General features: G+C 44.9%; 10 protein-coding genes, 3 long non-coding RNA genes, 1 other non-coding gene and 1 pseudogene across 26 annotated transcripts; 4 read left to right on the top strand and 11 right to left on the bottom strand.

Annotated features, from left to right (window-relative positions):
• Positions 1 to 16,878: 16,878 nt before the first annotated feature.
• LOC119800267 (olfactory receptor 11H4) lies at positions 16,879 to 17,844 on the bottom strand. Its single transcript, XM_038310407.1, has one exon. It carries the CDS (start codon positions 17,818 to 17,820, stop codon positions 16,879 to 16,881), a length of 942 nt encoding a protein of 313 aa, XP_038166335.1. The 5' UTR covers positions 17,821 to 17,844.
• Positions 17,845 to 58,462: 40,618 nt separating this feature from the next.
• On the bottom strand, positions 58,463 to 79,117 carry Ttc5 (tetratricopeptide repeat domain 5). 2 transcript variants are annotated; one of them, XM_038310425.1, is made up of 10 exons: positions 79,033 to 79,117; positions 74,187 to 74,319; positions 70,499 to 70,710; positions 70,019 to 70,169; positions 67,782 to 67,873; positions 66,180 to 66,236; positions 65,138 to 65,284; positions 64,830 to 65,044; positions 60,808 to 60,952; positions 58,463 to 59,084 (listed from the first exon to the last, which is right to left on the bottom strand). In XM_038310425.1, exons 1-10 carry the CDS (start codon positions 79,081 to 79,083, stop codon positions 58,965 to 58,967), a joined length of 1,323 nt encoding a protein of 440 aa, XP_038166353.1. In that variant the 5' UTR covers positions 79,084 to 79,117; the 3' UTR covers positions 58,463 to 58,964. The 2 variants fall into 2 exon arrangements, with proteins under 2 accessions (XP_038166353.1, XP_038166354.1); XM_038310426.1 differs by lacking the exons at positions 67,782 to 67,873; positions 74,187 to 74,319; positions 79,033 to 79,117 and having other exon boundaries at positions 70,499 to 70,542.
• A 3,395-nt stretch (positions 79,118 to 82,512) lies between these two features.
• Ccnb1ip1 (cyclin B1 interacting protein 1) lies at positions 82,513 to 90,925 on the bottom strand. Of its 2 annotated transcripts, XM_038310537.1 has the most exons (5): positions 90,861 to 90,894; positions 90,324 to 90,389; positions 89,023 to 89,344; positions 85,706 to 86,039; positions 82,513 to 83,253 (listed from the first exon to the last, which is right to left on the bottom strand). In XM_038310537.1, exons 3-5 carry the CDS (start codon positions 89,317 to 89,319, stop codon positions 83,054 to 83,056), a joined length of 831 nt encoding a protein of 276 aa, XP_038166465.1. In that variant the 5' UTR covers positions 89,320 to 89,344; positions 90,324 to 90,389; positions 90,861 to 90,894; the 3' UTR covers positions 82,513 to 83,053. The 2 variants fall into 2 exon arrangements, with proteins under 2 accessions (XP_038166465.1, XP_038166464.1); XM_038310536.1 differs by lacking the exon at positions 90,324 to 90,389 and having other exon boundaries at positions 90,861 to 90,925.
• Positions 90,926 to 94,413: 3,488 nt separating this feature from the next.
• On the bottom strand, positions 94,414 to 96,883 carry LOC119800041. The gene is made up of 3 exons (XR_005282971.1): positions 96,828 to 96,883; positions 96,662 to 96,729; positions 94,414 to 94,988 (listed from the first exon to the last, which is right to left on the bottom strand). It is a non-coding gene; the product is annotated as an uncharacterized LOC119800041 (long non-coding RNA).
• LOC119800572 lies at positions 96,451 to 96,527 on the bottom strand. Its single transcript, XR_005283062.1, has one exon. It is a non-coding gene; the product is annotated as a small nucleolar RNA SNORD126 (small nucleolar RNA).
• Positions 96,884 to 99,298: 2,415 nt separating the features above from the next.
• Positions 99,299 to 103,734, bottom strand: LOC119800042. 2 transcript variants are annotated; one of them, XR_005282972.1, is made up of 2 exons: positions 103,655 to 103,734; positions 99,299 to 99,924 (listed from the first exon to the last, which is right to left on the bottom strand). It is a non-coding gene; the product is annotated as an uncharacterized LOC119800042 (long non-coding RNA). The 2 variants fall into 2 exon arrangements; XR_005282973.1 differs by lacking the exon at positions 103,655 to 103,734 and adding an exon at positions 103,312 to 103,547.
• Positions 103,735 to 108,088: 4,354 nt separating this feature from the next.
• On the top strand, positions 108,089 to 120,988 carry Parp2 (poly(ADP-ribose) polymerase 2). Of its 3 annotated transcripts, XM_038310308.2 has the most exons (16): positions 108,095 to 108,178; positions 110,107 to 110,253; positions 110,687 to 110,757; positions 111,557 to 111,607; positions 113,855 to 113,951; positions 114,328 to 114,403; positions 114,980 to 115,082; positions 115,843 to 116,002; positions 116,213 to 116,351; positions 118,818 to 118,881; positions 118,959 to 119,093; positions 119,271 to 119,398; positions 119,553 to 119,652; positions 120,208 to 120,306; positions 120,491 to 120,615; positions 120,732 to 120,988. In XM_038310308.2, the coding sequence occupies exons 1-16, from the start codon at positions 108,139 to 108,141 to the stop codon at positions 120,889 to 120,891; spliced, it is 1,695 nt and encodes a 564-aa protein (XP_038166236.1). In that variant the 5' UTR covers positions 108,095 to 108,138; the 3' UTR covers positions 120,892 to 120,988. The 3 variants fall into 3 exon arrangements, with proteins under 3 accessions (XP_038166237.1, XP_038166236.1, XP_038166238.1); XM_038310309.2 differs by lacking the exon at positions 110,687 to 110,757 and having other exon boundaries at positions 108,089 to 108,178; XM_038310310.2 differs by lacking the exons at positions 108,095 to 108,178; positions 110,687 to 110,757 and adding an exon at positions 108,536 to 108,554.
• Positions 120,989 to 124,316: 3,328 nt separating this feature from the next.
• On the bottom strand, positions 124,317 to 166,655 carry Tep1 (telomerase associated protein 1). Of its 2 annotated transcripts, XM_038310189.1 has the most exons (55): positions 166,542 to 166,655; positions 164,362 to 164,862; positions 163,099 to 163,284; positions 162,435 to 162,569; positions 159,167 to 159,328; positions 158,488 to 158,649; positions 157,711 to 157,788; positions 156,546 to 156,670; positions 156,232 to 156,389; positions 155,407 to 155,516; positions 154,288 to 154,378; positions 153,994 to 154,177; positions 152,075 to 152,243; positions 151,429 to 151,587; positions 150,539 to 150,616; positions 149,369 to 149,499; positions 148,820 to 148,879; positions 146,248 to 146,406; positions 145,459 to 145,635; positions 145,111 to 145,231; positions 144,015 to 144,139; positions 143,652 to 143,765; positions 143,442 to 143,559; positions 143,117 to 143,311; positions 142,835 to 143,010; positions 142,602 to 142,758; positions 142,308 to 142,487; positions 141,789 to 141,881; positions 140,604 to 140,736; positions 140,341 to 140,491; positions 140,006 to 140,139; positions 139,793 to 139,881; positions 139,498 to 139,612; positions 138,390 to 138,630; positions 138,017 to 138,131; positions 137,088 to 137,212; positions 136,899 to 136,998; positions 136,581 to 136,736; positions 136,265 to 136,477; positions 135,919 to 136,072; positions 135,612 to 135,824; positions 134,940 to 135,100; positions 134,597 to 134,710; positions 134,238 to 134,345; positions 132,614 to 132,746; positions 132,352 to 132,428; positions 132,142 to 132,271; positions 130,974 to 131,110; positions 130,702 to 130,826; positions 127,695 to 127,838; positions 127,466 to 127,562; positions 125,293 to 125,392; positions 124,989 to 125,188; positions 124,756 to 124,860; positions 124,317 to 124,559 (listed from the first exon to the last, which is right to left on the bottom strand). In XM_038310189.1, exons 2-55 carry the CDS (start codon positions 164,836 to 164,838, stop codon positions 124,437 to 124,439), a joined length of 7,773 nt encoding a protein of 2,590 aa, XP_038166117.1. In that variant the 5' UTR covers positions 164,839 to 164,862; positions 166,542 to 166,655; the 3' UTR covers positions 124,317 to 124,436. The 2 variants fall into 2 exon arrangements, with proteins under 2 accessions (XP_038166117.1, XP_038166118.1); XM_038310190.1 differs by lacking the exons at positions 156,546 to 156,670; positions 159,167 to 159,328; positions 162,435 to 162,569; ... (1 more) ...; positions 164,362 to 164,862; positions 166,542 to 166,655 and having other exon boundaries at positions 158,488 to 158,626.
• A 16,094-nt stretch (positions 166,656 to 182,749) lies between these two features.
• Positions 182,750 to 192,358, bottom strand: Klhl33 (kelch like family member 33). Its single transcript, XM_042054091.1, has 6 exons — positions 192,317 to 192,358; positions 191,935 to 192,048; positions 189,853 to 190,567; positions 185,698 to 186,622; positions 185,420 to 185,587; positions 182,750 to 185,222 (listed from the first exon to the last, which is right to left on the bottom strand). The coding sequence occupies exons 1-6, from the start codon at positions 192,356 to 192,358 to the stop codon at positions 184,670 to 184,672; spliced, it is 2,517 nt and encodes an 838-aa protein (XP_041910025.1). The 3' UTR covers positions 182,750 to 184,669.
• A 10,378-nt stretch (positions 192,359 to 202,736) lies between these two features.
• Positions 202,737 to 209,173, bottom strand: LOC119800046 (O-sialoglycoprotein endopeptidase). Its single transcript, XM_038310060.1, has 11 exons — positions 208,975 to 209,173; positions 206,423 to 206,542; positions 206,153 to 206,328; positions 204,830 to 204,925; positions 204,436 to 204,485; positions 204,242 to 204,320; positions 203,842 to 203,907; positions 203,640 to 203,730; positions 203,365 to 203,440; positions 203,165 to 203,263; positions 202,737 to 202,939 (listed from the first exon to the last, which is right to left on the bottom strand). Exons 1-11 carry the CDS (start codon positions 209,087 to 209,089, stop codon positions 202,900 to 202,902), a joined length of 1,008 nt encoding a protein of 335 aa, XP_038165988.1. The 5' UTR covers positions 209,090 to 209,173; the 3' UTR covers positions 202,737 to 202,899.
• Positions 205,394 to 205,493, top strand: LOC119800549 (annotated as a pseudogene).
• Positions 209,174 to 209,244: 71 nt separating the features above from the next.
• Apex1 (apurinic/apyrimidinic endodeoxyribonuclease 1) lies at positions 209,245 to 211,553 on the top strand. Of its 2 annotated transcripts, none has more exons than XM_038310515.2 (5): positions 209,245 to 209,331; positions 209,483 to 209,594; positions 209,789 to 209,976; positions 210,566 to 210,758; positions 210,854 to 211,553. In XM_038310515.2, exons 2-5 carry the CDS (start codon positions 209,540 to 209,542, stop codon positions 211,369 to 211,371), a joined length of 954 nt encoding a protein of 317 aa, XP_038166443.1. In that variant the 5' UTR covers positions 209,245 to 209,331; positions 209,483 to 209,539; the 3' UTR covers positions 211,372 to 211,553. The 2 variants fall into 2 exon arrangements, with proteins under 2 accessions (XP_038166443.1, XP_038166444.1); XM_038310516.2 differs by having other exon boundaries at positions 209,255 to 209,338.
• Positions 211,554 to 211,639: 86 nt separating this feature from the next.
• On the bottom strand, positions 211,640 to 215,027 carry Pip4p1 (phosphatidylinositol-4,5-bisphosphate 4-phosphatase 1). 6 transcript variants are annotated; one of them, XM_038310517.1, is made up of 7 exons: positions 214,804 to 215,027; positions 214,449 to 214,639; positions 213,905 to 214,011; positions 213,460 to 213,565; positions 213,248 to 213,353; positions 213,063 to 213,153; positions 211,640 to 212,454 (listed from the first exon to the last, which is right to left on the bottom strand). In XM_038310517.1, exons 1-7 carry the CDS (start codon positions 214,964 to 214,966, stop codon positions 212,343 to 212,345), a joined length of 876 nt encoding a protein of 291 aa, XP_038166445.1. In that variant the 5' UTR covers positions 214,967 to 215,027; the 3' UTR covers positions 211,640 to 212,342. The 6 variants fall into 6 exon arrangements, with proteins under 6 accessions (XP_038166445.1, XP_038166447.1, XP_038166446.1 ...); XM_038310519.1 differs by having other exon boundaries at positions 214,825 to 215,027; XM_038310518.1 differs by having other exon boundaries at positions 213,248 to 213,300; positions 214,804 to 215,026.
• Positions 215,028 to 225,319: 10,292 nt separating this feature from the next.
• LOC119799776 lies at positions 225,320 to 230,742 on the bottom strand. Its single transcript, XR_005282948.1, has 2 exons — positions 230,268 to 230,742; positions 225,320 to 225,563 (listed from the first exon to the last, which is right to left on the bottom strand). It is a non-coding gene; the product is annotated as an uncharacterized LOC119799776 (long non-coding RNA).
• Positions 230,598 to 238,175, top strand: LOC119799775 (purine nucleoside phosphorylase). The gene is made up of 6 exons (XM_038309641.2): positions 230,598 to 230,973; positions 233,386 to 233,555; positions 236,425 to 236,528; positions 236,717 to 236,892; positions 236,989 to 237,179; positions 237,498 to 238,175. The coding sequence occupies exons 1-6, from the start codon at positions 230,807 to 230,809 to the stop codon at positions 237,716 to 237,718; spliced, it is 1,029 nt and encodes a 342-aa protein (XP_038165569.1). The 5' UTR covers positions 230,598 to 230,806; the 3' UTR covers positions 237,719 to 238,175.
• Positions 238,176 to 277,271: the final 39,096 nt, after the last annotated feature.

The raw sequence follows: 277,271 nt of genomic DNA, 5'->3' as shown, positions 1-277,271 counted from the left end.
TAGTAACTGTTGGAAATCATTAAGGGTCCTTAAGTTTTGGGTACGAATAAGGACCTTCTGTGGTCTGATTGTATCTGGGAGATAATGGAACCCAGAAACCGTGTGGGTGTAGAGCACTGTACCTTTTCAGGGGCTACAACTAGCCCTTGCTTTTCCAAGGTCTGAACAGTATTTTGAAAAGCTTCCCTAAGTACCTGTTGGGATGAAGCTGTCAACAGAATGTCATCCATGTAATGAATGACCTTTACAGTGGGAAACTGTCTCCTTACAGCCATCAGGGCAGAGTCTACAAATAGCTGGCACATAGTAGGACTGTTTGACATCCCCTGGGGGAGGGTTCTCCACTGATAACGGGCATCAGGCTGTTCATGATTTACAGAAGGCAAAGTGAAAGCGAACCTTTCCCTATCCTGGGAACACAGCGGAATGGAAAAGAAGCAATCTTTGATATCTAGTACTGTAATTGGCCAATCCTTAGGTAGAGCAGAGAGTAATGGGAGACCCTTTTGGGCTGCCCCCATGACTTGCATCTGACTGTTTACAGCCCGCAAGTCATGTAATAACCTCCATTTTCCTGATGCCTTTTTGATAACAAAGATCGGGGTATTCCATGGTGATACAGAAGGCTCAATGTGACCTAATTGCAATTGTTCCTCAATTAGTTGTTTAGCGGCTTCCAATTTCTCCTGGGAAAGGGGCCACTGGGGGATCCATACAGCCTTATTTGTTGTCCATGGTATGGGTATGGAGCCCATTGTGGAAGCCGATATGTCAGTGGCCCCTAAGAAAAACCCAGTCCTTTGCGGTCTGTCTTACTGACCGGTATTATCGGGTCGGGTATGCCTTGGAGATTTTTTTCCCAGGCCTCGAGAAGGAACAAATCCTTGCAACCTCATCATATCTTTGCTTTTATCTGAAAATTCATTAGTCAATCTGAGCTGTAATTGCTGCTGAACATCCCTTCCCCAGAGGTTAATGGGGAGGTCTACTACAAAAGGTTGTATTTTCCCATGCTGATCTTTTATTCTCCAAATCAATTCCTTAGAACTGATGCAAGGTGTACGTGCGTACCCTAGCCCCTGTAGGGACTGGCAGGACTGCTGTAAAGGCCATTGCTTAGGCCAGGATTGGGTTCTGATAATGCTTCGATCCACGCCAGTGTCCACCAAGCCTGAAAAAAACTTTTCCTTCAATAGTCAATTCTAAGATCGGTCTATCATTAAGGGCCATGGACAAACAGGCAAGGTCAACTCCTGTGGACCCCAAGCCCTCATTCCCTCTTACTCTGTCTGCAGAGGGGAATGATTCATGCTTGGAGGGCAAAACTAACAATTGAGCAACCCGGTCACCGGGAGCAACAGAAATTACGCCATGAAAAGCGTGACAAAGAATCTTAATCTGCCCCGTATAATCAGGGTCAATAACACCTGGGTGAACTATCAGTCCTTTCATAGTAGATGAGGAGTGCCCCAAAACAATCCCTACATGTCCCTCCTGCAAGGGGCCCTACATGTCAGTCTCCATAATCTGAACTCCCATGTCTGGTGTTAATACCATTCTGGAGGTGGCACAGAGGTCCAACCCTGCGGAACCGATGGTGGTTCTCCGTACTGGTGGGTCTGCCTCTGGTGACTCAGAGGTGGGGCTGAAGCCTGAAGCGCCCCGAATATTTTCGGGCCCCAGGGGCTGGGGCCCCTCATCCCGTTTTTTGTCTCAGAACTAGAGACTTGTGGGATAGGCTGACCATTAATGTCCTTCACTGAGCGGCATTCATTGGCCCAATGCTTTCCCTTCTTACAGTGAGGGCAAGTGCCTGGCATACGTGGACCAGGCCTTGTAGGTGGTTCGGATGGTCCGCTGCCATTAGGACAATTTCTTTTTAAGTGTCCCATCTGGCCGCACCAAAAGCATCCTTTGTTTTTTGTATCCTGGGCCGATCTAGTGGCCGAAAGCATTGCCACTGCTAAGCCTGCATTTGTTAAAGGACCTCCAATTTCCCTACAGGCCTTCAACCAATCATCCAGTCCTTTATGCCTGACTGGTCCTATGGCTCGCTGACATTCTTTAGTGCTTTGTTCAAAAATTATCTGTTGCACAAATGGCAGGGTCACATCTGAATTTCCAAAGATCTTTTCAGAGACCTCAGTCATCCTGGCCACAAAGTCCGCGAATGGCTCTGTGGGTCCTTGGACGATCTTAGTCAAATTGCCTGCCACTTCCCCTTTATTGGATAGGACCTTCCAAGCACGGAAGTAAATATCACTAATTTGCTGGTACACCTCAAGAGGATGATCAACTTGGTTTCCAGCAAACTCCCCTTGTCCCAAAAGCATCTCGGCAGTCCAATCTGGGTGGCCATTTTGTGCATTAAGCTGAGCCTGAACCTGTGCCTTGTCAGCAGCCAGGGATTTGAATTCCAGGAATTGTCCTCAGGACAGGCATGCCCTAGCAACCTCTGTCCAGTCTGTGGGTGTTAAAACCTGGGTACAGAGTCTGCGCAACAATGCAATGGTATAGTCTGCGGTGGGCCCAAAGTCCCTAGCCGCGGTCACTATGTCTTTCAGCTGTTTATAGGGCACCAGCTCATACCACCTATGATGTGTATCAGGATCCTCAAACACTGGGAAGGCTGAGGCCAAACGAGCCCAAGTGTTATTGCTGATGAAATGATAACCTCAGGCAGGCAGCCTGTGCATAAGATGGCGGCGCTGTGGGTGGGGACTCACCCAGCAGCTGCCTAGGCCCTCCTCTGGCCCCGCCTCCAACTGCAGAAACCCAAGGCAGGCGTCTCCTCCCACACCGCTCCTCCTCACATCTAGCAACTTCCTCCTCTAAGTCCTCCTCTTCCTGAGGACTCAGCTCATCATCCAACAAGTCTAGGTCGGCGAACTCCTCAAGAACCGGATAAAACCGGTTCCTCTCCTCCATTTTTGTGCCCAAGGGCTCTCTTTGGCCCTTTTCCCTGGGCTTAACTTTTGGATCCTTTTCTTTTTCCTTTTCCTTTTTTCTTTTAGGCCTATCCAAGTCTCCCCCTTTTAATTCCGATTCTGATAAGCTGTACTGGTGTGCTATTAATGCCTCTCTACCTTTCCTAACAAGATCTGCATTATCACCCCCTCGTAAGCAGTTCCTCACAAGTCGCCATAGCGGCACAGTGCCACAGCCTATTTGGTCTTCATGTTTAGCCTTTTCCAAGTCCTGTCCTAATTTTTCCCATGAGGGCAAGGTGAAATCCCCAGAGACCGCAAACCACGGTGTGTTCTGGTCAATGTCCTTCACGACCGTATTGATCATGCTCCGAGAAACCTTCAGGCCACGCTGTTTAAGCAGCGCCTGCAGGGGACTAACCAGGTCGATGGTACAAGGACCAGCACCATGAGTGTTACCCATAATGCGGTCTTATGCACAGGCACCCTACCAGAGAGCTACTTAAGCTACAGCGGTCTTACTTCCCCCTCAGAGAAAAGCCGTTTTATCTACTACGGACTTACTTTCGATTCTGACTAGGCGTGGTCGCAACAGCAAAGGCACTCTTGACCAGGCTTATGGCAACGCAACCAAAAGCAACACAGGAGCACACATATCACCATCACCACAAAAACAAGGCAGTACACTCCAGGCCCAACTCCAGCAATCATCATTTTTGGGAGACTTGCTTACCGACGTCGCCGTCCTGCATGTCAAGTTCTGAATCCTCCTTGGCCCCTCGCCTGGTGACCGAAGGGTGTCCCACCGTCCCGGGTTTCGGCACCAGTTGCGGCGAACCCCCCTGGCCAGCAGGAAAGAACGACCACCGAGTCTAGGATTCTTCTCAAATCACGCTTTATTGGAGCCTCTTGGTTGTAGAGAGAGCAGGAAGCGAAGGGCCCAGAGCACTAAACGGCAGCCGCTTATATAGGAAGAGCGGACACGGGTCGTGCCTGGATTGGCTACTCGCTCATCTTTCGATGCCCCCGGCCACAGGATTGGCCAAGATTACTGCGCACTACTGCGCATGTGAGAGGTTCTGTCTACAGCCTTGCCTAATACGGAGTTGTTTACTCGGTGGTGCAGGGGCTTGGTGCCATCTTGTAATGGCGGCCAGCAAATCGGCTCCTTGCAAGTGTGGCAGTTTCTCAGAAAATTGGGAGTCAACCTACCTCAGGATCCAGTAATACCACTCTTGGGAATATACCCAAGAGATGCCCAATCATACTACAAAAGCATTAGTTCAACTATGTTCATAGCAGCACTATTTGTAATAGCCAGAACCTGGAAACAACCTAGATGCCCCTCAATGGAAGAATGGATAAAGAAAGTGTGGCACATCTACACATTAGAGTACTACTCAGCGATAAAAAAAAAAACCAATGACATCTTGAATTTCGCATGCAAATGGATGGAAATGGAAAACACTATCCTGAGTGAGATAATCCAGACCCAAAAATATAAATATGGTATGCACTCACTCATTAGTGTATTCTAACCATAAACAAAGGACATTGAGCCTATAGTTTGCAATCCTCGAGAAGCTAGTAGTAAGGTGAACCGAAAGAAAAATATATATAGATCCTCCTGGAAATTGAAAGCAAACAAGATCACCAGGCATAAGTTGGGAGCATGGGGTTGGGAGTTTGTGGGGGGAAGGGGAGAGGGGGAGAGATAAGGGAGAAGGGGAGGGTTGGGGAGAGCTTGGGGAGTGGGATGGTTAAGATGGAGGAAGGGTCAATATGTGAGCAGGGAAGATGGTATCTTAATTAAGGGAGGCATTGTGGGGTTGGCAAAAGGCTTGACTCTACAGGGGTTCCCAGGTGTCCACAGGGTGTCCCCAGCTAGGATTCTGGACAGTGGAGGAGAGGATCCCTGAACTTGCCTTGTCCCTTAGTCACACTGATGACTATCTAGAATATCACCATAGAACCTTTGTCCGATGACGGATGGAGACAGAGACAGAGACCCACATGGGAACACTGGACTGAGCTCCCAAGGTCCAGTTGAAGAACAGAAGGAGGGAGAATATGAACAAGGAAGTCAGGATTGTGACAGGTTGTTCCACCCACTGAGACAGTATGCCTGATCTAATGGGAGCTCACCAAATATAGTTGGACTGGGACTGAACTAGCATGGGATCAAACTGGACCTTCTGAATGTGGCTGACAATTGGAGCTGACTGAGATGCCAATGATAATGGCACTGGAATTTGTCCCTACTGCATGTACTGGCTTTTGGGGATCCTATTTTATTTAGATGCATACCTTCCTAAGCCTGGATAGAGGGGGGAGGGCCTTGGACTTCCCACAGAACAGGGTACCCTGCCCTCTCTTGGGAGTGGAGGGGGAGGGGGAGAGGGGGGAGTAGTGGGAGAGAAGTGGGAGGAGGGGAAGAAATAGAAATTTTGAATGGTATTATTTATAAACTAATAAAAAATATTATAAAAAATAAAAATAAATTATTCTCTCATAAAAAAGTTTTGGCAGTCATAAAGTTTTGGCAGTCATAGATAGATTGTTGTTCTTCTTTTCCCTTTTAATGAAAATAAATTATTTTATCATAGAATATATAAAACAAAACCCATCACATGAAGTTGAACAAACAAGCTAACAGAATGAAAGGAGCCCCAAGAGAAGGCATAAGAATCATAGGCCCACATGTTCACACACTCAGGAGTCCCATAAAATTAGAAGCTATTTATATACACAGAGGACCTGGTACAAACCTATGCAAGCCCTTTGGTTGCTGCTTTATTGGCTATGAGCTCATATGAACTTTGCCCAGTTGATTTAGAGGGCCTTGTTCTCCTGTCACCCTCCATACCCTCCAGCTCTTGTACTCTTTCTGCCTCCTCTCCCACAGGATTCCCTGAGCTCTGGGAGAGGGATCTGATGGAGACATTCCATTTAAAGCTGTGTGCACCATGGTCTCTCTGTCCCTTTGCAAAATGTCTGTCTGTGGGTCTCTGTATTTGTTCCCACCTGTTATAGGAGGAAGCATCTCTGATGATGGCTGAATAAGACATTGATCTATGAGTATAACAGAATATCAATTAGGGTTATTAATCACTACTTCTTTTTTAAAACTAGTAGTATTTGTTTTTTACCCTAGGTCTCTGAGCTATCTGATCTCTGGTTCTTGGTCACCCAAGCAGTGTTGGTTGTGGGTTCCATCTAATGAAATGGGCCTTAAATCAAATCAGACATTGATAACTCCCACAAAGTTGTGCCACCATTGCCCCAGTATATTTTAAGGCATGGCAATGTTGTAGATCAAAAGTTTTTTGGATGGGCTGCTGTTTATGTTTCTCTTTTAGTAGCTCACAGAGTACTTTTCCATACCAAAGATGCTAGAACACAGGGGTGAAGGTTCTATGTAGACACCAGCTAGACCTCTCTATGTCCAATGAGTTGTGTGGGTCTTATCTTCAGAAATGGGAACTTGATGTCAGTTTTTGTAAAGTGGACTATTGCCTTGGCAACAGCCTAGGTTATTTGGGAATTTCCCTTTGTTCCCTTTAGACAACAACTCAATTTCATGTCACCTAGTCTCAATATTAGAAGCCTCGTTTGATAAGAGACAACCAGTTGGGACCTGAGTCCCTTATTATTTGGAGACTTCATTAGGATCACCTTCATGTATTTTGGGAAGTTTCCACTGCTCTGGGTTTCAATATCATCTCTTAATAACCCCTCAAATCTAGCTGTGTCTCTTCAAATTTCCTCCCTCAAATTCATCTCCCCTCTACCTCCCCGCTTACTTCCCATCACCCCTTTCTCCCAGTCCACCTATAAAATCTATTCTGTATTTCCCTTTTAGATAGATTCATGTGTCTCCTGCCCAGGTCCTTCCTCTATACCTAGCCTCTCTGGGTCTATGAATTGCAACTTTTTATCATTTCTTTAATGACTAATATTCACATATAAGTGAATACAGAGAATACTTATCTTTCTGGGTCTGAGTTACCTCACTGGAGATTATTTTTTATAGTTCCCATCGATTTGCCTACAAATTCCATAATGTCATTTTTAACATCTAAGTAAGAATACGACAATGTGCAAATGTTCCACATTTTCTTTACCCATTCTTCTGTTGAGAAACATCTAGGGTGTTTCCAGTTTCCAGCTATTATGAACAGAACAACAATGAATGTGGTTGAGCAAGTGTCCTTGTGGTGGAATGGGGCATCCTTTGAATTTATTTCTTAGAGTGGTATGGCTGGATCTTGAAGTAAACCAATTTTCATCTTTATGATGACCTGCCATACTGATTTCCATAGAGATTATACAAGTTTGTGCTCCCACCAGCAATGGAGGAGTGTTTTCCTCATTCCACATTCTCTCCCGCATAAGCTGTCACTTATTTTACCCATCACAGCCATTCTGACAGGTTTAAGATGAAATACCGAAGCAGTTTTGATTTGCAATTCCTTTGTGGCTAAGGATGTTGAACATTTATTTTTTGGTCATTTAAGTTTCCCCTGTTGAGAATTCTTTGTTTAGATCTGTACTCCATTTTTAATTAGATTATTTATTGTATGATATCCAGTTGCTTGAGTTCTTTATATATATTTTTATATTGGTCCTCTATCAGACGTGGAGTTGGGAAAGAAAATCGTTTCCCATTCTGTAGGTTGTCAAATGATATTGTCGTTTGCCTTACAGAAGCTTTTCAGTGGTAACTCTAACCAAGCAAGTGAAAGACTTGTATGATAAAAATCTTCAAGTCTGTGAAGAAAGAAATTGAAGAAGATATCAGAAGATGAAAGACCTCCATGTTCATGGATCAGTAGGATTAAGATAGTAAAATGGCCATCCTATCAAAAATGATCTACAGATGTAGTTCAGTCTTCCATCAAAATTCCAACATAATTCTTCACAGACCTTGAAAGGATAATTTTCAGTTTCACATGAAAACACAAATACCCAGGATAGCTAAAGCAATCCTGAACAACAGAAGAACTGCTAGAGGTTTTGTCATTCCCAATTTCAAGTTGTACTACAAAGCTATAAAAATAAACATATGAATCTTCAGGGGGCATTTAAGACTTCTACCATAACTTTTATCAATAACATATATCAGTAACATTACCAAAGGAATGAATATGGTGAGTAAAACTATATCTTATTAATGATAAATTGACCTCTAGGTGTTTAAGATCTAAATTCCTTTTCCGTAACTTATGAGACCCTGGTTGCATTTCATGTCACCATTATAAACTGAAAATAAAAGTATAAGCCATACCTTTGATACAAAATAAATTCACAAAAAATGGAAGAAGGGGGGAGGAGGAGGAGGAGGAGGAGGAGGAGGAGAAGAAGAAGAGGGGGAGGGGGAGGGGGAAGAGGAAGAGGAGGAGGAGGAGGAGGAGGAGGAAGGGAAGAAAGAAGAGAGAGAGAGAGAGAGAGAGAGAGAGAGAGAGAGAGAGAGAGAGAGAGAAAGAAAGGAAGGAAGGAAGGAAGGAAGGAAGGAAGGAAGGAAGGAAGGAAGGAAGGAAGAAAGAAAGAAAGAAAAGCAGCATGGTATGGTATTGGTATAAAAACAAAAACATTGATCATTGATCAATAGAATTGAAATGAAGACACAAACATAAATCCACACACCTATGGACACAACTTTTGACAAATAATCCAGAAATACACACTGGGGAGAAATACAGTATTTTAAACAAACAGTACTGGTCAAACTGAGTATTTGAATGTAGAAGAATGCAAATAGGTCCATATTTATCACCCTGAATAAACTCAAGTTCAAGTGGATCAAAGAACTCAACATAGAACCAGATGCACCACACCTAATAGAAGAGAAAGTGGGAATTAACCTTGAATTCATTGGCACAGAAGACTGTCTGAACAGAACACCAATAGCACAGGCACCAAGTTCAACAACCATAAATGGGACATCATGAAAATGAAAAGCTTCTGTAAGGCAAAGGACAGTGTCATAGTGTTTTAATATAGTAATTAAATAATAAAGAGAACCTGACCATGTTTGTTTTTTAGAATGAGGAAGATTTTAGGACTTTACACTAGAAATGTCATAAATTCTATAGCATGGCTTAACAAGCCATCCAGGTAGAAGCTGAGAAGACACAGCTGAGAGCAACATTGACTGTGCAAGCCCAATTCAAGATGTCTCAGAAGCAAACAATATTGACAGCTGGGCTACAGACCATGCTTGTGATGGTTTGGCAAAGAATGTGGCTGCTTTCTGCACTTGTCCTAAGAACTTGCCTGAGGGTAAGTATTTTAAAGCAATGGACTAATTTCTTGGAGAAGAGGGTTTTGCAACAGTATAATATTGATTCTGTTAAGTGGTTATTAGTAATCATGTTTTACTTTTTATTTTTGAGATTGTAATTTAATTACATTTCTCCCTTGCCTTTATTCAACCAAAACTCAACTGTATATTTCTTCCTACTCTCCTTCAAATTCATGACTTCTTACCTTATTAGTTGTAACATGAGGGACTGCTTGTTGGAGTTTCTGTCCTGCCCAGTTCCCACAGTCATTATGTCCCAAAGAAAAATCACACAGAGAGTCTGCATTACTTATAAACTGATTGGCCCATTAGCTTAGGCTTCTTATTAACTCATAACTTACATTAAATTATTATTCTTATCTATGTTAGCCACATGGCTCAGTACCTTTTTCAGTGGGGCAGGTCACATCCTGCTTCTTCAGTATTTGGACAGGACTCAGGAGAGAGCCTTCTTCCCAGAATACTCCTGTTTTCATTGCCCCACCTCTACTTCCTGTCTGGTTGTTCCACCTATACTTCCTGACTAGCTACTGGCCAATCAGCGTTTATTTAAAACATAATTGACAGCATACAGAATTGTCCTGCACCAATTAGTTGTTCATATATATATATATATATATATATATATATATATATACGTGTGTGTGTGTGTATATATATATTTGTAGATGTAGATGTAGATTTATTAATATGACCTTTTGAACCCATATAATGTTATTTGTATGTATGTTTTCAAGGCTGAACATTTGGCACCAGACAATCAATTGGTATGCTCTTCCCTGGGGAAGACCACCTCTCCCACTCCCAGCTTTTCTCATGATTCTTCACCTATAGTTATGTGTGGAGGAGATACATCCCTGAGGGCAGGCTCTGAGTTTTAAAATTCCATGCCAAGACCAGTCTACAAGCCAGCTCCCCCTCCACCTGCTCTCTGTAGATCATGATGCAAAGCTCTCAGCTACTGCTCCAGTGCCATGATGATAATGAACTAACCCTTTAATTCTGTAAGCAAGCCCCAATTAATTACTTTCTTTTATAAGAGTTGTTTTGGTCGATGGTATCTCTATGTAACACAATAACCATAACTAAGACACCCTCCTCCCAACTTCTTGGTTGCCTCCTTTTTGCTCCCTCGTGGTTCTTTTTCACAGGAACCTATCAGAACACTTGTGTCCCACTGTCCCCACTTTATTTTATATTTACCTTTCTTGCTAATGAATCCCTACACCCCGTTTTCTCTGATCACATCACTTGTATCCTGCTATTCTCCTTTTACCCTGTTCCTCCCCATTTTCCTATATCAGAACACATGTCACCTGCTAGTCCCCTTTTTATTACTCCCCAACCTCACCTCCTGGCCTGGGTCCCATTTTACTTTCCTGTGTTTTGTAATTGCTACAAGTTATGTACACACATCTGAACATTGGTAGCTAGACGCCTCCAATAAGAGAAATCATTCAATATTTGTCTTTCTGGATCTGAGTTAACTCACTGAGTATATTTTCTAGTTCTATCCATGTACCTACAAAGTATATCATTTCATTTTCCTTTGTAACTGACTAGTATTCCATAATGTAGATGCACCACATTTTCATTACCTATTCAGCAGTGGTAGGATATTTAGGTTGTGTCCATTTCCTAGGTATTATAAATAAAGCAGCAGTAAACATGACTGAGCAAACATCTGTGGGTATCTTGTGGGATGTTGCACCATTTGAGTTGAAGATGATGAACACATTTGAAATATGTTTTCAATTTTTTCTCCCTTTGAGAACTCTATTACTGTCAGAGACTCACTTTTCAGATGAGTCATTTATTTTCTGGACTATGGTTTTGTTTTGTCTTGTCTTGTTTTAGTTTAGTTTTTTATATATTCTGGCTCTTAAACCTCTGTCAAACAGACAGATGACAAAGTTATCTCCAAGTCTGTAGGCTTGCCCTTCACTCTGTTGATCATGCTTTCAGCTGTGCAAAAGACTTTTAGTTTCATGAAGTCCCGTTTGTCAATTGTTGGCCCTAATTCTTGAGCAAATTGAGACTGATTCAGGAAGTGCTTTCCTACACCTGTGTCAGGGAGAGAACTGCCTATGCTTTCTTCTAGTAGTTTTAGTGTTTTCTGTTTCAGGTTTAGATATTCTGTCTATTTGGAATTAAATTTTGTTCAAGGAGATAGATATGGGTGTAATTTCAATATTCTTCATGTGGACATCCAGTTTTCCCAGTGCCATTTGTTGAAGATGATTTATTTATTGCAACATATATTTTTGACATCTCTCTCAAATATTAAGTAGCTGAAGTTACATGTACTTATATTTTGGGTCTTTGATTTTGTTCCATTCACCTACTTGTCTGTTCTGTGCCAATACATATTGTTTTCCTTACTGTGACTCTGAAATATGCCTTAAGATCTGGAATTGTAACACTCTCCAGCAATGTTCTTTTTGATCAGGATTTTGGCTATCTGGAGTCCTTTGTGGTTCCACATTAATTTTATGATAGTTTTGTCTGTTTCAATGAAGAATGAAATGGGGATTTTTACTGGGGTTGCACTGAATCTGTAAATAGATTTTTGTAGAATGGTCATTTTTACAATATGAATTCTACCAATCGATGAGCATGGGATGTCTTTCAAGTTTTCTAGTATCTTCCTATATATCTTTATTCAGAGATTTAAATGGTTTTTTCACAGAAGTCCTTCACTTACTTGGCTAGGTTTATTCCTAGATATTTTATTTTCTTTGAGATTATTGTGAATAGGAGTGTGCCCACAATCTCCTTATCTGCACATTGGTTTTGGTTTTTCATATATAGGAAAGTCATTGATTTATGCAAGTTGATTATGTATCCTGACAACATTGCCAAATCTGTTCATTGTTTTTAGAAGTTTATTGGTAGAATCTTGGGAATCTCTAATGTGTAGTATCATTTTATTTGCAAATAGTGATAGTTTGCTGTCTTCTTTCCTTGTTTGTATTCCTGTAATTTGCTTCTCTTGCCTTGTTGCTTCAGCTAGTACTTTGAACACAATGTTCAAAAACAGTGAGGATAATGGACATACCTGTCTTGTTTCTAACTTCAGGTGGATTACTTCAAGCTTTTCTCCATTTAGGATGATATTTCTCCTATATAGCTTTTATTGTGTTGATATGTGTTCTCTACTCTACATTCTCTGGGAAGTTTATCATGAAGGTATATTAAATTTATCAAAGGCCTTTTCTGAATACATTAAGATAGTCATGGGATTTTTGTCTTTAATTTATTTCTGCAGTTATTACATTTCTTTAGTGATTGTTGTAATGTTTCCTTGTTCATTTCTAATTCTGTACAAATGGTACACTCTGTATTCCTTTTGGTTAGTTGGGTCAAGGTCCTGTCTATTTTGCCTATCTTTTCAAAGAACCAGCTCTTAAATTTGTTGGTTCTTTGTATTTTTTTTTCTATTTTGTGAATTTTTACTTTTACTTTTATTATTTCTTGGATCAGCTGTATTTGAATTTGGTTTGTCCTATTTTTCCAACTTTTTGAGTTATGTAACTAAGCTATTTATTTATGCTTTTTCTGATTTTTTTTCAATACAGTTTATTGTAAACATAGACCTGCTCAATTAAGAGATGCTACATAATTCATATTGTAAAAGTCATAGGATTTATGTCATACATTAAAATGAAAGACAATAGACAGGCAACTTAAATGAGAGCTGATCAACAATTAAAAGATGCTAGTTGTCAAGGTTACCCACAACCATTCATTAGCTGTTCTACCCACTCAGGAGAAAACAAGCAAGATATTATCACTAGCAGTGAGATTCTCCAGACCCATAAATCTCTTTTATGGGACTTCTCTCCATATGTCCCAGAGGTTTTTCTGTGTTGTGTTTTCATTTTTCATCTCCCTCTTGAAAATTTTTTATTTCCTTGTTGACTTCTTCTACCCTTTCATGGTTCCATAATGAGTTGTTAAATCTCCATGAGTTTAGGTTTTTACTAGAGCCTTTTTGTTTTTGATTTTAAGTTTTATTGCTTTGTGTTCAATAGGATAGAAGGAGTTGTTTCAATCTTTTTGAATTGTTAAGATTTGTTTTTTGTCCTAGAATATGATCTATTTGGGGAAATCTTTCATGTGCTGCTGAATTTCATATATATTCCTTGATGTTTGCATAAAATATTCTGTAGGCTAAACCCTGGAAGAGGATGTGGAAAACCTGGTACTGGAGGTGACTCAAAGGGTCCTGCAGGTAGGGCATCGATGCTTGCAGAAGCACAGATGATGGTTGTGGTGAGGGGGGCAAATGGCCCTGTGATTTTTTGGAAGGGCTGAACAACTTTTAATTACTACTTCTATTATAAGTCTGTTTAAATTGCTTATCTGACCTTTATTTTGCTTTGGCAAATCATATATACATATAGATATAGATAGATAGATGATAGATAGATGAAAGATAGATAGATAAATAGATAGATAGATAGATAGATAGATAGATAGATAGATAGATAGATAGATAGATAGATATCTTCCCTTTTTTAGGTTTTCCAATTTCCAAGTAGAGATGTTTAAATTGTGTCCCTATAATTCTTATAATTCTCTGAATTTCTTCAGTGTCTGTTGGTACCTATTGTGATACCCCCCTGGTCTTGGAAGGGTTAATTTTTATGAGACAAGGTTTCTCTGTGTAACAGCCCTGGCTATCCTGGAACTCATTCTGAAGATAGGGCTAGACTTGGACTCACAAGAGATCTGCCTGACTGTCTCCTGAATGCTGGGATTAAAGGTCTGAGTCACCACAACCTGCCAATATCCTCCTTTTATTCCCCAATTTTATTAATTTGATCTTCTCTCTGTCACCTTTAGTAAATTTTGCAAAGGGTTTATCAATCTTCTGATTTTTTAAAGGACCAACTTCATTTCATTGATTCTTTGTATTGTTTATATTTTGTTTGTACAAACACTGAGTTTAATTTTTTTGCCATCTACTCCTTTTCGGTGTTATTTCTTCTTGTTGTTCTAGAGCTTTCAAGTGTGTCATTAAGTTGCTAGTGTGTGATCTACATCTTTTTGATGTAGGTACTTATTGCTATGAACTTGTCTCTTAGAACTGCCTTTATTGCATCCTTTAAGTTTGAGTATACTGTGTTTTCATTTTCATTTCAATTCTGAAAAGGTTTTTAATTTTTTTAACTTCCATTTTGACCCAATTTTTCATTCAGTAGAGAGTTTCCATTTCCATGAGTTTATAAGCTTCCTGTGGTTTCTGTTGTTGATACCCAGCTTTAATTCATGGTGCTCAGATAGGATGCAGGGGGTTATTTAAATTTTATATGTGTGTTGAGACTTGCTTTGTGTCCGAGCATTTGGCCAATTTTGGAGAAAGTTCTGTGAGCTGCTGGGAAAGGGGTGTATCCTTCTGTGTTTGAACGAAATGTTCTGTAAATATCTGCTAAATTCATTTGATTTATGATGTCACTTAGTACCAGCATTTCTCTGTTTAGATTTTGTCTGGATGACCTATCTGTTGGTGAAAGTAGGGTACTGATGTCATGCACTATCACTGTGTGGAGATCAGTGTGTGGTCTTAACTGTAGTTGTGTTTCTTTTAGGAATTTGGTGTTCTTGTGTTTGGCACATAAATGTTTAAAAATGTAATATCTTCTCGTTTTTTTTTTTTCCTTCAGTGAGCACGCAGTGTCCTTCCCCATCTCCTCTGAATAGTTTGGTTTGAAGTTTATTTTATCAGATATTAAAATGGCTAGGCTGACTTGTTTCTTGGGTCAATTTGCCTGGAATATGTTTTTCTGTCCTTTTACCCTAAGGTGATATCTATCCTTGATATTAAGGTGTGTTTCCTGGATACAGCAGAAGGATGGATACTGTTTTCAAATCCAGTCTGTTAGTCTATGGTTACATTGGGGAAACTGAGACCATTGATATCAGTGAAATTGTTTATTGATTCCTATCATTGTGTTGTTATAGTACAGGCTTTTCCCCCACTTTTGATTTGCTAGTCTGAGATTATTTATTCCTTGTGTTTTCTTTGGCATGGTTAACTTCTTCCGATTGAACTTTTCTTTCTAGTACCTCTTGTAGAGCTAGATTTACAGACAGATATTACTTAAATTTAGTTTTATCATAGAAAGTCTTGTTTTCTCTTCTTACAGTGATAGAAGGTTTTGCTGTGTGGCTGAGAATTGCCTCTGAGGTCTTTGTCCGACTTTCTAAACTTCATATCCAGGTTTATCTCAGTTTGGGTTTCTTTAGTGAGTCTGTTTCTATTTCGTGTCTTTAGTGCTTTGTTGTCTCATTCCACCGTTTCTGTTTCCACAAATGTCATTAAGGAATTTGTTCTTATCCTATTTAAGGTCGCAGTTTTGATGTCCTTGTCTTATATTGCATTTCTCAGAACCTACTACTGGTTCTAGTAGGTTTTAAATTGCCCAGGTCACACAACTGTCACCAGCATTCAGAGAGCCTCGTTCAGTCTTGTGCCGATTCCCCAGCTGTCGATTAGGATTCTGTGAACTACTACTTGCTCAGGTCAGCTGTTTCTGTGGGTTTCCCGATCATGGTCTTGGCCCCTTTGCTCATAATATTGCTCCTCCCTCTCTACAACTGGACTTCAGAAGTTCAGCCCAGTGCTTAGCTATGGATCTCTGCATCTGCTTCCCTCAGTTACTGGATGAAGATTGTTTCTAGGTATCAGCAGCTGACACAAAAGATTGAGTGATAATGGATGAGGGGGGAGGGGCTTTGTGTTGCATAATAGCATGTTAAGGGCAAAGTTTCATGCCATTTGCCTCATTATTAATGTCAGACTCATTGGATATTTTAGAATTTTCTTTTACTATGTTAATAAGCATGTCTTCTATATTGGAAATGGACTTCTAAATTATATTTACTAATTAATTATTATGTTGTGGGAGTACATGCCACTGCACACATGTGGAGGAGAATGGACTTGTATGAATAGACTTCTCTCTTCCACTTGGGTCCTGTGGATTGAAATCAGGTCATCAGGCTTTTCAGCATGCCCTCTGCTCACTGAGCCTTCTCAGAAGCCCAGGAAATGGTTCTAGTAAAAGTTTCTGTGAAGATAAGTCCATGTTCTTGTACAAAAGCTTTATTTCTTTCTTATTTTTCATCTGTGTTCTAAATCACTTCTCTTTCTCCAGTTCTGCAAATTGAACCAATCTCTTTCATTTCCAATAAGCATAAATACTATGTTGGAACTGGAGTGCTGTTTTAGTTTTTATCTTGCAAAGTACTAGTATTAACATGCCTATAGTCAAACAAAGTTGACTTCATTGTCTTGTTAAAGTGATGGAGGGGGTGTATAATGAAGAACCATGGGTATCTGAGTAGGAAGCTATCTCATATAGGACTCACATTTTATTTTTCAATAAATATTTGCTTTCAACACCAAGTACTGAAAAGCAAGTTCACATTGGTACACATTTGTAACCCAAGTATTTAGTATGTGGATATGGGAGGAGGGGTAAGATGTTCAAGGTCATACTTGTCTAGATAATGAGTTTGAGGCCAACCAGGGCTGAGAGAGAGAGAGAGAGAGAGAGAGAGAGAGAGAGAGAACCGAATGAACTGATACAGCTCCAGTTTGCTCTTTATTAGAACATGTGAGCATGTCACATCATTGACTCATGTAGGTTTAACAATTTTCATTCCTAACAGAACATTTTTCAGAGCGCGTTTCATGTCCTTGTTACGAAGACTATAAATTAGAGGGTTAAAGAGAGGAGTCATTACAGAATATACAAGTGTAAGGATCTTCTGCATCAGAGTTGAGATGCCATATGTAGGACTCACATACATTACCATCACCGTCCCATAGAAGAGTGATACCACAACTAGATGAGAACCACAGGTAGAGAAGGCCTTTCGTCGGCCAGCTGCAGAAGGAACCCGAAAAACAGCCCTGAGCAATAAAGCATAGGATCGGAGGATATATACAACAGTGGAAAAGAGGACAAGGGAACTTTGGGCATAAAAAATAAATTCAGTAATAGGAGCTGGGGCACAGGACAAAGCCATCAATGGGTCCATGTCACAGAGGAAGTGATCGATGATATTAGAACCACAGAAGGGGAGTTGGGAGATGGAGAAGATAGGGATTGGGTACCCAAGGAATCCAATGAGCCAGCATAAAGACACTAGTATGCCACACAGCCTCCTGGTCATGATGGCAGGGTAGTATAATGGGCGGCAAATGGCCAGGTACCTATCATAAGCCATGACTGCCAGGAAGAGACATTCAGTTGTACCCAGTGAAAAGAAGAAGTAGAACTGGAGGAAGCATCCTGAAAATGAGATGGCCTTGGTCTTAGAGAGAACGTTGGCTAGTATGTTAGGAACAGTGGAGGAAACATACCAGATTTCAAGAAAGGCAAAATTTCCCAGGAGGAAGTACATGGGAGTGTATAGACGGGAATCACATCTTACTGCACAGATGATGGCCCCATTTCCCAGCAAGGTCAAGACATAAACCACCAAAAACAACACAAAGAGGAAAATTTGTATCTTCCAGGAACCAGGGAATCCCAGGAGAACAAACTCAGTCACATGTGTTGATGATCTGTTCATGGGATCTAAATATATGAAGAAAAAAGACAGGAGTTTAACCCCTATTTCCTTGCTTTTGACATATTTGCAAGGTCATTATAAGAGTCAAACAAGTTCTATTAGGAAAGGCTTGAATATTCTAAAAGCAGATGGAACTAACCCTACCTGACTTTGGATTGATTGTGGTTCTATACTATTGATGTAACCTCTTCCTTTTTGTCTTCTTTGTCCTCCTGAGATAGGAATAATAGGTAAACTACAAAGATGGATATAGGTTACAATAAAGGGCCCAGGCCATCTAGACACAAAACTCCAAATAACCCTACTGCATGGTTCCCAGGCTCTCTAGTTTGTGATCTTCGATAAATGCATCAATCCTCTGCAACCAATCTGGAAAGCTGTAAGAAGAGAGTCATCTTGTGCCCTTACTCCTTTATGGCACCATTCATCCGCGATGGTGTGAAAGCCCCTCGACCCTGCAGCTTGAGCAGTTTTTTCACCTTACAGCCCCTCTCACCTGCACATAGTTCTCATCCTTTACTCTCCAATAGATTTGCTGAATGAGTGCTCTCTCTCTTGAGTCTGTAAGCTTCATTCTTCTTAGTGAGACACAATCCTGAGTTCAAGAAACATGCTAACCATTTGGGTTACTCACTCGGAATTCCACAAAACACACCACCAAAAACTGTGAGTATGAAATGTCAATCAGTTCTTTCTCCTCTGTCCTGGTAGACTATGATGCGTCTCTCAAATGCCTTGTGGGTGTTTAATAGCATCTAGTGAGGCAGCTGACCCTAACACTGATCTTATGGATCTTCGTGGCTGGCTCTGATCAATCTCTGAACCTCCTACACATGTTTCTCTGTATAACTGATCTCCAACTGGGAAGGACGCTCAAGACTGGCAGACCCTGGCTGGCACTACTTCTTGGCGGATACCCGAAGGTCTTACAGCAGGACCCACACCCGAGTAGTTTCTGTAAAGATCTCCCTACTCTGTGAGCACTCTCCCCTGGGAGGGGAAATACATGCCAAGACTCTCTTGGTGGCCTGCGTGGGCTGAGATGGAATTCAAGTGCTTAGAGCTTTTTCTGTCCATGGTAAAACAGTGAGCTCTCATATCAGGGGCAGATTTCTTCTGCTCCCTTCTACAGCATAAGATAAGGAGTCTGATAATTAGAGAGTCTCAAGTCGTCCGTGTTGCCCCATGCTCAAACTGTCCTTACTACCTCCTCTAAGACTAGGAACTGGGATGTGTGGCAGACCGTCCCTACAGGATCCAGACCTCTCACAGTTTTCCCTCTCTCCAAGCGCTCTGCTCTAATGTGTGACCTCCTTCTTTACACTTCCTCCCTGGGACTGTCTGCCACACCATTGCTTTACTCACTTCTTATTCACAGAAAGGACAAAGAATATCATATCAGGAGGCTGGAGAGATGGCTCAGTGGTTAAGCGCACTGACTGTTCTTCCAGAGGTCCTGAGTTCAATTCCCAACAACCACATGGTGGCTCAAAACCACCTATAAGGAGATCTGGTGCCCTCTTCTGGCCTACAGGCAGGATACTGTATAAATAAATCAATCTTTTTTTTAAAAAAAAAAAAAGAATATCATATCATCCTTAATGGAACATTTTTTTAAAATAAAATCACTTCATTGTGATGGACTGACAAAAAGAAAACATCACAGGGCTAGACTAAGGTGGCCACCCCAATGCACTCTTACTCAGCCCCAAACCCTGTACAGCACAGCGAACTTCTATATACTTGGGATGGCGATTTTAAAGTCATGGAAGTTCACCTAGGGCTTTCAACTTCACTATCAATTATATTATCCACCACAAGAATGGAAAACTATTACAGATTGAACCTAGAAACACAATTAGCTTCATATCCTTTCTCAGCTCTTGTGTTTTTCCTTATTACCTAATATTACCTTTTCTTATTCTCTTTCTAAATGTTATATTTTTCCCACACTTACAGATAGGTAGGTATATAGATAGATGATAGATAGATAGATAGATAGATAGATAGATAGATAGATAGATAGATAGATAGATAGATAGATAGAGTATATACTATAGGCTAGGATCCACATACAAGAGAAAACATAAGGTTATTATTCTTTCTGAGACAGAGTCACCTTATTTAATCTTATACTTTCTAAGTCTATACATTTCCCTGCAAATTTCATGATTTCATATTTCTTTATAGATGAATAATATTCTACTTTGTATATGTACTTCCTTATCTATTGAAGGCAACTAAGTTGGTTCTATTTCCTTGATATCATAAATAAAGCAGAAATAATATAAGATATGCAAATTTATTTGTTGTCAGTTTCATAGTTATCTGGGTATATGCCCAGAATGGAAGAGCTCAGTCATAGAGTAATTATATTTTGAACTTTTTAAGGAGCATCCAGACTGATTTCCAGAACAACTGTATTAATTTGCTCCCCAACCAGCAGTAGATAGGCATTCCTCTTTCCCCACGTCTTCTCCAGTGTTTGCGGCCAGGTAGCTCAGTGACAGCATTCTAATTGGGGTGAGGCACTATCTCAAAGTAGTTTTAGTTTGCATTTTCCTGATGACCAGGGATGCTAAACACTTTTTAAAGTAACAGTTATTGGCCTTCTGTGTTTCTTCTTTCGAGAACTGCCTGCTTCATAAGCCCATTAGTATTTTTATTTCGCTGGTGTTTCGTTTTTGCAGTTCTGTCTGAAGAAGAGTAGGTAAAGATTTTCTTCCATGCTATAGGCTCTCTGTTTGTTTTGATGATGGTTTCTTTTGCTGTGCAGCTTTTTAACCCCATGCAGTCTCATCTCCTGGTACTTAGAGCTGGTTCCTGTGCTACCAAAGTTCTGTTCAGAACACTCTTGCCTACCCCAACACCAAAGAGTTTTCCCTATTCTTTCCTCTAGAAGTTTCAGTATTTCAGGTTTTTAATTTAAGAGGATAAGAGATAGTTTATTCTGGAGTCATTTCGAGAGACGCCTGGAAGCCCAGATTTAGGTTACCCCAAATTTCATGTTACAATGTGGAAGAAGTTTTACAATGTGTTTCTAGTTTTACAGAACAGAGAAAGTCATAAATCAAGGCATGTTTAAAATCCGTCACAGAAACAGGTGCAGTGAGATGGGGAAGTTTTCCTGTAGCCCCAGACGTTGTCTGGTGGTATTCGTAGCTTTTAGATTGGTAGAAGCTAGTCGCTAAGTCAATAGAGTCTAAAATGGTTTATCTATTTTCACAAGGTGTTAGTTCTAACAGAGGGAGACAAAGAACAGCTGTTCTGGAGGACCAGAGCTTACCCGAGATAAAGTAATTAGCCTCTGGACCTGTAACATCCCACCTTTCCAGAGTACTTCACTTTTTTCCTCTTACCGAAAAACTGATTTTTTCCCCACAAAGTATATCTTGACTATGATTTCGTCTCCTCTAATTTCTCCCATATCCTCCCCATCTCTCCTCTCTCCCAAATCCACACCCTTTCTTCTTCATTCTCATTAAAAAAAGAAACCAGCATCTAAAACAATAATAAAATAAAAATACAAAACAAAAATAAACTATAATAGGACAAAACAAACAGAAGAAAAGTAGCCAAAGATAAAACACAAGAAACGCATACAGATATAGAAACACACATGTCCATATATACAGGACATCCATAAAAACACAAAACCAGACAACATAATATATACACAAAGGGCATATAAGGCAAAAACAAATAAATAAAATATAAAATACTCTGACAAAGCATTATGAGAATCCCCAAAAATACCATCATTTGTTTTATGTTGGTCACCTATTTCTAGGCATGGGACTCCCCTTAAGAGTGGTTTATATACCCAGTAAGTCTTAAATTAAGGTCTTTGACCCACTTCAAGTTGAAAAATTTTAAAAACAGAGGTAATCCGCTAGAGACTCTGGGATCTCTTACCAACAGAATTCAAACCTCCTAGACAACAAATTTCACCAGAGAAACAGCTCCCCTTAGGAAGGCCATGTGTCTCTGTTTCTGGGGAATACATAACTTCTTCTACCTGCGGTCTCCTAACTTCCGTCCATCAACTAAGCTGTTGTATGAAATGGTCTCAGGAGGTCTCTGCAAACTGTTAGAGCCCTTCATTCTTGCCAGATGGCATTCTTACTCCTCAAATAAAGCCCTAGCCTCTGGCTGCTCTGTTCCTGGCTTTGCCAGATTCCTCTAGACCAGTACACCTTCATTAAAATAGGGTTATGTTTTGGGTCTCCTAGAACAATGGTGTGGTATAATTTCTTAATAGAGAAAGGCTGTTTCAGAGTGGCCTACTTGCATAATAATGTTAAATTTTGTTTTTTGGTTGGAACTGTTCTCTCTCTCTCTCTCTCTCTCTCTCTCTCTCTCTCTCTCTCTCTCATATAATTGTCTCTTTTCTTAGAATGATTTGTTTTCTTTTATGTATGAGTCTCTTGCCTGCATGTATGTATGTGTGCCATATAAGTCCCTGGTGCCAACAGAGGTCAGAAGAGGATCACCTGCAACGGGAGTTACAGATGGTTGTGAACCGCTGGAAATTGAACCTAGGTCCCCTGCAAGTTCAACAAGTCCTCTTATCCGCTGAGCCACCTCTCCTCTTTTAATCCACAAAACTCTAAAACCAGTGCCCTATCTCCCTTACACACCCACATATCCCATTTGTTAAAACGTCTTTTAGCTTAGGATGTGATCCCTGTTTCCTCCCTCCAACCTCCTTGCAATACTTGCTACTTTCTCAGGAACCATTGATATAACCTTCTATAGAACACCATTCCACAAATCCAGAAACTTCCAATTCTGCTCCTCTGGGATCAGAAGAAACTCTTCCTGATTACAGCTGCCACTCCAACCTCCATGTCACACACAGAAACCGAGCTAGTCTCTATCACGGTATTCTCACAAGACCACTAGCTGTGAAATGCAGGAAGACACTTGGCACCACATTGCTAGAGTTTGGAGCCCAGGCTGGAGCCTTTGACTGTCACTGAGCAGCCAGCACTCCTTATTTGCATATAACCTATTTGCATAGCAGTATAACTTTTCCATGTAACTGGAAATTCCATGCACAAAAGTTCTGACCAACCTCTACTGCTCTCCTTCACAAAGAATAATTTGTGTGGCTGGAGCCTATGCAAAGAAATCCATGGTAATCATGAAACTGCTGTTCAGAAACGGAGAGCACAGCATGCCGAGGCTTTGCTCTAAGCTATGGCCATGACTTTGATCACTTCTGAACCTGGCGCTGCCCTCCGACCTGCTGCTTCCCTAGACCGTAGTAGCTGTCTAGCCAACAAATGGAAACGTTATCTTTTCATACTTACAATGCCACTGAGATGAGACGAAGGAATGAGATTCTTCTCTTTATTCCTTTTGAGATTTATTTTCACTCTTAATCATGTGTATGTTTGTGTTCTTATGTGGGTTTGTGCAGGTCCCCTGGGAGGTCAAACCTGAGACCTCTGGAAGAACCATAAGTGCATTTTCCAGACCCTTCTTGATGAACTGTAAGGGTGAAGAAAATGAAGATAACTTTATAAAGGGAATTGATTTGAAATGGATGGGTTTTCCCCCCATTTTATCTGGTGGAATTAATTTTGTTAGGGAAAAGAAAGAGACCATTTTCAAATATTGGAACACAAGTTGTGTATCAATGACAAAAATAATGTATTTATTAATTGAACAAACAAAATATACAACTATGTGCTTAAACAATAAGTGCTTTGCAATTGGTTAATACTTAAAATGATCTTGTGAAAAGTTGTAAGGGGGCTTGAGACACACAATGGTTAGGAGGACATATTGCTCTTGTAGAGAATCTGAGTTTGGTTCTCAGCACCCAGACTGGGCAGCTCACAAGTGCTTGTAACTCTCATCCAGAGATGTCTGGCGGCTCTGGCCTCCACAAGCACCTGCATTCGTATAAATGCCACTCCCTCGTCACATACACAGGATTTTTTTTAATGTGTAGCCCAGACTGGCCAAGAACTCATGATCCTCCTGCCTCTGCCTCCTTCAGCAAATCCTACCAGCATGCACCACCACAACCGGCCATACACAGGATTTTAAAAATAACTAAAATACATCATTTTTAAAGAGTTTTAACAAAAATAATAGTTTATATATTGAGATCTTTGTTAATTTTAGATATCCTGTTTTATATATTAGAGGTTACCAGAGAGAAAGAAGTTGCATAGTAGCAGAGAACACGAGATTTAAAGGAAGGAAGGATCATTTGTGATTCCTGAGAACAAAGATTTGGGCTACACTACTTCTAGTCCCTTGGTTGTGGATTATTATTATTATTATTATTATTATTATTAGTTTATTATTTATGTGTATGGGCATTTTACCTGCTTGTATGTATGTGCACTGCCTGTGCCTGGGGCTGGGAAGAATAGAGTAAACATTGGATCCCTAGGATGAATGAGCTGCCATGTGGGTGCTGGAACTCAGATCAGGTCCTCTGGAAGAGCAGCCAGTGCTCTTAACCACTGAGCCATCTCCCCAGTCCTTGTTCATGATTTCTGAGGAAGCGTGGAAAGGTGTAGCATCCAAGCTTCGATGCCCAGTTTCCTGATCAATGGTGAACCCAGAAGATATGTTTTCGCATCTTCCTTGGAGGAACTCAGTGAGCTCCAGGTATTGACAGGTGAAGGACTTACATATTTTTTTAACAAGGAACTAGAACCATGAGATCTGAGTTTCCTGATTTTGGGGAGGTGGGAAGGATGATGTTTGTTTTGGTTTAATTTTTCCAGACAGGGTTTCTTAGTGTAAAAGCCCTGACTGTCCTGAAACTCGCTTTGTAGGTGACCAGGCTGGCATCAAACTCACAGAGAGCCACCTACCTCTGCCTCTCATTGTTTCCTGATTTTTGCTCTGAGAAACAGATCACACCTATTTCACATGAATAATAGCAGGGATACATCCCATATACACTGATATCACACTGCAATTTATCCTTCCTGCCACTGTGCCCTATAAGACTTTTATTAACAACAACATTTTTTTCTGAAGCCTTTTAGAAAAAATGTAGGTAAGAAATAAAATGATTAAAGAGGAGAAGCTTGACTGAAAATGAGGAATTGGTTTTCATGTTAATGACATAGACTGACTGACTCGGCAAAATCCCGCAGTCCCATCTTCTAGAACCACCTTTTTATTATGTTATATTTTTATTATTTAAAATCAACTTTAAATTTAAATATATTTAATCATATTCTTCCTCTCCCCTGAGCCCTTCTAGAGCCTTTCCTCCTCCCTAGTCACCCAAGTTTAAGTTCTTTCTCAAAAACAAACACCCAATTTTAAAAAAAGATCAAGCCGGGCAGTGGTGGTGCACACCTTTAATCCCAGCACTCAGGAGGCAGAGGCAGGCAGATCTCTGGGTTCGAGGTCAGCCTGGTCTACAAGAGCTAGTACCAGAACAGGCACCAAAGCTACAGAGAAACCTTGTCTCAGGGGTAAAAAATGCCCCAAAACCAAGAAAATAAAATAAAACCGTGCCAAAAAAGAAAACACCAAACTGTTACCAAATAAAAACACATAAAAATCCTGTGGAGTCAGTTTGTTGGTCAGCTGCTCCTGAACCTGGGGCCTGTCCAGGAGGGGCTGGTGTAGCCAGTGTCACGCCATGGGAGAAAAGTGATTTTCTCTCTCCAAACACTTAACTGAGCTGTGAACCTTTACCCCAGTGACTAGGTTTCCTGAAGTTACTTTCAAGTACAGTTTAGTAGAGTGGAATTTCTCCCACTTTATGCTGTTCCTCATGCATTTGGAATTTGTAAAGCAACTTTTTATCTATAGTGCTAAGGGATCCGCTTCTTCATGTTCTGTTTCAGTATAAGGAGCTAATCGAGCAACTGTTAAACCTACCGGTACAAGTCTGATGGCTGAATGTCCTTCTTTCCCAGCTGCTCACACAGCACATTGTCTCTCCAGGCAGTCTGAGGAAAGAAATGTGCCACTGGATGACTCCTGGAAAATGAGATTGTTTCTGAATGAAGCTCTAATCATCACAACAATAGCATATTGTGGGCTGTAGACAATGGAACCACCTGTACTCCCTGCTTATTTTATAGCTGTGACTCAGACAGAGTTCAAAACTTTACCAAATGAATATTTTTCCTGCATTCACACATGAAAGTTTGCTTTTGAGACAGGGTGTCACAATGTAGACCTTTCTGGCCCAGAACTTGCTACCCGGACTATCCTCGCATTCACTGAGAGCACACTGATTCTGCCACTTGTGTGTCAAGATTAAGGATGTATGTTTGGTCCACATTTGAAACTTTTACGCTAAGCTATTCTTCCCCATCTCTTTTAAGCCTTTCCTGGAAAAACCCCAAGTAATTAAATTTAATAAATAAAGGTACCCTATAATGTCACAGAGCTAGCTGTAATCTGGACCGCCCATCTATTTCTCTTATGTGCAGGCTAGCTGTCCTAGATGAGTTTGGAGAAAGGAATGGGTACCATGGAACCTCACCTCAGCATCCGCCATCTCCTTCATGGCTCTGTGAAGTAAACTCACCAAGGGGAGTTGATCCATATGTGAGTTCACTTCACTTCCAGAGACTCCTGAGACTTGTTTCCTAGGACTTGGCTGAGATTTCTCTTAGGTATGTGTGTTCTCTCAGGGATTACTGTAACCATCACCCCCTCCTCCCCTAGGTGGTCTCAGAGGCTTCCTCATTTCCCGGAAGGGCATTCTTTTTCCAACCCTTGGGATTCATCTGGAGTTTAGTGCATTTGCTTCTTTATGTGTTAGATACTCTAGAGTTAAGGGAAGAAAGGAACTACGGGAAACGCTGCCTAAATTTTGGGAAACTTCCAAGTGTACCATGTTAGGGAATCTTCCTCTGGGACACAGTGAGACAAGGGCTAGTTTCACGAACGACTCCAGGCATGTTGATGAGCAAATCCTTCCCTTCTAGTAAAAATAAAATATATCAACACAGAGGAAGTAAGGGAGAAAGAAAGGGAGGGAGGAAGGGAGGGAAGGAGGAAGGGAGGGAGAGAAGGAGGGAGGGAGGGAGGGAGGGAGGGAGGGTGGGAGGGAGGGAGGGAGGGAGGGAAGGAGGGAGACTGAGCCACTGGAGCCCATTGCCCATGAATCCATAACTTCATCAATATAATTTAAAACATAAAAAATAAGACATAAAACATAAAAAATAAAGTTCTGGTTTGCTAATACATAGAAATGTAAGTATTAGTAACTTTTACATTTTTCTGGTTAGTTTCTATTATGGTATTTTTCATTTTTTTTTATTCTCCTCCCTGCAGAGACCAAAAAGAGGGGGGAAAGGGAAAAGAAAATAAAAAGCACACCCCATTCTCCAACAGCTTGGTGCCTGGCCCAGTGACTTATGTTGCCCTATGCAAAAAAATTAGAGTCTAATTCCTGGTACCCTAGTGCCTCCTCCCATAGGGTCAGCATCGGGGAAGACAGGTATTACAAAACTACCTACAGGTGGTTGAGGAGCTGCCTCCTCCTCTTCATTTGATAGAATTTTATCATGTAACCCTAGCTGTCCTAGAACATGCAAAGTAGACCAGGCTGTTCTTGAACTCACAGAGATCCACCTGCCTCTGTCTCCTGAGTGCTGGGATTAAGTGACAAGTGTGTAACACCACACCCACCTTGATCTGTTCTGCTTAACTCTCTTCAAAACTAACTTCACTCTGACAAAGGGCCTATCTGATATAAAAGGACCCTATTCCTTCCAGGGGTCCAGTCTCTTCCTAGTTCTCTGAGATATTTACACATGTGCCCTCTGTATTCCTATTCATAGTATCTATTCTCTATTAAAACTTTTATACTAATTTTTATCTGATAAATTTTTTGCGCATCTCCCCAAGATCATGATTGCGAAAACCACAGAGACAGCTGATCCGAGCTAGTGGGAGCTCAGGGACTCCAGACTGACAGCTGGGGAACCTGCATGGAATGGAACTAGGCCTTCTGAATGTGGGTGACAGTTCCGTGGATTGATCTGTTGGGGGGAACCCTGGCAGTGGAACCAGGATTTATCCTGGGTGCATGAGCTGGTTTTTTGGAGCCCATTTCCTATGGTGGGATACCTTGCTCAGTCTTGACTGGGGGGGGGGGGGGGGAATCTTGGTCCTGCCTCAAGTTGGTATGCCAGATTTCATTGGCTCCCCAAGGGAGGTCTTATCCCCTCAGTGGAGTGGATGGGGGGGATATGGGGGAAGTGAGGGTATAAAGAAGAGAGGAAGGAAGAACTGGAGTTATTGTATAAAATGAAAATAAGTTTACCCCCCAAGACCTGCTCACTCGTGCCATGACACTCCCGTCCTCCTCCTCACCCACTTTCAGCTCTTGTTCCTTCTGCTTCTCATGGCCTTGGTTTTTTCTTTACATCTCTTTTTGCCTTTCCCTTCTTCTCCTCCCTCGGTTCCTCTTTTCTCCCTCTCGTGGTCTCTTGTCTAGTTTCATAGCCTATAGCCACTCTCACACTCACTTAAACACACATATAAACATTAAGGTTAGGAAGCACACAGACAGAGCATGTTGTCTTTCTGAACCCAGGTGGCCTGGCTTGAAAGGTATACTTTCTGAACCCGTTTTCCTCCAAGTTTCGTTTTCCTTCAAGCTGAATAAAATTCCACTGTGTATGTGTACAATATTTTTATTATCCATTTATCTCTTGATACACATGCACAGGACTGAATGTTTTCCTTTTCTTTCCTACCATTGTGAGTAGTGCACATGTGTAAATATCTCAGTGACAGGATGGGCAGTCCTTCAGCAGTGTACCTGTAGCTGGGCCATAGGTACCCCTATTTTTAACTTTTTGAGAAACGCTCTCCTGATTTCTGTAATGGTTGTACTGGTTTACACTCCTAGCACTGGTTTACACTCCTAGCACATGCTCACTAGAATCTGTCACTTGTGTTTGAGGGTTTTTTTGTGGAAATACAGTTTTTTATTAATTTTATGTATATTATTAAGAAGGTGTTCAGATCCCAGATCCCCTAAAACTGGAGTTATAGGCAGTTGTGATCTGCTGTGTGGGTGCTGAGAATTGATCCCAGGTCCTCTGGAAGAGCAGCCAGTATTCTTAACCGCTGAGCCATCTCTTCAGTCCCATAGTTTTACCTTTTAAATTTAATGGAAATGTAATTATATTGTTTCCCCCTCCTCCTTTCAGCTCTCTCATGTCTCCCCACCCACTCCCTTTCAAATTCATGACCTCTTACTCTTTAATTATTGTTTTATATGCACAACATATGTGAATAAATGTGTAAGTGTAACCGCTGAGTCTTGGTGTCCCTTGCATGCATATTTTTCGGACCAGTCACTTGAGACTGGATAACTGCTTAGAGTACTCATTTCTCAGGAAGACATTCTCCCCCTTTTAGTAGTCTTTAATTGCCTCTAGTTCTTTATTGAGAGTTGGGGCCTAGTAATTATTCCCACATCTACGTTGGCACATCAACTAGACTTATAATTTTTCAGATCTTGTTTGAGCAGCCCTATTGTTGAGATTTCATGGTTGTAGCATGAATTCTAGTTGGTCTTAATGATAAAAACCCAGAGTCAGATATAGAGGTTAATTCTGAAGATCAGAGAAGCAGAGTGACCAGCCACTAGAGTGTTCTTTTACCTCTACCAATGCTCAGACTGAAGGGGTGATCCTGTCTTCAGACTCCATCTGTCTCCACCAAACCTCAGACTGCTCTTTCCACCTTTCATTCCTCTCTCTGCCCAGCCATATCACTCCTGTCTCCACCTCCCTCCCTAGTGCTGGGATTAAAGGTGTGGGATCCCAAGTGCTGGGATCACTTTTGTGTGAACTCTGTTTCTCTTTTAGATTCAATCTTGTGTAGCCAGTACTTAGGCATATTCCTAACTAGCTCTTACATCTTGAATTAACCCATTTCTATTAATCTGTGCATCACCACGAAGCTGTGACTTACTGTATAAGATTCTGGTTGGCGTCTTTCTCCTTTGGCAACTACATGGCATCTCCTTGACTCTGCCTACTCTCTCTATACATCTCTGTTCAAATTTCCCACCTGGCTTTATTTTTCCCTGCCATAGGCCCAAATTAGGTTCTTTATTAAGAACTTAATGGTATTCACAACATATATATATCAGGGTGGCCTTGAACTAACAGAGATCCCTCTGCCTAGGTCTCCTGAGTCCTGGGATTAAAAGTGTGCCCCACCACTCCCTGGCCTCTAGTGGCTAACTAAGCTTTGCACTCTGATCTTGAGGCAAGCTTTATTTGTTAAAACATAAACAAAATATCACTATTCATGGGTATAGCTTCTCTATCATATCTAGAAAACACACACATGCAGCAGACTTCCTGGTTCTTTGGCTCTAAAATTCTTTCTGCTTCCTCTTTTGCAATGAATCTTGAGCCTTGGGTGTAGGGGTCGTGCTGTAGATATAACAGTCACAGCTCTGTGTCCCAAAGTCAGTTATTCTCTGCATTTAGAGCAGTTGTGGCTTTCTTATAATGGTCTCGGCCTGTTGCAAAAAGAACCCTTTGTGATGAGGGATAAGATCCTGTGGGTAGAAGGATAAGTATGTAGAATGCAGTTAGGGATTATACTACTTTAGTAACTAGCATTAGTCAGTTGTCTTCTAAGACCTATAAGCTCATGAGCCATGCATAGTTGACTGTTTTCAGTATGAGATTTTCCACCTATCAAGTGGACCTTAAGATGAAACAGTTAGCTGTTGGTTACTACAAAGGTACAAGTGCCACTCCTTCTTTAGTGATGTCTTACCATTCTGATCATTTTTGTGGTTCCTGGGTATAATAGCTGTGTAGGACTAGTGGGTGCTTTCCTCTCTTGACAGCTAGCACAGCACCTTCAAGTACTATGAAGGCTAGTGCCCAGGGATAAAGCTTTTGGGTCAGATTCAGTTCAATTTCTCTGAGTCCTGTGTCTGAAGAGTGCATTGTCTTCCACAATATGAAGTTACCTTCAAACGCTAGGAGACAACCAAAGGAAACAGCAATACCCTGTATTATTTTGTGAGTTGCTTAGACTCCCCAGACCAGCAACTCAAAAGGAGATTTCTCATGCCTGATACTGTTGCTGCTGCTTCTTTTCTTGTTGTTACGATAGTCTATGGTTCTTGGGGGAGCATTATCACCCCAAGTGACATAATTGCATTTAAACTATGCACATATGTGTATACACATATACTTATATGTAATATATATGGTTTTAGGTAAATATAAAGTAACGTGATTCCTTATGACTTTTCTCAAACATCCTAGCATTTTCCCTATCTACTTTCTCTCCTTCTATACTGACCTCTCTCCCTCATCCCCAAGTAACCCCCCCTCATTTTTCTATTTCTTTATTCATTTCACCTCTATCCTGCTATTCCCCTCTCTAATGCTCCTCCCTGGACCAAGTCCCTATTTACTTCCTGGTTTCTGCTGTTGCTCCAGGTTATATACTGACATCTAACGATCTGGAAATTGGAGCCACAGATGAGAAAGAATATACAGTGCTTGTCTTTCTGGATCTGGGCTACCCCACTCCGTATAACATTTTCTGTTTCTATCCATTTACCTGCGGATTCCACGATTTTATTTTCCTTTGCGCCTGAATAGTCTTCCAGCATGCGTTACCTCCCACACGTTCATTGCTCATACTTCAGGTGAAGGACATGTATGTTGTTCCATTCTTCAAGGGAAGGACATGTATGTTGTTCCATTCTTCAGGCGAAGGACATGTATGTTGTTCCACTTCCCGTCTACTTTGAACAGATGGCAATGAGCAAGTCTGTGTGGAGTAGGATATGGGTTCTTTTGGACATCTGCCGAGGAGTGCGATAGCTGGATGATACAATAGAATGTTCGTAATCTCACCAAGAGCAAATGTTTCTCTTTCTCCACATCTTCACCATGTTGGCCTTTGTCATTCTGGCTGGATGAAATCTTAAAGTTGTTTTTATTTACATTTCCCTAATTCCTAAAAATGATGAAATGATTAGCACTTTTTGAGATGTTTCTTAGCTTCTTTTTTTTTTTGCTTTTTTTTTAGGTTGTTTGAGTTTATCTTTGGCTGTGCTGGAACTCATTCTGTAGACCAGGTTGACCTTGAATTCAGAGACCTGCCAGCCTCTGCCTCCTGAGTGCTGGAATTAAAGGTATGCACCACCACTGCCTTGCACATTTTTGTTTCTATTAAAGGCAGTTTATTCAGATTCATAACCCATTTTAATTGGGTTATTTATTTCTTGACTTTTTTTTTTTATATATTTTGGATGTTAATCATTTGTCATAAGAGTACTTGGCAAGTAAAGGATGAACACGCTACAATTCGCAACCCCAGAGAGGTTAAGTAACAAGGAGACCCCAAAGGGGAACACATGGATTTCCCCTAGGAAGGGGAAATAAGAGATATCCTGGGTGATGGGAGCATGAGGGATCATTTTGACAGGGGGACACTTCAGAGTCAGGAAGAAACCTGATGCAAGGGAAACTCCTATGAATCCAAAGGATGACCCCAGCTAAGACTCCTGTATAGCGGACAGGTAGCCTGAACCAGCCTTCTCCTGTGATCAGATTGGTAGCTACCCCAATTGTCATCAGAGAGCCTTCATCTAGTAACCGATGGAAACAGATGCAGAGATCCACAGTCAAATACTGAACTGAGCTCAGGGAATCCCGTTGAAGAGAGGGAGGAAGTATTGAACAAGTTAGAGGGTTCAAGGTCATCACAAGGGAACCCACAGAAAATGATTAACCTGTACGTGTGACAGTTGTGTAGCTTGGTCTACTTGTGGGCCTTCTAGCAGTAGGAGTAGGGACTGTTCCTAACGCTTTGACTGGCTTTTGGGAACCTATTCCCTGTACTGAGTTTCCTTGCCCAGCCTTAACACACGGCGAGGAACTTAGTCCTACCTCAACTGGATTTGCCATGCTTCATTGACACCCATGGGAGGCCTGTCCCTTTCCAAAGAGAAATAGAAAAGAACTGGAGGGGAGGGGACAAAAGGGAGGATGAGGAAATGGGAGGAGAGGAGGGAGGGGAAACTGCAGTGGGGATGCAAAATAAATGAATATAAAAATAGTTTGACAAAGATTTCCTCCCATTCTGTGGGCTCCCTCTTCACTGGGTTGAATGTTAAATATGCAGAATCTTTTTAGCTTTGTGAGGTCCTACTTGCCAATTTTTGGTCTCAATTCCTAGAAAAATGAAGTCTTACTTAGAACATACTTTGCCTCACATGTATCAAATAGTGTACTGTCCATATTTTCTTCTAGTGATTTCAAGTTTAGGTCTTTGACAAATTTGGAGTTAGCTTCTGTGCAAGATAATATACAGTGATCTAATCTCATTCTTCTGCACGTAGCCATCCAGTTGTCCTGGCGCCATCTGTTGAGGATGTCGCCTTTTCTCCAGTGTATGTTTTCTGACATCTGTCATAGTCAATGTCTTATTCCTGAGAAGAGACACCACGACTCTCATAAAGAAAAGCATTTAATTGGGGCTTTCTTATAGGTTCAGAGGTTTAGTCCATTGTCATCAAGGTGGGAAGCATGGTGGCATGCAGGCAGACATGGTGCTGGAAAGGTAGCTGAGAGTTCTACATCTGGATTGGCAGGAAGCAGAAAGAGAGAGAAAGACATTGGGCCTGGCTTGAGCATTTGAAACCTCAAAGCCCACCCCCAATGACACACTTCCTCTAACAATGTCACACCTCCTAAAAAGGCCAGTCCTTATGATCCTGTGGGAGGGAGGCATTTTTATTCAAACTACCACAGCTTGCTTATCAACTATCAGATGGTGTAGCTACATACACTAATATTTGGGTGTTCTGTTTTTGTTCCGCTAGTCTATATGTCTTTTGATGACAATACCACTTTATTTTTATTACTATTTCTATCCTGATCTTGCAGAGGCCCTGAGATCAGTTCTCAGCACCCATGTTGTATGGCTTACATATGGTAATAACTCCCGCTCCAGAGATATCCAACACTTCTGGCAACTGAGTGCATGTATACACACACACACACACACACACACACACAATTAAAAATAAATATTTTTAGAAATGAATCAGAGAAATCTATACTAAGTAAGATAACCCAGACCCCAAAAGACAAATGCTAAGTCTTATTTCTCATAAGTAGATAATAGCTTTAAAGTTTTAGGTTTGTGTGTTACAAGATTGGACTCATGATCCTCTGGGCCGCAAATGGCCTTGTCAGCTAGCTCCACTTCTCTCTGAAGCACGGGCAGTTTGTCTCACAGACTCAGACCAGCTTTACTCCACACTTGCTGCTGGCTTTGGGGGTTGTCCTATAGTACTGGGGTCCCCAAAACTCTGGGGTCTTTGCTGCTTTGGGGCTGAACCTTCATCATTGGCTTCTCCTAGGCTCTCATGAGACTCTGGCCCTGATACACTGTGCCAAGCCTCAACTTCTCTCAGTCACCCTTTAATTCTGGGATTGTCACTGCTACTGTGATTGAACCCTCATCAATGACCTCTCCCTGCCTTTCATAATGCCTTCAAAATCAATACTTGGGAGATTCTTACACAGCACCGAGTTCACTGCCAGTAGGAGACTCAGCCTTGGCTGCTGCTCGACCACAGCCTCTGGGTGCTGACCCTAGGGAACTCTTCCCAGAAGGAGGCTCTCCCTCAGTGATACTTCTCTATTTGTTTTGTTTTGTAGGGTTTTTTTTTTTCAAGACAGAGTTTCTCTGTGTAGCCCTGGCTGTCCTAGAACTTACTCTGTAGACCAGGCTGGCCTCAAACTCAGAGGTCCACCTGCCTCTGCCTCCCAAGATCTGGTACTAAAGGTGTACATGCACCAGATAAGGTCCTCTTCTTAATCAGTGCTGACTTTTCAACTCCTGATAACCAGCATCAATTGTCCCAGCAAAGCAAAGATTTTACTTTAATGGTTTTTGTCTCTGGTCTCTTGTTAAACACAGTCAACTCTTCAGCTCTAGCTGACCAGACACCACAGATTCTCAACACAAACTCCATACACAACACCCCAGTAGAATCTTTGCTTCCCACAAAAACTTCAGAAGCTAGGCCTACATTGCTCTCAATGTGCTTATCTTTCAGGTTCCCAAAGAAGAGTCTACTGAGATCTGAGCACTCAGTGGCTTTTCAAATACTACCACAATCCTCTCATAAACACATGATCAGACAGGTCTGTCCTAACAACAACCTAGTACCAACTGACTTAGTTAGGGTTTCTATTACACTGTGACCAAAAGAAATTTGAGTTTTCCCCATATGTTGTTTTATGTCCAAACTTACAGCCAACTCAGACTTTTTTATTATGTGCTGTTGTTTTCATGTTTTTGGAGGGGTGTTTGGAATTAAAGTGCACATGCACATATTTGTAAATGCATTTTCACAATATGTTAAACAGCCTGATAAGTACAAGGTGCATTATAAGCACGGGTACTCTGAAGTTCTTAAAACCTGTTGCAACGATATGTTTGTGTCTAGTCTCTTATAAAACCTTAAAATGCTATTTATTTACACAAATATGTAAATTCCTAGTGTTATAAGATAAAGCTGTCATTAAGTTTTAAAATCTTTTCTTCTTTGAAGTTTTATACACATATACAATATACCTTTATCCTATTCACCCCTCAGTGCCCCATGCAACTTTCAACAAGATTCCCCACCACATCTCCTTCCAATGTCATGTCCCTTTGCATATCTGTATATATGTATGTGTGCATGTATGTATGTGTGATGGATGGATGGACGGACGGACAGACGGACGGACGGATGGATGGACAGACCGACAATGGACGGACAGACGGATAGGTGGATGGATGGACAGATGGACAGAGGGACAGATGGACAGTTGAATGGATGGGTGGAAGGATAAATGGAGAGATGGATAGATGATTTTTAACCCACTTAGTCTAGTTTGTGCTGCTCATATACAGATGAGTGTAGGGCCATCATCCGCTTGGGCATGTGGAACTTAACAAAAGTCACACCACCAAAGAAAGGTGACTCTTCCCCATTAACTACCATCTGACAATTAAGCTATAAAAATTAAGACCATATACATAGATTTTGACAAAAATGTTCTTCGAAATATATTTTAAATTTAAAATTGATTTAAAATTTATTTCATTTATGTAATATTCATGGGTAAAAAAATAAATAAAACCACCCATGTTTTCCAAAGATCTTTATGTTAGACTCCTTTTCACAGTGGGAGTCATAGAAGATAGAATCCTAACAAACAGTAACCTCCAAAATCTAAATTAGTTGAGGTTCTTATCTGACTTAAATTTTTTAAGGTCATTTTAAAACCAAGCTGTTGGTGCCTATTCAACCTGTTTAAAGTTAATAATCAGATTAGGCTCTGTATCTTTAAAATCAAAGGTCTGGTATTTTATTAATACAGTCATATTTTAAAGTAAATATTTGAGATTGATAATTGGTTAGTACAGTGAGAAATAACCCTCCCCATGAAATCTCACCAATATGGATGCCTGAACATGATCTGCCCAAAGGTGGCACCAACAGATGTGCTAACATGGAAGAGAGAGGCCTCACCCTAGACAAAGAAGTGCAGGCAGCTAAGGAATGCTGAGAAAAGAAGAAATCATCTTCCCAGGGAAGAGCAGGCAAGTGACTACACAATATGATGCAGTCAGCCCCGAAAATACACACACACACACACACCATATACAGGCTATCTAGGTCTAGTTATATATATGAGTATCTATACACACACAACAATAACAATTAAAGAAAAAGGCATAAATTTGGAGAGTATGGGAGGGATTGGAGGGAGAGAGGGGAAGAGGCAAATGATGTAATTATATTATAATCTAAAAAAATAATAAAAACATTGCCCAGGCAGTGGTGGTGCACGCCTTTAATCTCAGCACTCAGGAGGCAGAGACAGGCAGATCTCTATGGGTTCAAGGCCAGCCAAGTCTGCACAAAGAAAACCCTGTCTCAAAAAGACATACATACATACATACATACATACATACATACATAAATAGAATTTCAGATAAAAATTGCAGGATTATCTATAAAAAGTTGACAAGTGATAAATATAAATGAGAAGTATAAATTCTTTGTTTTTAAAGCTATATCTTTAGAGGCTAGAAAGAAGGCTCAGTGTTTAAGCACTGGTTGTTCTCCCACAGGACCTGGGTCCAGTTCCAGCACCCACACTGCAGCTCACACCTGTAGACCCCCCACCCGGGGCGTCCTGACACTCTATTGTGTTCTGTGTGGGTTAAAGTGATCAAACTCAAACACACCTCCCTTTCACAGGGAGACTCTTCCAAAGACACACCACCTGTCCAGATACATTTCACATTTGTTGAGGAACAATGTCATTTGTTCCTCAGTGGTTAAATGTGATTGAGTGTGAATATGCTGCTATCTTATGTGTTACAACTGTATGTAAATTGCCCTTATGTAGCAAAATACCTTTGACCACCATTAAAATTATAGAGTGCTATATACTTGTTTTAAGATGTGTGCCTGTGAGTAGAAAGGAGAGAGAGAGAGAGAGAGAGAGAGAGAGAGAGAGAGAGAGAGAGATGATAGACAGACAGACGATAGATAGATAGATAGATAGATAGATAGATAGATAGATAGATAGATAGATAGATGATAGAAAAATAGATAGATAAATAGACAGACAGACAGACAGACAGACAGACAGACAGATAGATAGATAGAAGATAGAGATAGGTAGGTAGATAGATAGATGATAGAAGATAGATAGATGATAGATAGATAGATAGATAGATAGATAGATAGATAGATAGATGATAGATAGATAGATAGATAGATAGATAGATAGATAGATAGATAGATAGATAGATAGAAAATTTTCTAGGGTGATTTGTTTTTTAACTACATATACAATTCTCTTTTTCTGCATACTTAAAAAGACTGTAATAGAAGAAAAGCAGTTAAGTCTGTGAGTTTGAAGCAAGCCAAGTGAAACCCTGTCTCAAAAAACTAGTTCTGTAACGGGCCTGGCAGAAAGGAAGATATGCTAAAGAGATACCGTGTCTTTCAATCTGACAAAGAAACGAGAATCTCCCCGAGGGACCAGAAAGGGCCAGAGAGGAAAAGAGAAGTCACACAGTTCTGACAACTTGTCAGAAAACCCTACAGCATGGAAACTGAAGCCAGACAATGGTGGCCACTGTGGGCAGGAACACATCTGGACTGCTTAGATGTGCCTATCCTTATCTCTTGATTTAAGCTTCAATCTCACTTCAGAGCCCCAAAACTGGATTTGAAGGGTTTCCCTGGCTCTCGCCATCCACCATCCTTACATGGCCACATTGAACATCCTTTTCTGCTCTCCAGTGTTAATTTGAGCCTTAGCTTAGTGAGGATAGGTAGACAGACCTGGCTTAGGGCCCAGGTTGGAACCGCAAGTTCAGTAACAGTTCCAGTTCATGAATAATAAAGCATAATTTTAAGTGTAAAGATAAAATTAATTACCATATTCTTCTTATATTTGTCACTGTTAAATATTTAAGATGTTTTCTGGTGTTTCAAATATGACTTGATAAGTTATAAAGTATAATTGGTTTTAAGTTTTATATACACAATTAGTTCATTGAATTTTAAAAGATCTAAAAATACAAAGTATGTAGTTGATTAAAATATTAAAGAAATGAGAATAATTCTTCATTAAAAGACTTTTATGAGCCGGGTGGTGGTGGCACACGCCTTTAATCCCAGCACTCAGGAGGCAGAGGCAGGCGGATCTCTGTGAGTTCGAGACCAGCCTGGTCTACAAGTGCTAGTTCCAGGCCAGGCTCCAAAGCCACAGAGAAACCCTGTCTCAAAAAAAAAAAAAAAAAGACTTTTATAAGCCAAGTCTGGTGGCACATGCCTTTAATCCTAACACTCAGGAAGCAGAAGCCAGTGGGTCTCTATGAGTTCAAGGCCAACCTTGTCTACATAGTGAGTTCAAAACCAGCCATGGCTATGTAGCGGGGCCCTGTCTCAAATAAATAAATCCTGTGGAAAATAAGAAATATTTTGATATAACAGTGTAAGTAATAATTAAATAGCAATTAATAATAACCCCTGAGGTCAAGATTCTCCTACATCCAAATCAAATTTATGCCTGATTCTCTTTACAACAATAAAGTCTGTTCATGGTAACATTTACAAAATCTTAGTAATGTTCACAAAAACTGGCCTTAAAAAAGCAAAGATTTTTTCCTTATCCTTCTAGTAAATGAGACATTTAAAAACCTGAAGTTAGATTTCTCCAAATACTGTTTGCTTGTTTTACCAATGAGCAACTTACATGTGGCCATAGGTTTTATTTCACTGGAAAAAATTAAACCTACCTTTAAATTTGGCCCATTATACAGAATTTCATCATTGCCATGGTCTTCAGTCATCTTGATTAATAATTAAAATTTGTAATGTCACTAATAAATGGTGGCTCACTACAGTATGCACTTCTACATTCTTTATATCATGCTGTATCTGCAGAAAGTTTAAATTTTTGCTGGGTTATCCCTCAGTGATCAAATGTCTACTCCTAGTTCTGATAAGAATATAAGTAAAGACTGGGCAGAGGTGGCTCACACACACCTTTAGTCCCAGCACTGGGAAGTCAGAGGCAAGTGGATCTCTGTGAGTCTGAGGCCAGCCTGGTCCACAGAAAAAGTTCCAGGACAGCCAGGACTACACAGAGAGACCCTGCCAAACAAGAAAGGATATAGGTGAAGATAATATTAGGTATTTCTGGTACGTTTTCTCAGACCGAGATTCATCAATATTGACTTGCAGGGATTCATACTTAAACTCTTCTGATATGAACTAGAGCACCTACCTCCTCAATCTGCTGCCTTTGCTTCTCTAAAACATAGTTTGATGTTTTAATAGTGAATATTATACTTCTGTGCTGCATCTATTTTAAAACATCAAGCTACATCCATGTTGTTAAAACTCCAACCAGAAACCTGGCACTAGAATCCACAATGATGACCCCAGCTAAGACCCTAAGCAAAAGAGGAGAAGGTGCCCGATCTGGCCTTGCCCTGTAGTCAGATTGATGACTGTCTTAAATATCACCATAGAACCTTCATCCAACAACAGATGGAAGCAGAGGCAGAGATCCAGAGTGGCGCACTGGGCTGAGCTCCCAAAGTCCAGATGAAGAGTGGGAGGAGTGAGAATGTGAGCAGGGAGGTCAATCAAGACCAGGAAGGGGACACCCACTAAAACAGTCTACCTGAGCTACTGGGAGCTCACCAACTCCAGCCGGACAGGGAAGGAAACAGCATAGGATCAAACTAGTCCTTCTGAATGTGGTTTACAGTTGCATGGCTGGGGCAGACTGAGGGGCCACTGGCAGTGGCACCAGGGTTTATCCCTACTTGTACTGGATGTTTGGGATCCTGTTCTCTTTGGATGGATACCTTGCTCAGCCTAGATATAGTAGGGAGGGCCTTAGACCTCCAAAGCAGTGTGCCTTACCCTCTCTGTGGAGTGGCTGGGGGTGGGGAGTAAGTGGAGGGAATGGGAGGAGGGGAGGGAGTGGGAACCGGGATTGGTGTGTAAAATGAAAAAAAAAGATAATCCGGTGCTGCAGTGAGGATTGTTTTTAGAAACACTGTTGCTCCTGTTAAAAGAGCAGATTCTGGAAGAAGTCTGTGGTGTAGAAGGAGAGCAGGGACAGATTTGCAGAATAACCAGCCTTACAGAAGGTCACGTGACACTGGTATGTGTAGCAGATGGCCGCAGTGAAACCAGGAGTGGTAAGGGTGGTTACTTGTGGGTGGGACAGGGAGGGAGGGAGTCGTAGGTGGGGTGGAAGCTTTGTATCAAGGGCCAGTGATGATGTTTTGATATTTATTTCCTGCTACTGAAATTTGAATCTGAAGGAGATGCCCCTGTTTCTGATGATGTTCACACAGTAAAGCGACAGATTCATAAAGTAATGATCAAACCTTCATTTCTTTCTGTGTGTATTTCTAAGAAATAGAGCCAACTATTTCATATGTAAATACCAAGAGCCAACTACAGCCTCCCTGTCCTCCTGCCTCCAGTCCTGGAACATGTCACCACTGTGGTCAACAGAGCCCAGTGAAGGGTTCCATGTCTTTAGGCTTCCTTTCTTTGTCTTTTCCGACTCTGTTGCCGGCACTTGCTGACTTCTAGTGCATACTCTGTAGTCTCAGTCGGTATTTGATTTCATTTCATGGAAATAAAAAGTATGTTGTACATGTTTCCCAAGAATTGTCTTGCAAGTTAAGGCTTCCCACTTTACTATAAGAATATAAATAAAAACTTATTTTATCCTTAAAAATAAAATGAAATATAAAAAATTCACAGGTCCAAAGCCATTACATACCTGGGTATGTTGTTGCACAAGAGGCCGTTTGTTTGTTTCAAGCTTCCAAGACCCAGAAAAATCACTCAAAAACTGTATCATTTGAATCACTGCTTGGACAATGGCTTAAGCATATTTTACCTAGCTCTTACATATTAATTTAACCCATTTCTAGTAATCTGTGTATCACCACGAGGCTATGGTTGCCAGGTAAAGTTCTGGTGTCTGTCTCCATCAGGGCTACATGGCTTCTCCCTAACTCCGCCTCTTTCTCCCAGCATTCAGTTTAGTTTTCCCTGCCTACCTTTATTATACCCTATCACAGGTCTAAGACAGTTTTTTTTTTTTATTAACCAATGGTATTCACAGCATACAGAGGGGAATCTCACATCAGATATGTGACATCTTTTGTGACCAAAACACAAAACTATCTAAGGGGATTAACTTTAAAGAAATCTGTAACAACCCTATTACAGTGTATCTGTATTCTCCTTACACCGTCCCTACAACAGCCTCTAAAACAGTGGTTCTCAACCTTCCTAATGCTGTGACCCTTTAATACAGTTTCTCATGTTGTGGTGACCCACAACCAGGAAATTATTTTCATTCCCACTTCATAGCTGTGATTTTTCTACTGTCATAAATCATATTGTCAGTATTTGTTTTCCAATGGTCTTAGGTAACCCAAGTGAAAAGGTTGTTAGACCCCCAAAGGAATCAGGAACCACGGGTTGAGAACTGCTGATCTAGAATGATCGTTGAACATTGATGAAACTATGCAGAGACAGGCAGATCTGTTCAAGGCCAGCCTGATCTACAAAGCAAGTTCCAGGACAGCCAGGGCTGTTACACAGAGAAAACCTGTCTCGAAAAACCAGAGAGAGAGAATCATAATAGAAGTTTGTGTCTTTTAAGAATATAATTCAAGAGCCTGTAACAGAAAACCCAGCAGAGGGGTGAGTGTGTTTCTGAACAGCAGGCTGCAGAAGCCCGGGTCACAGAGCACAGACATTCCTCGACCCCCTAATCTTTCTGGTCATTCTGCAGGGGTTTCTCCTCGCACCTTCTGCCCTTCTCTTCCTATCCCATCCCAGAGTCCCTAAGGCACCCCTCCCCTCCTTTGGGGCCACAAAACTGCCCTGCTCGGTCCATATTGGGGCTGGGACCCGGTGGTGAGTGGTGGGAGATCCTTTGTTTCACTCAGCTTGCCGGTGGCAAGCTGGGCCTTTTGTCTGTGAGATACCTGCCCAGCAAGAAGCCAATATCCAGTAACAGAAGACCCATCGGAGGTGTACCTGCCCAACAAGGAGCCCTTATCCTGTAACAAAAGATCCATCAGAGGGGTCCCTGGCCAACAAGGGGCCATAATCCTTTACCATAAGAATTATTGGAGAGCATTTGAAGGAAAAGATGGGCAGGCGCCAAGGCAAGAATCCCTCCAACAATCTGAAAAACAACATGAAAACACCAGAACATAGCGATCTTACAACACAAGGACTGGAACACCCTAATCTTGAAGAAATGGAAAAAACTGACATTATGAAAGTGATAGAGACCCTTAAACTGGATATGAAAAACTCCCTTAAAGAAATGGATGAGCCGGGCGGTGGTGACACACGCCTTTAATCCCAGCACTCGGGAGGCAGAGGCAGGCGGATCTCTGTGAGTTCAAGACCAGCCTGGTCTACAAGAGCTAGTTCCAGGACAGGCTCCAAAGCCACAGAGAAACCCTGTCTCGAAAAAAAAAAAAAAAAAAAAAAAAAAAAAAAAAAAAACAAAAAAAAAAAGAAAGAAAAAGAAATGGATGAGAAGTATAACAAAAAGTTCGAAGAAATGAGTAAATCCATAAATGATACCCTGGAAAACCAAGAAAAAACAATCAAACAGGTAATGGAAACAGTTCAAGATGTGAAAACTGAAATGGAGGCAATGAATAAAACACAAACCGAGGGCCAGCTGGATATGGAAAATCTAGGTAAATGAACAGAGACTACAGAAACAAACATAACAAATAGAATACAAGAGATAGAAGAAAGAATCTCAGATTCTGAAGATACCATAGAGAAAATAAACACACTGATCAAAGAAAACAACAAATCCAACAAATTCTCATCACAAAACATTCAGGAAATCTGGAACACTATAAAAAGACCAAACCTAAGAATAATAGGAGTAGATGAAGGAGAAGAAAATATATTCAACAAAATTGTAGAAGAAAACTTTCCCACCTAAAGAAAGATACTCCTATGAAGGCTCAAGAAGCATACAGAACACCGAATTGACTAGAACAAAAAAAAACTTCCCCTCGGCATATAATAACCAAAACACAAAACATATGGATTAAAGAAAGAATATTAAGAGCTGCAAAGGAAAAAGTTCAAGTAACTTATAAAGGTAAACCTATCAGACTTACCCCAGACTTCTCTATAGAAACCATGAAAGCCAGAAGGTCCTGGATAGAGGTACTGCAGAAACTAAGAGACCATAGATGCAAGACCAGACTACTATACCCAGCCAAGCTATCATTCACTATCAATGGAGAAAACAAAATATTTCAGGATAAAAACAAATTTAAACAATATGTAGCCAAAAATCCAGCCTTACAGAAAGTAATAGAAGGAAAATCACAACCCAAGGAACCCAACAATGCTAACACTGCCAACAATAACTCAGTCATCTAGCAACCCCTCACCAGCACAACTCAAAGAAAGGAAACACACAAACTCTACTACCAAAAATAAAAAATGACCGGAGTTAACAACCACTTGTCATTAATATCACTGAATATCAATGGACTCAATTCGCCTATAAAAAGGCACAGGCTAAAAGATTGGATACAAAAACAGGATCCAACATTCTGCGGCTTACAAGAAACACACCTCAACCACAAAGACAGACATCTACTCAGATTAAAGGGTTGGGAAAAGGTTTATCAAACAAATGGAACTAAGAAACAAGCGGGTGTGGCCATATTAATTTCTAACAAAATTGACTTCAAACTAAAATCAGTCAGAAGAGATGGAGATGGACATTTTATACTCATACAGGAATAATTCATCAGGATGAAGTCTCAATCCTGAATATCTATGCCCCTAATATAAAAGCACCCACTTATGTAATAGAAACACTTCTAGAACTCAAGGCAGTCATCAAACCACACACACTAATAGTAGGAGACTTCAACATTCCTCTCTCACCAATGGACAGGTCAATCAGACAGAAACCTAACAGAGAATTGAAAGACTTACTGGAGGTAATGAACCAAATGGACTTAGCAGACATCTATAGAACACTCCACCCAAATAGGAAAGAATATACCTTCTTCTCTGCGGCTCATGGAACCTTCTCGAAAATTGACCATATACTCGGTAACAAAGCAAACTTTCACAGATACAAAAAAATATTAGTAACCACCTTTGTCTTGTCAGATAACCATGGATTAAACCTAGAATTCAACAACAATGCTACCCCCAGAAAGCCTACAAACTCATGGAAACTGAACAATCAACTACTGAATCACTCCTGGGTCAAGGAAGAAATAAAGAAAGAAATTAAAGTCTTCCTTGAATTTAATGAAAATAAAGACACAACATACTCAAACCTATGGGACACTATGAAAGCAGTGATAAGAGGAAAGTTCATAGCACTAAGTGCCCACTTAAAGAAAATGGAGAAAGCACTCATTGGAGACTTAACAGCACACCTGAAAGCTCTAGAAAAAAAGAAGCAGACTCATCCAGGAGGAGTAGAAGACTGGAAATAATCAAACTGAGGGCTGAAATCAACTAAATAGAAACACAGAAAACAATTGAAAGAATCAATGAAACAAAAAGTTGGTTCTTGCAGAAAATCTACAAGATTGACAAACCCTATCCAAACTAATCAAATGGCAGAGAGAGAACATGCAAATTAATAAGATCAGAAATGAAAAGGGGGACATAACCACAGACACAGAGGAAATTCAGAGAATCATTAGATCTTACTACAAAAGCCTGTATGCCACAGAATTGGAAAATGTAAAAGAAATGGACATTTTTTAGATAAGTACCATATACCAAAGTTGAACCAAGATCAGGTGAACAATCTAAATAGACCTGTTAGTCACGAAGAATTAGAAGCTGTTATCAAAAACCTCCCTACCAAAAAAAGCCCAGGACCAGATGGTTTCAATGCAGAATTCTACCAGAACTTCCAAGAAGACCTAATACCTATACTCCTTAAGGTATTTCACAATATAGAAACAGAGGAGTCACTGCCGAATTTCTTTTATGAAGCTACAGTTACCCTGATACCAAAACCACACAAAGACTCAACCAAGAAAGAGAATTACAGGCCAATCTCACTCATGAACATTGACGCAAAATTTCTCAATAAAATACTGGCAAACTGAATCCAATAACACATTAGAAAAATTATCCATTATGATCAAGTAGGCTTCATCACAGAGATGCAGGGCTGGTTCAACATAAGAAAATCTATCAATGTAATCCATCATATAAATAAACTGAAGGAAAAAAACCATATGATTATTTCATTAGATGCTGAAAAAGCATTTGACAAAATTCAACACCCTTTTATGATAAAGGTCTTGGAGAGATTAGGGATACAAGGGTCATTCCTAAATATAATAAAAGCTATTTACAGCAAGACGACATCTAAAATCAAATTAAATGGAGAGAAACTCAAAGCCATTCCACTAAATTCAGGAACACGACAAGGCTCTCCACTCTCTCCATATCTCTTCAATATAGTGCTTAAAATTCTAGCAATAGCAATAAGACAACATAAGGAGATCAAGGGGATCCGAATTGGAAAGGAAGAAGTTAAACTTTCGTTATTTGCAGATGATATGATAGTGTACATAAGTGACCCCAAAAATTCCACCAAAGAACTCCTACAGCTGATAAACACCTTTAGTAATGTGGCAGGATACAAGATCAACTCCAAAAAATCAGTTGCCCTCCTATATACAAAGGATAAGGAAGCAGAGAGGGAATTCAGAAAATCATCACCTTTCACGATAGCCACAAATAGCCTAAATTATCTTGGCGTAACTATAACCAAGGAAGTGAAAGATCTATTTGATAAGAACCTTAAGTCTTTGAAGAAAGAAACTGAAGAGGATACCAGAAAATTGAAGGATCTCCCTTGCTCTTGGATTGGGAGGATCAACATAGTAAAAATGGCAATTCTACCAAAAGCAATCTACAGATTCAATTCAATCCCTATTAAAATCCCATCAAAATTCTTCACAGACCTTGAGAGAACAATAATCAACTTTATATGGAAAAACAAAAAACCCAGGATAGCCAAAACAATCTTATACAATAAAGGAACTTCTGGAGGCATTACCATCCCTGACTTCAAACTCTATTACAGAGCTACAGTATTGAAAACAGCTTGGTATTGGCATAAAAACAGAGATGTCGACCTATGGAATCAAATAGAAGACCCGGATATTAACCCACAAACCTATGAACACCTGATTTTTGATAAAGGAGACAAAAGTACACAATGGAAGAAAGAGGGCATCTTCAACAAATGGTGCTGGCATAACTGGATGTCAGCCTGTAGAAGAATGAAAATAGATCCATATCAATCACCATGCACAAAACTCAAGTCCAAATGGGTTAAAGACCTCAATATTAATCTGAACACACTGAACCTAATAGAATAGAAAGTGGGAAGTACTCTACAACACATGGGCACAGGAGACCACTTCCTATGTACAACCCCAGCAGCACAGGCATTAAGGACAACATTGAATAAATGGGACCTCCTGAAACTGAGAAGCTTCTGCAAAGCAAAGGACACTGTTATTAAGACAAAAGGGCTACCTACTGACTGGGAGAAGATCTTCACCAACCGCACAACAGACAAAGGTCTAATCTCTTAATTTATATAAGGAACTCAAGAAACTAGACTTTAAAATGCTAATTAACCCAATTAAAAAATGGGGCACTGAACTGAACAGAGAATTCTCAACAGAAGTTCAAATGGCCAAAAGACACTTAAGGTCATGCTCAACCTCCTTAGCGATCAGGGAAATGCAAATCAAAACAACTTTAAGATACCATCTTACAGCTGTCAGAATGGCTAAAATAAAAAACACTAACGATAGCCTTTGCTGGAGAGGTTGTGGAGTAAGGGGTACACTCATCCACTGCTGGTGGGAATGCAAACTTGTGCAACCACTGTGGAAATCAGTGTGGCGGTTTCTCAGGAAATTCGGAATCAACCTACCCCAGGATCCAATAATACCACTCTTGGGAATATACCCAAGAGATGCCCTATCATACTACAAAAGCATTTGTTCAACTATGTTCATAGCAGCATTATTTGTAATACCCAGAATCTGGAAACAACCTAGATGTCCTTCAGTGGAAGAATGGATACAGAAAGTGTGGAATATATACACATTAGAGTACTACTCAGCGGTAAAAAACAACGACATCTTGAACTTTGCATACAAATGGATGGAAATAGAAAACACTATTCTGAGTGAGGTAACCCAGACCCAAAAGGATGAATTTGGTATGTACTCACTCATCAGTGGATTCTAGACAGAAATAAAGGTCAGTGAGCCTTTAATTCCTGATCATAGAGAAGCTAAATAAGAAGGTGAACCCAAAGGAAAACATATAGTTATCCTCCTGGATATTGGAAGTAGACTAGATTGCCAGGCAAAAATTTGGGATCTTGGGGGTGGGGGTGGGGTGGCGGTAAGGGGTGATGGGGAGATGTGGATAGAAAAGTGAGGAGGGGAGGATGGGGAAACCCTGGGGGAATGGGATGGTTGGGATGGAGGAAGGGTGGATAGGGGTGCAGGGAAGAAGATATCTTAATTAAGGGAGCCATTTTAGGGTTAGCAAGAGACTTCACTCTAGAGGGGGTCCCAGGTATCCATGGAGATGTCCCCAGCTAATTCCTTGGACAGCTGAGGAGAGGGAGTCTGAAATGGTCCTTTCATATAGCCATACTGATGGATATCTTGCATATCACCATAGAAGCTTCATCTGGCGATGGATGGAGATAGAGACAGAGACCCACACTGGAGTGCAGGACTGAGCTCCCAAGGCCCAAATGAGGAGCTGAAGGAGGGAGAACATGAGCAAGGAAGTCAGGACCGCGAGGAGTGCGCCCACGCAGTGACTGCGGGGCTAGTCTAAAGGGAGCTCACCAAGGACAGCTCGACTGGCACTGAAAAAGCATGGGATCAAACCGGATTCTCTGAACATGGCGGACAATGAAGACTGACTGAGAAGCCAAGAACAGTGGCACTGGGTTTTGATCCTACCGCATGTACTGGCTTTTGGGGAGCCTAGTCTGTTTAGATGAGCACCTCTCTGGACTAGATGGAGTGGACTGGACCTTGGACTTCCCGCAGGGCAGGGAACCCTGACTGCTCCTTGGACTGGAAAGGGAGGGGGAGGGGAACTTAGGGAGGGGAAGGGAAATGGGAGGTGGGGAGGAGGCTGACATTTTTAATAATAATAATAATAATAATAATAATAGACATTTCAGAGTCAAAAAGAGAAAAATCAAAAACACAAAGGGAAAAAAGAATATAATTCAAAAAATAAAAGTAAATAAAAATAAAACAAAAAAAGAATATAATTCAAGAATCACCAGCAAATATTTTGTACTCTGTGACTGCCACTTCATATTCTATGAGAATATAAAGCGGTGAGGGATTAGGAAGGAGAAATGGCTAAGCAGGTGGGACGCAAAAGATTCTAGACAGTGATACCATTCTTTGTGCCACTGCAGTCATAAAACCTTTCTGCACACATTTATAAAGCCCATGAAATATCCATGATGGGCATAAGCTGCAGATTTGAAGTGTGATGGAGGAGTGTCTATGTGTTACTTTTATTACTAATAAAGAAAACTGTCTTGGCCCTTTAAGAGAACAGAAAATTAGGTAGGCGGAGTAGACAGAACAGAATTGTGGGAACAAGGAAGCAGAGTTGGGGAGACGCTTCAGGCAGGCACGATAGGGAGTCTCCATGCTGCTCCTCTCCGAGATGGACACAGGTTAAGATCTCTCCTGGTAAGCCACACCTCATGGTGCTACCCAGATTACTAAATATGGGTTAAAGAAAGATGTGAAAATTAACCAATAAGAGGCTAAAACTATGGGCCAGACAGTGTTTAAAAGAATACAGTTTCCGTGTAATTATTTCGGGTGTAAAGCTAGCCGGCGGCCGGGTGGCGGGACACAGCCCCGCCGCTTCACACTACAGAAGTGACCAAGCTCTGTCACTGTTATTAAAAAATGATCCACTCTGGTACTGGATGCCAGTCAAAGAGGCTGGGAATTCATCAGGAAGGTGGACACACAGGAATGCTATATTCCATTCCGTGTTGCTGTGACTCTAAACCTGCTTTAAAACATAAAGTCTATTTTAAAAACATGTTAATATAACCAAATTATTGGCCAAAGCTTCAAAACTCCTATTCACTCTACTCTGGGCAATGACAAACAGAAGTCAGTAAAGTTCCTCACAAGGTCTTTCATTACAGAAGCAATGTATGGGTCACAATGCCAAGGCTCAGAGATTTGCCTTTTCAGCTACCCATTTCTCCTGCCATTAAACTGGCTCACTGTGAACACCTCAGTCGGATACTGTCTCCCCTCTCTGCTAACAAGAACAAAACCACATATGCAGAATACAGCAGTTGGCAATCCCTGAAAGAGCCTGGCAGCATTCAAGCTGCCCCTGAAAACAACACCCAAAGGAATCCTCTTCTCCCAGGCCCAATCCAAAGTTGTTTTAACAAATTAGAAAAGAAACTTAATGAAGCCAGAGGCATCAGAAGAACCCAGGGTCCTCAGGCACAAGTCTGGAGCTCCCTGCAGCAGCTCTGCTTGCTTGGCACAGGAGCGGGGGACCCCTGAGAACTAATTAAAGAAGGAAATGAGTAAAGTGATTATAGTAACTCCCAATTAAAAGTGCATTGGATCCCACAGCACTGAGGAACAGTGACTCACAGTTGCATCAGTATTGACTCCCTGAACAGAAAGAGAAAGCAATGGGCGGAAGGGGGGGGAGCCCATATTTTGGCAAGCTTCCAGTTCCTCTTCCAAGTGAAGCCACATTTGACAATTAAGATGAAAATGATTAGCCAGGGTCTCAGTTTCCTACTGCTATGGTGAACACAGTGGCCAAAAGCGATGTGCAGAGGGCAGGGTCTACTTCAGTAACTCAGGCTAACCCCATCACTGAGCAGAAGCCATGGAGGGACACTGCTTACTGGCTTGCTCCCCTAACTTGCTCAGCCCCGCTTCTTATGCCATCCAGGATCACATGTCCAGGGGTGGTGCCACCCCAGTGAGCTGGGTCCTCTCACATCAATCATTAATCAAGAAAATGCCCCCAAAGACTTGCCTACAGAACAATCTTATAGAGGCATTTTCTTAATGATACATTTAGGTTTCTGTCAAATTGCCAAACACCAACCTAGGGCAGCCATAAAGAAAACTCCATCATGTAATAAGAGAGATGGTTTTCATTGGTTCCATGTAAATTTATTGAGAACTACTGTCGTATAGGCACCCAGGAACTATGACTCCAAAGATGAGAATACTTCAAAAGACTCACAGCCCAAAGGAGCAAGCAGATGATTAAAATAGTTACTGGAACTCCAAGAGGATGGAGTAGCATCAAAATCTCCAGCAAGTACTCCACCACATTAGCAGCCATCATCCCATACTGTCCAAGATGGAAACTAGGAAGCTGCCTGGGATGATTGCTTCAGCACCAACACCAAGTCTGCCGTCAGATACACTGATTTCATCTCCTATATCTCTGGCTGTGAATCCAGCCTTAAACAGTTGAGCCACGTCTGCAGCCACTGATTCTGTCCCCTAAACACCCTGTGGACTCCCTTCCATTCTCAGCACAGTGGCTCAGCATTTCCCGTCCTTTCCCTATAGCTAAAATTTTCTCCAATTTTTTAAAGATTTATTTTTATTTGTGTGTGGATCTGTGTTTATGTGCATGCCTATGCTGTGGAGGCCAGAAGAGGGAGTCGGGTGCCCTAGAGCTGGAGTTACAGGTGGATATGAGGATCTGGCATGCTGCTAAGAACCAGATTCTGGGGTCTGCAAGCACAGAACAAGCTGTAACCAGCCCTGCTTCTCCTTTCTAACAGTGATGAGCACTATCTGTTGTACACCAATGAGCAGCTAAGCCAGGCTCTGCAGCCTGTTCCAAAGGCTAGGACTTTTGTTGTCTTGTTGCAGTTGATGGGGGTTGGACCCAGGTGTTCACACTCACTAAGGGAGAACACTGCCGTTGCTCCACATCCCCAGCCCGTGGGCTTTCTTGTATAGACTAGTTAAAATGGCAAGGATATATTTCTAATAAGTAATATGCTATTGAAGCATGACTCAAACATTTTAAGCTTCAGCTTGCCCAGCAGTGAGGGAGTCTTACAGGAAGAATGAGGAAACACAAGAAGAGAAAAGGCTGCTCGGCAGTCAGGGAATACAAAGAGCAGGAAGAAAGCTGGCCCACAACTAACTGGCACTTATCAAAGTAGGCCCTTCTCCTCCAAGAGGCTGGGAGACAGGGAGCCTCAGGAGAGACAGGCAAGCAGCAGACTCCTGCCACAGTCTTGAGTTTTCTCAGTGGGACTTTCAAGGAGACTGGCGAACAGCAGACACCATCTTTCCTCACATGCATATCCTGTATTTTATGTCACATGCATATATGGGGCGAGGTATGGATGTAGGTATCAATACTAGAGAGGAACTGCAGAAGGAATCTGAATGGGGAGGAGAGAGAATACATGTGATATGGCAGCTAGAGACACGGTTCAGTGGCTGTACAAATAGGGGTAACAGACCCAGAAGCTAGACATATACTAATTGAATCTTTGGCTTTTGAGAATGCCAATTTAGAATGCTAAAAGATACTTGAACCTTTAAAGGTCAGATCAACACCAATGGATGAATGGATCTTGCATACAATGAATGTTGAGACACTTGACTATAGTACTGAAGCTTGGGTAGAAGCAATTTCCAATGATACGAGGAGATATCAAAATACCAAATGTTGGGGCTGGAAAGATGGCTCAGAGGTTAAGAGCACTGGCTGCTCCTCCAGAGGTCCTGAGTTCAATTCCCAGCAACCACATGGTGGCTCACAACTATCTGTACTGAGATCTGGCGCCTTCCTCTGGCATGCGGGCATACATCGAGGCATAATGTTGTATACATAATAAATAAATAAATTTTAAAAAAATACCAAATGGCCGGGCGGTGGTGGCGCACGCCTTTAATCCCAGCACTCGGGAGGCAGAGGCAGGCGGATCTCTGTGAGTTCGAGACCAGCCTGGGCTACAAGAGCTAGCTCCAGGACAGGCTCTAGAAACTACAGGGAAACCCTGTCTCGAAAAACCAAAAAAAAAAAAAAAAAAAAAAAGAAATACCAAATGTTTTAATTGTGGTAGAATAGGACATCTGAGAAGGGATTGTACATAGGAATTCCTAGGAATAATATCTCCTCTGGGAATGGCAAGAATAGGAAGACTCAGCCTTTAGGTATATGTAGGAGGTGTGGCAAAGGCTGATATTGGACCAATATAGGTCAACAGAAGACAGACAAGGCAACCCAATATCATGGAGAAACTCCTTGGGGGGCCTCTCACAGGCCTCCATGACAAATGTGGCCCAATCATTCCCAGTTACTGTGGATAACATGTCTCACCAGGAGAATTAAAAAACCCATTGCCTACTGTAAAAAAAAAAAAAAAAAAACATACTGGTCTGGATGATAGAATAGATGTGGAGAACGAATCAAACACTCCAGTAGAACATAGGAAATATATATCCTGGAAAACTTCTATAAGTGATCAAAGACCAAAGCTAAGAATGAATATAAATGGCATTTTATTATTATTAGACACGGGTACAAATATAAGTATCATTACTCCAGAATCTTGGCATCCAAATTGGCCTCTTCGAGAGGTAGATGTTCGGTTCCTAGGAGTTGGAACCCTATCTCAAGTGAAACAAAGAATGGGATGGGTTAAATGCATAGGGACAGAAGGACAGAGAGGGAGACTGAGGCCATATGTAGCTAATATTGCAGTGAATTTGTGGGATTGTGACCTATTGCAGCAATGGAAAACCCAGATTAACATTTCTGCAGCCCCAAAAACTTATGTTTCTGGGGAAGATATTAGAAGACATTGTAAACAAAGGTCACCAGCCTTTCAGGCTGTACAAGAACACAAAGCAATTGGCAAACCTTCAGAGGTAGTAATGGCCCTGTCTTTAAAATGGTTAGCTGGGAAACCAATATGGGTTAAACAGTGGCCTGTAAGAGAAGAAAAGCTGCAGGCTTTAGAACAGCTAGATACTCACCATATTAAAGAATCTATCAGCCCTTGGAATTCTCCTGTATTTGTTGTTTAAAAAAATCTGAAAAATGGAGAATGGTGACAGATCTTAGAGCTATCAACAAGGTTATTCAACTGTGGGCCCTCTACAGTCTGGAATTCCTCTGCCTTCTCTGTTACCAAAAGCATGGCCTCTCATTGTTATTGATTTAAGAGACTGTTTCTTCAATATACTTTTACATTAAAAGGATAGAGAAAAATTTGTCTTCACAGTTTTTTTTTTGTTTTGTTTTGTTTTGTTTTTTGAGACAGGGTTTCCCTGTAGTTTCTAGAGCCTGTCCTGGAGCTAGCTCTTGTAGACCAGGCTGGCCTCGAACTCACAGAGATCCGCCTGCCTCTGCCTCCCAAGTGCTGGGATTAAAGGCGTGCGCCACCACCGCCCGGCCTTCACGGTTCTTATAATAATTCTCAGCCTACTAGGAGATACCAATGGACCATCCTCCCACAGGGAATGCTCAATAGTCCCACCCTGTGCCAATACTTTGTCAGCCAGCCATTGGAAATAATACATAAGCAATTTTCTAAGTCTACAATCTACTATTACATGAATGACATTTTGTTATCTGATTCAAATGCAGATACTTTAGAAAAAAATGTTTGAAAAGGTAAAGAAAGTTTTGCCTAAATGGGGATTACAAATTGCTCCTGAAAAGATTCAAAGAGGAGATTCTATTATTATCTAGGCTACAGAATAGGTTTACAGAAAATTATAACGCAAAAAGGCATAAATTAGGAGAAACCAGTTGCAGAAGCTTAATGACTTTCAAAGATTATTAGGAGACATTTCCAGTCTACGACTGGCTGTTGGGCTAACGCCTGATCTACTAATTCACTTAAACAAAACCTTAGATGGTGATAAAGACTTGAATAGTCCCAGAGAATTAATGGCTGAAGCAGAAAAGGAACTGACATTGTTGGGGAGAAATTACAGGAGGCACATGTGGATAGGGTGAATCCAAATCTTAATTGTATTCTAGTCATATTGCTTCCAGAATTTCTCCTACAGGAATTTTAATGCAGAGGAATAAAATTATCTTAAAATGGATATTTTTACCATATAAACCAAATAAAAAATTAAAATCTTATGTGGAAAAAGTCTCTGAATTAAATTATAAAAGGTAATTTGAGACTGTCAATTAGCATTATAATGCCTTTTACTACTGATGAAATAAAAAAGTTATGGGAAGACAATGAACCATGGCAAACAGCTTGTGCTATTTTTTTGGGAGAAATTAATAGAAATTATCCCAAAAGTGATAGACTTAACCATATAAAGACAACGTCTTGGATTCTTCCCTGAATTGTACGTGATGCACCAATAACTAGACTCTGTACATTTTATACTGATGCAGAAAAATCAGGGAAGAAAGGAAGGCTACAAATCAAAAGAATTAAGTAAGGTGGAACAAAGCCTTTATAATTCTGTCCAGATGATACTAATGGATTTTAAAGAACCTCTCGATACAGTTACTATTTCACAATAAGCAAAAAAGAGTTGTCTTGCATATTGAAACCACTGAATTTATACCAGATGATACAGAATTGACTTCATTATTTATCCAGGTGCAAGACATAAGCAGGAATAGGCTTTGTCCTATATACATAACACACATCTGATCCCATACAGGTCTACCAGGTCCTCTAGCACAAGGTAATGCAGAAATTGATCAATTATTGATTAGAAGCATGTTACAGGCCTCAGAATTTCATAAAAAATTATCATGTCAATAGCAAAGGTTTAAAGAAAGAGTTTTCTATTGCAGGGCCACAAGCTAAGGAGATTATAAAGAGATGCCCTACTTGCTCTTTCTATAACCAAATACTGCTACCTGCAGGGACTAACCCAAAGGGTACTCAAAGAAATGAGATCTGGCAAATGGATGTGTTCCACTTTACAGAATTTGGAAAATTAAAATATGTGCACCATACCATAGACATTTATTCAGGCTTTCAATGGGCAACTGCTTTAAGCTCAGAAAAGGCTGATTCAGTAATCATACATCTATTAGAAGTTATGGCATCATGGGTATACCTGCACAAATAAAGACAGACAATGATCCAGCATATATATCTAAGAAAATAAATTTTTGTGTATTATAATATAAAGCTTATTACAGGTATACCAAATAATCTTACAGGTCAGAGAGTTATAGAAAGGTCAAATCGAACTATAAAGGATATGCTAAACAAACAGAAAGGGATGGAAAATATCCCCAGAAATAGATTGCATAATGCTTTATTAACCTTGAATTTTCTTAACGCTAATGAGAAAGGAACAACAGCAGCAGAGAGACATTGGATAATGGAAAAAAACCTCTGAATTGAATCAACCAGTATATTTTAAGGATGTGTTGACCTCACAATGGAAACCAGATGTGCTACGTAGGGGAAGGGGTTTTGCTCTTGATTTCACAGGAGAAGAAAAACTATGGATACCATCAAAATTAGTAAAGATTCGCTTTGAAAAAGAAAAACCTCTTGAGAAAGAGAAATGACAGCTCATCCACAATGGTGACAACCATACAAGTGGTAAGGAAACCATATTGGGTTGAGGCAGGGTTCTGCTCTTGTCTTTACAGAAAAATTCACATCTTCAAAAATTCAAGAGATCCTGGATGTTTGGACGCTGACAAAGGAAAATAACTATCCACTAAGTATCATCGAGAAAAAGGAATATGGCTTATGAGGACAGGTGATCAAAATAAATACATTTAAATATATATTTATGAATATATAGAGCTGGCTTTGGAGTTGTACAATGGCTCTGTACTTCTCTAAATCCAAGTGTGTTGTTAAAAGGAACATTAAGAATTTCTGTCTCATGTCAGGAGTCATCTGGTATGGGACGGAAGGCTTTAAGAAAAATTTTACTTTCTCCATGCCTATTTTGTCTATATCATATTCTTCATTATATATATGTTTATATGAATGATGTTTAAGTTTGCCAGGATGAACAAGAGTTTCCTACAGATCCTTTTCCTGCAGTAATCCTTGAAGTTTCCAGGAAGTAGATGGGGCTCCACAGTAATAACTCCACCTGGTTGAGATGACATCATGATCCTGATAGCGCTACTGTAAGACTGGTTTTTGGGTACCAGCTGCTGAAATAATGCACATTCTAATGACATTCTGGCCAGAACTCCAAATAAGAACTTTGGGGAAAAAAACCCCATCAACTGCTCGGAAATCATTTGCAACTATACTAGACAGTAATCTTGAAATTTAACCATCACTTTACTTTTGCAGAATTCCATAAAGAGAACATCGCCCCCATGACAGCGGGAAGCAATTCTACAATTCTAGAGGACGATGTCCCTGCTCCCAATAAAGATTGTCCTCCTTTAGGGTTTGTTGATTATTACTTGTATCAGGTAGAGAGTTGGGGTAAAAACTATGTAGGTTCAAAAAAAGGGGGTATAATAAATAGACCGAATACTTGTGAGCTATTATTTGTGGATAATTTACATTGGTATAGTTTTTTTGTATATTGATACAAGTTCAAATTATATTTGTTATTTCTGTTTACAATATTTGTACACCAATGCAAAGTTATTTTGTCAGATTGTATACATGCATGTTTCTACCTCTGTTTAGGACATTTTGTATATTGATACAACTTTAGGATAAATTTTCATATTGCATTATCTATTATTCTTACCTCTGATCAAGATACTTACACATTGTTTACATTTTAAGGTCACTGTCCTCATTTGCTGCACATTTGTTTACAGATTATTTAATATTCTGACATGAAGTCTTAGTCCTTAAATTATACAGGTAGCAAATATTATAGGTCAATAGTTGTTCATGTTTGTTATATGTATAGTCATATTAATTAGGTTCTTTAGATACATAAATATTGTATTCTGTCTAAATAGGTAATCTTCACAACCACTTCAAGGATCTGCAGAACATGTTATTTAAATAACTTAAGGTTCTGTTGACATGAGACATGATTGCTCCTGACAGCACCAATCTATTCCCGAGAAAATGTTAAGCACTGAAGACACTCCACTCAGTTTTTTTTCTTTGCACAATTGGCCTTTGGGCAAGAAACTGCTCATCCCTCAACCACTGATAAAGCACATGGTGTCTGGATTGGATAAACAGGACACAAGGAAAAGGACTGCCATACAGTCCTTTTCCAAAACAGGTTCTGAAAAATTCCCTGCCTCTGAAAATGGTGTCAGTTACACTAGGCCTTAGGTAAAGTTGATTGCTTCAATGCTGCAAATGAGACTTTGGGTGATTGCCCAGGTAGCCACCACTGCCTGTCTTTGTCTCCATCATATACTGCTCGACTCTTAAGTAATATTATCTCCCTCCTCAGGCTTTCGATGGGATTGAAGATTAGACAGTCAGCTTATTTCCGATGCAAGACTTAAGACTTTTTGGAATAGAATGTTTATTAAAAAATTTGTCAGGGCTGGAGAGATGGCTCAGAGGTTAAGAGCACTGCCTGCTCTTCCAAAGGTCCTGAGTTCAATTCCCAGCAACCACATGGTGGCTCACAACCATCTGTAATGGGGTCTGGTGCCCTCTTCTGGCCTGCAGGCATACACACAGACAGAATATTGTATACATAATAAATAAATTTTAAAAAATAAATAATAAATAAATAAATAGCCATGTGTTCCTTGCTTAATATTGTTTATGTTGTTTGTAATTTTATACTTGATATCTGTTCCTACTGTATATAGTTTTGTATTGGATTGCACTTGTTTAGACAAAAGGGGGAGGTGATGGGGAAGCTTTGTTAACCAATTATCTTTGAAAGGTGGGACCAAGTTAGGGCATGGCTTTCTGGACCCGGAGAAAAACGGGTGCATGGCCCAGATGCGCTCTCTCTGTGGCTTAGAACCCTTATAAAAGGAGATAATAAGGAGACAAAACTATAATGTAAATTTTTTCCCAAACAACTTTAATTTTGTTCCAGCCCTAAGGAAGAGAAAGAACTTTTTGAGACAGGGTCTCACTAATGTAGTCCTGGCTAGCCTAGAACTCCCTATACAGGATCAGGGTGGCCTTGAACTCACAGAGATCTACCTTCCTTTGCCTCCCACCACACCCATCAGAACTTAAATCTAAAATTAAAAAAAAAAAAAAAGCTTAAAAACGAAGCCATAAAAAAGTTAAGTCCCTCGGCAATAAATAGTAAACAGATATACACATACATATGAGACTCAGAAAGGAGGCAAGAACAGGGATCTTGGGAGCTGTCAAAACATCTCAGGACTTGGGAAAAGTCTCCCCTAACAGGGTCCATCAGTGCTTGTTCTTCCTGTAGTCAGCACAGCTGAAGAGGCAGGGGAATAACCATGGGTGGTAACGGCTCTGAAGAGGGCTGAAACACCATAGGGAGAAGAAAGAAGAGTCTCTGTTCACAACACTCCTGCCACCAGGTCATTCACACTGTGGCCTTGAAGCCACGGTGGCAGTGGCTTGGCTGCTGGAGTTCTGTGGCTTTCCATTCACCACCAGCAGGAGAGGCGTTTCCACGCGGACACTGGAGAAGGAGTAGTTCTAGAAAAGACAGACCAGGTCAGCAAAGCAGCCTATGCCGTCTAACCCGCCCCCCCCCATGTGTACCCCTTATGTCTGTCTTACATTGGAGAAAAGTGAATCAACAAAGGAGACAGCTTGAGACAGACAGAGCATCAACAACATGACAACAAGAATATTCAAAAAGAGTAAACTGTTTGCACTGCCTGAGAAAAAGGAACCATCAGCTCTCTGAGAATCTGCCCCTCTTTCTTGACAGAGATAGTAGCCAGCCAGAACCATGGGAATTTGCTAGTCTGTAAAGCCCCAAATTAACCTGCCAAATACAAATTAAGACTACTTTTTTATGTTAATGAGGAACAAACTATGTAAAGGAATTTTGTTTTTTGAGACAAGGTTTCTCTGTAGTTTTGGAGCCTGTGCTGGAACTCACACTGTAAACCAGAGTGGCCTTGAACTCACAGAGATCCATCTGCCTCTGCCCCCCTAGTGCTGAGATTAAAGGTGTGCACCACCACCGTCCAGCTATGTAAAAGAATTTAAGCCTTGTCCTAGTAACAGGAAAGGTACCAGCTCAGAAGGATGCTGAGCTTTATGGCCTACTGGAGAAGCCTCCTCCAGGAAATGCTTGATTGACACTGTGGAACAGGCTCTTTTAAACCACAGTAAAATTCTCACAAGTATTATTATTTTTACAAAGTCCCAACAAGAATATGGGCAAGTATGGAGGGTATTAAAAGCAATTCATATGTGAACATAATCAATAAACTCATAGTAAAATGCATGTAAAATGCAAATGGATACATTTTTAGTGCTATTATCGTCCAACCAGTTTGTCACTAACTGTGTTTCGGTGTTCAGAATAAAATTACAGGGCTGGAGGAGTGCAGCTGTTAAAGCTCTCACTGCTCTTCCAGAGGAACCAGCACCAGACAGCTCACAGCTGTCTACAACTCCAGTTCCAGGGCATCCGGTGCCTTTTTCTGGCCTCCAAGGGTACCAAGCACATGCATGATGCAATACATACATGTAGGAAAAGCATCCATCCACATTAAAATACATACATACATATATATATATATATATATATATATATATATATATATATATATATATATATGCCAGGCGTGGTGGCACACACCTTTAACCCCAGCACTCAGGAGGTAGAAGCAGTTGGATCTCTGTGAGTTCAGCTTAGTCTATACAGTGAGTTCTAGGAAGCCAGGGCTATGTAGAGAGATCCTGTCTCAAAAAAAAAACTAATAAACTGAGATGTATTCACTAGTTATCACTAGAATACCCAGGAGATATTACAGCCCATTCTTTAATTCCTTTTTGCGTACGAGTAGTTTCCTTTACAGTAAATACAGATATATCTGTGTGTGATCTATTTGCATATTTATATATGTAAATAGGTGTACATGTTTATATATACATATTTATATATAAGTACAAATACATATTACACATGCAAGCATACATGTATGTATATAATACACATGAAAGTGCGCATATGTGTAAATAATATAATATATACATGTAGAGCACACATATCATATACATGTAAATAACACAGAAAAGTATGCACATCACACATGTGTAGATAATATATACAAACACATGCATTACTTTTACTTCTAATGTTTTTTTGGGGGGGTGGTTTTTGGAGACAGGGCTTCTACTTCTGTGTTTTAAAGAGAGTTCCAGGGCCTGTGAGTCACATCGACTCCTGGATATCACTCACCTTTCCCTTGTGCTGAATCTGGTGATGCCGCAGGTTGGGCTCCGGAATGGCGACGGAGTCCCCAATGAGCACACCCCAGCTCTGCACCACATTATACACCATCACCGCATAGCAAGGCCCGTCTGAGTCTACCAGACCAAATGTGCTTCCAGGTTGATGTGGGTTAGAGAGGGAGAGAAACAAATTAAAGGTTTGTGGGAAGGAAAAAAATAGAGCAAAACAACGAATGCATTCATGGTCACTTACTTAGAAATCTACAAGTACTGTTATCCACGACATAATTTGAATCCTCATTTACCTTAGGTTTTATGCCTTTAGGAAACAATAACAAGGCTCAATAATCATGTCACTCTACTAAGAACTCAGGACACATATGCACCGAGGTCATTCAATAAACGTTAATAATGAACTGACCCAAAACCCTGCAGCTGGACCATTCTTCCTGGTCTATCAATTTAACTAACATATACTTAACCAAACCCTCTGCAGTCACTATCAATGTAGGCTGATTCCACACAAACTTTGATTAATTACTACATATCAAGCACTGTTAGCAGTAAGATCCTAATCCAGCCATAAATGACCCATAAACAATCTAGCAGGAGTCAAATAAAACACCACCACTTGTGTTGGTTGTGCTCGGCGGGAGGCTGCTGGATGCTTGAGAGCTGGGACAAACCTACAATTCCGCCATGCAGAAAGCTCAGCTAAGTAGATCCCAAGTTCAAGGCCAGCTTGAAATACATAGAATTTACAATCAACCTGAACTATGTAGTAAAACTCCATTCCAAAAAGCAAAAGGGAAAATAAGGAAATATGGTGAGAAAAACGGAAAATGAGTGGTTAAAACAGGAAAGCTAAACTCAGTGTGCCAGCACAGTGATCCCAGCATTGGTGAGTGGGAGGCAGGATCCTGAAGGTCAGTTAGACTCTGTCTAAAAAGACTGGGTGGTTCAGTTATTCACACGCTTGCTGTGCCAGCATGAGGACTAGAATTCAGAGCCTCAGAATCACACGATCGATCGTGAGGTCTACACTGCCCACCGGTAACTCCAGCCAAGGATCAAGCTGATCAAACATCTAGACTAGCTACAACAGTCAGCTCAGGGTTCAACTGAGAAACCTATCCCCATGAATAAGGTGGCGGGCAACTGAGGAAGACATTTAACACCAACCTCAGCACGCAGGCACACACACACACACAAACACCCCACATACATACAAAGAAACATACACACAAAGAGACATACGCACAACAAGGCAGGGAAACTGGGAAGACAGCCCAGCTGACACAGAGCTGACCATGAGAGCATAAAGACCTGAATTCAGGCCCTTAACCATTTATGTAAAAAGGCTGTGGTCCTACCGCTGGGGAATGGAAGAAAGGAGGGTCCCCGGGCCTTGCTGGCCTGCTGGTCTTGTTCTGCACATGAACTCCAGATTCAGTGGCGTGTTCCTCCCAATTGCTGCATCCCTCCTAGCTGTAACACGTCCTCCAAGAGGGAAGGGAAGGCTCCCCAGCCTCAAAGTCTCACATGTGCAGGAGACTATGAAAGGCAGAAGTGTCTGAGGGCCACTCTGTTACTGTAAAGGGAGTGAACGGTGCGTGGTCCACCCCACTCAGAAAGGAGCACCGCCCACGTCAGAGTGGTCACGCCTGCTCCTGTAAGCAATCCCTCACCCATGCTCTTGTTTGTGAGTGCAACAGAACAGAAACTCGTTGGTTCATGAAATTAGACACTGGAGCGATCGCTATTTTGGTCTGTCCTGTGCTCCCTTTCTGGTGTAAGTAGACATATATGTTGTGTCTTGCTAGAAAAAAAAAAAATCTGTCACACAAGTACCAACTCCAAAAAGTCGTCCTCTGACCTTCACATGCATGCCATGGCATATGTGCACGCATGATCACATGTACACTTATCATAATAAGTTATAAAAGAGAAATGAGGCCCAGCATGCTGGTGCACATCCAACACTTGAGTGGCAGAGGCAGGTGGCCCTCTGTGAGGGCAAAGCCAGCCTGCTCTCACAGTGAGCTCCAGGACAGCCACGGCTGGCACTGAGAGACCTGCCTCCAAAAGGAAGGCAGTAACTGAGGATGCTACAGAGCCACATAGCGGGAGCGTGGGCACAGTGGTAATCTACTTCACAGATTACAGGCCTGTGGTCCAGCACCTGGAAGGCAAAGACGGGGGTGGGGATAGGGGGTTATCACTGCAGGGCTGAGGCTAGCCCAAATAGTTCCCAGCACCTACAAGGTAGCTCACAGCCATCAGAAACTCTAACTCCAGATCTGATGCCCTCTTCTGACCTCTGAGAGCACTAAGCACACACACACTGGAACGTCGGCATGATGGCTCTGCAGGACACGTGCAGGGCAGAGAACTGGCGTGTTCCTCACAATTGCTGCATCCCTCCTAGCTGTAACACGTCCTCCAAGAAGTGTTGAAGAACCAAGCAAGCACAGTACTCACCAAACCCTGAGTTTTTAAGATCTGACATTTTTCTAGGCTGGGAAGATGGTTCTGTGAGTAAAGCACCTGCCACGGTGGCTGCCAATCCGAGTTCAACCCCCAGGATGCACATGGTGGGAGAGAGAAACCAACTCCCACTCATGCTCCACACATGCTCCTCGGCATGTGCACGCCCACATTTGCACATAAAATGAATTATAAATGCCTTTAAATTCTTTCTAAGTAAACAATCTAAGTCTCTCCTTTGCTGGGCTGTGTCCTTTATATTTTTTTTCCTCACTCCCTAAACACTTATGCCAAAACCCAAATAAACAAACAATAAATACAAACCCTCTGCTCAAAAAGTTCCCTGCCTGAAAATATAATTCTTGAACTACAGATAGGAGACTACAGAGTTGGTCTTGTTCTGCCACACAAAACAAAGTGACAGTAAGCCAGGAAACAAGCTGTGTGTTTACAGATATAAAGATATAAATACAGATAAAGATAGAGATATAGATAGATATAGAAAGAAAGGAGGTAAGAGGGAAGAAAGAGGGAGGGAGGGAGGGAGGGAGGGGGAGGGGGAGAGGGAGAGGGAGAGGGAGAGAGAGAGAGCGCCCAAAGCAAAAGATCCCAACCAGCCCCTACTCTAACTCAAAGCTCACTTCCTAGAACTATCTAGAAACAGAATTAAATTTTTCTTTCTTCAACTCTGTGATTCTGAACACTCAAAGAAGATAAAGAATTTTAAAGTTTCTCCCTCTTACTTTAAAAACAACATGCCAAGGGGGTTGGAGAGATAACTCATGGAGCAAGAGAGCTTGTTGATCTTACAGAGGACCCAGGTTCAGTTCCCAGGATCCACATGGTTGCTCACAACCATCCATAACTCCAGTTCCAGAGAATCTGAAGTTTTCTGAACTTCACACACAGCACAAACGTGCACACACTCACACACAGCACACAGACATGCATACACTCACACAGCACACAGACATGCACACAAACACTCACACAAGCACACAGACATGCACACTCACACAGCACATAGACATGCACACAAACACACAAGCACAAAGACATGCACACAAACATTCATGCACATTTTTTTAAAATGACCTGTGAGTTTCAGGTATGAATTTAGGAATTGACAAAGCAGCAATCTCAGGGGAAAGCATCAGGCAGTGGCAGAACCCACAAATGCCTCTACTATGAGACTGTTGGGAGACCAGCAAGGCAGCTCATTGGGTTAAATCTCCTGCTGCCAAGCCTGGTGGCCATGTCTGATGGGACCCACACACTGGAAGAAACAATCCGTCTCTGAATGCCACATGAAGACTGGCACACGTTCACTGTCACACACATACATAAGATAAATAAATGTAACAGAACTGTACTACTGTAAAATAATTAATAATAATAATAAAAGAGATCGCTTGGTATCTCCTAGACAGGCTTGCACATGGAGCAGGTCCCATTAGTAGTAAAAGTTGATGATGTGTAAAATGTCTTTACCAGCCAGGAAGTGAGAACAATTAGTTAATGGGGAAGTAAAATGAAACTCACAAGGGGACTTTCTCCTCTGCGGTCAGGCTGAACACCACCTTCCCCAAGACCACAGCACCGCTGTTCACCCCAGGCTGCAGCGAGCTCAGGGGCTTGCGCTCCAAGGTCACCTTCTGCCCGGTGGCTGACTGATAGCGCCCATCACCACAAGGGCCCAGATGGGCTGGACGCAAGCTTCCCAGCATGCTGTGGAGCTTTTTGGGTTTTGTCTTTCCCTGCAATAGAAGGAGAAAGAGACCAGCTGGAAGCTGGCATACTGACCCACTACCACCTAAATGTATTCCTTTTGTATGTGACTGGCAGTTCACCTTGCTCTCCAGGAGGCTGGTTAGCCTAGTGAGGAATTCCATGAGTTGTTGCTCTCGTTGCCGGGGCTCTGGCCATGCAGGGTCCAGTGCAGCCGCCTGAGAGAAACCCTCTAGGGCCTCCCCGTAACTCTCTTCATATTTATGTAACTGTAGGAAAGTAACCAAGATTATCAGAATAGACAAGCAACCTACATGGAAGAAAGACTATAATGGAAAACTGTATCCCCTCAGTCCTGTCCCCGTCAGGAGACAACTGTACACCTCAGTCCTGTCCCCGTCAGGGGACAACTGTACACCTCAGTCCTGTCCCCGTCAGGGGACAACTGTACACTCTCAGTCCTGTCCCCGTTAGGGGACAACTGTACACCTCAGTCCTGTCCCCGTCAGGGGACAACTGTACACCTCAGTCCTGTCCCCGTCAGGGGACAACTGTACACCTCAGTCCTGTCCCCGTCAGGGGACAACTGTACACTCTCAGTCCTGTTCCCGTCCTATACTGGGCCCCGTTCTTCTGGGCCAAGGTGAAGACAGTACAAAGACAAACTCGTTTCCCGGACACTTAACTCACAAACCCTGAAGCTGTGGAGCATGCTGGGTCATACCATTCTATTCATACTTAAAACCAAAAGTCTCCTAAGCCACCTCCCCATCCGCGTCAGTCCTTTCCTTCCCTCAAGTGAGTCCTAGGGTCACACTGAGGTCACACTGAGGTCAGACTCAGCTAGCTCTTCCTAAGCAGAATCAGGCTTTCCTCTCATGGCCCAGCTTTGTCCCTGTGTGACTCAGTCAGTTACCTCAGAAGCTAAGGCTCGGCTGTCTTTTTTTTTTAAGACATCTTATTTTATAAGTGCTTTGCCTGTGTGTATGTGTGTGCCATGGGTATGCTCGAGTTCCCTAGAACTGAAGTTAGAGCCACACAGGGCTAGGCACCAAACCAGGTCCTCTGTCAGAGCAGTGGTGCCCTGAGCCTCCCAGCCATCTCTGCAGGCCCTGTATGTCCTTTGTATTTTACCTGCAGATGAGCGCCACCCACGGATCTTACCGTCGCCCTGTTGAGATGAAGGTCGGGATTGCTAGAAGCTTTCCTGTCAACCTTCTCCTACAACGGGATAAAAAGATCAATGACATCCTGACTCAATTTGAAGGACTCAGCATGTTGCAGGCTTCATCTCCTCAGAAGAGACCTGAGGTTCTTCAGAGCCGAAATGCTATCTGCACCCATGTTGCCGCTCAGCTCGTCAGTAACTAAGCTATGAAGCACCACTCTCTCTTTGAAGCCTCGGAGCTACAAACCTGACTGAATGTGTAGAACTTTAAAATATGGTCATACTAACCCACACAGTATTACAAAAATAGATAAAAGATAAAAATACGAAAGAATTCTGACTTTTCAAAATTAAGTCATAACACAGGTACAAACGAGGAAAGGCTAAGGCATGACTTATGAGGCAGTCATGGTGCTGTCCAGCTCCTTCAGAGACACAGGAAGTCACCTCTGACTCTGAAGGAAGGACTAAGCTCTGACACAGCAGAGAAACGTGGGGGAAATCACAGTGCTGATGTTTCTAACTATGTTCACTACGTAGGCACAGCATAAGCCAATCAACACGAACTAAGATTACTCAAACAGCTGTTTCAAAGACATTTTTAAATACAGAAGACGAAGTTGAGTTAAAACAATTATGTGCCGGGCAGTGGAGGCACACACCTTTATTCTTAGCTCTGGGGAGGCAATGGCAGGTGGATCTCTGTGAATCTGAGGCCACCCTGATCTACAGAGAGAGTTCCAGGACAGCTAGGGCTACACAGAGAACCCCTAACTAGTAAAACTAAACAAAAACAACGATACGGCAGAGGACAAACACAGAATTTTGAAGGCATGTTCTTGAAAATGTAAACATTCACAAAACTTTACAATTAGCGTAGAAGGCCGGATGTCTATAACACGGGCTCTCACAAGGCAGAGACAGGGGATCTCAAGTTTGAGGCCAGTCAGGGTTTCACACTGAGACCCAGTTTATAAAATAATAAATGCACAGTTTGAGGTAAACCTCTGGGCAGTCTCTGCATCACAGGTCTGAACTCACAATAGCTGCTTTCTTACTCTCCAGAAGGGGCAGAGAGCTGAGGAAGGTAAACAGCCACAGTGTAAAGAACCTGAACACAAAGGATGGCAGGAATATGGAGGCTATATAAACAGCATCTGAAAGTAGAGTGAGCCTTCTAACAGGGAAGAGAGGGCACTCTAAGCCTCAGAGAGCCAACCCCCAAGCGAGTGTCCTCAGTGTAAGCACAGCTTAGAACACAGAGCATTGTGAGCTCCACTGTGTGGCTCCCTGCAAACATGAAGCCTAACCATGGGAGACCCAGAGCCACTACCTAATCTTCAGAGCTTCCCTTCCCTTTAACATTACACAAGCATTGTTCTACTAAGCTTTTTGCCCTACTAAGAAGAGATGAGCATGCCAGAACAGGCTCCATGATTCCACTACGCATGCCTGTAAGAAACCGAGGAAACTCAAGGCACCATCCCTAATATCTAAAGTCCCCGATGCAGACACATGAGCTGCAAGCCATCTCTGCCAGCACTACTCCTGATTCAGTCACTGCCTCTGCGTCCACCCTGGGGATCCCAAGTACTTACTGCTTGAGCATAGGCACTGAGGGCTTGCTGGGAGATCTTAGGGTTCTGGCCAGTATTAAAATAAAGAGAAAGGTATGCGTTCCCCAGGATATCTGCAAGAGCAACAGCAATGTGCCATCTCAGAGCCCAGTCCAAGATGCGACCAGCAGCTCTCGGGAGTCTGCATGTTTAAAGTGTTTGTTAGCATACATTATTGCATCTAATAATCCATATACGCATAGAATGTTTTAATTGTATGTATGTCCTTCATTATCCCTCTCCTGTCCCCCTTCCACGTCCACTGATCCCCCTTCTTCTCTATCAACACCTCTTCTTCAATCTGCTTATTTTAACCTACTGGGGTATGGGAACCTTACCAGTGGTCACAAGACAGAAGAAAATGTCTCTCCCTCTGCCAACAACCATTAAGTACCTATACATCCTCAGGGAGGGGTAGGGTCTTGTCAGATTTTGTGCTTCCAAATTTTTCTTTAAAAAAAAATTCACTTATTTTACTGTATGTGTATGCATGCTTTACCTATGTGTATGTCAATGTACTACACCACGCAATGCATGGAGGTCAGAAGAGGACATCAGATCCTGTGGAACCGGAGTTGTAATGCAGGTGCTGGGAACTGAACCTGAATTCTTTGAAAGACCAACCAGTGCTCTTAACCACTAAGCCATGTCGCCAGCCATTTTCCCCCTAAGTCAGGATCTCCTCAATGTGGCCCTGGCTGGCCTCTAACTAGCAAAGATCCACCTGCCTCTACCTCCTGAGCACGGAGACTCACCAGTCTATTTCTGAAAAGCCTTACCTCTCACCCAAACCAGGTATTTCACTGTATTGATTAGTTCAAATTCCACTGAGATAAACTAAAACTTGAACTCCCAATGATTTTACAAAAGCCCTGGTTGCTAGTTTTAGTTGGGGGAAAGGGTAGTGTTACATTGATTTTTTGTTTGGTTGGTTTGGGGGGAATCACTTGACACAAGCTAGGGTCATCTGAGAAGAGGGAGAATCTTAATAATTCATCTTCAATAAGATGCCTCTATCCAATTGAGCTGCAAGTATGTCCGCGGGTCATTTTCTTGATTAATGATTGATGTGGGAGGTGTGCCAACCTACTGTGGGCAGCACCACACCTGGACAGGTAGGCTGCCTTCCTGCTTCAATTCCTGTCTCGAGGTTCCTGCCTCGAGTTCCTGCCTGACCTCCCTTTACAGTGGACGGTGATAAGCTATATGCTGAAATAAATCCTTTTCTCCCCAAGTAGCTTTTGGTCACGTTTACTGCAGCAATAGAAGGTAAACAAGGACACCTGCACTGCTTAAAGGGAAATGTAAGTCTCCAAGAGCTCCAATAGCAGCTCATCAGAACACGGGGCTGAAGGCCACCTCGGCAGTGAGGAGTGCAAGCAGCAGAATCATAGGTCATAGAGCCAGAGGTCAGATCCCAGCTAGGCACCCATCAAACATTGGTAACTCCACCTAGGGATACAATAGCATCTTCTGGTCTCCACGTGTGCATGGGCATTCATACATGCATGGATGTGCACACACAAACATGCACATACAAAAGTTTAAAAAAAAAAAGAAAAACAAGCTTAGGGCTTCACAGCTGGCCTCCCAGTGATTCTAGTACATAGCCGTGGCTGAGAACCCCTACTGTATTCTAGTACATAGCCATGGCTGAGAACCACTACTGTATTCTAGTACATAACCACGGCTGAGAACCACTACTGTATTCTAGTATGTAGCCACAGCTGAGAACCACTACTGTATTCTAGTACATAACCACGGCTGAGAACCACTACTGTATTCTAGTACATAACCACAGCTGAGAACCACTACTGTATTCTAGTACATAACCACGGCTGAGAACCACTACTGTATTCTAGTACATAACCACGGCTGAGAACCACTGCTGTATTCTAGTACATAACCACGGCTGAGAACCACTACTGTATTCTAGTACATAACCACGGCTGAGAACCACTACTGTATTCTAGTACATAACCACGGCTAAGAACCACTGCTGTATTCTAGTACATAACCACGGCTGAGAACCACTGCTGTATTCTAGTACATAACCACGGCTGAGAACCACTGCTGTATTCTAGTACACAGCTGTGGCTGAGAACCCCTACTGTATTCTAGTACATAGCCGTGGCTGAGAACCACTACTGTATTCTAGTACGTAGCCATGGCTCAGAACCACTACCGTACAAGCCTGGACATCTTTTCCTAACACTCACACCAGGAGCGGCCATCAAGGACATCCATCTGCACAGCCAACTTAGCCTGCCGGACACTGTCCATGACATGACGAGAATGCTCATCTCCGGAGTCGGTCTGCAGCTGCCGAAGCACCATTGACAAGTTCTGCAGGGAGACTTTGTTCTTGCACTGCAAATGGAGAGACACGCACTCAACTGCGCTGATTCTCCCTCCCCTTTCCAGGTCCACACTTACCTCGGTTTTCTCCTAATCCCCATTTCTTGCCACTAACTGCACCTTTAAAGCCTGTGGATAAGTCTGGGTGCTTTTTTCTTCACCCCTAGGCCAAACCTGATCTATCGTGTCTCCTTTCCCAGGCCTCTGTTCCCATCCATCCTCCCTTCTGATTCTATTCTCCTAGCTCGGATTCATTTCTGACCTGCTATTCTTCTTGGAGAGAAATTCAAAGAACCAAAGGAATCCCCTACTTCCCAACTTAAGGGGAACTGGTAGCTCACGTGGGTGAGGGCTCCCGAGAAGCAGGTGTGGGCAGCGGCAACATCCCCTTTCTTCCAGTGCACCTCACCCAGCTGGTTCCAGGCTTCCACCAGCTCAGGCTCCAGCTTCACAGCCTTTGACAGAAGCACCTCAGCCTGAGGGCTGTACTCAGGAGTCACATTCAGGGCCTTCCCCTTCAGCATTAGAGCCTGGGCCTCACCCTGGACAGGACCTAGGAAGAAGGGGTAAAGATCAGGCGGTGAAAAACCAGGGAGTGTTTTTCCTTAACAGATATGTGGCTGGAGACACCACCTAGATTTAGTGTGGACCAGCTTTGCTCCTTCCTGGGAATTCTCTTGCCTTCCAGCTCATTCCCATTTCTCTGCATCAGCCACCAATACCTAGAAAGACCCCCAGTGGGAGATTTTCACTACCTTCCAGTACCATCTCTGCCCTCCCTGCAGGTGCCCCTCCTCCCACCTGACTCCATCTCTGTATGCAGACCCAGGGCTCGCCCAGCCACTTCACCCCTCTCTCCAGGGATATTCTTCCTCTTACTGTTCAGGAGCTCCTCCTCTTATCAAACTTCCAACTCCCTGGGGACTCTTGGTGCAGACCTATCCCTTAGCTCGCTCCCCCAGACCAAATCTACAAATATAGGAAGACAGGAAGGACAAGAAACACAGATCAAAGGCACAGAAAATATTTTCAATAAAATCATACAAGAAAATTTCCCCAAACTAAAGAAAGTGCCTACTATAGTATAAGAAACATACAGAAGACTAAATAAACTGCACCAGAAAAGAAATTCCCCACACAACATATGTGCTGGTTTGAATGTAATTGGCCCCTGTAATCTCATAGGGAGTGGCACTATTAGGAGGTGTGGCTTTGTTGGAATAGGTCTGGCCTTGTTGTAAGAAGTGTATCACTGTAGAAGTGGCTTTGAGGTCTCATATATGCTCAAGCCACGCCCAGTGAATCAGACCACTTCCTGTTGCCTGTTTGTCAAGATGTAAGAACTCTCAGCTCCTTCTCCAGCACCATGTCTGCCTGCATCTGCCTGCTTCCCACCATAACAACAATGAACTAAACCTCTGAACTGTGAGTGAGCCACCATAATCAAAATGTTTTCCTTTATACAGTTGCCATGGTCATGTTGTCTCTTCACAGCAACAGAAACCCTAACTAAAACACATAATTACCAAGACATTAAATATACACAATAAAAAAGAAGATCGAAACCACGAGGGGAAAAGACAAAGTAATATATAAAGGCAGGCACTGACCTCTAAATGGAGCCTCCAAAATCCAGAAGGACCTGGGGAGGATATTCTATAAATTCTAAAAGACCAGAGATGCCTATCCAGACTACTAACCTCAACAAAACTATCAATCACAATACAAGAAAGAAAAACATTGCACAATAAAATCAAATATAAGCAGTATTTATCTACCAATCCAGTTCTGCTGAGGCACTAGAAGAAAAAACATTAGTCTGTAGAGTGTTTAACTATACCCAAAAAATTGAAAGGAATAAATAATTTCAGAGCAGCAAATCAAAAGAGGAAAACCCACACCATAACAACAAAATACAGGAATTAAAAAGCATTGCTCACTGATGACTCTCATACCAATTTCCTACTAAAAAGACAAAAACTAACAGACCGGATTAGAAAACAGGATCCATTTTTCTCCTATATCGCAGAGACACACCTTACCATCAAAGAAGACATCACTAAGGAAAAAATAATGGAAAAATGATATTCCAAGTAAATGGATCCCAAAAGCAAGCAGGTATAATCATTTTAATATCTGACAAAATAGACTTCAAACCAGACTAATCAGACAAGATGGGGAGAGACACTACACACTCATCAGAGGAAAAATCCACCAGGAAGACACTGCAATCCTAAACACGAATGCACCAAACATAAGGGCACCCAAGTACATAAAAGAAACACATTCACAGCTAAAATTACATAGTGACCTGCACACAGTGATAGCGGGTAAATTCAGTACCCTACTCTTGCCGAGAGACAGGCCATCTAGACAAAAAATAAAATAAAATAAAGAAATTCTGGAGTTAAATAATGTCATAAATCAAATGGACCTAGCAGATAATTACAGAACACTCCACCCAAACATTAAAGAATATACCTTCTTCTCAGAACTTCATGGAACTTTCTCCAAAATTGACCACATACTCAGACACAAAGCAAATCTCAATGTATGTAAGAAAACTGAAATAACACCCTGCACCCTATCTGACCGCCATGGACTAATGCTAGATAAACAACAGAAAGTATGCAAACTCATGGACACTAAACAATTCACTATTGAGTGAAAATGGGTCCAGAGAGAATGAAGAAGGAATCAAAGTCTTTGAAGAGCTGAGTGAAAATGAAAACAAGCATACTCAAGCTTGTGGGACACAATGAAGGCAGTTCTAAGAGGTGTACTACAGTACTAAATGCCTATAAAAAACAGTTAGAAAGATCTCATGTTAGAAGCAACAACAAACCTGAAAGCTCTAGAACAAAAAGAAGAAATAATGCCCAAAAAGAGCAGACAGCAAAAAATAATCAAACTTAGGACTGAAATAAACAAAACGAAAAAAAATAAAATAAAAATGAAAAGAATTGTTGGTTCTTTGAAAAAAAATCAGTAAGATTGATTAACCATCAGCCAATTAACTAAAAGACAGAAAGAGAAGATCCAAATTAGTAAAATTATAGATAAAAAGTGGACAATACAGCTGGGCGGTGGTGGCACCCGCCTTTAATCCCAGCACCTGGGAGGCAGAGGCAGGTGGATCTCTGTGAGTTCGAGACCAGCCTGGCTACAAGAGCTAGTTCCAGAGCAAACTCCAACGTTACAGAGAAACCGTGTCTTGAAAAACCAAAATATAAAAGAAAAAAAGAAAAAAGAAAAGTGGACATCACAACAGACACCAAGGAAATCCAGAAAATCATAAAGACATACTTTAAAACCCTACACTCCATCAAACTGGAAAACCAAAAGGAAATGGATGAATTTCTTGATATATATATGAATATCAGAATAGCAATTTAAGCAAAGTGAGGGAATTTCCTAGATAACTAGAAGCAGTAATTAAAAGTCCTCAGCAAACTGGGTGGTGGGCGCCTTTAATCCCAGCAGTTGAGAGGCAGAGGCAGGCGGATCTCTGTGAGTCCAAGGCCAGCCTGGTCTACAGAGTTCCAGGACAGCAAAAGCTGTTACAAAGAGAAACCCTGTCTCAGGAGAAAAAGAAAAAAAGTCCTCAGCAAACAAAACTTCAGAGCTGAGTTTAGGAAATAGACAGCAGGGTCTGCGTGCCATGGGAAGGGTTAGACTTCAGCCAATCAGCAGCCACACACCTGTAATCCCAAAACTGGGAGGCAGAGGCAGTAGACTTAAAAGTGATTTCAAGGCCAGCCTGGTCTAAATTCAAATTCTAAGTCACCCAAGGCAACATAGTAAGACCTTGTCTCAAAGAAAAAAAGAAAAAAAAAATAGAGGCAGAAAAATCAGTTAAGCATATTAAGATTATTACAAAAGGTATATTCTTTTATGCTGTTTGCTATAATCAAACCTTTGCAGTGGAAGAGCACCATCCCACACAGGAGCATGGCAGCACTCTGGTCTAACCTACAGCAGCCACACACAGTGAAGGGCAGGGGGCTGGATGCTCCCTGGTGCTCATACCCAGTACTTCCTCCATCTGCTGCAGGGTCTTCTCCATCTCGTCCTGCACATCCTGCTGCTTCCGTCCTGCATCCTCAACACTATGCGTCTCAAAATAACTGTCTCGAAATGAGTAGAGTCGATCCACCAGTTCCTGGAAAAAAAATCATTAAATGGGAAGATTTTACATCAACTGCACAGCTCTGATTCTCTTATCTAACAAGAGGGTTCCCAGTCCTGTAGAACGCTACACATCAGGAGGAAGGGCCAGGACCGCAGGATCTCATGGTCACAAACTGTCCCACACTGGTCCCTCGGCACTACATGTGTACTAATCTCACAGATCCCATCCCAGAAGGGAGAGACGCCTGGAGACCTGAAATAAACCAAAATCAACAACATCATTCTAATTTATTGCAATTTGGCATTAAACCTGGGCTTCTGAGTAGGGAAGAAGGCCTCGTGGGTAAAGTCAAGTGTCTGCTGCCAAGTCTGATGACCTGAGCTCAGCTCCCAGAACCCACATGGTAAAGGGAGACAGCCAGCTTCTGTAAGCTATCCTCTGACCTCTACACATGTGTCCTGGGCATGCATCCCAATACATAATTTTTTAAAATTTATCTTATAATTTCTGTATATGAGTGTTTTGATGTTGGATTTCCCTCTGTGTGCTGTGATTACCATTAATAAATAAAGAACTGCTTTGGACCTATAGCAGGGCAGAACCTAGCTAGGCAGGGAAAACTAAACTGAATGCTGGGAAAAGGAAGGCAGAGACAGAGAGAAGTCATGTCTCTCTCTGTCCGCCAGAGCCAGACAGAACTTTACCCGTTAAGCCACGGCCACATGGCGATACACAGATTACTAGAAATGAGTTGAATTAAGATATAAGTGTTAGCCAATAAGAAGCTAGACCTAATGGGCCAAGCAGTGATTTAATTAATATAGTTTCTGTGTGATTATTCCGGTTCTGAGCAGCTGGAAACAAACTAGCGGCCTTCTCTCTACAGTGTTTGGCCTGCAAGCATGTATGTAGATCACAGGTGCGTGCAGGCATGTATGTGGACCACAGGTGTGTGCAGGCATGTATGTGGATCACAGGTGCGTGCAGGCATGTATGTGGACCACAGGTGTGTGCAGGCATGTATGTGGATCACAGGTGCGTGCAGGCATGAATGTGGACCACAGGTGTGTGCAGGCATGAATGTGGATCACAGGTGCGTGCAGGCATGTATGTGGACCACAGGTGTGTGCAGGCATGTGTGTGTCTGTTACCTAGGGAGGTGGGAGCCTCCATGCGGGTGCTAGGAATTGAACCTGGGTCCTTTCCAAGAACAGTAAGTCCTCTTAAATATTGAGCCAATTCTCCAGGCCCCATAAAAATTTTTAAAATTGTTTTAAATCTCAGTCGTGGAGGTGCACTCCAATACAGACTGGGCTACAGTTTCAAAAAACATTAAAGCTGGGAGAGTATGGTTTCAAAAGGAATGGCCGCCACGGGCTCAGACTGGAATGCCTGGTCACCATTTGAAAGGATTAGGAGGTGTGGCCTTGTTGGGGGACGTGTGTCTCTGGGGGTGGGCTCTTAGGTTTCAAAGAGTCTCTCTCCTCCTGCCTCCTGGGGATCCAGATGCAGAACTCTCGGCTACTCCTCCAGCACCATGTCTGCCTGAGTGCCCAAGCTCCCAGCCAGGAAGATAAAGAACTAAACCTTTGAAAGTGTAAGCCAGCCCCAATTAAGTGCTCTCCTTTATAAGAGTTGCCGTGGTGTTGGTGCCTTCTTCACAGAATAAAACACTGGGGGGGGGGGCATACCAATAAAATATACTTTTAAGCACTGTTTACTCGTGGCTACAGATAGCACACATAAGGCTATCTGGGTTTCATCCCCAGAAACACACACACACACAAACACACACACATGCACGCACGCACGCACGCACGCACGCACGCACACACAGGCATGCACGCACACAGAAGAAACAAAAGAAAAACAAAACACTCCCAAAATAAAACTGCACTTTAAAAATATCGATTATCCATTATTTTTTCACATGTTGATATATGAAGATGCATGGCCTTGCTTTCCACCACAAACCAACCAATTTGAACTTGGTGACCTTGGAGAGTTTTGGGAGATTTTGTTTATTTGGGGTGTCCTCTCTAGCATTTTCTCACTGAGTAAATGTTAAAAGCGTCTAAGTCCTCCTGTCATGCCAGCAAAACTGTTTCACTATTCTTTCCTGAAGGCAAATAGCAGAAGGCCCACCAGTCCAACATACAGTCCAATCCCATTTAATTACATCAGCTATCACCCTGAGGTCACCCGCCTGGCTTTATTATCACAGTCTAGACTAAACCAGCTTCCTTACGGGACCGACTACTGCAAGAACTTCTCAACTGGTCAGTTTGCTTCTACTCCCCCAAAACTTGCGAGGAATTCACCACTGAAGACAATAAAATCTCTCCTCCAGTATGTCGAGATAGCACCTGACCCCCACAGCCACGGCACCAGACACCACCTCTCACCCTCCTTGCCCCCAGCTCCTCGGGCCATGGACTGTCCTCCAGCCCTTGGAGCCTTCGCTACCCCCGCATCTGGATCCTTTCCTAGGTCCCCTCTGTGACTCATTCCTCAGCAGGACTTGGGATAGGAGCTTAACCGCCTAGTTCTCAGAAAGACTTTCCCTAATTATCTGTCCGTTTGCTTTCTATTTGTATGATAAAAAGAAAGAAAAAAAGAAAAGACTAAAACCAATTTGGAGAGGAAAGGAAAGCTTGTAAAATATCTTGAACCTTCAGGGGAAGCCACAGCAGCAAATCAAGGCAGAGCCCTGGAGGCAGGAATTGAAGGTGAGGCCCTGGAGGCAAGCTGCTCACTGACTGGCTTTCCAGACCCAGTCCAGGACCAGCCGCCTGCCCACAGGGGGCTGCAGGGCTGGTCTCTCTCACTTCAATCGTGAACCCATCAATCGTGAACCCCCACAGTCTTGCCTACAGGCCAAATGAGACGTTTCCTCAACTGAGGCTCCCCCTTCCCAGATGATCCAGCTCATGGCTGATTGACAAAAAAAAAAAAAAAAAAAAAAAATGAACCAGCACACTACCTAAACCAAAGCAGCGCTCCCCCTCCCCTAGTTCTCTTCAAAGTGCCTAGCATTTTAAATTATATGACCTACTCATTCATTCCTCCTGGCATCACCACTGTGGGTTCCACAAAGGAAGGGTGTAAGCTTTAGAACAGGGGCTGGATCACAACAGGCTCTCATTAAATAGGGCGATTAAACGAACTAATGTAGCACCGTGGTACTAACGAATCCATATCTGCTGTGTGTAATTCAAGTGACACCTTCTTCTGCAGTGCTTTTAAACCCAGGAAAAACAGGTCCTGCAGAGACTGATCTGAAGCATATATATAAAGTCAGAATTAATAACAAGTCCTAGAATAAATTGGTCAAATGGTCTGTGGAACACAAGTTTTGGAGTTTTTTGTTTTGTTTTTTTTTTAAACAGAGTTCTAAGCAAAAGTCACTACCAACTGTCACACAATGAGCATGGCTGCAAATTCAGAATGAGGTCTTACTGTCTGTTTTTTAGTTGATTTGGTTTTTCAGGACTGAATAGCTTTCTGTGATGGCAATAGCAATATAAATAAGTTGTTACATGCAAGTAGGGAAATGTGAAAATAGGAAGTGATTCATAACCACTCCAAATAGCCTCAAGAAACACTATTTGGCATAACACTTTGTTTTTGTTTTGTTTTGTTTTTCTGTACCACCAAATGTACTTAGTGTGTCTAAAGTCTCTCTGAGGATAGGATCAAGAATCTGATTTCTAGCCAGGCCGTTGGTGCTGCACACCTTTAATCCCAGCACTCAGGAAGCAGATGCAGAGGCAGGCAGATCTTGGGCAATTCTAGGCTAGCCTTGTCTACAGTGAATTCCAGGACTGCCCAGGATACCCACAGAAACCTGTTTCGGGAAGAAAAAAAATCTGATTTCTGCCAACCACACTAAGGAATAAGGCTAATCAAGTCCATGCTGAGTGTTATTTTAACACACCCAAGAAACACAGAAACCTGATCAATGCTTTAAGAGTTGTTAGAAATAGCCCAGCATGGTGGCTCACGGCAGCCTGGCCTACAAAGCCAGTTCCAGAAGAACTAAAGTTACAAAAAAAAAAAGGAAGGAAGGAAGGAAGGAAGGAAGGAAGGAAGGAAGGAAGGAAGGAAGGAAGGAAGGAAGGAAGGAAAGAAAGAAAAAAAGAAAGAAAGAAAGAAAGAAAGAAAGAAAGAAAGAAAGAAAGAAAAAGACCCTGTCTCAATAAAAGGAACAAACTATTAAAAGTATTTAAGGATAGTCCTAGTTTAAATTTCAGGATGTCTTAGAGCACAAACTGAGTTTCTAAGGTTTAAGGAAAATACTGATCATTAAAACAAAAGACAGAAACTTGATGAAAAGTCCTTTCAGCTTTTCTACAACAGCCACCTGGGGAGGGGGTGGGGTTAGGAGATGAACAGAGTAAAACCTAAAGCTAACACCAGGGTGTCCGCTCTGCAGAGCAGCACCGAGTGCTGCCAAGTCCAAAGCAGAAAGATTCTAAAGAAATGGCTGCTGTGGAGACCAAAACAACTCCGTTAACAGTCAGGCGACCCGCCACTCCATTTACACGCGACTTGTGACCGAGGAATCCCGAGTGGGCGGACTTCCTCCGGCTCCCAACGAGCAGTCCACGCTGAGCCCCACTCTCCGCCGCCTGCTCTGACCGCTGCGCTCCCCCTTCCAGAGCAACCAGGTTTTTTTTTTTTTTTTTTTTTTTTTTTTTTTTTTTTGGTTTTTTCGAGACAGGTTTTAACTCACAGCCTCACCTGCAGTTTCTGCAAGACGTGCTTCTCTTCTTCCTCTTCATCAGCCATCATTCCAGCCACCGTCGGCTTCTCCTCCCCCAACTTTGTAACCACAGAGACCAGCCATTCTCGCGATGAAACCAACAGCGACATCTAGGGCTCTGGAGGCCCCCTGCCCCCGGAGACGAGGTTGCTGCTTGTGGGGCTCCAAGAAGTCCTGGACGTTTTTGTTTTGCTTCGTTTTTGTTGTTTGTTGGTGGTAGTGGTTGTTGTTGTTATTGTTTGGTGATGGTGGTGGTGGTGGTGGTGGTGGTGGTGGTGGTGGTGGTGGTCCCAAATTCCGAAATCAAAATGTTCTTAAATTAATTATAATCAAATTTTTGTTTCGTGTATTCTTGACCTTGCTTCTATCGCTCTTGAAAACCGAGAGCGGTTTTGAAAGTGTTTGGAGGTGTTTTGGAAGGGAAGGTACTACAAGGCTAACTTGTCTGAATATTTCCCAACTCTGAAGATTTCTGCACGTGTAATTTTTAGCATTTTTAATGCATTATCCTAATAAGTCTACTACATTTGGGATGGCATGCCACCATAATGTTCTCATATTCATTATTTCCGAAAGGGAACATAAGATACAGTCTGACAAGAGAAACGGGTGGGCCAAGAAAACTCTTTTCACTGTATTTTCCATTTTTTATTAAAATTTTATTTAAAATGTTTGGGTCGCAGGTATCTCAAACTGGCCTGGAACTTGCTCTGTAGCCAAAAATGACCTTGAATTCCCGATCTTCCAGCCTCTACTTCCCAAGTGTTGGGACTGTAGCCATTCATTATTATAACTGACATTTATTTTAACTTTTAAGACAGGATCTACCTATATAGGCTCAGCTGGTCTGGTAGTCTATGTAGACCAGAGTCTACAAACTCATGAAAACCCCTGTCTCTGCCTTCTAAGTACTGGGATTACAGACATGCATCACCACATCCGGCTGCAATGAAAAAAAATTAATCATTTGCTAAAAGACAATCTCTGCAAAGAGGTATTAGACACTTCCAACAGTAATTGCTTCCAAAGAGGCTGAGCAGCAGAAACAAGAGATAATTTCCCTCTCCTTTTTTCCTACCTTTTAAAGAAACAAAAGCCTACTAAGGGATGGTAGAAATGGCTCAATGGTTAAGAGCACTCACTGACTGTTCTTCTAGAGGACCCTGGTTCAATTCTCAGCATTCAAATTGCCCCTCACACCTATCTGTAACTCCAGTTCTAAGGTATCTGACACCTCACATAGACATATATGCAGACAGAACACCAATGCACAGAAAATAATACATCATAAAAATAAAAAGCCTACCATGCAAATTAAACTCTTGAACAATTTTAAAGAAACAATATTCCTGAAAGTTTCTATTTTTAGTTTCAATTATACCCTACTTGTATTTCAAAATGCTTAAGATACCTATTTCCTCATACCCTTTTCCAGCAAAATTGAAAATCTCATAGGAAAAAATTCCTATTTTATACTATAATCTGTAAAATATATTTCATTAGCTATAAAATACGGATTTTTACTCTTGGTCCTGGTATTAAGTGCCCCAAGGAGGTAGGCACTGCCATCCGAGAGGCATCATCTTCATCTTTCCATAGTCTCTGTGCAGAAAGGCTGCTGGGGGAACAAGAGTGGCAAGCCCCACACTGTTCCATGCAAGTGGACAGGCTGCCATGGCTCTGTGCTGGTGTCTCATCCCTGTCCCCAGAGGCACTGTCATAGTCTCTGTTCCTGTGCCCAAGAAGCTACTGCTGATGATGGCTGACTGACAACTACTACACATCAGCCAGGGGCTGCACTGCCACCCTGGACAACTTTGCCAAGCCACCTTTGGTGTCATCTCCAAGACCCGACCTCTGGAAAAAGATTGTGTTCACCATGTCTCCTTATCAGGAATTTACTGAGCATCTCGTGAAAATCCATACCAGTTTCTGTTCAGAGGACCAAGACTCCAGCTGTGGCTATCATATAGGGCTTTTATAAAAGAAAAATAAAAGTGCATTAAATCTGGAAAAATGGATTTTTAAATTTTATTTTTAAATTATGTATATGTGTGTCTGTATCTGCACGTAGGTATATGCCCATGAGTATAGGTACCTTCAGAGAGCAGGAAAGGGGATCAGACCCCTTGGACCTGGAGTTATAAGCAGTTATGAACTGTCTAATAATGGGGACAAGGAACTGAACTACACATCTCTCAAGCTGGATATGCTTAATCTTTTTTCACTATACACCATTTTTACTTTGAGATTTAGTAAAATAAAGTTTTAAGCCAGGTGGTGGTGGAATGGTGACACACACCTTTGATACCAGCCCTCCAGAAGTAGAAGCAGGCAGATCTCTGTGAGTTTGAGAATAGACTGATGTACAGAGTGAATTCTAGGAAAGTCAAGGCTACACAAAGAAATCTAGCCTCAAACACACACACACACACACACACACACACACACACAGGTCTATTGTTCTAAGGAAGCTTGTAATCTCAGAACTTGGGAAGTAGAAGCAGGAGAATCTGTTCACAAAAACAGGCTACTCTCTACCATGAGACTGTGAAGAACCAAAGACAGTAAACTCCATTGTGTACAGCAATAGTATTTTCTACGGTGACTAAACATGAAAATTCCTCAAGCGACTTCAATGTGATTCTTACTACCTCAACAGCAATCTGACTTGGCACTTAGGATAATTCTGTAATTCATCCCAGGAAAAGTGTTGGAAATTATGTTAATTACTATATCATAACTCTTAAGGTCAGTAGCACTGGCATGGGAATGGCTTCTGAGAAATGCTGTTTCAAGTTCGCCTTCACAAATCAAACCTTCACCTAATCTGTGATCAAGTTCATAACACACTTTGAGGTCATTTATAACCATGCACCCACTCTAGCTACACTTTACATCCACCCTGTGCAGAATTAACTGACCAAAGAAATCACTGTGATCCATCTCACTGTACTCTGGATTCCAGCACAACTCCAAACACTGTGATCCATCTCACTGTACACTGGATTCCAGCGTAACTCCAAGCTCAGCAGAACTGGCAATTTTGATGCTGTTCTTACTCAGCAGAGCCAGAAAAACCATTTTCTCCCTTAGGAGATTCACATAAAAGATTAAGACAAAAGTTCCTGATTGTAGCCCTGGCTGTCCTGGAACTCGCTCTGTAGACCAGGCTGGCCTAGAATGAGTTCTAGATCCACCTGTCTCTGCCTCCCGAGCACTGGGATTAAAGGTGTGCACCACCACAGCCAGCTCCTCATTCCTTTATATTACCATATTTGCTATGCAGTTCAGCAAAGACGACCTTTGTTCAGCATTTTAGATTAGGTGATTAGAACAGTCGAGATCAAGTCTTTGAATTCTTGTGCATATGCCCACACAGAGACATACAAAATTACAAATAAATATAAATCTCATTAAAAAGGAAATGCATTCCCAAATAAACATGTCAACAACTGTTAAAAAGGCTAAGAACCAGCTTTATTTTAAAACAAATACCAATTAAATCAGCAAATAACTTTTATCAAGGTAAATTCTTTTTAAATAGAAACTGAATACATATGTATCAAGTTGCACGTTCATTCACTGGCATAAACACACCTCCAAAACAAGCTAATACAATGAAAACACATGACTGTGTATAATACAAGCAAATAGCAAGACACCACTTTCCAAGACCATCATTTTTACATAAGTATACTGGTAAGTAGAGAAAATCAATGCACACACTTAACATATGCATACTAGAATCCAAAGCACCCTGTAAGTACAACACTGGCACTCACAGAAGCGTAAACAAGCTTGGTCTGATAGGGATTTATGACAGTCAGGGTTGCGCCTGTGAGCAGTGATGAACTAGAGATGAGGTTCACGGAATAAATGGATGAAACCAAACTGGGAGGCACACACCCACAGCAAGCCAGTTCCCCTAAGGTGAACTCGGGAATGCCATCACTTCAGTACGCAAACAGGGACGACTGGAACGTGACCCGAGCTAGACTAGACTCTCTTGGCTTTAAAGGCCCTGCTGCAGACCTGCTGCTCTGCTTCCTGGCTCTGAGAAGCAAAACTAAAGAAGCTGTTAGTGGGTTCCGGGGCTGCGGGAGAATCCACAAAAAATGGTCTGAACTGAACATCTTCATCTCCACCACCTCGGCTTCCAGCTGGTGTGCGGTCCAAAGGAAACTTTGAGCTGTTCACTAAGGAAGAGAATTAGGGAAGAATGTAAGAATATTTCCTAATAGATCTTTAGGTACAAAATAATAGCCATTAAATAAATATTTAACACAATTTAACTCCTATGAGATGGATAAAATAATTATCTTAAACTCATCTCCATTGATAAGATAAATAAGACCTAACCCAAGAGCAAAAACTATGTCATTCAGCTCTTCCCTACCACAGAATACATGATAGCTTCTGTGAAAAGCAAACGGGTTGAATAAACATCTGGCTAATCCTACCAGACCTTGGCTTTAACAGACTTCATTGAAGAGGAAAAAGCTGATTGTATCCACCTAAAAATAAGAGAGGTACAAAAGCTAAGTACAGGCCTAGAGAGAAGCTCAGTGGTTAGGAGCAGTGCTAGTCCTGAAGCAGACCCAGGTTTGGTTCCTACCACTCACATCGTGGGTCACAACCATCCAGTTCCATGGGACCCAGCACCCTCCTCTGGCTTCCATAATCAGTACACAAGTGGTACACATACTCACACACAGGCAACACATATACATAAAAAAGAAATCTTTTTTAAAATGTACAAAAAGAATAAAGAAACACATACAAGGACAAGAAAACTATGTACAACAGCCATTTGGAATGACTAAATTATTGTGGAATAATCTTTTTGTACACTGTGAAGATGTGTCTTTGCCAAGGCACCTTCTGATTGGCTAGTCAAGAAGAGGTTAGGTGGGACTTCTGGGCAGAGAGAAAGGAAGAACAGACGAATCTAAGCTGGGGTGCGGAGTGGAGACCTAGAAGTACAAGATGTACAATATGGAAGAGAGGCAAAAGGCCAGGAGGCAAAACATAGATTAATATAACTGGGTTAATTTAAGTAGAGTTAGTGGGATAAGCCTAAGCTATATCCGAGCTTTCATAATTAATCACGAGTCTCCGTGTCATTACTGGGGAGCTAGCATACAGAGAAAGACTCACTACACAAAACTGCCGTTTATAAATAAAGAAGCCAAGCAGAAAACCTCATTTTCAGACTGATCTCACTCGAGTACTGAAACTAGTTTGTAGACCAGCTGGCTCAAACTCACAGATATCCACTTGCCTCAGCCTCCTGAGTCCTCGATCTAAAGGTGCACAACCGCAGTGCCAGGCAGGAGCTGAGTCCTGGGTCTAACAGTGCACAACCGCAGTGCCAGGCAGGAACATCCCTATTTATTTGCTCTCTGTCAGACGGGGTCCCACTCTGTAGCTTTGGCTGTCCTGGGACTCCAGATCCATCTGCCTTTGCCTCCCATGGGCTAGACTAAAGGTTTGCACCACTAGGCCTGGCCACGTGACATTTTGTTTGTGTGTTCTTATCACCTCATCCCCATTCTAGAACACCATTTTCTCTCGCTGAACCTTTTTCCTTAGCCTATAATTAACGTCAAAATCTGAGTACTCAGAAAAGTGAAGACTTCAATGTTTGTATGCCAATTTATACAATTATATTAATACTGAAGAAAAAACTACTGGGTTCTATTGCTATCAAGGTAAGAAGTGGGAATGAGTCACCCACCTATCAAAGAAGATCCTGAGTCAACCTAGATTTTAAATTGCCTACTTGAACAATAGTCGCATCCTCACTACTTAGAATCATGCCCAAGAGTCAGGCACAGGAAGTACACTCCGTAATTATGTGATGACCGAATAAGCAATTAAATGATCAAAGGGCAGAAACAACAACTGTGCAGTCTGGACCACAAAGACAGTTCAGTGAGTAAGGGCACTTGCTACCTAGCCTGACAACCTGAGTCCAATCCCCAGGACCCACTTGGTGCATGGAGATTCATGCACGTTGTCCTCTGACCTACCCATGCGTGTTGTGGCACAAATACAATGCCCCACAGACACACACACACGCGCGCACGCACACACACATACACACAAAGTAAATAAATGTAATGAAATAAAAACACATTTTGGCATGTGAGAGAAACTAAAACACGGCCTTATTGGTTAATGACAGAGCTGGTTAAAGGAATCACATGAAAACACAAAACAGCAGTGCTTAGCGCCCCCCAATGAAAAGTTATAGCTCATATTAATTATATATAAATATAAATAGCTAGCAGTGCACAACTCGAACATTTGTTTTACAGAGATTAATTAATTCTGCTCAAACTGATAATAATTTAAACTAGACATGGTAGCACACTGCTTTAATCCCAGGATTTGAGAGCCAGAGGCAGGCAGATCTATGAGTTTGAGGACAGTGATCCACACAGTGAATTCCAGAACATTCAGAGTTGTGTAGAGACCTTGTCTCGAATTAAAAAAAAAATAGATAATTTAAATGTATGCAATATAACTGAGAGCAATAGTGTGCAGAGTAAGCAAGGAATCCACAGCTCACCACGACTCACCACCCTCAAAGTGTGCAAAATCATAGTTTAAAAACTAGGTGTTGGGTATCAGATCCCTTCTTACCTAATGGAAAGCCAAAGACACCAGACTGTGTGATTGTAGCTTGTTCCTGGGAACCCTCTTGGCTAGCAATAGTGATATTTCGTAGCCTAAGGCTATCATAAAGGCCTTGGAGCTTTTGATACTGGCGATTGCGCTCCATAAGTTTTTCAGAGATATCACTAAACTTTTTCTTGTATTCTTCTAGAACTTTCTTCATGGAGGTGACCTCTCCTTTCATAGAGGTCAATTCTACATCCTTGCTCTGTATTTGCTGAGTATATATCTTTTCCATCTGCTTCAGATGGCCCTCAGCCTTGCTGAAATTATACTCTTGATAGAGACGTTCCTGGTGCACCTGTCAATAAAGGAGAAGCAGCAACCCATTACAGACTTTAAACCTCATTCGAGCTCAAGTGGGAAGGATGCTTATACAGGGATATCATTTTTACAATATTTAAAGCCAGGTTAAAAACATAATCATGCTGGGCAGTGTGGTACACATTTTAATCCCAGTACTTGGAGGCAGAGGCAGGTGGATCTCTGTGGGTTCGAGGCCAGCCTGGTCTACAGAGTGAGTCAGGACAGTCAGGACTACACAGAGAACCCTGTCTCAAAAAAACAACAAACAAAAACCCCACAATCACAACATACAGCGAAGTGATTACAGAAAATGGGCTACTCAGAAAACCATATCAAAATAAGTATGCCGTATCCGCGAGTAACATATATCCTGAAAGTTCTAAAGAAATTTAACAGAAGTTAGGTATGAAGGTTTATGCATGTAGTAGTCACAGACATAGGAACTGTGCAGGAGGATCAGTTCAAGGTAAGCCATCTCAGCTATGGTAATTTCAAGGCCATCTGGGCAACATGAGCCAAAGCCAAGGAAAAAAAATACTTGTTTACATGATACATGCACACAAATAATCCAGAGTTATAAAAATAAGACCCCCTATATCCTTGTAGGAAATATTCTTGTTTCCTAGAATTTACACATGTGTAACCCATGTTGGGCAGAACCTGTAACTAGAACATAGCAAACAAAACAGGAGGTCACTTCTCTGGTACATAAAACTGCAAAGTCTATCTTCCTTGTAGATCCCTTTCCTTGCTGACTGGAAAAAAGCAGTCATGATGGGAAAACCTAGAATGGTAGCAATTGCAAAATACTGAGGCCCCACAAGATTAAGTCAGAATGAATCAGACCTGAATACAAACTGCAAATCAACTTGTAGGCTATAACACAAGGAGATCAGGCCAGGTGGTGGTGGTGGTGCACACCTTTAATCCCAGCACTCGGGAGGCAGAGGCAGGCAGATCTCTGTGAGTTCGAGGCCAGCCTGGTCTACAAGAGCTAGTTCCAGGACAGGCTCCAAAAGCTATAGAGAAACCCTGTCTCAAAAAACTAAAACAAAATAAAATAAAATAAAATAGCACCACAAGGGAGAGCCAGACACTTTGACGCTGGCAATGACATTTACATTATCTATGTTTCTGTTGCCTGAGTGTGTGAGTGATGTGGGAGTCCCCTCTGTATGCTGTGAATACCACTGGTTAATAAAGAAGCTGCTTTGGGTCTATTGCAGCGCAGAACAGGGCAAGGTGGGAATTCCAAGCAGATAGAAGAGGAAAGAGTAGACAGAGTTAAAGAGACAAGATGCCAGAACTTTACCTGTAAGCCACAGCAATGTGGCGATACACAGTTTAATTGAAATGAATTAATTTAAGATGTAAGAGCAACCTAGGAATATGCAGTCCTTGGCCAAGCAGTGTTGCAATTAATATAGTTTCTGTGTGATTATTTCTGGTCTGGGCGGCTGAGAAAGGAACAAGCAGTCTCCGCCTACATATGTGCACCAGTCAGAAGAGCCAGAGCTATGCATGGCTGTGAGACAGCTGTGAGCTGTCCCAGGAACCAAACCCAGGTCCTCCACAAAAGCCACAAGTCCTCTTCACCAATCAGCCATTTTTCCAGCCCTACCAGCGACTTTTAGACAACACCAAAAAAGTAACTGGTAAGATGTTAATAAAATAAGTATCTATACTCCATGAAAGGCACTATTGTAAGAAAAAGACAAATTACAGACTGGGAGAACACATTTGTAAAAGATCTGAAAAAGGGCTGCTACCCAAAATAAGAAAGATCGTTTGAATGGCAATAACAACAAAACTACTATATAAATGGGCAAAGTCAGGGTGTGGTAGCTTATGCCTTTAATTCCAATGCTCAGAAGCACACTCTGTGTGCTTAAAGCCAGCCTAGCCGACATAGGTAATTCCAGACCAGCTACAGTTACATGAGACCTGTCCCAAAATTAAAACAAAAGCCTGAAGACCTCCTCAGTTCAACATCAAGACTGCATATGATGGAGAGACCCAGTCCCCACAACTTGTTATCTGACCTATGGATCCAGAGCATGCACGCACAGTAATAAATGTAAAAATAGGCAGAAAATGAACATAGGTTCCTGTCACATTTCAAGAAAATGTAAAGTGATTCCACTCTACCTCATTAAAATGGTCAAAATGATAACCTGTCATTTTGGGCAGGAATGCAAAGTAGTAGTGCAGGCACTTTGGAAAACAGTTGGCAGTTTCCTACAAAAAACAGGGTCACTGCTGAAGAAGTGCATGGCTAGCATATGCAAGACCCTGGTTTGATCGTTAGCACTACAAAAACATTCTTGCCTGGCAGTGATGGTGTACGCCTTTAATCCCAGCACTCAGGAGGCACAGGCAGGTGGATCTCTGTGAGTTCGAGCCAGCCTGGTCTACAGAGTGAGTTCCAGGACAGGCTCCAAAGCTACATGAAGAAACCCTGTCTTGAAAGACAAAAAAGAAAAAAAGAAAAAAAAATCTCAAGCTAGAGTTGAACAAATGTGTAGGTAACTGCTACACAGTATAGACAATAAAACCAAAGTATGAGTACAGGCAGTTTACTCGCAAAATATAAAAACAAAAATATCTACTTAGCACATAATAAATACTTGCAATAAAAATTAAGTGAGAATATTTTTTAAATTAAGTTTTCTGTACATTCATGTGTTTATAAGAAATATAAATATAACAGTGAAGGGATATTTTAAGGAAATCCCTCAGAAGGGAGTAGGGATTTAGCACTTACCTTTTAAGTACAAAACCTTAGATTCGGCACCACCCCACACCAAGAGAAAAAAGGATCATACATAGGCCTCAGATTATACTTCAGTGTACATGTGTGCTTGTGCACATGGAGACTGATGTCTGCCATCAGGCATCTTCCCCTCACTTGAGAGCCCCACTCTCTGCCTACACAGCACTTTACCCACGGAGACGTCTCCCAGCCCCTAAGCTCTAACCTGGTATGTCCAGAAGGCCAATGCTCGGGAGCTGATGTCCAGCACAACCTCTGGTCGAAGTCCCGCCAGCACCATCGCTTTATACTCCTCTGACGGACTGAGTTCTGTGCGGACAATGTCTAGCTTTCCAGAAAGGGTGCTGTTGCAGGCAGGGCAGAGAGCTGGTGAACGACTGAACTCACCGCTGCCATGCTCGTCACAGAAGATGTGAGAGCAGGCAGTAACCCAAGCATAGCCAGAGAGCTTGAGACGACATTTTCGATAATTGCAAAGCAACATGTCTTCGTACAAAGACATGGTAATAGTCTCCAGAAGAAGAATCCTAACAAGGAATAAATGAAAAAAGTCAAATTGTAATGAATATGAAATTTTTTATATGTACTTTTATTTTGACCAAAAACGACATTTTTTTATTTATTAAAATGATATTAGCTGGGCGGTTGTGGCACACGCCTTTAATCCTAGCACTTGGGAGGCAGAAGCAGGTGGATCTCTGTGAGTTCCAGGCCAGCCTGGTCTACAGAGCGAGTTCCAGGATAGCCAGGGCTACACTGAGAAATCCTGTCTCGGAAAAAAAAAATTATACTGATCTCAATATTGTGCTCTTTCCTTATACAAAGGCTGAGAATTCAGTTATACACAGATAATTCCAACTCTTACCAACGCCAAGACTACGATGAACATGGCAAATGCTTAGAAACATCACAAAGAAATAAAAACGAGATTGCCCGGTGTGTCATTTCCAACACCAGAACAGAAGCACTTCCCAGGACAGTCAGAGCTGGCACTTCATGCTTGGCAAATACGAGGCTGCACATGACTGGAGTTAAAAACTTTAACTTAGGTTTTTTTGTACATCTTGATTTCTCACATTCCTTAACTGAACTGTCTAGATTTTAAGAGTAGCTGCCTGATAAAATTATATAAAAACTAAGCTAATTCATGTACGATGAAGCCTGAAAATCTACATTAAAACGTTTGCTTAATAAAATAAAAAAACAAAGAAGTTTGTTGATTTTATTAGCAGTTAAATAATATATCTATCAATATTGCTATAGTTTAACACATTTGCAAGTAATTCTTACTTTTCAGTATAGGGAGTAATTGCAGTAGTAAGTCGTGTATAGCATAATAGAGATGATGTTTCCTTAGCAGTGATAGCCACACCTGTAATTCCAGTGCTCAGGAGGCTGAAGTAGCACGTACATTGTTCGAGGCCAGCCTGGGCTACAAGCAAGCTCCTGATTCAAAAGCAAAACATATTTCCCATGCTGGGATGTCTCGCCCAGCCTTGGCCCTACCTCAGCTGGATGTGCCAGGCTTTGTTGCCGCCCAGGGGAGGCTTGTCCCTCTCTGAACCGAGGAGCCTGATGGGGGGAAGGGGAAGGGGAAACTGTGGTTGGTATGCAAAATAAATTTTAAGGTTCGAGACCAGCCTGGTCTACAAGAGCTAGTTCCAGGACAGGCTCCAAAGCCACAGAGAAACCCTGTCTCGAAAAACAAAACAAAACAAAACAAAACAAAAAAAATTTAATTTAAAAAAATCTCCCCGAAAACGAAACACCAAACCAAAACAAACAATCCTACGTCGCCTAAAATCCGGGTAACGTCTGTCACCTCTGTCACGTCTGCCTGTGTGCCCGGCCAGGCGGCCCAAGGTTGTCCTCAGGTCCTCGGGTCCTCCCTCGGGTGGGGAGGCCGGCTTCGGAGGGACAGACTCCCGAGCTCCCGGACACCCGGCTCTTCCTTCGGCGCCGTCCACCAGAGGAAGGCGCCGTCCTTCGTTCAGAGAAGACCCACACTGCTCTCGGTTCCCACAGAGAAACGACGGACAATACCTGCTGCACACGAACTAAAGGGCCGGCCTTCCACCGTGAGACACGCGGGATGACGAGGACACGCTGTCAGGGCGCATGCGTGGCGACCGCAGGGCCTGCTGGGTAGCACGAGGGTGCTGCTGGGAGGCACGAGGCAGGCACGAGGGAGCTGCTGGGAGGCACGAGGCAGGGTGCTGGGTGGCATGAGGCAGGCACAGGGCGGGGTGCTGGGTGGCACCTGCAGCTCGTTGCTGAGGTAACCAGCCAGATGCTTAACCTCCCATTTCTACACGTGATGTAACTACTTTGAGTCTGCATTACAAATAATCACACAAATCCTTAATCCCAGCCCTCGGGAGGTAGAAGCAGGCGGATCTCTGAGTTCAAGGCCAACCTGGTCTATTGCGTGAGGAAAAAACCTGTCTTAAAAAGCCAAAAAATAATGATAATGATAATAAATAAATAAAAGCAACAGGATCAAGCAGGAACAAGTGTCATTTTTTTCTATGTATGTATGTATGTATTAAGGTAAGATCTTTATCCAGGCCTGGCGCTGCATTTCTCCAATCCCAGCATTGCAGAGGAACACTGATCATTGAGTTCCGGGCCTAGACCACACACTGAGGCCCCTTCTCAAGTTACTCTTATTTTATTAATATCTGTGCCACATGTGCGCGTGTAGTGAGAAGAGTGTGCTGGATGCCCCAGAGCTGGAGTAGCAGACCTGTGGATGCCGAGAATGGCCTGCTACTCTAGCCACCAGTAACTGCTGAGGCGGCCCTCCAGCCCCAGGATTCATAACCAGGAGATGTCTGTAGTATTCAAATAGTTAAGCAGGTTATTTTGTTTGTTTTCAAGATTTATGTAATTTATGTACGCATCTGCATGTGCATCTGCACACCAGAAGAGGATACAGAAGCCGATGGAATTGGTTACGAGCCACCACGAGATGCTGGGAACTGAACTCAGGACCTCTGGAAGAGGGGCCATCAGTGCTTTTAACTGCGGAGACATCTCTCCAGCTCCTAAATACTGCTGTCACTTTGCCCTTCGGAGGTTACCTGGGTGGTTTTTGTCTGTCAATACTTTTTTCTAACTGAAAGTTAATAAAGCTGGGAAGAGGGCTAGAAGGTAGTTAGGATGCAAACCACACCTTTTTCTCGCAGCCACTTTCTCAGAAGAGAAGACCCTATTGAACTAATTATATCTACACAATGGACTCCAACCAGTGGATTTTCCCAGTAGTAAAGCTCTGTCTCTGTTTTTGAGATGGCTTCGTGCTTCCTACACTGACCGTGAACTCTCTGTATAGCAGGTGATCTTGAACTTCTGACCTTTTACTAAGTGCTGGTATCGGGAGTGTGTTGTGTGTTGTTTTTGTTCTTTTAGCTTTTTGAGGGACCTGTCACCCAGCTCCCAAATAAACCACACAGAGGCTTATTCTAAGTTATGAATGCCCGGCCTTAGCTTGGCTTGTTTCTGGCCAGCTTTTCTTATGTTAACACATCTACCTTTTTTTGCTGAGCTTTTATGTTTCTTTATTTCTGTATACCTTTCTTTACTTCTTTCTCCATGGCTTGTCATACTCCCTGACTGGCCCCTGAAGTCCTCCTCTCCTTCTTCTGTTGTTCTTCTTTCCTCCCAAGATTTCTCCTGTTATTTATCCTCTCTGCCTGCCAGCCCTGCTTATCCTTGCTCCTGCCTTGTTATTGGCCGTTCAGTTATTAGACCATGAGGTGTTTTAGACAGGCACAGTAATCAACACAGCTTCAGAGTTAAACAAATGAAGCATAGACAAAAGCGACACCTGAAAATAACATTCCCCAATAGGAGTGTGTGCTGGAGATACAGAACCTGGTTTTTATACGTTAGGAAAATAACTAGGCTACAGCCATTAAACCTTATCCCTTCAATTAAAGAAATAGCTCTAGCAATTGTTCCCCCTAGCAACTTAACCCTACTGGGACAAATTAATCAGATGAAACTGGAGAAGTAAGGAAACTTGTGGGAATAAAAGGTGAGAAGGTAGCAGCCTCAAACTACAGTGGGCTTCACTCAACAAGACGTGGCATCTCTAGTTCCAGAGCCACTAAGCGACCAGGATGCAGATTAAATACTTCAAGATAGGGCTGCTGGAGGGAAGGACAGAGACTGGACAAGTGGCGCTGTTTCTCTTAAACAAGCTGGTTTTGAAATTGAGGGCCTGTAATCTTATTTACTCACTGAGTATCTGGGGTTGAGGTCAGCTTTACTACTGTACTGGAAACTTCCTGCTTCCTGGAATTCAGTTTAGGGCCTTAGCTTGGGGACAGGGTTCCTTTAAAAAGGGTCACTGGTAAACCATACACTACCTGCCATGTTTAAGATAACTGAGCCTTTCGAGTGTCTGCTTTTTAACTGTTCCAAGCACAGAGATACAGTACAATCTCACTTTAACACCCAAGTTTTGTTAACTTACTTCTGAGTCACTCTTACCAAACCTTTCTTAGACATGTATCCAGTAATACATGTATTCCCTTTACTTCTCTAACAGGCGTGTACTAAAGCACACAGCCTTATTTATTCTTAATAGACGTTGGTCCTAGGCTTTTATAATTAAAAACACTACTGACCTAAGCCTCTGTGTATGTCTCCTTGACTGGACATGTAAAAAATTACTATAGAATATGAAGGAGCTGAGTTAACATAAAATTCAAGTAAACTATATGCTGACCCATGAATCCGCTGACAAATGAGAGCTCACTCAGCATGTAGAGCTATGATATGCAAGTGATTCTGTGGCACTGTTGTGCCAAGCCAGCTTTCATCTGTGAGTATGCTCTACCTTCACACTCAAGAGTTTAGCCTGCTTTGAAACATTTATCAACTGGGCCAGATGGTGGCAGCACATCTCTTTAATCCCAGCACTCAGGAGGCAGAGGCAAGCAGATCTGAGTTGTAGGCCAGCCTGGTCTACAGAGCAAGGACTACATAGAAAACCCATCTCTGAAAGAAGGAAGGAAAGAGAATTGGACAAAGAAAAAGTTCAGTGTTTAAGAGCACTAGATTGCTGCTCTTGCAGGACCTGGGCTCGATTTCCAGCGTTCAGGTGGTCACTACTGCCTGTTAACTCCAGCTCAGTTACCCTGACACCCTCTCTCCTGGCCTCCACCAGGAATGTAACTGGTTACCAGACATACATCCAAGCAACACACACAAATTAAATTTTAAAAAAAAAGAAATTTATTTGGAAAACAAATCATTTAAATCCCAGGATCAATCACTACAGTCCTGTGGAATAAGCACCAATGTAGACAGCTAGCCCATCCTCATGAAGCCCCGAGAAGACAAGCCAGTTTTATAGACAGACTTAGGTTCTCAGCAGTGGGGAACAAAGCTCACCTGCAGCCATATTATGAAGCATTTAGAAGGGATCAAGCACATGGAACTCAAATTACCATACAAAATGATGATAATCCTGTGAGTTCGAGACCAGCCTGGTCTACAAGAGCTAGCTCCAGGACAGGCTCTAAAGCTGCAGAGAAACCCTGTCTCGAAAAACCAAAAAAAAAAAAAAAAAAAAATGATGATAATCAAGTTACTGCCAAACTAAGACTAATCCACTAAGAAAATATTACTTCATTCCATAATGAATTTTTAGAATTAAATTAGGCTTTGGGAGCCAATAGTAGTGGCAATCCTGAGTAGGACACCCGGCAGAACAGAATTTATTTTAACTGTGTGTATGGGGTCTTTTGCCTCCTCAGTTTGTTTAGGAAAGCACAGGCCCCCATGTATAAAAGAAACATGGAATATCAAGTTGCAGTAAGACTAAGCATCTCCCCCTGTATTAAGAGTCAGAGACAGACAGGCCCTGCTCCCACCCACAAGAGGACCAAGCTATACAACTGTCCCATGTATACAGAGGGCCTAACTCAATCCCATGCAGGTTTTCTGGTTGTCAGTTCAGACTCTGTGAGCTCCTATGAGCCAGCTTAGTCAATTCTGTGGCTTTTCCTGACATCCTTGACCCCTCTGGCTCCTACAATCCTTTTCTTCAGCAGGATTTCCCACGCTCAGTCTAATGTATGTCTGTGGGTCTGTCTCTGCATCTGTTTCCGTCAGTTGCTGGAGGAAGCCTCTCTGACGACAGCTGGGTTAGGCACCAATCTGTAAGTATAGCAGAATATCATTAGGCATTGTTACATTGATTTTTTTTTCTCCAGTTGTGTTTGGCTCTATCCTAGGTTTCTGGGCCATTCAGGCAGCGGTGGGGTAGGCTCTCAGGACTCTCAGGCTGAGCCAGTCACTGGTTGGCAGGACAGACTGTAGGTCAAAGGTTGATGTCCCAGTCCCTCCACCAGGTCAGAGGTGGCCAGTTCAGGCTACAGCTGGAGATTCCTAAGAGTGCCCCCTTGCAATGGACTTCTACCTGATCCTGACATGACCCCCATCCCTTTCCAGTCAGCTTTTTTTAGTCCTCTCCTTCCTCTCTCTACAGCCCTATCTGAACCCCCACATTCCCATTCCACCTCACCGCCAGTCCATCCTCAGTGAGATCTAGGTGTCCTCTTTGAGCCCCCCCCTTGTTACTTAGCCTCTCTGGGTCTGTAGACTGTAGCCTGGTTATCCTGTACTTTACAGCTAATACCTACTTGTCGTATACCATTACCATCTCAGATATAACACCAGGAAACGTGCTGTTAGGTGACAGAGCACACGCTTAAACCAGTCCAGCTAGACACCTGCTGTGCACCAGAGAACCACTGACTCTTCTACCTCGGGATCTTTTGACTTTGACTGTTTAAAAACTAAAATTCAAGCAGCTGACCACAAATTACAAAGCAGTGTTTTTAGACTTTGTGTATGTCAAAAATCTGTCTCGGGCTGGAGAGGTGGCTCAGAGGTTGAGAGTGCTGGCTGCTCTTTCAGAGTTCATGAATTCAATTCCCAACATCCACATCGTGGCTCACAACCATTTATAATGAGATCGGGTGCCCTCTTCTGGCCTGCAGGCATAATACATGAAGGCAGAACACTGTACATAATAAATAAATCTTTAAGAAATAAATCTCGGTAGACATCCATCATTTGTTGTACACCCATGACTTACAGCATGAAGGAGACCAGATTAGAGTTCTCTCTGAACTTCTTGAATCCTGCCCTTAGTTTCTGGGGGGATAAAAAAGCAGGGGGCGGGGAGAAATACTATTCATAAGTTGTATGTTCTTCTGAATGACGGGGAGACTAGAGAGCTACACGATGTCTCTGAGGAGTGCGGCTGCACCACACGGTGGCTCACAGTTGTCTGTCAACTTGTTACAGGGGATCCAATGCCCCTTTCTGGCCTGTGGGCACTGTCCATGGCACACAGGCATACAGGAAGGCAAAGCACCAGTAAACACAGAATAAAAAATTTGAAACGAAACTGTCAAACTCATTAGCTAACAGAATCACACCAGCTCGCAGTGCTTTTTCTGTAGTGATTCAGGTAGGATCAACTAAATTTATCTCACATGATTACAAAGATCAAAACACAAAATGTTGATAGTAGTAAATTCTTTAAATTATGAATTTCCTGGGAGGGAAGGGCTGAAGCCAAGTAAGAAATCGGCAGCTGAATTCATTTACATGTTTGCTCAGCACATGTGTCTAATCAGTGTGATCAGCTGAAACACGGACTTGACATGTACTTCATCACGGCAAACTGAATGACTGAGGGAGGGCAAACTGTTTATGCCGCTCAAGCCAGGAAATCCTCAAAGGCCTTTTCAACTAAACTTCAGCCTCTAATAACATTGCATCCCTTATCTTTCATGGTAAATAATTATTATAATATTTACCTGTTATTAAATGAATCTAGCTTTAATCTTGGAATCCATGCTGAAATCAGAGCTACTCAGCATCATCCCTGGAAAATAAAAATACACAAAGGTTACACATTACACTTATATAAAGCATACCAACACACTCCATGTGCCAAGTCGCGAGGACTGAGTAAGCACTCACCTTTACCTGACTCACTGTTCAGTGCTTCGGAAGGCCACCTGCGGCACACACCTGCCGTCATAGCAAGTGGTCAGTTAGCTTAGGCTACAAGAATCTGCAAAATAACGCCGGGCGGTGGTGGCGCACGCCTTTAATCCCAGCACTCGGGAGGCAGAGGCAGGCGGATCTCTGTGAGTTCGAGACCAGCCTGGTCTACAAGAGCTAGCTCCAGGACAGGCTCTACAAACTGCAGGGAAACCCTGTCTCGAAAAACAAAAAAACAAAAAAAAAAAAAAAAAAAAGAATCTGCAAAATATAAATTTTTCAATAAAACCCTAAGCCAACATCAAATTGGGGGAGGACGTCCACACAAAGTCAGGATTTTGAGAATTAAGATGGGGTTAGAGAGATGCTGTTAGAGCACTTGCTGGCCTTCCGAGAGCCATGAGCTCTGCTCCCAATGCTCGCTCCCGTCAGGCAGCCCACAGAAGTCTCACCAGCTCCATGGGTCCAGCACTCTCTTCTGGCAGCACACTCATAGGATGGCAGGGTAAGGAGGCTCTAACTTCCTTAACTTCCTCTGCCGTAAGAGCTTTCTTGTAATGGAAATAAAGTTTATTACCACAAATAACTTCCAACCTTCCTATCCTTCACCTAATTATAAACTAGAATTTTCTACATTGTTAGCAATTAACATTAAAATCATTGTTAGATAGTGGCAGGTACCAAAAGTGCTAGGGTGCAGAGCAAGAAAAAGGGAAAAACTCGCTAGGTGTGGGTCAGCATTCTGAGGCTGAGGGAGGTTTCTGGATTCCAGATCAGTCTACCCAAACAAAAAGATCCTTTATCAAGTAAGGCTTCTGAAGATGTATCTTAGGTAGGTATTAAAATTGAGGGAGCTGGAGAAATGGTTCAGAGGTTAAGTTAAGAACACGGGCTGCTCTTCCAGAGGTCCTGAGTTCAATTCCCAGCAACTACAACCACATGGTGGCTCACAGCCATCTACAATGAGATCTGGTGTCCTCTTCTGGCCTGCATGCATACATGGAGGCAGAACACTGTGTACATAATAAATAAATAAATAAATAAATAAATAAATAAATTTTTTAATATTTATTTATTATGTATACAATATTCTGTCTGTGTGTATGCCTGCTGGCCAGAAGAGGGCACCAGACCTCATTACAGATGGTTGTGAGCCACCATGTGGTTGCTGGGAATTGAACTCAGGACCTTTGGAAGCACAGGCAATGCTCTTAACCTCTGAGCCATCTCTCCAGCCCCAAATAAAATACTTTTTAAAAATTGCATGTGCAGGAGCTGGAGATGGCTCAGAAGTTAGAGCACTGGATTCAATTCCCAGCACCCACTTGGCAGCTCACTCCTGCTTGTAATTCCAGGGATCTGACACCTTCACACCAACGCACATAAAAATAAAGTTATTTAAAAAAGAAAATTGCATGTGTAACTAAGCATTCACACACTGCAAGACCACTTAATTAAAATTAAGTTTCTGCTCAGGGCTGTAATCCCAACACTTTACTTGGGAGGCAGAGGCAGGAGAATAAAGTTCCAGGCCAGCCTATCTCAAAACTGCTCAGCCAAGCTAGTAACAGTTGATTGTTCAGTAATTCTGTATTGCAGTCCTGAACAACACAATATGGAACATTTACATCACTGCAGAAAACTCCAGTGGAAATCAGGACCCGAGGGTTCATCTAAGAAGTTGATATGTTGACAGAAAAAAAGGGGTTCTTCTTTAAAACTCCTACTGTAAGTACAGCCAAATGTGGTGACACACACCTGTGATCCCAACATACAGGGGGGTGGGGCGGGAATACAAACCCAACCTGGCTATATAATCTGAAAAAAAATTCCACAATCCCATCTTTACACAGAAATCTCTGCCTCCGCTAATTCCCGAAGGTATATAACAATTCCGACTGAACTCTATGCTGTCCACTTTCCCCATGAAATAGCTTTACCCTGTGAAAATGGCACACTGGTTCTGTGTGCGAGGAACGCAAGTGGTTAAGGACCTCAGGGACATACGTGTCCCTCCCATCACATAAAAATGAGATACGTGAATTCAGGAAGACACAGCACAAGTTTCTACAGTTTGAACAATGCCTATTGCCTCCAAACTCTTTTAAATACATTTAAATGCTTCTCACACTGTTTGAAAGGAACAATCACTATCTCATAAAACCCAAATTCCAAGGTCTTTCCTGGTGTTAAATACTGCCTTCCACAGTATATTGTTTCTCTCATGTATGCGTGTGCACACACGCCAAAACACATTATCTCCTAAGAATTTTATAAATATGCCGTGACCATAGACTGTTGGGTGTCATGGAACATGCCTTAATCCCAGCACTCAGGAGGCAGAGGCAGGCAAGTCTGAGTTTTAGGCCAGCCTGGTCTACGTGCTAATGAAAGAGTATCATATTGTCTTAGTTAGGGTTTCTATTGCTGTGACAAAATACCATGACTAAAAACCAAGTTAGAAAGTTTATTTGGTCTACGCTGGAGGAAGTCAGACCAGAACTCAAGCAGGGCCAGAACCTGAAGCAGAAGCCACGGAGGGGTGCTGTTTACTGGCTTGCTCAGCCTGCTTTGGGAACCCGGAACCACAGTCCAGAGATGGCAACACCCACATTAGGCTGGGCCCTCCTCCGCCCCACAGCTGGAACTCATGGAGGCATTTCTTCACCTGGAGCCCTTCCTCCGATGATTCTAGCTTGTGTCAAGTTGACACACAAAACCAGCCAGTACAGGTATGAGCCTAATACCAGCCTGAGGTCAGCAAGTTTAAAACAAGCTTGGATAATCTAGATTCTGTTTCAAACAACTGTTTACAGAGCTAGAAAGAATTGCAGCTCAGTCAGTACCCAGTGCCATGGGAAGGGGACAGGGGAGTAGCACAAATGTGCAATTCAGAAAATCTGGGTCAAAGGAGCACCTGCCTTCATAATCCCATCAGCCTTGAAACTTTCCTCTGGAGGACGTCCAAATCTAAGGCCACTTTCTAGATAGTCTGGTGCGTCCACAGGACATCTGAGCCGGCACACGGAGTGCTCCAGCCCCAACTCTTTCCTGGAGGCTTTTCATCTTCAACCTGAAACCAGAGGACAGAAGAAAGTAAACACCGAGTTCTAGTTCCTACCCACTGCCAGCCGCTGGGCAGGCACAAGAAAACTTGCTTTACCAGGGACAGAATACACAGGAGCACATATGACCAGCTAGGCAGCCCATTGCTGGAACTCCCCCTGCTAACTTGCTATTTCCCCTTCTAACACAGTTTCCCACCTTAGGGTTTACAATCTACTTTCTATAGATTACAACATTTTCCAAGTACTTTTTAAAAATATGCAAAGTTTAGAGAAAGCAAGGTAAGCTTGATGGTTAAGGAAACAAACTGTCACTCTTTCCCTGGCTTTATTAAGGTCTAATCGACAAGCAAACAGCATAGTTGAATGGCCAAGTGTTTTGATCAGAGGCAACCGTCACCGCTCACCTACTGTGGAGGAAGATGTGGTGAGCAACTTAATGTCCAGACATGCTGAACTTCCCCCACTGTGTCTAGGTTCAACAGTTTAGGCTCTACACACAAGTAAGATCAAGAACCGTCCTTCAGTGTGTGGTTCATTTTCCCTTAGAAAACATCCCCCTGGTTCTGTTTCGAGGCTGAGTAGTATTCCAATGTATGTACCACCTTAAGCTGCAAATTAAAACAGTATTTTAGCCATTGCTAATGAGGCTTCAATGAACGTGGAGATAGTTTTTCTATGTTTGTACGTTCCATAATATAATATTTTTGTTGTGTTTTTTTCTTTTAATAATGGTTTCAAGGAGCCCATACTAGCCTTAAACTCACCGGGGAGCCAATAGTGATCTTAAACTTTTCATAGAATTTTTTTGTTTGTTTTTAAGACAAGTCTAGCTTTTCTTAGGCCATGTTGGCCTTAGAGACCAGAAAGGGCTGTGGTCAGGAGTGTAACCGCTCAAGACAAATCTTGAGAGAATCAGACACTGTGCCATTGTGGAGACAAACCCTAGACAGGCAAGCATTCTAGAAGCTGACTTATGTACCCCCCGCCCAGACAAGGGGTTTTGAAGGCAGACAGACTACATTTTAATCAAGCTATCAAGACAAAGACGCCTCTAAGCATTTCTTTAAAGATTAATGAGGTGATACATACTTTACACTGCAACTGCCGTGGAGATAAATGATGTGGCTCTGTCACTCGTAAAGATCAACACACTAATAACAGATATTCTCCACGAAAAAAAGCCATTGTTCACAAGAACTCTGAAGTCAGAAAGACCCTCTTGTCTTTTAGGATTAAGGGAGCTTAATTTGCACCTCCATTTCTGCTATCCCTGACTTAACACAAACACATTCCTCCATGCTGGGATGACAGGCACATGCAGCCACGTCTGGCTTTTGTGGATTTAAATTTAGGCTTGATCCTTTTACCCACTAAACCTGCCTTCTAATCCCCAATGTCCTCGCTCTGAGATAGGGTCTCACCATTTAAGCCCTGGCTATCCTAGAAAAATGCCCAAAGTCGTCTTCCTTATGTGGTTAGTCTACTTTTCCTACCCTAGTCCTAAAATATGACTAACCAGAATTAGCAATTCTCCAGTAACTACGAAAGCATGCCCTTTCTGCCCCTATGACCATGCAAGAAGCACATGGTTATTCTGAGTCCCTTCCCAACATTAATGTGCTCACAAAATAACCTATCACCACCCCACCTGAACTCAGGGTAAGTAAGGATTGTCAGCATGGTCTTTACCTATGGCATAAAACTCATTACTGCTAGCCAGGGCTGGCTCCAAGGCAGCACCATGCACAAAGTAAATAGAAATAGGAAGCACTATAATATCTACATCTATGATATCATAGAAATCTTTTAATACTTATTTGTCTATGGTTTGTCTGCATGCATGTATGTGCACCATGTGTGTTCCTGGTCTCCAGATCCCCTGGAACTGGGTCACTGATAGTTGATACACTGTATAAAGGCTGGGAATTGAATGCAGGCCCTCTTTCCCCACGTGCTCCTTACTGTTGAGCCGACTCACCAGACTTCAGATATCTAGAACCCTCTCAAACAGAATAGACCAAAGTCCAACTCACCAACTGACTTAGTTACTCATTTGGGGGGAAATAGTAAGACCATAAGCTATTTAAATAACTACCAGTAAGAACCAGTAAGTTATGGCACAGACACATGTGAAAAGCATGCGGATACTCTTTATGAATATGGAGCAAAGCGCGGGGCATAGTTCTGTACAGAAAGGAGAAGTGGGTATGAGCACACACACTATGTGTGCACACAACATCCATAGCTACACAAGCCCTGGGAAGACGTAAAAGCTTTCACTGTGCTCAACCTATTCAGTCCCCAGCATTCACGTGGCTGGTGTCTCAAAACTGTCAGTAACTACAGTTCCAGGGAATTCAAGTCCTCTCCTGGACTTGCAGGAAGCGGGCACACATACACACACGCATTATGTGTGTAGTTATGGACTTAAAGACAAATGAGGCCAAGTATAAGGACATCGGAGTCACCAATGCCGATTAGTACATTAGTTGGGCTAGGATCTCTCTTTCTCACCTTTCCTGCCTATAGCAGCAACCCATGGACCAGGTGTGATGCCCCAGGCCTTGGATTCCAGCGCTCAAGACAGTTATAGAGGATGGAGAGTTGAGGCCACCCTGGTCCACATAGAAAGTTCCAGGACAGCAAGAGCTACCTACATGAGACTCGGTCTCAAAAACTTAATACAGTTCAGCAAGGATGCAGAGATGGATCAGCAGTTTTGAATGCTTACCACTCTTGCAGAGGACCTGAGTTCAATTCCCAGCACCCATGTTGGGCAGCTCACTGCTGTAGGTAACACAGTTCCAGGGATCTGAAAGCCTCTTCTGGCTCAGAGAATACCTGCATACTGTCTGCATAAACCACGCACGTACATACATAATTAAAAATAAACCCGTAAAAAAAAATAACCAAGTTTACATTCTGACTAGCATTAAAAAAAAAAAAAGAAAAAGAAAAGCGAGCCTAGTGAGATCACACAGAAGGTCATGAGAAAAAGTAGCCACAATATGTATTGTAAAGTTGCATCTTACTTTACAAGGTAGTTACCAGTTACTGTACACCAACAAGGGGCTGGACTTTATATTTTTGTTCGCTCTTCGAAAAGGATCCCCAGAATGGCTCAGATATTCTCCGACGTAACCGGAGCTGTATCACCAGAACGGACCGTGGCGCTGCAATTTCAATTTGCGCTAAACTGGTCCTTCTCAATGTGTCTTATGTCTTATCCTCATAGGGCTAATTAAATCACTTGTCCTCGGAGTTTGCTATCTAGTCTCATACATGCTCTGAGCAAATTCTACAGCAAACACTTCAAAAAGTTTTCTCAAACCGGCCAAGGTCGTGGCCCCCAGAGACAATCACCAGAAAACTAAAACACGGACTCAACTCACCCTCCCAGGATCGCCCGAACAGATAAGCAAAGAGCGCTGGGGTAATAACGGTGCCTAGCGAGCAAAACGAAGTCAGGATTTCCCGAGAATCAGGCACTCTGTGCACGCGGTAGAATCTATTTCTGGGTCACCAGGTCTCCGGACCCAAGACTGCCGAGGCCCACGTGGAGACAAGCCAGGTAGTTCACCTTGCTGCCGGCCCCTAGCCTCCCAAAACAGAAATGAATCTCCTCTGAACTCACAGACTTCAGCGCCGACCGGAAATAAAAGCCTGGCCCCTGGGTAGACCGCTCAAAGGAAAGAGAACTTGAAAACCAGAGAACCAAATTGCTTGCGCACTCACCAGCCCACCAGACAGGAGAGGTAGAGAAAGAAGAAGGCGAGGAAGCGACCTAAGTAATGGACCTCTGAGTTTGATTGGTTGAATCCCGGGAGCCGCCCCTCCTCCCTGACCTTAACGGGTGCGGCCCGGCTGCAACTCTCTTTCTAGATGAGAGCACAAAATACAAGCTATAAATACGTTAGAAGCTGCATTCAAGTTAATTTGCAAGCTAACAAACAATGATTAACATTTATTAACGGATGGTTTAATGTTTTTTTTTTTCTTTTTCTTTTTTCGAGACAGGGTTTCTCGGTAGCTTTCGAGCCTGTTCTGTAACTCGCTGGCCTTGAACTCACAGAGATCCGCTTACCTCTGCCTCCGAAGTGCAGGGATTAAAGGCGTGTGCCACCACGGCCTGGTTTAGTGTTTATTCTTTAAATTAATATTTGAATACTTGTACACATCTAAGCCTCCATTCCCTTGGGTTAAATTATTGTGAAGGCCAAGAGGGAGGATTAACTGAATCACAGGTTGCCCTTGAAGTTAGGTTTGCCCTGGATGAAAGCTGTATTTAAGTGCAGTCTAGACACGTCATTCAGACAAAGCAGCAGCCTACAGAATGGGAAAGACTCAAGACCACGCTGGTCTACAAGAGCTAGTTCCAGGACAGGCTCCAAAGCTACAGAGAAACCCTGTCTCGAACCTCGCCCCCCCCCCAAAAAAAAGATTGGGAAAAATCCTCACCAGCACATCCAATTGAGGATTAATGTCTAAAATACACTGAAAACTAAAAAAACAAAAAAAAAACAAAAAATTAAAAATGTAGGGCAGATCTAAACAAAGAATTCTTAAAATGGCTAAGAATCACGTAAACAATCTTCAACGTCCTTAGTTCTCAGGGAAATACAAATCAAAACTTTCTTGAGATTTCTTCTTACCGCAGTTGGAGTCAGCCAAAATCAATAAACAAGAGTTCATACTGGCAAGGATGTGTTGCTGGCGGGAGCACACGCTTGCACAGCCACTATGGAAATCAGTGTGTGGTTCCTCAGGAAGCTGGGAAGCATATGCGGAAAGGCCACTTCGTCCTACTACAGAGACACTTGGCCATCCATGGCCATTGCTTCTCTGTTCATACAGCCAGGAGTTAGAAACAGCCTAGATATCCATCAGCAGATGAATTGGGGAGGGGGGAGTGGTACCATACAATGGATTATTATTCATCTGTTTAAAAAAGGAAGACATTACAAACCAGCAGGTATGGTGGCGCATACCTGTAATCCCAGCACTCAGGACAAAGAGGCAGGTGGAACCTGAGTTTGAGGCCTGGTCTACAGAGTTAGTTCCAGGAAAAACCAGGACTCCACAGAGAAACTCTGGGAAGAAGAAAGAGAAAGAGGAGGAAGAGGAGAAATAATTATGAAATTCCCGAGTAAATGATGGAACTAGAAAAAAAATCATCTGGAGTGAGGTAGCCCAGACCTAAAGAGATAAATATGTAATATGTCTTCTCTTATATGTGGATATTAGCTTTTGTAGCCCAGGCTGGCCTCAAACTCAGAAATCCACCTGACTCTGCCTCCAGAGTGCTGTGGTTAAAGGCATGCACCACTACCCAGCACGGATATTAGCTTTTGAGCTTTCAATAGTCATACTACAATGCATACAACCACAGAGGTTAGCAACTCAGGGTGGGAGGATCCCTGAGAAAAGGAAAATGGAATATATATGGAGAAACAAAGACTGGAACAAGAGGATTAAAGGGGAGGGTAGAAGAGAGGTCAAGAGGGAATATAGGCAGGGGCAAGCAGCTAAGGGGCACATGGAGATCTACTATTGTAGACACTTCTTAAAGTGCATGCATGTATGAAAGAAATCAAAATGGTGTTACCAAATAACAGGGGTGAGACATCTCTCGCAACCAAGAGAAACCTCCAGTGCCAGGAATGGGTTACATGTAACCGAGTCCTTGGCCAAAGGGCTCCATGGAAACCCCCAAACAACTAAGTCTATTGCCAAGTATTGGTTGCTTTCTGCAAACAGATGGTAAGGCCCTATTGCTAAAAGTACTTAGATACGGCACTGAACATGGAGGAGTCAAGCTAGTGCCTAGCTTAAGGTGTGCAATCTACTGACTTCTTTCCGTGGAACCGGAAGGCACTCTGCACGCCCACCATTGCAGGTTAGTGGGTCCTGAAATGACAGTCCTGGGGTCTTGATCAGGCTCGCTTTCTCTGCCAGTTAAAGAATACAAAGGCAGGATAACCTGAAGTCTAACAGGCAGCATAGACATCTCAAGCACCGCAGATAGAATCAGCAACTCGGAGGGGGACTAGGAAAGTCAAAAATGCAATCTCTTCCCTAGGGCGAGGAGTGTTAAATCTGTTGAAGAGTTTTCTTCCCCTAAATTAGGGTTGGTCAGTTTGAAGAAAGCCAGAATGGTTGACTGGCTCAGAACTGCTGTGTAGCATGTCTTGACGAGGTCTTGAATGTATTAAGCCAGCCCAGCATCATGGGGCCTACTGGTGGGAAATAGAAGCCTACAGAACACTTGTTTTAAGGTACCAGGCTTTTGTGTGAAGCCAGAGGGGGTAAGGAAGAAGCTAGCCATTCTTGAAATTTTACCATATTTATTACCTAGCCATGCTCCCTCTCTTTCTGCCTAATACTGAGTCTCACTCCTAGTCTCTCACTACCAGAGGAAAGAGGTAACAAACCCAGCTACAAACCCTTCAGTTACAATAGTGATCTACATGATGTGCTGGTACAACAGTGGCACAAGAGATGTTGGCGTAACCAACCACTCTCTGGCTAATACAGCTGATACAGGGCCGCTGCACGGGGTAGACCCCTGCCTAGCATTGCTTAGACGGTCAAGAACTGAGACTAGATCTAGGACTTAGGGGAAAACCAAATACCATTGTTCTCCTAAAGGAATATAACAATAAACAACTCCTAATGACATTCTAGTATACTCATAGATCAGTGTCTTCCTCTGCCAACATCAAAGACAGGAAATAATGCAGACACGAGCACCTGGACAATGTGCAGAGCCTATAGAACATCCAGTCCTAAGTGGGGGTCTTCATCAAACTCCTCCCCTCAGAGTCAGAAAACTATGTGGAAGAGGAAACAGAAAGACTGTAAAAGCCAGTGGAGAAGGAAGACACCAAAGAAACAGCAGGACCAATGCACACAGGAACTCACAGAGACCAGGGCAGGATGCACAGGGCCAGGTCAGAGGGGGTCCCAGCTCAGGACACAAGCTCCCACCCCTAACCAACGGGGTACCTGTAACGACACTCACTTACTGGGTATAATTAACCACATTTGAGGGTAGGCCCTGTACCCAGCAGTAGATGTCCACAACACAAAACAAACTCTGGTGTTTTGGGGGCCTTTTTTGGTCTCATATTGCTTTGTCTGTTTGGCCCCTTTTCACTTTACTGGTCTTTTGCTTGTATGCTATTGTTTCCAACTTTGTGTTTAATGGGGTTTGTTTTTGTATGTGACTTTGCGTGTATATGTCTCTTGTGTTTTTTCTTCCTTTAATTTTTATTCTGTTTTGTTTTGAGAGGGTCTGTCTCTGTAGCCCTGGCTGTCCTGGAGGTAGGTATGCCTCTTGCTCCCGGTGTCTGGGTTTAGAGTCGTTCACCACTACGCCTGACCTTTCTCTTTTTTAAGAAAGTTTTGGGTTTGTGTGTGTCTTTGGCATGTGTACATGTCACTTGTGCCTTTTAATTATTTATTTATCTTTTAAATACCTGGTTTCTAAGTCAAGAGCGAGGAGACGTGGTGGAGTTGGATGGGTGGGGAGATGAGGGGCAGGACACAGCTTCCAACCTTGGGAAGAAAATCCTGGCTATCAGGAGCCCTATTCCACTCAACGTTCTTCCAAGTCTTCCTAGCTCAGTGAATTCCCCAGCCTGCTCTTCTAGAGATTCCTACAGGATTTCTGATAGAGAGTCTAACTACTTTTTTTTTTTTTTTTTTTTTTTTTTTTTTTTTTTGGCTAAACAAACGGATAAAAAAGTGGGCGGGGGAGAGTAGTCTGAATTGGGTTATGAGGCGGGTGCCTCACCTCAGCCATTGAACTCGCGCCGCTGGCCGTGAGTCTGTTCCAAGCTCCGGCGAGGGGGGCATCCGCCCACCCGCCCGGGGGTGCGGTGCGGGCCTCTCCTGCCCAGTCTGCCCGCGCGCGGAGCCCTGCTCTCTGGGAACTCACCTCCCCGCTCGGGGAGGGCCCGGTTAGGGCCGCGGGGGGCCCCAGCCTCAGACCTTCCCAGGGGCCGGGGAGTGACGAGCACTCAGCACGTGGCCCCGCCGATGAGCTTCCTCCGCCCGCCGGAAAGGCGGGGCGGCGGCGCTAAAAGGCTCCGGGATGGCCCGGACTTAAAGCTTAGGGTGGCTTCCCACGAGGCGCAGCGCCGTTCATTTGCATGGCCCCGCCCCAGACGGGAAGCCCGCGCTCCTCGGCCGCGGTGGTGACGTCGACCTCTCGCGCAATGGCGCCGCGGCGGCGGACAGCGGGCTGCAGGAGGCGAGGTGAGCAGCACCGTTATGGCAGACGGGACTGTCCAGTCCTGTTGGCAGCTGGTGGGCATGCAACTAAGGTCTTCGTGACTGAGTCTAGCGCTGCCGAAGGACAAACGCGTACAGCACAGTGGTTAACTGCTTATGTCAGCTTTTTTAAGATACGTCCGACTTCAGAGAGAAAAATTCGGATAATTGTACCCTGTTAAATTACATACTGTTACTGTACACGATTTTACTTTTTGTACAACGAACTCCAAGGTTCTGAAGCTCCACTGAGCAAAGCTGGCTGTAAGCTGGTCCAGACTGTAGGACTCTTTACTGACCATGATTATATGATCTAGATTGAAGATATTGAAGACCAGAGGTTACGAAACCCATGCCGCAAGTAATGAACTTTGAACATCTCTGTAAATTTATTTTGTCCTGTTTTATTAATATATGGTCAGGATAGCAATTTAGGAAGGATTGCTCAGTTTATTTCAAGACTGGTGTGACATTTATTTGTAAACGCTCAAAGAACATCTCAAGTTATTTCTTTTAAAAAATTATTTAATTTTTATGTGTATTTTGTCTGTATGTATACTGTACACCAAATGTGTGCCTGGGGGCCAGAAGGGGGCATTGGGATACCCAGGAGCTGTGGTTACTGACAGTTATGTTCCACCTTGTGAGAGATAGGACTTGAACCCAAATACCCTGGAAGAGTGGGGGAACCTCTTCATCACTGACCCATCTCTCCAGCCCCCTTTAAATTCTTCAAAAGAATTTGTCGGAATTGGTCATATTGGCTCATGCTTTTAATCCCAGCACTTGGGAGGCGAAGAAGCAGGAGGATCTCTGTGAGATGTAGGCCAGCCTGGTCTACATAGTGAGTTCCAGAACGGCCTGGGCTAAGTAGACAGACCCTGTCTCAAAGTAAAAAGAAACTGTCACAGTGCTGGAGCGTTGGCTCAGTGCTTAAAAACACTTGTTCCTCTCGCAGAGGACCTGGGTTTGATTCCAGTTTACCCACATAGCTGTTCATAGCCACCTTACCAGATTTTATGCCCTCTTCTGACCTCCCGGTGCACTAGGCATTCTTGTAGTGCACATACATATTTACAGACAAAACACCCATACACGGGCGGGGGTGGCACACACCTTTAATCCCAGCACTCGGAGAGGCAGAGGCAGGCGGATCTCAGTGAGTTCAAGGCCAGTCTGGTCTACGAGAGCTAGTTCCAGGACAGGCTCCAAAGCTATAGAGAAACCCTGTCTCAAAAAACAAACAAACAAACAAAATAAATAAATAAAATGATAACTTTTTTAAAGTTTGTCAGCAGATTCGAGGGCAGGAAGACCTCCACTTAGGCAAAGCTAGTGTTTAAGCTTTAAGATAGGAAGGAATTTCAGAGTATGCAGGATGAACCAGAGCTGGGAGTTTATTAAAAGAGATGTCAGTTTAAGCACAGATGTCAGTCTTAAGCACAAGGGCTAAAAGAAAAGGAAATACCCGGGAAGAGAAACCCCAGAACATGAGTGTGGGCTTCGTGAAGAACTGCCTTTCCCTGTCTTTATGTTATACGCAAGATTTGCCATGTTTGGCTCTTCAAAGACTTGTGAAAGAATTTAAATGAGGTCACACTTTCTGAGGTGAACCTACAGAATCGCAGCATCAAGGTCTAGATTATGAGGGATGCAGAAAGTTAGCTCATCTTTATGTAAGCAATGTTCGTGTCTGTGTAATTCCCATAGAACAGGAGAGAAATGAGCCCAGTCCCATTACCATGCATTAGGTCATAAGCCTGATTCATTGTCATTTTAACATAAAAATATTTGAATATCTGTGTCAGCGACCTTCACGTCCCCCTAGTTTTTACTCTGTTTGCTTGAGTGTTGTTTAGATATTCGATCATCTTCGTGTGTAGTAATTCTTTGCTTGTTGTTCTTGCCTGTAGCTTCTGAAGTGCTAAATGGCGCCAAGAGAGCTAAGAACGGCAACAAAGCAGCGGAAGACTCTCCTCCCACCAAGAAAATCCGCACATGCCAGGGAAAGGGGCCTGTGGCTGGAGGGAAAGATGCAGATGGGACAAACGGCAAGCAAGGTAGCGAGCCAGGGAGGACATGGGCCAGCTTTCGGGTCTCTGAAAGGAGTGGGATGATATTTCTTCCTCCCCCCTTGAAGGGCAGTGAATTTCCCTGTCATTTTTTTTAAAATATTTATTTATTTTTTTATGTATACAATGTTCTGTGTGTAAGTCTGCAGGCCACAAGAGGGCACCAGACCTCTTTACAGATGGTTGTGAGCCACCATGTGGTTGCCGGGAATTGAACTCAGGACCTTTGGAAGAGCAGGCAATGCTCTCAACCACTGAGCCATCTCTCCAGCCCACAACTTTGCCGAATTTTTGTTTTCATAGATTTGCTTTCATAGAAGACCCAGAGGGAAGAGCAGAGTTAATTTTGACAGCTTTCTAGGCAAGTCAGCTCTTCTGATTCCTACATAAGTGATGCCCGTGCTTGTGTGTGTCCCCTCAGATTCGGTGAAGGCCTTGCTGTTAAAGGGCAAAGCTCCTGTGGACCCAGAGTGTACAGCCAAGGTGGGAAAGGTGAGCGTGTCAGGAACAGGAAGTAAACATCTTTGTTACTGTGAGTCCTAGCTAGAGTGTTGCTGGTGTTCCTTTTAAAGGTGCTTTCTGAATAATGCTACTGACTCATTTTCTCTAGTGTTGAGAAATACGGGTAGTGGGGTCTCAAATTAGCAGAATATTGGGACTGGAGAGATGGCCCAGGGATAAGAACATTTGCTGCTCTTCAAGAGACCCTTCATGTGGGTTCGGTTCCCAGCCCCCGAAGGACACCTCACAATCATCTGAAGCACCATGTTTAAGTGATCCGATGCCCTCTTCAGACCTCCACAAGTACCAGGCATACATGGAGCATACACATACATGCAGGCAAAACACTCATGCATTAAGGAATGAATAAATTTAAAATTTAAAAATTCGCAGGGTTTCAACATGATTGCCCGGGGATACCATCAGCTTTCCCCAGCTTATTTCCTTTTCACCCAGGATTGCTGTGCTTGTTCAGGGAAGACAGCATGGTTTTGATGAGAAGCTGTTGTGGGAAAGCAGAAGTTGCTGATGAAGGGGAAAGGATCTAGAAGGAAGCCTACTTAGGAACAGGTTCTTTTGAGTTAGACTCCTTTGGGCCTCTATAATGAGAAGAATTAGTGTGGTTCCATTCTAGTGATGATAGGATGTGTAGAGCATCCATTTCCTTTCTCTTCCTGGAAGACAGATGTTGGATGTGTTGGAGAATAAGCCTTAAATTATTGAAGAAACAAAGAGGCTCTCACTTTGCTCGTAAGACTGAATATCCTGACGCTGTTTTCTCTCCTCCCAGGCTCATGTGTATTATGAAGGCGATGATGTCTATGATGTCATGCTAAATCAAGTAAGAGGAAGTTATTTTAAGTGTTACATTTATTTATTAATTGTGTGGAGGTCAGAGGACAGGTTGAAAGAGTCATTTCTTCTGCCATGAGAGTCCCTGGGGACTTGGCAGGAAGTGCCTCTACCCATCAAGCTCTCTTGCTAGCCCAGGCTATCAGAATTTCTTCGTAATATAAGCCACTCACATTTTTCCAGAATTGACATTGGCTTTTTGATTATTACAATGTACTTTTTGCCCATGTTGAAGACTTTTTGTTTGATCATTTTGTAGGCTTTTTAGTGTGTGTATTTTTGTTTTGTTTTGTTTTGTTTTTTGAAGCAGACTCTGACGAAGCCCAGGCTGGACATACAGTCTAGGATGACCTTCAACCCCAATCTTTTACCTCCGTCTTGCAAGTGTTAGGATTTCAGACATGCACTACCACATCTGGTTTCATGTGCAACCTGGGATCAGACGCAGGGTTTTATGCATGCTAGGCGAGCTAGGTGTTCACCAACATTGGTTATTATTCCTTTATTTATTTTGTCACGGTTCTCACTGTGTGGCCTAGGCAGGCCTTGAACTTGCAGTCCCCTTGTTTCCGTCTCTGTGGGACTTGGATCTCAGGGGCACAGCTGCCTCACCCAGTCTATCCTGACGTGTTAATATGTTTCATTATTACTGGGAATATGTGATGGGAGGAGGCACATACCACAGCACACGTGTGGAGGTATCTGTTCTCCATCCTACTGACCCTAACCCACCCCTTGTCTTTGTGCATGTGTGTGTGTGTTTCTAAGTTATCCTTACTAGCCTGGTAGTCACTCTCTCTTCCCTCTCTCTCCCTCTCCCTCCCTCTCTCTCTCCCCCTCTCTCTCTCCCTCCCTCTCTCTCCCTAACCAGTCTTTCTGTTTATCTTCTTTCTCCCTCCCTCTCTCCTTTTCCCTCTCTCTCCCTCTTCCTCCCTCTCTCTCTTCCCCTCTCTCTCTCCCTCCCTCTGTCTCCCTAACCAGTCTTTCTGTTTATCCCCCCCCTCACACACACACACACACACACACACACACAGAGTTTTGAGTAGATACTTGCCCTGTTCATTTATTTCCCAGAGATGACTCATACTTGAATTTATTTACCTTTGTGTGTCTATACATGAGTGGGTGTTATTAGGAGTTCTACATGCTTGCATGTAGAAGCCAAAGATCAAGTGCAGATGTTGTTCCTAGGTGCCCTTGACTAGTTTCGCTTTTCTTTCTTTCTTTTTTTTCTTGAGGCAAGTCCTTTTGCTAACCTGTGGCTAACTTAATAGGCTAGGCTGGCTGGCCGATGAGCAGGCTCCAAGAACCTGCCTGTCCCTACCAAGCAGTGCTGGGATTGCGGTGTGTGTCACCATGCTTTTAGGGATTGAATGCAGGGTCTTATGTTTGTTTAGCTAGTACTTTACTGATTGAACTTTCTCACCAGCCACATACTTCAATTAATTGATCTAATATATATAATTCTAACAGCTAATGAGTATTCTTTTTTATTACTTCTACCTAAACTATTATAAGCCGGGCTAGGGAACTGACTGAGTCAGAAATTAGCCCGAGGACCTGAGTTCGGATTCCCAGCACCTAAGTAGGAGGCTGGGTACGCTGGTGCATACCTGTAATCCTAGCACTGGGGAGGCTAGGAGACAGGAGAACACATGGGGCAAGAGACCCTGTCTCAAACCATAATGTAGAATGAAAAAAATACCTTTGGAAGAAGCTTCCAGGAGACTTCCATTAGTGTAGGGTGTGAGGTTGGGTGGGGGGTTTCAGAAGAATCCCGTTAATGTAGGATGTTGGGGTTAGGTGAAGGGTTTCAGAAGAATCCCATTAATATAGGATGTTGGGGTTAGGTGAGGGGTTTCAGGAGGATCCCATTATTGTAGGATATGGATTAGGGTAGGGATTTCCAGGGGATCCCGTTAATGTAGGGTGTTGGGGTTGGGTAGGGGATTTCAGGAAGATCCCATGAATGTAGGGTATGGGGTTGGGTGGTGGGTGGAAGGATTCAGGAGAATCCCATTAATGTTGGGTAGGGGGTTTCAGGAAGTTTCCAAGATCCCACTTTTAATTCCCAAGAATCAATCATTAAGTTCCTGTTTCTATTCTTACTCTTCTGGGATCTATTTGTTTTCATCATGCTGTGCTTTTCATGTTCGCAATTACCAGCTAGTTATAACCAAGGAAGCAGCAATGGCTTATGTGACTTCCAATTGTAAAACTCTCCCACTTACCACAGACCAATCTCCAGTTCAACAACAACAAGTACTATCTTATTCAGCTGTTAGAAGACGATGCCCAGAGGAACTTCAGTGTCTGGATGAGGTGGGGCCGAGGTAAAGGCTTCATGATGGATTGTGTGAGTAGCCATTCAGAGGCACAAGAGGCATTTCAGGGAGTAGCTCTGCGAAAGGGCTCAGGAACCCACTTGGGCTTTTCAGGTTGGGGAGTGGCCAGCATCCTCATTAGGAAGCTACGTGAGGCTGAGAAGACTCCATCCATTGATTGGACTGATGGTCCTGCTTATAGGCTGTGACACTTGGTGGCATCTCGTGTCAATATGATCTGTTGCCTGGCCTTTGCACCTTTCCCTTCCCCGTTTCCTGCCTGTTGTCACACAGCAGAGAGACCTTAGGGAGATGCCTCGTTACTGATAGAGCTATACTGGGGTCACGGGCACGGAACCATCTGTCTGTGGCATTTACTTTGCAGTTGGGAAAACGGGACAGCACAGCTTAGTGACTTGTTCTGGTGACCTCAACAAAGCAAAGGAGATATTTCAGAAAAAGTAAGTGCTGAAAAATGAGTTAAAAAACGTACCCTTCTTGGATCTCTCTTGTTGAAGAATTTCATGTAAGGATAATTGGGCCTAAATGTGGATTCCTTTCTACTCTGATGCCCTGTGATTAGAACATTAAATTGTATCTTTAGTCAGTGACTAAGTCAATCTAAAACCTTGAAGGTGACCAGGAGAATCTAGAATATTGTGAACACAGCAAGCAAAGCTAAGAAGTTGTGAACATTGGAGACTCTCTGCCTGGAGCTTTAAACGTCTCATGGCAATTTTGAGGGCGACTCTCTGGAGTCTAGACACAGGTTTCTCTCTCTGTGGGAAAGGCATTGGTTGTCTTTCTTTATTTCATATATCAATGGCTTCTGTGTTTTAGGACCTTACGCTCAATTTTGCTTGATTTCTTTGTTCCCGTTTTTCTGTTCATTCAGTGTCCTAATTTACAGTCACACTACAGAATGCTGTGTGTGCCTGAGCTGTGAGGGGACACAGATTGTTGGGAAATTGCTGTGTGCCTCCCTCAGGCAGTGGGCCCTGATTTGTGTGGTTTCCCCACTTCCTTGGACTTCACAGATTCCTTGACAAAACGAAAAATAATTGGGAGAATCGTGAGAACTTTGAGAAAGTACCTGGGAAATACGACATGCTTCAGATGGACTATGCCACCAGCGTGCAGGTAACCCGACTCCTGCCAAATGAGCGACGTCTAGCCAGGTGCTGGAGACCGGTGCAAGACCAGAACAGGCTGGGGTATTAGGAGTCACTGCTATCCCCACCTCAGATAACTCTCCCTCATCTTCAATCCCAAAGGGCTGGAAATGCCTTTCTGTGTCTGTGGTCTTACGACTGCAGTCTCCCCTGCTGTGTAGAGTTTGTGAAACCCAAGGCCAGGCCTGCTTCCTGAAGTTCAGTGTTATAGACTAGGAGAGGACGATAAATAACCAAACCGAGAAGCTGTTTCAAGCTGGCTTCATTTCTACACCACTGTGAGGGGAGCAAGGGCTGGAGGTGAAGGTCAGAAGGAGAATGTTTGCCAAGCACGTGTGAGGTTCCAGGTTCAAATCTGAGAATGACAGAAAGAAAGAAAGAAAAATAATTTTGACAAACTAAGGTTGCCAAGATACTAAGAACTTTCCTAAAACCTCATAGATCTGAAAATGAAGAAACTTTGTATTTATATGATCAGAAGGGTTGTGGCCTAAGAATCTTGTTTGCATACTTAATGATTTTGTTGGAAGGGCCATTTGTTCCTCCTCTGAGTGCTTCCCTGTGCGGGAGCTCTAACAAGATGAGGTGGAAATCACCCTGGCTACTCCAACTAGATTCCTAACAGAACGTACCAGCATGCAAACACACCGAGGATCAGTGTAGCCCTGCTCCCTATGGGGCTTTAACACACCCTTGAGATATTAGAAGTTGTGTTTACTTTGCTACAGGACGAAGATAAAGCAAAGCAAGAGGAGTCTCTTGAGACTTTGAAGCCAGAGTCACAGCTGGATCTTCGAGTCCAGGAGCTGATAAAGTTGATCTGTGACGTGAAGACAATGGAGGAGGTGATGGTGGAAATGAAGTATGACACCAAGAAAGCCCCACTTGGTAGGACTTGAGAGTCCGCCGCAGCCCTGTGTGTCTCCTGGCTGCTTTAGTGAGCAGTCACGGATTGCTCAAAGCCCCGAGTGAGGCAGTGGGATCTGAGGGCTTGAGAGGGTGGACGCTGTTTTGAAAATTGAGTTTTAACTGGGCAGGGGTGTATAGTTTATAGGCATGGGACCCTGTTTGGGGTCTGATCTCTGACTGGGCCTCCAGGAAAGCTGACGGTGGCACAAATCAAGGCAGGCTACCAGTCTCTCAAGAAGATCGAGGACTGTATTCGGAGTGGCCAGCATGGGCGAGCTCTTCTCGAAGCATGCAATGAATTCTACACCAGGATCCCACACGACTTCGGGTAAGGGGGTAAGGGTGTGCTGCTTCTTTCTTTTGCTGCTCACTCTTATTCACAACTGCAGCAGCTGTGGTCCTCTTATTCTTTTATTCCTGAGGAAATTGTTACCTTAAATAGAACTGCATCCACTAAGATTTGTAGCTAGCTTAGATATGGGAAGTCGGCACTCAGGAAGTAGAAAGACGCCAGCCTAGAGCCTGTCGCAAGAAAATTGTAAAAACGAAACAAGTATGACACATAATTTCCCAACTTTATTAGAACCATATTCCTGACCTAGTGAAAGTTAGCTAACTCACGAGAGAATGAGTCCCCACCCCTGCAAAAAAAAAAAAGAGAGAATGCATCTAGCCACTAAGTAGAACACTTTGACACTTTGCAAATCATTCCTCCTCCCATTCCTTTAAGATGACCCACCTACACAAATACCACTTTTCTGAAACCAAATGATTGATATCAAATGAAGAAAACCCATTACCACCCCGTGTGTGTATGTCTCTGTGTGTCTGTGTGTGTGTCTGTGTCTGCATGTGTGTTTGTCTTTGTGTGTCTGCGTGTCTGTGCATGTGTGTTTGTGTGTCTGTGCGTGTGTGTGTGTCTGTGTATGTCTTTGTATGTGTGCGGTCCTCAGGCCTTGTACATGTTACCCAGGCACTTTCCCTCTGAGCTACATCCTAGCCCAGTTCATTCTTTATCCTGTTTTCATTGTTTCCATTTTCTCTATTGCTTTCTGTGAACTCCATGACCTTAGAGTTGCCCTGAATGGTCAAAGGGTTTACCCCTTCTAGGTTGTCTTCAGACTGCCTTATTAACAACAGTGTAGCTTATTTTGAAAAAGGATCCCATAGAAGAATTTCAACTCTAGTCCTGAACATGGAAATCTAAATAGATGTGGGTTTTTTGACTATTTATGATATGTGTATTTGTATAAAAGCTAATGATATATAACCAAATATCCTTAGTATGTAGGTGTTTGTGTATCATGTGACATCCATAGTGGACAAGTACTTGATTAATAATTCATGAAAAACTATAATGGCCTCAAGGATGAGCATTTGAATTAAGTGAAACCAGTTCCAGACTCATACTGTGGGCTTTCATTCAGTTAAGATTCCTGAAGTGATGAAGTCACAGAAATGTAGATGAAATTAAGGGAAGAAAAGGGGAAGGGGTAGGTTTGGAGACCATTTTCCTGCCCCTTCATGTAGTTACAAAAATACTGTGAAGAGACAGATTAGGTTGTACAGAATCAGATACAAACATTAAGTTAAACCTTGAGCACTGAAACAATTTGTAGCTGAGATATAGTCATACACTTTGTAGCTGAGGTACAGCCATACACTTTGTAGCTGAGGTACAGCCATACACTTTGTAGCTGAGGTACACTCATACACTTTGTAGCTGAGATACAGTCATACACTTTGTAGCTGAGATACAGCCATACACTTTGTAGCTGAGATACAGCCATACACCTTGTGGCTGAGGTACACTCATACACTTTGTAGCTGAGATACAGCCATACATACACTTTGTAGCTGAGGTAAACTCATACACTTTGTAGCTGAGATACAGTCATACACTTTGTGCTGAGGTACAGTCATACACTTTGTAGCTGAGGTACAGGCATATACTCTGTAGCTGAGGTACAGCCATACACTTTGTTGCTGAGGCACAGGCATACACTTTGTAGCTGAGATACAGTCATTCCTTAGGGAGGATTCCATGAGTCTTCTGAGACAATACAGAAATACCTAGGAATCTCAAATAAACTCAAACATGAATCTAAGAAATATATTCTTGAGAGAAGACTATAACAAAAATAATATTTTATATTATAAATGATTTGAACCAGAATTTAATAATTCCAAAGTATACAACAAGGGTTGTGTATACATGTACAGATATGTGTACCTATAAGGAGAGGCTGTGAAAGGCAGATTATAAGCTTTTGTCAAGTTTCCTAAGTGATTGCAAGAATCATTCTTTACTATTGAAATTTGTTTAAAAAAATCCAGTTTGAATAATTTCCTTCCTGCACTCCTGTAAACGGAAAGTCGGCATGATGCATTAGTGGTAGATTTTACTCTGTTTGTGTCACACCAACCCAATACAAACAGTGTGTACTCACTAGTGGATATTAGATGTAAAACTGAATAGGTGTTTTATCCTACTTAGAATGTGCATTTAATATCTCTTTATATATTTAGTCTTTGAAGTCTTTTCACAGGCCTTTCTCTTTCAAATAGGAAATCTTAATTTTATGTAGTCCTGGCTGCCCTGGAACTCATTCTGTAGACCAGGATTGCTTCAAACTCACAGAGATCCTCCTCCCTCTGCCTCCTGAGCACTGAGATTAAAGGTGTGTGCCACCAAGTTCAACTTTAGATACCCGTTTCCCACAGTACCTGTTTTTATCCTGTACCGTCTAGCCGCACACCAGATACCTCACACTGGTTGTCTCTCTGTTCTTAGCCTCTCTACCCCTCCAGTAATCCGGACGGAGAAAGAGCTGTCGGACAAAGTGCAGCTGCTGGAGGTGAGCCATGAGTGCCCGGGAGGTTCTCAGACTCAGCCTGCGCTCCTGCACACTGATTCTCTGTCTCGTTCTCTTAGGCGCTGGGAGACATTGAAATCGCCCTTAAACTGGTGAAGTCAGAGCGCCAAGGCCCCGAACACCCATTGGACCAACACTACAGAAACCTACATTGTGCGCTGCGCCCTCTGGACCATGAAAGTAACGAATTCAAAGTAATGAAAATAGTCATTTATTTTCACAGTCTTACTCCAGTGAAGCCCTTCCTTCCTATCCCTATATTTCCTGGGAACTTGGGAGTACAGAGCTCTTTCTTACTGTGTTGTGAGCCCTGCATCCTTCAGCCCGGTCTCTTACAGGGTCTGTACTTGTTGCTCTTTACTTTTCCACAGGTGATTTCTCAGTACCTACAGTCCACCCATGCTCCTACTCACAAGGACTACACTATGACCTTGCTGGATGTGTTTGAAGTAGAGAAGGAAGGGGAGAAAGAGGCCTTCAGAAAGGACCTTCCTAACAGGTCTGAGTCCAGCTCAGGGTCGAGTAGACATCTCCTTGCCTGGAGTGTAGTGAAGGAGCATGGACGGTGGCGGGGGCAGCTGGTGGGTTTTTGTGTTGTAATTGTGCCACTGTTTTCAGGAGAACATTGGAGTAGAATAATGGGTCTTTCTTAGGATGCTACTCTGGCACGGTTCCAGACTGAGTAACTGGGTGGGAATCCTGAGCCACGGGCTTCGAATTGCCCCACCTGAGGCTCCCATTACAGGCTACATGGTGAGTAGAGATGAACTCTAGAAGGAACCCAAAGGAAAAAGATAGAGTGATGACCTTGGTTCCCCAGCCCATATTAGGATTAGGTGGTGCTTCTCTGAAAGAGCTAAGATAGCTCACTGATAACCACTTCACCTCTTACCGTGTCCTCTCTTTAAGTTCTGAAATGAATTGTCTCTTAGAGTCTGAAGGCAGAGCTGTGTGGCCGTCCTGTTGTCTCTGGACTGTGTAGGAAAGGGCAGTGGGGGAGGAGCCATGTTGTGTTTATGAGACTGGACCCTCATGGTCAGCGCTGAGAACCATGTTGTGTTTATGAGAACAGAACCTCACAGTCAGCGCTATAAATTTCTTATCATTTTCTGCTTCTGGTTTGAGGCAGGGTCTCACTGTGGCCTTGGGTGGTTTAGAACTTGCTGTGTAGACCAGGCTGGCCTCAAACTCAAAGACCTGCCTGCTTCTGCCTCCTGAATTCAGGGGTAAAAGGTGTGGACCACCATGCCAGGACCTTAATCTCATAATGGATTAGACAGCTGATCTCCACTTTTGTTGCTGTTTCAGTTTGGGAAAGGAATCTACTTTGCTGACATGTCTTCCAAGAGTGCCAACTACTGCTTTGCCTCTCGCCCGAAGAACACAGGACTCCTTCTCCTGTCAGAGGTAGGCAGGAAACACAGCTATGATCGCTAGTTCACTAAGAAAATTTGACTTTGGATTCAAGAGTTATACCCGGAATGGGATTTCCATTGTAAGGGAACAAAATAGAAATCGGGATGTTCTGGTCGGCCCTGGAATCGCCCACTCTGAACCGGGTATAGACATTTGTGGATCTTTTGCCTTGCAGGTAGCTCTAGGCCATTGTAATGAGCTGCTAGAGGCTAATCCTAAGGCAGAAGGATTGCTTCAGGGCAAGCATAGTACCAAGGGGCTGGGAAAGATGGCTCCCGACCCTGCCCACTTCGTCACCCTGTGAGTACCCAGAGCTAAGGCTGCTGGCAGACTTCTTTCAGTTTGTTAAGAATTACTTGTCTGTTTCAATTTCTGGACCAAATGTTGATGTTGACACATTTTCTTCCATTTGGCAGGAATGGGAGTACAGTGCCCTTAGGACCAGCAAGTGACACAGGAATTCTCAATCCAAAGGGGTATACCCTCAACTACAATGAGTTTATTATCTACAACCCCAACCAGGTTTATATGCGATACCTTCTAAAGATTCAGTTTAATTTTCTGCAGCTGTGGTAAATGTTGATCCGATAAGCAAGAGAAGATCCAATCTTCAAACAAAAACTACATGCTTTTAACTTTTTGATAATTTATTTAATAAAATAGCGTAGCTTTATCTCTGACTTTGTGTGTGCTGCTGGTGTGCACACATGGAAGCCAGAGGACGGTTGCTGGAGTGTGCCCCAGCTCTCTACATACTGCCTCGTCTTGTCTGTTTTGGTTCCTGGAACTCACTCTGTAGACCAGGCTGGCCTCCAGCGCAGATCCACCTGCTTCTGCCTCTGGAGTGCTGGGATTAAAGGTGCGCACCACCGTAGCCTGGCCACACTGTCCTCCTGAGACAAAGGCTCTCACTGAATCTGCAGGCTGCTGGCCAGCAAGCCCCAGCAATGAGTCCTTTGCACCTCAAAATGCTGGGATTACAGATGCGTGCAGCCATACTCAGCTTGTCTTTTAGATTTATTTTTAAGTAGGTGTATGTTTCTAAAGTACGTGTGATTATATGCACATGAGTGCAGATGCCAGCAGAGGGAGCAGGATACCCTGGAGCTGGAGTTACAGGGCCCTGTGATGACTGATCTTGGTTTATCAGCCTAACTACACCTAGAATCAACTAAACCAAGCAGCTGGGCATACCTATGAGGGATTTTCTTGATTGACTGAATCACCTGAGATGGAAAAAGTCACCCTACAACTGGGCCACAGTTTCAGGTAGCAGCCCTGTTGTGGAATATCAGTTTATGTAAAAATGTGTTCCATTTGTTTATGTTATGGAACATGAATGATATAAACATGTGTTGCATTTGTTCACCTATATGCCTAAGGAACCTGATTAGGCTAATAAACTAATAGCAAGAAGTGTTGGTGGGACTTTGAGGCTAGAGAGTAAGTAGGACGAGTCAGGTTTGAGAGAGATAGAGGGAGACACCAGAGACCAGCCAACCAGACACATGGGAAGTAGGACATACAGAATGAAATAAAGATAAGCAGCCCCAAGGCAAAGCAGATAAATAGAAACAGGTTAAAGTAAGTTGCAAGAGCTAGTGGGACAGGCATAAGCTAAAGGCTGAGCTTTCGTAATTAATACGAAGTTGGCAGCCCAAAGAAAATTCCAACTACACAGCCACATGAAACTTTTGACTGCTCTTACACTTTCTGGCGAGTTCATCTCCTGTTACTGAGGCATTCTTTGACCAATCTTTGGAACGCCAATGTAGACTGAAGACCAGGGGCATTCTAGGCATTTCCTAGGACTCCAGCACTGACTGAAAGTGTCTAAAACGTGCAGCCTCATGGACTGAACAGCCATTGGATTCCTGGCCAGTGAGAGATAGCTATAGCCTGTAAGCTATTGTAAGTCTCCTTAAAATAATAAAATAAAAAATATATAACATTTATATGTATAAACACATATATATTCATTCATTCTCTCAGTTCTGTCGTTCCTTTAGAGAACTCTAGTATAAGTCCTCTGCAAGAGCCAGCTCCTCAGACCCCAAACACTTATTTCTTCTGATATTACTATCTCATTTCCAGAAAGAACCCATTCTCTCTGTATCCCACCGCTGTGGCAGGTTACTCTGGATTCTGTTCTCACTGTATGCAGTCCCATCACTGAGGGATATTAAAATGCTTTATCCTGCTAGATCCTTTTTTTTTTCTGTCAACCTTTGTCTGTTGAATGGTACTGTAGATAGAGTACAGGTTCTAAAGACTCACTTTTCCCTTCAAAATTGTAATTATCCCAATTCTATCTGATATCCTAGTCGTCATCAAATGTCTTATATCTATTATTCATGTTTTTGTTTCTGATTCTCTCTCAGAAACAATAAATAAATTTCCTAGCCAGGCCTGGTGGTTCACGCCTTTAATCCCAGCACTTGGGAGGCAGGGGCAAACATAACTCTGAGTTGGAGCCAGTCTGGTCTTTATAGTGTCTCAAAAATAAATAATTTAATTTCCCTCACTCCCCAACATTAATATAACCATATGACTTCTCTGATAACGTTTGTGAAGCAATGCGTGGGAATTATGCCATATTTCATTTATAATTATGAAATTAACTGTGTGAGTTATTGCCAGGTGAAAACGTCAGTGCCCATAGTTGATACACGAAACAGATCGATGACGTAGGTAGAGTTCCTTCTTTTCTCTCACTCATAAAAACAGCATTTTAGAAAAAAGGAGGTTCAGAGGTTTGTTTTTTTCATTATGTCCCACTCTATGTATTTACTTATGGGGACAGGGACACACACGTGTACATACTATATGGTGAGCACGCAGAGGTCACAGGACAGTTTGCAGGAGTTGGTTCTCCTCCTGTTGTGGGCTCTGAAGATAAACTCGGGTTGGTAGCAGGTGCTCTTACCCGCTTAGCCATTTCACTGGCCCCTTCATTTTGTGTTTTTGAGACAGGTCTTACTCTATGTACCCAGCTGTCTGAGAACTCACTATGTAGGCAAGGAAGACCTTCCTTCCTCAGCCTAAGCACAGAAGGCAGTCATAGACCACTATGCTTCACAGTGACTTTTACAGAGCTGGGAATGGTAGCTCACACCTTTAATCCCAGCACTCAGGAGGTAAAGACTCAGAGTTCAAGGCCAGAAGAACTTGGTAGGTCAGAGTCACTGCAAAGCCATGGGCATGGTCATTCCACTTGTTAACACGTTGTAAGCTTTATGGAATCCATGCCTCCCAAAAGCTGGCATTAAAGGTGTGCACCACTACACCACTACCACCACCTTTTTTCTTTAGAACTCTTTAAGATCTGCTTCTATTTTATGTGTATGAGTGTTTTGACTGCATGTATGTCTGCACCAAAGCATTGTCTATGGAGGTCAGAAGAGGGCAATGGAATTCCCGGAACTGTAGTTACAGCCAGTTGTGAGCCACCAAGTAGGCACTGAGAACTGAACCCCGGGTCTCTCTATGAGTGGCCAGTGTCCTTGACCATGAAGTCATCTCTCCAGCACTGTGAACTTCAATTTGAGGGAGAAATGGTTATGATTTCTTCTAAGAGTGTCAATTTGTCTACCAAAGAGTGCTTGCAAGTCAACTGCAAAGTCAAAAGACTCATTCTGCCTTCAGGGCCTTGGTTTCTCTCTCTGGCCAGTTAGCTCTGGGAAGGAGCCCAGCACTGCCTTGGGTCTATCCATTTTCTAAATGTTCACAAACTTATTGACTTTAACTCATTATTTCTTGCTTCCTTTCATGACCAAACAAGGTTCCTCCATTCTATTCAAACTAAGTATCGTTCAACAATGCTCTCGTTCTACCTCCTGGCAGGAGTGGGACTTAAGATCTCGATGAGAAGGGGGCACAGGACTCCAAAGTGACAGAGATGTGGTTTGTGTTCTTGGAGTTCTAAGAAGAACAAATGCTAAGTTAGAGAACATCCATACCCCTCCCTGCTGACGCAAATCCACAACAGGATGCAAGCAGGATATACTTAAGATCTTCCAACACTTTATTCTTATAGTCTTATCAAGAATGTAGACACTGGTATCTTCTGGTTTGCATCATCCAGTACAAGTGATGTCACCTTTGTCCTGAGAACTACATTCTCATTCCCAAGATAGAAAATACAAGTTTCCTTGTGTGTCTCCCACGGCAAGCTGCAGGGTAGAGTTGGGCCCCAGGCAAGGTTCCAGGCAGCTCACTGGCCCGTCACATCGGAATAAACCCAACTGAAACAGGAGCAGAAACGGGAGAGGTGAAGCTACAGGCCTGGGATCTCCTAAAGAGGCCAAGGCAAGAGCTTGGAGAAAACAGCTTTCACCTTTTGCCCCTCCTTACGCCAAATGTTTTCTTGTAATAGCCTTTCCCAGCTTGCATGCGTGAGCACGCACACACACACACACACACACACACACACACACTTACCAGCTGCATACTGGGTCTCTCCCACAACTTAACATCTCTGTCCTTCGAAGCAGTCACCAGCAATCCAGGAAGTACATGGAGGGCCGTGACTGGGCCCAAGTGAATCTTAGAAAGGAGGGGAACAACATGAGTTCTCCTTTCAATTTAGGAGGCAGCGAAGGCTGCTGCATCAACAGGTTTAGGACCCCCCCCCACCCCCACACACACACCCAATGACTCATCCCACAGCTTACCTTTTTACCCTGGCGTGCCTTTAAATGTCTGGGTTCTGGCCAGCTCTCCATGCAGGAATCTGACTCAGAGTTTGTCCCTGGAGTTTTAGGTGTTTCTGCTTTTGTCTGCCAAATGTTATCTGCAATCCATTCTCCTTCCGGGGTGCACTCCCCTAAGCTCCAGAGCATCCCATCAGAGGTGGCACACAGAAATGATGACTCTGCCATTTTGAGAGCAAAGTTAGAACACCAGGTCTCATGTCTTTAGTACCCACAACCCCCCAAGCCACCCCAGAGCTCCTCTGGTCTTTCCACTCCTACTAACCAGACTCAGGTTTGGCCTGAGTGATTGATATTGGAGATCCATTAGGATTCTTTAAGTTCAGGTTGAAGAGCCTTTCAAACTCCCCTGACTCCTTCGGCTCCTGTGAAAGGGAGGTGATTGGGTAACTTCGTTCAATCTGTCCACAAGACACAACTCCACTAACAAAGCCACGATGTTCTGCTCTACGGTGCTCAGGACATTAAAAAAAATCCCTACGTCCAGCCCAAGTGTCGAACGGGTGCGTATAAGAATCTGTCCCCCCAAGAGAAGATTCAGAACATGTCTACCATCTTGCTGTTGCCACCACCCCCACCCCCAGAGCTGGCAGCAGATTTTAGCATCAGGATGTACTACTTGTTCGAGTGAGATCGCTGAATTGTGGATGTGTTTGAGTCTAGCCTCCTTTGGCCGAACAATGGCATGTCTGTATTTCCCATTTGTCAACACTTCTGCCGCACAGTTCTACACTGAAGCTACCTCTCTTCTTTCTGGCCCGGGCACTTACATTGTCTTGGCTATGTTGAATGAGGCTGACCCAGATGTGCCTTGCCTGGCATTTGGGGACCAGGTACACTTCTTTCACTGAGGTGCATATTTGGGGACAGAATCACTGCCTCCTAGACAGCCTTTGTAGGTTACCTTAGAAGGCATCAGGTTAGAACTTCATAAACTTTCCAGAAAAAAGAGACCTTAGGAATCTTGGGAATGAAATCTCACTTTGACATTCCAAATCGCTAAATGTAAAACCCTACAAGGTAAGTGCATCATGACCGAGGCACGATGCAGCCCTTGCCCTCAAATGCTAATGCTGACAGTCACTACAAAAAAAAAAAAAAAAATCACAGTTCAAAAAAACTAGGGGACAGGCTGGGCGTGGTGGCACACACCTTTAATCTCAGCACTAGGAAGCCAGAGCAATTGTCACCAAGTCTGACAACCTGAGTTTGATCTCTAGAACCCACATGGTAGAAAGAGAACCAACCCACCTGGTTGTTTTCTGAGTTCTACACGCATACTATGGCATACAAGTGCCCACACAGACAGACGGATGGACCGATAGACGGGGACACACACACACACACACACACACACACACCAATGTAAAACAAAAATTTAAAAAGACGAAAAAGAACTGGCACAGTGGCACACACCTCCCAGCACCCAGGAGGCAGAAGCAAGCAGATGCCTGTTGCTCCAGGCCATGTGTTGGGATCTTATCTCAAAAGGGAAGGGGAGGGGAGGGGAGGGGGGAGAGGGAGGAGAGGGAAAAGGAAAAAGGGAGGGAAAGGAAGGGAAAGGGAAAATAACAACGACAACCCTCCTAGGTCCCTGATTTTAAAAATTCTACAACCTTTTTGTCATGAAATCTTACATGGAAACTCAGCATCCAGTGATTTAAATTAGAGTTGCTCCAGAGGAGGACAGAGGACAGAGGAGGACAGAGGACAAAGGAGGACAGAGGAGGACAGAGGACAGAGGAGGACAGAGGACAGAGGAGGACAGAAAACAGAGGAGGACAGAGGAGGACAGAGGACAGAGGAGGACAGAAAACAGAGGAGGACAGAGGAAGACAGAGGACAGAGGAAGACAGAGGACAGAGGAGGACAGAGGAGGACAGAGGAGGACAGAGGAGGACAGAGGAGGACAGAGGACAGAGGAGGACAGAAAGCAGAGGAGGACAGAGGAGGACAGAGGACAGAGGAGGACAGAGGACAGAGGAGGACAGAGGACAGAGGACAGAGGAGGACAGAGGAGGACAGAGGACAGAGGAGGACAGAGGACAGAGGAGGACAGAAAACAGAGGAGGACAGAGGAGGACAGAGGACAGAGGAGGACAGAGGACAGAGGAGGACAGAGGACAGAGGAGGACAGAGGAGGACAGAGGACAGAGGAGGACAGAGGACAGAGGAGGACAGAGGACAGAGGATGACAGAAAACAGAGGAGGACAGAGGACAGAGGAGGACAGAGGACAGAGGAGGACAGAGGACAGAGGAGGACAGAGGACTGCAGCCACTGCCTTCCCTCCCTCTGTCCTCCATGATGGGCTCCAGAGGACTGCAGCCACCGCCTTTCTCTCTCTCCTCCATGATGGGCTCCAGTGTTTAAATGCATTAATTCTAGAGGCTAGAATTTAGACAAATGTCTATTGTAACACATCCAAACAGGACTCACCAAGTAGGAAAGATATCCAGGGTCCCCCTGCTGCAGGTAGAACACACCGTGCTCCCGGCTGGTGCACAGAATTGAAGAATGTACTCCATACTTCTTGCTGTTTATAAGAAAGTAAAAGATGCCTCTCTTTAAGATGCTAGTGCTATACCCTGAGTCTGACTGGGTCTGGGGTAGCCACTAAACTGCCTTTCTTATTTTCAGCTCAAGAGGTTTTCATTTTGTATCTTACCAGATCAAAGATGGAGGACACCCAGGCTTCATCTGTAGTAATTCCACATTCTCTTTCATTAAGATGAAAGACTGGCCATCAGGGGCCAGAGCCAGGCCTGTCAAGACCCCCAAGCCCTCCTGAAGAACTCGCTTCATGTGAAAACTGTAGCTCAAAAGACACACACAGACAGGAAAGAAAACTTCTTTAGCTCCTTCCCACACGCTTCTCATGAATGAAGTAAAAAACACAATGACTGACCTACACCACACATCCTGTTCCCAGCCATCTGTGTGCCAACTTGTTCCCAGCCATCTGTGTGCCAACTTGTTTGCTTTTGTGGTACTGGGGATGAGACCCGGGCCTCTGGCAGGATCCAGACACTGAGCTATATTCCCAGCATCACCATCACCTCCCGACCCTGCTCAAAGGAGGACTCTCTGCCACTGCTGGCTTTTGTTTCCTCAGTGAGCTCTGTGGTTATCTCCTGTAACAGGGCCCCAGACCTTAGTAGGCCTCCAAGCCTCAGTACAATCGACTCCATGATGAAAGTACATTCAGTTTTGTAACTCAGCCAAAAACTAAAACAAAGACTTGATCCATCAAAGTTCATAGCTCTGGGCACGTCTCTAAATGTACTAATGATGGAGGAGAGTTATCTGTCTATGTTACTTTCATTGGTTAATTAATAAAGAAAACTGCCTTGGCCCTTTAAGAGAACAGAAAATTAGGTAGGCGGAGTAGACAGAACAGAATGCTGGGTAGCAGGAGTGGGGAGATGCTTCAGGCAGTCGCCATAGTGAGCAGTCGCCATGCTTCTCCTCTCCGAGATGGATGCAGGTTAAGATCTCTCCTGGTAAGCCACACCTCATGGTGCTACACAGATTACTAAATATGGGTTAAAGAAAGATGTGAGAATTAGCCAATAAGAGGCTGAAACTATGGGCCAGGCAGTGTTTTAAAAGAATACAGTTTCCGTGTAATTATTTTGGATAAAGCTAGCCAGGTGGCGGGACGCAGCCCCGCCATGCCATCTACAGTACTAACACTGCTTTTTGGCCTGAAACTCTCTATGTAGACAAAGCTGGCCTTGAACTCACAGAGATCTACTTGCCTCTGCTCCTGAGTGCTGGAATTAAAGGTGTGTGTCACCACCATCTAACTTCTTCTTGGCTACCATCTTCCCCATCCCCTCTAGGAACCCGCAGTCTTGGCTACACTCAGAATTCTGGCCCTACACTCCAAGAAGAGCCAGAAAGATGGCTCAGCAGGTAGTCACAACATGTAGAAAAGAATTGACGCTAAGAATTGTCCTCTGAGCTCCACATGAGTGCCTTGACCAAGCACATCCCATTACACACACATACACCATCACACACACACACACAATCATCATCATCATCATCATCACACATACATACATACACACACACACCATTACACACACACATCATCATCACACATACACACACACATCATCATCATCACACATACATATACACACACCATCACACACACACATCATCATCACACATACATACATACACACATCATCATCATCACACATACATACACCATCACACACATACACACACACACCATCACACATACATATACACACACCATCACACACACACATCATCATCATCATCACACATACATACACACGCATCATCATCACACACACACACCATCATCATCATCACACATACATACACACATCATCATCATCACATATACATATACACACACACCATCACACACATCATCATCATCACACATACATACATACACACATCATCATCATCACACATACATACACACACACCATCACACACATCATCATCATCATCACACATATACACACATCATCATCACACATACATACACACACATCACACACACATCATCATCACACATACACACACACACACACACACTAATTTTAAAAAAGCAGAATACTCTGAGAACTCCCACGTGTAAATTTTGTTAACACAATTTACTATTCTGGGTCGTGTTAACACTGTTGAATTTTCTGGAACGCCATTCCCTTCCTTTACTAGCCCATCAAATTCTTCATCTTTTTATATCCAATCTTAAAGACAATCTTTTTGCTAACATTTCTCAAATTTTGCAGACCTATCAGCTACTGGAGACTTTTTAAAAATTCAGCTGGGTTTGGTGCCACCTCTAATTTTAGCCTTTCAGAAGGCTCAGCAGGAAGGACTCTGAACTGCTAGCCTGAGCAATATAACAACACTCTGCCTCAAAAAAAAGTAATAAATGCCAGGCAGTGGTGGCGCATGCCTTTAATCCCAGCATTCAGGAGGCAGAGGGAGGTGGATCTCTGGATCTCTGTGAATTCAAGGTCAGCCTGGTCTACAGAGCCAAGACTGGTTCCAAAGCAACACAGAGAAACCCAACAAAAAAACCCAAAATAATAAATAAAAACAATTCACGTGTACCACACTCTCTGGTCCAGAACTTGACACCAGGTAGGCATTTAGGAATTACTCATTTAGCTGGGTGGTGGTGGCACATACCTTAGTTAATCCCAGCATTTGAGAGGAAGAGGCAGGTGGATCTTTATGAGTCTGAGGCCAGCCTGGCTTACAGAGTTAATCCAGGACCGCTAGGGTTATTATATAGAGAAACCCTGTCTGACAGTGACAAGACCAGAGGCTGCTGTGAGCGGGCTCAGTGGTGAAGACACTTGCCAACGAGCCTGATGATCTTAGCTTGATTCCCAGAACCCACACAGAGGGAGGCACTACTTTAGCTAACGTACCTCAGACTCCTCCATTTCAGAGGGTATTACAAAGTAGCATAAAGCAAAATGACTTAGCTGCCCCAAATATCCAATTCCTTGTCACACAGACACACAAAGATCAATAAATGCAATCTGAAAACAACTGATAAAGCCAGGGGCAGCTGACATCCTAGCAATATCCCCCAGCACACAGACAGATCATAACAAAACCCTCGGCATATGCAGCTCAGCATTCCCAGCAGCGGCTGCTTGTTTCACCTGGGATTCCTGACCACTGAGCCTCCCATGGGGTCCACTTGCCACTCGCTGACTTTTTCATTAGCACTGAGAACAAAGAATGAATGTGCCGAGTACCAGATCACATGACTGATACGGCCTGGAGCCTGTGTAGGAAGCAAGTTCAGTTCAGTACTTTTGAGGAAAAACATAAACCTTTCCCCTCCCAGGCATGCAAGCAAAATTCTAACCCACAGAAGTTCCATTAAACACACAGAATTTAAAATGTACGGAATTCACCCAGACTCAAGCACCTGTGCAGTAGTCACAGCTTTGGCTTCCTGCCACAGGATCAGCTCCCCTGCTTCATCTCCAGACACTGCCAGAGAACCATCTGGTGCCCACGCCACAGCCGTGATGGCCATAGAACTCCTAGGTTTGTACGTATCATCTGGTGAAGAAAGGAAGGGATACTCCAGCTAAGCCCCAAGCAACAGAGGAGAGGGTGCCCGAACCGGCCTTGCCCTGTAGTCAGACTGATGAATATCTTAAAAATCACTATAGAACCTTTGGTGTAGGAGGTCCCAGGAATCCACAAGAATGACTCCAGCTAAGACCATAAGCAGTAGAGGAGAGGGTGCCCGAACTGGCCTTGCCCTGTAGTCACATTGATGCATATCTTAAATATCACCATAGAACCTTCATCCAGCAGCTGACAGAGGCAGAGGCAGAGACTTGCATCAGAGCACTGGACTGAGCTCCCAAAGTCCAGTTGAAGAGTGGGAGGAGTGAGAATATGAGCAAAGAGGTCAAGACCATGATGGGTTCACCCACTGAAACAATTTACCTGAGCTACTGGGAGTTCACCAAGTCCAGCTGGACAGGGAAGGAAACAGCATAGGTCCAAACTAGTCCCTCTGAATGTGGGTGACAGTTGTATGGCTGGGGCAGACTGTGTGGCCACTGGCAGTGGCACCAGGATTTATCCCTACTCTTGTGCTGTCTTTTTGGGAACCCATTCTCTTTGGATAGATACCTTGCTCAGCCTAGGTATAGTAGGGAGGGCCTTGGACCTTCCCCAAAGCAGTGTGCCTTACCCTCTCTGTGGAGTGGCTGGGGATGGGGAGGGTAGGTAGTGGAAATGGGAGGAGGGGATGGAGTGGGAACTGGGATCGGTATGTAAAATGAAAAAAGATTGTTTTTTTTTCTAAAAATAATAAAAAAGAGCTCTGCTACTGACCTAGGAATAGCGGCGCATGCCTTTAATCCCATTACTGGGGATACAAAGGCAGGCAGATTTCTGTGAGTCTAAGGCCAGCCTGGTCTAAAGTTCCAGGCTAGCCAAGACTACAAAGTGAGACCTGGTCTCAGAAGGAAGGGAAGAAATATCTGGGCTACTGGAGGGGATAAAGAGGGATCAGGCTGCCCTTGGCATCTTTGTTCCAGGCTTCTTTCACGCTACATTCTTGGCCCCTCACTTACCTGCTTCCTCAGGTATCTGCCAGAGCTGGACAGAGGTATTATCTGAGGTCAGCAGGAGGCCTGAGGCCTCAGAAGCAGCAGCTGCCATGACTGGACCACTGTGTCCCTGGAGGGTGCGAATTTGGCACACCTAGGAGAAAGGGGGTTGCAGAGGTTGCCCTGCATGCCTCCTCTATTTCTTCCCTACTGCAGTTCTTACAAGGAACTCACCAAGAGGGGATGCCACAACTTTGTGGCCCCATCCAGTCCAACTGTCACCACCAGAAGCTCTGATCCAGGCTGTCCAGCTGAAAAGACAGAGAAACCAACTCAGGAGGAAAAGACCAGGTCCAGAGATAAAGATTTGAAATGAGTGCCAGGGTAGCGAACGCCAGGTATGGGTTTAATCTCTAGTACTGAAAAAGAAGAAGAGGAGAAGGAAACAAAACAAAAATGGTAGCAGCAGGGAAGGGAAAGGGCTGAGGATCAATACCTGGGCGGGGTTCCAGGGCAGCGGCACATTGGCTGATGGGTCCCGAGTGAGCAGGGATGCTGGTCAGCTCCACGCCCCGACGGTCCCACACCTTCAAGGTCCCATCCCGGCTCACAGATACTATGTGTTCCTCCTGTCCAGGATCGCAGTGTCAGAGGACAGTCAGAGTGTGCGGGAAGTGGGAAACAGGAAGGCAAGCAGAGGGAAGAGTTTAGCAGTCTTGGACTGCACTCGTCTGGAGTTTGAACACCACCATCTCATGCTAATTCATCTGGCAGCCTGGGACCCTGACCTTCATGTGCCATGCATACCCCCCTACAAACAATACACCTAACCAGCCGCCAGCAACCTATACCCCCTCTACAAACAACCTACCCAACAACCCATCAGCAACTTATACCCCTTTTACAAACAACACACCTAACCACCCATCAGCAACCTAAGTCCAAACAACACACCTAACCACCCACCAACAACCTATACCCCCTCTACAAACAACACACCTAACCACCCACCAGCAACCTAAGTCCCTACCTTCACAGATCTGCACACACCCCTACTTTGAACAATGGAATATATTTCTCTTTCCCCTAACTTGCATCAAACTAGACAGACTTCCATCCAATCATATCCTCTCTTCCTTCTGGGTATGAGGGTAGGGGCTATGATCTGGCCTGAATTGGTTTTGGATACATGTGCAATAAAGCCAATTGTGTTCCTATTTGATATGCATATAATTAAAAGTAGATGCATTGTGGTAGAAGACCTGTGCAGAGAACAAAAGGCTTATTTAATACAGGTCTATGAACAGAAATAGAGAACCCTACAAATGATGCCCTATGCCCTAGTAACCCCTAGTAACCAAACTCCTTCCTTCAGACCTCAACCTGGGCCTTTGGGTATTCTTTCACTTATGTGGCCTGCTGTCCTTGTTGACGCTATTGTTTTGATTTGAATAACATTACCTCTCTGCCCTCACAATCTGTATTGCTTTAAAATTTAAAAAGTGTGTGTGTGTGTGTGTGTGCGTGTGTGTGTTCGTGTGTGTTCGTGTGTGTGTTCGTGTGTGTTCATGTGTGTGTGTTCGTGTGTGTGTGTGTTCGTGTGTGTTCGTGTGTGTGTGTGTGTGTGTGTGTGTGTGTGTGTGTGCAGGCATGTGCGTAAGAGTAGAGGTGCCCAGGGAGAGTAGAGGCTTCAGATCTCCACGGAACTGGAGATACAGGCAGCTATGAGCTGCCTGACATGGGTGTTGAGAATTGAACTTGGGTATTTAGGAAGTGCTCTTAGCTACTGAGCCCATGTGCTTTTAATTCCAGACACCAAGAACCTGGAAAACACCTGGCCAAGACGCTACCTCCCTCCAGAGAGGAGAAGACAAACATCAGGGACTTGGGAGACGTAGAAGGATGAGGGACTCAGAACTATGGCGCTGAGGGGCCCAGTACTGCAGTCCTGCCAGAAATTCACAATTTTCTGTGGCACCCATCACATCAGACTCAGTACTGTAACACAGTCCTAAGTATCAGAGCTTTGCTATTTGCCTTTGAGAGTAGACACCTAACCATCCAGTCTCCTGGATTCTCCTGCCCTTCCCAGAGGGTGCTGGTGAAATACATTCCCTTACCACAGCAACCACAGAGCTCACGGCACTCTGGTGACCCAGGAACTGACCAAGCTGCTGTCCTGACTCTGGATTCCAGAGTCCCACAGAGCCATCACTAGAACAGGAGACCTGCAGTCAAAAGTGAAGGAAACAAGATCATCAGCGTTCCCCTAACGTTCTGCTCTTCCAGAGAGCCTGGTTCAAGTCCCAGCACCCACATGGCAGCTCACTTTACAGGGCACCGTAAAGAACCATCATGGTAATCAGTAAGACTGAGCTCGTGTCAAACCCAGCAAAGGACGTTAGCGAGGCAATCTGCACAGATGCTACTGGGAGTGTGAAACGCAGATGGCTTTCCTCCAGGTTGTCCCCTCACTCACCAGCACTTTGTCTTTGGTCCACGCACAGCCAGTGATCCAGTCACGGTGACAGGAAGAGAAGGAACAAATCAGAAGAGGGGCTTGGGCTGTCTTCACGTCCCAGCAGAGAAGATTCTGGGTCAGCAAGGACAGGGATCCATAAAGACCAGACCACAGCAATGCCGAAGCCACTTCAGATATGGTGGTTGTTTAGCTTTGGACAGAGTCTCATTGTCCTAAGCTGGCCCTGGCTAATGATCATTGAATTTCTGATCCTCCTGCCTTCATCTTCTAAGTACTGAGATTAAGGTCGGTGCCACCACATCTGGTTTCAACCCCAGGGCTCCATCCTTCTGCAGCTCACCCGATCCCTGCCCGCAGTAGCCAAAACGCCTCCATCAGGGCTGAAGCTACAGCAGCACACTGGGCCCTCATGTCCCCGGAGCTCAGCACAGCAGAGAAAGTCTTCTCCCTCATGTGGCCGTGTCAGCAGCTTCCTGGGCCACAGTCGCACTGTGAAGTCCTCTGCATTGGAAACAGAAAGGGAAGTGCGTCCTGAAAACCAAAATGAGAGCGGCCTAGGAGGCCAACGGAGACCATGGGAGCAGAGCTCAGCATCCAAGAAGACAGCTCCCAGGAAGGGGACGGTGAGCCACCAGGATGTGCACAGGTCCTGCTCCCCAGCTCCTGCATGGCAGGAATTGGCTTCCTATATCAGTTTCCTGCCACACTTCCCACAGCAGTTGCTACAGAAGCTTCATTTCTCAAGGCCTCGATGTTGCCTTCACCTCACCATCTTTGAGGTTCAAATCTCTCACTTCCAGAGGACCAAGGCTACCCAGCACTTCCTCTCCTCTCCTCCCCTCTTTCTAGAAACAATCTAGAATAATTGTATAGGAAGAACACACTCAAAAGCATTGTAAAAGTTGTGAATAAGAACCACATGTGCATGGATTTTGATACGCATGTGTAATTGATTACACACTGAAGGGTGACACTAGCAAAGAAATGATTCGGTAACACTGCTCAGTCATACCTGAGGCGGAAGCCAAGAGCTCCTGGGAGGTGGCCAGTCCACGTACAGGTTTCTGGTGTCGGGATACCAGCCACAGGGAATGAAGGGAACGTCCCTTGACCACCCAGCCACGCAGGGAGCCATCTTCTGAACCAGTCACCAACACGCTGGGACTCAGCCAGACCAGTGCCGACACTGCTACATTTAACACTTGACACGGAGTTCCCTGGGGACCTAGAAAAGGGAAGAGCACATGAAAAACAGGCATTTGAGAAAAGAAATGAGGTAACAGGTACCTTCTCTCCAAGGGTGCAAACCCATCTGATACCTGAAGAAATGTTGTAGATTTTAATACCGTCTTCTCGGTACCCAACAGCCACCTGGTCACCGTCTGGGTTGAGAGCCACAGAGAGTGCAGGAGACAAAGGAAGAGAGCCCAGGCAACCCCTGGGCCGGCCAAGAAATCCTGACCATAACTGAGCCTAGGATGCCAGAAAAGAGTTTAAAGATACTCCCTCTGCTGCCTGGTCCCCATTTTTATGTCACCTTCCTTCAAAATCTCTGTCACCACCCAGACGCCCCCAGGATACTTAGCAGAGGCAGCCAGCATCACCTGAATACACCCCTACTTTTGCTGCTCCCCTGAATCTACCACAGGCCCTCTGTAAGCTCACCTTGCCATCTTCTCCAGCTGTCAGGAACCGGCCTCCAGCATGCAGGAAAAGAACAGCAGCAACACAGCCACCGTGAGCAGGGAAGGCCGCCAGCCGTGTCCCCTCTTGCCAGGCCCACAGCTCCACTGCCCCATCTATCCGGCCTACAGCCACAGACTTCCCGGGTGCATTGAATGCCAGAGTGCGGACAGAGGCTCCTGGGGCTCCTAGCTCCTAGGTATGGATGCAGAAACAGAAACAACAGGGCCTGTGCTCAACATGACACAACGCTCCTGTCCTGCAGGCTCTCCCCAGGAGCTACACAGGACCTTCTTACCTGAATGACTTTGAGTCCATCTGACCGGAAGAAGGTAATTCTGCCAGCCCAGTTGCCTGTGGCTACTGTCTGCCCCTCTGGGTGGAAGGCAATGCAGTTCAGGGACTTGGGACCCATGTGGTGGAAAGCCAGCTCTCCACGGACTGTGTCCCACAGCTGGAGGAGACAAGAGGAATCGGGATGTTGGGCGCCAACGGCAGAGTTCCTCAGGCCAGTCCCCTGCCTCAGCAGAGCTTCCCCAGGACAGGCAGTCAGCAGCTCTGTCATGCTGAGCAACAAATCAGGTTTGACTCATGGTTTAGGGTCATTCTTTGTTACCTTTAGGTATCCTCCCAAACACACAGTGGCCAGCAGGCGTCGGTCTGGGCTTAGGCAGCAGCCAGTGATTTGGTGCTGGTGGGACTTGGACTGGAACACCCTGTCCCAGGGAGACAAAGCCAGGGTCCTGGTGTCATCTGGCAATTAGGCTCCTTCCTCAGTGCTTTCTAACATGAGGGGAGCACTTACCAGCAACCATGCTGCAGGTCCCAAAGCTCCAGGAGCCCATCAAAGGTAGTAAGGAAAAGGGCACTGTCCGAGAGGAATGCAAAAGAGGAGATCCCATCACAGCCACTCACCAGCGCCTTCTCCTCCTGCAACGGCCAGTTGGGAAGTGTGGCTCAGGTGATCCCCTCAGTCCTCCAGGACCAACCCATTCCCGGCCCCCACCATGCAAAGGAGGCCAAGGCAAAAGGGCACGGCTGTCTACACTCCCAGCCCAAACACAGGTACAAGGTACCTCATAATCAAAGCCAGGTCACCATTTCTCACTCCGTGTGTGTGTGTGTGTGTGTGTGTGTGTGTGTGTGTGACATACATGCATGCACAAAGGTGAGGTTGACGTGGCTAAGAAGAGAAAGGTTGTGGTTACATCTCCCCTCCCTAGCCTGGTATTGCCAGCAGCTGCAGTCATTCACAGCGATTTACAGAAACATTCTCTCCTGTGTCTTTGCGAGGCTCCCGTGCAAGTCATAAGGACTGCCTTTTTCCATCCAAGGCCCTCCTCTATCTACACAACTCACATGGATCTTATCATGAGCCCTGTGTTCCTCAAAATACTAAACAGCATGCCTGGGTGGAAACTGGGCAGTGGTAGCCCACAGTCATGTCTGCTGTCGAGTTTCATTTTGTTCTATGCAATCAAGCCCAGCTGGCCTTGAACTTAATGGACAGCCCAGGTTGGCATTGAGCTTGCAGTCCTCCTGGCTCAGTCTCCCTGACGCTGGGGTTACAGATGTGACCAGGATGTCTAGTTTGATAGGAGGTGAATGGTGTTGCTGAATGACACAGGGTTTTGAGGATAACTTGGCTTGCCCAGACCTTCAGGGCAGCATTGTGAGAATAGCTTGGCTTGCTTAGACCTTCAGGGCAACATGTAAGGGTTTTCTGCCTCATACCTGCCAGGTCCTCAGATCCAGCAGGTAAATTGTCCCACTGGCAGTGCCCACGGCTGCTCTCTGTCCATTAGGAGACAGGGCCACCGCGGTGGGGGAGGATATTGCCAGAGACAAGCTAAAGAGGGAGAAAAAAAAAACAAGAAGAGTAAGTGGGGCACGTCAGTGGGAAGAGGAAGTGGGGGAAGTCGGTGGGAAGAGGAAGTGGGGGAAGTCAGTGGGAAGAGGAAGTGGGGGAAGTCAGTGGGAAGAAGAAGTGGGGGAAGTCAGTGGGAAGAAGAAGTGGGGGAAGTCGGTGGGAATCAAGGTCTGCAGTTCTATGCCTGAGCCCGCTCCATGGCAGCTCTAGTCTGTCCTCTTTCTCAGGAAGGCCTACCTTTGCTGGCCGTCCGAGGTCTGGGGTTTATTAACCCACCGTAGTGTGCGCTGGAGGTGCCATCGCTGGGTGAGCAGGGGGGCCTGGTGGCAAACAGGTGACTCTACAGGCTGGCTGGCTGCCTGCTGATGCAGGAGCAGAGGATACTGGGCAAGCAGCGAAGCCTGCTGTCTCAGGAAGGTATGGAACACAGCGACATCCGCCTCCAGGGGCGTTGGGTTCACTTCAGACGTTGAAGAAGCTGTTTTAAAAGAGGAGAGACAGAGAGTAGCTGAAGAGATGACTCGGAGGGTTGGAGAGCTTGCTGTACAAACAGGCAGACCTGAGTTCAGATCCCAGCACCTAGATAAAAAGTCAGGAATGCCACATGCACTGGTAACCCTAGTGCTAGTATTGGGGGTCGTGGTAGAAAACAGATCTCGTTAGCCATCAGTCTACCAAAAAAAGTGAGTTCCAGATTCAGTGAGAGATCCCACCTTAAAGGAGCAAGGTGGAAGCAACAGACTCCAGCCAACAGCAAGCAACTCTAGCCTCTATATGAGATTGTGTGCTATATTCACACACTCACGCACACACATACAAACACACACTCATACACATACTCACATACAAACACACACACATACACATACAAACACACGTACACACACAAATACACACTCACATGCAAACACATACACACACACACACACTCTGAGGGAGTGGAGGTCAGAAAGAAGCACAGTATCATTAGGAAACCAGCCTAGACTCCATTAACCTCAGCACCAAGTAAAATTATATTGTGTATTTAAAATTCACAATTTAAAAGTCTCAAAGTGTGACCTCTGAACGTCACATCAGAAACACCTATTCATAGCATAAAACTTTGGGCCTCACTGCAGAACTAGAGAGGTGGAATCTTGTGACCTCAGAATCTGCAATTTTAACCAACTTCCTAGATAATTCACTGTTCAGTCTACCTAAGAGGTCTAAGCAAAAGGGTCCACTAGGAGTCTGTGCTTACACCTATGGCATTTTCACATTGGAATGAGATCTGGCTGTGCTTGTTCCGCCTACCCTTGAGCAGGGTATCCCACATCACAAAAGAAACATCCATGGCTTATCTCACCATAGAGCACGTGCGCCTCCAAGAGGTCAGAGACCAGACCCGTTTCCAGATATGCAGCTACCACGTGGAGATTGCTGAGAAACTTTGCAAGGAGAGCGTGGTTCCCGCTCTGGAGCTGGGGAGAACATATTGGGCCCATGAGATGAAAGAGCTGGTGAGGAGGAACAGGCCAGTCTTCGAGCGTGCCTATGCAAGCAGGACAGATACACAGGGGAAAGCAGGAAAACTCGAAGAAGGCAGAGGAGTCTGGCCCAAGATGTGTGGACTAAGGACTCTATGAGGTGTGGGGACTAACCAGATGGTAAGGTAAATCTTTCAGAGCCTCGGGAGGACAACTTCGGAAGGTGCCTGAGGCATCAGGATCACACATCTTCCAGAGGTGAGCTGCAAGAACAGACATTGAGAAAGGCTTGTCCCTGGCATCTCTTAGGTCTCAGGCTACAGCACAGGGGCCAGCGTGTGGTCCTGACCTCCAGGTCCCACCCATGCTGATGTGGGCTGCAATCACCTGCAATGAGGACATGCGCAGTCTTCTCTAGCGCCAGCCTTTTCCCATAGCGACGTTTAACTGCTGTCCTCAAAGGCCCATCAGAGAGGCAGAGACGGGCACCAGGGCGCTCCACGGGGCCCTCCCCTAGTAAACTGTCCTCGAGAGAAGAGGGGAGAAAAGTAAGGGAGGAGAAACAGTCACTCAGTGGCATTCCCACGGCCGAGTGGGAACTGCATGAGCGGCATTCAGGAACCTGGGAGGCAAGTGTTGGGGCTATACTAAAGAAATAATCATAAGATTTCCTAACTAGAGAGACGATGAGGCTGGTGGGAGCTCAGCTGGGGCAGCATTACCTTCGTAGGCTCTGGACAAGGTAGGCAAATGGACCCAAAGGGTAAGGGTTTCCATTCTGACCAGCAGCCACTGCTTCTTCCCAGTTCTTCGTCTCTTTGGGCAAAACCAACCACGTGCTCAGAACTGCATGCAGCTGGTCCACAGTCAGACCTGAAACCATAAACTCTCTGACAACTGGAACCACACAGGGAATCGACCTGCATCATACTAGACCCCTCCCGATACCTCTGACGAAGATCCCATCCCCCGCCCCCACACTGACCGCTCCGCGTGATGTCAAGGGCAACCAGAGCTCGAGGAAGGACATCCGCGCCATGCTCTTGCTCCAAGGTACTCAGGATGTGCTGCAGCAGCAGTGGCAGAGTGGCGGGCAGCGTTCGCAGCCTGTCAGACACCTGGGGGAAACAGGAGACCAGGCTCCGTCAGTGGGGGTGGGGACAGCAGGAAAGAGGGAAAAGGTAAGGAAACAGTTGAGGGGAGAAAAGAAGGAGCCAGGCAAAGCTGGGGACAGCAAAGGATGCGAGGTGAGGCCTCGAGGTGATTTTCTTCCTGACAGAAGCAGCTGAAAGATGGACCTGGGCACGCCTTGAGGTGGGAAGACCTGCTCGCTCTGGGCGGCACCAAGCCCTGGACGGAAGCTGAGGGGAGGGCGTGGAGGGACGGCTCAGCAGTTAAGAGTACTTGTTGCTCTGGCAGAGGACCTGGGGTTTCATTCCCAGATCCACATGATGGTTCTCAACCATCAGTAACTCCAGTTGCAGAGGATTGGATGCCCTGCTCTGACCTCTGCAGGCACCAAGCCTGCACACGGTACAAGTACAGGTCAGGCACTCACACGTAAAATAAAATGAATAAATCTAACACTTTTTTAAAGTACAGAAGCTAAGCAGCAGCATGCATTCAGCCTCCTGTTTTCTGATTCCAGCTCCTCGTGGCTTCTCCGCCATGGTGGGCTACACCCCGGAACTGTGAGGCAGAAGAAGTCCTTACACCCTTAAGTGAGGGTGTAATCGCCTTTGCCAGCATTTTCCCATAGCAAAAGAAAGCGAAAGTATGAAAAAAGAGTGATTCCAGAGTTTCAAAGAACAACAGGCCTTTATCAGGAGCCTGGATAGGGCTTTTAGCCAAGAATAGGGTTTCATTCTGATCATGTCCTAAGAACTTGAGGTAGGAAGACCTACCTACTGTGGGTGGCACCATTCCCTTGGCTGATATCCTGCACTGTATTAAAAAGTGAAACTGTGTAGAGAACAAGCATTTATAGCTCTTTGCCTCTGGACTGCAGGTGCAATGTGACCAGCTGCCCCAAGCTTCTGCCACTACGGCAACCCTGAGACAAGGGACTATACACCTGAAATGTGAGCCAAATAAACTCTTCCCTCCTAAGGGGTTTGTGTCAGGGAACGCAGCCCGAGGAGGCTAAGGGCAGAGGACAGTAACGACCAACCTGCTCGTAGAGGGTGAAGAGCCTCAGGTAGTCAGTGACGAGGTGCAGGTACCGTGGCAGGCCCGACCCCCGCTTTACCAACAGCAGCCGCATCTGGCAAGAACAGGAGGATTCAGCACGAGGATGAGGAAGGTCCACCATAGCTTGCCTCTGCTATGGCACCAAGCTCACTGCCAAGTGGTGTCTCCCCTGAGAGTCCAACTAAGGGATGAGCATCACCTCCAAACATAGCCCTACTCCTACTTCCCAGCCAGATCCTGTCAGAAAAACTTCCACGGCTCAGACTCACCCACCTTAGCCATGATTCCACTCACCCTCCCCAGGGAGACTGCTCACCATGGAAAAGTCTGGGTGGTCTTAGGAGAAATCAGAGTTATCTTACGAACAATTTCCCATGGCAGAGAGGTCTGGAGAAATCTACAGAGCAGCCCCAGCGAGGCAGCTACTGGCTTCAGCAGCTGTACCCTTGTGGCGCCCCAATTCAGGCTAAATCCCCTCCAGTCCTGGCCTAGGTCCAACCTGGTTGTTAAAAGGTGACTCCTCCAGCCGTTTCCCATACAGTGCCAGCTCTTCTCTCACAAACTGAGCCCTCGAAGATGGCACCAAAGGCCCCAAGGCCACCACTGAGGCATCCTGACTTTGCTGAAGGGTCTCTCCCAGGCCTGAGTCACTAGACACACTCAGCACCAGGTGCACTCGCTGTGACATTTGCACAAAGGGAGAGAAAGGAGCAGCATTAGCGAGGTCCCTCTCCCTGCACTTCCACTGCACCCTCCTTTCCAACTTCCTTCCTCAGCCCGGCCTCACACTCACCCGGGGAAGGGACTTGGGGACCCAGTCTGAAGTCAGCTGTCCATTCTGACCCACCAACTTATCTGCCCCGTCGATAATAAGGACCAAGGTCTGACCAGGTTTCAGTGACTGAGCAGATTTGAGGAGCAGCCTTTGCTGCAGTTCCCACACCAGGCCTCTGTGGGTGAGGAGGTCAAGGTCAGAGATGGGGAAGCAGGGAAGGCAGCAGAGCCTACTAATCTCGGGGTACGCACCTGTAAGAACTGGGGAGGGCACTTGGTTCTTGCAATTTTCGATGCAGGTAGGTACAGAGGCGTCTGAGAAGGTTGAGTGCAAGACACTGGTCGGGCCGGGCTGCTGAAAAGTGGAAGAAAACCACGGGGGGCACGTTGGGCTGGTCGGGAGCCTGCAGCGCTGACACCAGGGATGCCTGCATGGCAGGACAAACCACGTTTACATTTTAGAAAACACACAGTCTCCCCACCCCGCCCAGCCCCCTCAGCTCTGCAGCCCCTCCTCCTGCCTGAGATGCCTACCAGGAAGGCAGTCTTTCCCTGTCCTGCCTGCCCAGTCACCAGACTCAGCCTCCCACGGGGCAGCTTTAGCTGCTGCACCACGTCCTGAAGAAGGCGTGGCCACAGAGGACTGGGTGGCTTCTTCAGCTGCTGAAAGCTGGCCTGGATCAAGTCATCATCCAAGATGGATTCCGGCTGCTCCAGCTGGGTCCCAGGCTGAGGGTCACAGGGTACAGTTATGTTTCATGCTGCTCAGGGCCTCCTAGCCTACAGCCTACCCTCTACCCGCTTGCTTCCCACCCAGGACAACCACGCTTGCTCCCCCATCATGAGCATGCCTGCTGACCTGCAGGTAAAGCTTCTGGATCATGTTCCACACATCTTGGAGAACCAGCTGTCCAAACTCCTCCAGGCCCCCAGTATAGGGCCGGCCAGCAGCTACACCTCCCCATTCACAGGAATAGCTGTAGGCAAAGTAAACATAAGCAGTCAGAGTAGGCCTGGCTCACCTCATCACACCTCACCTGGATAGGTGCCTCCACCTCCCGCAGCTCACCTGCGACAGGTAACTTCTTTTTGTTCGTGTAGGTATCTCCTCAGTTCTGAGACCCGATGTGCCGTCTCTTCTGACTCAGAAATAAAGTCAGGTTTCCAGGCATCTGGCACAGAGCTGACCACCAAAGACACCCCAGGGGTGGGGCCAGACTCAGAGCCGAGCCTCCCGAACCAGCCAGGAGATAAGGCTCTGGATCCCTGAAACTCTGCCCTCAGTTTGAGATCTGACTTGAAGTGGCAAAGACAAACTCTCAGAGGCCTCCTTCAACACTAGGTGCTGGGGGCCGAGGACTGAGCCTGCCCGGGACTGAGCCTGCCTGGCTCTCTGGGAAGGGAAATTTGGCTGGGTAGCAAGAGCAGGTACCTGAGGAATCCAGGGTCTCGGAAATAGACAAGAGCCTGAGCTGAGGGCCGCAAGCGTCTGCTACGATTCAGGAACTGCATCACCTCCATCTCTGTCACAGAACGCCCTGAGGGGTACTGCTGGGCCTACGTAAAGAAGGAAGACGTGGGCAGGGTCAGCCTCAAGGGTCAATCCGTCCCTGGAAGCCTTCAAATGCCCGAGATCACCCTTATCTCAGGAAACTTGTACACACACACACAAGCAGTAAAATGTAGTTACCAGCTAACAGTTACCAAAGTGATTGACATGTACTGAGTATTTTAAAATACATTTCCCCTTCCTGTTGGAGACTGAATTCAGAATCTTACATATGGTAGGCAAGTACTCTACCACTAAGCGATATTCCCAGATATTTGTGTGTGTGTGTGTGTGTGTGTGTGTCTGTGTGTGTGTGTGTGTGTGTGTGTGTGTGTGAGAGAGAGAGAGAGAGAGAGAGAGAGAGAGAGAGAGAGAGAGAGAGAGAGAGAGAGAGACGGGGGGGGTCTCGCTATGTGACGCTGGCTGCCCTGAAACCCTATAGACCAGGCTGGCCTTGAACTCACAGAGATCCTTCCTCTGACTCCCTGGTGCTGGAATTGAAGGCGTGTACCACCACGTTCTGCTTCCCTGACATTTTAAATTATATTCTGAGATAAGGGCACTTGGTTGTCCAGGATGGCCTGGAACTCCTGACCATGAACTCTCAGACATGCATAACTACACCCAGCTAAATAAAATTCTAACAGTAACATTGAAATGTAGATATTGTTTCTATTTAACGTGTTGAAGCTGAGACTAATTTAGATCACTCTGTTTCTAAAAAGTTACACAACCTACAAATGTCCAAAGAGAAGGCAGAACCAGACCTGTCTGGCGGCAAAAGCTAAGCAGACCCTCTGAGAACAAAGCTCCTTCCCAAAGAAACTGCTTCATCTAGACTACGGCCTTGTAGCGTCTTCTGCCTGTGTTTCACTTCAAGACTAGAGGAACCAATGGTGCATCACTCCAGTGTCCCTGTCAAGCTGGCTTTCCCCGACTCCTGTGTCTTCCCCAGCCACTCCAACCTCGTCTGTCTTACCCAGTGGAAGTGAGGATGGTCAGGTAGGTCATAGCTGGGGGGGATGTAGCCATAGCGGGAGCCCAGAATCCCCACAAACAGCTGTGAGTTCTCCACCTCCCCAAGGCACACTTCCAGTTGTCTGTAGGCATGATTATGGGGACAGGAAGGAGTCACTGGGTGAAGTTCCGAGCAATCCAGGCAAAAATACAGAGGAGGAAGGGCCCTGACTCATATGGGCAAAGTGGAGACCAACTCTTGTTGGTGTGTAAAGGGCAAAGCTTGTTCTTGCAGTCCCACCATGATTACTTGAGTTCATACTCGGTCCTCTCATCCCTGACCCAGCCCCTCTTCCCTGTGGCCCTGTACCTGTTCCTCCGGGTCTCTTCCTCAGTGACACCCCAGCGCAGATCAATGGCATGGAGACTGATGTGGTGGGGGAAGGCTCGGGCCTGCAGTGCTGGCAGCACAGACCTCATGAGCAGGTCTCGTTCCCCGTGCATGTCACGGAAAGTGGATGAAATAAAAAGCCGGATGTTGTGCCACCTGGGGGAATGGGGAGGATTAGGCTCAACCTAGGAACCAGTCCCTACCTCAAGTCCACGGCCATAAAAGTGCAATCACCCTTCTGTGCTTGACACAAACCCCACAACAGACAGCAGAAGGGTGCCTGCCTTACAGGGCTCCGGAAAATAACCTCGCTGTGGGATCAACTCAAATACCTGAGATCTGGTCCCACTCGCCACTTCTCTGATGTGCCTCTTTCTTCAGAAAACCATTACTCCAAAGTCACTACTTGACCAATGCAATACTTGAAGGCAAACTTTAACCTTATCCTTAACTATATCTTTAAGGAATTAAACAGCCAATCTAAGCTATCATTTGGCAAAGCCCGTGTGAAAAGCCAGAGCCTGCGCTCTACAGCCCTGGAGTCTGCCGCCTTCCCTGCATTCAAACATTGCTTTTTTCTAGTGAAGCAAGGAATAGTTCCCAAGCTGACAGTTTCAGGAAGCCCCTACCTGGGGAGGAGAACAATTACCTTCCTTAGTAAACACAACAAATGCCACCTTAGCTAAGAGAGTGGCAGTCACACACAGTATTTCTCCAGGTGCTGAGAGCCACCCTCCCAGTTCACAAGGACACAGAACCTTGACTGACCCATGCTGGGAAACAGGGCCCAAGGGGCCTGGCATGTCCTCCTCCAGGGGCCGGAGAGACAAGGCCTGTGTCTTTCCTGGGAGCGGGGGAATCTTGAATACTTTATCTAGTTGGCCCACATGATCCAGAAGACGAGAGGCTCCATGCTCTGCAATGAACCTAACAAAAGCGTAATGAGAATAGAACATTAGAGTTCAGAACCAGGAAGGTGTCCCAAAGAGAAACAGGACCGAAGACACGCCTGTCCAGTTCTGTGGTGCCCCTTAGGAAGACAGACACAAAACAGGCCTGGCAGTTCATGCCCACCATTTTCAACCTCAGCTAGGAGGATCACAGGTTGAGGTCAGCTTGGGGCTACATAATGAGACCCCATCTCAAAAGACTAGCCAACAAAACAGATAACCACAAGATGGGAAAGCACACTTGAAATAAATGAGACTACAGAACACCATGACAAAGGGAGACCCAGCCCAGCTCACCCACTGTGCACGGTGACCTTAGGATCCATGTTAGAACACTGGGTCCCACCCACTGTGCACGGTGACCTTAGAATCCCTGTTAGAACTGGGTTAAGTTACAGAGTAAGACCTTCGCAGCCTTGGGTGATCAGCTCTGTATGGACTACAAAAGCTGCCCACTGCTCGAGGCTTCCCAATATGAGCTGAAGAGATGGGTGGCAGCCAGAGAAAGCATAAAGCCAGGGAACAAACACCAAGGTTAGAGTCCTTGCAGCTCTTCCACCATCCACAAGTCCACATGGATGTGCCCATCTGTAGAATCCTCTTCTAGCCTTGGCCACAGGCACACACATGGTACATAGACACATATGCACATATACAGACATGCACATATACATATACACACATAGTACATATACACACACAGCACGTATACACATATACACATAGCAATATACACATAGATACATAGCACATATACACATAGCACATATACACATACGCCACAAAACACTCATATCATAAAATAAAAATAAGTCATGCTATTTCCTATGTTTCTTTTCCTTTTCCCTTGTTTGTTTGTCTTGGATTTTTGGATTTTGAGACAGAGTTTCATAATGCAGCCTTGGCCATCCTGGAACTCACTATGTAGACCACGCTGACTCAAACTCACGAGATATAAATGGTGGGATAAAGGTTGCACCATCATGCTCAGCTGTCCTTTTCGTTTTAAAAATATTTTTTAAAGTTTCGATTATATGTTTGTGTATCTGTCTCTGCGTGGCTGCCTAAACAAGAGCTGAGGAAGTGCAACACCAACAGACCCACTAACGTGGAAGAGGCTATCTCACTGACCCACCCTAACAGACACACTAACATGGAAGAGGCTATCTCACCGACCACCCTAACAGACACACTAACGTGAAAGAGGCTATCTCACTGACCACCCTAACAGATACACTAACGTGGAAGAGGCTATCTCACTGACCCATCCTAACAGACGCACTAACATGGAAGAGGCTATCTCACTGACCACCCTAACAGACACACTATCGTGGAAGAGGCTATCTCACTGACCACCCTAACAGACACACTAACGTGGAAGAGGCTATCTCACCGACCACCCTAACAGACACACTAATGTGGAAGAGGCTATCTCACTGGCCCATCCTAAACAAAAAGGAACTGAGAGTAGGAGAAAGTCTTCCCTGGGGACGAGCCCTCGGACTTTGTTATTCAGTACCAAGTGGTCAGACCTGCATGCAACAATACACACAAGTAACACCAAACAAACTGAGCAAACTGTATTCATATATTTATGCGTGTGTGTATGTGTGTGTGCATGTGTATGTGTGCGTGCATGTGTGCGTGTGTGAATTCATGTGTGTGTATGTGTGTGTATGTGCGTGTGTGTGCATGTGTATGTGTGTGTGCATGTGTATGTGTGTGTATATGTGTGAGTGCATGTGTGCATGTGTGTGTGAATAACAAAGAAAAGGAGACTATGAATTTGAGAGGAAGCAAGAAGAGCAGGACACGGGAGGAGTTGGAGAAATAAAAGAGAAGGGGAAAGTGATACAATTATAATTTAATTTCAAAAGCTAAAAACAACAAGGAAATAAATAAGGTATGAGTGACAAAAATTCAAACAAAATAAAATAGGAAACTGGAAAGATCTCATTTTTTAAGAAAATCATTATGTATGTGTGTGTATGTCTATGGGTGTGTGAGCATAAATGTAGTGTCTGTAGAGACCAGAGGCACCAAATCTTGAGCTGCAGGCAGCTAATGGGTCCCTCTGGAGCTGGAGTTACAGATGTTGTGAGCCACCTGGAATGGGGACTGGGAGCCAAACCTATGCCCTCTACAAGAGCAGTGCTCTTAATCAGCTCCAGTCCTCCGGGCCACTCTTCCTCCTTCTCACTGAGTGTTGTACAGACTTGGACGACTGTAAGACAGAGCACTCCCTAGCCAGGAGACAGAGGCTGTGAGGGCGCGCAGGCATAAGTCAGCGGAGGCTGGAGTCCCTATCACACGGTGTTGCTGACAAGCCCTGGCATCTAAGGGTGATCTAACGCAGCTTCCATCTGCCCCAATGCCCATTCTGTACTCACTTCAGTATTCCATCAGTACAGCCTGAGAGTGTCACATCATTGGGATTCAGATTTGGTGAGCTGGCAAAAGAAGACACAGTCACTCAACACCAAGATCCATGCCTGGAACCAGGTGTGATGGCTTACACCTGCAATCCCAGTACCTGCCCTACGAAGATAGGAAGAAAGCAAGTTCAAGACCAGCCTAGGCTACATACCTAGACTATTTCCCAATACCTTAAGATATACACTTCATCTCTGTATAATAGATTTGTGACCTATAGCCATATCATTGAGGGCACCCAATCTTGTCTTTAATAGAATTATGTGTCCAGAGTACAACTCAGTGGTAGGATGCTTGCTTAGAAGGAGCAAAGCTCTGGGTCCAGCTTCCAATAGCACAAATGGGTAAAAAGACTTCAAAGAAGGTCCTAGAAACCCAAGTTCTGTAGAATAATAAAGCAAGAAGACAAGAGACGGGAAGTATCAAAGAAGTGAGACTTTGGAGGAGAGACAGGAAGTACGGATCACTGCCTTCAGACACTGGACAAGAACGAGCGGCGTCCTTACATGTACTGTGTCTTCTGTAGGAGGACACCAACAAAGAGGCACTTGGGATTCACATGCTGCCAGATAATCGCTTTGGCTGCATTCAGCACATCGGTATCCACTGTTCCACCAAACAGGATGACCCTGTCAACCTGTAAGATGAAAAGAGGAGGCTGAGACCTGGGAACGAGGCTAGAAGAGGCCTGGGTGAGCTCAGAGCAGCAAGATGTCTAAAGAGTGAAGGGGAAAGGAAAATGCTTAGGAGGGACAACTCTACACCCCAGCTTAGGGTAGCAACAGAGTAAGGACAGCAGGGATGGTAAGAAAATAAAGCGGGGGGGTAGGCAGCGTTCTGTAGCTCATTCAAGCTCAGGAGAGATGACTGCTCATTTTGTGAGCCAGTTTTGTCTGCTTGGTTTGGGGTTTTTGTTGTGTTTTTCTGAGACAGGGTCTTCCTATGTAGCCCTGGCTGTCTTGGAGCTCACTATGTAGACCAGTCTTGAACTCACAGAGATCCTCCTGCCTCTGCTGGGATTAAAGGTATATGTCATCGTGCCTGAGAGTCTGTTCTTAAGCTTGGCTATTTTATATTTATTGGTGTGGGTCTTGAGCTTACTAAGCTAAGTATGTCATCTACATGTCTAGTCAACACGGCCATTTTAAGCATTCAGTTCGATAAATAAAAGGCTGTGAGTACAGTTCAAGGTTAAGCTCTTGCCCAGACTCCGATCCTCAACACTACAATATGTCTATTATTTACATTCTCAGAATGCAGCACCTTCTAATCACCTCCTACATTTCGCTATTATCTCGGCACCATGGATTCGCTGCAACGACAACCAGCTGAGCATTTCTGTGCAGCTCTGTATTTAACGACACAGTGCAGGGCACTGAACAATTTACACTACGGGAACTAGTGACCATTGTTAAACAACCCTGTATCATTAAAGCTTTATCAGCACAACCTTGTCTGAGGGACTACACTGAGCAGTGAGCCCATGAGAACACTTCAAAGTATGAAATGTCGTGTTGGAGGGTCAAGAAATAAGAAGCAACCAGACAGCTATCTGTAACCACAGCACTGGGGAGGTGGAGGCAGGAGGACGAGGTGTGGAAGATGACAAACATGAAGAACATGTTGTGGAGGAACTGGTAGAAGGGAGACTTTCATGGGAACTGAGCAGGACTCACAGGGGTCCTCTGGACAGCCAGAGACAGCAAGTACTTCTCAAAAGTGTACACGGACCAATCATCGTTTTCCTCCAACTCCTGACGGAAAGAAACCTGGGTTAGAAGGTGGTGCCCAAATGCCAGTGCTCATCTGCTGGAATCTGATCCCACGGAATTGGGATCTGGGCAGGTGAGGCCCAGAGAGATGCCTTCGGCTGTCAGGGAAGCGCTCTTGGTATCTGAGGTATCTCTGAGCTCCTGCAAAGATGGCTGTGAAAACCTGAACCTGAACCATAGCTTCCTCTCTAGCATCTTTCAGGATGCAGCCCTTTTCTTCCACATGTATTTTCCACACCCCGCGTGCCATGAGATCCTCATGGAGTCAGCCAATGCCAGTGCCGGCCTCAAGCCTGAGAGCGGGAGAAGATAAATATCTTCCCTCTATAAAGTGAGCTTGCCTCCAGCATTTCATTGTGGCAATGGCAGACTAATATAATTAGTTCTTTAAAAAAAAAAAGTAGTGTCGATTTGTTTGAGAAATCTTCAAAGTTATGTATATCTGTGATTCTTTTTTTTCTTTTTCTTTCCCGAGACAGGGTCTCTCTATGAAGTCCTGACTAGTCTGGAACTCGCTATATAGGTCAGGCTGGCATTGAACTCACAGAGATCCGCCTGCCTCTGCTTCTCAAGTGCTAGATTAAAGGCGTGCGCCACCATGTCCAGCATATATGCTTTTAAAAGAAAAACAGAAACAGCTACGCATCCCAGGCTGGCCTCACGCTTGCGGTTATCCTGCCGTTGCTCCTGTTCTCTGAGCACTGGATCTCTGGCACCTGGCTCCCTTACTATCTGAAATGCTCTCGGGCTTGGGTCATTGACACGTTTCTGGGTAGCGGGGGTACATTTCTGACCTGGACTTGAGCCTGGAGTTTGATGGCGGTCTTCAGGATACCTTCATGTGTCTCAAGGACTGGTATCTTCATGGTTCCTCTTCCACACAACAAGACAGTCGCCTGCTCTGCCCGAGCCACCATCATCCCAATCAAGAGCAGCACGTAGTTCAGGGGAGGCTGGCGGGGCAAAGCATCGTCATGAAATCGAACTTTAGAACCCATGCTTGCATAGCCAGCTTTTGAAGCCAAACTCCTGGTTTGGAGAAATGGGGAAAGGAGTGTGGGTGTCTCAGGAGACACCACCTTCAATAGCCCCCTGGAAGAACTGACTTGAGGGGAACAGGAGGCTGTCAGAACCCCTGCCCAAGTCAATACTGGGAAACAGCAAAGTGAATTTGATACACTTGTGACAGAAATTTAGAGATCATTCTTAGCTAGCCGAACTTGAATGCTAGCATTATGAAGCATAAGCAAGACTAACTAAAATTGTCCCAGGGAAACAATAACTGGCACTTGGAAGCAAATTCACGCCACTTCTTTCAGCCCGTGTGGCTCTCAGACAACCAGAGGGAAACCAGATCCTCTCAAGACCCTGCGTCCTGCCAGCCCTGTGGAAGATGTTTTTTGCTTGTTTGTTTGTTTGGTTGGTTGGTTTTTTATTTACCCCTTGTGAGTGACTCTTGGGACAGAGCCTGTTAGCGTTTGCATCTGTGAGATAGGCCAAGAGGGTCCGGCCTGGTAGTGGGGCTAGGTTGTGTTTCACAGAGAGGTTGACAGCCGTTTCCAGGGCCTGACGATACCGCTCCAGCAACTGAACATCACAATTCCACTGTCTACAGCAAGAGAAGACACAGACACGGGGTTCAGAAGCTCATCTGTTTGCCTGGGGCTCTGAAGCAGACGGAAAGACAGCAACGTGCCACGCTCTCTTCCTCCCCCACCGCCCGTCCTTCCTTGCCCACCTCCAAGGCTGCCACAGAAGCTTCCTCTCCTCCCCAGGACTGGGAGCCATGGCTGAAATCACCTGTCACGCTCAGCTGTACTTGCTTCAAGAGACATGGCTTAACTGCTACAACTTTATTAAGGGGGCATTAATTTTTCAAAATCATTTTACTATTTTTTGTGAATGAGTGCTTTGCCTACATGTATGTCTGTGCACTACCTACGTGCAAAGCCTGCAGAGGCCAGGAAATGGTACAGGATCCCCTGAGGATGGAGCTACCACATGGTGGGTGAGGTTCAAACCCAGATTTTCTTTTTCTTTTTTTTTCTTTCTTTCTTTTCTTTCCTTTCTTTTCTTTCATATGTTGTCCTGGAACTCACTCTGTAGACCAGGCTGGCCTCGAACTCACAGAGATCCACCTCTGCCTCCTGAATGCTGGGATTAAAGGCGTGCACCACCACCACCCAACTTCAAACCCAGATTTTCTGAAAAGCATCCAGTGTTCTTTTCTTTAAATTTTTTATTTGTAGTTTGATTTTGCTGTTGTTTTGTTTCCTTTTATTAAAAATGGAGTATTTTTTCACATAATATAACTATGGTTTCCCATGCCCCCACTCTTTCCAGGTCCTCTCCACCTCCCTTCCCTCCAGATCCATTCCCTTCCTGTCTATTAAAGAACGGGCTTCTAAGAGATAATAAGAAAATAAAATATAAGATGAAACAAGAACTAACTCACCAAAGTTTCATAAGACAGACAGAAGGAAAACAGCCTAAGAAAAGGTGCAAGAACCAGAGACCCACCTGTTCACACACTCAGGAATCCCACAAAAACACTAAGCTAGAATCATAATGTAAGCACAGAGGACCGTGCAGGCCCTGTGCTGCTGCCTCTGTCTCTGGGAGTTCAGAGAGCTGTGCTCATGCTGACTTAGAGGGCCTCGTTTTCTTGGTGTGCTCCATGCTCTCCGACTCTCACACTCTTTCCGCTTCCTTTTCTGCGGGGTTCCCTGCTCTGTGGGGTGTGTTCCTACCCACTGAGCCATCCGTTGCTCTGCCATGGGGGTTTTATTTTCTAGATAAGCTCTCATTTAGACCAGGTGGCCCTCATATTGCTGATCCTCGGGCCTCCACCTCCCAGTGCATATGAGGGAATCACTTTTTAGATTTCCAGGTAATAAATACAACAGAAGGACAGAAAACTCATTCTCTAACTGCCAATAGCATGGTCTGGCTAAGGCAAAATCGTCAATGAAAAAGCCATCAACTACACCAAGGAGTTTGGCTGAACATGCTGGCACACAACTGTGATCTCAGGACTGAGGAGTCTGAGGCAGGAGGCTGCACACCTGAGACCAGCTGGGCTACACAAGGTCAAGGTCAAGCCCCCAACTCCCCACAACCCGCATCAGGTGGTTCACATCCATTTCTAACTCAGCATGCAGCAAGAGATCATACACATTCAGACTCCATCTGAGCCAATGAGATCGTCTCAATCAACAAAGAGGAAGCTGGAAAAGTTTGAGTTTCGTAATTCTCATAGAACAGTGGGTGTGCAGCATGGAACGCTGGTCCCCAGATGGCTCCGCAGCCTGTCCCCAAGTTCCTCTGTCCTGCTTTCCTCCCAGCTGGCAAGCACAGACCTGGCCTTGTGCAGCCTCAGCTTCTCCCGCTTGAGCTGCTCGTACATCACAGGTATGGTCATGGCCGCCCGAAGCTGCCGACGGGTCAGGGCGCACAGGTAACTCCGAACAGCGCGCCTCCTGATAGTTTTTGGGTTTCTGATCACTCGCCTCATCAGCGTTGTATTGGAAGGGAAGGGCAATGCTGTGTGTGACAGGAAAACACCCAGATCAGGCAACTTCTGTTAGCTCAGTATTCTAAACCCCTATCCTTAGGGCTGGAGAGGGAAACGGCAATCAGGAGAGAAAGAATACCTTTATTTCTGAGTTGGGCCTCAAGTTTATCAATAGAATCGTGAGCATTAAGGAATCTGAACGGAAACTGCCGACTGTGGACCACAGATTTCTGAAAAACAAGGAAGAACCGTGAGCAGAGGACCAGGAAGACGAGGGCCGCAGAGCCTGCAGGGCCAGGGAAGACGATGGCCGTGGGGCCTGCAGGGCCAGGGGAGACGAGGGCCGTGGGGGCTGCAGGGCCAGGGGAGACGAGGGCCGTGGGGGCTGCAGGGCCAGGGGAGACGAGGGCCATGGGGCCCACAGGACCAGGACTGTGAAGTAGTAACTCTACTAGGCTTGTAGGAAGGTAAAGAGAGAAAAATAGATCTCAAGAAGGAATAAGGAAAAGGAAAGAAAGGTATGAAAAGAGGTTAAAAAGAGTATGTAACAGGAGCCTCACTTCTTTTTTTATTTTTATCATTTATTCATTCATTCATTCATTCATTCATTCATTCATTCATTTTGGTTTCTCAAGATAGGGTTTCTCTGTGTATCCTTGGCTGTCCTGGAACTCACTCTGTAGACCAGGCTGGCCTCGAACTGACAGAGATCCGCCTGCCTCTGCCTCTGGAATGCTGGGATTAAAGGCATGAGCCACCACTACCTTGCTTCTTTTTATTTTTTTTAATTAAAAAATATTTTATGTGTATGAGTGCTTTGCCTAAAGGTATATATGCATAGCACATGCATGTAGTACCTACAGAGGCCAGAAGAGGGCTCCAAATCCCCTTGCTATGGAGTCACAGATGCTTGTGAGCAGCCATGTTGGTCCTCTGGAAGAGCAGAGGTGTTCTTAACCCCTTCAAGCCATTGATTGTTCCAGCCCCAGAGCTGCATTGTTTTAATGCAACGCTGCCTCCGAAGTGAGCTAATTCATAGATGGGAACCTTTCTGCATGTTTTTGAGTTTACAGAGTAACAACAGTTATTACTCTCCATTGTAATCTCTGAAAGGTCAACTAAACTCCTTGCCCTGTTCTCCCCAGCATATCTGTGCTTCCGCACCTATTACACCCCACACAGAAAGCAGCCGGCAGCCATGACCACTCTCAGCCATGCAGAAGCCTCCAGAGATGCAGTAGCTCCTGCCCACACTCACCTCATGCTGCAGTCTCTGCAGAACAAGCTCATGGTGGCGGGCACTGATCCCAGTTCGCAGCAGGTTACACAGGTTCCGGAGCATGGCCATGAAGGGGAGTTTCCCGTTGTCTTCAGACATGGGGGACAGGACACAAACTTGCAACCACGGTAGGAAACACAGAGCCACACAACTCAAACTGGAGAGTGCAATATGTTCTGCTCAACACACTGAGTAGCCTGAAGTGGACGGTAAAATTTACAGAACTCTGCTTACAGGGTAGCTGTTTCAGGAACAACGTGGGTCGCTACCCACGGCTCCAGCTGTGGCCCAGCTAGTAAAGTGAATCCCCTTCTTCTTCACCTGACGGAAGGAGACAACTGAGTACTGCAAGTTATGCTTTGATCTTCCACACAGCTCTTCTGTGTAGTCCTGACTGTCCTGGAACTCACTCTGTGGACCAGACTGGCCTCAGTCTCAGAGATCCACCTGCCCCTGCCTCCTGAGTTCTGGGATTAAAGGTGTGCACCACCACCATCTGGCTTTCTCTTTTTAAAATTATTTTGATTCGTGTACATGCGTGTGTCTGTGTGAAAGCATACTCCATTACAGATGGTTGTGAGCCACCCTGTGGTTGCTGGGAATTGAACTCAGGACCTTTGGAAGAACAAGCAGTGCTCTTAACTGTTAAGCAGCAGTATAGTGAATAGCAAAGCTCAAAATTCCAATCATTTCTGGTTACGCAAATTAGATGCACCATTTTGTGGAACTTTTCGACACGGGATCTACATACAGAAGCATGGATGGGGAAGAGTGGAAAGGAATACAGTGGCCAAGGCCGCCTACCTATAAGCTCCTCCCAGACACCAGCTTTGTTCCCCCGCAAGCTCAGCTCCCTCTCCCAGGTCTCTGGCCTTCGGAGCTTCATCCGCTGCCCGGCTCTGCTCGAATCCCATGGCCCGGGGAGGCGACTCCGAGAAAAGAGCTCTAGGGTGGACGGATAGCTGGGAGAAGAAAGACGGTCCCCTCGTTTCAAACGAGCCAGAGTTTGGCTCCCAGGACTGTCTGCCTAAACCCATAGTGTGAGGACTGCCACAATCAGTGCCTTGAAAGACAGGGATGATCACGTCCATGCCTGTGTCTGAAATACGGCGATTCACCTGTAGCCCAGCAGGGCCTGGACGTGCTGTGCGGGCTCATGGATATGCAGTCTCTGTACCAACTTCTTCAGGGTGAACCTTGGCAGACTCTTCCCCCCTGGCACTGCATTGTAAGCTGCTTCAAACTGTGGACATAGCCCAAGCACCATGGGGTGAGCTTCATCCACGATTATGGGGATCAGAAATAAAAGCACAAGCCTTCCATGCCATACCAGGAAGTAAAGCATAAAATGATTATATTCTGAGGTGATTTCATTCTCCAAAACTGATTTGACAAAGGGCAGAAGCAGCAAGGAAAGCCCTGAGGGAGGAAGGAGCTCCCAAGGGCAGAGCTGCAACCAAACACTGCAGCAGGGGCAGCTCCTACAGCCCCAAACACGTGGGAGGCCACGGCAAAAAACTGCACAGCAGATCCCAAGCATGCATGCAAGGCAGCGAGGCAACATGGCAGGCAATCTCAAAATAGAAAAAGAAATAAACGTTAGTAGTTCTTTGGGTTCCAAAAGATAAGAAAGGGGGAAAAAAGACAACAGATTTCTGGGGGTCTCTGTGTTTTATTCATATAATATTGAACTATCAAGGTTACTATGGGGTAATGGTTTATAAGACAAGCAAGGCAGGGAATGAGAACAGACAACATCCTTATTCTCTCAGAGAAGGAATAAGAAGGCATCTCTTATCTATATCATAAGCCTATAATGGTGGTAGCTTCTGTTTTGAAAACTTTCTGTGAGGGGCTAGAACACTGCTTGCTTTTCCAGGGACCTGGTTCAGTTCCCAGCACCCACAGGGTGACTCACAATGTCTGTAACTCTAATCCCAGGAGGTCTGATGCCCTCTTCTCGCCTCCAAGAGCACCAGGCACACACGGTACACAGACATACGTGCAGACAAAACACAAGCACCATAAAACAAATAAATAAAAATAAAAATACTTCATTTGTGTAAGTGGATATGTCAGCTGTCAACAAAGTATAACAACAATGACAAATATGCAAAAAAAATCCTTTCCCTTTATCCTCTGAACCAAACCTCCAGGTTAGGGATAAGTAAGTGTCTACCACAGTGGCTATGGGGATTTCTAAATTAATGGGATTCTATTTCTAAATGCAGTTTCAGAGGCGATTGTGCGTATGTACAAACAACTCCCAAGCAAGTGACTCACCATGATCTGTTCATCTCTAAGGGGCCAGAGGCTCTTTGGAAAGCATTTCCCTCGCTCTGAAAGTGGTTGATCTGTTTTCTGTGGGGACAGGAGAAACAGTTTCAAACAGGGAAACAGAAGTTGCCCCTGCAGATTCCCATTCCAGCAGTCCTGAAAGAGTCTCTACTAAACAGGAAGTGAGTTCACAGAGGTGACCCTGTTCTTTCTTGTCCTGAGCCCCACACAGGTCATCTGGACCTCTCTGGCTCCTTTGCTTTCTGATGTATGAACATGCTAGATACTTCTGTGTGGGTGCCCCAATGATGGAGGAGGGTCATCTGTCTATGTGTTACTGTCATTGGTTAATTAATAAAGAAACTGCTTGGCCTGATAGGTCAGAACATAGGTGGGTGGAGTAGACAGAACAGAATTGTGGGAGAAAGAAAGCAGAGTGAGGCAGACGCCTCAGGCAGTCGCCATAGCTCTCCTCTCCAAGATGGATGCAGGTTAAGAATCTTCCTGGTAAGCCACCACCTCGTGGTGCTACACAGATTATTAGAAATGGGTTAGTCAAGATATGAGAGTTAGCCAATAAGAGGCTACAGATAACGGGCCAGGCAGTGTTTAAACGAATACAGTTTCTGTGTAATTATTCTGGGGCTAAGCTAGCTGTGGGGAAGCCGGGCGGGACGAAAAGCAGGCTTGTCCTTCTATACCCCAAAGCCCACCATGTTCTTTTATCCTTCCCTTCCCAGAGAAAAGGGGCTGTGACTGCCCAGGGCTGAAGCAAATACTGACTTGGGGATGGGGTGGCTGGCGGGAACGTTTCTTGGATCGGTGTTTCCGTGGATTGTACTTAGCTAGCTGGTACTCATCAAACTGGGCAAATTTGTCAGTCATGGCAGCACGGAGACAGGCAGGCAGGGGCACCAACTTCTTCTCATCCCCTTCTGCCAGGCTCTGTTGAGGAAAGAGGAAATCAGCAGAAGAGAGACCCAACCTCCCACCGCTAACCACACACACACACACACACACACACACACACACACACCACAACAGAGGAGATCAGCAGAAGACCCAACCTCCCACCCCTAACATACACACACACCGCTAACACACACACACACACAAAAAAAAACCCCAGAATCCTAGAATCATACAGAAACAAAAATAGGGAACAGTTTCCTAACCACACTCCAAAATTACATTTCTGTGTGCGAGGCAAGACAGTGGTCTTCTCTGAGCTCATTGTCATTGTTATAAAGGATGTTCAGATTAATTTTTTATTTCAAACGTTGGTCCCGCCCTTGTCAGTATTCTTTTAGCCCACTTGGCTCTTACAGAGAAAACCTAGCTCCTCTGGGCACATGAATGGAGGAACCTGAAGGAAGGCTACCCTGTCTGAAAATCTCCTCAGTGAACAAAGGAAAGGGGGAAAAACTGTGATGGTCCAAGTACAGGGTACTAAATACCATACCTGGTAGAACTCGGCTACCTGGATCCAGTCTGAAGGCAGGTGAACAATGGCAGAGTAATACCGTCGCACATGGGGGCGGCACACAGGCAAGAAGGCAGCGATAGCCAAAACTATATTGGCTACTTCCCGGATGTTAAGTTGCTGCCTGGCGTACAGAGATGCCTGGGATGGAGGGTGGAAAAGATGGGCATGTCGGTCACTTATCTCATAGCTCCACGCCCTAAACTATCTTGCTCATTGAATCTGCCAGTATAACACCTTTCCTGAGCACGCCACAATACCTACAAAACAGTCGACAGGCCCCGTCCTTGTTTGGAAAATCCTTCAAACCAACATCTATCAAAGACTTACCAATTGCAACATGGATGTGCTGTAGACATTAAGAGAGAAATACCGTGACGGTAACTAGCTATGATCTTCCTGAAGGCAGTTTCTGAAATCTTTTCGGTGATTTTCAATCTCAGAATTATGCTAAATTATATTGAGTAAGATATTCACTAGATTATTTCTAAGTAAAATAAAGTACTATAACTTTAAAAAAAAAAAAAAAGCTTATCCAGGGCTCAAATTGCTGACTAAACCTGTCGTCTTCCAAACCCCATAGAATACATTTCCCCCTAGATCAGACTGGTCCATGGGCATGTCTTAGGGAGATTTTCTTAATTAGTAATTGGTGAAGGAGGGCCCACCCACTGTGGGTAGCACTATCCTTAGGAAGCTCATCCTGGACTGTATAACAAAGCTACCAAAGAGTTGAAATTGGTACAAATACTTTTAAATTATGGTTGATCAGTATTTTTTGATCTGAAATTTTCATTCATTCAGTCATTCATTGAGATAGGGTTTCTCTGTGTAGCCTTAGCTGTTCTTGACTGTCTTGGAACTCACTCTGTAGACCAGGCTGGCCTCAAACTCAAATAGATCCACCTGCCTCTGCCTCCCGAGTGCTGGGATTAAAGGTGTGTGCCATCACCGCCTGGCTCCAATATCTGAAATTTTAAATCTTGGTGCAAAAATATAAAATAAAAGTGCCTGTATGTATACACCGAAATGGCATGTGTGTTCGTGTATGTATACACCAAAATGGCATGTGTGTTCGTGTCAACATTGTTTGTGATGGCCTAGAAGTACAAATAATTCACTATTAAATTGTGGATGTGAATAGATAAGCTGTGATGTATAGATTTATGGCAACAGGAAGCTTCCGCTGCATGCAACATTGTGGAGGAATGTGATAACGTTGACAAAATACTGTCCTCCCTCCCCATAAGAGCCCAAAGTATAGTTCTCTATATATATGTGGAACTGGGGATTGGTGTTTAAAGTGAGTATCCTAATTATCCCCACCCTTCCCCTCAAGCAAGGAGGATCTAACTGAGAACGCTTTCTCCTCACTGGGCACCTTGGCTAAGGGTGTTTTTACTGCAGGAGGGAGTGACAGGGGCTGGGTCTGAAGTAGGTTCTGGGAGAGGCTGTGGCTGTTCTGTTACTGGAGCCAGTTAGCCAGGTGAAAGAACTGTGTAAGCTCAGCATGAGCCTGTGTACACTAGGCATGTGCCTGTGTAGGCTAGGCATGGGCCTGTGTACGCTAGGCATGGGCCTGTGTACGCTATGCATGAGCCTGTGTAAGCTCAGCACAAGCCTGTGTAAGCTCGGCACGGGCCTGTGTACTCTAGGCATGGGCCTGTGTATGTAGGCATGAGCCTGTGTAAGCTAGGCATGGGCCTTGTATGCTAGGCATGAGCCTGTGTACTCTAGGCATGGGCCTGTGTATGCTAGGCATGAGCCTGTGTAAGCTAGGCATGGGCCTTGTATGCTAGGCATGGGCCTGTGTACTCTAGGCATGAGCCTGTGAACTGTAGGCATGGGCCTGTGCACGCTACGCATGGGCCTGTGTACACTAGGCATGGGCCTGTGTACGCTAGGCATGGGCCTGTGTAAGCTTGGCATGAGCCTGTGTATGCTCGGCATGGGCCTGTGTACACTAGGCATGGCCTATGTACGCTACGCATGAGCCTGTGTACGCTAGGCATGGGCCTGTATAATCTACGCATGAGCCTGTGTAAGCTCGGCATGAGCCTGTGTAAACTCGGCATGAGCCTGTGTATTCTCGGCATGGGCCTGTGTACACTAGGCATGGCCTATGTATGCTACACATGAGCCTCTGTACGCTAGGCATGGGCCTGTATAATCTACGCATGAGCCTGTGTATGCTAGGCATGGGCCTGTATAATCTACGCATGAGCCTGTGTACGCTAGGCATGGGACTGTATAATCTATGCATGAGCCTGTGTACGCTAGGCAGGAGCCTGTGTATGCTAGGCAGGAGCCTGTGTATGCTAGGCAGGAGCCTGTGTACGCTAGCAAGCAGAGTTCTTCCATGGTTCCTCATGTTCCTGTCCTAGCTTCCCCAAATTATGGGCTATGACTTGGAAGTGTAAGCCAAAATGTCCCCTTTCCTTCCCTAATTCGCTTTTGGTTAGAGTGACTTATCACAGCAACAGAATGAAACTAGAACATGCCTCTTCTTTGATTCAGACACAGCCACGATCTACTCCACATGTGCTATTATCCACTCCACATGTGCTATTATCCACTCCACACGTGATATTATCCACTCCACATGTGATATTATCCACTCCACACGTGATATTATCTACTCCACACGTGATATTATCAACTCTATATGTGATATGATCCATTCCACATATGAAATTACCTACTCCACACATATTATCCACTTCACACGTGATATTTTCTACTCCACACGTGATATTATCTACTCCACACATGATATTACCTACTCCACATGTGATATTATCCACTCCACACATGAAATTATCTACTCCACACGTGATATTATCTACTCCACACATATTATCCACTCCACACGTGATATTATCCACTCTACATGTGAAATTATCTACTCCACACGTGATATTAGCCACTCCACACGTGATATTTTCCACTCCACATGGGATATTTGGAGAAGTGCTTTACTTTCTGGGAGCCAGATCCAAGTCCCATCATGCTAATAGACTCCCACACCTAGCACTGTGCAGTTAGCATGTACAAACCCAATCCTGGTAAACCTTTCACCATTTCTCCTTTCTCCACTCCACAGAGCCCCAGGAATTAGGTCCCAGACACACTCAGAGCAAAACACTCTCTCCGCCTCTACCAGGAGCCAATCACCAGCTCTCCATATGACAGCCACATTAATGTCGCCCAGTTCACCTCTTCTCCCCACTCCTTCATTCCACAATACCTTAAGGATGAACTCAGGTTCCAAGGGGGCCAGTTCACGGCAGACTTCAAGGATGGATGTCCGGGTCGGGTCCGATGCACTTTTCACATTTATATGTGAGGCCAGAGCAGAACACAGTAAGGTCAGGAGAGCCATCTAGGAACGAGCAGCACAGAAGGAAAGAGAACTAAGGATCTACCCAGACCAGCTTGTACACCAAGGACAGGGGCTGGAGAGATGCCTCACTTGAGAGGACCCAGGTTTAGTTCCTAGCATCCACATTGTGGTTCATGACCTCCGTTTAACTCCAGCTCCAAAGGCTGCAAAGTTTTTAGGAAGAGGAGGCTGAGTCTCAGTGTTAGCCCTAGCTTGAACTCACTATTATAGAACGGGCTGGCTTCAAACTCCCAGAGATCCACCTGCCTCTGCCTCCCATGCACTCGGACTAAACGTCACATGCCACCACCAGGAGGGGGCTGACCTCCACAAGCACAAGACACACGGTGCACATTCTCAATGGACTCCAGGTAGGAACGGTGTCTGCCCAATGGCAGGGTGGAAAAGCAGATTGAGAAGTAGGGAATGAGAACAGGATCGTGTACCTTCTGCCTTCTCCCTAGGGAGAAGCCCTGGTTCTGGTCTCTTCCCTCACCATTCCCTGCACCACCAACCTCCCAAGTTTTACCTTCTTTTCCTGGAGGATCCGATCAGTGGTTTCCGAATGAGATTCCAAGTCTCCAGATGTGAGTTTCGGGACCAGTGTATCCAGCTCCTCTTCCTCTCCCAAGCTTAGACAGTACAGCGGCATTTGGACTTGTGTGATCTCTTTCTGTCCCTGCACTTCCTTGCCTTCGGAGAAGCACCTCTGACCCTAGAGACAGTGGCAGTTACAAACCACACCGAGTACTACAGCCTTCAAAGAGGGATCAAAAGTGTCTCCCATATCTCTAAGCCCCACCAACCACCATTAGTCCGTCCTGTCTCAGCTTGGGCTCTTATGCTACCTTTCTCTACTCAGGCTCCTCGGCTTTCTGCCCAGGGGCTCTGCGATCTTCCCGGCAGCCATCTCAGGACTGCCAGTCAGGCAGCCCAAGGCCTCTCATATGCCTTCTAAATGCAGGATGGTGCTTTCTGAGTTGGAAGAATGTCAAGTCCCATGTCAATCCCCCAGAAGCAAAGAGCCTCTCCATTCGCTACCACTTCCCTGATAGGGCCATTGGAAAAGTCAGTGGGATGATGTATGTTTGACTCTGCAAATTGCTAAACCCTAAATCACAGCAGGGTAACAGTGGCTGTATTTTGAACCAGAACTTTGTGAAGCACATTTTTACTGGGATATTAGCTTTGCCTAAGGCTAACTTGTTAGTTAGCAGAGATACCATACGGTTCAGGTAAACTTTCCCCCAAGAGTCCACAGAGGAAGTATGTTCCTGTCTGCCAATTCTGATCTATATACTAAGTGTGTTCACATGGATCTTTTGAGTGGACATGTGTCAGCACACAAGTACACAGGAAGTGAGTTCTGATGTAACAGATACTGCACACCTAACCTCGGACACACCCCGCTGACTGCTGTGATAATTGTGCTGATGTGCTTCCCAATCCAAGGCTTTCTGGAGACATGGACTGTTTTTGAGATCTATCACCCAGAATCTCTGCACTAGATATTTGGTAAGAATGAAGATACCAGTGAAGACAGCCCTAAGGTATAGAGTAACTCAGGAAAGGCCATGACAGACAGGAGACATAGCTCAGTAGTAAAGCCTACCTATGTGCATGCCCGCGGTTCAATTCCTAGAACTCTCCCAAAGAAACAAAAGGCTGATACCAAAAATGCTCTGGGAAAAGGTTCCCAGACACAGAAATCAGAGGAGGAAACTAAGGCACTGAAATCTAGCGATAATAACAGATAAGGCTAGAATCAAGATCAGCATCCAAAAGCAATTACCAAAGCTACTTCCTGAACTCCAGTAGTAGCAGGGATGGATCTCAGGGTCCTGGAACAAGCTGGAAGGTCCAGATTCGCAGAGAAACATGGAACCTTCTTGGTAGGAGACTCAGGGAACAGGCAATTGCTAGTGTTAGGGCTATGCAAATCAGCCTTCATTGTGTGAGCTACATGAAGACCCTGGAGCAAGGGGCTGGTAGATGCAGTGCTCTTGACAGTGGATAGGGTAGCTAGACATCGGTTCTCCAGAGAGAGGATGTCTGACTGATTAGACGCGTGTCCACATAGCTTCTCCAGGGGCTGGAGGTCAGGGAGAGTGGTCAGGCACCGGTTCTCCAGAGAGAGGATGTCAGGGTGGACAGATGTTTGTCCACATAGCTTCTCCAGGGGCTGGAGGTCAGGGAGCATGGTCAGGCCCCGGTTCTCCAAGGAGAGGACGTCTGGGTGGACAGGCACATGCCTACAGAGTTTCTCCATAGCTGCTGAACAACCAACATATACCTGGAGGGAAAGAGCAGGTGGTGAGCTGTTAGAAACATACCAACTCCAGATTCACCCGTTTGTGCCAAAGATATGCAAAGAACAAACCATATTTTTATTTCTTTTTAAAATTGGGTATGTATGTATTAGTAGTAGTAGTGTTTAGTGTGTGCATGTGCATGTGTGTGTATATACTGGCGAAGAGATATGTGTATAAGTTCAGCCACATGTGTCACAGCACATATGAAGTTAGAGGACAACCCTTGGGGGTTGGCTTTCTCCTTCAAACACTGGGATCAGGGAATTGAGCTCAAGTGGTCAGGACTGCACAGCAAACACTTTTAGCCCTTGAGCCGCCTTGTTGGCCCTTCCTTTTTTTGATTCATCCAGAGAGAATTCTAGGGGAACAAGGTGGAGAACAGTAAAGCAAAAGCTTAGCGTGAAAAGAAGGCCTGGCACGGTGGAGACCTGCCTAGCAGAAGAGAGAGGAGGGCATCAAAAAGACCAGCCTGGGCTGCATTGCAAATTCCAGGCCTCTGGGAGCTATGCTAACATACCCTATCTCAAAAGAGAGCGTGTCCAGCTTATTCCCCTGTGTCTCTGTACTAGAATGGACGGGGGTTGGGGGACAGTAAGGGCAGGCGTGGCACACACCAACCCTCTCAACACTTGAGGCAGAGGCAGGAGGATCAGGAGTTCAAGGTCATCCTTGGCCGCCTAGCAAGTCTGTCCAAAAGGGGTGAGGAGCTGGGAAGATGGGTCAGCTGATGAAGCACCCACAGGTGGATTCTTCCAGCCAGCTGGCCAGCCAGCCTACCAAAAGCAAGCTGGGAAGCAACGGAGTAAGGCACCTGATGTGCCTGCTAGCCTGGAGATATGTGTACATACATCCACACGTGTACATACTATTGCACACACGAACATGTACACACATACACCCCACACACAACGAGTAATAATGAATCCCAGACTCAATCCAAGATTTTCTTTACTTTTTGATTGTTTATTTATTTATTGTTGAAAAAAGGTTTCACTACATAGGTCTGGCTGTCCTGGAACTACTATATAGACCAGGCTGGCCTCAAACTCACAGAGAACCATCTGCCTCTGCCCACCCCCTCGCTAGGATTAAAGGCATATACAACCGCACCGTCCAACCACATACTTCAAAACTGAAAAACAAGTTCTCAAAAATAAAAATTAAGTTAACAGGAAAACAAAGACATATTTTTTTTCCTTCCCTGGAGTTTATGGAGATTCAGATGAACCAAATCGGAAACTTTATCCCCATGTCCAGAGATACTGCTACTGAGTCAAACACTTTCTGTGCATATATACAAGTACGTACATCTGCCCCCACTTCTACCTCCCGCCCCTTTTCTTTGGCTTCACAATTGGGGCTATACTTCAGACGTTATTCTGGTCTGGGGAAGTCGTGAAGGCCTGCTACGTTCGCACCTTAGCGTCCACCTCTCTGTGTTAGGCGCGGTGGTCGGTCTAGCGGGTTTCTGCTGCTAAAAGTGCTCACAGCACCTCTCATTTGTGACAGTCATTCCTTCTAGGGCACTTAAGGCAACAGGAATCTGTTCTCCACCCCACACCCACCAGGCCTCCCGGAAGGACGAGGCGGCCACACTGCACTCGCTCGCCCGGAGGCCCTGCCCGGAGTCCAGCCACACAGGTCTCAGCCAGGGTTCTACCTGCGCTCGGGACTGGAAAAGCTGTGCACAGTGAGGGGCGCGTTGGTTCGCAGCAACAGGGAGCAGAGAGGGGCCTGGGTCGGCCGGTGGAAAGGTTGGAAACGGAACTGGAAGGGCGCAGGAACAAGGGCGAGGCTGGGCTGTGGGCGGGGCGGAGCCGAGGGCGGGACTGCAGCAGGGAATATAATCACAAATGCTGGGAAGGCCACAGGCTTGTGCTAACCACACCCGGTTTGGGTCATAGGGTTCCCTGATTCATACTCAAAGCCAGGCCAACTTTACCAACTGCTGCATCCCTACCCAATACAGTCATGTTCTGATGGTATTAAGTATCTTCAAAAATCCCCCAAAGGCTTACGTGCCAGTTTGGGCCAGCTTGGGTCAGCTATTGCAAGGTGGCGAAACCTTTAGAAAAGAAGTCAAAGCTCGGAGAGTGTGCCCTTGAAGGGACTATGAAAGTCAGATCCCTTCTCTCCCTCTTTCTTCCTTCCTTCCTTCCTTCCTTCTTTCCTTCCTTCCTTCCTTCCTTCCTTCCTTCCTTCCTTCCTTCCATCCACCACGGAAGTGAACAGTTTCCTCCGCCAGTGTTCGCCACCCCACCCCACTCCATCCCACCCTACTCCACCCCCAGGCCACCCCACCCCACTCCACCCCCACGCCCTCCATGATCTGCTTTGCCCCAAGCCAAAAGTAAGAGAGCCAAGAGACTGTCAGCAGAAACCTCTGAAACTATGATCCACAATGGTGGCACACACATTTAATCCCAGTTTGTTTGTTTGGGTTTTGTTGTTGTTGTTGTTGTTGTGTTTCATTTGTTTTGAGACAAGGTCTCTCTAGCCTGACTGTCCTGGAATTCACTCTGTAGACCAGGCTGGCCTCGAACTCACAGAGATCCACCTGCCTCTGCCTCCCAAGTGCTGGGACTAAAGCTATGCACCACCACGCCCAGCAATAAATTTTTTAAAGTTTTGATTTGGGGGGTTTTGGCTTTTGTTTTTAGACAGGGTTTACCTATAAAGCCGTGGGTGTCCTGGTATTAGATGAAGCTGACCTTAAATTCACAGAGATGCACCTGCTTGGAAATTAAGAGAACTTGTTTTTTTCAGAAGACCCAGATTCAGTTCCCAGTACCCACACCGTGCCACGTGCCACACCAGCATTGGTCACTCCAGTGACCAATGCTGCCCTATCCTAACCTCCAAAAGCACCTGGTATGCATGTCCCTGGAGGCAAAACACTCATAAACACAAAATGAAAAGATTTAAACTACTCATAGCCAGGTAAGGTAGCATACCCTATAATTCCAGAGATTTTAGAGGCTACAACAGAAAGATCCCAAGTCCCAGCCTGGTTACTTAGGGAGCATCTGTCTCTAAATTAGGAACAAACCAATAAACAAAAACCCTAAAGATAAATAGTAATCTCTGAATTTTTAATAAACGTGAAAGATGGGCAGAATCATTCAAAGTTGTAAGTCCAAGAATGCCCCTCACTGTGGACATGCTCTGCACATTTCTAAAGGTCTAGCAGTCTTGGGTCCCTCCTATTAAATAGTAAGTGCCAGAAATAAGCCTAATTGTGAGAAGGAAGTGTGTGTGTGTGTGTGTGTGTGTGTGTGTGTGTGTGTGCATGTATGTGCATAGAGAACAAGTTTCTAAAAGCATCCCAAGTGTGCAGTACCACCCATATTAATAGCTGTCAGTCTCAGTGGAAAACTCTTTATAGGGAGAGAAGTTGAGTTTGCTGATCCTGCAACCAGACCTCAAAAAGCTAAAAGAAGCAGCTATGAATGGGGTGTTCTGTTTTGCTTTCTGTTGTTCTGATTTAAAACAAACAAACAAACAGAAGCCTGTTCTGTTTTCCCTTCTCAGGGAGAGCCCATGCCATACTTGGGTGCTCCTTGTTCCTTAGCCTCTCTAGATTTATGGATTGTAGCCTGGTTGTCCTTTACTTTGCAGCTAATGTTCAATTATGGGTGAGTATATACAATGTTTGTCTTTCTGGATCAGGACTACCTCACTCAGGATGATTTTTCCCTAGTTTCATCCATTTGCCTTCAAATTTCAAGATGTCAGTTTTTAAACAGCTGAGTAATAGTTCAATGTGTAAATGTATCACATTTTCTTTATCCATCCTTTGGTTAAGGCACCTCTAGGTTGTTTCCAGGTTCTGGCTATTACAAATAAAGCTGCTATGAACATAGTTAAGCAAGTGTCCTTGTGGTAGGATTGAGCATCCTTTAGGAATATGCCCAAGAGTGGTTCTGGGTGGACTGGGGGAGGGGGTTGGGGTTAGGAACTGAGGGATCAGGTTAGGGATGGATGGAGCAGGAGAGATGGCTGGAAGGTGGGGCATTTTGGGGTCAGGTTGAAACCTGATGCAATGGAAACTCCCACAAGTCTTCAGGAGGACCCCAGCTAAGACTCCTAGCAATAGTGACCATGCAGCCTGAACTGGCCGTCACCTGTGATCAGATTGGTGACTACGCCAGTTGTCAGCAGAGAGCCTCCATCCAGTAACCAATGGAAACAGATGCAGAGACCCACAGCCAAACATTAGGCTGATCTCAGGGAACCCTGCAGAAGACAGGGAAGAAGGACTGTTGGAGCCAGAGGGGTCAAGGTCACAAGAAATGCCACAGAAACAAATAACCTGACTCCTAGAAGCTCAGAGTCTGAATCACCAACCAGAGAGCATGCATGGGACCGACCTAGGACCTCCACATGTATGTGACAGTTTTAGAGCCTGGTCTACTTTTAGGACTCCTAACAGTAGGAGCAGGGGCTGTCTCTAACACTTTGGCTGGCTCTTGGGAGCCTATACCTCATACCAGACTGCCTTACCCAGCCTTAATCCAAGGGAGGTGCTTAGTCCTTCTGCAGCTTGGTACGCCATGCTTTGTTGATACCCATGAGAGGCCTGCCCCTTTCTGAACAGAAACAGAGGAGTAGTGGATTGGGGGTTAGGGATGGAGGAAAAGAGAATGAGAGGAGAGGAGGGAGGGGAGACTGCTGTTGGGATGAGAAAGAAAGAGGGAGAGAGGGGGAGGGAGCAAGGGAGGGAAAAACCTGACCACAACAACTTGGGAGAAAAGATCTATCCTCCTGGGAAACCAAGGTAGAAACTATAGAGGAACACTGCTAACTGGCTTGCTTCCTGCTTCTGCTCAGCCAGCTTTCTTAGACATCCCAGGCCCATCTGACCAAGGGTAGCACCACCCATGGTGGCCTTGGCTCCGCTCATCAATTAGTAAAAACAACAATAAAGTGCCCCACAGATGTGTCCATAGGCCAGTTTGACCAGGTCAGTTCCTCATCTGAGAGCCCTTCTTCCCGCGTGTGTCAAGTTGACAACAACAAGGCTCATGCCATGGCTCAGCAGTTAGAAGCACTGAGCCTACTTACTTACTTACTTACTTACTTACTTACTTAGTTGCTGAGGACCAAGATCCAACTCTCAGTACCCACACAGTGCTAGCCATGGCAACTCCAGTTCCAGAGGATCTGAATCCCTCTTCTGGCTTCCTCAGGCAAAATGCTCACACACAGAAAATTAGTAAATACATATTTTATTTTTTTAAAAAGGATAGCCATCACAAGAGACATAGTGAGAAAATGGGACTAAGAGGAGAGACCCCATCAATGACCTTCTTTCTCTTTCAGGTGGTGCTGTGGGCGCTAAACAGGTACTCTGTGACAAAGTTACACCCTCAGTCATTAAAGATATTCATTAGATATGATCCGAATTGAGCGGCCCTTCAGAAAGTACACATTCCTGTAGGCTCAGCAGGAAACATTGCCTTTGCAGACAGAAAGGTGGAAGGAAGCAGAGACATAAGAACGAGAGGCAGATTGGGTATTTCAGATACTTCCCTGACAACTGTGGACAGCAAGACTTAACAGTAGAAAAACGATTGGTTAACTAAAGATTAAAGCAAAGACATTGTCCCTGTCCCTGCAACTGAAACTAGGTTGTGACTTTTGAATCCCAGTTCTCAGCTCAGGTGAGGACTCAAGTTTCCTGGAGCTTTAACATCAGTAAGGGTATTTTGATTTTTGTTTGTTTGTTCGTTTGTTCATTTGTTTGATTGGTTGGTTTGGCTCTTTGAGAAAGAGTCTTTCTTACTACAAAGTCCTGCTTGTCCTGGAACTCATCATGGAGACTAGCCTGGCCTTGAACTTGAAGTGATTCTCCTGCCTCTGTATCCCCAGTGCTGTGGGCTCATAGGCATGGTCTACCACACCAGTTTCCATTTTTAGTGTAGAAATGTAATCCGAAACAATGGTTTCCTGTAATTTTTATTGAGCAAGTTTAATAAGGAATATACCTTCCAGCCTGAACTGTATACTTAAACATTAAAAATTTGACAGGCATAATTACTTGTTTGTAATCCAAGCACAGAAGCAGAAGCAAGAGAATTGCTGTGTGTTTGGGATCAAGCTCCAAGCCAGCTAGGGCTACATGAGATCCTAGTTTAAAAAACAACAACAACAAAAACAAAAACAAACTACAAGTTGAATTGGACTTAGTTTCCAGAGACAGTCCCCAACACTGACCAAATGCTGAAGGACATGTCTGCTGGGAGCTGGGAAAAACATAACCTTTGTCTTTGCCTGGAACAAAGAAAACTTTTAACTAAGAAGATGGTCACCAAGTCCAGTCTCTGCTTGTCTTTGGATTGGATTGTGCTAGATGTCCTCTGCCCGCTTTTGCTTCCTTACACCCCACTCCCCGAGCCGCAGCGTCTGTGGGTCGGAGCACGAGCCGCAACGTCTGTGGGTCGGAGCACTAGCGGCAGCGTCTGTGGGTTGGAGTGTGCTTTCCTTCATCATTATCACTGGTGAACTAGGGGTCCTGACAGTCAAGTCACTTTTCAGAGCCTATGAGATACTCTGCCATTTTCCACCACGGAAAATTCATTTAATCTCCCAATGTCATATTTTCTTTATTTTCAAGTGCTTAAATAACCGCTCAACTTTAAATTTTATTCTCTTAGATTGACTTTTAACATCATGTGCAGTGTGTCTGCACGTTGTCCTTAGTGGGTGGGTGGGTGGGGCAGAGGAATTGGAATTACGGTCACCTGGCTTGAGCCCTGGGGATTGAACTCAGGCCCTCTGGAAGAACAGAGTATACTCTTAACCACTGAGCCACCTCTCTAGCCTCTATAATTTGTTTTTTAATTTGGCGTTCAAAGTAATGGATTTAACTATGACATTTTTGTAAATAGTTTTTAATTCTTAGAGATTTCATTCAACGCTTTTTGATTACATTCACCCCCTATTCTTCCCCTTATCATTATGGAATTTCTGTATACACATGCCCTCACACTTTATTCTGTTTATCTCTTCCCCCGCCACCTGACCCCAGCTCCCTGGCTCCCTCTTGCTCCACTCCTTCTCCCCAGTAGCTGCCCCTTCTGTTGTCATGTCACGTGTCCCCATCATCTTTCCTTTTCCCCCCTTCACCCTTCCATTAAGATCTCCTCATCTCCATCACGTTTTCCTCTCTCTATTACATACACTCCCGACTGTTGCTGAGTGACAGTGAGCTTCAGCAGCTATTGGTAAGTATAATCATACACCAGCTTACCTCTGAGTTGCCAGTATTCCTTCCCTTCAATCTTTGGAAGCCTTAATGTTCTGTTTGCAATTTTATCTGGTTAGTTTGTGTGTATGCACACATGCAAGCATGCTCGTAGCACATGTGTGAAGGTCAGATAGCCAGCAGGAAATGTCTTTCTCCTACACCAGGCAGGTTCTGGGATCAAACTCTGTGGTCAGACTTAGCAGTCTGTCTCTACCGACAGAGCCACCTGGCAGGCCCGGGAAGCCCTTTTGAAAGTCCCTTACATCTATTAAAATTGCTTGCAGTAGTAGTCAGTTTTATATCCCACCCACTGTCCTCCTCCACTTTGATTCAACAAACCTCTGTCAAGTGCAAAGGGCAGTGCTACAAGCCATAAACTACAGGGATATATAGTGTGTTGGGTGTAGAGAATTTCCAGCAACTTCCCAGAGAAGATAGACTTTGAACTGGTAAGGACAAACCTCTGATAAGAAGCTTAAAACGGAGTAACAAAATCTAGAATGAAAACACCATTGACTTTCTCTGAATATATTGCCCTTCATCTCCAACAACTTTCTTTAGATTCAGAGTGTGTATTTCTTCTGTAAAACCACCAACGACTTTACTATTTTTCTAAAAAAGCCAACTGCACTTGGTTCTGTTTTATTTACAAAAAAAATTAGGCTCACATATAAAGTCTTTATGTGGAAGAAACAGTAATTAAATTACAAGCTCTCAGGAAGCAATCTTGTTCTTCAAATGACAGACTGTGTGAAAGCTATGGTTTATCCGATTTTAGTAGAGAAGCTATTCAGAAAACATGGGTTTATAATAAGCTTTCATCTGTGAGTTGTCTGCACCTTTCCCTGGTATTTATGAGGCTCTCTCTGTTTCTATCACGTGAACTATTGATGTCCTGTAGATTTTTAGGTTTTGCTACGTTCCATTAATTTGCACGAGTTCTCTCTAATAACAAGTTCTTTGCATATATTGAAATCTGAATTGGCCCAGAGGGTAAAGCCACTCGCTGCCAAGACTGACAACCTGAGGTTGATCCCTAGAACCCACGTTGTTATGGGGGAGAAATGGGGTAAGAGGCACCTGGTTAGGGAATCGGCTGGGATTGTTCTGTGGGGTGACAAAGCATTGGACCTCTGGGAAAGACAGTAGACAGAGCTGCGAAAGGAACAAGGGCAGCAGATACCAAGGAAATGCCAGGGACAGCGGGAGACATTGAGCAGAGAACAAACAGATGGATCTCTGTCGTTGTTAGGGTTGCTGTTGCTGTGATGAGACGCCATGACCAAAAGCAAGGTGAGGAGGACAGGGTCTATTTGGCTTACTCTCGAGCATCACATTTCTTTTGGTTTTATTTTTCCAGTTTTTGTTTATAGATATTTATTGAGCTCTACAGTTTTCTCTGCTCACCTCCCTCTTCTCCCCTCCCCTCTTCAGCCCTCTCCCAAGGTCCCCATGCTTCCAATTTACTCAGGAGATCTTGTCTTTTTCTACTTTTCATGTAGATTAGATCCATGTTTGTCTCTCTTAGGGTCCTCATTGTTGTCTAAGTTCTCTGGGATTGTGGTTCGTAGGCTGGCTTTCTTTGCTTTATGTTTAAAAACCACTTATGCATGAGTACATGTGATAACTGTCTTTCTGGGTCTGGGTTTCCTCACTCAAAATGATGTTTTCCAGCTCTACCCATTCCTATATTATGGAGGAATTTTCTTAATTGAGGTCTCCTCCTTTAGCTTGTGCCAGGGTGACATAAAACTAGCCAGCACACTCCCTAACTACCTTCTAAATATTTACGTTTACAGCCGTAGATAAGTGAGGTCCTTGCCCCTCATCAAGGCAGCTTCTCTTGGCAGCAGACATAGACCATTACAGAAAACTGCACCCAACCAGCATGCAGTTGTGGAGCCCAACCCCAGTGGGTACAGCTACAAGGTAACTCCTGCAGCCAAGGCTCAGGGATCACTGTGGAAGAGAGTGTGGAAAGACTGAAAGAACCAGGGGACCAAGGCAGTTACTATGAGATTGTGTCTCCTAGGTATGTCAGACACTACCCGAGAAGTCACACCAAAATGGCTGCCCGAGCATGTCCTGAACTGATGAACAGACCAAGTGATGAACGGACGCTTAAAAGAAATCCCACACTAGCTCAGAAATGAGAAATAGATAGTTATTTATTTAGGGATAAAATCACAAATCAGAATTCTCTGCTTGAACGGTGGACATAGATAGAATCCAGCAATCCAACAATCCGAACGAGCAGCCGGAGAAGAAGGAGGGAACAAAGAGCTGGATGCAGGCTCTGCATCGACATATATAGTATAAGAGGCCACGCCCCAGCAGGCAGGTAACCACAAGCTGCAGGTCTTCCTACAGCACCTCCCCCTTTTGTTTAAATAAGAGAGTTCTAAGCCTAATACAAAATTATATACAATAAGAACAAATATCCTATCCTAACTAGCCTTGTATAATAAATAACTTGGCCAAGTCATGAGAGGAAAGTAACTACAATTATCTAGTCTTCAACCCCATCGAAGATCTGAGAAGGGAAATAATATTACTTGAGTAAACAGGAAGTGCAATCAAGCAATTTCCAAAATGTGCAACAAATGACAGAGACAACTGGCTACCTGGGCAATCACCCAAAGTCTATTTGTAATGTTGAAGCAACCAACTCTAGCTAAGGCCTAGAGTAACTGACAGACCAGCAGGAAAATTGTTGAAACTGTCTTACCCTGTCTTGGCAAGATTTGACAGTCTTGCTTATCCATTTCCAGATACTATGTATCTTGTCAGTGGTTGAGGTATAGGCAATTCCTTGCCCAAAGCCAATTTTTACCAAGAAGTAAACAAGCTCTAAGTGGAGTGGCTTCCATGCTCAACATTCTCTTGGGAATAGATCGGTGCTGCCAGGAGCAATTGTGTCTTATGTCAACAAAAACTCTAAGTATTAAATGCCATTTTTGAAGGGGGGCGTGGTCGATTGGCAGTTGGAATTAATCAGACTAGCTCTAATATAAAATATTTCTTAATAAAGGAAAGAATGAGAACTTACAAAAACCTGGGTTTCCAGCGAGGAGCACAGGAAAAACAAAGAGGAAAACAAACGCACATGGATGTTTTATAGACTATTTGTGGCCCCAGGGTGGGGATGGGGGACACACCCCACAGACAAGGTGATTGGCTGAGCTTCCCCATCACATTTTTACAGCTCTTTGAAGTGGTTAAAGATTATCTATGCAGAATATAATCTCTATGTATCTAAAGAACCTGATACTTAGTCTATCTATAAGTATGACAAACATATATGACTATTGATCTATAATTCTTAATACCTATATAATTTAAAGACTAAGACAATAAACAACTGTGCAATAAATGAGGACAATGACCTCCAATATAAAACAATGTATAAGTATCTGATCAGAGGTAGAAATGTACATTGCAATATTATAAATTTATATCAATATATAAATTGTTTTAAGCAGAGATCTATACCAATGTAATTGCCTATAAACTATAACTCACAAGTATTCACTCTATTACTCACTATTATTATTAGTGTGAGTAAGCTCATACCAATCCAATTTTTTTCAAAGAGATCCCTGAGCCTATAAAATTTTCCCCCAACCCCCAACCCTATACCAATTATAATCAAGCCCTAAATGATATCCCTAACCCTGAGGACAAACTTTGTTGGGAGAGGGGACATCATCTTCCAGAATTACTTGCAGCTGTCATGGGGGCAATGTGCTTTCTATGGGATCCTGTGAAAGTAAAATAATAGTTAAGTTCTGAGATTAATATCTGGTATAATATATAATATAATATATAATAGTTTTTGGTGGAGGTCTGGCCAGAACATTGTAAAAATGTGCACCATTTCAGCTAACCAAGTTGGAACCATCTTGAGCAGCTGATACCCAAAACAGGTCTTATAGTAGTGCTATCAGCATCATGACATCATATCAACCAAGTGGAGTTGTTGTTATGGGGTCCCATCTTCTTCCTGGAAACTTTAAAGATTACTATAGGAAAATTTATTGTTCATTGTGGAAAACTTAAGCATTATTTGCATAGACATATACAGACATATATATTCAATGAAAGGTACAATAAGACAAAATAGATATGAAGCAAAGTAAAATTTTTTATAAATTTTTTTTGTCCCATATCATGGCTCCTGACATGAGACAGAAACTCTGGGTTTTTCTTTTAACAACTTGCTTGGATTTAGAGAAGTACAGAGCCGTTGTCCAACTCCAAAACCAGCTCTATATATTCATAAATATAAATACATATATGTACATTTTTAAGATTTGTGCTTACAAATCATATTTGATTTTCTTGATGATCGTTTTTGGATAGTTGTTTTTACATCTGTCAGTATTCAAACATCCAGGGTCCCTTGAATTTTTTGAAGATGAGTGCTTTCCTACAAAGACAAGAACAGAACCCTGCCCCCACCCTATATACTTTTCTTACCACCTGTATGGTTATCACTATTGTAGACGAGCTGTCATATCTCCTTTCCGAGAAGTTTCTCCTCTTCAAACCGAACCTTTATTAATTTTGATGGTATCCACAGTTTTCTTCTCCTGTGGAAACAAGTGCAAACTCCCCTTCCCCAACGCAGCACATCTCCTGGCTTCCATTGCGAGGTCAGCACATCCTTGAAATAAACCAGTTGATTTAATTCAGAAGACCTTTCTATTAACCAATGTCTCTCTGATGCTGTTGTCCCTTTCTCATTAGCATTAAGAAAATTCAAGGTTAATAAAGCATTATGCAATCTATTTTGGGACGCATTTCCACCCCTTTCTGTTTGTTTAACATATCCTTTATGGTTTGATTTGATCTTTCTATAACTGCCTGACCTGTAGGATTATTTGGTATACCTGTAACATGCTTAATATTATAATAAGCAAAAAACCCATTTCATTTTCCTTGAGACATACGCCGGACCATTATCTGTCTTTATTAGTGCAGGTATACCCATGATGGCCATAACTTCTAATAAATCAGCCTTTTCTGAGCGTAAAGCAGTTGCCCACTAAAAGCCTGGATAAGTGTCAATAGTGTGGTGCACATATTTTAATTTTCCAAATTTTGCCAAGTGGAACACATCCATCTGCCAGATTTCATTCCTTTGAGAACCCTTTGGGTTAGTCCCTGCAGGTAGCGGTGTTTGGTTATATAAAGAGCAAGTAGGGCATCTCTTTATAATCTCTTTAGCTTGTTGCCATGTAATGGAAAACTCTTTCTTTTAAACCTTGCTTTGACATGATTTTTTTAATGAAATTCTGAGGCCTGTAACATGCTTCCAATCAATAATTGATCAATTTCTGCATTACCTTGTACTAGAGGACCTGGCAGACCCATAGGATTGGATATGTGTTAAGTATATAGGACAAAACGTGTTTTTGATTATGTCTTGCACCTGGATAAATAATGAAGTCAATTCTGTATCATCTGGTATAAATTCAGTGGTTTCAATATGTAAGACAACTCTTTCTGCATATTGTGAATCAGTAACTATATTAAGGGGTTCTTTAAAATCCCTTAGCACCATGAGAGTAGCATATAATTCTGCCTTCTGGAAAGAATTATAAGGGCTTTGTTCCACCTTACTTAATTCTTCTGATTTGTAACCCGCCTTTTCTGATTTATTTGCATCAGTATAAAATGTACGAGCTCCAGTTATTGGAGAATCACATACAATTCAGGGAAGAATCAAATAGTTCTCTTTATAAGGTTAAGTCTATCACTTTGGGGATAATTGCTATTAATTCTGCCCAAAAAATTAGTACAAGCTCTTTGTCATGGTTCATTGTCTTCCCATAACTTTTTTATTTCATCAGTAGTAAAAGGCACTATAATCTCTGCTGGGTCTATACCTGCTAATTGACGAAGTCTCAATTTACCTTTTATAATTAATTCAGAGACTTTTTTCACATAAGTTTTTAATTTTTTACTTGGCTTATGTGGTAAAAAGATTCATTCTAAAATAATATCATCCCTTTGCATTAATATTCCCATAGGTGAAATTCTGGAAAGCAATATGACTAGAATACAATTAAGATTTGGATTCACAGCAGGGCGGTGGTGGCCCACGCCTTTAATCCCAGCACTCAGGAGGTAGGGGCAGGTGGATCCTTGTGAGCTCGAGGCCAGCCTGGTCTACAAGAGCTAGTTCCAGGACAGGCTCCAAAGCTACAGAGAAACCCTGTCTCGAAACCCCCCCCCAAAAAAGATTTGGATTCATCCTATCCACATGTGCCTCCTGCAATTTTTCCTCAACAGTTGTCAATTCCTTTTCTGCTTCAGCTGTGAATTCTCTGGGACTATTCAAATCTTTATCACCATTTAAGGTTTTGTTTAAATGAATTATTAGATCAGGTGTTATCCCAACAGCCAGTCGTAAACTGGAAATGTCTCCTAACAATCTTTGAGAGTCATTAAGAGTCCGTAGCTGGTCTCTCCTAATTTGTGCCTTTTGTGTTCTAATTTTCTGCAAACCTATTTTATAACCTAGGTACTTGACAGAATCTCCTCTCTGTATTTTTTAGAAGCAATTTGAAGTCCCCATTTTGGCAAAACTTTCTTTACTTCTTTAGACAGTCTTTCTAACGTACCCATGTTTGAATCAGATAGCAAAATGTCATCCGTGTAATGGTAAATTATAGAGTTAGGAAATTGCTTATGTATTATTTCCAATGGCCGACTTACAAAGTATTGGCACAAGGTGGGAATATTGAGCATCCCCTGTGGGAGGACAGTCCTTTGATATCTCCTAGTAGGCTGCTGCAGCCCTGTTTCAGAGATGACAATACATGCTTTAGTTAATCAGTGTTTGGGAAACATCATTTTATTCATGAGGTGGGTCCTATTCATAAAGGATTACAGTATGTTTTCCCATATGTCTTAGGGTTTCTATTGCTGAGAAGAGACACCATGACCACAGCAATTCTTACAAGGAAAACATTTAATTGAGGTGGTAGCTTACAGTTTCAGAGGTGCAGTCCATTATTATCATGGCAGGTACGCCAGCAATGATAGTGTGCAGGCAGACATGGTGTGGGAGAGGAGCTGAGAGTTCTACACTGTGCAGGCAACAGGAGGTGACCTGAGACACTGAGTGTAGCTTGAGCGTATTTGTGCAAGTGGAGTGATGGTAGGTGTAGGAGTGAGGAGGCATACCAGGGCAATCATGCCTTCTTTTGTGGGTATGCTGCGGTGGTTTGAAAGAAAATGACCCTCAGAGGGAGTGGCACCATTAGGAAGTGTGACTCTCCGATTGTGTGCGTGGCCTTGTTGGAGGAAGTGTGTCACTGTGGGGGCGTGCTTTGAGGTTCCCTGTGCTCAAGGTACTGGCCCGTGCCTCAGTCCACTTCCATTATCTTCTTATCAAGATGTAGTCAGTACCATGTCTGCCTGCATGCCACCATGCTCCCTGCCATGATGCTAATGGACGGAACCTCTTAAATGTTTTCCTTTAGAAGAGTTGCCATGGTCATGGTGTCACTTCACAGCAAAAGAAACCCTGACCAAGACACCTCGGAAATTGATTTGTGGCCTATGGAGGCCACTTTCCCCAAATATGCCCCCATATTTGGAACTGTGGTAACACTGTGGTGTTTATAGTAGGGAACTATAGTGTAAGCCAATATTATGGATTAGGACATTAACATAGAACCTGAGTGAATGACCACTTCATGGCTACCAAGGCAGCAACTGAACTGGGACTTGTACCCACATTTGTGATTCTAGCTCAGTAGACTTTTAAGACTTTATCTGTTTCGTTATTCTGGGAGGAGACACAAGTCAACATATTCTGAGTCAACTATAGTAACAATACATGAACATCTTTCAGAAATGGACCCACATGTGTGTATGTATATAAACAAACACATAAGTTCTCAGTAGTTACCAGAAACTGTATAAAATTATAATTATTGTATACAATCCCAAAGGTTAGCTAGGATTTAGAACACAGTCTATACCATGAGAGAGTGGTTAGGACGGCCCTGTCTTCCAGCCTCCCCGATGACTGTGATGGTCCTGCCAGCCAGGCTTCCAGATCTCATGCAGTTACAGCGCTTAGAGGCTACACTCGAATAATCCATCCTTTTTGCTTCCCCCCTCTCCCCTCTTCACTTTCTAAACTCTGCAGGTGTCGCACCCACCTTCCTTTATTTTCCTCCCTTTATAAGAAATAGATTGCAGATGTGCAAGACAGCTCAGTGTGTAAAAACACTTCTGTGGAAGCTTGATGACCTACGTTCTTTCTCTGGAAATCCTCCCCCCGCCGTGGAAAAAGAGAACTAATTCCCCAGAGTTCTCTTCTGACTTCTTCATACACACAGGGCTGGCTAGATTTTGTCAATTTGACAAAAACTAGAGCTACCTGGGAAGAGGAAATCTTAATTGAGGATTTGCAGTCAGTTCCTGCCTCCAGGCACTGCCTCAAGCTCCTGCCCTCCACAAATGGCCTATAATGTGTAAGAAGAAAAAAACCCTTTCCTTTCCAAGTTGTTTCTGGTCACTGCTTTATCCCATTAACAGAAGCACAGCAGAATATGCACCGTAGTTCATGAGTGCTCATAATCATACATAAAACACACATACACATGCCTCTCAATAATAAATAAAATTTAATTTTAAGAGAAGGTGGCCTGGCAAGATGGCTCAGGGGATAAGGGAACTTGTCACCAAGCCTGACAAGCTAAGAGTGATCTCTGGGACCCACAGAGTAGAAAAAAAGAACTTATTTCCTCTGACCTTCACACACGTGCTGAGGTAATTGAACATGTATGCACACACTGCATGCATGATGCACGCGTGCACGTACACACACACAAATAAATAAATAAATAAATAAATAAATAAATAAACAAATAAATGTAGTAAAAATGTTTCATCCTCCCGTCCCAAGCAGCCATCAATTGCCAATAGCTACCCAGCTAGGGATATTATTACTTTGTGAGACCCTCCATGATCTATGCCAGAGTTCCTGTCTGGCTTGACTGTGTGCATGTCTTGTGTGTGCAGTCACAGTTCATGTGAACTTCTATGTACAGCAGCCCTGTCTTTTCTGGAAAACCCATGCCCATACTGGTAGGGTTGGCTGCAGAAAGGCCCTTGCGCTCTCAGGCCACAAGGGAAACCAGGAAGGTTTGCAGGCTTGTCTTTTTAAAGAAAAGGATATATAATTTGGTTTTCCACCCATAAGACCGAGAATGGAAGGGATTAATAGCCTGGTGATCTGTTACCTGAACCTAGCCATACCAACCTCCTACACCCAGGATCTGCAATACCTAATAGTCTTTGCATTATCTGTGTGACCAGAGGTTCCCCCAAGTTCCAAAAACCAAGAGCAGAGGTGGCTTATATCCCGATGACCTCTATGCTATGGGTCTGACTGGGGCCTGTCAGCAAATACAGGTTCTATCTCTAGAACCTCTATTTTGGAAGACGTGACATGTACTTTGAGTTGAGTTTCAATGGAATTATGCCTCCGTGTGCACAGGGGATTATAATATTATATTATATTATATTATATCATATTATATTATACCAGGAAAGTGTTTCCCAAGTTACACTGTGCTTATCTAAATATGCTTACAATAGACTGCTGGGGATCAGACTCTATAAGTGTGAGCCAGCAGGGTTGTCTTGCTGAACCTGGTTTCCTTCTTGCCTCTCTCACATCATTGCCGGCCCTGGTAGTCCCAGAGACCCCCGTACTAGCAGCACTAAGTGGAATCATTGGATTATAAAAAGAAGACAAGACATTGGGATGGTAAAGTTGAGGAGTGTGGGAGGGGCTGGAGGGGAATGGAGGATAGCTCTGATGAAAACACAGTATACATGTTTCAAATTTTCAAACAATAAATCTTTAATAAATAAATTAAGATTTAATAAATCTTAAAATGTTTGAATTATGTTATCTTCAAAATCTCTCCGTTCCACAATTCTATTAAATAATCTTTCTGTACAGTTTTCACTTTTAAAAATTATTTATTATCGTACACACAAATGCATGATACATGTTGCTGGTGCGCATGTGTTAGGGCACACGTTAGGGAGGTCAGAGAATAACTGTGGGGTTATTCAGCTTTTCAGTCTAGCTCAGACTTTGTCCATGCTCTAGCCTAAAGCATAGTTTTCAGCCCTTGCTGGCAACATCCCTGGGACAAAGCCACACCCCTTGGGGAGGATCTCTGCCTTTGGGTTAGAGAAGGATGGAAAAGCTCACCATGAGGTTATGCTACCTATGGAGCCAAGAGAAGAGACAGTTTCTGGATGAGATTCAGATCCTGGAGAAAGATGAGGGGAATGAGGGTGGCCATGGATTGTGCCATTGGCAGCAACAAATGGAAGGTGGTTTCATAGACTAATAATAATAGTTCATAGAATAAACCCAAGTCAAATTATGGGGACTTTCACTTTGAATGTTGTTTATAGCAGAGACTTCCAGACAAGAAGGATTTCATCATTATGAAACCTTTATTTATAGCCATCTTTATGAACATACCACAAGCAAAATGTCCCCCGATTTCCTTTTCTTCTTCAGTCTTTCTCTTTTATATATTCTACTTAACCTTTTTTTAATTATCAACTCTATTCCTTGTCTATTTAAACAGAAACATATACTTTAACATGGTGGCCCACACCTGTAATCCCAGCACTCTGGTGTTGGAGACAGGAGGATCAGAAGTTCAAGGTCATCTCAGCTATACAATAAGTTCAAGGCTAGCTTAGGTTACAGACAAACTTGCCTAAAACAAAGGAAAACCTGAAGAGGAAAACAGGTTCAGAATAATATGTGGGAAGGGACTGACAAGAAGAAACTGCTTTCCCAAATCTACTTGGCCTTCACTTTCCTCAGCCATGGTCTCCTGCCCTCTTGATCCCACGGGACTCACACAATTGTCCTTTTTCTAGTCCTAATTCTTGAGTTCATCGAAGGGAAGGAAAGTCCTATCTTCCCAGCCTCAGACTTTCCCTTCGCCACCGTGGACACCTTGGCCTCTGTCTTGCTCCTCCTCCCCGCCCCCATGAATACTCCCATCTCACCCTGGTAGACCTGCATGACTTCAGGTCTCTCTGCAGTCCAAGTCTTGTAGGAGCGTTTCCTACTTGATGCTTTTATTTGTTTTGTTGAGTTTGATTTGGTTCTCTTAAAACAGTCTCGAGTCCTGGTCCTCCTGTTTCTGCCTCTCAAATGCCAGACCCAGTGTGCACCTCCATGTCTAGACCTAATGGGGAGACTCTACAGGCAGCCTATGGAGCCAAGGATGGGCCTAGCTACCCTAGGAAGAATTTTGTTGGGACGATGTAGGTATCCTGCAGATGGGAGGATAAACGCTAACTGCCAAGCAAGGGGGGGTGTATTTAATCCCTTCCATATTCCTACATCAATTTCCCAGCTGTCCCAATGTCCTTTTCTGGTCCCTATACTTTGACTACTGAAGTTTGATTTTTGTAGTTTCAATTTTTTTTATTCCAGAGATTATTAAACCAGAATCTTCTGCATGCTAAGCAGGCACTCTATTAATGAGCTCTGGCTTTAGCGCCCAGTGAATTGTACTTCTTTCATTAAAATTCCTAACTGATCCTTGAGGAGTTCTTCCTGGTCGACTCTCTTACTGGAGTATTTATTTGGCAGTCCCTCTCCCAAGGCCCATTTCCCACGAGTTCCAGAACCACCTGTTCCTTGGTACAGATCATATACACAGAGGGAGTTTATGAGATTCCACGTCCAGGGTGGAGGAAAAAACCAAAAAGAATAAAGCATTCTCATCTGTACTACGTAACGAGACTGCTTCAAATCACAGCATACAGGGCTGGAGGATGGTCGCTGGTTAGGAGCGCTGGCTGCTCTTCCAGAGGACCAGGGTTCAGTTCTGAGCACTCCATGCTGCTCACAACCATCTGTAACTCCAGTTCCAGAGGATCTGTTGCCTCTTCTGCCCTCTGCAGGCACCAGATAAACAGGTTCATGGTATACATGCAAGCAAAACACCCATACATATAAAATAAATAAATATTAAACAATGTAAAAACAGCCTTCTTTCAGGGTTAGGGACGTAGCTCAGCTGGCAGAGTACCTGCTTAGCATGCAGGAAGTCTTGAGTTTGATCTCGGCCACCAATCAGGTGGCCTATGAACCCAATTCTTTCAAGAAGGAGGCAGGAGGATTAACAGCTCCAGGTCATCCTTGACTATATAGAGAGTTGTAAACCAGCCTAGGATACAAGAAACCCTGTCAATCATTATCATCAGACCCCTCGATCAAGGTGGGGTAGTACATGCAATCCTAGCATTCAGGAGATGGAGGCAGGACTTTGAGTTTGAGGCCAGCCCAAGCTACACATCCAGTTCAAAGCCAACCAGAGCTATAGTAATAAGAATCTTTCTAATGATGACGACTTTTAAAAGCAAGCAACCAATACAACTTTTTAACCCTCTCATAATTTCTGCCCTTTGTCACTCTCATTGTATTCTTATCCCTTCCTCCCTCATACACGGCTGATCCTCAGTCACCCAGCAGGTTTGTTTTGGTGCTGAGTAGGGACCAAAGCTATGTGCTGCACACTGGGCAATGTCAGGATGCAGGCAGGCATCTCAGCCCGAGGCTTTGGCAGAGTTCCCAGGCAGAGCCAGCGGTCCAGACCAGGGCAGTAGGCATGAACAAGGTGGGAGATGGCATAAGTACGGTGACTGTAGCCCCCCAGTACCAGGAGCTCCCCCTGCAAAACAGCACCTGCAGCCCCGACATGGGATGAGGGCAGGGGTGCCAGGTGAGTCCAGCTATCAGTCTTCGGTTCATAGACCTCAAAGCTCAGCAGGTCCCCAGTGTCACCGAGTCCACCTGCCACATACAACCTCCCACCCAGAGCAACCATCACATGACTAGCCCGTGCTACTCGCATTGGGCTCAAAAGTGTCTCAGGCTTCTCAAGTTTGGGGTCATAGATCATCAAGGAGTCCAAGAACTGGCCGGTCCCACTGTAGCCGCCGCTTACATACAATCGGCCCTCGAGGATTGCAGCTGCGTGGGCGAAACATGGTACTGGAAGAGCAGGTGCCGGCCTGAGGGAGAGCAGAACGGAAGATCAGGCAGCCGGCATGTTCAACTTCATTTCCTTTTATTGTGAGGTAGATCTTGCTATAGCCTAGGCTCCCGCCTTCACCTCTGAAGTTCTGGGATTGCAGATGTGTGCCACCATGCCCAGCTTCACTCTCCTATTCCAAATCTAGTTTCTCCCCATGGCTCTTTGCCTGCTTACCTCCAGACGTTGAGTTCAGGGTTATAGGTCTCAACGGAGCTAAGGGCAACACCATTGCCCCGTCCACCCAGGGCATAAAGCTCTCCATCAAACACCACCAGAGGGAAGAAGCTCCGAGCCTGGCACAAGGGAGCCATTTCCTCCCAGTCTTCTTGACTGGAGCTCCACCTGGACACAATGGGAAAGATAAGGAAAGGGTGACCCTGGGAGCCTATGGCTGGCCAGATTGACACGTGCTCTTGCTTGCCCACATGGGGCCTACTACACATTGATGATACCTGAGAGTTGAAGCCAGGGTGTTGCTATTGCTGTAGAAATCCTGTCCCCCACAGACATAGAGTTCACTTCCTGTTAGGCTTGCAGCTCCATGGCGAAAGCGCCCTGGGGCAGGCAGGTCAGGCAGCCGACACCATTCCACAGTGCGTACCAGACCCATGCCACAGCGGAAAGCCCGGGCCCACCACACTTTGCAAGACGGCTGTCTTCGGTCCATGTTAGGTCTAAGCCCATCCCCACCAATCACCACCAGCGCTTGGTCAGGCTTCCTCCACCTCTCTTGACCTGGAATTTCGGCTTCCACCATCAGCTGATTCAGCAGATCCGGGGACAGAGGTGGAGGGAGCCCAGCTGCCCGCACCTTTCTCAGCTCTCGGGTAGACATGCGACCAAAGCGGACACATCGCAGCAGATCCTTGGCCTCTGACTCCTGGGTCTCGGGGTTGGCAGCCAGCCAGCGCCGTGCAGCCATGAAAGCCTCAAACTCTTCTTGTATGTGGAGCTCGTCACTATCCAAGAGCTCAGCCAGGCAGGTAGCCGGTAACGACGGGAAAGTAGAGCACAAAGACACAGCAGGCAGATGAGAGAGGAGGTAACGATGGGCTTGTCCCCAGACTGTCTCCAAACCAGGAGCTTCAACCATAGGAAACAAAGCCAGGCAAAGGGCAGGGCAGAGGCTTTGAGCCAAGGCTCTCTGACACAAATCCAGGCAGGAGGAGCTTTGGTACTGCAGCGCAGCCTGGGCGACTCTTAGCAATCCTGGCCATCTTTCTCTTACAACTCCAGAGTAGGCAAATGAAACGAGGAGTCTCAGGTCTTGCGAAGAGATGGTACGCAGAGACACTTTTGTGCCCTGGGACTCCCTCATCCCACTCAGAAGCATGGCCCCAAAGAACTCACTGCCACAGGCCAGGGCTACTCGGTGCACTGCAGTAGGGAGGAAGCAGAGGAAAGCCACACTGTTGCGAGGCCGCTACCTCCGATCCTAAGGGAAGCCTGACTTGTAGCATTGCTATTCCAATGATGTACGTGGGAGCTTTCGTTCTGGGAGTGTACTTCAGTGCTGCGGCACCCGCCTAGCACACGCAAAGCCTGGGTTTCAGCCCCTCTGTAGGCACCAGGCACACACGTGGTACATGACATACATGCAGGCAGTCACATACACATAAAATAAAACAAATATACCTCTAAGAAAAGAAAGAAACAACAGAGGGCAGGCAAGATGGTCCAGTGCGTAAAGGGACTTGTCATCAAGACCGACCAAGACCTTAGGAGCCACATGGAAGGAGAGAGCCACTTCTTGCAAGCTGTCCTCTGACTCTGGAAGGTCCTGCTACTCACATACACACATACTCTCACACACACGAACTGCTACTCACACACACACACATACTCTCACACACACAAACTGTTACACACACATACTCTCACACACACGAACTGCTACTCACACACACACACACATACTCTCACACACACGAACTGCTACTCACACACACACACACACACACATACTCTCACACACACAAACTGCTACTCACACACATACATACTCTCACACACACAAACTGCTACTCTCACACACACACATACTCCCACACACGAACTGCTACTCAAACACACACACATACTCCCACACACGAACTGCTACTCACACACACACACACACACACATACTCTCACACACACGAACTGCTACTCACACACACACATACTCTAACACACACGAACTGCTACTCACACACACACACACACATACTCTCACACACACGAACTGCTACTCACACACACACATACTCTCACACACACGAACTGCTACTCACACACACACACACATACTCTAACACACACGAACTGCTACTCACACACACACACATACTCCCACACACGAACTGCTACTCACACACACACATACTCTCACACACATGAACTGCTACTCACACACACATACTCCCACACACGAACTGCTACTCACACACACACACATACTCTCACACACACGAACTGCTACTCACACACACACACACATACTCTCACACACACGAACTGCTACTCACACACACACACATGCTCTCACACACGAACTGCTACTCACACACACACACACATACTCTCACACACATGAACTGCTACTCACACACACATACTCTTACACACGTGAACTGCTAAATCACACACACACATACTCTCACACACTCATAATTATATGCAATACTTTTTTAAGTAGAGAAGAGTTTTTGTTTTAATAGAATTGGGCTTTGTGTTGAAGGCTTTGTAGCCCCAGTTACATGAAGGCAAGATGATCATGAGTTCAAAGCCTGCCTGGGCTGAAGAATGCATTCAAGACCACCCTGGGCAACTTGATGAGACTCTATCCAAAGAAAAAATAAAACAGAAAGTAAAAGCTCAAATATCCCTTTCAAAGATTTGTTTTAATTGTTTTCAGTTATGTCCGTGTGTGTGTCTCTATGTGTGGGTGGGTGCACGGGAGAATGAGTTCTTATGGAGGCCAGACAGCTATGGTCCACCCAATGACAATGCTGGGAACTGCACTTGGGTCCTCTCGAAGACATATCTTCTCTTAAAACACATATCCCTCAGTAAAATGCCAAGCACAAATGATGAGATAAACTAGACATAGTAGCAATTAATTGTTAAGCCAGTGGGATGAACGTATGAGTGTTAATTTTTGCTTTGCATTTGAAGTGTTTCGTGATAAAAAGAGTTTCTGCTAGAAACTGTCTCGGGAGGTCTTAGTCAGGTCTCTGTGTTCCCCATGAGTGAATCTTTTGAAGTCCATACTGTTTTTAGACCAGTTGTGGAATGTGTACCTCTCAGAGGTCTTTTTAAGTAGTAGGTCTTTTTAAGTAGTAGGTAGTGGCCTGGTGTGTCCCAAATAACAAGCACTAGTTAGAGCTTCCTAGTCTATGCTGTCTGAGGAAATCTACATCTGGGAAATGAACTAAACCTGCTCAGCTTTCGTATCACCAACATCCGTATCTGAGACTCAGTTGTGAAAAGCTCACAGCCACTTGGGATCTCCCTCTTACTCATTGCTGTACCCTAAGATTTAAAGTGATGGGTTCCCATGTAACGTTATGACTATGTGGAAACCCCAAACCTTCATGAAAATATTATAATTATGAAACTGTAAAGCATCCCCCTCTAGCTGATGCCATTGAGGCAGAAGGCCATGGATAGCTCTCCTTCTGGAGTACTTCCACTAAGCACTCATTGCTGTGACTGAGCACTTCCAGAGGCAGCTTAGTCTGGCCTTGAACTCCGACAACCCTCCCTTTGCAGCCGCCTAAGCGCTACAGGTGTGTGTCACAAGGCCCTACTAGATTTGTTTTTTCTTTTTTTATTTTGGTTTGTGAGATAGGTACTCACAATTTAGGTTTTTTAATTAATTAATTTTGAGACAGGATTTCTCTGTGTATCCCTGGCTGTAATAGAGCTGACTCTGTAAACCAGACTGACCTCAGTCTCAGCGATCCACCTGCCTCTTCCTCCCGAGGGCTGGGATCAAAGGTGTGGGCCACCACCACCCAGCAACAGTAGAAAAATTACAGTTATAAAGTAACAACGAAAACAATTTCATGGTTGGGGTCACCACAACACGAGAAACTGTATTAAAGGGTCGCGGCAGTAAGAAGGTTGAGATCCAATGGGTTAGAGGAAGCCGACTGGAGTCTGCTGCCAGAGTCAAGCACACCAAGGAGAAAGGACACATTGGGGAGACTTCTACCAACTGTCTCTGGTTTGCTGTGTGCTTAGACGATGTCAAGGGCCTCTGGCTAACCTGAGCCAGTCAGTCACTTTCTGTTTGTTTTACTGCCATGGACTGTACTGTAAGCCCCAGCCAGCTGGCTGGAAATCTAGCTACTGGGCAAGGGGGAAAAGCGTCTGAACTATCAGTTCAAATTTGTCCGGGCATCTAGGAAAACAATTCAACTGCGCATGCGCTTCTCTTGGTGGCGCTGGAAAAGCACCAAAAAGGACATACTTGCTAGAGCGATGATCCAAAACTCTGACACCGGGCGGAGGGTATGGCCCAGTGGTAGAGTGGAAGTGAGGATTTAGACTCCATCCCTAGCACCACAAAATAAACAAAACCCTGAGACATGCATTCTTAGCGGTTGCTCCCAGGCCCTCACCCCGCAGGCGGTAGCCCTCTGCTTCCAACTCCAAGTCGCACCCGACGCCCTCTCGATAGAGACGCTCAATGCTGTGCAGGTTCTCCCTCAGCTCCTCTGCCTGGCTGAGCTTCTCTTCGTCTTCGCTGGCTTTGTCATGCCCTTCTGACCTCACCCGGGCCGCGTTCTTCACCCGGGGCGCTCCCAGAGCCTCCGCAGCAGCCAGCACTTCGCCCTGCGAGGCGGGGCCCAGCACCCCCTCATACGCAAAGGTCATTGCAGCCTCCCAGCCCCTCCGGGTCACGTCGAGGCTGAAGCATGGCTGCTGACCTCCACCGCCCCGCAGCCTGCCTTGGAAGAGGCTGCTGATTGCAGCCAAGATCACCCGATGCACCCCGTATACCTGTCCCCCTACTGACACCTCCTCATCCAGCAGCAACTTCTGCTCCCGCAGCCTCTGTGCTTCAGCGAAGAACTGACCGGGGTGCTCCATGCTGCACAGCATCTCAGGTTCTGCCGAGTCGTCGCAGTCATCCTGTTCCTTCCCGTTCTCCAGGGATGAAGCTGGAAAGGGAAGGTTTCCTGAAACCAAGGGGCTGGGGTCAGGCTCTGCCGGAGAAAAGGAAAGCAAGCCAGGGTCCTTGTCGGGAGAGGGAGACCAGGAGGAGATTCCTCGGGCAGGTAAAGGGAGCTCAAGACCGTCTTTCCAAACAGAAAAGGAGATATGCTCCCAAGTCTGAGGAAAAAAGCTGTCGGCTCAGGCTTGTGAGATTGCTGTAGGTGAAGGCACGAGAGACAGATGCCTGAGCTGCGCCCAGAAAAGCAGAGCTGTCTGCAGTTCACAGAGCGATCAGCCCCTCGCTCCACCCCAAGGGGACACGCTAACTTTGGAATAGTAACTATAGGGTTCTCCGAGTGCAACAAAATCGCAAACACCTGTAGCCATCAGGCCAGGGTCAAGCCCGCCTTTCCTTTTGCTTTAGTCCCAGGCAGGAGATGCCAGGCTTCCTCTTGCCCTCACTCGTGTCCCCACTCTGCTTAGGATTGCTGTGTGCCGGTCCCAGCAGCGGCCCCGCTTGGCTAATTATAGCTAGCCCGAGGACTAGGGCTGGAAGCTGACACCCAATGCACTGAGCCAAGTCCTAGGATGACTTCCCCCTTCCTTCCCTTCCACCTGTAGGTCATATGAGGGTGCTGAACGGAGAAATTGCAAGGCAGAGAGAATGCAGACTTGGGTGAAGTGAGACAGGCCAGAACTGTTTTCACGACAGGTGGCAGGGAGTTAGCGAAGGGGTCTGAAGTCTATACTATACAACACTTGAGGTTTGGCTTACCTTCCTTCTCAATAACTGTGGGATTTGGGAAAAAAATTCTTAACCTCTGCCCAACATTGTCCTGGTTGGTGATTATAATTGCTGTACATCCATAACCCCGAGGGTTAAGTAAAAACCTCCACAGCAGCTGAACACTTTACACATCAGTAAAACCAAACTGAAGGTGCAAAGCAAAGTTGTATATTTTTAAAAACTGGTTTTAGGGCTGGGCGGTAGTGGCACATACCTTTAATCCCAGCACTCAGGAGGCAAAGGTAGGCAAATCTCTGTGAGTTCGAGGCCACCCTGGTCTACAAGAGCTAGTTCCAGTACAGCTAAGGCTGTTACACAGAGAAACCCTGTCTCAAAAAAACAAAACCAAAAAACTGGTTTTAGTAGATAATGTCTTCCCTTTAGCCTCCACTTGCCTGCAGTCCCAGTCCTCCCGTGGAAGGGCCCTGAGTGGGGTAATTACAGGCACGCACCACCAGCAGTCAGGAAACTGAATTCTAATGGCTCTTGTCCTTCCCTACCCCCGGGCCATGGCCTCTAAACCAGAGGGGAACAGAGAAGCGAGGCTGTAGGTTCAGCTGGACCAGGGATTCTCAAGCATGCGTCAGCAGGCTGTCCACCAGTGAGAGCTCTCCAGCTGGGCTTTCCCCCTCCCCGTGTCACACATCTCAGCACTCAGAGCTACCTCCTGGGTACCAAGTGATGTTTTCCATATACCCCACCTTGTGTCTGAAGTCTACCTCAGAAAGGACAGGGTCAGTAACCACGGAGGACCTACAGCCTGGGTTACAGGAGCCAGTTGCCTGTCAACTTTCCCATGACTGTCCTCAAATGCTGGTGACCACAACCCAGCTAGATCTCTGATCTGAACTCTTTGAGCTTTCTCCAGGGTCTGTTTAAATACACTTAGGTGGGGTTAGAAAAGTAATCAAGAAGCCCAAATTTCCTACATGACTTTACAAATAGCTTTCCCTAAACCCAATTGGTTCCTGAAAGTTTAAGATTTTAAAACAATTTTATATAGTCAATTCATAGGATTTTAAAGTTATTTCATTGATTCTGAATGTATTATTTTAATAATTTAACACTAATAACCAAGAATTTCCACTACTACTTCAAACGTACAGGAAATATAGGCAGAGGAAGCTCAAGGAACTTGCCAAGTGTTCTGTATGGTCTACAGAGTGCTCTGTAACAGCCATGCCTTCACAAATGAGTTTATTAAATACACAGCAGTTAAAAGGAAAAGAATAAATAGGAAACAGTTGTAGTGGCTTTTTCACTGGGCCGCCAGCTCACAAAAAATGACAGAGATTTTTTATTAATTATGAAAGCTCAGCCTATAGCTTAGGCTTGCCCCACTACCTCTTACAGCCTACATTAATTTAACCCATTTCTACTCATCTTTGCGTTGCCACATGGCTTTTTCCTCTCCCGCATGTCTTGCTCCCTCTGCGTCTGACTGGCAACTTCCCATTACTTTTTCCCCTTGCTCTCTCTCTGTGTTCAGAAGTTCCACCTATTCCTCCTGCCTAGCTATTGGCCATTTAGCTTTTCATTAAACCAATCACAGTGGTGCATCTTTACACAGTGTAATCAAATATCGCAAAACAAGTAGATAGACTCGTTAGACAACAAAACACTATCAGATTGAGCACCTATAATCACTCACCCAGCAGAAATTGACTAGAGATGTCTCGTGCGGGAGCCAGCTGGGGTTCGAGCAGAGTGAGAGTCACGGTGCAGCAGAGTGTCCTCTTGGGTAAGGCTGCCAAGTAAAAGCACAACAGCAAACAACAGACAGGGAACATCATCAGATAAGTCCTACTGGAGAAACTGAGGCAATCAGCCAGAGTTCTTGATTGAGAGTGCTCTTTCCACAGATGAGCTAGCTTCCTATGGCTGAGGCACTGGCTTCCCATTTCCACCAGCGGCACTTTGATATTAAGGGATAAACAGTCATCACCCTTGTTGCAGATGTCTTACCTTAGCTGTTCTCAAGATCACAATTCTCCCTACTATTCTGAGATATTTGTCATTCCTTCTTCCAGTCAGAGACAAGAGAGGTCAGCCCATGTCTAGATATAAGCTGGGGTCTTAGAGGACACTTGGAGACAAACAGAATTAGGTTTGAAAAGGGGGTGGGGTCCAACCCTGTTTCCAGACCCAGCTTCTCAGGGAGATCAGTGGGGTGGTCTGAATGAGAATGGGCCCCATAGGCTCATGTGTTTGAATGCCTGGTCCCCAGTTAGCGGAACTGATTAAGAAGGATTAGAAGGTGTGGCCTTGTTGGAGGTGTGTCACTGGGGTGGGTTTTGAGGTTTCAAAAGCTCTTGCCATTTCAAGTTAGCTCTTTCCCTGCCTTGTGGCTGTTGTCTCAACATATGAGTTCTCAGCTGCCCCAGGGCCATGCCTGCCTGCTCTCATTCTCCCTGCATTATGACCATGGCCTCTACTGACACTCTGAAATTACAACCAAGCTCCCAATGATGATGCTTTCTTTTATAAGTTGACTTGGTCATGGTGTCTCTTCACAGCAACAGAAAAGCAAGACAAACAGTCTGTGAGTTTTCCAATGCAATGTGCATTAGCTCAAGGGTCCCACAAGAGGCATGATGGCAGATCTAACCCAGGCCAGCAGGACAATTGTCCCATTAGTGTCTGGATGCATTGCTTCTCCAGTCCTTCATCCCTGCGCCACATGCACACGAGACAGTGAGCTGAATGTGACCCACCATGCCTTTGGGTCTTTCAATAAGCTCTTGCCTTTGAGAAGGACCCAGCCCTTACAGCAGCGAGGAAAAGATTTTCCCAAACCATCACAGTGATTAGATTCACAGATTGCGTGCTAAACACTGCCAAGAGCCCCGTGTGAGGAGTCTCTGGGATGTGCTTGGCATTAAACTTACAGAACAAATATTTCATTTGGAACTGGCTGGTACACAGTAAATGAAACAAGCAGAATCCAGCTGATTTCCAGAGAAACAGAAAACTTGAAAATTTGTCCCTTTCCCTTAACGGCATTCTCTTCTGAAGTTTGAGTATTCGGCACTGACATGCCATTCTAGTACTCCATCCTTAGAGGACACACTCCAGAAAGCAGATCCAGGTCCTGACATTCACCACAGGGGCCATGGTCTCCCCACCAGCTTTGCTGTTGTTACAAGGTTGCATATTCCAGTTCACAACAGTGGGGAAGAACACCAGGCCAACATCACGATTTGCTGTCACCTGACTTTAATATGCTATAATAGTGTTCATTATTAACCTGATCAAGTCCACAGTCACCTAGGAGCTAAACCTTTGGGCACCCTCCTGAGCAATATTTAGGTTTAGGTGAATCTCTGACAATGGCTGTGGAGGATTATCTTGGTTATGTGAATTGGTATGATTGGTTGGTTTCTCAAGTCAGGGCTTCTCTGTAGCTTTGGAGACTGTCCGAGAACTAGCTCTTGTAGACCAGGCTGGGGGAAAACCCATCTTAACATGGGTAGGACCATTCCCTGAATGGGGATGCTCGACTGTATATAATGGAGATAGAACTAGAAGTCATCCTTGTCTGCTTCCTGACTGTGGATGTCACGTGACCAGCCACGGCAAGCTCCTGTTGCCTTGACTCCCTGCCGTGGTGGACTGTTCCCCTTGAACAGTGAGACGAAATAAACCCTTTCTCTTGCATTGCTTTTTGTTGGAGCGTTTTCTCACAGCCCAGGAGAATGACCTGAGACACATGACTCAACACCACTTTACCGCAGCATGCTACTCTTTCCGGATGTTTGGTGTCATAATAAGCGTTGGTGTGAGCAATCACTACGTGCTAGTGATCATGCTAAACGTTGTATAGCTCTTAGCATTTTGATTCACAGCAGCTCTCTGGGAGAAGTTCTGCTCTGATGTGCATTCTACCGGTGCGGAGCTCCCACGAAGTTCCTTAGTTCACACGACTACAGAGCCAAAGAGAGAGGGTCCAGATCCAGGTCTGTTTGCATTAATCGCATGCACCTTTAACTACCAGGGTATGCTTTTTGGTACAATGTAAAGAATGATTTATTGTGACAGATGAAGAAAAATAGTCACAAGATTCTATTAGTCTGAATGATGTAGAAGGGCTGTTTTGGTCAAAGCAGTAAATATTGGCAATTTCATAGTCCTATCAAATAACTCACAACTATGAAATGGATGGATTTTCTCTTTTTTAACTTAGTCTCTAGACACAATTATAAATTGATACTAAGTTTTCACATCATCCTGAAAACAAAGGCATCCCTTAATAACAGAGCAGGAACCACGGCCACCTTCTTTATATAGGCTTGATAGAAGATTATGGTTGGAATGAAAATGTCTTCGCAGGCTCTATTTGAATGCTTAGTCACAAGAGTGTGGAACTGTTTGTGGTTGTATCACTGGGAGTTGGGTTTGTGTTTTGTGTTTTTACTTATTTATTATGTATACAATGTTCTGCCTGCGTGCACACTTGCAGGCCAGAAGAGGGCACCAGATCTCATTATAGATGGTTTGGAGCCACCATGTGGTTGCTGGGAACTGAACTCAGGTCTTCTTGAAGAGCAGCCAGTGCTCTTAACCTCTGAGCCATCTCTCCAGCTCCCATGGGTTTGGGGTTTCAAAAGCCTGTGCCAGGCCCGGGCTCTCCATCTCTGCCTGCCTGCTGCCACCATACTTCCTGCCATGAAACCTCTGCCTCCTGAAGTTGAATGCTTCCTTTTAGAAGAGCTGCTTTGGTCATGGTGTCTTTTCACAGCAAGGGGAAAGCACAAACTTCCATCCACTCTCTGTTGGCTGTAGGTATACCATGCACACAGGCTGCACACAGGCTGCACACATGCTGCTCACAGGCTGCACACAGGCTGCACACAGGCTGCACTGCAGGTATACCATGCACACGGGCTGCACAGAGGCTGCACATGTTGGCCGCAGGTATACCACGCACACAGGCTGCACACATGCTGCACACAGGCTTGTCATGTTGCCTCATCTGGGACCAGATGCTCTAGGTTTCAGTGCCTCTTCTCTGAAGAGGAAGTCTTTGAGAGCCACTGAGATGGCTCAGAAGGTAAAGTTCCTGATACCAAGCCAATGATCTGAATTTGATCTCTGGAAACCAGGTGATAGGTTAGAACTGACTCCTGCTAGTCGTCCTCTGACCATACACACACACACACACACACACACACATACACACACACTTAACAGCAAGTCATTACAGAGTGACTTACATTTCTGTCTGCCCCATTACCCTGCAGCAGCAATTACATTGTTAACTCCACAGTCTCTGTGTGTACTGTGGACTACAATATAAATTCTTCCTTTCAAACCAGTATGATTTGGTTTCCGTGTGTGTGTGTGTGTGTGTGTGTGTGTGTGTACAAATTTGGGAGATCAAAGAATAACTTGCAAGACTTGGTTCTCTCCTCCCATGTGTGTCTCAGGGATGGAAGTAGGGTCCTGAGGCTTTGATGACTGGGTCTCTCCTTCCACGTGTGTCTTGGGAATGGAAGCAGGCTTTGATGGCTGGTGTTTTTACTCACTGAGTCTTCCAGACAGCCTAAAATCTTTCTTTTCATTTATATAAAAAGGGGCTTAAAATAAGTCTTTATAATAATAAAAGATAGGGGCTGGAGGGATGGCTTAGTACCTAAGACCACTTTCTGCTCTTCCTGAGTCCCTCATTCAGTTCCCAGCACCCATATCAGGAGGCATTAATTTAAAGAAATCTGCTCCAAAGGATGTGTTGCCTTGGCTTCTGTGGGTACCTGTACTCGTGTGAACATACCACATGCAGATACACATCTGTACACAGGTAAAAACAATACAAGTCAATCTTGAAAAAATACAAGTTTCAAACTTTTGTGGGGGGGACATTGAGACAGGGTTTCACCATGTAGTTTTGGCTGTGGATGAGCCTGGAGCTTATTTTGTAGACTCAACTGGCCTAGAACCCATAGAGGTCTGCCTGCCTCTGTCTCCCAAGTGCTGAGATTAAAGGTACGAGGCTCATCTTTTTAAAAGGAAAGAAATTCGAACCCATGTCTCAACATGGCTAACACCAAGGACGCTATGATAAATGAAATAAGTCAATTATGGGAAAGGGTGGTTGTGATTTCATCCAGGGGTCGGCAGTAATCTACTCACGGGGAGTGGAGCAACAGCTGCCGGAAAGTAGGGCTGGGGAGGCGTGGGGAACGGAGAGTCCAGAGCTGCAGTCTGGCAAGGAGCAGAAGCTCTGGAGGTGGGGTGCAGGACACGATCCGACTTCACACCGCTGAACTATACCCTTGGCATGGATAAGACAGTAAGCGCAGGAAGTGCTCTAAAGCACTGAGCAATCTCACACACCCCACTAACCGAGTTTTAAAATGAAATTTCTGTTCTTTGAAAGGCATTTTATGTTTATTGCATGGGGGAAGGGGTGTGCAGGGTGTGCACATGTCACAGCCCACACAGGAGAGAACGACTTGCAGGAATCTGTTCTCTCTTCTACCTGGGGGTCCCAGGAATCAAATCAAGGTTGTTGAGTTTGTTGCCAAAGGGCCTTTCCTGCTGAGTCAGGTCACCCAGGTATCAACCCAACTTCATGAGGAGCAGCTCGGGGTGGGCTTTCCCTCTCTCTATGGCAGGCTCTTTGGGGGTTGGATCAGGATGCAGAGAACTCAGGAGAGCAGTTCCAGGAGCTGCTTCCCGACTGCCTTAGGCCAGGGATTTGAGAGGTCTGCTGTGTGACGGGCAGACTGGGCAGGCGAGAACTCAGCCTGGCTGGTGGCTCACAGCACGTGAGGTCCCTGCAAAGCCCAGGCTTGAGGTTTGGGCCCAGGTCTGAAAGAAGAATAAGACAGAGGAAAGGGGGCTGAAAGAAGATGGCCTGGTACCCCAACCTGCACCTCTGGTCCAGGGTGGCCTTCTAGGTCTGAAGCATTTGTTAGCGCTATCTACCACAGACGTCATCCTTCTGATTTCAGAAACTGCACCTTTGATTTTAGCGATACTCGGGGTATGTCATGCCTCACTGAGATGCTGAGTCCACAAGGTAGCTGAAAGAACCTGGACAGTTTGTTCTGTTAAGCAAACCCTTCCCCCAGGCTGTGCTGGGGATGAGCTTGTGAATTAGATATGGCCTGAGACTTCGAATACTCTGTTAGGAAAGAGTCATGTAAGCAGTTATTACCCACTCCCACTTGAGAAACCTTCGGGCTTTACACTTTCTCAGCCCCCACACCCGAGGTGGCCAGGAAGACTGCTTGTCATCTCTCGGATTATCATCACAGGACTATGCTAATCTCCAATTTACTGACATTCAAGAAAAAAATAGAGGTAATGACCCTTATGACTTTTTATAAGTAGCCCTGCTCTGAGAAGCTGCAGAGTGAGCTGGATATAAACACAAAGGTTATGGTCAGAGGCCTAAATGTAGACAGCGGGAGAAGGAACTGAGACATTTTGAAGAAAAGCTACCACCTTGGTTCTGCTTAGAAGGAAGGAGAAATGGGATTTTAGTTAAATGTTCAATTAACTGGAAGTGAAAGACACACACACACCTATCAAAGAGAATGCCAGGCCTGTGTTCTGACACGAACTAACAGTAACTGAAGGAGTAAGTTGGGGAAAATACAAATTCAGTTTGGATACCTTAAATTTGAGGTGTGTGCTGGCCAGTTTTATGTCAATTGGACAGAAGCTCAAGTGTAGGAAAAGGCAATTCAACTGAAAAATGCCCCACACATTGGCCTATGGTACATTTTCTTCACTGATGATTGACGTGGGACTGTGGGCAACGCCACCTCTGGGCTGATGTTTCTGGGCGTGATAAGGAAACAAGCTGAGCAAGCTAGGAGCACACCAGTAAGCAGAACTCCTCCATGGTCTCTGTTCTGCGGCCACAGGCTCCCGCCCTGACTCCCTCAGGTGATGGACCACAAACTGTGAGATGAAATATATCCTTTCTTTCTCCAGCTGATGTTTATCAGAGCACTAGAAAGTCTAACTAAGATGAACTGTCTAGTGGGTGCCCAAGCAGAGATGCCAAAGAGCATTGGTACTTGTGAGAGGAGTCTAGGCTAGAGATGAATTCCATGTGTAAGACCGGACAGAATCACCCACATGCCTGTGCCAACCGTCTGAGTTACAGTCTAGAAAGTAGGGACTGCAGACATGAACAGGCATGGTGGCACGGGCCAGCACTTGAGACGGAAGGCAGAAGACAGCTCCGTGCAATGAGGAACAGCAACGGAGACAAAGGAATGATCAGCCAGAAGGCAGACAGCCTAAAGCCATCTCAAAGAGCAAGCCTCAGTCAGACTTGCGCACAAACCGGAATCTACCCCTCAATCTGTGGCCAAGTCACCAAGGACCCTGGGAAGAACATTGTTACGATCACTTTATTTTTGGGTTTTTGCTTTATTTTTTGAGATAAGATTTCTCTGCATAGTCCTGGCTATCCTGAAACTCGCTCTAGAGACCAAGCTGGCTTCAAACTCAGAGATCCACCTGCCTCTGCCTCCGGAGTGCATTTTTTTTAAAAAAAAGATTTATTTATTTATTATGTATACAACATTCTGCCTCCATGTATGCCCGCTCGCCAAGGAGGGTTCTAGATCTCAGTACAGATGGTTGTGAGCCACCATGTGGTTGCTGGGAATTGAACTCAGGACCTCTGGAAGAGTAGCCAGTGCTCTGAACCGCTGAGCCATCTCTCCAGCCCATTTTTTTTTTTTTTTTTTTTTTTTGAGATAGGGTCTTCATAGCTCAGGCTAACCTTGAACTCATTAGAAATACTCATCTTCCTGCCTCTACCTGTAGAGTACTGGGGCTCAGGTTTGTACCACCACTGTAGAGCCTTGAACTAAGCAAGCATTTTACATCCTAACCTCCATCCTCAGTCACAGAACAGATTTTGATAGAGGACTCAGACAGAAACTGGAGCCAACTCCTTGAAGTTGCGCTGTAAAGTACAGTCGTCGGTCAACTCACTCACATTCAGTGACACCTGCTGGTGGCTGTTTAGCCATAAGGACATAGCTCAGAACTGCCTTAGTCAGGCAACTGTACATGGGTACTCCATAGAGTTCTTAAAAACAAAAACCAAAAAACCCCAAAAAACAAAAACAAAAAAAACCACAACAACAACAACAACAACAAAACCACATTTTTCTGCCAGATGGCAAGACCTACTTTGCTGTGCTTGGAGTTTTTCAGCCTTGGTACCAATGACATCTCTGCAGGCTTTGTTTGTGGGGCTTTGTTATACACCATAGGGTATTTTCTAGCGTCCTTGGCTTCCCTTTAGGATTTATTCTTATTTCATGTGTATGGTTGTTTTGCCCTGTGTCTGTGCACTACGTGCCTGGTGCCCGAGACCACAAAGCATCAGATCCCCTGTAACTAAAGCTACAGACAACTGTGAGCTGCCACCTGGGTGCTGGGAATAGAACCCGAGTCCTCTGTCTGTGCTCTAACTGCTGAGCCACTCTCCGCACCCTTCTTGGCTTCTCTTTAGCAGCATCTTCACCTTGTCTTCCGAGGACAAAATCAGACCTGGCTGAGAACCTCTGGTTTGCTGCAACGGGACAGAAATCAGAGTTCATGAGTACAAACGCTAGGAGCTATTCAGGACGAGGCTGGGGACTCGCTTCTACTTTACAGAACCACGGTGTGGTTCAGATGAGAATGCTTGGCCCCCAGTTGGAACCGTTTGGGGAGGACTGGGAGGTGTGTCACTGGGACTGGGCTTTGAGGGTACAGAAGTCCACACTATTCCCAGTTAGCGCTCTCTCTTTTCCTCTGATTTATAGATCAGGATGTAAGCTCACTGCTGTGACAGTCATGGACTTTAGTACCCTTAGGAACAGAGAACACTAATTAAATGCTTTTTTTTTCTTGGTCATGGTATACTGTTTCTTCACAACAATAGAAAATATTAAAATACTTAAAAATTGTTGAAATATATATAATATATAAAAAATAGTTGAACAGTAACTGAGACACAAAGGCAATAATGAGTACAGGGAAAGAGATTGGGGATTTTAGCATCAAAAACTCTGGGAGTTATTAAAGACAGCAAGTGAGAGGGTTCGGAAGATAATGAGGCTGAGGGGCAGGAAGGACACCGAGTGCCCTCACTGTCACTGTGATCAGCCCGTCAGAGTGGCCAGCACGGCTTGCCCTTTCAGCTGCACAGATGCAGGTATGCGGTGGGTGATGGGGGGGGGGGGGAGACGCAGCTCAGCAGGCGACCACTGTGGTCAGCCCCTAGCACTGTGTAGATTAGGTGTGGTGAGACGGGGCTGTAATCCACGCCCTGTAGATTAGGTGTTGTAAGACGCGGCTGTAATCCATGCTGTGTAGATTAGGTGTGGTGAGGTGCAGCTGTAATCCACACAGGGTAGATTAGGTGTGGTGAGGTGAGGCTGTAATCCACGCCATGTAGATTAGGTGTGGTGCTTGAGGTGAGGCAGATCAGCTCATCCTCTTTAGTTTGCTCAAGGCCAGTCTGAGCTGGATGAGATCTTGTTTTGTTATTTTTTAATGGCAAAGGAAGATGAAGCACCTGCAACAAGGTGTTTGTTACTGTAATTTAAATGAGGAAGGGAAACAATACAGAAAGGAAGTAAGATCACAGGGTGGCAGGTCCTGGTAAAGGGGGGATTCAGCATAATAATAACCCGATTATGGCATCAGAATGGATGAGACCAAGATATATAACAGTGTGTTGCCAGAGGTGGGGCATGGTTGTGTACACCTTTACTCTCAGCACTCAGGAGGCAGAGACAGAGGCAGGTGGATCTCTGTGAGTTTGGGACCAGTCTAGTCTACATAGCAAACTCCAAGGCAGCCAGGGCTACACAGACCCTGTCTCAAAGAGAGAGGGGAGAGAAAGAAAGAAGAGAAGAGGAAAAGAGGATGCATGCACCAACTCCAGGCCCAGCGGTACAACAGATTCACCACCAGGTGTTAACAGAAGCAGTCTTTCTAATAACCCAGGTCCCAGAGCAACATTGTGAAGGAAGCATGCGGAGGACAGGGTAAGGATATATGGACTTCACAGATGGCTGGGAAGTTTCAGGAGTTTGGAAGTGAGACAAACAAGATGGAAAGATGTGGCTGCCAGTGGGTAGAGGGGAGCGTGGTAGTTGGGGCCTCTTGTGGCAATATATGCAAGATAAAGGGCATGAATCTGTAGTTCTGATGCTTGCACTGGTGCTGAGGTGTCGTATATCTGGGGTGTTCCCCAAATAGGCCAGTGAAATGTTTGTAGGAGTACATCAATAAAGGTTATGAAGGACAGGAGTTTTAGTAAAGTTGTGACTTTTTTAAGTGGCATTCTGAATGTCTCCTTCAGTGAATGTGACAATTCCCACAATTCCCTAAGCGCAGAACGGTCAGCACAGAGCACAACAGTAAAATACTCTTAGGATGCTATCTTTAACGGGATGGTAGGAGGGCACCCATCAGAACTATTTGCACAATCAACCAAGTGCTACTCTGACCCTCACCCGCTTGTCCACTGACCTCACCAGTAAGAATTTACCCAGCGCTAACTCTGTATTAGTCCTGAAAAACACAATCCAGTTATCAACATACAAAAAGGATTTTTTTTTATTGTGGAGTCATCTTGGGATTCCACAGGGACCCTAAGTCTCGTGTGGGATCCATACACTTGCCAGAGAGGAGAGGAGTCAGTAGCGTCACCAAGATTACTCCCACAGCAGCACTGCTTGGCAAGCTAATGCCGTCAGTCCCTCCACGTCACTTCTACTTCATCTGTCCTATACCTGCAAGAAACAGGAAAAACACCCGTGACTGCCTCTTAGTACTTTATTTTCTTTGATTTTTGGGATAGCATCTGCAGCCCAGGCTTATCTCAAAATCACAATTGTCTGGCCTTCGCCTCCCACATAGCCAGGACCACAGGGCGCACCACCATGCCCATCACCATAGCATCATCTGTTCTCTGACTTCCCACACTATCTACTCTCTCACAGGAGGACGTGGCTCACCTCTGTGTGATTCCAGACTCTGTGAGAGGGGTCCTATGTCCAGCCTGAAACATCTCCCAACCTGCTTGGGCTATCATGGCTCCATTGTCAATGCAGAATCTGGGGAAGAAGAGATAACAAGACTTGTAGCCTAAACACAGAAACCATTTATAACCGTAATAACGGGAAGAGAAGAACTCAAGACAAAGAGAAGGGTTCACCTCTCATCTGTTGCAAAGAGCCGGGCCCCTCGCTCCTGGCACATGGCTGCCATCATCTCCTGCAGCCTCGTGTTACCTGTGAAGAGACGGGAACCACAGAGAACTGAGGTCTGGCCGTCCCATTATCAAACCAGCTGTGCTCCTAGGACAGTTTACCAGGAGACCAAGGAAGAGGATGGGGAAGTACGGGAGAAGAGAAGAAAGAGATAATGCAGAGTATCAGGAGGAGGACGGTAGCAGGACTAAGGAGAAGCACTCTTCCCGGTGACACATACATCCAACTCCTCCTACGATGAGGGCCTCCTTGGAGCCACAGTGTGCCATGGCTCGCTCTGTGATCTCCACTAGCATTGCGAACACCGTTTCCTGTGGAGGACAGACAAGGGGAAGGCATCAGAGCAGCACCCCACCTGCGTTCTAGTTCAGCTCTACTCTAGAGCAAGTTTGCACCCCTGCACCCCAGCTTTTCACTCTTACCTGTAAGGAGAAACACAGGTCTTCAGGAGTGCACTCCCCCGTGGCCAGCATTCTCTGCGCTACATCCTGCAATTGAAGGGTCAACAACCCAAAAGATGAGCACCCTGGTGCGTGAGGCTTTCATGAAAACAAAAATTCCTGCATTCGGAAGGACCGCTGACTTCAGCACCACACACCCACATCGGCTGCTCATGTTTATGTTTGTTTTCGGGTCTTTTCCCCATGTAAGAAGGGACTGCTTTACCCTCCCTGTGCTCCTATCATCAGAACAGCACCCAGCACACAGAACCTGCTAAACGAATCTACCCAGCACTTATTATGAGTGAACACTTATGCAGGAAGTAAACTGAGCAGACAGACACACTGTTTCTAAGAGCGCGTGATCCTGTCTTACTCTCACCTCAATGAAAGACAGAATCCCCGAGAATGAGACATCCATCCCCTTCACAGTGTATGGCAGCTCAACTAGCTTCTTGCCTCTATGGAGAAATGAATGACGGCACTAAGTCTGGAGTCAGCTGGTGGCTCACCCTCTGAAGCCCCTCCCACATCTCATTAATACACTAGTGGCCAGTGCTCCTCACGTCCTCTCACCGCTTTGCCATCTGCTCGATGTTGTAGCCTGGACTTGGGTCATTGGAAATCTACCAGCAGAAGAAGAGAGAAGCAGAGACCCATGAACGCATCATGTAAAACGCATTCTTCTACACACGTGAATATACTCATCACTCTGGGGTTCCTCCTCAAATCAAAGTGAAGAAAAGCAATCAGCATTTACTTTCATAAATTGTACACGTACAGAGGAACAAGCACACTTGTAACAAGCAACAGATACATAAACGGTTAACTTTCTCCCTCTGCTAAGTCAAGTGGCAGGAACGGAACTCGATTCGCAAGAATCCCAATACCTACTTACTGCTCCCTGCCTTTTATTTCTTCTTGCTCCCCAGAAACACACCATACGCTCTCTACAGTCTCGAGGGCCTACCTTCAGCACGCGAGCAAAACGATCCAGGCAGTTTCCCACAGCAATATCAATAGTTTCCCCAAAGATGCGGTAACGATGTTCTGAGTAGGAAATCACCTAAGAATGATGAGAAGGCCCATGACACTTCAAGTCTATAAAGAGGAGTGTTTAGCTGTGTTCAGTAAGAAAGAAAAGCAAGCTGTCTAGTGGCTCATACCTGTAATTCTAGCACTGGTGAGGCTCAGACAGGCAGCCATGTTGAGCTACACAATGAGGTTTAAGGCCAGTCTAGACATAAAGCAAGACCCTGTCTCAAGAAAACCAAACCAGGAATCGGTAAAATGGCTCAGTAGGCAAAAACACTTCCCTAGTGAACCTAGAGACCTGAGGTCGATCCCTGGAACTCCTGAAGGTTGTTCCCTGATAAGCACATGTTCATGTCCATACACAAAAGTCACGTGGGTGGCCACATCTCACACATATCATACACACACAAAATAAATAAATCCAAATATGATCAAGATATTACATATATGTATGAAGTTGCCAAATTAAAAAAAAAACTATCAAAGAACCAACAAACCAGTGTTTACTTTGCAACACATACTAAAATTATAATGATACAGAGAAGATTAGCAAGGCCCATGCACAGATCATACTAACTCATGAAACGTCTGTATTATATAGACTAACCAACAAAAACTGCACAGATGCACAAACGCACGCACAGACACATACCAAAAACAAACCTTAAAAATAAGAATTCAAAACAGAGCTTGTTGTGGTGACCCACACAGGACATTCCGTAAGAAACAGAAAAAACAGGGCCAGGTGTGGTGGTGCAAACCTGTAATCTCAGTACTTGGGAGGAGTTAGGAAAACCAAAATGTCTACCATGGTGAGACCCTGTCACCAACAGCATAAAACAATAACAGCAACAACAATAGTAGGCTCGTGACCCCAGCTACTCAGGCTGAGGAAAGAGGACCGCGAGTCTGGGGCTGAGCTATCTGAAGACTCCGGCTCACAATTTTCTATTATTCCCCAGATCTGACGCTCTCTTCTGACCTTCCTTGTGCTCCTACATACATGCAGGCAAAACATCCAAACATGTTTTTAAAAAAGGCATTATCTTGAAGAATTAAATCCACATTCCTTTCCCTTTAAACTGTAGGAATAAAGTTCTAACATTTTAATTCTCCTCCAAAACTTGCAACTTTACACCTATATCATGTTTGCTATGGTATCTTAGGTCCAAAGAACCGGGTTCTGTCTTTACAGCTCCTACAACTCAGGTAGGATACCTTAGAAGTTGGATGGAGTATAAAGATTACTCTTAAATACCTGAGTATTTCCTCCGCTGACATACAAAACAGTTGGGTTCATGGCTCCAGTGATGAGGCGGCCCATTTCAATGTGGCCTATGCAGTGGTTCACACCCAGCAAAGGCTTATTCCACAGCTGGGCCACAGTACGGGCAACGACAGCTACAGAAGCCAATGGGGCCCCCATACCAGGACCTAACAGGGTACAAAAGGGAATTAGGAAGAGCAGCTGGAGAAAGCTGTGGGTCCACCCATACGCCTCCCTCACTGACCGTTCTCCCAGACTCGCCTTTGGTGTAAGCGATGCAGTCAATGTCCTGGGAGGTTAGCCCAGCCTCTGTCAGTGCCTCCTGCAGCAGGTCTAGGATAACTGCACGATGGTGCCTGGCTGTGTCACCTGGAAGGAATCCTAAGGAAAGGCATGCAGATAAGAACCGTAAGGAAGGCAGGTATTAGGCTGGTGCAAAGGGAACTGTGAATTTTAAATCATTATATCTAGGTTCAAACACATTTTGTTTTGTTTTATTGATTTTTATTGTGCTCTACATTTTTCCCTGCTCTCCTCTCCTTACTGTCTCTCCCCTCCCCTTCAAACCTCTCCTAAGGTCCCCATGTTCCCAATTTACTCAGGACTCTTGTCTTTTTCTACTTCCCCCAAAACACATTTTTATTAAACAAAGCAGGAACCATTTTAATCAACACAGTTTGCTAAGACACCAGTTTGTTAGTTGGGCATGGTGGTACACGCCTTTCATCCCAACACTCTGGAGGCAGAGGCAGGTGGATCTCTGTGAGTTCAAGGCTACCCTAGTCTCCAAACCTAGGATAGCCAGGGCTTTGTACAAAGACCTTATTTCAAAATCAAACAAAGAACAAAATAAACAAACAAAAACCAAGACAAAAAAAAAAAAAAAAAAAACAAAAACCAAAAAACCTGGTTTGTTTATCCCTGAAGCAAACTCTCAGCAAGCCCACCCTGCTGGCTGTGGAAATGTTTGATGCCCTGGTTATGCCACATGTAGTCAGACACTGTTCTGACTGGGCCCTTTCTGTTTATCAACACTGACTGCAGGACAGTTCATCTCAATGGCTTGCTAAGTGAACTTTCTCAAGTGCAATGGTTTCGCTGGGAATCAGACATCAGTGACTGGAAACTTTTTTTGGTAAAGGTTTGGCTTTGGGAAGAGCTTTGGGGCCATTAAGCTGGTTGTGGCCACTTTGCTACAGAATCAACTATTTGCCGTTGTCAGTCTGATTGGGAAATGGTTCCTGGATGAGAGCAGAAGACAATGGCTGTTTATGAAGCATCAACTTACTGAGCTTTTTAAAAAGGACATCCCAACTGGCTTCAAATATCCAATGATCACTGAATGTACACCCCAAGCAAGTTTTTCTGTAGCTGTAAGATCGGCTTCCACAGCTGCTCACAACAAACACGTCATAGTCAACTTGTAACAGCCAGCTATTACAGGGTCCTGTTCCTTAGCAGTTCCAGGGGCCAAAACGTTATGTATTGTTGGTGTTTCAAATGTATCCACTGCCCCCCCCCAAAGTAATTCACTACCTATTTATTTAGAGATAGGGTCTTGGAAGGTAGCCCTGGCTGGCCTGGAACTCGCTGTATAGACAAAGCTGGCCCCAAACTCAAGAGATCTACCTGCTTCTGCCTCCTGGACGGATTACAGGTTTGGGCTCCCGTGATAAATGCATGTTAAAAGGAGGTATCATAACACCGCAGAACGTATTCTAGCTACTAATCATAGCACATGCCTGCAGTCCCAGCACACGGAGGAGGGAGAGGGAGAATGAGAACGAGCGACTATACATTTACTCCAGCATCAAACAACAAATGTTAACAATGCAAAAACTGCGATTACTGTGTACCGACCTATTAGAAGTAAAAACCAACAAAACTATCTTAATAAAGTAGAAAAAGAAAATCCCTTTACTCACCTAGGTTTTAAGACAGTGTCTTTTCAACCTCCCAATTTTGAGACAAGGTCACACATAACCCAAGATGGCCTTAAACTCAAACCCGCTTCTCTCCGCCTCCTGCTATGATTATATATTGTACCACAACTAAGTTTTCTTTCCAACCTCTATACAGGCTACGTAGGTTTTCTGGAGATGCCCACGTTCACATATAGCCTTCATAATCAATTCAGTTTATACAGACTTCCTACCCTTCAGTGACTTTCTCTGCAATCAGACAGAACTGCACACAGGTCACATTGTTGAACTTAGCATATAATAACTTCAGCGCTACAACTGTCAGGAGCATACCCTTTAACTAAAGGAACCCAGGCCCAGTGCACAAGAGTGAGTTCTAAACACACATATATTCTACTATGTAACCTGGAACATCACAACTGTTTGGGGAGTCTTTACAGGTACATGCAGCTTATGAGTGTGGGTGCTTTGGGAGAGGGCATAAGATACAATTTGTAAATAATCTTAATTTAGAATTGTGCTGTGTCCGGTGCTTTTACATAGTTCTCAAAACCCACTGAAATCATTTCCACTCTGAGAGTAGTGAAAAACAGACAGCTACGAAATACAGTAACTTCTGATATCCGCCCTGCTGTCCTTTCGGTCATCCTAAACAATGATGTTTATCATGCGGTAGTGTAAAGCAATCTCTGTGGGCGACTACAGAGCGGCCTCGGAACACTTATTTTCGAATGCTTAGCATTTAAAAGGTGCTCAATAAAACCTCAAAACAACCGGGAGTGGTGGCTCACATCTTTTACCCCAGCACTCAGGAGGCATAAGCAGACAGATCTCTATGAGTCCAAGATCCTTAGCTGGGCCCGGCCTGGCGCGAACCCGCCGCGCGCTCACCCGTGCCCGGGGCCGTGACGTAGGTGCGCCGCGGGTTCGCCAGCACCGTGCCGTCGCGCACCACGCCCACACCGATCTTGTTGGCGCTGCCTTCGAACCCCAGCACGGCGGGCATGGTGCCCGACGCGGGATCCCGGGTGCGGGACTAGTCGGAACCGGCACCACCGCGAACAGCCCCGAACCGAGCGACGGGCCTGCGGGCGCCAGAAGTGACGTCACGAGGTGCCAGGCGGACCAATCACCGCGCTCCCGACCTACGCCGGGAGGACGGCTCGGGTCACGTGACCACACCAGGGTCCCACGTGGGAACGGGCAGGCTCCCTTCTTTGTGCTGTGCGGGGCTCCCGGGGAGGCCAGGTAGCAGGTTCGGCCAGCTTGCTCGCTGCGGGGCCTCACGGGGACTGCGGGGCGCGTGGCGGGAAGACCGGGTGAACGAGGCCCCGCGGTGTGCGAACGCCCGAGGGATGAGGCTCTCCTCGCGTTTGATTTCGCCGTTTCTTATCTGCAGGCAGCGCAGTAAACACTGCTTCGGTGCGCCAGGCGCCTAAGGGCTTTTGTCACCGGGATGCCAAAGCGTGGGAAGAAAGCGGTAGCAGAAGACGGGGAAGAACCCAAGTCAGGTAAGAAGATGAAATGATCCCGTGGACGGCCCCATCCCCCAACCCCGGCAAGTTTACGACTCTACTAGACACGGTAAATATGGACCAAGTTACACTGCAGGAGCCCGAGAAGTTGGGTAACTAGTGCACCTCGTGGGACTATAGTTAACACTGGCCCGAAGTTGGAAACCACCAGCTCTTACTTTGTTTTATAGAGCCAGAGACCAAGAAGAGTAAAGGGGCAGTAAAGAAAAACGAGAAAGAGGCCGCGGGAGAGGGCCCTGTCTTGTATGAGGACCCTCCAGATCAGAAAACCTCACCCAGTGGCAAATCTGCCACTCTCAAGATATGCTCCTGGAATGTGGATGGGCTTCGAGCCTGGATTAAGAAGAAAGGTTTAGATGTGAGTACAATTCAGGAGGGAAGTAGACCTTCCTTGGTAGACTAGTCTTAAGAATTAATCATCTTGGGGCTTGGTTGGTGATGGTGGTGCTCATCTTTAATTCCAGCACTCTGGAGGCAGAGGCAGGCAGATCTCTGTGTGTTCGAGGCCAGCCTGGTCTACAGAGTGAGTTCCAGGACGTCAGGGCTACACAGAGAAACCCTGTCTCCAACTCCCCCCCCCCCCAAAAATCTTGTTTTGAATCCAGAGGAAGCTGTTTTTCTCTTGTCTGTAGTTTGGGGGACGAATGTCTATTCCTTCAGTCACAATCTCCTTGTTTATATCCTTTTTAACTAATCGCTAGAATATTGGGGTAAAAATCTTTGGGTCTCTAGTGCGGCCTCATTCCCAACTACTAAAGATCTAAGTGGGGGTGGGGCTTGAGAAGGTTCAGCAGTGAATACTTTGCCAGGCTCCGAATGTTCAACACATACGAGTCCCATTGTCAGTCACGTGTGTATCCTTTTGCTTGAATTCTTTATGCACAGGGACTCCATCCTGTGTGTGGTATGTAGCACATACGATTTTAACTTTTCATGTTTGCATTCAGTGGGTAAAGGAAGAAGCACCAGATATCTTGTGCCTCCAAGAAACCAAATGCTCAGAGAACAAACTCCCAGCTGAACTTCAGGACCTGCCTGGACTCGCCCATCAGTACTGGTCGGCTCCATCAGACAAGGAAGGATATAGTGGTGTGGGTTTACTTTCCCGCCAGTGCCCACTCAAAGTCTCTTATGGCATTGGTGAGACCCTATTGGTTTTCATGTCTGAATATTCTTTGGCCAGTTGTTAACTCTGTTAATTCTCAAATTTTTTTCTTAATGGTTTATTTCTGTAGGTGAGGAAGAACATGATCAAGAAGGCCGGGTGATTGTGGCTGAGTTTGAGTCCTTTGTCCTGGTAACAGCCTACGTCCCCAATGCAGGCCGGGGTCTGGTAAGACTGGAGTACCGACAGCGTTGGGATGAAGCCTTTCGCAAGTTTCTGAAGGACTTGGCTTCCCGAAAGCCACTTGTGCTATGTGGGGACCTCAATGTGGCTCATGAAGAGATTGACCTTCGAAACCCCAAAGGAAACAAAAAGAATGCTGGCTTCACTCCCCAGGAGCGCCAAGGCTTTGGGGAGCTGCTGCAGGATGTCCCGCTGGCTGACAGCTTCCGGCATCTCTACCCCAGCACCGCCTATGCGTACACCTTTTGGACTTACATGATGAATGCTCGGGCTAAGAATGTTGGTTGGCGCCTCGATTACTTTTTGTTGTCGCACTCTCTTTTACCTGCATTGTGTGACAGCAAGATCCGCTCCAAGGCTCTCGGCAGTGACCACTGTCCCATCACCCTCTACCTCGCCCTGTGATACCCGCTGAGATACCTATGCCTGGCAAATAGCCTCCTCTCCCTGGTACACTTTTAATAGGTGTCCTTTAGACCCCAGGGTTTTGTTTTTATATCTGTCCCCCCCACCCCATTTTAAATGTTAAACCAAACATTGGGTTCCTTTGAACACTCGAAGTAAAAATAAAAAGGCCCTACTTTCAACTTGGCTATCTTTTGTTTTCCCTTTGTGAATCTACAAACTCCCTTTTTTACTTTTTCATGCACAAAAGTTGTTTGAATGGGAAAGGTTAGAGTCATGACATTATTTATTTACAAGCACAGATGAATCCCTAACCTCTCCTGAGACAGTGACCCTACCTCAGCCCAGTTCAGTACTGCAACTGGAAGTATGGAAAGTCAGGAGTAATTCAGGGAAATACAGAATTAGGGGACCATATTCCATATTAAATAGTTCTATATACATCAGTTCCTGTAGTTCTGTACAGAGCAGGGGCTGACTCCACCCCACAGGACAAGTGGGGAGAAGGGACTGAGGGTACTGAGGCCAGAGCCAGTCCCTGGTGAAGTGCAATAGCAGCAGCAAGGTCCTAATGGTGCACAAGAGGGAGGGGAACACCCCCCCACTTCCCACCCCCACCCTGCCCTGGAATGTCTAAGGTCAGGAATGGTTCTCAGGGAGCACATACAGGAAGGACATGGCTAGAACCATCTTTAGGATCCCGGCTTTGGGGCAACATTTTGCCTATTTACCCTAAACAGCAACCCTTGGAGGAAAGCAGACAGCCAGCAATGGTCTTACCTACCCTTCCAAACCTAAGTAAGGGACTGGTTCCTTCCCACCTCTCCCCAGGGAAGAGGGAGGCAGCTGCTTGGCTTCCTTGCAGAAGTCCACAGAGAGCCTTTTGTAGTGTTACTGTTGTTACCAGGCAGCCGCCAGGCACATACTAGATCAAGGGGCTCAGGAGAAGTTCTGGACAGGATGGCTGACCTTCATACAGGCCCAATAAAGGGCCCGGCCCAAACATAGAACAGCCAGCAAAATGACAAATGCCCAGGCTGCGTAGATCCCTCCATATCGCTGTGCAGGCTTCCATGTGCCAAACTGACAGACGAGGAAAAAGAAAAAGAAGAGGTTACCTTTGGTGTCTATTGCTGCAAAGTCTTAAAGCAGTGATAAAACGCCAACTCTGTCTCTGTTCCCTAGGCACTTGTAACCACCTTCAGGGGTTTTTCCCAGGTTCCCTCCTGCCACCCCAGACATTTGACCATAGTTTTCACTTGCTCATCTCTCCAGAGAGGAAGACCTACTTCTTGTTCATTAGCTACCTTTAACTTTAGTGTACCTGGACCTGGAAATGCTCCCCACTGACAAGGGCCTTATGTAACCAGTCTGAGCAGCCTCAAATCCAGTAGTTGAGAATGACCTTAAAATCTTATCCTCCTGGGTGCTGGGACCTATGCTTGCACCACTATGCTCAGATTATATGGTGCTGAGATCAAACCCAGGGCGTCATGCATGCTAGGCCAACACTTTTATCAGTAAAACCACATCGGAACTGGCAGCAATTCACTCCCTGATTTCGTATCATAGACGGGGTCTTGATGCCTCTATTCTTGGATTCAAGGCCATACCCCAACACCCAGCTCTTTCACCATTCTCAGATCTTAGCCCGATGAGGCAGATACGAGGTCTGTGTCAAGACTACTCACAGCAAGGCCAGTGGCAGTGACTGCCAAAAGTAAACCAAGCAAGAAGCAGCAGATACATCTCTTCCGAGGATATCTGCGGCCAATAGAAGACCTGTGGGGAGCCAACAGAAATGGTGATTTAGAATAGCCCTGTTGACTTTACACCATGCATTACCCAGTTACCAGTGCAATGGCTAACCACTTACACTTTCCTGCAGTGAGGACATCGTGCCAAGGTTCGGTCGGTGAATTCTGTCCACTATGGAAAAAGAAAAACAACCATAGCAAGAAGGCTCTCCTGCAATGAGAACCCTGAGGCAAGGAGGAGGACGACAAATGAGAACAGGACAGTCTTGGTCAGGAGTTACTACTATTCCTAGTACTTGCCTCCTCCAGGGTTTCCCATATCCCTCCTCACCAGAAACGTATTCTTGCAATGTCCACAGATGACCCTGACACCCATTGGCTGTGGTTCTGGACTCAGAGGTCCTGGATGCACAGGCCCTAGGTTGATGATTCTTTTGCTATACAGGGGGAAAAGTATGTTTTTAAAAGTTCTTAATTTTAACTGGATCTGATGACACACAGAGTCCCAGCACTTGGGAGGTGTAGGCAGGACGACAGTAATTGGAGGTGCTGCAAAGATCTTCCTGCCTCCACCGCACAGGTGAGGGACTGACCACAGGCATGCACCTCCACCGCACAGGTGCGGGGACTGGATCACAGGCATGCACCTCCACTGCACAGGTGCGGGACTGACCACAGGCATGCACCACCTTGCCCAGCTTCAGCTTTTACTTTGTTTTATTGCTTTTTTCTTTACAGTTTGCCCAAGTATAGCCTTCCCACCTTATGTCTCTTACCAGTAGGGCCGAGGGCAGGCAATCCGCTGGGAAGTCACTTTGCAGATAAGGAGACAATTACAGGGGCATCGAACATACTTCTTTCCTGGGGGTGCATTCTTGATGGGCTAGGGAACAATGAAAGAAAGAACAATGGGTATATCAGCAAAAAAGCCTGTTATCCCAACCCTCTCCAAGAACATCACCGAGAAAGGAAAAGTTAGGCATTTAAGAAAAACAAATGTTGCCAGCATAGTCTGTCTGTGACTTCAGCACTCAGGAGGCTGCAGAGTCTGAGGGAAGCCTGGATCATGGTGAGACTGTCTCACAAAAACAAACAAGAGAATCCCAAAATACAAGAATCAAAAGCCACTACAACAACTGCCAGTGAGAAGTACACTTCAGCGAGAGCTAGTGGGCACTTTCTCTGATGACGGCGTCTGAGGAAATGGCCGGTGAAGATCCAGGAACTGAAAGTGGGTTCAGGAAGAGGTCTTCAACAGGGTCTAGAGCCGGAAAGAGGATCCCGGAAACAAGGCCTGCTTTGCAGACAGGTATAACTCACGGTGGCTTCGTTGCAGACACCACATTTCACTACATGCTGATGCATCTTGCCTTCCACGTTGATCGGAGACTGACAGACTCGACAGGTAATCATGGGGGCGCTCCCACTATCCGGGCTAGTCAGGGGTGAGTAGGGGGGTGGGTCCTCTCCCGGCAGCACGGCTGGGTGCCCCTCGGGGAACGGGGGGAATGCTGAAGAGGAAGCAGACAAACCCACTCATCATGCGGACACTTCCCACGGATGCCTCGCGGGTGACAGGTGCCATGGAGCCGCCCCTGGCGACGGTGCAGGCTCCGCCCCCGACCCCGGCCCGATCCGCCCCTGGGCCACAGTGCACCTCCGACCGCCGGCTTACCCTGGGGCGGGGCATGTTTACCGGCTCCGTACGGAGGTGCGGAGGGCGTCAGGCCTCCACCGGGCCCGGTCGCGCTCCCGCCCGGGCCCGCCAAGCCGTTGCCTCCAGCGCCGCCGTCGCCGGGCTCGGACAGCAGCGGGGAGCGCTCTCCGTCCGCCGCCATGGCGCCTCGCGCTCAGCCAGCGACCAGCAGCCGCCGCCGCCGTCGCTACCGCCGCCGCCGCCGCTACCGGGTCCTCACGGCGCCTGCGCGCCGCCCCGCCCCGCCCCGCTCACGTGACAGCGGGCCCCGCCCCTCCGCGCTGCCATTCGTGGAGGGAAACCAGTTCCCAGTTTGCGAGGGAGCGCTGCTGCGCCATTGGACGGCGGAGCCGCGCGTCCCGGTCACGTGACCCGCCCGTAGCCGCCGAGTCCGTAAACACCGCACGTGACTGCAAGTTGTGCGAGCTATTGGAAGTGCGGGCATCGCGCTACCTGCGCCCCAGTGGGCGGCCGCCCTGCACGCGTCACATGCCCAGCCTGTCGCGTGTCTCCCGGGGGACGCCGACCGAATTTAGCGCCACAAACGTGCGGCCGGGCTGGGTGTCCCGGCCTGCAAGGAGAGCCACCTCCGGGAGCGTGGCCCGGGCCCCGCGGAGATTGGTGCCTGTAAATGCATAGAAGCAAAGAGACGTCCTGGACCAGACAAGGTGAACCGGAACGCAAGTGGGCGGGGCACCGGAAAGATGTCTTTCTACTTGAACGCACTTACTGCCAAGTTACAGGAGCCTAGTTCGGTACCCAGGACCCTCCCAGGGCGGTTGCTACCTGCACCGCCAGCTCCAGGGTATCCAGTGCCAATTTATGCCCTATGTGGGCACCCAGCACCCAGACACATACGCTTTATGTGAGTGTGCACGTACACATACATAAAAGTCAAGCCACCCAAAATTTATAAAAGAGCAGGTCACAGTGTAGGACTGACAGGGGGATCAGACGTTCAGGTTTGGTGAAAAGTTCAGGCCTGAGCTACAGGGAGACTGCCTCAAAACCTATTAAGGTGGGCGTACTGGTTAGGCCCGCGTCAGTCCTCTGGAGGCTGAGGTTGGCTGAGGCAGGGGGATCGTGAGCTTGAGACCAATCTGACTCAAATGAATGATGCTCTTCCTGCAGGTGGTATCTGGTGCTCAGTGGTAGCCATGCTGGAAGCCCTAGGTTCCCTTTCAGCACCTAAAGAAAGTAGTAATAATTGATCCTTTTTTTTAAAGTGGAAATTGGACCCAGGGCACAAATATGCTAGAAAAGTGCTCGGCTACCTGTCCTTTTTCAATTTTGAGACAAGGCCCTGGCTTGAAACTTGGTGATTCTGCCAAGGCCTTCTGGGTAATTGAGATTGCAGGCACTTGCCACTATACATGGCTGTGAAATTATTATTTCTACAAATGTCTCTACCAGGATTCAAGTTGGAACTGACTTGAAAGCCTCCTCCTAGAGGATTAGCTCTTATGGTGTCTCAAGGTGCCATGCAAGCTGCCAAGAAAAGCAATTAAAAACCCTAATCAGCTGTAAAGCCTACAAGCAACAATGACCAGCACAGCAATACTAGGGGCAGTGGTGGCACTTGTATCTCAAGGGAAACAGCCACCTAATGGACTTTACGTCTGGAATTGTGTGGTAATATAAACTTTGTCAACTGCCTGTAGCTGGTGAGTCACGGACCCTAGTGGAAAGCCTGCTGCTGCTGCCCTCCTAAGCCAGTACAATTCCTAGCAGCATTCAAAATACCTACCCAGATGTCCCTTTGCAGCAGATGGAGGCCACTACAGTGATCCATAGCTGATGAAAACGCAAAGAACCGCGGTCTGTGGTGTGCCTCTCTCCAGCCGATACACCTGTAGCACAACCCTTGAGAGGACCAGGATGCCGTACAGTAGGGTCTTCTGTATATGACATTGGCACCCATGAAATCTTAACAGTTATTGCCTAAATAACCCCTGCACAGTGCCGATGCCAGCTGACAGCAAAGCATAGATGGGAACCTCGCAAGACCCCACCTTCAGATGAGGAGCTACTGGGAAGGAACAGGCAATAGCAGCTAAGAGAAGAACAGTCAGTCTTCTCCAGGGATGGGCCCTCTGCTAGATTATGCATCCAGTCTCCACATACACAGATCAGCAACACAGGTTGACTTAGCAGGTTGTACTTATAAGGAGTTGTGTGTGTGTGTGTGTGTGTGTGTGTGTAGCAACAATAAAGAAGATGAAGTCGTGAAGATGAGTTCATCCAGGGACATGAGAAGATCTGGAAGAGGTACACATGTTTGACTACTCAAAAATGTCTTTAAAAATTACCCACGAAAATAATAAAAAATAAATGTCTCCAAGACTGAAATGAAAATTGTATTTTTATGAGGGTGTTCACTGATGGAAGGAGAGCTCATCCTTTTACTCGATGTCTAATGACCCCTTAGGTACAAGTGTTTGTTGATTCACTTGGCAAATCCACTTGATAGATGGAAGTCTTTAATTGCTTATTTTTTTGTTTTCAGCCCAGAAACTGAATGGAGGTTATTTTTTAGTTTTGGTCTTTGTTTTGTTTAAATATTTTTTTAAATATTTTGTTTAAATATTTTTTTAAATATTTTGTTAAATAGGGTCTCATTCTTAAACTAGGCTGGTTTTCAATTCGTGAGAAGCCCCATTCTTTCCCCAAAGGCCTGAGCCACTGTGCCTGACTCTAGATTCTGATATTTTTAGACGCAGTTTTCCTAGGTCAGTTTCTACCACCAGTTAGGTCATCGAACAAGATGACCTAACCCCATCACTGCCCAACACATAATTGAAGAATAAGGAGTCTCCAGACACGATGTTAGGACGGGTTATAGTTCTGCATGGAGTAGGCCGGTTTGCTGACGATTGCTACAAAGATTCTCAAGCATTAATTCTGAGTTCAGAATAGGTTTCATTATTTGAGCCCTGGTTATGCATAAGACCTCAAATCTACCCATTTGTGATACCTTCATCCTCACTGAAGTTGTAGTTTATGACCACTTAAATCTGGTTCTAGCTATGCCAAAAGGGAAGACTAGAACCGTGGCTATAGCTCAGTGGTAGAGCACTTGCCAACCATGCATCATGCCCTGGGTTTCACCTCCAGCATGCCTTCCCCACCACCCTAAAAAGAGTGGGAAAATGAATCCATTTCATAGTCTTGAAGGGTCAATGTAGAGAAGATGAGTAGAATGGTTTATGTATTAACTATTCATTCATTCATTTTTTATTTGGCCTGTAGGTGATGCTTTTATTATAGGTTAGATATAGGGATGTATGGCTAGGAATAAAGTGAAGTGTCAGCCGGTAGGTGGGATATCTATCTTCTGATGTCAGCCGATAGGTGGGATATCTCCTGATAGATGTGTGAAGTGTTGAAGGAGATACATGATGGATGAGTTCCTCAGTATATATTTTACACCCTTTTGTGCAGTGTTTTGAGCCAGGAACTGGTGATTCTGCTGCTTCCGTCTTCTGAATGCTGTTATTATAGACTGAGACACAATACCTAGTTTAGGTAAAACACTGTCTCCTTGTCTGTCTTTAAACCGCTCAGTCTTAACTGACCTTTGCCTGTTTAGCAGTGGGAAAGACTCAGAAAAGAATGGCTCAGTAAGTGTTCTTTTGACAAAACTGTTGTTTGAAAAAGAAAGTCTTGGAAGTTTTTTTTCATTTTATTATTGATTAAATAATCAATAATCTCATATCATGCACCCCAATTACATTGACCTCCCAGTCTTCCCATGTCCTCTATGCCCACCTCAAAAAAGTACATTTTGGGTTGTGTTGGGAGAAACAGCTTATTCATTTCCCGGCCACCCAGATTACCGAAATAATCACATAGAAACTATATTATTTGCAGTACTGTTTGGCCAATAGCTTAAGCATATTTCTAGCTAGCTCTTATATCCTAAACTAACCCATCTCTATTAATCTGTGTGTCACCACGAGGTCATGGGCTACTGGCAAAGTTTCAGTAGACTCCATCTGTCTCCTGCAGTGGCTACATGGCTTCTTCTGACTCCACTTACTCTCTCTATATTCTGTTAAGCCATTGGCTAAAAGCAGCTTCTTTATTCATTAGCCAATAAAAGCAACACATATACAGAAGGACTTCCCACACCAGGAATGTATTTAGTGGAACATGGTCGCATTCCTAGAAACCATCAATTGAGGAGAGCCCTTTGGTAGGAACAGGGCAGAGCCAGCTCTCCCGTGCCATTGTCACTGCCTGTACCACAGTGCTATGTGCCTGCAAGGGCCAGGGCCAACTCTTCTGAGATAGACAGGGCAAGCTCTTGTGAGCCCTCAGGGCATTAACATGGCTTCAAGCAGTAACCCAGACCACAGACAACCCTATGAGCTTTGGTGGTAACATGGCCCTTGGCTGTATCAGGACCACTGACCCACACATGACCCTCAGCTGTTGCATGGCCACAGTCCCCAACCTGGCCTCAGGTGGTTGCACATGCTGCTCACATCAGCATAGTATCCTGAGGCAGTAAAGCCCAAAGACAGCAAGGCCTCAGACAGCAGTACAGACAGCATAAGACTATGTATGAATCTCAGACTTCATTGTGGTCTGGGTCAGGAGCATGGACCACAGACACCATCAGGTGGTCATCAGGTGGACAACAGCCACAGTGGTCCTTCAAGGAGGTATAATTCAGAACGTGAACCTTTCCAGAGCCAGGAGGATGCTAAGGCCAGGTGTCAAGTTCAGGGACTGAGTCTGCACCTGCTTAAGTGCTAGGCTGTTGTCATCACCCCAGCGAACCGACTGGGGAATGGCAACATACGGACCTCAGCCCTGCCCTCTGCCACTGCCATCATGTCTCCAGTTCTGCCTGTCTCCACAATGCACACACTGCTCTGTGCTTCTACCTCTCCCACCTCTCCATCACATGTTTGTTCTTCGTAGTGATGCCCACTGCTGGGGTGGGACTTGGCTGTCTTCTGCCACCACCCTGGGCCACGTGGCCCAAGTTCTTTCTTTTTTAAAAAAGATTATTTTAAAAGTTATATTTCGTTTATTGGTTTGTTTGTTTTTGAGACAGGGTCTTACTTTGTAGCCCTGGCTGGCCTGACGTTCACTATATATATGTATAGTGTGTGTGTACTCATTTGTGTGGAGGTCAGAAGACAACTCAGGAGTTGGTTCTCTCCACCATGTGGGTCCTTTGACAGCAAGCACCTTTACCCTCTGAGCCCTCACACCACCTCCTATGTGTTTATTATTATGCGTGTGTGTGTGTGTGTGTGTGTGTATCGTGTATGTTTATGTGCATCGTGTATGCAGGATCCTGCTGAGGTCAGAAGAGGTAGTTGGAGTTCCTTAAACTGGTGTTACAGGCATCTGTGAGGTGCTGTGCAGATGCCAGGAACAGAACTTAGGTCCTTCCCAAGAACAATAAGCATTCTTTACTGCTGAGCCATCTCTCCAGCCCCTCCTGTAAACCTTGATTGCCAAAACTTTCTTGGAAGGAGCCAGTACTTAGTCTGAAGATGGAGTAATCACTCACTACCTTTTTAAGAATAAATGGATTGAGAGGGTTCTCTATTAGTCAGGTCTTTTATTATTGCCACCACCCAGAGAGATAAGCTGGGATGGAATATCTAACAGAACTAAGAACAAAGGGGGTCGTTTACTTTGACAGACGTTAGGAGGGAGAGGTCTCTGAGACTATAGGAGAGGAGTTCTAATTTAACAGATTGTTGATACTGGGCTGGACAGGCCACAGTTTAGGAAGCTAATCCTGTTGTCCCACGATACCTTGGGGCTACTATGATAGCAGATTAGCAGTTTTGGACTGAAGGTATGGCTGATCTCCTCTAGAGAGGTGTCTGTGGCCTAACGTTGCCTACAGGTCTGGGCATATCACTCTAGGAGAACCCAGGTCAATAAAGTCTGTCTTTCCCTCAAGTGACAGTGTGGTTTGGTAGTGATCAGAAATTACATACCCAGAAAATAAGGTAATTTATGACAAAGGCCATAAAGGTTGTATAAAACATACCAACATTGAGGAATAGTTCTTCTGGTCTTATAGATGACAGAGAGATAGGAAGGTAGAAATACACACACTATACATAAAGTAAATATATTTTAATTTGAATGGGTGTTTTGCTTTTATGGCTGTCTGTGTACCACTTTCCTGCCAAGTGCCTGCAGAGGTCACAAGTGGGCATCAGATCCACTGTAAGTGGATTACAGATGGTTGTAAATCACCATGTGGGTGTTGGGAATTAAACCCAGATCCTCTGGAAGAGCATCCAGTGTCCTAACTGCTGAGCCACCTCTCCAGCTCTGCTCTTTTGGTCTTTAGTCCAAAGACAATCCCCAACAGTGATATAGTCTCTTGATTCTGTGATGTTCTCTGAGTAGTTCTCTTAACATCTCACTCATGAACACACACTCAGATTTCTGGAAACAGCTCATTGGCCAGCGATGGCCTCACTCACGTAGATGACCATTTCAAGTACCAGATTAGCCTAGCTTCTGTGGAGCGTGGAGCTGCTGCAGATGATAGTGCAAGAGTAATAAAGAGACGTTGCCAAGCCTCCTTAGGTTAGGCTACAGCACAGCCACGATTGCTTCATTGTTACTGTATTTTAGTGTTCATAGTAAACCATGTGCCTGTCTATAGTCAGTATGATATATATCCACACTTTCCCTCCCCAACCCACCACTGTTTATGAAGTAGAGCCTTACTATGTAGACCAGACTAGTGTTGAATTCTTGGTGATTCTCTTGCTGGGATCACAGGTATGCACCACCACATCTAGACACACTTTACTTATTGATGAAAGCCATTCTATTTTTTAAAGATTTATTTATTTATTATGTATACAACATTTTGCCTCCATGTATGCCCACATGCCAGAAGAGGGTACCAGATCTCATTATAGATGGTTGTGAGCCACCATGTGGTTGCTGGGAATTGAACTCAAGACCTCTGGAAGAGCAGCCAGTGCTCTTAACCACTGAGCCATCTCTCCAGCCCCCTATCTTTTTCTTCTTTTATCCCCTTTCTGACCTTTTTTGTTTGTTTGTTCTTTGAGACAGAGTTTCCCTGTGTAGCTTTATCTGACCTTCTTATTTCTCCTTTCCTCTCTTTCCTTTTTTCTTAGTGAGGGTTTCTATTGCTGTGAAGAGACATCATGACCATGGCAACTCTTATAAAGGAAAATCATTAATTGGGGTGGCTTATAGTTCAGAGGTTTAGTCCATCATCATGGTGCAATATGGTGGCATGCAGGCAGATATGGTGCTGGAGCTGAGAGTCCTGCATCTTGATAGGCAGGCAACAGGAAGTTGTCTGTCACACTGGGAATGACTTGAGCATATATGAGACCTCAAAGCCCACCTCCACAGTGACACACTTCTTCCAACAAGACCACATCTACTCCAGCATGGCCATATCTCCTAATAGTGTCACTTCCTTTAGGGCCATTTTTTTTTCAAACCACCACCCTGTTGCTTTTCCTTTTCTCTCCTCCTTGCCTCTTTCCTCTCCTTTTCTATCTCCTTGGTGATCAACTTCATGGCATCATGCATGCTAAGCAACTGCTCTGATAGTACTGTAACCCCACAGCCACCTCAGCCCCAGTGGGTATGCTTTCCAATACGTTCCTCTATCAGTACTGCTACAGAAACTTCATGGATGGCCACTCTCTGTGAAGGACACTCCTTGAGAAACCTACACTCAGGGTGGGGGAACAAAACATTGTCAACATTGACAAGTAAAATGTCAACACTAGTAATTTTTTATTGTGTGAGAAAAAAAGCAATGCTAGAAAGTCATGATACAGCATATATGCTTCCGAGTAAATATGAATGTAATTCCAGTATAAGAAAAGAAGAGGATTGGGATAGGATTGGGGAACTAGTTCAGCTGGTATCATATCCAAACTATGGGATCAACCCCAGCACTACATAAACTGGGTACGGGGACTCTTGCCTGTAGTCCTAGCACTCAGGTTGTAGGATAAGGAGGATCAGAGCTTCATTTTTAATCACATAGGAAGCCTGAATATGTGGGAGTCTGTTGCAAAGAAACAAGACAAAAACAATGACAGCAAAACTGAGATCACTTCTGTCTAGTCAGGATAGCTCAGAAAATTCAGTTTTTAAATTTTATTTTTAGATATAGTTATTTTTTAATGTGTAAAAGTTTTTTGCTCACATGTATGTACACCAAGTGCATGCTTGATGCCTGAGGAGGTCAGAACAGGGCATTTGATCTGGAATTGGAGTTATGGATGATTGTGAGCTACCGTGTAGGTGCTGTGAATACACCCTATTCTTTGTGAGAACATCTCCCAAGCCCCAGAATCCTTAAAATTAGAAAAATAATTGGGTGAGGCAGGTTGATGGCACACATCTTTAATCCTGCATTTGGGAATGAGAGGCAGGTGGATCTCTGTAAGTTCGTGGTAGCCTGATGTGTATTGTGAGGCACTGTCTCAACTGATAAATAACTAAAAACATAAGTAAATTAGACTATCATGCATGAGTAACTCGAAGTTGACTTATCTACAATAGGTCAATAGGCAAAGAAATACAAAACCATTTCTAATTTGCTCACAGTTATAAAGCTGTTTTCTCCCAGTTTCCCTTTAGGTCTTCTGCCTTTCCTTTTTTGAATAATTATTCTCACTAGTTTTGGATATATGTGAGTGTGTGTCTGTGCACACCCGGGTGTCAGTGGGATCCAGAGGAGGGTGTTAGATCCCTTGGAGCTGGAATTATAAGCGATTATAAGCTGCCTGGTGTTAGGAACCAAACTTGGATCTTCTATAAAAAAACAGCATTGCTCTTGTTTAAAAAGACTTTTTTTTCAACATGTGTGGATGTTTTTGCCTGCATCTGTATCTGTGTACCATGTGCATGCAGTACCAGAAGAGGTCAGAAGAGGGCCTCAAATCTCCATGAGCTATCATGGAGGTGCTAAGGATGAAACTCAGGTTCAGGAAGAGCAGCCAGTGCTCTTGTTGGCTTTTGTTTATTGTTTGTTTGCTTTTTCAGACAGGGTTTCTCTGTGTAGTCCTGGCTGTCCTGGAGCTCACTGTACAGACCAGACTGGCCTCAAAGTCACAGAGATCTACCTGCTTCTGCCTCCTGTGTTCTGGGATTAAAGGCACATACCACCATGCCTAGCTCAGTTTTTAACCATAAGCCATTTCTCCAGCCCCGACCTTGGTTTTGAGACAAGGTCTCTCTCTGTCTTGGTGCTTGCCTATTAGGAACTGGGATTACAATTAGGAGCCACCATACTTGACTTTTTTATGTGAGTCCTGGGGATCCGTGTGTGTCCTTATGCTCAAGCAGCAAACCCTTCACTAACTGAGCTATAGCTTCAACCCAAGTGCTTCCATGTCTCCATATCACAAAGCTCCCTGTGGAACTCCAAACTCTACAAAGTATAGTCATCAGAACTGAGATTGAGTGGGAATAAAAACCCAGGTTTAATGTTTTATACTCATGTAATATGATAGACAGATTGAAAATAGTAGAGGTCAGTCATTGTGGCACATTCCACTAACCAGAGGTACATTGGGCTCCCAATCTGGAGGATCTAGCCTGGACAACTCAGTGAGATGCTATGTCAAAAGGAAGAAGGGAAGGGGAGCAGTGAGCGAGGGAACTGGACAGAGGTAGGCTAATTTCCTACAGTTGCCTTAAAACAGACCAAACTGGGTTTGGTGGACCTTACCTGTAATACCAGCATTTGGGAGATGTGGAAGGAAGATCAGGAGTTCAAGGTCATCCTCTGCTAATGTATAGCAAACTCAAGGCCTGCCCAAGAAACATTGTCTCAAAACAACAAGCAAATCCCCCAAACAACAAAATACCCTAGACCTTCAGTTGTCCCGTTTTTTTCCTCGTAGTTTTACAGGCTGATAATCCAAAGTCATGGGGTTAAAGGGTTTAGTTTCTTTTACATTTATGTTTTGTGTGTGTTCAGGTATCCTCTGATGTCAGAGGAGGGTGTGGAGACCTTTGGAGCCAGAGTTATAGGAGGTTGTGAAGTCAACAGACATGGATGCAGGGGACTGAGCTCAGGTCCTCTGGAAGAGCACCAGGTGCTGTTGTCTGAGGTCACACAGATTTTCCAAAGAAATCACAGAGAGGTCTACATTAATTATAAACTGATTGGCCTGGTATCTCAGGCTTCTTATTAGCTCTTATAACTGATATTAGCCCATAATTCTTGTCTGTGTTAGCCATGTGGCTTGGTACCTTTTTCGGTGAGGCACTCACATCTTGTGAAACTTTCCTCTTTCCATAATTCTCGTTACCACGCCTCTACTTCCTGCTTGGTCACTGTCGCCCGCCTATACTTCCTGCCTGGCTACTGGCCAATCAGCATTTTATTAAAAATAATACAAGTGACAGGGTACAGACCATTGCCCCACAGCAAGGTGCTTATAACCACTGAGCCATCTCTCCAGCCCTGAGGTTTAGTTTCTTTTAAGACAAATTTATATTACCATGTATGAATAATGTATTTATTGAAACTGAGTAATCTTCACTAGGCCAATAGGTAGAGAAATGCAAAACTAATGGTATTTGTAAACTGCTCACAGTTGATGAAGCTCATTCTCCTTGGCTTGAAGTCTGTTTCCCTGGTTTCTCTTCCTCTTCTTATAGAATGTGGCTCTTGTTTATTATAGCCATGTTTTAAATGATGAAGATTCATTCCATGGTAGCCAGAGCTATACAGAGAAACTCTGTCTCAAAAAACAAAAATGAAAATAATAATAAATAAATAATTGAAGATTCTTTGCAAGTTCAATAGAGAGATGCGCTGAGCCTGATCTCAGGCAATAGGGTCCTTTAGTAATGTCAGGTGCTCACAGTAGTGGCGGAAGAGAGGACTGGGATAGGAGATAGAACAGCAACCGGAGCAGCAAAGGAAATTCCTTTTTTCTGAGTTTAGAAGATCTGAGAAGGCACTAGACTGGACAGACAGAGCAGTAATTAGGGAAGTTGATCCTATTGTCCTGCCCTACCTTAGGACTGTTGCATGCTAGTTCAGCAACATGTGGGAGGTACTAGATGGGATACGGGGTGTCTGAGTTACTGTTCCATTGCTGTGAAGAGACACCATGATTGAAGTAAGTCTTGGAAAGTATTTAATTAGGCTTCTTTACACTTTCTGAGGCTTCATCCATTATAACAGGAAGCATGGCAGCAGGGAGCATGGTGGCAGGCAGGTGTGGGGCTGGAAAATAGGTAGCTCCCTAATGACTAAGCATTCAACTAGATGAAACCATGGGACTTCTTATTCAAACCACTCTTCAGTTCAGCCTCAGACAGATTTTTCGGACAAGGGCAAAAAGCAGCCACACTCTTTCCCCAAATACCACAAGAATAACCTCTAGGTCACTTACTCATATTCTTCCCTTCAGAAACATTAAGCTGGGCTATCACCATCTACGTTGCTCTTTTCCACGCTTCTACTAGTGTGGTTCATTCAGCCTTGTTGAAAGCATTCGACTCCCTTCCTAACCCAAAGTCTCAAAGTCCACATTTCACTAACACGGAGCATAGTTAGGCATGTCACAGAAACACACCTCTTCTGGTACCAGTTTCTGTCTTAGTCGCTGTTCTTTTGTTGTGAAGAGACACTGTGACCAAGACATGAAAGAAAGCCTGGCCACAGCCAGGTGTGGTGCAAGACAGCTTCATCACGATCCTCAGGTAGACAGAGAGCCTGGGCCTCACATGGGCCTTTGAAACCACAAAGCCTGTCACACACACAGTGGCATTCTTCCTCCAGTGAGGCCATACCTATTCCAACAAAGCCACGCCTTCTAATTCTTCTAGTCATTCCAAACAGTTTGGTTCTGTGCTGTGAAGCATCCAAATCAAGAGCCTATGGGGACCATTCTTACTGAAACCACCCCATGAAGTATAGCTAATGCCCTCAGTAGGAGCTGCCTCTGTGAGCTAAAAGTCCCTCTCACCTTGTGATGTTATTTAACTTAATTCCTTCTTTATAAATGTTCTGGTGGTGCAGACCCCAAACTTGAGAGCCTAAGGCAAGAGGATGCAAGTTCAATACTTGAACGAGCTTCACAGTAATTCTAAAGCCAGCATGGGTAACTTAGTGAAATGTCTCAAAACAACAACAACCAAAAATAAGTTGCATGGGGATATAGTTCAATAGAAGAGAGCCTGCCCAGCACGAGCGAGATGTTAGGTTCAGTCTGCACTAAGGGGTTTGAGGGTGAGAGTGAGGAGGTTGGGGTGGCAATGAGGGTGGGGAGGGGTCATCCTCAAATACAGGACTAAAAGCTAAAAGGAGCTTCAGTCTATAAATTTGTTCATAAAAGGAATGATAAAGAAAAAACAATAGCCAGGCAGTAGTGGTGGCGCACGCCTTTAATCCCAGCACTTGGGAGGCAGAGGCAGGTGGATCTCTGTGAGTTCGAGGCCAGCCTGGTCTACAGAGTGAGTTCTAGGACAGACACCAAAACTACAGAAAAACTTTGTCTCAGAAAGAAAGAGAGACAGAGAGACACAGAGAGAGACAGAGAGAGAGAGAGAGAGACAGACAGACAGACAGACAGAAAGAGAAAGAAAGAAAGAAAGAAAGAAAGAAAGAAAGAAAGAAAGAAAGAAAGAAAGGTAAACTTAGCAGGAAGATATAAAGAAACTGCAAATACTTACAAACGTTTTCTTCACATTACCAACCAAATGGTAATTAGTAACTAGTACATGGCTTGCATGGGCACAGCAGGGGCAGTATTTGTCTGACTTCTATAACTCAGAATGTTATACTTTTTATTTATGTTTTTTTAACTTTTAGATTTATTTTAGGTTTGAGTTTTTTACTCTCATGTATGGCTATGTATCTTGTAAATTCCTGGTGCCAGAGGAGATCAGAAGAGGGCACCAGATCTCCTGGAACTGGCGTAGCATATGGTTGTGAGCTGCAACATGGTTGCTAGGAACCAACCCTGGATCCTCTGCAAGAGCAACAAGTGCTTTTAACAGCTGAGCATCTCTCCAGCCATGTGCTCCACTCCTTTTCTTCTCTGAGTTGGTGGTTTATCAATTTCCTCTCCAGACTAAAGAATGCTTTTGAGGAGCTAGAGGACCCGGATGTGGTTCTCTGCACCCACATCAGCGCTGCGGAGCAGAGTGCACTGCTCATGCGGAGGACCCGGGTGTGGTTCTCTGTACCCATATCAGAGTGCACTGCTCATGCGGAGGACCCGGGTGTGGTTCTCTGCACCCATATCAGAGTGCACTTCTCATGCGGAGGACCCGGATGTGGTTCTCTGCACCCATATCAGTGCTGCAGAGCAGAGTGCACTGCTCATGCGGAGGACCCAGGTTTGGTTCTCTGCACCCACATCAGACGGCTCACAACTGCTCCAGGGGATTCAACACCTGTATGTGTGTACACTCCCTCCCCACAAACACATCCAAATATTTAGAGTTAACACATACATGCCTTGGAGACAGAGTTTCTCTATGTAGCCCTGGCCATAGAATTCTAGAAGATCAAGCTGACCTCACAGAGAGCCATGTGCCTCTGCCTCTGGAGTGTTTGGAGTGGTAGCATATGCTACCATATCTAGCATAAAGTAAATATTTAAAACGTGATTTTCATAACATGCAGAGTAAATTAGTCCAGAGAGCGGGGTTGGATAGGGTGGAATAGCAGTGGGAAAACTTCTCTGGACTTTTGTTCCCTTGTGGTTCATGCCTTTCATTTTTTATTTAGGAAGTAGTCAGCCTCTATCACCTTCTTCGGGGTCAGAGCTGTTAGATTACGTCTTAATGTCTACCCAGGTATTCCAAGTACTAAGGGATGCACAAATGGAGAAATGAAAATGAAAGAACCAAAGTGATACTTTAAACAACAAAAAACACTTTAAAATATTTTAATAATTAGAGAAATATTGGTGGTAGTGGGAGTAAATATTTCAAGTGGGGAAAACTCCATTTTGTGATCTAGAGAGAATAAGAGATAACAGTTGAGGACAAGTATTAAACAGGCTTCCCGCCCAGAATCATGGAGATTTTTACCTATGCGATGGGATCTCATATAGGTCAGGCTAGCCTTCAACCTACTTGTGGCTAAGAATGACCTTGAATGTCTGAACCTTTGAGCTTTACGTTCCAAGTTCTGGGCTTCTAGACAGATTTATACCCAGCTTTATGTGGTGTTGGGGACTGAGCCCAGCACTTTATGCAAGCTAGACACACACTCTACCAAGTACATCCCAGCTCTTGAGGTTCCGCAAGAATTCTGTTTGGTTTTTTGAGACAGAGTCTCTGTGTCACTCCGGCTGTCCTGAAACTCACTCTGTAGACCAGGCTGGTCTCAGCCTTAGAGATCCTCCTGCCTCTGCCTCCTGAATGCTGGGGTTAAAAATGTGCACTTGTGACTATATTGTAATTTTATTAAGTGTTAATAACCACATGTGACTATTCTGAGTATTGTAGGATTCTAGATGATGATGATAGACTAAATGAGCTGCTAATTTTTCTTTGATCCAATTTAAAGTTAGGTGGATATTAAAACATAAAAAGAAGCAATGGGAAATAGTAAAAGCCAACATTTAATGTGTGGTTATTATAATTATAATTACAGTGCCAGGTACTTAACAAAACACTTAACCGTATTTTATATGATCCTTGCAAGAGTAGCAAATAAATTACTCTAATCATTTTCCAGATGAGAAAATTTAGACACAGAAATTTTCTTGGGGATGGATGAAATGTAGTGGTATATTATTTGTATTTGATAAATAAATCTTGCCTGAAGACCAGAGGCAAAGCTAAAGCCACTAAAGGCGTGTGCCACCATGCCTGGCCCTAATGATTCAAAAAGGCCTAATAATGATAATAATAATAATGTAAACCAATTAAAAATTAAAAAGAGCAGTCAAGTCGGGTGGGAGTGGCTCTGTGAGTCTGAGGCCAGCCTAGTCTACAGAGCAAGTTCCAGGACAGCTAGAGAAACCCTGTCTGGAAAGACCCCCCTCAAAAAAAAATTAGGTATTTCCTTGAACTGTTTTTTTTTTTTTCTCTTTCTTTCCACCCCACCTCCACCCTCCCTGCCCTAACTGCACAGACTGGCCCAGGCTGGCCTCAATCGTTACAACTACTACTACTACTATTTAGACAAGGTCTCGCCATGAGCAGCCCTGGCTGGCCCGGAACTCAGAGATCCCCTGCTTCTGTCCAGAGCTCTGGGATTAAAGGTGTGTACACCGGCTTTCCAGCTATTAAACTGGTGCGTAGTTAAGGCTCAATAGATATTTTTAAGTGAACGAGAAAACTAGGATTGAGAAACAGTGGCTTGAGTTGTGGTAAAACAGCAGGCAGGAGAGAGCTCCCAGGAGAGAGGCAGGAAAAGGGATTTTGAGATCTAAGTAAGGTTTGGTTAAGGAGGAGGAATTTCGAATGCTTACCACAGCGGTATACTGTTTAGGTGTGTGGGGTGCGTGTGTATAATTCTGTTGCTTGAATTTTCTTCCTGACAGTTCTCAGGGTTAGCAGAATTGCCTGGACCCGGTACGGTGCATCCATTCCATTTGTCGCCAATCCTGTCTGTGTCTAGGAGCCAAGCAGTCTAGACCCAACCTCGAGCTGTGTGTTCCCGCAGATCCGGGAGGCACCAAGTCAGCACTGTCTCCCGAGTGGCCCCACTTCCCTATTCCCGAAAGTAACTTAGTCAACGTTTTGCTTCATTCTATTCTAGGATTGCACAACCTATGGCTTGAATTTTTCTCGCTTTCCAAATTCTTACACAATAGCGCAGCGGAGAATGAAGTCGCAGGTCGGCGGTTCCAGGGCTCTCCACCCTGCGTCTAGTCCTCTGCCCACACAGGCCTCCTTTCCTGGGTGGGAGGACCGTGACTGTGTGTGGGGTCGAGATGCTGGGTGCCCTAGACTCGGAGAGGACTCTGGCGAGGCTTCCTGCCACACCTCTGGGTGAGGGTGTGTCACCATGGAGACGAGGCCGCTGCCATTGGCTGGCGCCTCGGGCCGGGGCTATAAAGCCGGGCTGGAGCACGGTGCACTAACAGCGTTGGCCCGGACTCAGACGGTGTCGCCCGCGGAGCGGAAAGGGCAGGATCTCGGCGCGGCCGTCGGTGACACCATGGAGAACAACGAGTGAGTGGGGGGCTCGGGGACGGGGGGGGGCTCGGGGACGGGACGCTCTGCCGAGGGGACGGGCTGGGCCCAGGCAAGGAGCGAGCCCGCGGGGGACGCGGAGAGGCCTGGCGCGGAGCCCGGCGGCGGACTCGGGGTTCCGGAACGCTGGGGCGGCGGGCGGGCGGGCGCGGGAATCCAGCTGCCCGGCGCCCGGAGCAGGAAGGAACAGGTTAGCGCAGTGTAGGCGACTCCTGTCGGGAACTGTGGTGCCTCTGTGTGTGCTGGGATGCTTGTAGGGAAGCAGGAACAGCCCTGGCCACTTCATAACACAACTTTGCATTCTAGGGGTCCAGGTAACCAGAACATAATTCTCTTGTGCTAGCCCGCACTTCCTCCTCTAGAAGGAAAACTGCTCACTTTCCAAGACAGCCCCTCTCTTCCCTCCAAACTAGACGTCGCATTAACAAGTTGGGAATGGAGTCTTTGTAAGGCTGAGAAATATTTATTGATCTGCTCAGAAGACTTCCACTCTTTTCTGTCCGAAAAACAAACAAACAAACAAAAAACCCTCCGTTTTGCGTTGGGAATTTCCAGATTAATTCACCGACAGAGCTGTAGGGATAACCACAGGGTCGGATTTTCTTGAGGACTGAACTATGGCTGGACATGGCCAGTTGTCATGCCCCGTATCTTCCCGCCCTTCGGGTTGCGGTTTCATTCATTTCTTGCTATTTTTGTCGCCCTGTGACTCGCTCTCTCCCCGCCCTAGCTGTTTCATCGAGGGTAACCTGTTGTGTTGCAGTCCTCTTTGTCTCCTATAATTATTCTTGTGACTCTGTGTGACAAAGTCCTCAAATACTTCCAGGCTGGGCTCCTTATCCTAAAGTCTGGGGCTGCCACTGGGACTTAAGACTTTCTTGCTGGAAGAAAAAAAAATCTTGCTGAGGTTTTTTTTTTTTTTTTTTTTTTTTTTTTTTTTTTTTTTAAGTTGTGCTCATTTTTTGTTTTGTTTTGTTTTGTTTTGTTTTTGTTTTTCAAGACAGGGTTTCTCTGTAGCTTTGATGCCTGTCCTGGAACTAGCTCTTGTAGACCAGGCTGGTCTTGAACGCACAGAAATCTGCCTGCCTCTGCCTCCCGAGTGCTGGGATTAAAGGTGTGTGCCACCACCACCCAGCTAATTGTGCTCAATTTATGTTCCATGTCAAAGAGCAATCTTTAATCTTTACAGTTGGTTGTGATGGAACTGGACTTGGGACTGTGAGTGAGAAGGTTCTGGGGTTTGTTTGGTTTTTCGTTTGTTTGCTTGTTTTTTTAAACCCTTTGGTTTCTTGAGACAGGATTTCTCTGTGTAGCTCTGGTGCCTGTCCTAGAACTCGATTTGTAGACCAGGTTGGCCAGAGATACATCTCTGCCTCTGTTTCCCAAGTGCTGGGATTAAAGGTGTACACCACTCCTGACTTTTTAGCAAGTTTAACAAACATGTTCAGAGGAACTAAGACTCTTAATAGACTTCTACTAGGAGTGTTCTTATTACTTATTAATAAGTAATAAAAATAAAAAGCTCAGGGCTGGTGACATGACTCCAGAGGTGAAGGTGGTTGCTGCAAAGCCTGCACGTTCCGTCCTTGGGACCCACATGACTGAAGGAGAGAACTAATCCTACTGACACACATGCTGTAGCGTCTTTGTGCACACCACACACACATATGCTCCAACTAAATCAAACTTTTAAATTAAAATTAAATTAAAAAAATTTCACCTGTGCTGGGTGGTGGTGGCGGCACGTGCCTTTAATCACTCAGGAGGTAGAGGCAGACCAATCTCTGTGAGTTTGAGGCCAGCCTGGTCTACAGAGTGAGTTCCAGGACAGATGGAGCTACCCAGAGAAATCCTGTTTCAAAACAAAACTAGAAAAAAAATTTTTCATCCAAAAAGCTACCTAAAGTCCTAGTTACTCTAGTGGTAGACTGAGGTGAGAAAATCCATTGAGCCCAGGGGTTGGAGATTATTGTAAGCAAAGTAGGGAGACTTTTTTTGTTTATCTCAAACAAACAAACAAACAAAAAGCAAAACAAAAGGCAAGAAACTTGCCTTTGGGAAGGCCTTAATTCATTCTGAGTCCTCTCTGTGGTTTGATTCTGCATCATAACTCTGAAACCTGGTTCTATGTCTGTCACCAGGAGAGGTATGGGCCTCCTAGTGCTGGGTGCAACTTAGTGGCAGAGCCCTGTGGGGTGCGTTAATGGAAACAGGCTACATTAACTTTTCTCACGCTCTGGGATGAAAGGTGTTTCACGTCAGACGTTTAGTGGGCCGGTTCAAAGGAGAGATGGAGAAGTGGAGGAGTAAACAGCCAGGTTTTCTGCGCCAACAGCCATTTTCCTATGTACTTGGAATAGCAGGTGAACTCACTTTGTTTCCTTCCCCCAGATTCACTTATGAAGATTATCAGAGCACTGCTGAGTGGCTTCGGTCGCACACTACGCATCGGCCTCAAGTGGCCGTGATCTGTGGTTCCGGGCTAGGAGGTCTGACTGCTAAATTAACTCAGGCCCAGGTCTTTGAGTACAGTGAGATACCCAACTTTCCCAAAAGCACAGGTACTGGCTGGGACTGGGAGCTGTTGGTGGGTAAAGAGAGCGATGACCGAGGAAACTCTAGGGAAAGAAAACATTTACTTTGGGTTTTTTTTTCTGTTTCTGAGGTTTAGTCCATTTTCGTGTTGTGGAGCGTGGAGGCATGCTTGACACTAGAGCTACATCCTAAGGCCAAGCCCAGTCCCAGTGACACACTTCTCCAATAGGCCACACCTCCCTGGTGACTAAGAATTCGAGTCTATGCACCTTTGGGCCATTCTTTTTTTTGTTTGTTTGATTGCTTTTTTTTGTTTTTGGAGACAGGGTTTCTCTGGGTCGCTTTTGTTTTTGGAGACAGGGTTTCTCTGGGTTGCTTTGTAGACCAGGCTGGTCTCCCTAACCCTAACCCTAACCCTAACCCTAACCCAGCTGCCTGCCTCTGCCTCCGTGTGCTGGGATTAAAGGTGAGCACCACTATCAACCAGCATGGGAGCCATTCTTATTCAAAGCACCATAATGAATTTATGTGGAATCTAATCAAGGAGATGTTTCTACTTTTGTCCTATCATTTGACCACTGTGGAATCAGAATGACTTTAGAAAGAAATTGCCCTGATTGAAATTCTACAGTGTGTGTGTGTGTGTGTGTGTGTGTGTGTGTGTGTGTTGAGGTGGTGAAATTCTATAGTATGTCCTGTGCGTGTGCTGCCTTGGTGAGATTGCTCAGCAGGAAAAGTTGCCTGTAGCAAGGAGTTGCTTGTTCATCCTGGCCGCCCAGAACTGAAATAACCACACAGAAACTATTAATTAAAACACTGCTTGGCCCATTAGCTCCAGGTTCTTATTGGCTAACTCTTATATTAATCTAACCCATTTCTATTAATCTGTATATCACCACATGGCAGCGGCTTACTTTCAAAGATTCAGCACATCTATCTCTGGCAGTGGATCCATGGCGTCTCAGACGCTGCCCTTTCTCCCAGAATTCAGTTCTGTCTTCCCCACCCTCCTAAGTTCTGCCCTATCAACAGGCCAAGGCAGTTCCTTTATTTACCAATGAAAGCAACACATAGACAGAAGGACCTCCTACTACACCAGTTGTCTGTCCTCAGACATGATGTTCGGTCCCCAAGATCCATTTACTGAAAGGAAAGAACTGACTCCCTCCAGCTACCTTCACACAACACACACACACACACACACCTGCTTGCACACACACTCTGTCGCACTCTCTCCTCCAGTCCGTGGCTTTAGTGGAGGAAGCAGTATCTGAAGCCCCAGGACAAGAACCCGTCCGTTCCCAGTGTCTCCTGTCGTCTGTCATCTCTATCTGCAGCGTAGATACACAATGACAACAGTCACGCTGTGGCCACCACGTGGTTATGGATGCACACAGGGATTAGTATAGAGGACACTTGGTTACAGCAGCTTTGAAAAGGGACCCATATGCCTCATTATTATGGAGCTCTGACATCTCAGTGTAGCCCTGGGACCGCAGCCTGGAAACATGGGCTCAGGTTAGAAAGGCCAGGTGAGACAGGGCAAGCAAGAGTACTTGATTTTTGCTTTTTTTTTTTTTTTTAAATTTATCTCCTTTGGTGCAAGTTTGGAAGGCCAGAGTAGGGAGGTATGGGGATAAGGAATAGAAAGGTAATGTTAAAGAGAGAAGAGCAAAGGAAAATAGTAGTGGCATCCACCCCAATGCCACTCTTTCCTCCAGAGAGAACCCAGTACTAAGTGATCAGTTGCTTTATAGTTGATTGACTTACTTTTCATTTGGGGGATTTTCCAGGTATGTCAACTTGTTCTATTACTAGTATTTTCTTATGTTTCTTCTTGGTTCTAGTTCCTCTTCCTGGCAGATCCATTCCTTAAAGAATTTTAAATAGAGGACACTGTCAGATGGGGATGTGATAATGGTTAATCTTGCTCCCTAGCCCCACATACTCTGCATGGGTATTGTTTCCCATGGGACGGTTCAATGGGTCAGAAAGAACGAGTTGTATGGGTCTCAAACGGACTCTTCCTCCTTGTTCGACTTCGGGATGCCGGCATAGTTAGAGTTAATTATCAGACATAGCTTAGAACTTGGGAAATCTGAGGAAAGGCCTATAGTTACTGAGTCCACTGATTCTAACTTTGGTTTGTACTCACTTTTGCTCCTTCACATATGAGTTTCTTTTTGACACGTCATGTTTTGTTGATACTCATGGAAACCTGCCCTTTGCCAAACAGAACTGAAGGAGTAGAAGATTGGGGCGTGGGAGCAGAGGGGGTGGGGGAAAGGGAGTGGGAAGAGAGAAGGGAAGGGAAACTGGCCAGAATGTAAAACAAGCAAACAAGTTTCTCCATCTTTGGAAACATCCTTTGAAATCCTTTCTGTTGGGGCTGGAGAGATGGCTCAGTGGTTAAGAGCGCTGCCTGCTCTTCCAAAGGTCCTGAGTTCAATTCCCAGCAACCACATGGTGGCTCACAACCATCTGTAATGGGGTCTGGTACCCTCTTCTGGCCTGCAGGCACACGCACAGACAGAATATTGTATACATAATAAATAAATACATATTTTTTTTAAAAAAAGGAATCCTTTCTGTTGTTTTGTTAATGTTCACATCAAATATTCTTACCTCACACCTAGTTCCGTTTGTATGATTATGACGATCTGGTCACCAGACTTCTGTTGTCTTATGTTTAATTATATCATCTTATGTTAAACACAACGAGTGGTTTCTAGTCAGTGCCAGAGTGTGTGTTACAGGAAAGAATGGTCACGATTTGAGGCAGGCTCTCACTGTGTGTCCCTGGCGACCTGGAACTGACGGGGATCTGCCTGCTTCTGCCTCCTCAGAGCCACCACGCCTGCCATGATCACTTTGCTTTTCCTTTTCTGTTTGCAGTGCCGGGTCATGCTGGTCGCCTGGTGTTTGGATTCCTGAATGGCAGAGCCTGTGTGATGATGCAGGGCAGGTTCCATACATACGAAGGTTACTCACTGTCAAAGGTAAATCAGGGGCACAAGCTTGGTTGGACCTGCGGGAAATGGGGAGGGCTATTCTACTTTATTGTCTATTTGGGCTAGGTAAATTTTCAATTTCTTGTTGCCTCTTGTTTCATGGTGTGTATTATGTACACCTTTGTGGATAGGTTGGTGAGGTTTTGAAAAGTCTTTTCTGATCTTTTCCATTTAAGGTGACATTCCCAGTGAGGGTTTTCCATCTTCTGGGTGTGGACACTTTGGTAGTCACCAATGCAGCTGGAGGGCTCAACCCCAACTTTGAAGTTGGAGACATCATGTTGATCCGGGATCACATAAACCTACCTGGTTTCTCTGGTCAAAACCCTCTCCGCGGCCCCAACGATGAAAGGTATGTATCTTCTCCCTTTGCTCTCGATGCAGGGGTCCAGATTCGTTCAAGAGTTGGGGAAGAAAGCCCACTTGGTGCCATTTGTCTGTGTTCCAGGTTTGGCGTCCGTTTCCCTGCCATGTCTGACGCTTATGACCGGAATATGAGGCAGAAGGCTTTGAACGCCTGGAAACAAATGGGGGAGCAGCGGGAATTACAGGAAGGCACCTACGTGATGCTGGCAGGTCCCAATTTCGAGACTGTGGCAGAGAGCCGCTTGCTAAGGATGCTGGGAGCAGATGCTGTTGGTGAGAAGCGAGATTGGGCTGGCTGGGGGCTGGGGGCTGGAGGCAAGGATCTGCTCAAATAGCGAAGGGGAGGACGAGGTGATGGATCTGGGGAAGGAGGAATTGGGCTTCTGGGGACGTGGTGGACCAGCTTGAGTTTCATCAGCACAGCTGCCTTCTGCACCTGAGCCTGGAAGTTGACCTCATATCCTAACTGAGACGAGCACCAGAGTATAGAAACTAGTCGGGCTGCTGGGGAGACGTGGGACAGCACGTGCTCCACACTCGTTTGGTTGCTTTCTGAGCGGGTGACGGTCGTCTTCTCCCTCTCCCCATCAGGCATGAGCACTGTCCCAGAAGTCATTGTCGCCCGGCATTGTGGGCTTCGAGTCTTTGGTTTCTCACTCATTACTAACAAGGTCGTCATGGATTATGCAAACCTGGAGAAGGCCAATCACAAGGAAGTCTTAGAGGCTGGGAAAGCAGCCGCACAGAAACTGGAACAATTCGTCTGCATCCTCATGGATAACATTCCACCCCGCGAGCACGCAGCCAGCTGAGTGGTCTCTGGGGCTTTGCTGCTTCCCTGCTGGAGTCCAAGTAGCTGCCTGCTTTGGTCCCTTGCTGGGGTGACTAGTCTCTGCTCTTAGATTGTTGCAGAAAGGAAAGAGAAAGATTCCTGCCCTTCACCTTCCCCTTGCTCTTCCACCCTTCTGATGTCTGTCCCTCTTGCTCAGCTGGCTTCTCAAAACAGTCCACCTTCCAGACCTGGGAGAGCTGGATTCCATGCCCACCACACTTGGGGTGTAAGACATTACTTTCCAGTCCTTGGAGAGCTGGAGCCCACGCCCACCACACTTAGGGTGTGTTTGTAAGACAGTACCTTCCAGACATGGGAGACCATACTCGTGCTCGCCTGGGCCAGTCTGGCTTCCCTAAAGCACCAGAGACCAACCCAATACTTCTTGGATTTTATTTAGCACCATAATGTTTTGAGAATAAAGAAATCAAATACTTTCTTGTTTTGTGTAATTTGGTATGAAGTTGGCATAGGCCAACATAGGCTTGAGAAACTGTGGGACCACATGTCTTGTCTGATGCTCTGATTTTCTGGATTTAGCTAAGGATGGAGAAGAGGTGGCCGGTGGGGAGCAAAGAATGAAGATGGAAGAACGGGGATGTAAGGAGTAGAGTGACCACTTGTCACACTGCTGGCCAAGTTCTTTCTAACCCCAGCCAAGCCTGTGAAGTTGGGCCGTACTCGGTTTCTTCTTAAGCACTATGTGATGGCTATTCTTGGTTGTCAACATAACTACATCTGGAATTAATTAAAATCCAAAAATAGATAGCACACCTGTAGGGATTTTTGCTTAATTTGAAATGGAAAGATCTACTTCTAATCTGGACACCTTGAATTCAGATCTTGAGTTGGGAAGACACACCTTTAATCCAGATCTAATCTGGACCACTCCTTCTACTGGAAGCCTATGAGGAAATGGAAGAAGGAAGCTTTTGCTTTTTGCCTGCTTCCATCTTCCTGCTAGCAAGTCCAGTCCTTTACTGGCTTTACAGTCTACTTCAGGATTCCAGCTTACACTGAAAACCAGACGAGGCCTTCAGCCTCATGGACTGAGCAACTACTGGATTCTTGGACTTTTGTTCATAGTCAGCCATTGTTGGATAAGCCTGTAAGTCATCCATCTATCCATCTATCTGTCCATCCATCCATCTACCCATCCATCTATACATCCATCTATCCTAGACATCTATCCATCCATCCATCCATCCATCCATCCATCCATCCATCCATCTATCCATCCATCCATCCATCCACCTATCGCCTTGCTTACACGTTAAGGAAATTGTACTACCCAAAATTAAACATCTTCAAGAGAAATGGTTCAAATTAAGGGAGCTAGGTCTGGGAGGATCCCCAAATCGAAAACTTCTGGGAACAACTAATGCTGAGTCCACTCTTATGTGAGAGGACCAAGGCGCCTACAGTGGACTGGTTTTCCCTGTTTCATGGAAGGCATCAAAACACGCTCAAATTGTATTTTTTCCTTGAGTTTAAACAAGGTCAGCTTTATCATCAACAAATTCTTATGTGTGGAACATTGTCCTAAACAATTGTAACATAAATTGGTAAAAGAGGAAGTAGGTGGGAAGCAGAAAATGTATATAAGAAATAAAGAGCAAGGCTAAGATAATCATGCCGTTTGTCTGCTAATGACTTTTTACTAATCTTGCTTAACTTTATATTACCATGATTCAGAATCATCTCTTTCCACTAAACTTTGAGGACACCCTAAGTTGTGAGAGGAAAAGGAGGAATACAGTAATATGTGAGAATCAATGATCCTGTCTGCTTCTGGAATGCAAAGGAGAACTAACGGGGTGGGGGAAGGGAATGTGGAAATGTATTCATGAGACTTGAGTTAAAGATGGTGGCAAAGATATCCCAGAAGGCACTACTTAAGTACATTTGGGAATTTTTTTTAAATGGCTAAAGTGAAGAAATGAACAGAAAGATCAGAGGTAAAGTAGGAAAGGCAGTTGTTCAGGGCCCTGATCTAGGCTGAGGTGTAGAAACTACATCTCCTAGGCTAATAGATGGCCATTCAAGTCCAATAAGGTAAAGACCCACAGCCAACAACTGCAATGATTATTTCGTCTGCCTAAATGAAGCAAAAAACGCTATTTTTTTTCAAATGGTAATTTTTGCAATAGAGTCTTGTAGCCCTAACTAGACATCAACTCAACTGACTGTAGCTGGGAGCTTTTAAGAAGGCTTTCAGTGGGGCAGAACAGTACAAAAGGGGGCATGAATGAGAAAGATGCATCAGGACATATGTGTACTAACAGTCTAACACACTAGCTGGGGAAGACGGGGGTCCCTGGGCTCAGCGGATACTGGCAAGCGGATACTGTAACTGGGTGAGTTACAGGCCAGTGGAAGACTTCTGCAGGGACCATATAGGCCAGTCAGCATGTTCGATGCTCTCTATCGTGCTTCTTTTAATCAGCACATTTGAGATATTTTACACAAGTAGAGTTCCTAGATACTTTAAGTCAGTGCAGCCAAGAATACATTTCATGACCTTAAGTTTTTGGGAAGCCAAGGAAGTGTGAACAAAACTCTCCAGGAAGAAGCTGCTCCTCAAACCGAACCTTCTGCAAGGCTGACTGTTGGGAGCTGTGGTGACTGGGGACAGTCTGGACTGTCACAGTCCAGAGGCCGCCTTCCACCCTTTTAGATCTACTCACCTCCCTCCTCTCACTGACTGAAAGCTTTGTGCCAACCAGGAAAATCAATTGGAATGTACAAGCGGCACCAGATTCCCTTTGGTGAACCGTATCTTCCAGCGACCAAGAGCTGAAAGTGTCCTCAGAACATCTGAGGCCTTCAGCAAAGGCTTCCTCACTTTCCTGCAGCCTGTTTCTTGGATGTCTCTACCAGTGGATTTGAGAAGTGTCTTTTAGGGGGAAGCTATTTATTCATTTCCTTATGCATTTAGTGGTGCTCTTTTCCCACAAGGGTCACAGGGATCAAACTGGGATTGTCAGGTTTGGCAGGAAGTGCCTTGATTTGCTGAACCATCGAACCGTGATCACTATTAACTGTTAACTATATTAACGATTACTATGAAAACGTCACGAAACCGCTGTATTGGACAGAGAATCTTGGATAAGCTAAAGCTGTGCTGCAGGTCGTGGTCACTCATATTTGATTCCAGGATAAACTATGTCCGATCCACTTTGAGTTGGGAGCTGTGGTTCTGCCACAATAGAAGATTATGACATTAATGTTTTTTAAAGCTGTTTCCTTATACATAGATTGACTATCTATGGGAACAAAAGAACAATGTCAGCACACAGAGGGTACTCAAAGAAACGTTACCTCCCCTCCAGCATAACCAGGGGGTAGGAAAGAGACACTGTCACCCTCCTTGGCAGCCAGAGAGAGCGCTTGACTCTGCTGTACCTTCTACCTAACTTTGATTTGCCTGAGATCCTTTTCCTGATAAATTATGTATGCTTTTTGTAATAATATTTTGTTTCTAAGGGACATCTTTTGAACTAATACTGGCTGTAAGCCTGGTTTTTCTGCCACTATTAATTTGTATGTCAATAAAAATGGAAATTTTCTTTTTTATAATCTGTCCACCTCATTTTTAGGTTTGGCTTAAATTAGATTTAATACTTTTCCAGAGTTATTGCCTTTGTTCTCCTGCGTCAGACCAAAGAACCCCTCCTCCATCTTGGCTTTCACTTTCATTCCCGTTGTGGGTTTGCCGGCCTTGCCTGGTTTATCTCACTTGCCAGTTTCCTCCGTTCCCAGCTCTGTTCTCTGGCTCCTCTCTCCAGTGCGTTGGGGGAGGGACACCATTTTGCTAGTTAGCAGTGGCTTTGTTTCCCCAGTTTCATTCTGAGTGCCATTCTGGCTCCTGCTGGGGCTTGAAACCAAGAGTGAAAGACTCACAGTTCTGCCTGACCTGCTTTGATTCCTCCAAGTGTTCCTTACTCACCCAGGGTTGCCTCAGGCCATTTCCAGCTGGAATAAATGCAAATCCTTGCACCACTGGAATAAACAGAACACAGTCACCGCTGTTCTACCGCCCAACTCCAGCAAAGCATGGAAGTCATTTAGTTGCAATCAGGGAGTGAAGATGGTATATTGCTTTTTTTGTTTGTTTGTTTCATTTATTTCAAACATTCATTAGTTTGGTGCACATGTGTGCCTGCCTGTGCCTGAGTGTGTGTGTGTGTGTGTGTGTGTGTGTGTGTGTGTGCATGCCTGTGTAGACAAGTACAAAGGTGTGGAGATCAGGGGACAGCTTGAGGATTTCGACTTCTACCATGTGACTCCCAGGACTCAAAGGTTGTAGGCCTTGGCAGCAAGTGACTTTTCCCACTGGCCCTTCATTCTCTCGCCTTAAACCAAAGACCCTCTTCCTCCATTTGGCTGGTTTCTTGTGCTTAGCTCATGAGCATATGCCATGTCATTGTGCCTGGCTTCGGTTGTTGTTTTTAGTACAGGTGTTTTAAATATTGTCACTCTAGATATAATAAATGTTAGGGAGCCCATCGAGCCCCTGAGATGCAAAGCCAAGAAAACTGTGTCTGAAATTTCAGGATGTGGCCACTAGGTCCTGGGAGCCTGTTGCTCTTCCCTCACAAAGGAACAGAGACTGTTAATCCAAAGGTGTGAGGAGAGAGACTTAACTCAAACCATCATGGCCAAATTAATTAAGGCAAGCTTTTTTTAAAATTTGCACACACAGGCTGCCTCCCCCTGAGGGGGGTTCAAGAGGTCAGTATTGGATATGAGAAAGACAAGGCTTTTATAGCTAGGAGTAGGGGTTCAAATTTGGAGGACAAGATAGGTGGGGTCGCAGAACACGAACATACGCATAGCAAGTTAGTCCCTCCAGAAACAAAGACATGGTTGCCATTCCTGGAATATGCAACACAGAGCCATTTGTAGTTAAGGTTATAGGTGGGCATAGCCCAATCCTTGAGAAACAGGTTTCATCATAAACAGGAATGAACCAGCTTGTCTTTACTATAGGATGACTTTTAAGCCTAAAATAGAGGCAGGCTGGTTCTTCAGAATCACTAGTATGCACCCTCAGACTTAGGACGTTCCTTTGCCCTGATGAACCCACCTGGCTCTACAGCTGGAGCAGAAGCTAAGAGTTCATTCACCTCTTAAATTGCAAGTATAAAGCACATGCACATGTGTATGCACATGTGTGTGCACATGCATACACAGGGGAGAGAGACAAAGAATTGGGAATAGCATGTGACTTTTGAACCCCCAAACCTATCTCCAGTGACGTATCTCCTAGAGCAAGGCCAGACTCCCAAACAGTGCCACCAGCTGGGGACCAAGTGTTCGAATGCTCGAGATTGTGGTAGACGTCTCCTTCAAACTACTATAGAGGAGGAGAAAAAAGGAGAAAAAAAAATAAAGTTAAGCCAAATAGAAGAAAAGAAGCAAAACAAAACAAACACAGAGGCATTTGATTGCTTCTTGGAGCAACATTATTTTGCTGAGCCACTGTTGCTTTTCACTGGGCAGCAGGATCCTCCAGGCCAAGACAGCTGTGGCAACCAGCTAACTCATGAGAATCCACACAAGAGAAAGGCCCTCTACCCACCGGCCTGCTGCCCCATAGCTGACCAGTGAAGCTGGCACAGAGGATCCCTGTGCCTACCTACCTGGGGTATGTGAGAGGTCTCCAGGGCCTCTCCACATCGCCTCTCCAGAACAGGCGAAGGAGACTTCCCAGGACTCAGAACCAACTGAGGCTTCAGAGGGCATTATCTGTAGCCTGAGGAGCTAGTACAGCACACCTGGTGGGTTTGTGTGTTAGGTATCTGCATGCATACCTAACATAAAAATAAAAACTATAGGGGTAGAGGAGATGACTCAATAGTCAGGAGCACTCGCTACTCCTGCAGAGGACTGGGCTTTTGTGGCAGGAGGGCTTCTCTTCCTGCCAGTCCCACAGCTGCCTTTAAAATAACCACCCAGAGTCTTAAAATCAATCACAAACTGTTTGGTCTATTAACTCAGGCTTATTATTAACTAGCTCTTAAAATTTAAATTAACCCATTTCTATTAGTCTATATTTTACCACGAGGCTCGAGGCTTGTTACCTCACATCTTGCTTCTTTGGCAGCTGCGGGTGTCTTCCCCCGTATTCAGCTTGGTTTTCCTGCCTAGTTTTATTCCACCCTGCCACAGGCCAAAAGCAACACATATTGCAGCATACAGAAGGACAACCCACGCCACTGGGCTCCATTCCAAACACGCACATCAGCTAGCTCACAATGGCTCGCACCTCCAGCTCTGGGGATCTGGCACTCTCGCTTCCTTGGGAGCCTGCACTCACACTCACATACCCACACGCAGGCATACACACACATAATTGCTCTTAATTTAATCTACATGTAGAGGGAATTGCAGGACAGTCAAGCTACACAGAGAAATTTTGTTTTGAAGGAGAAAAATAAATAAATAAAATAAAAGGAATTGGGGGTGGGGAGACAAGCGATGATATCCTTGCAGACTCTGGGGGAGAGAAGGACCATGACTCCCAGAGTTACACAGTACCTGTCAGGTGTGGCTCAGGAGCCACCTGGCTGGATTAGCATCAGATCTTGGGGCTGCAGGAAGGAGCCTTGTAAGCAAAGTCACCATCGAGATTCCCAAGACACGTTCCAGAGAGGAGTGAAGCCCTCTCCAAGGTCAGACATCTTTAGGTTGTCACCATTTTTAGTGCTACTTTAACACTCTGCTTTGAAAACATCACAATATAAAACAAACACTAGAAAGGAATGAGTGGTTAATATTGTAAAACTATATTGCATATATGTATGAAATTGTTAAAGAATAAATAATAATAATTTAAAGGAAAAGTATTGTATCTACACTATTAGCTCTCTTCATAGCAAGTGTTGGTGATTGTGCTGGGGTCCTTGACTATCGCTTGGCAGAAGGCTTCAATCTTTCCTTTCCAGGCCCTCACGATTTCCCGTCTTTCTATCCTGCCTCAAATAAAGAAATTATTAGTATAATAACAACATATTATAGTAATTAATATTAATCATATACAATATGTTAATGCACGATAAATTGTCATCATCATCATTATTATTTTACGTGAGGGAAGATACTTGGAACAGAAAGATGTCAACCAATGGGGACGTGAGTATGACATGGAAATAATGAAACAGGAGAGCCGGGCAGAGACTTGCCTCTGGGGAGTCCACAAAGGATGCAACATCAGCATGTGTAAAGAGAGGGCTGGCAAACAGGAAGGCTGGAACTCCTAGCAGAATCTGGCTAAATCTGGCCCTGGCATAGGTGCAAAGCACTTGAAAGTATCTGGCATTGACCTGTGGTTCATTATAACACCGCACACACGCGTGAGCACGCACGCACACACACACACACACACACACACACCTATACCTGCATTCAAACAACATACACAGAACAACAACAATAAATTTTAAAACGAATTCTAACACAATGAACACTTATTAAGTCCTTGCTCTTTTCCCAGCTTTAAACCCACATTTTCTAGAACTTTTACCCAACCATTATTCAGCATAAAAGACATTTCCCATCCCTCCTATACAGCCCTAGTGGTTCCTGGTTTTGCTTTATCAGATTATTATTCCGGAGACACCTCTGGAGCCACTTATATTAAGAAAAAAATACTAATAATCGAGGGCTAGAGGAGGAGTCATTCGGTGAGTAAGAGTGTTGGTTGCTCTTCCAGAGAACTGGTGTTCGAGTCCAGCCCCGGTAGGAAGGTTCACAACAGACTGTAACTCCATTCTAGGGGATCCAATCAATGCTCTCTTCTGGCTTCTGAGGACATCAGGCATGCACTTGTTGGCGTGTACACACACACACACACACACACGTAAGAAAAGGAGAAAATAATCTTAGCAGCCCTTCATATGTGAACTAAAAACCACCAAAATGGTAAACAGCTACGGCTAAGACATCCAAAGACAACTCTCCTTCGAGAAGCCCATGCTTGAGTAGATCCTGTTTCCCCGAGCATCTCACTTTCTCTCTACATCCACGATTAGAATCTGTGTTAAAAACACCTTTTAGTGGACGGCAACGTTGAGAAACCCACGCCCACGCTTTCGTCACTCCGTACTCTTCCTTGAGCAACTTACTTTCCATTTTTCATGACGGCTCCTTTCATATTGGCTCATCCTGATTTTTTCATTTTCTTTTTCCTCTGGTCCAGTTCTACCCAAAACCCCTAAAAGGTTAGAGAACTTCCCAGACTGCTGGAGGCGACAGTGTGGGGCTGTACCTCTGCTCCTGCTCCTGCTCCTGTTCCCCAGATGCACGGTGGTAAGCAGAGCTATGTGCACTGGAGCATGCGCGAGAAGCCCATGGTATGCAAATGAGCCAAAAGTGCCTAGCGCAGGAGGTACAAACCCGTCAGCCAGTTTTAGGGCAGGGACTCAAGAATCAAGCAGTTATAATTCTTACCAGAGGCCAGAAATATCCTTGGTTAGGACTTGGCCAGAGACGAAGCATTCCGGAAGAGAGCGCCCCAGTTCCTTGTCTGGTTTCTTGTTCATCTTTCTCTTTCCCTTTTACACAAGAGATGAGCACCCCCACTCCCGTCCCGGAGACTGTGTGTGAGAGGCACCTGGACACCTTGTTCACGGACAACTGATTTGGTGGGCCTCAATTCTGCGTCCCCTACTAGCTGCCTCGCCTCACAGACAACATTCTATGAATTTCATTCTTTGAGTTGGTGAGACAAAGAGACGCCATTGGGTTCCTTAACACTGTGGATGAAAAAGCTTCTTCCATCCTCAGAGACCCCAGTTGCTCCCGTTTTACATGGATCAACATTTTTCTTTTTCTTTTCCTTTTTTGTTTGTTTGTTTGTTTGTTTGTTTGAGACAGTGTCTAACTATGTAGACCTCAAACTCAGAGATCACCTGCCTCTGCCTTCTGTACCCTGGGCCTAAAGGTGGGTACCACCATGCCCAGCGTGGACCAACATTCGATTTTCCTGCTTAAGCTTTGCCTTCCTCATCTTCCTCTTCCGGCCCTCAGAACTCAGCTCTGTACCAAAGGCATCTCCCCTTTGATACACTCCCCTTTCACGTCTATTGTGAGCTAGTGTGAATGAAAACTCCCGAGAAGAAGCCGTTCCTGCAGAAACTGATTGCACGGTTAGGTTTCCAGTGCTGTGGAGAGACTGGAATATTGGCGGCCCTAGGGGTCAATTACCTTATCTCGGGCTAAACTTCGGTCACCCTCCTACCCTCCTTCCTTAATAGGCATTCCTTGCCCACCACTGCCTGAACTTACATGTTGTAACTAATAGACAACCTTTTGGAATCTATTAACTTAGCAGACCTAAAAGCTAAGAATATCATCTCATCGGATAGCTTCTTGGGCCTATAGGAAAGCTACCTCTCTGATGTCCCCACCACTGTATTTTAAACTTGTCTTGATTTATGACTTTCCTCCTTCTGTACAGCTTTAAAAGATCATGAAACTGCTTCCACATCGGAACATTGAATATGGGGTGGCTTAACTCTGCGCACCCAGGCCACGATCACTTAAAATGGCTGCGGAATAAACTATCTCTCATTCCCTTTAAGATAAGAGCTGTGTTTTTTGCGTCTCCCTGCTTTCCTTCCCTCTATGGCCAGGGCTAGTGAGCCTAGGCAGAGGGAACATGGGTGGGAGAAGGTTGCTCGGCGCCTACATCTTCAGAACCACTGCCAGACTTTAGTGCCCCTTCGAGTACTGTGCGGGGACAGGAACAGGTTTCTTTTCTCCACCAATGAAACAGGACAAGTTTGAAAGTCAAGCAAAGCCAAAGTTTATGAAAAGGGGACACATTTTTTTTAGAGCTTAAAAGAAAAACACTCCAAGCTGTAAATCTCAGCAGCTGCCCAGAGGAGGGAAATTGAGGAGAAAAGGAGAAGCCATTTGAGCTAAGCTGGTACAGGGTTCAGCCACACAGCAGCAGGCAGCTTTAGAGACTAAGCACAGAAGCCCAAAGTACCAGGAAAAAGCATATTTAGGTTCTGGTCAAACAAACAGTACAACAGAAACAGGAAAAGCTGCAACTTTCTGAGTCAGGACTAGGCCGAACCTCATCGAGCCAAGCAGCAAGACCCAGACTTCCTCCTTTCCCATTCGTGCAGTCAAACTACAGGTCAGACAACCCCTCCACTGCTCACCCTCCTCTTCCTTGCCTTAGGCTCCTGCTTTCCACCCATCCCCCACCCCCACCTGACCTTCTGGGATGTCCCACAGGGAAGCTTACCCCCATCCCAAGTCAGTGCCCACAGCCCCACTAGCCCTGGCTGGCCTGGGACTCATGGAGACCTACTTGTCTCTGCCCTCCATTAATACTATGAGGAGTAAAATCACAGATCCAAAGCATCATGACCAAATTAATTAAAGCAAGCAATTATTTAATTCTTTTGTTTGTTTGTTTGTTTGTTTGGTTTTTTGTTTGAGACAGGGCTTCTCTGTGTAACAGAGTAGCTGGAACTAGCTCTGTGGACCAGGCTGGCCTCGAATTCTCTGAAATCCTCCTGCCTCTGCCACCACCACCTGGCACAAGTAATCAATTAAAGCAATCTTTTTTATCCGCGTACACGGGCTGCCTCTCCCTGAGATGGGATTCAAGAGGTTAGCATTGAACATGGGCAAGATAAGGGTTTTTATAGCCCAGGGGGAGGGGGTTTCCAAATGGCGGACTTGGTAGGCAAATAGGTGGGGTTACAGGAACGGCAAAACAACTTTGAAACAGAGGTCAGGTTGCAAGGTGGTCATAACAGCTTTCTGAAACAAAGACATGGTTGCCATTTCCTGGGACAGGCAGCACAGAGCCATTCCTAACCTTTGAAAAGCAGAGGTTTAATCATAAACAGGAATGAACACATCTCTGGGATCTGTCTTCACGTAAGATGGCTTTGAAACCTAAGATGGAGGCAGGTTGGTGCATGGTGCCACCACACCTGGCCCAAGTTCATCTTCTGCAAACTTTGGAGAGTTGCGTTAAGACAGGAAAGAGATTCTACAAAGAGTAAGTGAGCTCTACAAAGAAGAGCTTGAAGGAGCTGGAGAGATGGCTCAGCGCTTGGCACTGGCTGCTCTTCCGGAGGACCTGGTTTCATTCCCAGCATCCATGTGGCAGCTCACTGGCCATCTCTAGTCCCTGCGGAACTGGTGTCTCTTCTGGCCTGGGTACATAAACTTCCCATGCCTACAAACGTTTCTTTGTAAAAAGAAAACGTTGTTGGTAACATTGTGAGGAGCTGAGTCAGGGACTAGGGAATTAGTGGTTCCACTTTATAGGGAAACTTTTTACCCATGATGTCTAGAATACTTTTCAAATCCTGTCATCTAAAACCTTAGGGCTGGGATGACGCACCAAGCGGGACGTCACAGCCCTGCTGTGTTAACAATAATTACGTGACCTCCGTTTCTTCTGACCCGTGTCAGGGTGGGATCCAAGGGCTGGGTCTCTAGGACAGCAAAGTAAGGAGTGCGGTAAGTTCCAGAGAAACCTGAAGCTCAACCTCTTAGCTGCACCACTGAGAAATCAACTACAAGACAGCTTCCTGTAAGGCTGACCTCAGGGGATGGGGCGGGGGCAGGGGGGGGGGTTAACTCACCTGGCGGTGGGGTGGGTGTTCTGCAGGAGCAAGGGAGGCTTGTGGGACAGAAGTCATTTGTTCTGGTAGAGCAGTTTAAGGGGCCAGTTTCTGTGGGCAGGAGTTTTAAGAAGAACGTGTTTGGGGGAGGCGTAAGGAACTAGTGATTCCCATTGAGAAGTGTGGTTTGTAAGTGACTTGCTTTGCTGAGGCCCAGACGCAAGGGTGTAGCAGGAAGCCCCAGAGGGACAGAAGAACAGGCCTTTGGTGTCGCTTAAGTTTATATACATACCATATGGATACAAAAGCAATGCATATGAATGCAGAACAATTCAAAATATAACAACAAAAGAACCCATTCTGCCAGCCAAACACATTCTTACAAGTTTTATAGGCAGGTTTAAGGTATTGCTTGTGTATTTGGGGGACAGTGCCTGACATCTTACGTGGAACATTATTCAGCTTGGAGAAGACCCTGTGGTGAGCGCTATTGTGCCTTTCACCCAATCCACCATCTCTCTGGCCGCTCACATCCTCCACAGGTATCCTGTCAGTTTGCATTGGAATGCCCCTGCGCCTAGCAAGAGGACAGCTGTTCTCTTAGATAGCATCACTGCTGGCCGGCACGTTGTGTCTTCATTATCAGCCTTACAACAATTCTAAATGTTCCTCTTTCTTACTTCGCTAGTTCTTGTCTTTGCAAGGTGGAACCTGGGTTGTTTATCTAGGCTGCCAGGGCAAAACAGTTTTGTATCTCGTACGGGTGAGGGGTGGGTGGGGGGACACTAGATCGAGACTGAGAAGGTGTGCCCAGCAGCTGAGACCTAAGAGCCAAGGAAAGGTGACAGAAAGGATCTACTGCTCAGACGAGGATGCCCAATATTTATTCCCACCCCCCCGAAGGGAGTTCATTTCAGCTCCCTTTCTGCAGACATTTCTCTGGGATCTCTGGCGTCTTTCTCTGCTTTTCTAACTCCAGTATCTGGTGCCAATCAAGCGAATTTGACCTTTGGTCTCAATAAAGTTCTGGAAAGGTGGCTTTTCATTGATAAATTGTTCTTTTCCTAGTCTTTGTAACCGACTATCAAGCTGATAGGTGTGAGTGGCTTGTTGTCCAGGTGCCCTTACCTGGAAGCTCATGGCCTTCCCAAGCAAAGGGCTAGTTTCTCTGATTATCAGGCACCTTGACGATCACTGTTACCGTCTAGGACACCTGAAGGTTTAATGAAGAGAAAATGTCTCTCCAGTCTGAAATAACTCCTACTGTGATGATTCTTTGTGCGGCAAAAAGATATGACTTACAAATGGAGGAATATCTATGCCTTCTTGACCTGAATGGCGGGTTGCGGTTTTGTTTGTTGTTTTTAGTTTCTGATACAGTATCTCACTATGCAAGTGAAAAACAACAAACATGTTGTTGGCATGGACGTCACCACATGGATCAGGCTGTCCTCACAGAAAACAGCCTGCCTCTGCCGGCTGAGTGCTGACACGAAGGTGTAGCTCTGACCGTCCTGAAATTCCCTCGACAGACCAGGCTGGCATTGAACTCAGAGACCCGCCTACCTGTCTCCCCAGTGCTGGGACTGAAGATGTGGGCCACTGCAGCCTGGCCTATGATTTTGCTTTTTTAGAGAAGGTCTCACTGTGTAGCACAGGCTGAACTCAGGAAGGTGATCTCACACATAACATCAGCATCATTTTGCCTATTCAGTTGTGCCGTACCAGCGCAAGCTGGAACCAAGAATCTCGGCGGAGAGTGTCCAGATTGAATGAATGCACAGAGCACAAGGTTGAGGTGGAACAGCTTCTTTATTGTCCTGCTGGGGCTGGCTTTTATACCATGGCACCAAATGGGGGGCGGGGTGCAAAGGGACTGTAACCTGACTCTGGCAGGGATCAAGGAACGGTCACCATGCACTCAAAATTCCTTCCTTCCTCCTCTCCAGGAGCAGAGGGAATTTATTATGTTTTCTTTGCAGATAAGCACCTCAAATGGGGGCAGGGATCTCACAACTCGGGGCTGCAGTTCCCACACAGTTGCATCTTTGTGCCTTAGTTATTAATCTGTTTTATGGCAACGCTGAAAGCTCTGAAATACTCCTGCTTCAGCCTCCCAGACTATGGGCATGCAATACTATGTGCCTCACCAGCTCCCCACCCCCGTTTTAAATGAAACAGAGTTGGTCTCATGCAGCCTAGGCTGGACTAGACTCATCATGTGTGTGAATGAACTCATGATCCTCCTGCCTCTACCTCCCCAATGCTGGGATCACAGCAACTGTGCTGTTCTGTTGCTTGTTTGTTGTTTTTCTAACATGATTTTGCATGTCGAGTCCTAGAGTTCAGAAATGCCAGCTGCTTGTCTGTGAACCTATATAGAATAAGATGACCTTCAACTCCTTTTGTCCTGGCAGTCGGGGGACAAGAAACACCCACAACCAAACTCACACAAGAGATTTATTGGGAAAGACCCAGGAGGGTGGTTGTCTCTGTTTGGGTGAGAAGCAGCAGGGAACTGAGCAGAAGTCAGACTTTCTGCAGAGCTTCTTGTGAGTGGTGGAGCTTTCCAGAGTGGCCTGGGATTGGTGGAATTTTTGTGACCTAATTCTGGGGCAAACTCTGGGGTTGGTGGGATTCTTTTTCTTTCCCTTGGTCCTGGTCTTGGAGTCAAGTCGAGGTCAGGTTCTTTCCTTGGCTCTTTCCCCCTACACTGGAAGGGGATGGTGTTATCATTAGACTACTTCCTTCGGATTGGGGGCATGGAAGTCCTTGGGGCAAACTTGACCTTTCACACCAAGGCGTGGTTGGAAGTCAAAGACCTCTGGCTCCATTGCTAGGAGCTGGTAATCCTGTAACAGACACTGAATAAGTCTGGTTAGAAATCTTTTGGCCCTGCTGTTGAAGAAATCTAGACAAGAAGTTTACAAGGCAGGGTGTGATTAAGTCGGATTAAGTTGGATTTAAGTAGAACAAGAAGGATTAAGGAAAAAAAGGAATGGGAAAACTGTCCTCGCTACTTGTCTGTCACGCGGAGGTGTGGGCTGGGAGAGCTGCCCCCCCCCCACCCGCTTGCTGCCTGTGATAGACAGGGGAGCTGACCTGCTGCCCCTTACCCTTACCAGCTTCAGCACTCAGGAAAGTGAGCCCTGATCCTCCACTGGGCAGCATTGCAGAGCTGACATTATTGACAGGGATGTGGGGAACTGGCCTGGGAACGTGAGCTGGGAGACCCTCATCTGTCCTACCCCTCATCTGTTGTGTAGCAAGCAGGGGAGAGATTGCCACTACCACCCCCTCGCCTGTAGCTGGTAGGAGAGCTGGCCTTGAGGTCACAAAAATGGGAGAGCTGTCTCTGTACCTTGGGAGAGTGATCCCTGCACCTCGGGAGAGCTGTCCCTGTTCCTAGGGAGAGTGATTCCGGCACCTCGGGAGAGTGTTCTCTGCACCTCGAGAGAATGCTCCCTGTCCCTCGGGAGAGCTGCCCCCTCGGGAGACTGGTCCCTGCTCCTTGGGATAGTCATCCCTGTCCCTCGGGAGAATGTTTCCTGCACCCACCCGGACAGCACAGTAGAGCTGGCTCTGATGGTGCAGGTGTAGGAGAGCCGACCCTGAGAGTGTGAAAGGAGAACTGGCTCCACATCTTGTTCATTGCTGCAAGGGATGTTGTGGGGCAACACAGGAGAGCTCACCCTGGTGGAGAGGATGGGGGAGAGCTGGCAGGCAGGCCAACCTTGTCCAGGCCCACAACCAGGGTTATGAGTTGGCGCATCCCAAATCTCCCCACCTATGATCTGATGGCGCATGTGAAGGCGAGGATCCTGCAGACCCAAAGTTCAGGGTCTCCGTGACACAGGGCAACAATAAAATATCCAAGAGGAGTCTCAGTGAGGGCCCAGCATCAATAGTATAGCGGAAACCAGAGACCTCCCACCAGACCAATGACTCTGCAATGAACACTTGCAAGCAAAGATACATGTGTAAAAGGGTTTACTGTGTGACTCGTGGTGTCAAACCGCAGCCTTCCTCCTGGCTTTTTTTTCCCTTAAATTTTATTTTATTTTATTTTATTTTGGGTGGAGGTGGCAAGGGCAGAGGGTGGATAGGAAGGGATGGGAAATGAATGAAATCAAGACACATGTAGTGAAAGGCACAAAGAATAAATAAAAAGAAAATTAAAAGAAAAGAAAAGGAGGAAAAGGGAGGATAAGTTCCATATTGAACTATCCAGCATTCAGTGACCAGAGGCACCAAACTGTTTCTTACGTATTTGGAGATCCTTCTAGAATTGTTGGATCTTATCTTTTACTCTACCTGACTGGTGGACAAAAACAAAGAACAGTATTTCTCCCCGAGGAAGAGGAAAAGACCACCCCTCTCCACTGTTAGTAAATCTAATCCTCACCAGTTGTGTGACCCTATGGCAGCCAGTGTGTCTATTTGGCTCTGGAGGGCAAGGACGGTCTGAGCCACCCATTGGGGATACCTGGGAAAGAGTCAGCCTTGTTCCAGTGGCAATGCCAGTGGTGACACATAGGACTGCTTCTACCTAGGACCTGAACCCTTGACATCTTAACAGCATAGAGGGAGAAAGAACTCGGAAACAGTTTTCTGCTGTAGGAAGTTTGCTTGTTCGTTCCTGGCTGCCCAGAACCGAAATAATAACACAGAAACTATATTATTTAAAACACTGGTTGGCCAATGACTCTAGCGTATTCCTAGCAATCTCTTACATATTAAATTAACCCATTTCTATTATTTTATATTTTACCATGAGGCTTGTGGCCTACCAGCAAGGTTCCGGCTGGTGGCTGGCGGTAGGCCAGTGGCTTGCATCTTTCTCCTCTGGTGGCTCCATGACATCTCCTGACTCTGCCTTCTTTCTCCCAGCATTCAGTATAGTTACCCCCTCCCGCACACTCTACCCTACCCTATCGCAGGCCAAGTCAGATTCTTTACTCATTAACCAATAAAAGCAACACATACAGAAGGACTTCCCACACCATTTTTCATCACCTTAAACCACTTCCTCAGGTCTTTTAACACTTTCTTGGACTCTCCTTGCAGCTGTGTTTTCACCGACAACCTCCCCTGGCTCTTTTTGGGAACCTCAGTCCTATCACACCACGCTACATCTCAGCTGCTCTCCATGACCCCTTCCCGCCTTTTTAGAACTAATACCACCTAGGTGATTCATATTACAAAGTTTAGCTACCAGCCCAAGATACACTCCTGTGTTACATGGAGGTGCCACTTTAATACCTTATTAAACAAGCGTTGTTTTTTAAATCCTAATTTTCATAAACTCTGTTCTATGATTTTTGCTTTCAGTAAAGGATTCATCATAGAAAAATAGAGAAAACGGGTATAGAGGGTAAGCCCCTCCACCCATGAAAGAGAGATGGATAAGGGAGTTATAGGGAACTGTATAGGCCTTTGATGGCACGCTATAGAGCAATTCCCGACCCCATTAGGATGGGCTGTTGGTCAGAGGGGGTCTCTTGGACAATAAACATCCATATGTAAGAGCTATCCTGGGCAGGGTAGACAGCAAGAGGGGAGACAGCAAGTTTAGATCTAGAGGATGTCTAGAGCATTTGCGCTGCAACAGCAGTTGCCATCAGTGAAAACTGAGTGTGCCAGTTTGGGCCATTTGTACCTAGGCTAAGGCCAAGCTGTTTGTAGTAACATAGCAAGGCTTTAATAAAATCCAAATACATGGAGGAAGAGAAGAAGGGTTGCAAAATGACCTCCACTGGAGGAAGTGTCTATAAGCTTCAAATAGGAGCTGGGAGACAAGGAAGAAGCCCAGGAAAGCGTAGAGAAGCTGTGAGACTTCCAGGATGGAGAGATGCCCAGAAGGGCTTAGCAGGCAGCACAGAGGGGGAGGATGCGAGGAAAGAGGGAGGGTTCCAGTGGAGGGAAAAGAGCAAGAGCCTTAATAACTAGAGAGTTGCTCACATGGTGGGGCCTGGAGGGTGTCTCAGGCTCCAGGAGCCAGAGAGAGGTGTTTACTGAGTAGGTGAGGAAAGACAGATTGTTAGAGCAGGAGGAGGGAAGAAGCAGCTGAAGAAGCAGACCTAGAATTTGGAACCAAATATGATGGTGTCAGAAGCCAGCAGAAACAAGTGATTCATACATACCTCGAGAGAGTCAAACCACCAACTCAAGTCAGTTTGAAATGTGCTGTGAGCATGGCTGAAAGGGAAGTCTAGCATCCTCAACTAATGCTCCCTGGAGAGACCTCTGGAAGGAGACAGCATTTGGAGGCCCTTGGATGTTAGGAGGGGAGAGACGGTGAAAAGCCAGCACAGTAGTGGCTGACCTGAAGGTTGACCTTCTTGATTTGTGTCTAAGAAGTTTGGTTGTGGCCAGAGCAGGCAGACAAGGTACCCATCCTTGGATAGTATGGTCCAATATTTTTTTTTGATAAGTATTCAACAGGAGCAAAGGAAGGTGCCGCCAGTGGGTGATCCAGGACCCTAAGGGCATATCCCTCCTTCTCTCTGTGTACAGTGAGAAGGGCGGAGTCAAATCAGGGTGTAGGGTTGGCGCCTGGGGGAGGGCCTGCTGAAGTTTATGGAAAGGGGAAGTAATGTGTACAAGGAAGGGTTTGTGTGAGGGGCCAAAGGCTGCCTCACATAGAGGGTGGGCAAGAAGAGAGAAAAATGGGATCCATGAGTGTAAGAAACCAGCCAACCCTACGAAGGATAGAATTTCGTCCTTGGTGGTGGGGATTTAAGTGTTTTCTGTCTAGGGTATTGGCCTTGTAAAATGGAGTGAGAGCTAATCCCAGAAATAATCTGAGGGGTAGACAACTGAACCCTAGAAGGGGAGACCCTGTGTTCCCAGCAGGACAGACAGATTAATAAGGTAGAAGTGTCAGCCTGGCTAATCTGCAGGGAGAGACTCCAAGGAGAAGATTGTCTACATGTTATATAAGATTGGATTTAGGGAGAGACCGAAAGAACAAGTAGAGGCCAGAGCCTGGATAAGCAGACATGGACAGTCCCAAAACCCCTAGGGGAGGACAGTCCAGGAGAATAGGATAGTGAGGTGGGCACCCAGGTGGTGAGGTGAGCATCCAGGTGATGAGGTGGGCATCCAGGTGGTGAGGTGAGCATCCAGGTGGTGATGTGAGCATCCAGGTGGTGAGGTGAGCATCCAGGTGGTGAGGTGAGTATACAGGTGATGAGGAGATGAGCACCCAGGTGGTAATTGAATATCCAGGGAGTGAGGGGAGCACCCAGATGTTGAGGTGAGCACCCAGATGTTGAGGTGAACACCCAGGTGGTGATGAGGGCATCCAGGTGGTGAGGTGAGCACCCAGGTGGTAAGGTGAGTATCCAGGTGGTGAGGTGGGCATCCAGGTAGTGAGGTGAGCATCCAGGTGGTGAGGTGGGCATCCAGGTGGTGAGGTGGGCATCCAGGTGGTGAAGTGGGCACACAGGTGATGAGGTGAGCATACAGGTGGTGAAGTGGGCATTCAGGTGGTGAGGTGAGCATCCAGGCAGTGAGGTGGGCATTCAGGCGGTGAAGTGGGCACCCAGGTATTTAGGTGAGCACCCATGTAGTGAGGTTGGCACTCAGGAGGTGAAGTGGGCATCCAGGTGGTGAGGTGAGCACCCATGTGGTGGGGTGAGCATCCAGATGGTGAGGTGAGTACCCATGTGGTGAGGTGAGCATCCAGACAGTGAGGTGAGTACCCACATGGTGAGGTGTGCATCCAGACGGTGAGGTGAGTACCCACATGGTGAGGTGAGCATCCAGATGGTGAGTTGAGTACCCAGGTGGTGAGGTGGGCATCCAGGTGGTGAGGCGAGCATCCAGGTGGTGAGGTGAGCATTCAGGTGGTGAGGTGGGTGTCCAGGTGGTGAGGTGAGCATACAGATGGTGAGGTGGGCATCCACGTGGTGAGATGGGCATCCAGGTGGTGAGGTAAGTATCCATGTCAGTATAAGTAAAGGCAAAGATATTTGTGGCTGGACAGCAAAAGGGATGGAAAAGAAGACATCCTTGTAGTCCAAGTCATAGAAAGGGAGGTGTAGTGATATTTTATATGTTTTCAATAAATAAAGCTTGTCTGAATGTAAGAAAAGCAAGGCAGTCAACTACTTGAGAGGCCTTTTACCTCTACATATCTTCAGACAGAACAGGCCAAATCCTTTTTCAACGAATCCTCAGATTCTACACGTGAATGAATTCCTGTCCCTTCCCCTTTATATTCCTCTCTCCACTCCTGTCACCACTTCCCTAGTGTTGGGATTAAAGGTATGTGACTTCCAAACACTGGGATTAAAGATCCACCACTTGGATCTGTTTCTGGATCAATCCTGGGCAGCCCAGGATAGCCTTGAACTCACAGAAATCCATTTGCCTCTGTGTCTGGATTCCTGGGATTAAAGGTGTACGCCACCACTGTCTGGCCTCTAGTGGCTTAGCTTTGTATTCTGATCTCCAGGCAAGCTTTATTTTTTAAAATACAAATAAAATATCACCGCAGGGAGGTCTCTGAGGGGATGGAAGAGAGGAGAGTATAGGGTTGGGTACTATGAGGTAAAGGGGAACCACAGCTGAGTTGATAAATCAGAGATCTTGAACAGTGGGGTAGGTTCCATTGAGTTTTTAATCACAAGTATGGGTGTTAAAGGGGGAAGAAGTGGGGCACAGAAGATTCTTCTGTAAGAGGTCAGAGTTGAGAGGCTTAAGTCCCCTGAGACTTTGGAGAGAAAGACTGGGTATATATTTGCTGGAGTTTTGTAATTAAATGAGAGGATTTTTTTGTTTGTTTATTTGTTTTTTGTTTTTGCTTTTTACAGATTTTACAGATTTCTATTCATACCAAACACGCTAACAAGTCTTGAGGCACAGAAAGTTTACACAATAGTCTTACATATCTTAAGATAGTGCTGGGTGATGGTGGCCTTTAATCCCAGCACTCGGGAGGCAGAGACAGGCAGATCTTTGTGAGTTTGAGGCCAGCCTGGTCTACAAAGTGAGTTCCAGGACAGCCAGGGATACACAGAGAAACCCTGTCTCAAAAACAAAATAAAACAAAACAACAAACAAGTCTTGAGATAATATTTCTACCTTAGCAAAAGTTTTAGAGAGTCAAACCAAATCCGAAAGGGCATGATATGATTAGCAATGGTCCCTACAGGGAATGGCCTGTACCTTTATTTAGTTCTTCTCTCTTTTCTTTGTCACATAGTCAGGTTGTTCACCTGATACAGGACAGGAATGTTGGAGGAAACCTTTAAGTGAGCATACTTGGGTCTACAGGAAGGAGAGCCTTATTTAAACTCTAGAGCCAATTTTTAACTGAAATGGGACAATATAAAACAACAGTCTAATATCCCACATACCTAAAAGACCCTGTAAAACTGAATCTAGTAAACTGAGAAAAGAAGGGTTAGACATAGGAAATTATTGAGCCCTGGGTTATAGACAGAGGACTCTGAGGGAGGGGGTAGAGAGACCACAAGCCATTGAGGAGTGAGCCCCGTGTGTCCTGGCTGCAGCACAGAGGACTCTGGAGGAGGGGGTAGAGAGACCACCGGCCAGTGAGGAGTGAGCCCTGTGTGTCCTGGCTGCAGCTGCTCTGATCTTGCTTTTCTCTCCCTCCTCCTAGTTCCAGATCCCCATTCTTACACCAAATTTATACATCCATCAAGTTTATAGATCCATGAAAGATAATTTCAAAGATAGGACATTTACATAGTGTGGCTGGGAGACCAGACAAAGATAAATAGTGGAGTGGAGAATAAAGAAAGCCTGGACATAGGGAATGGAGAATTTCTTTGCATTTCCCTGATTGCACATGTATTTTTAAAGATTGTGAATCATATTGGAATCTATGAGGCCATTAGGCAATAATTTGAATTGATTATCCAAGGGGTATTGAGGCCAAGTTTGATTGCAAAGGTAAACAAGTTCAGGCTCTTCAGGTCAGAAGGTTTTCTGGGAGGCATCCCAAAAGGGATGAGAAGGTATGGAAGACACCATTCTCATGGGTGAGGGGGGCTGGGAGCAAAAAGACACTGCAACCTGTAGTCAAGGCCAACGCCAGGACTAAGGGAAGACTGGAGGAGGACACAGCCATGGGTCATCACTGCACTCAGGGAGGGTCAGGGCTTAGCCTGGCTAAGCCCAGGGAAGACTTGATGTCTGGTACCAGGGCTTTTGTGGAGGCCAGAAAGTAAAGACTAACACATGGTGTGGGAGGTCCTTCTGCCTATGTGTTGCTTTTATTGGTTAATAAATAAAGAAACTGCTTTGGCCTGTTGATAGGGCAGAACTTAGGTAGGCAGAGAAAACCAGATTGAATGCTGGGAGAAGGAAGGTAAGAGAGAGACACCATGAAGCCACCACCGGAGACAGATGTGCTGAAACTTTGCTGATAGGCCACGACCTCGTGGTGATGCACAGATTAATGGAGATGGGTTAAATTAAGATATAAGAGTTAGCAAATAAGAAGCTAGAGCTAATGGGCTAAGCAGTGATTTAATTAATACAGTTTCTGTTTGACTATTTTGGGGCTAAGCTAGTCAGGTGGCTAGGAAAAACAAGTGGCCCCTCCCTACAACAAACACAGAGTTCTAGAGGGGCAGCTACATCCATAGAAAAGGGTAGAAAATGGGGCTGCAAAAGCTACAAGGGCCTAGAGGAGTGTGGGATTAGCAGCAGCTCTACAGAAGTGAGACTCTACACTCATGTGCCTTCTCCAGCCCAGGTTTCCCCACATCCCTGTTGTGTGTATGGAGTTCTCTATTGCAGGAGACACTAGTCTCTGGGATTTCCTGGGCTCATGGTAGATTGTTCTGTGTACTGTATTCAGACTGTCCTGTGTTTTCCATAAGGGTAATCTTGGAGCTCATCAAACCCCACAGTACAACAGTATCTACATAGGTAATATTAATTTACTGTGTGTGCAGTTGGGATCCAACCTTCCTCTATAAAGGTTGTGTTAATGATGCTATCTTCCAAGCCAAACAGCTGCCATGACCTCAGCTGTGCTGCTTGGAGAACGTCAATGAGTAGGCCTTTTGATTGTTGGTTTGTTACTGTTGTTATACTTCATAAGATGGCTGGATGTTTTTCCAGAATGAGGAATGAAACTGAAAGCTTAAGCAAGTTACAAAGGTCTGAGAACGTTACGTAAGGTATACAAAAGGTCAAGGTTTATTGATATCAAATTTCTGCTTAATCAACAGTTGTTGGTCTACTTTCCATAGCAACTACAAGGACTGGTTTAAGTCCTTGGCTTTTGCCCAACCATTATCTAAGAATTATGTAGTAATTAAAAGTAGCAGACTGGTGTAACTGACCTCCTGGGTGTTTGGCAATCATACCTGTAATAATTTCAGCCACAATAAAGCTTCTTATTCTTCTGGGTTCTAGGGCCACTCATGTGCAGACAAGACCTCAGGCAGAACTGCCTAATGGCCCTGGGGCCCCACATGGCCCACACGCATGGGTGGTTGCATCAAACCCTTGCACGCATGCATGAGCCCCATCATCTGTGTATGAAGTAGTCACATCAACCCTCGTACACATGTGCTAGGTAGCTCTTAAAATCTGAATGCCACCCCTCCTGCACACTGACTTCCCCAGGCCTGTGCATGCCTCATCTAATAAATTCCAAAGGGGGTTTGTTGCATGTTCCATGTTTCCTTCTCACTTGTACCAGGTAATTTCATTGCTGCCATGAGACTCGGGGGGCTCTCCCGCCCTGAGCCCCTCTCCCCAGGTCAGGATCTGGAACCAGGTATTTTTTCCACAACAACCACATGTTCCATCTGCCTGAGTGCAACCTCTACACACACCATCAGCTTCAGTTGATGAGATTCCCCCATTCTGATTGGCTTAACTATTTTTCTGCACCCAAGGAATTGACCGTTGAGCTCCCGGAAATCTTCTGGTTTTCCTAGAAATGGAAGACAGCCCCCAACCACGGCCTTCACGGATACGGTTGAGTCCTTCACTGACATTCATCTCTGGATTACTTCCCTTAGCTAAAATTGTGTTTAGACAACCAGGGTTCAGTCCTCCCACAACTGAGGGCCCAGGGTCCCTCAGATTTTTCTTTCTCCTTTTTTCCTTTTCTTTTCTTTTGGACCACTCGGCAGTGGTCCCTACCGTGGGCTCTCTGGTTTCTGAGTCACCCAGACCAGAGCCAGCCAGGCTTTAACACCCTGCCTGTAGGTAGAGGACTCTCCTACAAGCCCTGCGGTGTTTGCTACTATATTACACCCTGCCTATAGAGGGGAGATGTCCCCTCTATAGGCCTTCTAGTGTTACTGTTTTCACGGGTTTTCATGGTTTCAGCTATGGGTAGCAAGCCATCCAAGACCATCATCCAGCCTCACCCTGGGATGCCTTCAGGGGCCCTGAAACCCCAGGCCTTAGTGCCCTGCTTACAGATTCCCACACTTGTCCATCTTTGTTCAAAAAAATGGCCTCGTTACAAACTAGATAGCAATTTAAAGGGGCTGCCTAACAGCACCTTTGATCCCAATATTCTATGGGAGCTTCTAACTACTGTCAGCGCACAGGCAAATGGAAGGAGTTTCCTTATATCCAAGTCTTTTACTATCTAAGCTCGAAGTCCCAGTCTTAGATATCACCTTTCATGGTATCTATATTATCCTATTTAATAATCTACTTCCTAAAGAGCGCAGGTGAGTTTGGGAGCAGGTCAGACTACATGCAGACGAGGTTCACCAAACACAAGCAACACCCCCCCGGGGGGGCAGAGGTTGTCCCTGAGTGGGAACCATGCCGGGACAATAACACTCTAGGTGGAATTTTAGCTAGGGACCAGATCTTGACTTGCTTTCTGGCAGGTCTCCGCAAGGTTGCCCTCAAGCCAGTGAACTATAATAAACTCTCAGAGATCATTCAAGATATGAAGGAAAATCCTTCTGCATTTTTGGAACACCTCACTAAAGCCCTGTTACAATATACTTAGATCCAGAAACCATGGAAGGCAGACAGTTGCTCATGAATCATTTTTTTATGACTCATTTTTTTTCTCAGTGCTACCTGATATTAAGGCTAAACTTAGACGTTTGGAGAAGGGCCCCTTGACCCCACAGGCAGAAGTCTTAGAGTTGGCTTTTAATGTGTACCATGTGAGGAATGACAAAGCCTGTAATCATTACTGTCACGTGCTAGATCCGCGCTGTCCGTGCTGCTCCCTTGGCCCCCAGGGCTCGAGAACCGCCAGGCACATGTTTCAAATGTGGAGCTGTCACAGGGCCTACGCATGCCCTAATCCTCATCTTGGTCCCACGAGACCTTGTTCAAGATGCCATAGGGAAGGACATTGAGCAGTAGACTGTCCTTGTGCACATAGTGGCATGGAGACATCAAATCCTTCTAGGTCTGGCCATGGATGAGTGAGGCTGCGCAGGCTCCTTTGACCTGACCACAATTGTCATCTGTAACAGGGAGCCATGGGTAAACATCATGGTATCGGGACAGCCCATCTCCTTTCTCTTGGACACCAGAGCCACATATTCGGTACTGAGGGAATTCTGGAGGCCTACCTCTCCTAGTTTCCCTATTGTTGCGGTAGGGGGACAGCCCTATCTATCTCAGCAGACCCCACCACTTAACTATGTTTTTAGGGGTATTTATCTCACTCATTCATTTTTAGTCATGCCAACCTGCAAGGTACCTCTTATGGGAAGAGATTTTTTTTTTGAGACAGGGTTTCTCTGTAGCTTTGGAGCCTGTCCTGGAACTAGCTCTTGTAGACCAGGCTGGCCTCAAACTCACAGAGATCTGCCTGCCTCTGCCTCCTGAGTGCTGGGATTAAAGGCATGCACCACCACCACCCAGCTTGGGAAGAGATTTTTTAGCAAAAGCAGGAGCTTCCATTTCCTTTGCTCCTTCTATTCACCTTATCCCAGACTCATCAACAGCTCCCCTCCTCCTCCCAGCCTCCTAACCTCCTAGCTCCAATGTATCTTTTCCTCTACCAGCCTCTCAGGTGAACTCCAAAGTCTGGGACACCCCAAACCCCTCTGTTGCTAAACACCATTCCCTATCATTATCCAATTCCAAGGTCCTACTAAGTACATTACCCAAGCTCAGTACCCCCTCCCTCTCCAGAGCCTTAGGGGACTTTAGCCTATTATCTCTGACCTTGCTAAAAAAAAAAGCTACTTTTCCCCACCTCTTCTCCCTTTAACACCCCTATACTTGCTGTTAAAAAACCTACCAGAACCTATCACCTGGTTTAAGACCTCTGGCTTATTAACTCTGCAGTGGTCCACCCAGTAGTCCCTAATCCTCACACACTTCTTTCCACTATCCCCCCAGGAACCTCTCACTTCTTAGTTCTAGATCTTAAGGATGCATTTTTCTCTATTCCTCTCAGACCTCAATCTCAAAATGTCCTTTCCTTCGCCTGGACTAACCCTGACACTCACCTCTCCACAGAGGTCACCTGGACCATCCTTCCCCAAGGATTCTGGGACAGCCCACACCTGTTTGTTCAGGCTTTAGCTTCTGATCTAGTCTCACTGTCTCTCCCAAGTCTAAACTCATACAGTATGTAGATGATATCTTACTTTGCAGTCCATCCTTGGATATCAGCAAAACTGATACCTCTGCTCTTTTAAATTTCCTGTCCAAAAAGGGCTATAGAGTCTCACCTTCTAAGGCCCAACTGTCTACCTCTCAGGACATTTACTTGGGATTAACTATTACTCCAACCCAAAAAGCTATTATCCTAGACAGAAAAAAGCTAATTCCATCCCTTGCAGTTCTTTCTACAAAAGAAGAGGTTTTAGTCTTCCTAAGAATAGCTGGCTTCCTGCATTCCTGGATCCCCACTTTTTCTCTCCTTGTCCACCCCTTATACGAGGCAGCTCTTGGCTCTCTGCGTGAGCCCCTTCTCCATCCCATTACTAAACCCTTCCAGAGACTCCAGCAGGCCCTTATCCAGGCCCCAGCTCTTCATCTCCCAGATTTAACTCACCCCTTTTCTCTTTATGTAGCAGAGAAGGAGGGATATGCCCTTAGGGTCCTAGGATATCAGCTCAGACCTTTCTTTGCACCTGTAGCATACCTGTCAATGAAGATGGACCTCAGCACTTAGGGCTGGGTACCCTGCATACGTGCTTTAGCAGTCGCTGAGCTTCTGATTTGTGAGTTAAAGAAACTAACCTTTGGGTCACCCACCACTGTCTTCTCCCACCACAATCTGTCCCACCTCTTAATTTACAAAGGCTTATAAGCACTTCCTGAGTTCTTTCCCTCCAGGTGACATACTCACTTTCTAATGCTGCCCACCCCTTAATATCTCAAATCTCCTACCTCAACCTAACATTAATTATTCCCCATCTCATCCTCACATAAAAACCTTAGAGGATCTACTGCCCCACCCCTCACATATACAGGAGGGAAAACTGTCCCAGGCCACTTATACCTGTTACACAGATGGCAGCTCCTTTTTATGTGATGGGACCAGTAGAGCAGGCTATGCCATAGTATCAGATACCAGGGTAGTGGAGGCACAGGCACTCCCTGCCCATACCACTAATCAGCAGGCTGAGTTGATAACTCTTACCTGTGCTTACCAGTTAGCAAACAGACAATCTTAAAATGTTTAAACAGACTCCAAATATACCTTTCATATCCTCCTGTCCCACACAGCTATCTTGAAGGAGCATGGACTTCTTATGACAAAACGAGGATCCATAACTAACTCAGGTTACATTATGGACCTGATAAAACCCTCCCATCTCCCCAAAGCTATAGGAATTATTCACTGTCGGTCTCATCAGACTGACAGTTCCATTATTTCCAAGGGAAATAATTGGGCTGACCAAGTAGCTAGAATAGCAGCATTCCAGAGCCCAAACCTAACTCAGTCACCTCAGGGGGTTCATATAGTACAGTCCACATTCTTGCAGACACCCCTTGACACCCGGCAAATTCTGTCCTACCTACATCAGCTCTTTCATTCTAATAGCAAAGCTCTGTTTCATTTTGTTGAGGCTTATCTCCAACCCACCCCTGAGGACTTAGAGTTCTTAAAAGCTATCACTGCCTCTTGTAAAATCTGTCAAAAGTCAGATCCCAAGAGCAAATATCATAGCTTCCCTTTTCCCACCCACCAGGCCAGGGGCTCCCTTCCAGGAACTGACTGGAAACTTGATTTCACTTATATGCCCACAGTCAAATGAGTTAAATATCTCTTGATTTGGGTGGACACCATGTCTGGGTGGATTGAAGCATTTCCCACCACTAACAAGAGGACCCATACAGTTTTCAATGTTCTTCTCCAAGAAATAATCCCCCAGTTTGGAATCCCAACCTTTCTTCAGTTGGATAATAGCCCAGAGTTTACCTCCCAGATCTCTCAAACTTTATTTAAGATTCTTAACATGCCCTGGCATTTTTATATTCCATATCCCATCACCCTCAATTTTCAGGGAAGGTAGAACAAACTAACCATCCCTTTAAAAATATTCTTGTTAAAATGTCACAGGAGCTTCACCTCGACTGGGTAAAACTTTTGCCTCTTGCCCTTCTTAGGCTTAGGTCTCTCCCCAAAAGTCCCCTTTCCATCTCACCCTTTGAACTCATGTATGGGTGGCCAGTTTTTTTTTTTTTTTTTTTTTTTTTTTTTTTGGTTTTTCGAGACAGGGTTTCTCTGTAGCTTTGGAGCCTGTCCTGGAACTAGCTCTTGTAGACCAGGCTGGTCTCGAACTCACAGAGATCCGCCTGCCTCTGCCTCCCGAGTGCTGGGATTAAAGGCGTGCGCCACCACCGCCCGGCGGGTGGCCAGTTTTAACCCCCAGCCTCTCACCTAAAACCTCTCCCCTTCCTGATCACCTGCTTACTCTGCTGTTATTCCATCTTCACTCCCTATTACGGAATTTTACCGAGTACTCATTACCTCAACCATGTGCCAATTCATGCTCACTGCTGATTAAAGTAGGACATCAGGTACTATTCTGTCCCCCAGACCAATGCCCCTACCCCTTTCCCCTAAATGGCAGGGCCCCTTTAAAGTAATTCTTGTGACTCCCACAGCTGCCAAGCTCGAGGGACTCTCTCATTGGATCCACCTGTCCCACCTTAAGTCTTTTACTCTTCCAGCTCAAGATACTCTCTCATATAGGTAATTCAAACAGGGCCCTGCTCCCTTAAGTTCCAGAGGACACCAATATCAGCCACTTTTTCTCCAGTTCCAGAAAAATAAAAGTCTCATCACCATACTCAACTCTCCTGTGCCAAAAACTCCATATACTCTCCCTCTTCCTCTTTCTCCTATCTGCTTTACCAACTTCTCCATATCTTCAAAGTCATGCTTTGTAGAAGGCTGTTTGTTCGTCCTGGCTGCCCAGAAATGAAATAACCACACAGAAACTATATTAATTAAAATACTGTGCCAGGCAGTTGTGGCACATGCCTTTAATCCTAGCACTCAGGAGGCAGAGGCATGGGGATCTCCATGAGTTTGAGGCCAGCCTCTACAAGAACTAATTCCAGGACAGGCACCAAAAACTACAGAGAAACCCTGTCTCTAAAATCAAAAAAACAAAACAAAACAAACAAAAAAACCCCAAACACTGCTTGGTCCATTAGCTCTAGCTTCTTGTTGGCTAACTCTTATATTAATTTAGCGCATTTCTATTAATCTGTATATTGCCACGTGGCAGTGGCTTACCGGCAAAGATTCAGCGTGTCTGACTCTGGCAGCTCCATGGTGTCTCTCTGGCTCTGCCCTTCTTTCTCCCAGCATTCAGTTCTGTCTTCCCTGCCTAACTAAGTTCTGCCCTATCAACAGGCCAAGACAGTTTCTTTATTCATTAATGGTAATGACAGCACACAAAGGGGACACCCACATCAATGCTTAAATCTCCAGTTAACCACTCAGCTGTTATTACAGGGACCATCATTAAACATAGAGCCAGAGGTACAAGGACTATCAAAAGCCCAGGTGGTAAGAAACAATAACAAGTTTGGAGACATTCACAGCCCCAAACTCTAGAAACTCATAAAACAGACTTTAACATAACTGATTTACCACTGACTGCAGCAGTGTCTCCTGGATGTCAAGGTAATACCATGATGCAAAAGAGAACAAGTGCCTTAAGATTATTAGATCTGAGGGGTCTAATAATTTACTCCCTTCTTTTCCTCCCTCCTTCCCACTGTCTTCAATTCCAATACTGTACCATCATAATCATAAGCTTTTAATATGTCTAAAATTTATTTCTTTTTAAATATTTTTTTCATAAGCTCCAGGGAGCCAATTGGACCTATCTAAATGGATCAGACTTGCCCAGAATAAGTATCATTTAATTCTTCCCTTATCACTCCTGGTCTCGGGAACCCCTGGGAAATTCCCTCTTCCACCCCCCCCCCCCACCATCTTCCATCTTGGGACTCTCCTCCCTTAATCACTAGGATCTAAAATATTTTCCAGACATAATTTTCTGCCTTTCCAGCATCTTGCAAGGTCTAAGCTGCCAGCCAGCCAGTTCCACAGAGCCCAGACAAAACACAAAAGTAATCAGCCACCCAGGACGTGGTCAAGCATCTCAACTCTCCAACACCTACAAAATCAGCAAGAAGCAGGCATGAGAGACCTTACAATGCTCCATTCCCACCCACTGAAGGCCCCCAAACTCCCCAATTTTTTATAATAAACAAAAGGGTGGAATGTTATGATTTCAGTCACAATAAAGCTGACACTTCCGGGTCCTAGGGCCATGCATGGGCAGACTTTTGTTCTTAAAAAGATAGTAGCTGGGCAGCTGCGCGTAGCTGTGCGGAGACTAGCGGAACACGTGTGACCAGGGCGGCGGGTGAACAGATGGTGCGGCGGCGGGTTAACGGCACAGACCCAAAAAATAGACATAAAGCTTTATTAAAGGAGAGAGGGAGGGGGAGAGAGAGAGAGAGAGAGAGAGAGAGGGAGGGAGGGAGGGAGGGAGGGAGGGAGGGAGGGAGGGAGGGAGGGAGGGAGAGAGAGAGGAACAGAGAAGGGGAAGAGACAGGCGCGTGTGCACATGCAAAAGGGGACAGTGAGAAGAGAGAGAGGGAAGAGAAAAGATTCAGGATGACTCCGAGAGACCAAAGGTCGCTGGGAGTGGGCGTGGAAAGGGGCGGGGACCAAAAGAATAACACAGACAAGCCCTCAGGAGGAAGTGCTTAATGGCTCCGGGCTCCATGTGACCCACACGCATGTGTGGTTGCATCATCCACGTATGACTCAACTAAGCCCTTGTGAGCATGCGTGAGCCCCATCAGCTTCATCAAACAGCCATGTCAAACCCCTGTGCGTATGTGCTAGGCCGCTTTTAAAAGCTGGATGTGCCGTCTTCCTCTTTATTTTTGATACTCTGAAATAAAATTGAGCCAATTCACCGAAACCTGTCTCCTGGAGGGCTGTCTCCAGATTCATGCTCATGGCCCCCCAAAGCTTTCTGTCCCCCCATCTGCCTCTTTCCCCTCTCAACTTGGTGGCTAACAGGCCATGGGGAAAAGAGGACCCCCTCACTACACTTTCTAATCTAGAATTGTTTGGTGTGAGTCAATCATAAGGAGCAAGGAGCCTTTCTCAGATTTGTCTGATGAACAGGCAGAATCATGTCTAGACCTGAGCCAATGTGGCTAATTGTGGGGCTTTTACCTGAAACCCTTTTGGAGAAGTCACCTAACCTCACTTGGCTAAATGCCTTTGTTAATCAATTTGTAGATTAAATAGAAGTAACTGAAGCAGTCCACAGTCATGTGTGTTCTGAGCCTGAGGCACAAGATCACAGGGTAGAATTCTGTGAAGAAGGACCACCCTCAAGGCAGACAGGATGAAGGAAAAAGACCATTTTGTTCTTGCTCATCTTTCTTTCCTTAAAAAAAAAATTCCTCTGTCCTTGAACTGTTTGTTTTCTTGCTTGCTTGCCTGTTCTCCAGATTGGCTTTGGACTCACATCCTGCCTCAGTCTTATGATGACCTGGATTGTCATCAGAGAGGTGGCTTCCAGCAACTGATGGCAGCAGATGCAGAGACTCACAGTCCAACACTAGGCTTGCAGAATCGGCTCATGGGTGCCTATGAGGACTGAAGGGCCAGAAAACAGACCCCGTACGGGTCTGAGTTAGGTCCTCTGAGTATACCCTATGGTTGTGCAGTTTGGTGTTCTTGTGGGACTCCCAACAATGGGATGGGTAGTGTCTCTGACTCTTTTTCCTGCACTTGGGTCCTTTTCCTCCTACTGTGTTGCCTTGTCCAGCCTTGATATGTGGGCTTGTGTCCAGTCTTATTGTAGCTTGTGAGGCCATGTTTGGTGACTATATCTTGGAGGCCTGCTTTTTAATTATTTATTTTTTGAAGGGAAATGGAGGAGGATTGTATCCAAGAAAGGTAGGGGAAGGACTGGGAGAAGTGGAGGAAGGAAAACTGTGACCAGGATGTAATGTATGGGAGAATAAAAGTTAAAAAAGAAAAGATAACAGAAATAATAGAAAGGTCAGGAAAAAGATCACAGAGAGAGCCACAGTGCCTGGCAGAGCACTGTGCATCAGTTTGCTCTGTTCAAATGCCCAATTTATATGTGGCATACTTCTCACTCCCCACGCTAACTTTCCCTTATTTCTCCCTGAAATGCTGGTAAGTTCACCCAGGACCTTCTGCACCGGCGAGCACTCTACCATGGAGCTACTCCCCATCCCAAACCTATTTCTAATGTCACATCCAACACGTGGCTCTAACACTGTTACTGGACTTAGGGTTAGAGTCTGCGCTAGGAGACTCAGCCACCTGTCCTCAGTGTGTCCACTGAAAGCCAAATTAACCAGACCTGGTGGTACAGACTTTTAATCCCAATGTGCAGGAGGGAGATGGGGGAATCGGTGTTAGTTCAAGGCCAGTTCCAGCCAGCCAGAGGTACACAGTGATAAGACTCTGTCACTAAATAAATAAGAAATCGGGGCTGGAGAGAGAGCTCAGCAGCTAAGAGCACTGGTTGCTCTTCCAGAGGACCCAGGTTCCGTTTCCTGAACTCACATCTCTCACTGCAGTCCCCAGGGAGCCAACACGCCCTTCTGGCCTTTATGAGCACACAGAAGTACATGTAGGCAAAATACTCATACACATAAAAATAAATAAACAAATTTAAAAAATAAACAATGGTAAAAGGCAGAAAAGGGTGGATTCAATGTGGCCATATTAGGAAGAAAAAGAGGACCAACACTCCCTACACACAAGTCTCCTGGCATGAAGGTAAAGTTCAAGGAGAGGACCAAAATTATTCGCAGCTAAGTAGTTCTGATCATGGTGTTGTCCTGTCAGCACTGCAAGGCCAGGTGCTCCCAACAGAAAGTCACCTGAGCTGTTTAATATCCCCTGGGGCCACACTCCTCTGTTAGGCACAGGGCTTCAGATTTTCTTCTTTCCAGAGTCAAAAATTCCCGAGGAACCAATTTCTTGGGCTATAGTTTCTCAAATCTGATAGCCAAAGGGAGAGAAACAAGTGTCTCTTTAGAACAGCTTCATCCCTCCAGGGAAGTTACGTTATGGAAATACTGGGAAACTCAAGGTAGACACATTTCCAGCTTCTTTATGCCTGAGAAAATATCAGAGGAAAACTTCCAACTTAAAGGAAAGCATTCCGCAGTTTGCTGAAACCGTTTTGCTATTTCTCAGACATAACAGTCTGGCTGGCTGTACGTTAAACATTTGTTTTACAAACTTAGGACCTGACTTACATAACAACTTTAAAGTGTGGTTTAAATCATGTCTACACCAAGTTTAGATTCTTTGATTCCTACTACCACTGAGAATCTGAACTTCAGAAAATAGCGATAGATCAATTATCTTCAGTTTGCTAATCCCAAGGATTATGCAGGTCACCCCTAATGAATGAACCATTGCTGCTTAAACACATTGAATCCGCAACAGAGAGCCTCATCTGCTCTTTATCATGTATGATGCAAAAGACCATTCTCATCTAGAAGGCAATAAGAGATAGTGTTAGCTGAACAGAGACTGAGGATGGAGCCTTGCACCACAGTCAGCTTTGAACCCTGCCTGCTGTTTCCCTGGTGACACTAAGAAGGCAATTGTCAGCCTTACCACTCCTCAGGCCGAAAGAATGGAATACCATTGTCCTGGGTGGAGACAGGAACTTTTGATCTGCCCACAAAGATTACAACATAGTACGCTATTATCTTCTTTCTTAAGAGTTAATTCCGCTGGGCCTGTCAATCAGATGTCAAGGCTAGCTCTCCTCAAGATCTGGCTTACCTGCTGGCTCACCAGGAGACCTGCTAGGAGAGGGCAAGAATTGTTGTCTCCTATAAGATAATGCGCTCGTCACCCTCTCCCTTTTCCTTCTTCATATTCTGGCCCACAGTCTAAGCATGCTTTCCCTGACAGTCTGGGTTCTCTCATTCTATCTCTGAAACCCCTTCCCACTTCTCTTACGCAGCTACTTGACTGCCATGTGGCTCTTGCTTACCTTCACTGCCAAACCTGCTTGCTTGTTTTTAAAGCATGTATTAATTACGTGTGTTTGAGTGTGTGTGTGTGCATGTGTTGAAATACTATAACCAAAACCAGCTTACAGAAGAAAGAGTTTATTTTGGTTCACACTTTCAGAGGGCTTGCATCCACAATGTCAGGGAAGGCATGGTTGATTGCATCTTTTTCCATATACAGAAAGCAGAGATCAAATAGGAAACAGGGTGAGACTACGAGTCCTCAAAGCCCACCCCCCAGCAATGTACTTTCTTCAGCAAGGCTCCACCTCCTAAAGGTTCCATAACCTTCCCAACCAGGGACCAATGTTCATATACATGAGCCTATGGGGAGACTTTCTCATTCAAAGGCCACAGGCCCTGATCTAAAAGGTGTGGCTATCATTCTTTCCTCCTCCTAACACCTGCTTTGATCTTCAGCTTGCCCACTCTGTCTTTGATCTTCCTTCTGAGTTTATTCTAAGCTCTTTTATTAACAGGACTAAGAACTTGTATGACTTATTTTTCTGTTGCTGTGATAAAACACCACGTTCTACAGTTGTTAAATAACTAATCAAGTTATCTATGGCGCTCACGCCTTTAATCCCAGCTTTCAGGAGGCAGAGGCCGTCCAAGGCTAGCATGGAGTACAATGGAGAGTGCCAGGGCAGCCAGGGCTACAGAGAAAAGCCTTGTTTCAAAAACAAAAACAAAAAACCACCAAACAAACAAACAAACAAAAAAGACCTAATCAGTTACATAGCCTTGTAGAAAGTCCAGTAGAAGGTATGGCTACTTTCTGGGAATATTTGGTCACATAAGAAACTTAAAATAATCAACATGTCTTTAGAAGAATATTTTCCTTCATAGGAAAGCCTGTGGGGGTTCTCTTTTCTGTCTTTTACTGTCTCTGTGAATCCTGCTTCTAACAGTAGGTATGGTTGTTGTGCACAGGAACGGGGGGAGTGTTGGTTAAGGCAGGAGTCAGAGTTGTTTGTCTTATTACCCAATTTGATCTTTGGTCTTTATGGTTCCACCTGTATTCACTTCTCCAACTGTCTTAGCTACTTTTCTATGGCTGTAAAGAGATACCATATTCAAAGCAACTCATAGGAGAAAAAGCTTATTGGAGGCTTACAGTCATGGTAGGGAGCATAGCAGTAGGCAGGCAGGCGTGGCAATGGGGCAGTAGCTGAGCGCTTACATCTGATACCCTACCACAGGCAGATATATAGAGACACTGGGAATGGCACATACTTTTGAAATCTCAAAGCCCACTCTCAGGACACACCTCTTTCAACAAGACCACATCTAATTATTCTCAAACAGTTCTACTAACTAGGAATCAAGCATTCAAACATATGAGCCTGTGGGGCCATTTTCAATCAAACACCACACCAATCAACACTAGTTTGAGCTTCTTTTTGTGACACAAACTTGGCTGGGAAGCTATAAAATTAGTTTAAGTATGTGAGTCATTGCGCAGTAAGAGAAAGGATTCTGATGCTTTTCCACTGCTTTTCTGGCAGATGCCTATTGGGGTATAAAATTTAACATTCTCAATGTGTGTTGGATGGCTCTTCTACCCTAGTAAACGCCACACAGTAAGTATAGTGATTAGTCACTCGCAAAGATGAGGTCTAAAACTACATTCTGCTCCATTCGTCTTTATGATCTGTGTCTATGAGGGTTTCTGCGGGAAGTAGGGGGTTGAATTCAGTTTGGTATGCCAATAACAGACACATGTGACTAGTACCCCATACCAACTTGAGAAATCTGGCAAATAATATTAATTCAAATGTTCTATTAAGTTAACACATGTTACAACATGACAGTCAAACCCAGACTCCAGAATTTTACAGGCTTTGTTTTGATTCCCATTCAAATATAATTTTTCCCATTGGTATCTATGCCAACAAGCAGGTGAATGAATGGGTAGATTTTAGCAGCCACAGGACTCACTCACACCTCATTCTAGGTCTACAGACTTCTTGGGTTCTTGTTGCTCTATTAAATTTCTAGCAAAGCAGTATGGTTGTTTGTATAGTGGAGGTTTATGCTTAATTACTCCACTGAATATAATTCTTCCAAATTACCACACATATATTTCATAGTGCATTCTTATCTCCCATTTTCATATTTTGTTGACACAAAAATACAAATATATCATTTAAGATTAATATCAGAGAGGCTTTAGCTACTCAGCTTTAAAAGAGAATACTCAAGTTGAGTCCCCCACCCTCCCCCCCTCTTCTGCTTTATCAGTGTTCATTCTTCTCACTTAGTACAGTCAGTGTCTAGAATTATCATGTGCCACCATGAGTGCCTGGACTTCCTCACTGTGGGGTTTGCAGGAGAGTATTTCTGCACCTCCGCATTTTTTTTTCTGTCTATACAGGAACTTCTGTGAACAGACCTGAGTTTAAAGGCTGAACCTATCATTTGATAGCCATATGCTCTTTGGTATTTTTCTTAGGTTTCCTAATGGTTTATTTCTACATACACAAAATGAAGATATGGCATCAGTTTCTTAGAACAGGGCTAGGCGAGATAATGTAGAAACAGTGCTTTACTCAGGCCCCTGAGTTAAGTGAGATTATGGCAAAAGAGTGGAGGGTAAAGTAGAAATTAGCACATAAAATTACGTCTGGAAAGCCCACCCCGCCAAGGCTGCTATGAAACAGACACAAGCAGGAAAAGGGCACATCGTACAGATGACCTGTGAGAGTCCTGTCTGGGTACAGGACCGGCTGGAGTCTAACCTTCCATCAGGACTGGTTCACAGGACTAGCTGGGGTCTAACCTCAGGTCTGGTCCACTTTCTCTTCTTCATTGTCCCTGCTGCTCTGACTGTCCATGTGTTTCTCTGTGTCCAAGACCCTGGACACCAGGCAAGGGCCTTCCACCGTCCAGTCCTCACTGAGCTGTCACTCTTTCTGTCTCCCAGAGACGGCAGTTCTGTGGCAGGACCTCGTACTAAGCTGTTCTCAGCTGCAGGTTATTAAGTGGATCAACCCTGTCCAAGGAAATGGCATTCTGAAAAGGAAAAATCCTGGGGAAGAAGATTGATGTCATAGGACGATAATTAAAACTATCCAGTCTCACTCAGTGTGAACAACTTTGGAGGGGTGTTATAGGAAAACCCTGAAAATATTATGCCATGAGATAAGTTTTATCTTGTGCTTACAGTAATGTTGGCCCTTGACCTGGCAGAATGTCCTGATGAGCTGAGTTCAATCTTTGAAACAAAAAGTAGAACCAGAGAACTGACCCTTGAAAGTTGCCTTCTGATGTCCACACATGAGCCCTGGCACACTCACACCTGTACCCATCTATATATGTACCAGAGAAGCACACGCACACTCACACGCAGTAAATGTTATTAAATTATAAAATGAAAATATTAGTGCTGTCCCTATGTAAAACAGTAGACGTGGGGCATTCACACTCCCGCATCCCAGAGCTGACACCATTTATAGATAACAAATCCATCTATAGTAGAGGATTACAAGGCGCCCCACCCCCACAGTACTGCTGACTCTTCTTGATGATCCCTAGAGCTGATCCAGCTCTTTCCATCCTCCTCAGGACGACCTTTGACCCCTGCTTCATCACCTCAGATCCGACTGGGCCCTGAGTGTGGGTGTGCTGACTTCTGAACCCGTAGGGTGAAAGCGAGTCATGTGGGTGTTCCTTCCCAGAAGCCTCTAATTTGTCCTCAGCTGGAACAAGAACGGGATGTGGTTTGAATTCCTTATTGTGAACACCCAACATGAAACAAAACTGTTCTAACATTTCCTTACCTCCTTCCTGTCCTTGCCAACAGACTTTTAAAATTTTTTTCTCATCCAAAGACTTTTGCTGAGGGAGGGGGAAGGAAACGGGAGGTGGGGAGGAAACGGAAATTTTTTATAATAAATAAATAAATAAGACTTTTGCTGTTTTTTTTTTTATATAAGAGTTTCAGACCTCGAAGTACAAAGAACGTAATTATAATGTACAGAAGCTCACCACACACAGCTCGAACGGCCATCAGCATTTGCCCATTGTGCCTTATCTTCCGTCCTTATTTTATTATTTTAATTTTAACTTTTCATTTATTATCTATTGTATATTGGTCATAACCCCTGTACCTTCTTCTCTCTCCCTTCCCGTTAGTTCCCTTTGTCCCCTAGACAGTTTGAATTCTATTTTATCTCTCTCTACTAAACCTAGAAGCCACAAATGGGATGAAACATTTTTCCTTCTGATAACTTACTCCCCACGATTATCTCCAGCTGTGCCCATTTTCCTGCATGGACACAACTTTGTTCTTTTTTCATGACTGAGAAATTCCACTGTGAATGTGCATTACGCTTTCCGTGTTTGTTTCTCTGTTGTTGGACACTTAGGCTAGCTCCATAATTTAGCTACTACTGAAAAGACCCTCGTTTTCAAGGGTGGCGATTTCCCCCTTAACTCGATGACCCAAACCAACAGATGCAATTAGCATGAGGTTATTTTATTAATTTCACAGGCGTCTGTGGGTGAATCAGCAGGTCTCGCCAACTGATCACACCGATCCAACTCTTTATTCAGCTTTTATAGGTTTACAGGTTACATGGGGAGGGGGGCTTAGTAACAGTAATTCTATTGGTAGGGGCTTGGGTCATCTTGGGGACAGTCCCATTTGTCTGTTCCCAGGTTTTCTCACAAGGTATACTTCATCAATTTGACAGCTGTGATAAGGAGGTCTGAGATCTTAGTCCGGTCAGCTAGTCTCTTGACCAGATGTATCCCATAAAATACCCTGCTGTGGTGCCAGTTGTCCATAACGGAGACAGTATCTGACCCAAAGGTCACCTTATCTCTGTCTCCTAAAGGTTAGCTCAGTTCACCTCTGTCGTTTATCAGGACTGGCCAGGACACCATTCTAAATTTATAGGGGGGGCATTCTGGTCTTGTAAATGAAACAGCCAGTCGTAAAATGACCTAAGCTTCCCAAACATCTGAGAAAACAGCTCCCTGTGAGTGAATGATCCTTGATCTGCTGGAAAAGCTGCTGATGGTCTGTTCTCATTCTCCCAGACTTGCAACTATATATATATATATTCCTCATTTTTGGAATCCACATTTATTTCTTGGACTCTTCATTTCTCCCTTTTTTTTTTTTTGGGGAATAGATTTTTAAACCCATTGTTCTTGTTCCCTGGTAGGGTTAGTTGCTGGGCCAGAACCATAGTCTATATTACAGATAATCTGTCTTTCATGAACTGAACTAGCCTATTAAGGATACAAGGTCCAAAGGTCAGAATCAAGAGCAAAATTATAAGGGGTCCCATAATTGTGGAGATTAAAGTGGTCAACCAAGGAGATCTATAAAACCATCCTTCAAACCAGCCCTGTTGTGTTTTATATTCTCTGCGTCTCTGTTTGAGACACTCCCTAAGCTTAGCCATGGAATCCCGG

Source organism: Arvicola amphibius, chromosome 13, assembly GCF_903992535.2.
Source record: "Arvicola amphibius chromosome 13, mArvAmp1.2, whole genome shotgun sequence".
NCBI lineage: Eukaryota > Metazoa > Chordata > Mammalia > Rodentia > Cricetidae > Arvicola > Arvicola amphibius.
The sequence above is the reverse complement of the archived record's forward strand: the minus strand, read 5'-3'. Positions and strand labels throughout refer to the sequence as shown.

Bases quoted from the DNA above. Each gene is read 5' to 3' on its own strand.
- LOC119800267 (XM_038310407.1), bottom strand. From the start codon at position 17,820: ATGAACAGATCATCAACACATGTGACTGAGTTTGTTCTCCTGGGATTC.
- Ttc5 (XM_038310425.1), bottom strand. From the start codon at position 79,083: ATGATGGCTGATGAAGAGGAAGAAGAGAAGCACGTCTTGCAGAAACTG. The intron at 66,237-67,781 runs GTAAGTACTTGG...ATCCCGTTGTAG, and splicing joins TCAGTGCCTATGCTCAAGCA to GAGAAGGTTGACAGGAAAGC. The intron at 60,953-64,829 runs GTGAGTTTCATT...TCAACCTGGAAG, and splicing joins GCAGAGGAGAAAGTCCCCTT to CACATTTGGTCTGGTAGACT.
- Ccnb1ip1 (XM_038310536.1), bottom strand. From the start codon at position 89,319: ATGTCTTTGTACGAAGACATGTTGCTTTGCAATTATCGAAAATGTCGT. The intron at 86,040-89,022 runs GTTAGAGCTTAG...CTTTATTGACAG, and splicing joins TGGCCTTCTGGACATACCAG to GTGCACCAGGAACGTCTCTA. The intron at 83,254-85,705 runs GTAAGAAGGGAT...TCTCTTCCTTAG, and splicing joins TGTCTTTGGCTTTCCATTAG to TGAACAGCTCAAAGTTTCCT.
- Parp2 (XM_038310308.2), top strand. From the start codon at position 108,139: ATGGCGCCGCGGCGGCGGACAGCGGGCTGCAGGAGGCGAG. The intron at 119,399-119,552 runs GTCTGAGTCCAG...GGTCTTTCTTAG, and splicing joins AGAAAGGACCTTCCTAACAG to GATGCTACTCTGGCACGGTT. The intron at 119,653-120,207 runs GTGAGTAGAGAT...TTGCTGTTTCAG, and splicing joins CTCCCATTACAGGCTACATG to TTTGGGAAAGGAATCTACTT.
- Tep1 (XM_038310189.1), bottom strand. From the start codon at position 164,838: ATGGAGAAACTCTGTAGGCATGTGCCTGTCCACCCAGACGTCCTCTCC. The intron at 158,650-159,166 runs GTATGGTATTTA...TTTCCTCAACAG, and splicing joins AGGTAGCCGAGTTCTACCAG to AGCCTGGCAGAAGGGGATGA. The intron at 146,407-148,819 runs GTGAGTACAGAA...CGCTTTTGTTAG, and splicing joins TGTACTGATGGAATACTGAA to GTTCATTGCAGAGCATGGAG.
- Klhl33 (XM_042054091.1), bottom strand. From the start codon at position 192,358: ATGGCTGTTACAGAGCACTCTGTAGACCATACAGAACACTTG. The intron at 186,623-189,852 runs GTGAGGGCCTGG...TCCCTACTGCAG, and splicing joins AGAGGGCTACCGCCTGCGGG to TGCACCGAGTAGCCCTGGCC. The intron at 185,588-185,697 runs GTATCATCAATG...CATTGTGTCCAG, and splicing joins ACCCTGGCTTCAACTCTCAG to GTGGAGCTCCAGTCAAGAAG.
- LOC119800046 (XM_038310060.1), bottom strand. From the start codon at position 209,089: ATGCCCGCCGTGCTGGGGTTCGAAGGCAGCGCCAACAAGATCGGTGTG. The intron at 204,926-206,152 runs GTATTTAAGAGT...CATCATTCTTAG, and splicing joins TCAGCGGAGGAAATACTCAG to GTGATTTCCTACTCAGAACA. The intron at 203,908-204,241 runs GTGAGAGTAAGA...CTTCAATTGCAG, and splicing joins GGATTCTGTCTTTCATTGAG to GATGTAGCGCAGAGAATGCT.
- Apex1 (XM_038310515.2), top strand. From the start codon at position 209,540: ATGCCAAAGCGTGGGAAGAAAGCGGTAGCAGAAGACGGGGAAGAACCC. The intron at 209,595-209,788 runs GTAAGAAGATGA...TTTGTTTTATAG, and splicing joins CGGGGAAGAACCCAAGTCAG to AGCCAGAGACCAAGAAGAGT. The intron at 210,759-210,853 runs GTGAGACCCTAT...TTATTTCTGTAG, and splicing joins CAAAGTCTCTTATGGCATTG to GTGAGGAAGAACATGATCAA.
- Pip4p1 (XM_038310517.1), bottom strand. From the start codon at position 214,966: ATGGCGGCGGACGGAGAGCGCTCCCCGCTGCTGTCCGAGCCCGGCGAC. The intron at 214,640-214,803 runs GTAAGCCGGCGG...CTTCCTCTTCAG, and splicing joins TAAACATGCCCCGCCCCAGG to CATTCCCCCCGTTCCCCGAG. The intron at 213,566-213,904 runs GTAAGAGACATA...CCCCCTGTATAG, and splicing joins GCCTGCCCTCGGCCCTACTG to CAAAAGAATCATCAACCTAG.
- LOC119799775 (XM_038309641.2), top strand. From the start codon at position 230,807: ATGGAGACGAGGCCGCTGCCATTGGCTGGCGCCTCGGGCCGGGGCTAT. The intron at 236,893-236,988 runs GTATGTATCTTC...TCTGTGTTCCAG, and splicing joins CGCGGCCCCAACGATGAAAG to GTTTGGCGTCCGTTTCCCTG. The intron at 237,180-237,497 runs GTGAGAAGCGAG...TCTCCCCATCAG, and splicing joins GCTGGGAGCAGATGCTGTTG to GCATGAGCACTGTCCCAGAA.